At 55.6% G+C, this 273,952-nt stretch overlaps 19 protein-coding genes, 2 non-coding genes and 2 pseudogenes across 32 annotated transcripts; 14 read left to right on the forward strand and 9 right to left on the reverse strand.

The window, feature by feature from the left end:
* Positions 1–499: 499 nt before the first annotated feature.
* ICOSLG (inducible T cell costimulator ligand) lies at positions 500–14,304 on the reverse strand. Of its 2 annotated transcripts, XM_045196342.2 has the most exons (10): positions 14,199–14,304; positions 12,924–13,066; positions 11,786–12,086; positions 11,317–11,400; positions 9,238–9,278; positions 7,980–8,327; positions 6,991–7,284; positions 5,462–5,644; positions 4,904–4,942; positions 500–3,764 (listed from the first exon to the last, which is right to left on the reverse strand). In XM_045196342.2, the coding sequence occupies exons 4-10, from the start codon at positions 11,328–11,330 to the stop codon at positions 3,754–3,756; spliced, it is 930 nt and encodes a 309-aa protein (XP_045052277.1). In that variant the 5' UTR covers positions 11,331–11,400; positions 11,786–12,086; positions 12,924–13,066; positions 14,199–14,304; the 3' UTR covers positions 500–3,753. The 2 variants fall into 2 exon arrangements, with proteins under 2 accessions (XP_045052277.1, XP_024415710.1); XM_024559942.3 differs by lacking the exons at positions 12,924–13,066; positions 14,199–14,304 and having other exon boundaries at positions 4,904–4,939; positions 11,786–12,136.
* A 1,774-nt stretch (positions 14,305–16,078) lies between these two features.
* On the reverse strand, positions 16,079–30,167 carry DNMT3L (DNA methyltransferase 3 like). The gene is made up of 12 exons (XM_053919145.1): positions 30,044–30,167; positions 29,452–29,550; positions 29,116–29,160; positions 28,392–28,471; positions 28,200–28,312; positions 26,998–27,169; positions 24,851–24,938; positions 23,676–23,764; positions 22,706–22,781; positions 21,849–21,988; positions 18,332–18,417; positions 16,079–16,609 (listed from the first exon to the last, which is right to left on the reverse strand). Exons 1-12 carry the CDS (start codon positions 30,165–30,167, stop codon positions 16,444–16,446), a joined length of 1,278 nt encoding a protein of 425 aa, XP_053775120.1. The 3' UTR covers positions 16,079–16,443.
* A 5,246-nt stretch (positions 30,168–35,413) lies between these two features.
* LOC112304354 (small ubiquitin-related modifier 2 pseudogene) lies at positions 35,414–35,695 on the reverse strand (annotated as a pseudogene).
* Positions 35,696–44,045: 8,350 nt separating this feature from the next.
* AIRE (autoimmune regulator) lies at positions 44,046–54,608 on the forward strand. The gene is made up of 14 exons (XM_053919448.1): positions 44,046–44,195; positions 44,774–44,948; positions 45,190–45,345; positions 45,690–45,764; positions 46,321–46,434; positions 47,356–47,498; positions 47,633–47,713; positions 48,585–48,700; positions 49,806–49,912; positions 50,436–50,611; positions 51,288–51,406; positions 51,535–51,637; positions 53,823–53,891; positions 54,481–54,608. Exons 1-14 carry the CDS (start codon positions 44,046–44,048, stop codon positions 54,559–54,561), a joined length of 1,665 nt encoding a protein of 554 aa, XP_053775423.1. The 3' UTR covers positions 54,562–54,608.
* Positions 54,609–62,115: 7,507 nt separating this feature from the next.
* Positions 62,116–85,574, forward strand: PFKL (phosphofructokinase, liver type). Of its 2 annotated transcripts, XM_024559960.4 has the most exons (22): positions 62,116–62,265; positions 66,457–66,530; positions 71,292–71,369; positions 72,729–72,918; positions 73,607–73,772; positions 74,259–74,303; positions 74,536–74,644; positions 74,894–74,989; positions 75,593–75,685; positions 77,505–77,630; positions 78,547–78,611; positions 79,106–79,169; positions 80,536–80,682; positions 81,012–81,082; positions 81,584–81,671; positions 82,325–82,477; positions 82,887–83,051; positions 83,375–83,436; positions 83,634–83,745; positions 84,418–84,517; positions 84,602–84,707; positions 85,018–85,574. In XM_024559960.4, the coding sequence occupies exons 1-22, from the start codon at positions 62,181–62,183 to the stop codon at positions 85,163–85,165; spliced, it is 2,343 nt and encodes a 780-aa protein (XP_024415728.2). In that variant the 5' UTR covers positions 62,116–62,180; the 3' UTR covers positions 85,166–85,574. The 2 variants fall into 2 exon arrangements, with proteins under 2 accessions (XP_024415728.2, XP_045052289.2); XM_045196354.3 differs by lacking the exon at positions 84,602–84,707.
* A 2,578-nt stretch (positions 85,575–88,152) lies between these two features.
* On the reverse strand, positions 88,153–95,463 carry CFAP410 (cilia and flagella associated protein 410). Of its 2 annotated transcripts, XM_024559969.3 has the most exons (7): positions 95,294–95,463; positions 93,734–93,752; positions 92,308–92,354; positions 91,101–91,330; positions 89,996–90,176; positions 89,249–89,339; positions 88,153–88,572 (listed from the first exon to the last, which is right to left on the reverse strand). In XM_024559969.3, the coding sequence occupies exons 1-7, from the start codon at positions 95,368–95,370 to the stop codon at positions 88,441–88,443; spliced, it is 777 nt and encodes a 258-aa protein (XP_024415737.2). In that variant the 5' UTR covers positions 95,371–95,463; the 3' UTR covers positions 88,153–88,440. The 2 variants fall into 2 exon arrangements, with proteins under 2 accessions (XP_024415737.2, XP_045052292.2); XM_045196357.2 differs by lacking the exon at positions 89,996–90,176 and having other exon boundaries at positions 89,249–89,394.
* Positions 95,464–101,311: 5,848 nt separating this feature from the next.
* Positions 101,312–150,262, forward strand: TRPM2 (transient receptor potential cation channel subfamily M member 2). 8 transcript variants are annotated; one of them, XM_053917638.1, is made up of 33 exons: positions 101,312–101,466; positions 105,479–105,721; positions 106,472–106,557; positions 110,250–110,418; positions 111,846–112,026; positions 112,530–112,696; positions 113,667–113,847; positions 115,094–115,155; positions 116,197–116,397; positions 120,244–120,346; positions 123,600–123,721; positions 123,979–124,332; positions 126,466–126,603; positions 127,834–127,963; positions 128,200–128,345; positions 129,197–129,309; positions 129,759–129,972; positions 130,570–130,688; positions 131,203–131,335; positions 131,790–131,961; positions 136,261–136,444; positions 137,763–137,944; positions 138,237–138,369; positions 140,204–140,291; positions 140,742–140,829; positions 141,469–141,626; positions 142,372–142,448; positions 142,759–142,860; positions 143,775–143,861; positions 144,423–144,528; positions 145,300–145,401; positions 146,905–147,021; positions 147,510–150,261. In XM_053917638.1, the coding sequence occupies exons 2-33, from the start codon at positions 105,557–105,559 to the stop codon at positions 147,633–147,635; spliced, it is 4,506 nt and encodes a 1,501-aa protein (XP_053773613.1). In that variant the 5' UTR covers positions 101,312–101,466; positions 105,479–105,556; the 3' UTR covers positions 147,636–150,261. The 8 variants fall into 8 exon arrangements, with proteins under 8 accessions (XP_053773613.1, XP_053773619.1, XP_053773632.1 ...); XM_053917644.1 differs by having other exon boundaries at positions 110,250–110,409; XM_053917641.2 differs by lacking the exon at positions 101,312–101,466 and adding an exon at positions 101,557–102,115.
* On the forward strand, positions 144,482–144,535 carry LOC112309840 (Z6 small nucleolar RNA). The gene has a single exon (XR_002975312.1). It is a non-coding gene; the product is annotated as a Z6 small nucleolar RNA (small nucleolar RNA).
* LOC112309847 (Z6 small nucleolar RNA) lies at positions 145,267–145,343 on the forward strand. Its single transcript, XR_002975313.1, has one exon. It is a non-coding gene; the product is annotated as a Z6 small nucleolar RNA (small nucleolar RNA).
* Positions 150,263–158,636: 8,374 nt separating the features above from the next.
* On the forward strand, positions 158,637–162,966 carry LRRC3 (leucine rich repeat containing 3). The gene is made up of 2 exons (XM_053917664.2): positions 158,637–158,780; positions 159,555–162,966. The coding sequence occupies exon 2, from the start codon at positions 159,678–159,680 to the stop codon at positions 160,449–160,451; it is 774 nt and encodes a 257-aa protein (XP_053773639.1). The 5' UTR covers positions 158,637–158,780; positions 159,555–159,677; the 3' UTR covers positions 160,452–162,966.
* A 6,002-nt stretch (positions 162,967–168,968) lies between these two features.
* TSPEAR (thrombospondin type laminin G domain and EAR repeats) lies at positions 168,969–219,255 on the reverse strand. Its single transcript, XM_024562145.3, has 11 exons — positions 219,041–219,255; positions 191,713–191,951; positions 189,444–189,534; positions 188,278–188,431; positions 187,089–187,220; positions 186,232–186,458; positions 184,427–184,613; positions 183,013–183,242; positions 173,086–173,273; positions 172,386–172,487; positions 168,969–169,573 (listed from the first exon to the last, which is right to left on the reverse strand). The coding sequence occupies exons 1-11, from the start codon at positions 219,137–219,139 to the stop codon at positions 169,420–169,422; spliced, it is 1,803 nt and encodes a 600-aa protein (XP_024417913.2). The 5' UTR covers positions 219,140–219,255; the 3' UTR covers positions 168,969–169,419.
* Positions 193,939–194,940, reverse strand: LOC112306284 (keratin-associated protein 10-7-like). The gene is made up of 2 exons (XM_053917682.1): positions 194,527–194,940; positions 193,939–194,301 (listed from the first exon to the last, which is right to left on the reverse strand). Exons 1-2 carry the CDS (start codon positions 194,938–194,940, stop codon positions 193,939–193,941), a joined length of 777 nt encoding a protein of 258 aa, XP_053773657.1.
* On the reverse strand, positions 201,792–202,604 carry LOC112306310 (keratin-associated protein 10-3-like). The gene has a single exon (XM_024562196.2). It carries the CDS (start codon positions 202,602–202,604, stop codon positions 201,792–201,794), a length of 813 nt encoding a protein of 270 aa, XP_024417964.2.
* On the reverse strand, positions 209,645–210,442 carry LOC112308497 (keratin-associated protein 10-7-like). Its single transcript, XM_024564772.2, has one exon. It carries the CDS (start codon positions 210,440–210,442, stop codon positions 209,645–209,647), a length of 798 nt encoding a protein of 265 aa, XP_024420540.2.
* A 6,966-nt stretch (positions 219,256–226,221) lies between the features above and the next one.
* LOC112308933 (keratin-associated protein 10-3-like) lies at positions 226,222–226,959 on the forward strand. Its single transcript, XM_053919152.1, has one exon. It carries the CDS (start codon positions 226,222–226,224, stop codon positions 226,957–226,959), a length of 738 nt encoding a protein of 245 aa, XP_053775127.1.
* Positions 226,960–233,241: 6,282 nt separating this feature from the next.
* LOC112306318 (keratin-associated protein 10-7-like) lies at positions 233,242–234,042 on the reverse strand. The gene is made up of 2 exons (XM_053917686.1): positions 233,739–234,042; positions 233,242–233,669 (listed from the first exon to the last, which is right to left on the reverse strand). The coding sequence occupies exons 1-2, from the start codon at positions 234,040–234,042 to the stop codon at positions 233,242–233,244; spliced, it is 732 nt and encodes a 243-aa protein (XP_053773661.1).
* A 3,897-nt stretch (positions 234,043–237,939) lies between these two features.
* LOC112306328 (keratin-associated protein 10-3-like) lies at positions 237,940–238,704 on the forward strand. The gene has a single exon (XM_024562220.2). The coding sequence runs from the start codon at positions 237,940–237,942 to the stop codon at positions 238,702–238,704; it is 765 nt and encodes a 254-aa protein (XP_024417988.2).
* Positions 238,705–243,523: 4,819 nt separating this feature from the next.
* Positions 243,524–244,021, forward strand: LOC112306356 (large ribosomal subunit protein uL11-like; annotated as a pseudogene).
* A 4,886-nt stretch (positions 244,022–248,907) lies between these two features.
* Positions 248,908–249,765, forward strand: LOC112306342 (keratin-associated protein 10-7-like). Its single transcript, XM_024562246.2, has 2 exons — positions 248,908–249,222; positions 249,322–249,765. Exons 1-2 carry the CDS (start codon positions 248,908–248,910, stop codon positions 249,763–249,765), a joined length of 759 nt encoding a protein of 252 aa, XP_024418014.2.
* A 4,898-nt stretch (positions 249,766–254,663) lies between these two features.
* Positions 254,664–255,410, forward strand: LOC112308942 (keratin-associated protein 10-7-like). The gene has a single exon (XM_071220520.1). It carries the CDS (start codon positions 254,664–254,666, stop codon positions 255,408–255,410), a length of 747 nt encoding a protein of 248 aa, XP_071076621.1.
* A 4,353-nt stretch (positions 255,411–259,763) lies between these two features.
* LOC112306348 (keratin-associated protein 12-1-like) lies at positions 259,764–260,444 on the forward strand. Its single transcript, XM_024562259.3, has one exon. It carries the CDS (start codon positions 259,780–259,782, stop codon positions 260,212–260,214), a length of 435 nt encoding a protein of 144 aa, XP_024418027.3. The 5' UTR covers positions 259,764–259,779; the 3' UTR covers positions 260,215–260,444.
* A 3,534-nt stretch (positions 260,445–263,978) lies between these two features.
* LOC112306292 (keratin-associated protein 10-3-like) lies at positions 263,979–264,818 on the forward strand. 2 transcript variants are annotated; one of them, XM_024562177.2, is made up of 2 exons: positions 263,979–264,156; positions 264,262–264,818. In XM_024562177.2, exons 1-2 carry the CDS (start codon positions 263,979–263,981, stop codon positions 264,816–264,818), a joined length of 735 nt encoding a protein of 244 aa, XP_024417945.2. The 2 variants fall into 2 exon arrangements, with proteins under 2 accessions (XP_024417945.2, XP_053773643.1); XM_053917668.1 differs by having other exon boundaries at positions 263,979–264,818.
* A 3,994-nt stretch (positions 264,819–268,812) lies between these two features.
* LOC112306336 (keratin-associated protein 10-7-like) lies at positions 268,813–269,451 on the forward strand. Its single transcript, XM_053917687.1, has one exon. The coding sequence runs from the start codon at positions 268,813–268,815 to the stop codon at positions 269,449–269,451; it is 639 nt and encodes a 212-aa protein (XP_053773662.1).
* The last annotated feature ends 4,501 nt before the right edge of the window (positions 269,452–273,952 follow it).

Here is a 273,952-nt window from a genome sequence, read left to right on the forward strand (position 1 = left end):
TTGCCACTCCTGGTCCACTGTTCCCAGCAGCTCTAGCACCTATCCCAGGCAGGCTCAAGGCCAAGCAGCAGGGACTTGTGAGGGTGAGTCACAGTCTCAGGGGGAGGGGCAGAGCCCGGTGCCCCTACCACAGGGTGTGAGGGGGTGGGACACAGAGGACTTGGGGGAGGGAGGACAGTGGGAAGTGAGGTGAGTGGGGAAGGGCGGCAAGAGGGAGGGTAGAAGCGAGACCCTTGGCCAGTTCTTGGCTGGGACACTCATGTTCCCCGAGGTCAGATCAGGGTCTCAGGAGCCCTTGGTCCTGGTGGTGCCCAGGTCCTGACTCAAGTTTGCTGGCCGGGGGTCTGTACAGCTCCTGACATTGGCGCTTTCCAGGATTAGGGGTGCGGGGGCCCAGCCATCCTCTGCAGGGAGCTGTGGCAGAAGCCCCCTCCCCAGAGCGCCACTGTGCCTCTGGCTGCTGGAGACAACAGATTGACAGGAGGCCCTTGGACCCTTTTTTTATATAAATAGTTTATTTTTTGTTTTTTTCCCACATTACCATTTATCCCCCTTATGTCCTCTTCCACCTCACCCTAGATTCTTGACATTAAAGACCCACTGGCTCCTTGGACAGGGTCCGCCCCGAACATTTGGGAGGTGCCTGACCCCACCCCCTCTCAGAAGTCCCCCAGCTTGTCACTTCTCCCCAATTAAGCAGGACAAATATGGACTCAAGTGTTAACTGTCTACCAGTCCCTGTGGAGCCTGTCACGGGTGGCAGTCTGGGGAGCTGGAGACCAAGGGGGGAGGCCATCCTGGTCAGGATGCAGCGGAGGGCTCGGTGCAGGCTGGGGTGAGGACAAGGACAGGGTAGGCGATGACAGCTGTGGGCCCGGAAGACTGCCTGGGGGGGGGGGGCGGTAAGACCATCCCTCTTCAGCCAGATGATCTTTGGGTTGGGGGAGGGGTCCGTCACCAAGGACAGAACTGTCTCAGGTCGGGTAAGAATGCCACCTGCCCTCTGAAAAGCTGGGCTTTGGGAAAATAAAGCTGAGACATACCACCATTGGGGCCAGAGGGGCCAGAGTGGCCAGCAGCCTCAGCCAGCTGGCATCTCAGCCCCAGGACCATGGCTGGGGCACAGCTGGGCGGCCTCCTCTTGAGGTGCCCAGGCCAGGAAGATGTTCTAAAGCCACAGCTGCCCACCCCACGGTGGGGCAGGCTGGACTGGCCACGGTGGCCGAGGTCATGGGGAGTGTCTGAGCAGCAGCCTTACAGGAGGGGAACCGGGTGTGCGGGGAGCAGCGACAGGCTCAGGCAGCTGCGGCCTGCCTGTCCCCCCACCCCGTGACCAGCCATCCCAGTCACTAGTCTCGGCTCCACCTCAGGGGGTGTTACTGCTCCCCTACTCTGCGAGGCAGATGGTGCAGGGTCCATGGCACCCAGAGACCAGGGTTCCAACAGCTCCGGACCCCCCAGCACTGCCAGGTGCCCGGGGCTGTTGTGCCCACGGGTGGGCCCAGTGCAGTGAGACGGCAGCTCCAGCCTCTGCAGCGGCTGGTCCAGGGGCTGTGCGGGGTGGGGATGAGGCCCACAGCCCTGACCTAGAGCGCTCCCAGGCCTAACCCTGTTAACCACAGGTCCCCCCGAGACCCAGTGCAGGTGGGAGTGGGAAGCAGGGGCCCCCTTGCCCTGCCTGCCCTGCAAAAGTGGCTTCGAAGGGCAGGGACTCACCCTTGCACCATCCTTTATGGGGACACTTCTCAGCAATGGGCCTTTTTCGTGTTTTCAGATTTCAAGCAGTGTCCCCACCTTCTATGCACCAGGGGCCAGTAGCAACCCCCCAGTGAGACAGCTAGAATGTCTCCAGACCTTGCCCAGCGTCCCCTGGGGGACAGGACTCCCCCTGTGGGAGAACGGATGGAGCAAGGCAGGGCTGCAGACCTGCAGAAAGGACGCGCTGAGCTGACCAAAGCCACCTCACACAGCTCACATCCTGTATTCTCTTACAGTGGGTTTGTGGGGAGGGATGTCAAACACGGGCATTCGGCCGGTCTGCGGCACAGGAAGCAGACGGCGAACTGGGGAAGTGGGGGTGGTGTTGGTGAAAGCCTAGAGGACACAGAAGTGTGCTGCATCCCCGAAGTCAGTCCATCCTCTCCAGGCCCGAGGGCAGTGAGTGTGGAGAGCATGGCCGTGACCATGCCCCAGGCCCAGGCCCGGGCCCAGGTTGGTATGGGGCTGGGAGAAGGGCGAGGGGTGGCCTCCCAGGCCCAGAGGTAATGGGGCAGAAGCAGGCAAGCCCGGTCCCCTGCCACCTCCCCCAGGAAGGAAACCAGCTTCAGCAGGAAGAGCTGGAACTGGGCTCAGCTTCCCTGGGTGGCTGCCCCCATCCCAGCTGGCTGAGATCCCGGCCCCAGCACCTCCAGGGCCCCTCGGGGTCAGGGCGGAGGACAGCAGCACACCCCAGTGCTTCTTCGCTCCAAATGCCAGTTAGTGACCCTTCTGTCACCCTTTCAGGGATGACGTGTGTCTTTTAATGCCTTCGTGTTCAAAGTCTGGGGGGTTCCTCATCACACTCATTTAAAAGCTGCACGAGGGCTTTTTGCTACGAATGAACGATTTCTCGTGACCAGCGTTAAACTTGGCTTCCCCACGGAGCCAGGTCCTCTCTTCTGCCCCAAGTATGGGGCTGGGCTCATCAGTGTTGAACGACCACGGGCAGAACCACAGGCCCTTTTCCTGGGTGTGCATGCCTGGGTTACTTGACAGCCTCCTTTGCAGAACCTTCTGGAAACATTAAACTGCAAGGTTCATTCCAGGCAACAACATGGAAACTGCCCAGGGAGGGCCAGGACCACGGCCCATCTCCTGTCCCCTGGGGGGCCGGGTGGGCTCCGGGGGACCCAGAGTTGGAGTCGAGGTCTCCATCAGACCATGCAGGTTCTCCGCGGAGGCCGGGCGAGAGGCCGTGGCAACAGGGGCAAGGAGCTGCCCAGCCTGCTCTTTGAGGAAGCCACTGTGTGTTCTGAAAGGTTGCCACTCAGCCAGGTGCGCCCTCCGCATCCAGGTCACCGGGCACGGCAGCGCCAGCGGCAGCGGCAGCCTTCTTCGAGTGAAATTCCGCCGTGCTTGCAAAGCAGGGAAAACTAGCTTCTCACAGCCACCGAGGGTGAATGTTCTTCCCCGTGAGCATCCCAGACGAAAGCCAATCCCGGCGTCTTTCCGTGTCGGCCATTTCCTGCGTGTGGGACTCGCAGGCACGTACAGTCACAGGAGCCCTGCCAACACCCCCATCAGCCTCTGCCCAGCAGGGCCCTTCCGGAGGAGAGTGGACAGCTTCACTCTTCTCTCCACATGGGTGCCGCTCTCAGGGCCCCTCGCCCGACCCCGCGCCTTGGGGACCTCGAGAAGAGCTCCAGGGACTCTCGGGGCCTAGTGGTGGGAAGGAGCCATCTTGAGGTCTCTTTATGCTGTTTGGCAGCAAAGGTGGGGGACCCGCTCACATGTGGTGTGTTCCGTTCACAAAGGCCTCACCCTGGAACAGGCAACCCAGCCCATTCTCCCTGGAGTCACGTGTGGTCTTTCCAGGGGAAGCCCCTGCGTGTCCCCTCCAACACCAGCAAGGCTTCGTGTGTTAATGGTACAGGTGGGGCCAAGAGTGTCCCTTTGCCACAGGCCTGATGGAGTCCATTGTGAAGCTGCCATCTGACGTCCCTCTTGGTGGCGTCTCACAGAAGCCTTGTCCATGTCCTGAACGGGGAGTTCTTGTCAAACATGGTCTTAGAAGGAAAGAAAAGGGTGACGGATGTGAAATACTGTGCCTGCTCAGTTTCATTTTGGAGGCAGAGATTTTCTGAGGACTCAGGACATTAAAAGCAAGGGGTTCGACACAGCTGCGTACAAACGGCATGCTTTACCGGACTCAGACCAGGCAGGCCCCCAGGGTTTTGCAACTTGTGTTCTGGAGTTATCTGCAATTGGCTGGCATGCGCCGAGGGAGTGGTCTCCTGCAGCCAGTCAGCCGACCTGACCCAGGCTCACCTGGGTAACGGGTGGGCCCACTTGTGGTGGGAGCCCTGGGCACCTGGGCCAACCCTCCCTGTAGGTCAGGGGTGTCAAACTCATTGTCACCGGGGGCCACATCAGCCTCGAGGTTGCCTTCAAAGGGCCGGATATAATTTTAGGACTGTGTAAATGTAACTACTCCTTAACAGTTAAGAGAGAGCTCGGTGCTGCCGCCGGGTAGAAACAAGGTACCGAGCCGTATAAAACAAGGTGGAGGGCCGGATTCGGCCAGTGGGCCTTGTGTCTGCCACCTGCGCTGTAGGTGGAGCAATGGGGCTCAGACAGCTGCAGTTACTTGCCTAAGGTGTCGACTGACTGACTGCAAAGCTGCTCACAGCCTGAGGCACCTGCTGGTAGGAAACCAGAGACTGTGGGTGAAAATTTTTCCCAAACTGGGATAGGGGTCACAATGACCTTCGCTCCCAGGACTGTGGGTTGCTCGGCCCCCCCAGGAAACACCAGCTAACTGTTCTATTAGGAAAGACTCAGTGTCTGGACTCACTGTGGGGCTGGGGGCGGGGTGTACGCACAAGGCAATGAGGATGGAGAATGAAGCTTGGTGGAGGTGCCGGGGATCCTGGTCCTACTTACTCTCCCTGCCCTGTATACGTTTGCAAAATTCCGTAACCCGTCAGCAAGTGGCCACGTGGACAGGACTATATGTTGAAGGGGGCTGGTGGAAAATGCCTTCCCTGGGGGTTTTGGTGTCTCTGAAAACAGAAGCACCTGTGTCCTAGTCACCAAGCATCGCTCATGCCAAATGGCAAACACTGAGAAAGTGGCTGCTGAGCCACCGGGCCCTCAGAACCTATACATTTTTTTCCCGAGCCACCCTGCCTCTTGGCAAACTCACCGGTCAACTCCAGCTCTGGCCTTGAAGCCTGGGCACCTGCTGGAACAAACCAGAAATGCTTAGGGAGGGCTGCAAAGAGTGGGAAGGGGCCAATCTGAAGACGCCAGTGGCCAGAGTGTCGGGCTGGGAACAGACTCCCAGGGGAGGCATCCTCAAGCCACGCTGCTTTCGGGGCAGATGCTTCAAGTGCGGGAGAAGAACATTAAGGTGTTTGTGCTCTGGACTTTTTGCAGCCTGGCTGACGGGCAGCTCAGCTTCCACAGAAATGAACTCCCTGCTGAACTTTAGATTTGGGGCCCATCCTCCCCACCCCAAACCTGGGAGATGGTGTGAGGAACGTGGAGCCTCAGACCTCGGGCTTCCAACCCACATGCAGGGGCTCCGGCGGAGCTGTGCCCGCTCAGGGCGTTAACGCCATTAAAACAGACCTAAATGAAACCAACTCCTTGCAGAGTTTTGAAACAGCTTGAAAAAGGGCAAAAATGCTGCCACCCCCCCCTCCCCACCCCCCTGCCAAATAAAAGCCAACGTCTATGTACACATGCCTCCACCTGGTACCTGTGTAGTTCCAGCGGGGACACCGGCTCCTGCACCCCAGGAACACTACCACTGCCGCCGCCACACCCAAAACGATCAGCACAGTGAGCACGGTCCCGGTTTTCTGTGGGAAGCTGTCACTTGGGTTCTTGAGGGTGTCGTTGAAACTCTCTGGGGTTCTGGCATTGATCTCGCTGGTTAGCGCTGTGAGAAAGAGGAAAACAACCGAGACTTACAGGGCAAGGAGGAAGAGGTCTTCTTTCACCTTGAAGAAGAAAATATCAATTCCAAAGAACTTCCCTGACACCATGTGATTTTTCAAATGTAAAGCTGATGGCGAGAAGGGCTTTTTCTTCCAGGTGAGACTCCTCCCCACCTGCCTAATGGCCCACACCGGGGGAGGGCTGTGGCAGGAGGCACGGGTTCTTTCTGGCTTTTTACATTCAACTTACTTTCACCTTTCCCCAGCTTTACCGCTGACTTTAAATCACGGTGAGATTTTTACACGGCATGGAAGTAATTAAAGTGAACAATTCGGTGGCACCTGTGCATCCACAGTGCAGCTCGGTCGCAGCCGTCGTCCAAGGCCAGGGCTTAGTCATCGCCCAAAAGGAAACCCACGGCCACCAGCAGTCACTCCTCACCCTCCCCGAGCCCCTGACAACCTCGAACCTCCTTTCTGTCTCTAAGGAGTTGCCCATTCTGGATATTTCCTATAAAAGGAGCCATACATTGTGTGACCTTTTGGGACTGGCTTATTTCACCTAGCACATTTGCGTGTTTTGCCCACACTGGAGGTCAGGGCCAGCCTCACGCCATGTGGCCTGGGCAGGCCTGTGGGGCCCCCATTCGGAAAAGCCTGTGCTTGGCGTGATGCTCTGCTGTCACCATCTTGGATTCTTGTCAGGTGTGAAGTAGGAGCCTTGCACTCCTTCCCACTGCGGGCCGAGACCCGCAGGTCCTGTGATGGGCACCCCTTTCCTGCAACAGGCATGGCCCAGGCACACCTCCACCTTCTGCCGCTCATCTCAACACTCTGGGAGAGCCTGTGGCCTCTATGAAGGAGTCGCCTGACTGCGCCCCTTCCACGGGGCGGCCTTGGGCCACCAGCCAGGCCCAGTTGGACCCCGTGGGGAGGGGGGGTGCGGGGCACACACCCAAAGGCAAAGAGCTCAGGGTGGTACTGGGCAGGCATGGGCTTCAGTCCTGACTCTGCCGTTGCCTAGTTCTGGGGCTTCTGGAAATGTTACATGGCCTTTCAGAGCCTCAGTCCCTCATCTGGGAAATGGGTCTCCAAACTGACCCATGAGTGAAGAGTCAAGTAAGCATGCATGGAGCACAGCCCCCCGCCCCTCGTCCCGGCAGACACCCCAGCAGACAGGGTGATTCCGTCACCGCACACTTGACTCTTCCCTCCTCTCCCTTCCAACTACCGCCGCCGCCACAGGGTTCCCTCACAGGGGCTTTGGCTTCTGCCTGAGAGGGCTTCCCACCACCCGGGGCCCACAGCCTCGGGTGGGGATCAGCCTGCGGAGCCCGGGGCATCTTACCTGCCTGGCTGCTGACAGTCAGGTTCTGGTGCAGGAGCGCGTTCTCGATGCAGCAGCCCACGTTCACGTTGGGGACCCGCCTGATCCTCAGGACGCTGACCACATTGTACAAGCCCCGCGGGTTCAGGAAGACCGTGCTGTTCTGCAGGGCCTCGTCCAGCAGGCTGTTGTCCGTCTTGTTGATCCAGTACACCTTTGGCTCGGGGTAGCCGTCCGTGGATGTGCACATGAAGGTGAGCTCCTCATCCTGGGGGGTGCTCGGGGGGGCCCTGACCACGGGCATGCTGTAGTTTGCTGCAGGGGAGGGAGACAGGCGGTGAGGCATGCCAGGCTCTGAAGGTCAGGAATGGAGAGGTGCCTGGGGCCAGGTCAGAGGGGAGGCGTGCCCCCGGCCCTGGTGGAGAGGCAGGCCCAGGGCTGCAGTCTGGGCAGGGAGCACACAGACCCTTTCCCGCCCAAGAGTCACCCCCTCCACTCCCAACAGAGGAGTTATTGAGCCTGCAGGCAGTGGCGGGCACCCACTCCCTGCTCCAGGGAGGCCGGCCTCATTTGCATCGGTGACATGGAGAGCTTGCGCTCATCTGAAATGAACACAGCGTAACTCTGAGCTAAACGGTGCCCGGAGACTCTTGGTGGGCTTGAATTTTCCTCCTAAATTCTGATCTCAGAACTGCCTTCTAGCACGCCTTCCTAATTGTCCTTTAAAAATCTAGTCTGAGATGAGCTGGGGAGTTCAAGGCAAAGGTAGCAAGATTAGAAGGGTTTCTGTGAAACCAGGGAGCCTCAGGTTAGGAAAAACTTTCTTATGAGTTGAATGAGGTTTCAACCAATTCAGCTTCCTGCACAGTTGAACAGAAGGCTGCTAACTGGGACCGGGCTATTCTTCAGGGGAAGCAGCAGGCGAAAGGAGCCAGGAGATGGGCCTCGCTAGTGCCCTCTCCAGGCCGTAAGGCTGGGATGGCGTCCGCTGGCGGCGTTGGCCCTCTTACCTGCCACGTGCAGCGTGACCACGGTATCCACAATCTTCTCTAAGTTCCTAAACACCAGGCAGTTAAACTCCTGTTCATCTTGGGGGGTGATGTTGTAGAGGCGTAGAGAGAAGTCGCCCAACTTCATGCTGTCTAGTGACATCTGGGCCCGGTCCTTGTACTGGTTATTGTCATGGCCCACGGAGCTGTTCCCGGACAGGTAGTAAGTCACAATTTTTGGTTTGCCGGTAACACTGATTTGCCAATAAACATAAAGTTCATTTAAATCAAAACTCTCTTCTCTGGTGTGGATGCAGCTGAGCTTGACGTCGCTGCCCACCATGGCTCTGACTTCGTTTTCTTGTGTATCTGCAGTGATTCAAAAAGCACATGGACTTTTTGAGGTTGACTCCTCGCCTGCGAAGTTACCCTGGTGGGGTTGAGGGGACCCTCTCACACACCAATTCTAACTCACTTCAGTAGGAAAGGAACGTATTCCTAAGATACACTTAGGAAAGCTATATTTACAAAACTCAGAATTTGTGGTAAGCTCCTGCACTGGATTGGCTATGGCCGATTTCCTGTTGGTATATAAGAGGCTACTAGCAGTGGGAATAGTGGGGCTGGGCACCGGGACCCTGCTGGACTCTTTCTGCTACTTCTTGGGAGTTTACAATTCATTCAAATTAAAAAGGTTTTGTAAAAATTTAGACATTTGAAGGAAAACATTAGTTTCTCAACAACAGCCTTCTAATGCTGATTGCACTGTCGGGAAAGCATGTGGCGTGTCCAGACTGGCTTCTCCATCTGCGTAAACACTTGGGCAACTGCAGGAAAAGTGGCCGTGTCCCCTGCACTGCCACCCTTTGAGCTGGGAGGCTTGGCAAGGTCTGTCCCCTGTGCACGTCCCTGTCCTTGCTCTTCTGGAAGCTGAGCTTTCTGGGCTCACCCCCACCCCCGGGGCAAAGGGACCCTGAAGAAAAGGAAGCCCTGCTCATCTGGAAAGCAGAGGACTGAAACGCACAGGAGGAAGTGCCTGCCACCTACACCTAACACATGATAAAACAAGAACTACGGGGGCTGGACAAGCATCCCCTTTGCAGCCTTCCATCCCACGCATTACCCGGGCTTGGGGCCCAGCTTTCCCACAGGTGCCCCTGGAAAAGCAAGAAGGGCTATGGCAAGGCCCCTGCTGACAGATGCAACCTCCTGTCCCACTCTCCGCACCGAAGGGCTTGGAACTGTTCCCCGGATGGACGGCGAGGGCTGCCAGACTTACCGGCTCGCAGGCCGCTGAGCAGCAGCAGGAGCAGGACAGCACTGGAAAGGGACCAGAAAGGCAGGTGAGTCCCGCTTCTTCCAGACAGTGAAGAAGGCTGCTTCTCCAGGGCAGGAGTGGGTTACACCCATCGGAGAAAACTGACAGCCAGCCCACCCGCCAGGACCCTGTGGCAAGACCCACCCACCTCCCTGCCCAGAGTCCCAACCGGCCAGCAGCCCCTGCAGCCAGCCAGCTCCCAGGCTAACAAACCCCTCTAAAACGTGTGACAAAGGGCAGTGAGAGATACTCCCAAGGCCACAGCCCCTGGTGTCCTAGCCATGCAGAGATGTCTTCCAAGAAATTGTATGAAATCAGAAAAGAAAAAAAAAAAAACCACTTTCAAAGTATATCTAGCAAGAGTTGCATTTAATTTGGGGACAAAGGAGATCTAAGGTGCCCAGCGGCGGCCGGTGAGCTGCAGGACACCCATCTGCGGAACTCACTCATTCTGAAACCAAATCTGGAGGCTCCTCCCAGCTGGTGGGCAGCTGGGCTGCCAGGGGTGAAAACCTGCGGACTTCTGAGGCTCCTGGCACCTCCGACTGGGAGTCTTGGCACCCTTCAGCCTAGCCACCCCCTCTTGCTGGCCTCCCAGAATGCTGTGTGCCCTGAGTTCTGGACAGAGACCCTCGCCCCATCCATGACAGCTGTCATCTGACTCTGCAGAGAGGCATGTCTGTTGCCACCAGGGGCTCCCTCACACCCCACAGAGGCTACAGGTGTAGGTGAGCCTGTCTTCACTGTCTCTGTTGGGGCCATCATTCTTGTCTGTGGGGACAGCTAAGATAACCTCTGTCTCCAGTCTTGACCCCTCCAGCCATCTTCCCCTGAGCCAGAGCAAATACAAAGCTAGAATACAAAGGTGGGGTAACTCCCTGTGGCCCCGGAGCCCACCCTGCCTGTGTGCAGGGTCCAGGATGCACACATGCACCCATCAGGGCCTCTGCAGGGCATCTGAGCACATGATCTGTGCTCCTGCAGGGGCCAGTGTGCCCTGGTCCTGGGGGCTGCCTGCCTACAGGCCTCTCTGTGCCCTCTCCCTGGGATGGGGCGGGCTTCTGACCCTTGTTGTCAAACACTACCACCAACCCCACCCCTAGGCCCACCATCCCTGCTTGCACGCCATCACTACCTTGCCTCCTGCCCCAGCCCACCCTTCTTAGGTCAGACAGGAGAATGCACAGACAGGGCTACAGTTCCCAGGTGACGGTGGCTGATGGCTGTGACACTGTAGTACTTTTTTTTCCTATTGAGGAGACAGAACCATCAAAAATTACCTACATTTCTAACTGGGGAGACTGGGCTGTGGGACTAGATGTGGGCAGGCTTTCAGGTTGTGTGGGTGGGAAGCTGAGGGCCAGTTTATCAAGGGAGGCACAGGGCATGTGCCCTGAAGGTAGTATTTTGGCAAAAAGCTGGGAATAAAGTTGTCCACGCTTAGGATGGCAAGAGAGCAGGAGCGATGGACTGGACCCAGGCAGTTCCACCTCTCCCAGTTTGTCTCTGCTAACCTAACGGGGAGGGGAAATCCCTGGTGTGTGGGAGCCAGGGCGGGGGGGGGGGGGGGGGGGGGGGGCGGGGGCTGTTGCCAAATGGAGGCACCAGCCGGCCTTGGAGACAATCATATCCTTCATCCTTCCACCTCTGGGCAATCTTCTGGGGGCGGGGGAGGGAGTACGAAGGAGTGCTAGACCTGGCCTGAGCGCTTTCCCTTTCCTTCTAGGGACCCCGCCCCCCAGCACACCCACACACTGCCGTGGGTCCCGTCCCCGTGCCCAGCTCAGCACCACCCCCACTCCCGCGTCCCAACGCTGCCCCGGCCAGCAGGTAACCGCGCCGGCCCGCCCTGCTTTTTGCCGCCCTACTCCCCGTCGCCCACCCTCCGCGCGATCCCGCGGCTTCGCAGCTAAGTGAGAAGGTTCCCAGCCACGGCCACCAGGGCGCCCTGGGTCGGTCCTTCCTGGGCACCCAGCTCCCTAACTGTGGAGCCTCTGTTTCTCCCCCAGCTCCCGCAGGGCCCGACCGACGGCCTCTCACCTTCTCAGCGCCATGATAGAAGCGAAGACCTCCGTGCGGGAGACGTCAGGCAGCGGAGCCCTCGGGTGGTGGGAACCGGCTCAACTGTGAGCAGGGAAGATCAAGTTCTCAGGCTCAGGGGAAACTCGGTCCCAGCCCCGCCCCGCCCCTGGCCCTAACCCCGCCCTTGGCCCCACCCCACCGCCGTGAGCCGCTGGCTCGCCTCCTCCAACGGAAGCGTGGCCACTGGCTCCAGAAAGTTAAACCCTTTTTAGGGTTGCAAGTTGGACCCCGATGGGCACAGGACCATGGGCCTGGGGGCTGTAGGTACCCGGGAAGTTGGGGGGAGCGTGGTACGAGGGAGGAGGGTGGCCAGGGTCTCTGTGGAGGGGCCTTAGAAGGCTAAGTGCTGCCCCCCAACGTCGTGCAGAGTATCTGGCCCCCAAGTGTCCCGACCTGAGGCTTCCTCCCTCCCTCCCGCCCTCTGTACCTCCAGCGCTTTGGTGGAATGGGAGGGCGGCATCTGTTCAGCAACGAGTGAATGAATGTGGGAAGGAGGGCAGGCAGGCAGGCAGGCAGGCAGGCAGGCAGGCGCTACCGTCCAGTCCAGCCCTAGGTTTGCCCCTCCGGTGCCCCAGCTCTGCTCTTCGATTCTGTCTGGGTCCTGGGCCACCTGCCGCAGCATGGTTTCATAGTAAAGGCTCTGAGAAGCCCGCCGCGTGGAAACCACTTGATCTTTGCTCCTCCAAGTTGGCGAGACCTGGCACTCAAGTTTTCTGGTCTGGAAAGAGCTGCCCAGGGCGGCGGAGCACAATTCAATGTGCTGTTTGCTCCCCCCCCCCCCCCCCCCCCAGTGCTCCCGGTGTCTTCTCTGCTTGGCCCCGAGAGATGGGGCCACAAGGGAATAGGGCGCCCTCCCCAAGGAGGGCGCCAGGAAGGGCCTGGGTTCCAAGGCAACCAGCTCAGGTTCGGAGGACCAGTCCCGGAGAAGCTGGCAGGAGGGGTATGTCCCAACACTCAGGCTGATTCAGAGGCAGAGGCTGGCTATGGGGGTTCAGGAGAGGGCAGGTGTAAGGTGAGGGTGGAGCCAAGTGGGGAGGATCCCCACACCTCAGCCACCTTCCGCCCAGAGAGACACAGTGCAGACTCAGGTCCCTATGAGCCTGAGCATAGAAGCTTTTTAAAAGGCGGAAGCTGTGCCCTGTGGAAGTTAACATTCCTGTGGGGACAAGAGCAGAAATGAGGGAGCAAAAGGGATGGGCTGGGCGAGGGGGCACATGTGACAGAAAAGGACAGGCTGAGCTGGGAAGGTTGGCTCTCAACCCCAGGGCTCCACCCCTCCAGGCCAGGCTGGGAGATTGGTGCTGAGGATTTAAAGAGGCCAAGTCGGGGCCACCCTCCCTTTTAGCCTTGGAGAGCAGGCCAGATCTCCCTTGGTGTGTCCAGTGAGGGCAATCTGAACGGGTTCTGGGGCGGGGCGGGCGGGAGAAAAAGAGAGGAGGGGAAGTCGTGGTGGAGGAGTCCAGGAGACGGCTACCGGAAGGAAACGTAAGATTTTAAGATTTGTCTAGGAGAGCAGGGTGTGGGCATAAATCAGATCAGTGGGGGAGGGGTGTCTCAGCACTCACCCCATTTCTGAAGCCAGGAAACCAGTTCTGTCCAGTACCGCAGCTTGAGGAAATGTAGCCCTGTACACTGGGCGGGGCACATTACCAGACCCAGAGGTCTGGAGGGGACATGATTCCAGTGGCCTTGGTTCTTCTCCCCATGGCTTGGCAGCAGCCAGCAGAGGAAAACAGAGTTTGAGTGAGGCTGGAAGGCTGGGCTGGGCTCACCCCACCTCTCCTACCTGGCAGTGTCCAGCCCAACCCTCCAGTCCCGGGATTCCTTTGGTTGGACATGCTGCACTGATTGGCTGACACTTTACGCCCCCGCTCCCATGGGAGTTCTTACTCTGCCCTCAGGGACGCTGAGTGGGGAGGGGTGGACCCCACGTGCAATCTCACAGCTATGGGAGAGGGACGTGTTGGGGAACAGAGAATCCCCCTTGTGGAGTGAGGGGGGGACGGTGCCTGGGCACTGCCCTGTGGCAGGTGGGAGGGAGGAGAGAGGGCTCAAAGGGGCGGACAAGGCAGAGCTGGTAGGAGCTGAGGTTAATGAGGGAGGGGCCAAGCTCTGCTTCCTAGGCAGTCTCCCTTGTCCCAAGCCCAGAAGGCCAAGTGCTGTTGCCACTAGGCTCACCCAAGATCGGGGCCTCTGGGTGGAGGAAACATACCGTTCGTTGAGCGGGCAGTGGAGTGGCAGGGAGTGCAGCTGGGCTGGGAGGGGACATCAAGGTGGACCAGGGTCATGGGGACATCCTGGAGGACTGGGACCATGGAGGGAGGGGTGCTCCCAGGAGTGGGACTAAGAGCCGCAGCCCAAGAAGTGCACGCTGGCTTCGAATGCCGGCTCTGCAACTCAGGAGCTGTGTGACCTCCGGCAAGCTACGTGACCCCTGCATGCCTGCCTTTTCCCGTCTGTGAAGTGGGGAGAGAGAACCGTAAGGTGTCCCTCATAAGGCAGCCGAGTTAATGCGCAGGTTACAAACACAAAGAGTTTTAAGACAAATGGAAAAAGCAGACCATGGTGGGCAGCGGAGGGAGAAACCCCCAGAGAAATATCTGGGCCGACCTGGGGACCCAGGATGTGTGTTCCTGCCAGGGACTTCAAGTTCCAGGTGTAGGCGTGGAAGCAAGAAGTTGCACCTTGACGCTGGAGACCTAGGCTCCCCCTCAGCTGTCCCCGCAGCAGTTCCCTTGGGGTCCCCACAACCAGGGGCCCACGACATCACAGGTGTCAGTCGATGCTGGAAGCTTGACTGATCCCCAGTCCCAGGAAGCTCATCTTTTCTCTGAGGGTACCTGTGGGTGCCAGAAGTTGTGACCGCAACCTCGGCGGCTTAAAGCAGCAGCAACACATTCTCTCAGATCTCAGGAGGCTGGAGTCTGAACTCGGTGTTTGCCATCGTGACTCCGTGTAGGAGGTCGTCTCCCTCTGCCCCCCGGAGGGACGCTGGCGGTCACATTTAGGATTTGCGTGGATAGTCCAGGACAATCTCCGCATCTTGACTCCATCACATCAGCCAGGCTCTTCTTCGCCACATCAAGTGACATTCATGGCCCCAGGAATTAGGACAAGGACATCTTTTCGCGGGGGCAGTATTCAGCCAGCCACAGAGGCTCCTGGAAAGGGGCTCTTTGAACGGGATTAGATACTTAGAGGGAGGAACTCTAGATATTTGGGAGGGAACCGAACATGTAAAGCTGTTCTGAGTGGCTCTCGGCCCGTTTGGGAGCAGACTGGTGGGAAGTGGTCACTAGTTAGGCCAGGCCCACGATGCCAGTTGCCTGGAGTGGAAGCAGCCTGGAGTCAGCGCTCCAGCGCAGGGGTGACCACGCCCTGTCCCGCCGGTTGCTGCAACAAGAGCAAGTCTTTGCAGTCAGCTTGGATCCAGAGCCTGCGCCCCCAGGGAGGTCGGTCTTATCTATGTCTGCATTCTGTGGTCTCCGCACCCCCTCTGTGTTCCTGGGGCTCCTGTGCCCTGGTTTCACCACAGGTCTTGCTGGATTAGCACCTGTGCATCAGACCTGCGTCACAGGTCCGGGGCTGGCCTCTGCCCACCTGTGAGAGAAGGTGCGCACTGACTCAGTGAAGATGTCTGTGGCTCTCCGCAGAAACAAGAGGAACGGGAGGGGTGTGTGTGTGTGTGTGTGTATAAAGAAAGAGAGAAAGAGAGGGGGGAAATTCATGTCAAGGGAGTAGCTCGTATGGTTATGGAGATGTGAGAAACCCAAATCCGCAGGGTGAGTGGCCGGAGACCCAGGGCAGAGCTGCCGTTGGAGCCCACAGGTGCTGTGCCGGAGAACCCCTCCCACGGAGTCGGCCTTTTCTCTGGTCTGGCCTCTAGGGGCTCGGCGGCGGCAGCCCACTGCCTTGGTCCCGCCAGGCTGCTGTGACGGAACACCACACACGGGGTGGCTCATGAACTGCAGCATTGCCGCTTGGCTCTGGGCACTGGCACAATCGGCGGGAGCCCGCTTCCTGGCTGCCCGCCATGCACGGGTCTTTGCCCGGTGAAAGGGGTGGGAAGCTCATTGGCGCCTCTTTGATTCCGGCAATAACCGCATTCTGGAGTCACCTTCAAAGGCCCCACACCTCCTAACACCTACACCTTGGGGTTAGGATTTCATCATAGGACTTTCTTAGGGTGGGGCAAGGAACAGAGACATTCAGACGGTGGCACCCCCCTACCTTATGGAGAGCAGTCTACTTTACCCAAAGCTCACCAATTAGAATGTTAATCTCGTCCAAAAAACACCTTCACAGAAACACCCCAAGCAGTGTTTGAACCAATGCCCGGGCCTGCTGGCCCAGCCACGCTGACAAAAAATTAACTGTGAAACTTCTAATATACTTAAATATCTATTTAAACATTTTACTTATTTTCAGAGAGAGGGGAAGGGAGGGAGAGGGGGAGAAAAACATCAGTCGGTTGCCTCTCGCACGCATGCTTGCACAGGTTGGGGACCCCCGCCCACAACCCAGGCGTCTGCCAGGACGAGGAACTGAACCGGTTTGCAGGATGATGCCTAACCCACTGAGTCACACCAGCCAGGGCAAGATACATTTTTTAAAACCTTTAAAAGACCCAATTTTAATGGAACCTTTCTTCCACAAAGCATCTTACATCCCACTCAACAGCACCGGCGCTGGTCCCGAGGGTCCCCAAGCCCTGGTCATCAACGCGCAGGACAAGCTCCCATCCACAGCCCCTCGCCCCGCGGAATAAAAGGGAGGCCGGGCTTACATACCGACACACCGAGAATGACCATGAACTCGCATAAGGAATGTATTGTTAACTTCTCAAACAGCACACCGTGCGCTCGAACATCAGGATGTTGTCCCCGGTTGGGTGCCAGGCATTCGCCCCCTCCCTCGAGTGGGCGTGGAGGGTGGGGGCTGCATCTCCAGACACAACCATGGCAAATCCAGAGCCAAGCAAATAAAATAATAATTTGAAGAGGAAAAAATGAGACAATATCAGGAAAGTTATCTGTTCTAAGAAAAGTCCTCTTTTTTTTTTCTCGCCACAGCATAATGAGTCATTTATAAAGAGGAAGTGAGTTCTGTTGAAAAAAACTTGAAATATTCTTTCAGAGGCAGAAAACAATTCTTCACCAGTCTGGCGGGCCCCAGGTTGGAGGACTTCGCTCTCTGCCTGTCTTGAGCCAGCAGGGACACCTCGTCTTGGGGAAGCAGGGCCGAGTGCCTGCTGCGGAAGAGAGAGGAAGCTCATCACCCACCGTCCTCCCCAGACCAGGGAGGATGGGTGGGGGGTGTGGCCAAGGCTGGCTGGTGCTAGTCTCTCCAGATTATTCGGAGGTCTCTCAGAGAAACACCCTGTCCACCTTGCATGTCCTGGGCAGTAGGGGATGAGATGGCCCCCACGCTTCTCTCCTCCCCCAAGGAGGCGCTGGTCCCGTGAGACGTAGGCACAATAGTGAAGGGCCAAGGGTCTCCAAGGACAGATCCTGGCCCAGCTGTGCAGGTCCCCCTTCCTGTGAGAAGGAGCCATCATGGAGAGGCCCCACAGAGCAGGGGGGTGGGCAGGATGTGGGGCAAAGGTCGGTCAAACTGAACTGAATGTCGTCCCCAGGAATTCTGATTTACCCCAGATAGAGGGATCTGGGCACGTCTCGGAGAGCCTGTGGCAGCCTGTGCTACAGACCCTGCATGTGGGGCAGGTGTGTTGGGAGGGTATGGGACCCCCAACTTGCAATTTGATGCTACCCATGGGACTCAAGACTTCATGGACTTGGCACCCAGGACTTTGGTCTCGTGCTCCCAGGCACCCCCACAGTTAGGGAACAGAAATGAGGTGCCAGAAACATGCGGGGCCCCTCCCGGCACTCTCTCCAACCCTGCACACCACCCCAGGCAGCCCGACCAGCGGCAGAGGGTGACCATGGCTATGCAGAGCCAGCTGCCCGTCATCTCAGGGGATGATATCCACTTTCTATGAGTGTGGGTCTCTCTCCTCACTATTGACACAGTAGGAGCCCGAAGGGAAATGACTTTCAAAGCAGCAGCTTCCAGCTTGTTTCTGGGAACCATGTGGGGGAGGGAGCAAGTTGGCGGGCAGGCCAGGGGAGCAGGGCACACGTAAGCAGCTGCACAGAATGGCCATCCAGGCTTCGGAGAAAACATTCCAGAAAGCTGCCTCCCTTTATCTGTGCCTGAAGCAAATCCTGGGTGTGGTCCTGGGGGGGGGATGCTGGGAAACGCTGGGACTGGGGTGGGAAGGAGAGGCTCCAGAAGCCACTGCAGGGAGAAGACAGGACCCAGCTGGCCCTGAAGAAGTGTGGGTGGGGGGTGGCAGAGGAGCAGGCCGTTCCCCTCAAGGGCAGGGGGCACAGTGTGTGCTGAGACAGAGGCAGGGCCGGTGTCCCAGGACAGAAAGGCTGCCTGAGGAGCAGGGCTGATCAGACTGGGGGCCAGGGGGGTGTGGGAGGGGAGGAGCAGAGAGAAGGTTCCTGAGCAGGAATGGTCAGGAGAATATCTGGCGGCCGAGGAGGGTGTGTGAAGGCCCAAGGCCTGGGGTTCCGGTGGGAGGAGTTTCATACAGCCAGAGCGCATCGTGGGCGAGTGTGGGTGTGAGCGTGAGTCAGTGACTGTGAGCAGGTGTGAGGGGTGTGAGGGCCTGCGTGTGTGTGGACTCTCTTCTCTGGACGCAGGGAAGCCCCACAAAGTCCTGAGGTGACAACCTCACAAGCACTAATGCAGCAGCTGGGACAAGGTCCCCCATGTGGACAGGCGTCCCCGACCTTGAGCACGCCCAGAATGGTGGGGATCATCTGGAAGGCCCACCAGACATGGCTCCCGACCTGGGCAGAGGCTGCCAGGGATGGCTGGGCCCCCATCGCCTCAGACTCTTGTCTTCTCGATGGCCAGTGTCCCTCTTCCACCCCGGAGGACTCTCGGGCACGGGGAATACCTCCGCACGGCCGGGATGTTGCTCCACACGTGCACGGCGTTGCGGACGCTTCTGCCGCAGACCTCCTGGATGGTCACGGGGTCCATCTGCGGGCAGAACCACCGGCTGCAGATCAGGGTGACCCGGACAAGGACCTCTGGCCCTGCGGTGCCCCAGCCACCATGGGAACCATGTGTGGACCTCAGAATAGTCCACAGCCTTCCCGGGCTAACCATGTCCCCCAGTCCACACTGCTTCACATTAAAAAAAAATCATTTGAGGAAAAAAATGTCAAGATATTATTTTAAAACTTTTAACCAGTTGATTTTTTGTCCCCATGGGTCATGTGGCACAGGGACTCCCCGCCTGCTCAGGCACCGGGTGGACTCCCCTGCAGATAAAGACGACTGTGGCCGTTGAGCCCTGGCTGGCGTGGCTCAGTGGGCGGAGCTCCAGCCTGTGAACTGAAGGGTCACTAGTGGATTCCCAGTCAGGGTGCACGCCTGGGTTGCAGGCGGGTCCCTGGTTGGGGCGTGCGAGAGGCAACCGATTGATGTTTCTCTCACACATGGATGTTTCTCTCCCTTTCTGTCTCCTTACTTTCCCCTCCCTCTAGAAATGAATAAATAAATCTTTAAAAAAAAAAGAACTGAAAGAGGACTGTGGGCTTTGCATCTCGGGGACGTGAGGTCTGTGCTGGCAGAGAGGTGGGTATTGTAAGGTGCAATCAGGCGGTTGGTCCTGGGCTCACCATCTCTCTAAAAGTCACCAGAAGGACAAGAGGAGAGAGAGCGGGAGGTGGGACAGACATTCCACCACTGGGAGGGGCAGCCTTGGAAGGGAGAGGGGCATGGAGGAGAAACTGAGGCAAGAAGCCACCCCGTCCCCAACACAATGAAAGGTGGTCTTGACTCTACCTCCCCAGGCTCCAGGGCTGCCAGAGAGGCCGACATGGACCGCTCCAAGCCCCACCCCACTCCAAGCCCTGGGGCCCATTGCCCCTTCCTGTATTCAGGCACCACAGGGGCCCGGGGGGGGGGGGGGGGCAGCTGGCTGCGCCATCGGTCACCAGGGCTGACAGGGGCCATCCCTGCAACTGGCACGTTCAGGTGTTCCCACCCATGGGCAGGAACGAGGCTCCTCAGCAAGGTGGGAGCAGTCACAGAAAAGATGGGAAGTCCCCTTTTTGCCTGCACTCCTAAATGGGGACCAATTTGGATGGACCCGATAGGTGCAAAAAACAACGAAAGTGAGGGTTTTGCTCCAAGTCTGCCAGGACCTAGCACCTTGGTTGGCAACTGCTCATGTTGGCCGGACCTGTGATTACTTATTCATAGTTTTTAATGGGCAGAGCCAGCCCTGACCGCTGGTACCGGGCCACCTGTGGAGTGCCAGGCGCCAGCCCTCTCAACAAGGAGGGAGAAGCACAGGCGCAGACAGACGCGCAAGGACGGTGGGGCCGCTTTACTTGGCTCTGGAAAAATGCTTTTCTAAGCCATTGTGAAAGGAATTACATTCTAGGGAAACATAACTTACCAAGTTGATCTCCAGAAAAATAGGAAATCCTTATAGGTTTCTGTTTTGCAGAAGAGCCAACTCCCGTTTTAAAACAAGGGCAACGACAACTCCCCAGACCATCTCACAGGAGAATTCTGTCAGGTTTTCAAATGTTCTTATGACTTAAGCTTAACATCGACAGCCAAACCCAACAAAAATGGCACACACGAAAAAACCACACACCGCTCTCTCTGTGCGGGTCACAGCAAAAAATGCCACTAAGTGCCCACCCCCCACCCCCCTCCAGGAATGCAAAAGTGGTTTGTTATTGGAAGTCTATTAGTATATCTTAGTAATAGCTCAACAGAAGAAAATGATCTCATTATCTCCACAGACATTTAAAAAAAACGCTCGAGACCTTGCTGGTGTGGCTCAGTGGATTGAGTGCCAGCCTGCGAACCAAAAGGTCACTGGTTCGATTCCCAGTCAGGGCACATGCCTGGGTTGTGGGCCAAGTCCCCAGTAGGGGGCGTGCAACAGGCAGATACACATTGATGTTTCTCTCCCTCTCTTTCTCCCTTCCTTCTTCTCTCTCTAAAAATAAATATATAAAATCTTTAAAAAAATTTAAAAAAAGAACATCTGTCAGAATCCAGGATTTATTACTGATAAAATTACTCAAAAAGTAGAAACCAGCCCTGGCTGGTGTGGCTCCGTGGACTGACCACCTGCCTGCAAACAGGATGGTCGCTGGTTCGATTCCCAGTCAGGGTACCCACTGGGGGCGTGCAAGAGGCAACCAATCCATGTGTCTCTCGTACATTGATGTTTCTCTCCCCCTTCCTCCCTCCCTTCCCCTCTCTCTAAAAATAAATAAAATCTTTTTTAAAGAAGTAGAAACCAATGCAAACTTCCTTAACATAGTGAAACCTACCAACTCAGAGTCAGCATCCACTCAGTAGGGCAACACGGAAACACTGCCACGAATATCAGGGACGAGACAGCCACGTCCCGCCACCGCTGTGGTTCAGTGTTATCCCAGAGACAACAGAAGCGGACAAGAGGAAGCTCCCCGAGGTGTAAAATGCGAAGGAAACCCCGTGTTGAGGTGCAGACGGCTGCTCAAACACCGAGGAGGCCTAATGCGATCCACCCAAAGCGACTCTAAATCCTAAGGCTGTTCCATGCGGCAGCAAAAGAAAAGTAAAGGTACAGAAATCAATGGTTTCCGATATTCAAATCAAAACCAGTGAGAGGTTAAGACGGAAGATCCCAACTGCCACAGGGCACTCGGGGAAAAAAAGGGTCAGAAACCGCCCGATCGCCCACCAACAAGGCGGCCACTTCATTTGTCATAACTGCATGAAGCCAGATGGAAGAAAAAGCAAAACAAACTGAAGCACACAGACCACAGCAAGGAATGAGGGGCCTCCTGTGATGGCAGGGTTGGTGATGGGCACACCGGCGGTGGCAGAGCGGCTGTGTAGGCAGGCAGACCTGCTGTATTTGCCTAAAGAAGCCTGGAGGTGCCTACGAAACCAAAGACGAGGGGACAAGGATGGATGGGGGAGGCGTCCGGTGAGGAGTGGATACTAGGCTCGACCGGGGGCTGTCGTGTGCAGGGAGAGGTGACGGGAGGGACGCAGGTCAGCCCTGGACAGGCTTGTCACTGAATCCGGGCTGCTCTAAGGGTCAGGGTTCAGATGCCTGGAGAGAAAAACTGGGTTGTCGGTGCCCCAGAGGGTGTGTGTGTGAGTGCCTGTGATTGTGTGTGTGGTGTGTGTCAGTCATGTTTGTAATATGCAAATATGTGTGTGGCGTGTGCACATGTGTGCCTGTGCACAGAAGGTGAGCCCCGTGGTGGTGTATCCTGAGTGTGGCGTGAAGGGTCCACGCCCTGGTGGCACGGGTGACCCTCACAGTCCCTGCAAACTCTGAAAATGGAGGCCTCAGATGCCAGAACCTTAACGGCCGCCCCAAACAAAGCCCCCAAAGGGGAGGCCTGCCTGGCTGGCGTGCTGGGGCCGCACCCTGTACGTACCTCCAGGAAGCGTGTGGCTACGGTGTGGTCATCCTTGCTCAGCACCAGGTTGTCCACGAATATCCAGAAGAAAGGCTGCGGGCTGCTGAGCTGGGGTTTCGCGTATTGCAGGATGCGGTGGAACTGGTACACGAACCACCCTGGGGAGACCACCGGGGCTGAGGGGCTGTGGTGTGGGGGAGACTGCGGCAGGGCCTGGCCCCGTGTGGCCGCCTTCCACCCTCCCCTGCTGCGGCTGAGCCTCAGGGCCCAGGGCTCACTGTTGCCCAGCGCACAGCCCCCAGCCTCACCCAGCGCCCCAGAGTGCAGGGTCAGAGAGGGTTACGGGGAGGCAGAGCCTGCAGGTGGGGGGCAGGGTAGGCTCAGAGGGTGCAGGGCCATGGGTGATGGATAAGTTCATGCCCCGGCTGTGGCCACAGCCTCGCAGGGACGTGTGTCAGAACTCCCCACACCATGCTCGCTGAGTGTGGGCGGTTTGTGAATATTAGTGATCCCTCAACAAAGATGTTTTTAAAAATACAGCCCTGGCTGGTGTGGCTCAGTGGATTGAGTCCAGGCCTGGGAACTGAAAGGTCACCAGTTCGATTCTCATCAGGGCACACGCCTGGGTTGCAGGCCGGGTCCATAGTTGCGGGAGTGCAAGAGGCAAACACTCGATGTTTCTCTTGCACATTGATGTTTCCCTCCCTCTTTCTCCTTCCCTCCCTCTCTCTAAAGATAAATAAGTAAAATCTAAAAAATATATAAAAATTGAAAAAGCAGACAAGATGCCATTTCCACCCTCTCCGAGGAGGGCTGGTGGCCCACGGGGGAGGGACAGGGGTGCCTGGGCCCTGGGGCAGAGGGCGCTCTCTCACCGGGAGGACGGTTGCAGGCCTGGCCGAGGGGAGGCGTGCTGCCGTACAGGAGGTCGAACGGGCCCCACTCTTCCACCTGCAGGACACGGGACGCTGGAGCACTCCTGCAGCGAGCAGGCAGGCGGCCCGTCCCAGCAGCAGGCTCCCGCGTGACTCAGTGGGCAGTGAAGCCACTGACTTAGACCCACCAGTGGCCCTGTCAATCACCATCAGCCTCAGGAACTCTCGGAGCCGGTACCCATCATCCGAGGAGAGGCTGGCACCCCACCTCCACCCCGCCGCCCACAGCGCTGGAGCCCCAGCAATTCCTCGTGCAGGCCCTGCCCGACAGATCCGCTCCTGGGAAGGTCAGGGCGCTGACCCCCAGGACACACTGGTTTTCGTGTTCGGTGGGAGAGGCTGTGTCCCAGCCTTGGGGCAAACAGAGACCAGTGTCCTCCTGCCCCGGGGCGAAGAGAAGGCTTCCCGCCCTTTCTCCACCTGCTGTGGAGGGCCCCAGGCCAAGCTGGGTGCTGATGAGTCATTTTTAGGTACTTCCTCCAAGGCTGCCCTGCAGGACAGCAGAGAACCGCCTTCACGGGAGCCAGAGCATTTCATCATCGGAGTGTCCAGAGGGTGTTCTCTATCAGCCATTGTTTACTTTAGAGGGAGGGGAGGGGTGGCACCATCACAGGTGGGGGGCTGGCCCCTTGGATTTCAACATCGAACAGGAGGTTTGGCTGGCCGCTCTGCTCTGGGCCATGTACAGTGTGGGGGCCGAGAAAGTGACCCCTCACCTCTCTCCTGAGGGGAGAACAGCCAGCAACTGTGAGGGTGGGTGCTGATTCCTGTGAGACCCCCATGTCGGCCCTGGCCGGGACCAGAGCTGTGCAGCAGCTGGGCTGACCCCACCCCCACAGCACCCCCACCTGGGACCTCCCGCCCACGGGCTTCCTTCCATCTCGGCACCTGGAGGACACAATGCACTTACGTTCCTTCTCACTACGTCGGTGACATCCCCCAGATGTCTCAGTTTTCCTGAGCCAGAAATAGTTTCCAAAAAGCCCAGACTCATCAGCTCTGGGTGGGGAAAGACAAGGACACAAAAAGACACATCAACTTGGAGCCCAACCTTGATCGAATGACCAGAAAACAGGTCTGTCACCAAGGAGCAAGCCTTGTCCTTTCAATGACGCGACGGGTGTGTGTTGCGTTGTAAGCCAAGCAAGCAAACCTTCTCTGAGTGTTGATTTGAGAGACAAGAGGTTTGCTGTGAAGCCAGCCTCCCTGGGCCACCACGTCATGCCCCAGTCGGGAAGTCCACCAGGCAGTGGGGTCCACATCAGGTCACCCGATCAGGCCACGTGATATGGCAGGTGGGCCTCTGGAGCCAAGTTATGGCCTCAGGGAGGCTGTGGCCTGGGGACAGGAAGATGAGCCCAGAAAGGGTCTTGCAAATGGGACTCAGGGATGAGTCCCCGGGTGGGAGATAAAGGCAGTGTGCCTTGACCTGACCCCTGGGTCCCTTTAGCTGTAAGTTGGGCCCACTCTGCGTGAGTCTTCGGCCCCTTGTCTGGGGCGCATGAGGCTGCTGTGACCACCGCACAGGGCTCGAGGCACAGGCTGGAAATGGATTGGGTCCCCGATTCCATTTGGTCTGAGACTAAAGGGTATTTTCAGGGCATTCTCCTCATGCCAGGCCCAGGAGAATCCAGGTTTCTGAGGGCACCAGAAGGTGAGGGGGGATGCCTGGGTGAGGCTGGAGGCAGTATGGGCCCAGCTGGGCACTCTAGGACTGAGGGTGCTGGGGTCCCTGGGAGGGGCTGGGTGGCCTGCTGGGTGGCCGGGTGTATAGTGGTCTCAGTGTGTGGTGGCCATGGGCAGAGAGCCTGGCCTCCAGGGCCTCATTAATGGCACTTCACACCCACCGCCTTGCTCTCTGCGGTTCCTTTCCAAGGCGTGTCTTCTGAAGGAGGGAGCCCCAGGGCTCCTGCACCCTCTCTGCCAACCCCCCAAAACAACCCTCAGCCCCAGATGCGTGGAGTTACCCCAGATGCCCAGCAAGTGTGACACTGGGAACAGTCCAACTCCCCCCCGCCACACACACACCCAGGTATGGGCAGGCTCACCCTCCAGTGTGAGTCCTCTGGAAGCCAACATACTCACCATTCCCTATCTCCCCAAAAAGGGACAGCACCCGGACTGGCTCTCTCTTCCACGCAGGCACAGTTGCATACATCTCAAGGGGACTGTCCTGTTTATTAAAAAAGAAAAAGACGACGCTCTGGGATGACTTGGTTACAGAGCCCGTGAGTCACATGGAGCCACCTTTCGGACCAGCAGACACTTTGGCACTGCCCCTGGTGAACAAAGGCACATTTGGGACACCCTTGCCGAGGCGGCTGGCCCCATCCTGGTCACGTGGCCCCCAGAAGACCCAGCTCCCCCTCAGACCAGGCCTCTTGCCCCGAACCTTCCCCAGGCCTTCTCTAGCAAAGGGATGCGGGTGCAGCATGCGGGGACTTTTTCTGAGTGTGCAGAAAGACAATCCCTTCCCGGGAGTGGGGGGACACTCCCTTTGTATTTCTTGGGGGGAGTCTTGTATTGGGGGCATTCTGAATACCCACAGCAGTGGGGTTCACCCCATTCCTCTTCTTGTGTGAGCTGAGTGTGGCCCCAAGCTGCCTAGCACCCCTGAAAACCACAAGTGGGAGGCCCATCCCAGGTCGAGGACTGAGACCAAGAGCCTGTGCCCCGCGCTCAGCCACAAAGGAGCAGAGCTGAGGACAAAGGAAGGGAAAGGCTCCTGGATGATGCCTGCTTTCCCTTTCAAGACACTCAGGAGAGACCGTTGGTCCATTTGGAAAACAAGCCCCCAAGAGTGCCCTGCCCCCAAACGGTGGCACTTGCAGGGAGCCTGGCCTCCTGAAAACAAGGCACCAAGTTGCCCACAGTCGGAGACCAGGCCTGAGCAGGGTGTCTGTCTGTGTGTGAGGCTTGGGAGAGGGGGCAGGGTCTGCTTGGGGCTCAAGCAGATGGGACAGCACCAGCACAGGCCCTGAGGGAGTGAGCAGGTGAGTCCGGGGCAGGGCAGGGCAGGTGGTGCCCTGGCTGCCCTGAGGAGGTGGAGTGGGGCGGAAGGGCGGGGCCACCTGGCCCAGGCACAGTTTTGCCGGACAGTGGGGGATACACATCCTTGTCCCCACCACAGCTGCAGGAGCTCAGCTGTGTCCCTCTGCGCCTGGCACTGGGCTCACATTAACAACATTTCTGAATATCCTCATTTTCTTTCAAAGTAAACACTGAGATGGACAGTTTCTACCACTAAATGGCCCCGGAAGAAGGTTCTAGAAGTGCCTGTGCCTATTCTCCAAAAAGCGCCATTAAAACACCCACAGAGGTTGTTAAGGACACGTTCCCAGCCTGTGTCGGGGAGACTGTGGGGTGGCACGGCTGACTGTGGGGCCCGTGAGTGGTCCCAGCGACGCTGTGTGCGGGTCCCCAGAGCTGGTCTGGCCCCTGCTGTCCACTGCTTCCTTGCCAAGCACTCTCACCCTCCTGTCTTATTTTCCCAGGGCAACCATGACAAACAGAAATAAACTGTGTGGCCACAAATTTAGTTGGGAGGCGGGAAGTCCCAAGTCACATATCAGCAGTACCGGTTCCCTCTGCAGGGTCCGAGGGAGGCTTTGTCCCAGGCCTCTCCCAGCTTCTGCGGCCCTGGGCTGGCAGAGCATCGCTCCAACCTCTCCCCGTCTCCACATGGCCGTCCTCCCTCTGTGCCTCTGTCTCCTCAGCCTCCTCTCCTTTCTCTTCTACGACACCAGTCACTGCATCGCAGGCCCACCCGAATCCAGGAGGACCTCCCTCAAGGCCCTGAACTCAGTGACATCTGCAAAGACCCTGCTTCCAAAACAGGTCATGTTCACAGGTACCAGGGGTCAGGACTTTGGGGGGCCCAGTTCCTCCCGCTGTGACGAGCCCACAGCTCCTGCCTGACGCCAGGCTCTTGGCCTCGGCCCCCAGGGGCCCTGTGTCTCACCAGCTGCCTAGGCATTTGTTCCTACTCACTGGGCTGAGGGGCACATGTGTGGGGAGCCCCTCTCCAACCTGCTACCAGCCCCTCATTCCAGGCTCAGAACAAACAAAACTGCCGCTAAAGTAACTAAAACACAGACCACCTGGTGGAACCGGCTGTCAAAGGGAAAAGCACACTCTCTGGAGAGCCCTGCACTTCGCTGTGTACGGGGCAGGCGGGCAAACCAGTAAAGCTGGGCCCCCAGTGCTGGTCAGGCCTCGGCGTGGCTGCTTACCGCCTCCTGGTCATAGAAGGCTTTCAGGCGCTCCCGCCACTTCCTCCTCCGTTGCAGCAGCCCGGTTCGGGAGGAGGGCAGGCACAGGAAGCACACCCAGTTACTCATGGCGTGGACTTTCTCCGAGGTCCCGGGGCCCACCAGCACGTCCACGCACTCGAAACAGTAGCACCTCGAGTCAGACAGAAAACCCACATTGCTTTGACATTGGGAGATGACATTGCTTTGGCCACCAACTGAAACTACAGGTCGATGTTTTGGCTGGTGTGGTTCAGTGGGTTCGGCATTGTCCCGCAGAGCGGAAGGTCCCCAGTTTAGTTCCTGGTTCAGGTTAATTCCCAGTTCAGGGCACATACCTGGGGTGCAGGCCAGGTCCCCAGGTGGGGGCGTGCGAGAGGCAACTGATAGTGTTTCTCTCACACATGGATGTTCCTCTCCCTCTCTTTCTCCCTCCCTTCCCCTCTAAAAATAAATAAATAAAATCAGAAAGAAAGAAAGAAAGAAACAAACAAACTATGGTCCTCTGCAGGCAGAGGGCCTGCCCCCTTCTTTGGAGTGAGCTATGGGAAGGCAAGACTGTGGACCTGGGGGAGTACCAGTCCCTCTTAGGGACCTAGATGGACAGGAACCAAGCCATCTGCAAAAGACAGTGAGTTGTTTATGGGCAGTGAGAGATTTCAAAGAACCCCCTAAGCCACCCTTCTTCCCCTGACTCAAGAGCCTGTGGAAATAGTTAAGGGCTCCAGCACCAGCTGGGGTGAGGGGCAGATGGTGGAGGGGGCAGCTGGAAATGCAAGGATGGCCCAGGACAGAAAGGGAGGGGGCCGTGCACGGTGCTCATGCTAGCAGGTAAGGAGGAATTAACATGCCCCCGCCTGTCTCCGCCTTTCCCCGGCTGTGACCAGCAGCCCCAAGGGTGCAAGGTCCCTGCACTGCCCTGTGTGATGCTTGGGGAGCAGCTCCGTCTTGGGGATCAATGATGAAAGCAAAGATTGGAAACACAAATCTTTTGACGTCCTACCTTCCATATGTCAAGGCTCTCCACCAGATGAAACATTTGAGATGAAAATACAAAGCTTTGGAGAAAGTCATCTTTCTAGGGGGCAGATTCCCCCATACTCTGGGGTAAGTAGCCGAGAAGGGTGGACATTTCCCAGGCTCTCGGGCCCTCACCCCTGCCCCACCGGGCGCCCCCGCCTCACCGGGTGCAGTCGGGGTTCTCGCAGATGAGCAGGGTGTCCCCCGCGCAGCAGATGGAGCAGTAGGACTGATACCCGTCGTCGTCATACAGGAAGAGGCAGTCCAGGAACTTGTTCTTGGAGAGGGGCAGACGGGCCACTGTCTCCTCTGCTCCCACGGAGGCCCCCCAAGCCGCCCCTCAGCTCCCTGCTTACCTTGCACGGGGCGCACATCCCTCCTGCGAACAGGGGGTGCTGCCTATGCACCTGGAGGCTTCCGCAGCAGAGGCACATGTCTAAGGGGGACAGCCGAAGCGCAACGCTTGTCACGGCACCATCAAACACAGCGAAAGACTGGGAAGTAAACTTAACAGAAGTGTGAAAACCACACAGCATTGTTGGAAGACCTAAACGAGTGGGAAATGTCCCGTGTTCACGGGTCAGAGACTGAATATCATGAAAACGGCGTGCCTCCCCAAACTGGCCCCTACAGTCCTCTCAAAATCCCACCTGGCTGGTGTGTGTGCGCACGTGTGTGCGTGCAGAAACTGATAAGCTGACCTGAAAATGCACATGGAAACGCAAGGAATCCAGAATAGGCAAATTCGTAGAGAAAACAAGGCGATTGGTGGTGGCCTAACGTTCAAGGGGGGTGGGGGCTGATAATGAATGGGGAGGATGATGTGGGAATGGGATTTGGGGGCAGGGGGGGATGAAGGTGTCCTAAATTAAATTGCAGTGATGGTGAAAAGTACTCATAAAAGACACTGCACCTCACACCTTGAAGGAGGCTGCGGGGGCTGGGCTGGTGCAGGAGTTGAGCAGCGGTGCCTCCACCAGCTCCAGCTGCTGCCCCCTTCCTGGGTGGACCCCCGTGAGAGGCTGCAGCTGGCCGTGCCAGAGCTGGCTGCCATTGCCCTTTACCTGGCTGGGGGCTCACCTTCTATGGCTCGCTGGTTAACCTTGACTTCATACGCAATCTGATCTGGAAAAGAAAGTTAAGAAGTGGACCCTTCTGCCCATCTGTGATTTTAACAGCAAGAAGTGAGTACCACAAGCTGATTTCTGAAGTCACGGGAGCGGGAAGATCCTGCCCCAGCCACCCTCTGCCCTCCACCTTTCCTGAAATGTTAAACAGCCAAGCCTGGGGGTGGGGGGAGCCTCTGCCCAAGCATCTGAGTTCTGTGAGAATATTCCGGCGGCCTGGAAACCGAGATGTTGCCCAGGCCTGTGGTGGGCCCCCAAGCGAGGGGCCCAGCACCCACATGAGCCTCACCTCTTTGGGGCCCAGGTATGGGGGAGGACGAGAGCTCACTGGACCCCACCAGGATGACGTCCTTGCTGCACTCGGCCTCTGGGTCCAGGACTGGGGCAGCTGCCACATGGACACCACCCAGGAGACGGGACACGCACAAGCAGAGGGAGAGAGATGACCCCTCAGCTTCTGCCTTTGAGCCCCTGGCCCCAAGCGTGGGGGACGGAGATGACTGCCCAGCTCAGCCCCCACCCACCTTCCACAGTGACACTAGTCCCTCCCAACCGGGTGGGAAGGTCCCCCCCGGCAGGACGACGGCTGGTGGGAGAGTGCCAGCTTTGAGAGGGCTTTGTGTCATGTCTCTGCTCACAGAGGCCAAGATCAGGTGGTCTTCTTCCCACAAAAGGGAAGGCAGGGGACCCTGGGCGGGGATTCCCAGGGGTGGAGGATTCTAGGAGCTGAGGTCCGCTGCCGCTGCGGTCGCCGGCCTCAATCTGCATCTACCAGCAGCTGTGGGCCCCTCTGCCACTCCCATGCTCCGGCCTCCACAGCGTCCCCCAGACCTGCTGGACCCTCAACGCAGGAGGACAGGGAGAAGGAGAAAGGGCCTCACCGAGTTCGGAAAGCAGCTGGTCCCCGGGTGTCTGCCACAGCCCCTCTCCCAGCTGCTCAGCCGGGTCAGGGTCCAAGCTGTCCAGGAGACCCAGGCTCCGGGTCCTGGGGCTGTAGATGGCCATGGAAGCAGGGGAAGGGGCCTCCAGCAGCCAGCAGGAGAGAAGTCGGGTGGGAGGCCCGGGGCCACAGCAGGTGGGCGGCTGAGGAGCACTGGCGGAGGGCGCGCAGAGTCCCCGTGGCGAGCAGGGACAGGGCAGGCAACCTTCTGTGTGAAGGCGCATTGAGTGGAAGGGTAAGGAGCTCATGCGGGCCGCTCCTACAAGTAGAGAGATAGAAAGTTCAGGAAGGGGGGAGGGGCAGAAAAGGTTGGGTGGGGTTAAGGGTGCAGTAGGAGGGTGAAGGTTTGGGGGGCTGGGTGAGGGAGTTCAGTAATGGGGGCTGAGTGAAGAATGGAACTAGGGTGGGGGCGTCAAGGCAGAAGGAGCTCAGAAGGGGGAGGGGCGGGGCACTCAGGGGCGGAGCTTAGGGGTCTTAATGCTCTGGGCGTGGGTGGGTGGGCAGGGCTCCAGGTGGAGGAGGAGGGGGGGGAGGAGGGGGGAGGAGGGGCAGGGTAGGACAGTTCCCTGGGGGCTTAGGAGTTGGGTGGTGTCCTAGCTGGAGGTGGGGGTGAGTGGGTGGAGGTGAGAGGTGAGAAGTGAGGGAACAGGAGAAAGGAAGCAGTTATGGTGGTAGGGATGGGCCAGAAACACTCCGTTGGGGGGGGCGGTGTCAGGAGAGGTTGGGGGGCTCTGGGCAGGGGCCGGGAGCAGGAGGCAGAGGACCACGTGGCCGGGGCTGTACCACTGGGACAGATACGGTACTGGGCAAAGTCTGAGGAGATTACTAGGGGCATAACTTTCTCCCCACGTGGGTGTGGGCTGGGCCTGGTGACTTCCCCGTGAAAAGTGCAGCGTGTGCTGGGGGAGCAACTGCAGGGAAGACCCCTGACAGACACCTCCACCGGGTTTTCAAGGTCAACAACCCCAACAGTGCCGGTCTGGTATCACCCTGGAGAGGTGATGAGAAAGGCGCTTCACCTCTGTGGTCTCCCTGCCTCTACCCCTGAGAGAAGCACCAGAATGTTTTCGTAGAGAGACGTCCTGCAAAATACCTGCCAGCCTTCCTCAACACCGCCAAGGTCATGGGAAGCAAAGGGAGTCTGACAAAGTCTCACGGCCAAGAAGAGCCTCAGGACACGTGGCAACTAGATGCCCAGAGGGACCCTGGGGCAGAAAATGGACATTAGGGGAAAATGAAGGGACTCTTAGCCAACTATGGTTGATTTATTTAGTTAATGGTAATGTATCAATATTGGTTTATTAATTGGAGGAAATGTATCATACTAAAGCAAGATGTTAATAATAATAGGGGCACCTGTGAGGTTCATGGTAACTCTGCATAGCTTTGCAAATTTCCTGTAAATATAAAATTATTCTAAAATTGCTTTATTTTTCTTTTTACTATATACAGCATTATTAAGTATAGTCCCCATGCTGCATGTTACCAATTTTACCTACTTTCCCCCCCACCCCCCGCCTCCTTTGGCAACCATCTGTCTGTGGTCTGTATCTAATGAGGTCAGGGTTTGTTGGGGGTTTTTAAGATTCCGCATATAAGTGAGATCATATGGTGTTTCCTTCTCTGTCTGACTTGTTTCACTCAGCATAATACCCTCAAGGTCATCCATGTTGCAGACGGCAAGATCTCCTTCTTTTTATGGCTGAATAATATGCCATTGTGTGTGTGTGTGTGTGTGTAATATATATATATACATATATATACACACACATATATATATAAATAAAATAATTTCCTTGTCCGGTCATCCATCTCCGGACACTTACATTGTGTCCATCTCTTGGCTACTATAAATAATGCTGCAGTGAATATGGGGTGCAGGTATCTTTTCTAGTTTGTGTTTTTTTTATTTCTTTGGATAAATACCCAGAAGTGGAATTGCTGGATCATATGATAATTCTATTTTTAATTTTTTGAGGAATTCCCATACCATTTTCCATGGTGGCTGTTGCTGGGACAATTTAATTTCCCAGCAACAGTGCACAAGGGTCCCCTTTTCTCCACATCCTCTCCAACACGAATTGCTTGACTTTTTGGTAACAGCCATTCTGACCAGGGTGAGATGGTGTCTCACTGTGGTTTTGATTTGCATCTCTCTGGTGATTAGTGATGTCGAGCATCTTTCTATATGCCTGTTGGCCATCTCTCTGTCTTTGGAAAAACATCTATTTACATTTTCTGCCTTTTTTAAAAAATTGGATTGTTTGTTTGTTTTGCTGAGTTCTTTGTGTTTTTGAATATTAGCCCCTTATCAGGTATATCATTTGTGGACACCATCTCTCTCTCAGTAGCTTATCTTTTCATTTTGTTGGTTTCCTTTGCTGTGCAGAAGCGTTTTAGTTTGATGTAGTCCCCCTTATTGATTTTTGCTTTTCTTGCTTTTGCTTTTGGTGTCATGCCCAACAATGTCATTGCTAAGGCCATGTTTTCTCCTAGGAGTTTCATGGTTTTGGGTCTTACATCGAAGTGTCGAATCCGTTTTGAGTTCATTTTTGTGTGTGGTGTAAGACAAGGGTCTGGTTTCATTCTTGTGGGTGCGGCTGTCCAATTTTCCCACCACCATTTATTGCAGAGACTTTTCTTTCCCCGTTGTGTGTTCCTGGCTCCTTTGTCATAGATTGACCCGGGCTCTCTGTTGTGTTCCACTGACCTGTGTCTTTTTGGGGGCCAGTACCACCCCGCTTTAACTACTGCAGCTTTGTGGCACAGTTCAAAATGAGGGAGTACTATGCCTCTGGCTTTGTTCTTCTTTCTTAAGATTGCTTTGACTATTTAGGATTCTTGTGGTTCCATTCAAATTTTAGGATTTTTTTTTCCACTTCCACGAAAAATGTCATTGGAATTTTGACAGGGATTGAATTGAAGCTGTAGATCATTTTGGATCGGATGATGGTTATGACAATATTAATCCTTTCAATCCACGAGCATGGAATGTTTAGGATATGTATTCTGAATAGTTAATTTGTTATTTTTTTAAGTGGAGGGAAGAGAATTTTTGGGGGGGGTGGATAAGAGTTTATTTGCGCCAAACTGAGGACACACACCAGGGGGCAGTATGTCAAATGTCCCAGAGAATAAATTTTGCAGTTTTCTTTTTTTCTTGATCAACTTTTTATTTTTTTTAAAAAATTCTAAATTTTTCTTTTCTTTTTCTTAAGTGTTGTTCAAGTACAGTTGTCTCCATTTTCCCTCCACCACTCCCACCTGCCCCTCCCACCCCCCCCCCCTCGATCCTACCCCCCTTGTCTTTGTCCATGGGTCCTTTATACACGTTCCATGACGACCCTTCTTCCCTTTCCCTCTCCATTATCCCCGTCCACACCTCCCCTCTGGTTACTGTCCATTTGTTCTTATTTTAATGTCTCTGGTTATATTTTCATTTCTAAATTTTTCAGTAACAGGTGACCTGCGATATTGTATTAGTTTCAGGCGGACACCCCGGTGACTAGGCATTACGTAACTTACTAAGTGGCCATCCTGATAAATCTCACGCCCATCTGACAGCACACAGAGTTATTAGAATGTTATTAACTGAATTCCCTGGGCTACACTTTCCACCTCGGTGCTGCCGGCAGCTACACAGGCATGAGCAGAGCAAGGATGATAGGCCAGGTGCAGGAGGTCACCACGGCGGACCTAGCAGCAGGAAAAACTGGGAAAACAAGGGCTTCACCCCCAGGGTGACCTTTCTGCCCCCTCGCATATCGCTGGTCATGCGGTTTGGACTTTCTGATCTTTCATATCACTGGTCATGTGGTTTAGATCTCCTCCTGACCTTTCCTCCCTAGAAACAGCATCTAGGCCTCAGTGGTGTGTCCTCCAGGCCCAGAAAAGCAGCAGAACCAGGCAAGCGACCCCATGGCTGCCTCAGGACAAGCTGCAGTGACTAATGTCCCCCTGCCCTGCCACTAGCCAATCAGTGGAGACCACCACCCTGGAAGAGCACACCTGGAAAGCTGATGAACATTCTGTTGAGATCCTCCCCTAAATTCCTGCCTGCAAGGGAGAGCTAAACTCTCAGGACAAAGGACCCAGCACGTGCTCCCCCTCCCCTTCCCAGAAGCAGTCCATGCCTCCCCTGTCCCCCTATTCTTCCCCCACAGGCACGTACCTCCTAAACTCTAAGGGTCCCCAGGAGATTTGCAACCAGGGGAGCAGCAGGCAGCAGCAGCTCATCTAGAGCTAAGCCCCTGAACCTGTCTCCAAGGCCTCCTTTTCTCTGACCTCCCAGGGAGCTAAAGCAGCCCAGCCCAGCCTGGGCTCTCCTGTTGCTTCTTCTATGCTAAGCCCTTCCCTGTGTCACTGTCCCCAGCTTTAATAAACACCCCATCTCAGTGTGCTTTTGCTGAGGCCAGTGAATTCTTGCTTGCTTTATTGCATTTTGCCTTGATTGAAATCTTTCCTTCAAGAAGAAAAGAACCAAGGTCCCGTCATCTCTCTGGAACCCTATAACTACCAATCTGTACTTAATCCCGTCACCTTTTCCACCCATCCCCCCAGACTCCCTCCCCTCTGGCAACTGTCAAAACATCCTCTGTATCTGTGAGTCTGTTTCTGTTTTGCTTGTTCACTTATTTTGTTTTTTAGAGTCAATTGTTGATAGATAGGTATTTATTGCCATTTTATTGTCCATCCTTTTTATCTCTCTTTTTTTTAAACAAGAAGTTTATTTAAACAACAAGACACTTGACTGGAAGGGAAAACTATCTAGGATTCATTTCTTTTAGAGTAATTTACCCCTACCTAAAGATAGATTGCCCTATATGTAACAGCTACATACAAAAAAGTTATAAAATTGTCCTTGGTTTCACACTGACAAATGAAAAGCATTAAAATTCTCCAATCAAACAAGGTAAGCAAGGATGTTTATGTTGTTCTTTTTGTTTTTGTGAAACAGTGAGAGCAAAATAGCATATTGGAATTTAAAGATAAGAGCTGAATGAGCATACCACTAATGGAGAAAGGGGGTATCTTCACGGAACTAGTGTTTTTCCCCACCCCACCTCCATTTGATGTTGATCAAAACATCAAACACTGGCCATTTAGTTAAAAAAAAAATGCGCACGCTTGTGCCCATACATCAGTTACTTTACCTACGATAAGGAAGTGGGGAAAGGGAAGACGAAAGAATGGAGGCAGAGCTCCACTGCAGTAGTCAGGAGGTGGGGAAACCAAAGCACAGTTTTCTGATTGAGGATGTCTTCTCGGTCTGGAGGAACAGAGCCCTAGAGGAAAGTAGCGGGTTCCCTGTTCAGCAGACACCGCGGGTCTGCTGCTGGGACACGTCAGCTGCATCCTCCATTTCCAGCTGGGCATGTGTGTCTGTTTCACTGATTGGCTGCCGGTCAAATTGGAATTGGACCCGCCTCATTGGCAAACCCTGTCGTTCACCATAGGCTTCCACTAGTTTACTAAGCGGTGTGTGCTTCTTAATCTTAAACTGCACCACAGAACCGTCCTGCCCCGCCACCTTCAAATTAGCATGATTGTTGTTCTCTGTCTTGACTCCTTCCTTGGGCTTCTCATCAGCCATGACGGGAGCCTGAGTCTCTCCAGCGGCAGCTTCACAGAAGAGGTATCGGGTCCACAAGGGAGGACCCACAAGCAGCACTAGGAGCGGCTTCTTCTTCTTCTTAAAGACCCTTTAACATTTCATATAATACTGGATTGATGGTGATGAACTTCTTTAGCTTTTTCTCGTTTGGGAAGATATTTGTCTGTCCTCTGATGCTAAATGATAGCTTTGCTGGGTAGAGGAATCTTAGCCGTGTGTCCTTGCCTTTCATGACTTTGAGTATTTCTTGCAAAACCCTTCTAGCCTGCAAGGTTTCTGTTGAGAAATCAGCTGATAGTTTTATGGGAACTCTCTTGTAGGTAACTAACTGCTTTTCTCTTGCTGATTTTAAGGTTCTCTCTCTTTGTCTCTAACCTTTTGTATTTTAATTGTAATGTGTCTTAGAGTGGGCCTCTTTGGGTTCATCTTGTTTGGGCTTCTCTGTGCTTCCTGGACTTGTACGTCTATTTCTTTCATTGGGGTTAGGGAAGTTTTTTCTGTTATCATTTTTTTCAAAAGGTTTGCAAATTCTTGCTCTCTCTCCTTCCAGCACCCTCATGATGTGAATGATGGTATATTTGAAATTATCTCAGAGCCTCCTCATTTTTTATGGATTGTTTTTCTTTTTGCTGTACTCACTGGCTGTTTTTCGCTTCCTTATATTCCAAACTGCTGATTTGATTCTTGGCTTCATCAACTCCACTGGCGTTCTGTTTAATGTATTCTCCATTTCAGTTAGTGTTTGCTTCATTTCTGACTGGTCCTTTTTTATGTATTTAGGTTCTCACTAAGTTCCTTGAGCACCCATATAACCAGTGTTTTGAACTCTGCCCCTAGTATCTTGCTTGTTTCCATTTTGTTCAGTTCTTTTTCTGGAGTTTTGTTCTGTTCTTTCATCTGGGACTTGCTTCTTTGTCTCCCCCTTTTGGTGGCCTCCCTGTGTTTGTTTCTATGTATTAGGTGCAGCTGCTATGTGTCCCAGGCCTGGGAGAGTGGCCTTATGTAGTAGGTGTCCTGCAGGGTTTAGTGGCACAGCCTCCCCTGTCATCCAAGCTGGGTATTTGAGGTGCGCCCACAGTGTGGGTTGAGTGCACCGTCCCCTTGTAGTTGAGCCTTGGTTGCTGTTGGCACATCAATGGAGGGATTGACTCAGGCTGATCAGCTGCAAGGACTGGCTGTGACCACTGTCCACTGACCTCCAACCACCATGGAGGATCAGCTGTGCAGGGCCCACCTCATAGAGTAGAACTTACTTCAGTGGGGCTCTGGTGTCCACTGAGCCCACCCCTTGAGTGTGTTATTTGTAGAGGAGGTTGGGTGGTGACACCTCAATGTGGTCTGAAGCTGTCTACTTGGTGAGCTGTCTCTGGGACCTTTCAGGAGGTGGGGGCAGGGGAGGCCCTGGTGGTCTGTAAACAGGCCTCAGAGGGGCTGGCCTCTTGGAGACGGTCTCAATTCCCAGGGCCACCACCAGAATCAGGCCCTGAGATGCCCAGGATGCTTTGCCGGCCGCTGGTACTGGGCCCGGGTAGACTTCCAGCTGCCTGTCCTTGCTGCAAGCCCTAAGATCACACATGGGAGAGTCCCACCAGGGAGCACAGGGTGTGACCTAACACAGCTTCTCCACAGAGCCTCCTGCTGTGCTGAGCCCTCCCCGCCTGTCCTGGCCTGCAGCCCAGCAGCATCCACACCCTGGGAGAACGGTACCCCTGCCTCTGGGGTGTACCCCTGCCTTCCTGTGGCCAGAGCGTCCTCGGGGCTGGTGTGGGCACTGCTAGGACCCACTGATACTCCCTAACAAGCCCCCACCCCCCTCAGAGCCATGGTGGGCATGTGATTAAGTACCTCCTGGCCTGGTGGTCACCCTGTATTGGCTGGCCTGGTGGGGTGACCCACAGCTAGATCCCAACTGGGTTCAGAAGCTGGCAGAAACCCAGCTAGGTCTGAATGTGGCCATGTACAGCCAGGGCTCCAACTGGCTTGACCTGCCAGGGTCACACTTGTGTCCTTTCCATGGTGGGAGACACCCCCCTCACCTCAGTTCTTTGCATTCCTGCAGTGTCCCCCAGAGGGGCAGGAGGGTCCCTGGGTCACACACCAGGCGCCAGAGAGGATTTTCCAGCAAGTGAGGCAGAGAGGAGCTTGGCAGCTGGTACCCCAGCCAAGCACATGTCAGCCCAGGGGACAATAGGGGCCAGCATCCTGAAAAGGTGGCAGGCAGGGCTGGGTGCACTGTAGCAGCAACCAACCCAGGCTCAGAGGCCCCAGGGTCCCCCTGGGGCAGATGGACTGACAGGGCTGTACCCTCCTCCATCTGGACTGTGAGGCCACCGCAAGGGGAGGGAATGTGGTGACCCCCCATGTTTCAGTGGTCAAGTCCCCTGACCACCTAGTGAGAGGGAGTGGGGAGTCGTGATGTTTTGTGATGTTCCCTGGGTTTTTGACCTAAAAAAGAGGTAAACTGAGGCAAGCTCAGTAAGATGAGTTTACTCAAGAAGGGCAGAGGGAAGAGCAAGCTGCAGGCGAGGCCACTGAGGGTCTGGGGTGGGCTGCATCTATGGGCGTGGGACGTAAGGATGGGGGAGTGGGTTAGAGCCAGTTAAAATAAAACACAGGAAGACCAGCCTGGAAAACTTCCCGGCAGACAATCGATACAGTCAAGAAAACAAACTCAGCCTAGCCCAGACCAGCTCCACCTGAGTCATCTCCCGTCCACGCCTCTGGCAACACTTCCCAAGGTTGATACCAGGTACCTCTGCCCAACCCCTTCTCCCAACATCCAAGAACATTCCAGCACTATCAGTGGTTTGCAAATCAGGTATTTACGGGAAGTCAGCCTCTTAGTCCTTAGTTTTGTCTTTCTGAGATTCTCCATTTTGTATCCTCTGGTTCCATTTCAGACTGAAAATTCTTTCATAGGTGAATGAATGAATGAATGAATGAGTGAGTGAACAAACATTCATTCTTCTCCTGAAGACAAAGCTGTCGGAGTGAAAGTGAAACTAGCCCTTGCGCTGGTCCTGACGTAGACAGGACCACAGCGTGACCCGCTGGTCACTCAGGACCGCCCCTGGCTCTTGTCCTTCTGTCTGCCACCCCCTCTTCCCCTCCCCACGCCCAGCCTGCTCCCCTGACTGTTCATGAAGTCGATGCTTTCAATGCGGAGAGAGGAGGCAGCCCCTGACATCTGGGGCATGCGTGTGCTCCTGGGGGATGTCAACAACCCTACAGAGCTGGCCTCAGACGAGACTCCTCCGTGACCATGACAACGTCCAGTGGAAAACGATTAGACCCTTCCATGCCCTGTGAGCACAAACACTAGGGCAGGTGCCACCACAGACATGGCCAGACAGCTCCTTCTCCTGGCCAATACAGGCAACTGCCACATCATCCCTGAAGACAGGAGCCCCAGAACCTCGCCCCTTCCCAACAGCACCCCAGGCATAGCGGACCGGACCGTGCAGGGGAGCCTTGCGGACAGGGCTGCAGGGCTGCTGTCGGGACATGTGCTTTCCAGGTGTCGTCACTGCATGAAGGTCTCCAAGAACACCGATGAAACATCTACTTACCGTATTTAACCTGCCGTCTCCCAGGCCCACTCACTTCGATATTCTCTCTGTGGCGCGCTTGTAAACATTCATTCTGACGCTGTGCTTCTGAGAGGCCAGTTTTACTATCTGTGCACAGGCTGCACCTTTCAATGTTCAAAAGTTGCAAAGTCAACAGTGACGTGGTGCTGCGTCCCAGCCCCTGTCTCTATGGGACTGTGGAATCAAACTTTTATGAAAATTGGATCTCTCTTCTCTGTTTCCTTTTAAACTCCTTAGTATTTGTCCCGGTGCTGACTGGGCCATACTGGGGGGTAGACAGGTGTCCTCCTGATGCCCTGGTGGCCACCCCCCTCAGCTCTGGGTGAAGGCCCTGCCAGTGGGGAAGCCACGGAGGGCAGAGGCTGGCCAGGAAAGCTCCAGGCTGGGCACTGGCCTGGCAGAGGGAGGGCGTAGAAGGGCCTCTGCTCTGTAAGGTCCTCCTAGACCTCCATGCAGGCACCCCGGGGTGATCGAAGGCAGAATGGGAAGCCTGTCGGGGTGGTGGTCCTCCAACCTGGTGTGTTTGGCAGAGGCTTGCCCTCAACGTTGACCTGGACCTGGGTCCTGGACATGGAAGGGGGAGTCACTGCAGACCAGCGAGAGCCGAGGTGATGGTGGGCTCTGAGTGTGGAGTCGTGAGGAGGCCTCCAGGAGGGGTTCAGGTGGGCCTAAGGCGCTGGCCGGCACACAAGTCAGCTGGCAGATTCCAGCCTCCTGTGGGCATGCAGAGGCCTGTAGGGAACACAGGCAAGGTAGGAGCCCACCCTAGCCTGACTGAGGAATAGAAGGTCACCGGTACAGCAAGGTGCAGTGAGGGGACAGATGCGTGGATCCGCGGAGAGAGCAGAGAGCCAGAGCCAGACCCTCACACCTAAGGATAGCTGGGCTTTGACAAAGGAGCAAAAGCCATGTGGTGGAGGAAGGACAGTCTTTTCAACAAACAGTGCTGGGACAACTGGACACCCACATGCAAACAGCAGCCCACGCCTCACCACGCACAGAAGTCAGTTTGAGGCAGACCATAAAATTAAGTGTAAAACATTGGTGATAAATGCCCTGGCTGGTGTGGCTCAGTGGGTTGAGTGCTGGTCTGTGAACCAAAGGTTCGCTGGTTCGATTCCCAGTCAGGGCACATGCCTGGGTTGCAACCTGGGTCCCCAGTGGGCAGCGCAGGAGAGGCAACCACACACTGATGTTAGCCTCCCTCTCGTCCTCCCTTCCTCCTCTCTAAAAATAAATAAATAAAAATCTCTTTTAAAATGTTGATGATAAAGCAACCAGCATGTCCTTTAGAAGGCGGATGGATAAACAAACTGGTCCATCCAGACGATGAAATATTATCCAGTGCTAAAAAAAATGAGCTAGGAAGCCATGGAAAGCCATGGAAGAACCTTAAATGAAAACGACTAAGTGAACAAAGGCAATCTAAAAAGCCTACAAAATGTCTGGTTCACACAATACGGCTTTCTGGGAAAGGCGAAACTATGGAGACAGAAGAGAGGATCGGGGGCTGAGGGGAGGGCGGGATGACCAGGCAGAGCACAGGATGGTTAGGGCGGTGAAGCTACTCTGTGTGATACTGTAGTGGCAGACCCAGGTCATCACACCTTTGTCCAAAGCCATAGAACGCACACCCCCGGGTGTGCATCCCTGTGTAGACTATACACTCTGGGTGATAGTGGTGTCAGTGTGCGTCTGTCTGTTGTAACAGGTGCACCACCTGCTGGGGATGCTGACCGTGGGGAGGCTGTGTGTGCATGTGGGGGGGTGGGAGGGCAGGAGGTGCATGGAGACTCTCCATACTTCATTTTAAAAAGAATAAAAAATAAAATAGATTTTGCAAAATCATGGTTGGGGGCCAGCATGGGGCCATGCAAGGCCATGGCCCACAGGCCCCCCTCTCTTCCACCAGGTGATTCCCCCTTTGTCCTGGGTCCTCCCCCACCCCCGGGCATACACATGTGCTAGGAGTTCCCCAATGCTGCTACCCACTTCAGAGCACCTCTCTGCGGGGGGCATACACCTTACATCGTCACTGCCCTTCCCCCACTCTGCCAAACCCACTCCACCCCTCAGCCTCACCAGTGACCTCCAGCTGACTCAGCCGAAGGTTGGCCTTAGTGCTCACGGGACGTGGCCGCTGAGACGCCCTGAGTGTCTTGCTCTCCCAGACGCTTTCTGGCTGGCTCCCGCATGCCCTTCCCCCATGGCCCTCTATCTCAGGGGTGGAGCAGCCACAGCAAGGCTTGCCTTTCCCACCTGCACTCTCTTATTTCAACTTCGGGATTCAAAATGCATCAACTACCTACTGACCTCCCAGTTGACATCTTCGGCCAGACCTCCCTGGGACTCGAGACCTTAACGTCTCCCTGAAATCCCTACATGGTGTCACGAAACAACAAACTAGCAAACTACAGGCCAATATACTTTGTGAATATACACGCAAAGTTCCTTGACAAATTACTAATCAGATTCAACAATGTACGAAAAGAATGATATGCCATGACCAGGCGGAGTTCGTTCCAGGGATGCAGGGCTGGCTCAGTATTTCAAGTCAGTCCTTGTCATTGACCACATTCAGAGGCTAAAGAAGAAAAATCAGGTGATCATATCAATTGAAACAGAAAAGCATCTGACAAAATGCAACACCCATTTATGATAAAAACTCTCATAAACACAGGAATAGAAAGGGAATTCCTAAGCTTGATAAAGAGCATCTACAAAAAACCTACAGCTTTCCCCCAAAGCTCAGGAACAAGACACGAATATCCACTCTCACTACTTTTATTCAACATAGTGCTAAGTTCTCACCGCGACAATAGGCTGGAAGAGGGAAGAGGAGGCACATGCAGACTGGAAAAGAAGACACGAAATGTCCTATTGACAGAAGGCATGGCTGTCTTTGTCCAAAATCTCAAAGATTCCATAAAACTGGTGGATGGATGGACACATAGACCGATGGAGCGGAATGAAGAACCCAGAACTAGACCCACAGAAAGAGGCCCAACTGATTTCTTAAATCAAGTAATTTTATTGTGGTAAAATACACATAACATAAACTTTCCCATTTTAACGATTTGAAAGTTAAAAATTCAGCAGCTATTGGTACATCGCAAGGTTGTGCAACCATCCTCACTCACTATTTCCAAAGAGTTTTCGTCACCCCAGTGAAAACCGCATACTCACCAAGCAGCCGCGACCCCTCCCCACCCCCGCCCTGCCCCCAGCTCCAGGAAACCAGTAATGTGCTTTCTGTCTCTATGGATTCGCCTGATCTGGGTATTTCACAAAAGTGGAGTAATACATTACGTCACCCTTTATGTCTGACTTCACTCAGCATAACGGTTTCGAGGTTCACCCATGTTGTAGCGTGTATTAAAATGTCATCTCTTTTACGGCTGAGTATATTCTAGTGCATGACTGACCACATTTTGCTCATCCGTTCTCCTGTAGGTGGACATTGGGGTTGCTGCCCCGGTCTCTGTGGCTGCTGTGACCACGCGTGTACAGGATGTTTGCACGTGCTTTTGGTTGGGTGTGCACCTGGGAGTGGAGCTGCTGCTTATACGGCAGCTCTGTGTTTGGCCTGTTGGGGCACCGCCAGTGGAGCAGCGCCCCCGCTCGCTTCCTTGCAGGTGAAGATGAGGCCTGGAGTCAGCCTAACACGCAGCTGGCATGCTGCTGTCCCCACCCCCCGCCCCCGGAGGAACTGAGGCTCACCTCCAAGACGGCAGTGGCCCAGCTCCTGGCCCCAGGCCCTTCATCCCTCTGTGGGCCACGCAGGCCACCTTCACACATCCTGGCAGCTCCAGGTCACCTGCAGAAAGGTGCTGCCGTGGAAACCCCCACCTGGTGGAAAGTCCAGAATTCTACACGAGCCTCTCTGCTCATCTCCAAGCGCAGGGCTGGGGGACGCCCTCGGAGGTCAGGCTCGGCTTGATGACACGGGGGGGGGGGGGGGGGGGGGGGGGGGGGCGCCTGCGAGGGGTTCGTGGCTTTGAAAAGGTGGAGTGAGGGCTGATCTTCTTGGCAGCTTTTAATTCCCCTGGAACCATGTCTTACAGCCAACGGCCCCTCAGTGACCGCTCAGCTGATGGGGTGGCGGGAGATAATGCGCTGGGCGCAGATGGAGGTGGAGGAGGAGGGTGCTCCCAAGAGGGTGACGCCGAGCTACTGGAGGCCATGTTCACTGGTCACCCCTAAAGCCATGGTTCCCGGGGACCCCTGGGTGCCTTCGTGTGGGAATTTGGGAGTGTGCTGGCCTGGCAGGTGCCATTACATGTGATGGGAAGTAGCTTCGCTTTCCTGAGGCTGGGCCCACATGAGTGAGAGGACTGGGAAGGTTGATCCAGAAGCTTCCTTTGCAAGGGAAAGAAAGGCCAGTGGACCCGCTGGCAGGTGCAGAGTGGGGGCCGGCCGGTGGCGGGGGGCCTCGTCTCACTCAGTTACAGGGAAGTTTCCAGGCCTGCCCCTCCGGAAGCTCCCTGGGCCCTGATTGGCTTTGGGGCAGCACGGCCTTTGCTCTTTCCGTGGGGAGTCGGGTATAACAGGGACCCAGCGGCCGCAGAGCTCAGCCCCGCAGAGGTGCCCGCCGAGGTGTGCCAGCCCTGGTAATCGGCGGGGCTGTGAGAGTGTGAGTAGACACGGCCCAGGCATCTTACAAGCCCGCTGGCACTCCGTGGCCGCGGGACCCCAGGCGGGGAGAGAAGGACCCCAGGCTCGCTTCCCCAGACCCCGCGATGGCAGGCGAGGCCCGCACCGGCGGAGACGCAGCGCTGCGCCGCCTCCTGAAGCTGCACCGCACCGAGATCGCTGTGGCCGTGGACAGCGCCTTCCCGCTGCTGCATGCGCTAGCCGACCACGACGTGGTCCCGGAGGACAAGCTCCAGGTGCGCCCCATCCCGGCACCCACACGCTCCTAGCCTTCCCCACACCCCGGTGCCTGGGAGCCGGGGTTAGCGCTGGGGAAGAGGAGTTCCAGGTGGACCTGCCTGCTCCGCGCTCCCACTCTCCCGCTTCTAACGCGCCACTCCCCTCGCCCCTAGCCATTCCCTTGCCCCGCCCACGAGTCTGACGGATGGCCCCCAGGACAAGTTAGAGGTTGGCCCCTGCCCCCAATGCCCTAGCCTGCTCCAAGCCCCAGCTACCAGCTTAGGGGATTGTCTCCAGGATTCCTTCCAGTTGTGATCCCAATGCGGATCCCCAAAGCCTCCCTCCCAGCCCTCCCCAAGTCTGTGTTCAAGTCAGGGGCCTGGTCCCCTAAGATGAGTTCCAAGTGGGCCCCCTTCACCCCAGCACCCCCACGCCATCCTCAAGCTCTCCCCATGCCAAGGAATGGACATGATGCCCGGGTGTCCAGCGGCCTCCTCTGGGTTGGCGTCCACCCTCTAGTCCCACAGTGGAGGTGGGAGAAAAGGGGGTGCAGGGAAGCACAGGCAGGGTCCCCCACCACCGACTCTTGCTTCAGGAGACGCTGCGTCTGAAAGAGAAGGAGGGCTGCCCACAGGCCTTCTATGCGCTCCTCTCCTGGCTCCTGACCCAAGACTCGGCAGTGATCCTGGACTTCTGGAGGGTTCTCTTCAAGGACTACAACCTGGAGAGATATGCCCGGCTGCGGCCAGTCCTAGACAGCTTTCCCAAAGGTGGGGACACTGGGCGGGGGCCTGGGGGCCCAGGGGTCCGCCTCCCTCGCGGGGGGCTGAGGCTCCTGAGTCCTGTTGCTGAGCCCCAGTGGGACTGTAAGATGGAAGAGGGTGGGGGGTTAGGGAGACTCTGAGCATGATCCAGGACAACCTTGAGTCCTAAGAGGCAAAGGCCCAAGGCCTCTTGTCCACCTTGCCCGGGGAACAGTTCTGGGCGTCCACTTCTGCCCATGCCCTGCAGATGTGGACCTCAGCCAGCCCCGGAAGGGGAGGAAGCCCCCAACTGGCCCCAAGGCCACAGTGCCGATGCCCAGGCCTCCCACCAAGAGGAAGGCCCTGGAGGAGCCTCGGACTGCGCCATCAGCAGCCCTGTCCCCAAGGGGCACCTCCAGTCCAGGTGTGCAGTTTGAGGAGCAGGTCTGGCCACAGATCCCCCTGGGAGCCCTACAACCCCCAGCTCTGGGAGCATTTGTCCCAACGGATCAGCAGGAGCCAGCCTGGGGGGCGGGTCAGGAGAGGTCCCCTTTGGGTGCTTAGTGGACACACTGGAGGTTGCCCCAGTGCCCGTGAAGCAGGCAGGTGGGTGTCACTTCCTTTTCACTGAAGTGAAGCCCTGTAAAGAAAGGGGACCCACTGGAGTTAAAAGATGGCCCCCACCCCCTACCCTGTGCTCTCCACCCTGCCTGCCGACTGGCCCTGGGGAGCGGAGAGCAGGGCTGGCTGCTGCATCTCCCCCTACAGGCTCCCAGGTGAAGGCCAAGCCCCACAAGAAGCAGGAGAGCACCGCAGAGCCACAGCGCCTGCCGCTGGGGAATGGTGAGCAGGTCCCACAGCCTCTGCTCCTGGGCCAGGGTCAGGTGGTTGGGGGCGGGGCTATCCTCTGAGGGCCTGTCCTGGGACCTGGGACCATGCTGGCCTGGCATCTCACCCCAAAGCCACATCTGGGAAAGAGGGCACACCTCGGGCCACCCCTCCTGTGCCTGTCCTTTAGAGCCAGCTCAACTCTTTCCTTCAGAAAATCCTCCTTCGTCTCTTGGCTGGATGCAGCTTGTCCCCTCTCTGCCCCAGAGACCCCTGTGGTCATCTGTTGCTGACCTAGGTTTAGGCCCTGGGTACTCTGCCTCCCTCCCAGCACGGCCCAGGGCCATGTCCCAGGGTCCCTGTTCATTCCTGTGGTCTCTCACATCAGTCACACACACACAGCCTGTCTGTCTGGGGAGGGGCTGGGCCCCCTCCGAGACCTGCCCATAGCCAAAGGAAAGAAGGTAAATTCCGCCACCAGGTGCCTCCTGCTCCCCATGTCCCTCCTAGAGCAGCTGCTCAGGGGCCATCTTCCCAACTGAGGGCCCCCATCTGGTGCCTCCTCCCCCAGGGATTCAGACTGTGTCCGCGTCGGTTCAGAGAGCTGTGGCTGTGTCGTCTGGGGACGCCTCAGGAGCCTGTGGGGCCGTAGAGGGGATCCTCATCCAGCAAGTGTTTGAGTCAGGTACATGCGCTGGTCCCTGGGGTCCACATCCCCCCAGCTCTCTGGTGGCCCCAGAGCAGGCAGGACCAGGGATGAGGCAGCCAGCATCCTTCAAGGGGTTCTGCTGGCTCTGGAGGGGTGGTGGGGGGTGGCGGGGGGCAGTGGGGGGCACTGAGGGCTCCCCATGGGAGAGGAACTCCTGGACAAGCCAGCCAGGAGACTTCTGGTAGGCCAGGAAACTTCCTCTGTGGTGGGCACCAGCTCGGGACACCGGGGATAGCCAAGGCCAGCTGGCCCCTGGGAGCTGCGATGGGCCCTCGTGTCTCACCAGGGAGGGGCCCAAGGACCCTGCAGTTGTTTCTTAAGACTGTTAGGACAAATGACCACTACTAATGAGGCTGTTTAAAGCAACAGAGATGTCAACCTGTCTGTGTCACCCATCTCGGCGTCACCTGGGCCACTCTCGAGGAGGCTGGAGGGCAGAGCCTGTCCTGCCTCTCCCAGATCCTGGTGCTGCTGGAAGCCTGTCCCCGGCTTGTGGTCCACTCACCCCTGTCTCGGCCTCCACCGTCCCAGGGCCCCCTTCCTCTGTCTCTCTGTGTCCTCTCCTCTCCTCCCAAGGACACCCGTCATTGTGTGTGGGGGCCAGCGTGAGCCCATTTTAACTAATTACACCTGCAGAGAACCTACTTCTGGATAAGGCCCTGCACTGACTTTCCAGGTGCACGTGGACTTGGGGGACAGACAGCAGTTCCCCAGCAGCGAACCCTCCTGGGCCCAGGACCCCGGCCCCAGACCTGACTGGGGTGCATGTGGGAGAAGCAGCCTCCAGCTGCACAGCCCACAGCCTCTCTGACCCCTGCTGGCTACTGGCCTGGGCCTGCAGTGTGGCTGAGCGGGGCCCCTGGGCAGGCAGCTGGGCCACTCAGCATCTCCTCCCAGGTGGCACCCAGAAGTGCATCCAGGTGGGAGGGGTTTATACTCCCAGCAAATTTGAAGACCCAGGAGCAGTGAAGAGCAAAGCCCGCAGCAGCAGTGGCCTGAAGACTCTGGTCCGAGCCAAGGGGACCCAGGTCGCTGCCCCTGTAAGCACTGCCCACTCCAGGGACACACAATGGCAGCAGCATGGCCTCTGGGTCAGGAGCTCTGCCTGCAGCTGCGGGCTCTCTGCCCTGGAGTACCCCCTCCCCCACTGGTGACCCTGTCTTCTCTTTGGCAGGCTGGAGGGGATCCGAGGGCCGGTCAGCAGGGCAGGGTCCCGGCCCCTTCTACCCTCCCCAGCGAGCCCCAGCTCCACCAGGTAACTCCCAGACGTGATGGGGTGGGGGCTGCCCCTCATCCTCATGACCCCGAGGGCTTGCCACTTGTCCAGGGCACTCACCCCAGTGACCACGGGCCAATGCCTAAGCTCCTATTTACAGGGCAGAGATCTCTTTTTTTAATAGTATTTTTTCTGATAACACACAATCATAAAAATTCAAATAAGTCAGAGAAAGTGAGGTTTCCAGGCTTTTCAAACTGTAGTGTTTGGTCCAGGTGCCACTCCCATGCTTGGGCTCCCAGCACCATAAGGAGGCAGAACCCGGCAGAGGTGCCCACCCCTCCACACCAGGCACTGTCTGGGCCAGGGCACCCGGGGGTGAGCGGGCTCCATGCCCACCCCTGCTGGCGGGGCCCGGGAGGGTAGTCACAACAAGTGTGCTCATTGCTGTGTAGGGCTGCCAGCCCCAGCAGTTCAGGGGGCTTCTGGGGCAGGGGCCCTCCAGGAGAGCATGGTCGTTGTGGTGCAGGCCAGGGGCTGCCTGGAAGCCTCAGGGGGAGGGGACCACGGGGGCCTGAGGCCAACAGAAAGGGCCTACACCTCCTTGCCCTGAGAGGAAGGGGCAACATGTGGGTGGCCGTGCAGTCTAGGGGCTGCCTGGAGGCCATGAGAAGCCAGCTTTCAAAAGGCCTGTTCTTCCCAAGAGAGGGGGACCAGGAGTTGTGCAGGGGCTGGAGTTGCAGGGATGAAACTGATCTTGGGGGGGTTGGGGAGCAGGCATCAGCCAGCAGCAGAGTGGGCCAGGGGACCTGGGTGCCCTGGGGGACCTGCCGTGGGGTGGTTCTGGTGGCTCTTGGGGAGGCTGGGCCACACCTCACCACCTACAAGGTGTGGACTCTTTCTGCGTCAGAAGAACGAGGACGAGTGTGCCGTGTGTCGGGACGGAGGGGAGCTCATCTGCTGTGATGGCTGCCCGCGGGCCTTCCACCTGGCCTGCCTGTCCCCGCCACTCCAGGAGATTCCCAGGTGAGCCTGGCATGCCGGTCACCTCCGCAGCACCCATCCACCCCCGATCTGGCTTCACAGCCGTCTCCACCCACTGACCCTGAGTGGGCCCAGAAGTCTCTCTGTCCCACGGATGGGAAGTGAGGTCCACCTTCAAGGGGTCCCTGGCTCAGGTCACTGGGCAGTGCGGCTGGGGCCTGGGCTGCTCTCACTCTACCTCCCTGCGTGGCCACACTGTCCCCAGCCTGGCCAGCAGGGCCCTGAGGCCCCCTCAGCAGAACGGAGGCTGGAGGCAAAGAGTGGTCAGCCCACCCCATCTCACTCCATACTCCGGGGCAAACTCCCACGAGCAGCTGACCCCCCCCACCCTCCCCACCCCCACCCCCCCGCCAAGCAAAGTAAGGGATCCCAGAAGCCACAGAGCAGCACCCCAGGGACTGGTCTACCTCCTGGCACCCCTCCCTGGCCCACCAGGAGAGCCCTGCCCTCTACCACCCATGCTCATAAGCCATGGTGGTCTGCAGGGGGTGCCTGGGTGGAGCTGTAGCCCCAGCTCTGGCCCTACTTGCTGTGTGACCTTGGCTGGGTCCCATCTCTCTAAGCCTCAGATGCTTCTGCACTAAAATGGGGAATTGGGCCCAAGTCATTGTTCAGCGTCCCACTGATAATGATGGTCTATCATTCTTCTGTTCTCTTCCTTCCTGCCCCTGACCGTCTCCCTTCTGCTGGGCACCACCTCCCTTATGGAACGTGGTGGGTCCACGGGTATAAACACCCCAGCGCAGGGCAGCCCTGCCTGCAGGCCCAGCCTGTGACAGCCAGGCGCAGGCAGCTGCGGGGGTGAGGGTCGGGCACTCTTGGGGCTCCTCAGAGAGGTACACAGGGCAGCACTGACTGAGCTGGTGAGGGCCACCCCCAGGGGTAAATAGTGGGCACACTTCTGCCAACTGGCCAGGCAAGTCCTTCCAGTGGGGCTCTGCCACTTCCTGCCTGGGCCTGTTCCCTACCTGTAAAAGGAAAGGGTGCCTTGGAGGAGCCCTCAGGCCTCCCCTGAGTTTTGGGTCTGGGGCTCTGCCAAACCTTCCGCCTTGCCCCACATGCCTCTGGCTGGTGACAACTTGAGCAGTGGGACCTGGAGGTGCTCCAGCTGCCTCCAGGGAAGAGCCCAGCAGGACCTGCGCCAGGCTGAGGATCCACCGGCAGAAATCCCGGTAAGCACAGGCCCACTTCCAGGCCCTCTGTCCACCTGGAGCCTTGCCTGCTGGCCACTTGTGTGGGTCGGGCCTCCCCAGCCCCTGTGGCCTGGCCACATCCATTTGACTTTCTACAGTGGGGCCTGAGGGGTGGCAGCTCCTGGGCAGCTGCCCCTACAGTGGCTCCTTTCTCGGTGTCCGGATGGGGGCTGTGGCTCTGTCAGCCCAACACAGGGGCTGCACTCTGACCTCAGGTAATGTTCACCCAAAAATGTTGCAGTGTCTGACACGGCAAAGACATGAAGGGTACAACCCGTGCCTGGGTGTAGGTGGGTGTTTACTCTGATGGTCCCTGAGGCCCCGGGGCAACCCATCTTTAGATGGGGAAAGAGTGGAGAGCTGAGGAACACAGAGCTGTGACTGTACCTGGGCCTTTCTGACCGGCGTGGGGGTCCTTCCCCGACACCAGCCCCCAGTTCCCAGCAGTTAGTGATGCCCTGGGTGGTGCCAGGCTAGTGCCCTGCAGCCCCTGTGAGCGCTGACCCTCTGGTTCCAGGTCGTCCTGGGACTGAGGTCCTCAGGGGAGGAGGTGAAAGGCCTGCTCAGGGAGCCCCCGGCTGGGATGGACACTGCTGTGACCTACAAGCACCTGGTGCCCCCAACATCAGTAGCCCCCCTGCCCGTACTGGACCCCTCTGCCCTACGCCCCCTGCTGTGTGTGGGCCCAGAGGGGCAGCAGGTGAGGGGTCTGGGGTCCTGAGGTCCTGGGGTCAGGGAGCTTGGGTCCTGCAGGGCAGCCTGCAATAGGAGCAGAGGGACAGCAGGGGAAGTCACTGGAAGGGGAAAGTGGATAGGAGTCTAACCGGGGTTCGGGGTCAGGGCTGGGGGGAGGCCTGTGCCAGGGGCAGCCAGACTGGCCACGGGGAGGGCAGGTGGGGAGCTAGAAGGAGGCACAGGGGGTGGGTGCTGTGGGAGAACACCCAGAATGAGGTCGGGGGGAGCTCTGGAGGGATTCCTGCTTGGGTGAGACATTCTCTCATTGTTCTTGAACCCCCATGCTCCACCCCCAAAAGCAGGACAGTAACAGAGGGGGGATGGCATTTTTGGGAGAACCCAGGTCCCCCAGCTTTTCATGCCTTTTTGGGGTGAGCAGTTCCAAGGACCCTTTGACCAGCCTTGAAGGGGGGTCAGGCCCACAAAGGGGAAGCGAGGTTGGAGCGCCAGGTTTCTCCCCGCTGCAGCCCAAAGGTGAAAGGCGCCCCAGTGTCCCGGGGCTTAGATCCCCAAAACGCCCCTCTCCCGTGTGCGCCCCACCACGCCGTCCAACCCCGGCGGGTTCCTGGGTCAGGGCAGAGGGCTCAGGGTGCCTAGAGCACCCCTCCCGGCCCCAGAACACCGCTCCCTCCACCCCGCAGGGCCCGGCAACCAGCGCGCGGTGCGGAGTGTGCGGAGATGGCACGGATGCGCTGCGGTGCACGCACTGCGCTGCTGCCTTCCACTGGCGCTGCCACTTCCCCGCGGGCGCCCAGCCCGGGTGAGTGTGATGGCCTGGGGGCAGGGCAGCGCCCCCAGCGGCTCCAAGAGAGACCCCGGGTTACACCCACAATTCCCGGCCGAGCCCGGGGCAGGGGTAGCCCACAGCTTGTCTTCCTCTTTGCGCAGGGCCGTCCTGCGCTGCAGATCCTGTTCTGGAGACCCCGCCCCGGCCCTGGGGGAGGGGGCGCCTGCGCCGAGCCCTGCCCGCCCGGTTACCGGGCCCGCAAAGGTTAGTGCCCCAGTGGGGGAAGGGGGACCCGCGGGGTTGACAGGTGAGGGAGCGCATCACGAGAGCAGGCTCTGGCGCCCGTTTCGCGGATTTGCACCGTACCCCACACCATGTGTTTCTTATTTATATGCAATGTCTTTTTTAAAAATAGACTCTTTTTTGATAATTTCAATCTATGTAAAAAGGAAACCCTGTGCCCAGAGCTCCCCTAGCCCTCAGTGCCCCTGCCCCAGCTCGGAGCGCCGGGTGGGAGGGGGCATGGCGAGAGAAAGGAGGCTCCACAGTGGGAATGAGCACGCACACGCCATGACCCAGGGTGACCCACCCGTGTAATCACCGTGTCCACGAAGGAAGTCCGGATTCGTAAAGAACTTTTATAAAAATGTGTCTGAGTCAAGCAGGATACACCTGGAAGCAAGATCTCAAAAAACGGAGAAAACGCCTCCACAGAATAAGGGTTTTTCCTCTGCGCTTGCGATTAAGGAGGGCAATAAGGAAGGCTCCATGGAGGTGGGAGAAAGCGAGGCAGGAACGCAGGGACGGGTTGGACCAGGGACAGTGAAGGTTCTGTGCTCTGTTGAGGGTGGTCACGCCTTAGAAGGAGGGGTCTGAAAGGGTGCATTTCAAAGCTGTGTTAACAGAAACAACCGGTAGGGCTGGCCTAAGGCCAAGACAAGCCTTTTGCTAAAGAAGTTTTCTGCCTGTGACCACCCACCGTGACCTGCCCAGTTAGGAGTTTCTGATCTGATTGCCCAGTGAGGTTACTTTGCTTAGAACCCCTTTCCATCCACACTCCAGTCCTCTAGCAGTCCTGTGAAGGGACCCTTTCCTGCAGCTGGGAGTGCCTGGGGGAAGTCCCTCTCTCCACCCTTCTCTGTCCAGGAGGAATGGCAGCCCAGGCCCCGCAGCTCCCTGGGGAGGTACTTCATCCTGGGCTCCCTCAGAACCTGTGGGGTCCCGTGTGTCCCCCCATTCAGGAGTCCCCAGAGGGTGGCGCCTCTTGCTCTGGCCATCCTAGGCGAAGGCCTTCCTGACCATATCCAGGGCTTGGAGGGGTCTCTGGGGGCCCTGGGGGTGGTGACACATGCTGCCCCCATCCAGACTCATGCTGCTTCCTAGCTGAGCCTCGAGCTCCCTGACATGCCTTGCGGGAGATGGCACCCCAGGCACTGCACAAGGCCCCGCCCAGGAGGGGATTCGTGGGACCACCTGGCAGGACTCACAACTGCCTGAGCCCTGTTCCTGCTGGAAGCCCCCCTCATAGTCCCTACCCAACTGCACAGTGTGTGCCCAAGCCAGCTCACGGCCACCCCCTCCAGGCAGCCTTGGGGGGTGAGCGCCCAGGAGGGGGGTGCCTCTCTCCAGAACACGCCTCCTTTATTGAGACCTGGGTTCTTTCCTCTTAACTTTTCTTTTTGTTGTGTTGTGAAGTGTCATGCCATTTTGGAGTAAAAAGTTGTAGCTCCCTTTGCCCCCCCTTCCCCAGGCATAGTCACATGACTGCAGCCCCCAGACCCTTACCTGAAAGCTCCTGCACACCTTGGGGCTGTGGCCCTCCTCCAAGCACCCAGGGCTGGTGGCTCCTGGCAGGGCCTGTGTTGATCAAACCCCCCAGGTGGAGGTGCTGACAGTTGGCTGTTTGGAGCTACCAACCTGGCGACTTCACCTGGTTCCGCATAGTGTGGACTTCTCCCCTCCTGACCAGGAGCCTCACTCCCTGCTCTGGCGCTTCTCCCAGCAGCCTGGTGGGCCCTGGCTGTGCTTGTTGGATGGCTGAAAGGCTGGCATTGGAACAGGCACTTTCCTCTCGGGCCTCAGTTTCCATCAGTGACAGGGTTCCCTAAGTCACCTCACATTCCCCAGAGGGCCACATGCAGCATGTGGAGGCAGGCAGGCTGGGGCACTTCGGGCAGCCAGCTTGCGGAGGTGTAGGGCCCTGGGCCGGCAGCCCCGGGCTCACTCACACCCACCCTGCCTGTGCCCACTGCCCCCAGAAGGAGCTAGGTGTTAGAATTCAGTTCTCAGGGACTCCTACCCCCCAAAAGAAGTACCCACAGCATCCCCAAGGCCCTTGTACAGCCACCCACCCCCAGCCCCCGATGCCTCTACAGGGAGTCCTGTTTCCATGGGGGTGTCCCCAGCAGGGGTGTGGAAGTTGGGGTGACATTACTTTCCTGGGTTTTAGGCAGGGGATGACTCTACTAGTCACGAGCCCGTTCTGCAGAGGGATGACCTGGAGTCCCTCCTGAGCGAGGTAATGCATCGCCTGGCTGGGCCTGTACCTGTCCTCCACCTTGTCCTTTACTGTTCTCCCCACCCCCATCCCCAAGGCAGCCGGCACCAAAGCCACAGAAGGGGCTAAGAGACCCAGCCCTGGGTGTGCCAAGCACCCAGGTCAATGTGCTCCAGCATGGCACTGACCCCTCTACGCACAAGGGCGCACAAATGCACCAAGGGGGCCCTGAGCCACCCCCGTTCTAGCCGGCTCGGAGCTCCTGGTGCCTGGACCCGGAGGTCAGAGGCTGCAGAGCCCCAGCAACCAGGCCACCAAAGCCTGCCGTGGAGGCCTGACTTTCCCGGGGGTGGAGTGGGGGCCGCCGAAGCCCTGCTGTGTGTGGATCTCAGCCCCGCTCTCCAGCCAGGCCTCTCTGCCCAGAGATGAGCAGCTGGATTAGTTGGGAAGAAAACGTGGCTTTTAGGGGCCTTGTCTTCTTTTGACAGGAGGTCAAAACCTCCAGCCATTCCCCTGCCCCAAGTGGCCAGATGTGGGTGGGGCGGGTGGGCCCACCCGTCCCCAGAGGTTCTGGCCAGGACCAGTGTCCTCGTTCTGCTCTGTCCTGCAGCACTCCTTCGATGGCATCCTGCAGTGGGCCATCCAGAGCATGTCCCGCCCGCTGGCTGAGGCGCCCACCTTCCCCTCCTGATCCGGGAGGGCCCAGGCCTCGCAGCGTGGCAAGGGCAGGGCTCGGTGAGATCGGACCCTCCCCTCCATCCCTGCATCAGTGGACCCCCGAGTGCCCACTTGTGCTCACGGTGCCTGAGCTCTGAGAGGGACAGAGGGGACATGCTCGCTCACCCCGGAGCTGTCCAGGTGAGGGCCAAGAAGGACTGAGAAGTCCAAGTTCTGTCAACACCGCTTGTAAACACAGCCTGTCTTTGTCAACACAGCTATCGCGTGCACTAAAATTAAAGTCGCTTCTATGCGGTGTTAACCTGGTTTCCAGTGGGTGGGGTATGTTTATTTTGGGGGTCTGAACACCTGTGTTTCTAGCACCTGAAGTGTAGGCTGAGCGGGCTGGATGGGGACTGGAGGAGATGGAAGAGAAAGGCCTGTGAGGAGGGCTCACACTGAGAAGTGAACAGCGCCCTCTGCTGCCAGGAGCGCCCCTGTGCTGCCCAGGGGCCTGAGGTCAAATCCAGGTCCCCCAGTTGAGCCTGATCCCACCCACCTCTGCCTCTGCCTCTGCCTGGCTGTGCTCCTCCTGCCCCCTCTGTTCCCCAGGGGCCAAGCTCACCACACCCCAGGGCGCTTGGGGGGCTGCTCCCTCTGCTCAGATTTCCTCCTCTTGGTTCTTTGCAGCCTGTTTTCTCAGCAGAGAGAGCTCAGCTCCAGTGCCACCTCATTCATTCATTCATTCATTCATTCATTCAAGAAACCTTCCTTGTGGATCTTCTATGCGCTGAGCACTTTTCCAGGCACAGGGTCCCAGAGGGATATTCCAGTGGAGGGATGGATCACATACAAGAGGACGGTGGCCTCAGCCGGGGCAACTGCTGTGACACAGAGGCGGGACAGGGGCCAGGGAGGGCAGGAGCATGCTGGCTTGGGATGTGGCTTTTGTTCCCACCCAGGGAGGCCCAGGCTGGGAGCAATGCCAGGAATAGAAGTCCCAATGCAGGACTCAGACCTTGGCCTCTTGGGGGTCTACCTGCCCCACGCAGCCCCTCTGGAGACCCTCTGGGTCCCTCTGCCTGCACGTGGGCTCCTTAGGCAGCACCTGCTGGGTGGGGTGGAAGAGGGACAGGCCCACCTAGGACAACTCATGCCTAGGGTCTCTTTAGCCCTGAAGGGGACCTGACGCTCACCAGCATGGGGTAGGTGCCCATACCTTTTGACTGAGCAGGTATGTGTGAATGGGTGAGCCGCCACTCCAGGCTGGGCCAGGCCAGGTGGGCAGTGATGGGACAGGCAGCAATGGGACGGCAATACCAGGGGGGGAATGAAGGAGCCAGGAATGCACTTGGAGTGTCTCAGCTTGCAGGCTGGATCCTGGTCAGGGAAAGACACAGAGAAAGGAAGGACCAGAGAGGAGGATTGGGAGGGAGCACCCACTGCAGGCACAGGCTCCATCACCCAGAGCAGGGGAGGAGGGAATGGAGCGGGACCCTCCCCAACTCCCAGGACCCTGCCTACTCGAGATCCAAGTGCTGCTGAGCCCTGCCCCACCCCCAGGGCCACCCAGGGCTGGATGAAGGTTGAAGAAGCCAGTGGAGGTGGCAGTGGGGTGCGTGTTGGGGAGCTGACCAAGGTGAACCCAGATGCCACAGGTACCCTGCCCATCAGTGTCCACACCCCCTGGGGCAGCCTCTCCGTGACATCCTCTGCCGACGTGCACATGTGGGCCTGACCCTCCCTTCAGCCTGGTGCATAGTGCAGCCCTGGCACCGTCGGTCTCACCTGGTGGGTCCTGGGGAACTGGACACCCCGGCTTCATCAGAATTCCTCCAAGACAAGTCCATGGAGGCTGTCCCCTGGGGACTCCATGCTCCCATTGGTGGCCCACTGTCACTTCCTCAAATCCAGGCTTCTCTTTAGAGGATGGCCTTCAAAGTGTGGGGGCCTAGTTGACAGGTTGGGGGCTCAGCTGTCACTGTTCTGAAATTGTTAACAATTTACGAACAAGGGGGTCTGAGCTGCATTTTGTGCTGGGCTGCTGCCCTGCAGTGCCTGGTCCCGTTTGGGGACTAGCAGGGACTGGTAGGTTTGGGGTCATTACTAAGAATCAGGTGAAGCACCTGGTATATGTGGACGTGCCCAGGGCTCAGAAACAGATAGTTAGACCCAAGGCAGCGAGGCAGGCCGGGCTCTCGGTTCCTTATCTCAACTAGGCTGAACACATGCCTCACACACCGCTCCTGTAGCAGGAATGCTGTCACCTGTTGACTTGGTGTGCCAAGGACAGTTTTGAGAGGTTGCACTTCTGTTAATTCTCCCAGGACCCTGAGAACCCCACTCTGGGAGGTCCGTGACAGCCCCTGAGGGCATGGGTCCCAGGGTTCCTAGGGACAGGCTGCTTAGTGGGGACAGGTCTCTCCATTCCATCTGCCGCAGCCCACCTGCGACCTGGCTTCGAGCTGGCAGATAACTGACCGGTCCCCACAGTGCGTTTTGTGTGCCGAGCTGCAGCCCCCACCACCCCTGACAGAGACAGAACTCCGCCGAGGAAGTCCTTTCCTTACAGGTGATGGCAGCTGTGCCCTGGTCTCAGGTGGGCTCCTGCCTGCTGGCCACAGCCTCCCTCCATTCTGTCAGGGTGCAGTCCCCTTTGTGACCAACTGTCCACTTCCGTGGAGTTACTTGTGCACTGTCCATCTCCCAGCCAAACCCTGTCACCAGGGGCAGGTCCATGTTGTTGACGGTGCGGAGCCCAGGCCGGCCAGAGCCAGGCTCAGGGGCAAACACTTTCAGGGTAAGACCTTGAAAATGAAGTGTCATCCGGTATCATGTCCAGTGAAGTAAATGTCCAGTATCCAAGAGCATTTTAAGAGATAATGTTATAGCCACAGATTGGGGTATTAGCCAAATAATAAGAATAATAAGCATGCCCTGGCTGGGTGGCTCAGTTGGTTGGAGCATTGTCCTATACACCAAAAGGTAGCAGGTTCAATCCCCGCTTGGGTCACATACGGGAGGCTGATCGATGTTTCTCTCCCACACTGATGTTCCTCTCTCTCTCTCCCCCTTCCTCTTTCTCTAAAAATCAATAAACATATCCTCAGGTGAGGATTAAAAAAAATGATAAACACAAGCCTAGTGGATAAACATAGATAAGTATTACATTATATTCTTTATTTAAATATATAATATCTATGTATCCACACATAGTGTGTATACATATACACACATACATACAGAGATGTATATAGTTAATTTATCTATCTATGTATGTATAAAGAAAAAGTGTGTATTTGTATACATTTATATATACATACATAGAGAGAGAAACAGACAGGTATATATACTTAGTCTATCTACTTATTTATAGAGAAAGAGTGTGTGTATACATATTTAGAGTATATACAGGATTGCACAGTTATGAGTGTGCAAAACACAGTTTATTCTTGTATTACTATTTATTAAGTATTGTATTATTTTGCATGTGAACAACTGTAAACCTGCTCTTGTCCCATGCTGTACAGAGAGAGAAGGGAGAATATATATAAAAAGAGACTATGAGGTTTGTCTGGAAAAAGCCCAGCCGTTGTTAATATAAGGAGAATGGATTATGCGACATAGATGTAACCTGGCAGCCAAGGACAGTGGACTGGAATGCACATGCATGAACAGTGACGACCTCACTGTACTAGTCAGCGGGGACGGTAGGTGCCACTGAGTGAGCACGTGCACTGTGTGGCCGTCACATTCAAAGTGACTGAGAGTAGAGCAACGAATCTGCATCAAATTTTGTGTTAAGCTTGAATGAACATTCCTCTGTGGAAACTATTTGGATGATTCAGAAGGCCGCAACTCTGAGCAACTGGTGATTGGCAGCTTCATTACGACAATGTGACTGCTTATGCACCATGTCTCTTGCAGAGGTTTTTGGTAAAACATCAAATCACCCAGGTGACTCAGCCCCCCTGCAGCCCAGATTTGGTGCTCTGTGACTTCTGGATTTTCCTAAAACTACAGTCACCTTTGAAAGGGAAGAGATTCCTGACCATTGATGAGATTCAGGAAAATACAATGGGGCAGCTGATGATGACTGGGAGAACTGTGTGAGGTCCCAAGGTGCCTACTTCGAAGGGGACTGAGGGGTCATTGTCCTGTGGACAATGTTTCTGGTATCTTGTGTCTTCTTTAGTAAATGTCTCTATTTTTCATAGTACATGGCTGGACACCTCTGGACAGTCCTCATATATGTATGTACATATATGTATATACAAATGTGTGTATATATACATGTATATGAGTACATATACACACGAGTGTGTGTATGTATATATATAAAATATATATATATATAGAGAGAGAGAAATACTGGAAGAAAACACAACAACACAGTTGTATTATAGCAGGGGTTATAGAGGATTTTTCCTTTGTAAATTGTGACGAATTCTGCCATTCTGACTAATTTCTGAACAACTGTACAAGCATGACTTCCAAAAGGCCAGTCCGCTTCATGCCGACAGTCAGCGGTCAGCCTGTGAACCGGCTGTGAGCTCCCTGGGCTGGGTGGAGTGCTCATCTCGTCCCAAGCCCAGGTCTGCCAGTCTCAAGAACCCTGTGCATGAATAAATGAATGAGTGAGTGAATGAACGAGCACCACTTTGTTCTCCCACGGGTTCAAGTGCATCGTGGGGGAAGCCAGCTGCCATGTTGTGAGGATGCTCAAGCAGCCCAGCAGCCCTGAGGCCACATAGGGAGGGACAGAGGCCTCTGCCAACAGCCACTTGGGGGCGCCATCCGCACCTCCTCCAGCCTCCGGGTGATGCGGCCCAGCTAGCGTGGCCACTGCAGCCTCAGGAGAGATCCTGAACCCCAACAGCCCAGTGGAGCCACTCCCAAACCCAGGCCCTCAGGAACCATGAGATAACAACTACTTGTTGCTGCTTCAGGCCGCTGAGCTTTGGGGTACTTTCTCACACTGCGGCAGCTATTCAGCTGTTAGTTCTCAGGGAAACGGGCCAGCCTGCAGCCCAATGACGGCCATCTCCTCCAGGAGCCTCCATCCAACAGGGGCGGCGGTGGCCTTCCCTTGCCAGGCGACATTGCATTTGCCACTTAGCTTTTCACAGTGAAACCGTGCGTTTTTAAAAAACATACACAGGAGCACCTACACCTGTGAGAAAACTAGAAAAAAGCCAGGAAGTGATGCTCAAACACGTCAGCACACTGGGCGCCCCAGAGGTGGCGCATGGTTCCGTGCTCGTGCTCGTGCTCGTACCCTGGACTCTGTGCGCGTTCCGCCAGGTCCTCGCGTTTCCCGGTGAACTGAGAGGTGTCTGTGTCCCTGCTCACTGGTTCCCGGCCCCTCCCTCCCCTCGGCGATCCCATTCCTTCACGGCTTCCAAATACTTTGCAAAATGGACTATCGGGTTTATTTTTTAAAGAAAAATAGACAATATTTTTCTCTTGGCCTCTTTATTTAGCGTTATTATTATTCAGGATGAGAACACTTCCCAGAAGATCTGCCCCGCGGCGAGGTGGAAGCGGGCACTGCAGCACTACCAACCACACAGGTTCTGCGGGACCTGCTGGACCTGCAACCCTGTCCGCTTTCACTGATACCTCCCATCACCCCTCCCCCAGAGTGGGATTTTTTAAAGTAAACTTTCTGTTAGAACATAATGCATAAAGAAAAATGCACAAATCATAGATGATCGGCTTGCTACATTCTCACAAGCAAACACACCTGTGCCACCACTCAGCCCAGAATGTTACCTGCTTCTGGCCTCAAGCCTCCTAGTGGCCGCCCGGGCCTTTCCGAAGTGGCCCCTGGGTCAGCGCTGCTGGGACAGGCATCTTCCCTTGCAGCCCTCGATCCAGCTGCAGGTGTCAGATAGGGCAGGGGTCTCAAGGTCTGGGCAGTTCTTAATGTTATTTCTGGGTAAATGGGGAAACACAGCGCAGTGTCCTGCAGATGCGGCAGTAAACTGGAGGAGCTGAAAGGCACCCTACTGGATGCCCGGAGCCGACTGCAAAGAAGAAATCAACATATAATCGACCAAACGGTGTAGGTAAGTTATGGCTTAGCTTCCCTTTGAGGAGGCAGAGCTTTGGAACATGAACCCCGGTCTCCTTTACTTCCTGCAAGTATGGTAACTAAACCCACCCAGTGACAACCACGCCTCGTTTCTGAATAGAACACCCCAAGTGAAGACCCTTTGAGTTCAGTAACGTGGGGACTCTCCCACCAGCTGCCAGGCTCTCTAAGGGCTGGGGCAAAGTCCCTTCTGCTGACCACACTGAGTGCACTGCGCAGGGCTAGGGGGAACACCTGGCTCAGCCAAGGGGCTCCATCACTTAGCCTGACTGACTGTGAAGCCGGAAAAGCCGGCGTTCATGCTGCCTGTCACCACCAGAGCTAATGAGCAGAGACTGGGATTGAATTTTTTTCTTTTTTCTTTTTAAAGTGGGGTGGGTGGTCGTGGGATTGAATTTTTATGGGTGCTTTATTCAGATGGCCAGCGATCTGAGAAGACGGTGGGTTATGTACCCTCATTTCCAGCCAGCCTTGTTTATAAGGAGGAGAGAGTGTAGTTCAGAGATCTGAAACTCAGGAGAAAGGTTAATCAGAGAGGAGCTACAGGGAGAGCTGCAGTTCCCCTAGCATCCTTTCATCTGTTGATGGGTGGTACTTTATCTGTGTTCCGGGTGACTCATTCTGTATCTGTGACCTGGGAGGGCCATATCTCTCCCTGAAACACAATGGCTCAGACACCACACCTGGGGCACAAAGGTCGAATAGCTTGTGGTCTCCTGGACTGGGGGTGTGTCATATCTTCAGTTCCAGAAACAGTAGCTTTTTATATTTGTTCACTACTAAGCTTATTCATTATTACCTAAAACTAAAATTTTCCAACTCTTGAGTTCCCCTATCAACTGTAACCTCTCACCATCCAAGGTAGAGGCCACTGTCCTGCCCCAGGTCCCCACCCCACACTCTGCCCGGTGTGCCTGAGTTTTCCAAGGGCAAAGCACATACTGAAGTGACGAATAAATAAATACTGACTGCGGTTCCTCTTAATCCCACTGGAGGGGGCCTAACCGGCGTCCCCCTCTCGGCGGACCCTCAGCTGCAGCTGGAAGGCAGTCGCTGCCAGAGGACTGCTTGCGGCCATGAACTTCCTAGGAAACAAAATTAAAATAGGCCTGAGCCTAGAATTCCAACTTCTGCACGTCCTTTTGCAAAGGTCTGTGTCTGCGTGGCCGACCTCTGGTCTGGCTACCCTAAGGGCAAGCCGCTCCTAACGCCTTGAAAAGCCCCGCTAGGTTGGGTTAACAACCCCTGGACTATTACGGAATGGACCCTCAATAAACGGACGCCTTTGTTGAACAGGTTTAAAAACTTAAAACAGTTTGCCAAGTTCCGCTAAGGTCGCAGATCCCCACTAGTGGTGGTGCTGGCCACCTCGGGACCCTGGGGACAGCTGCGGGCACTTTCCGAGCGGTGGCGCTGGACCCCCCGTCGGTCGCCCCACTGGCGTGGGCAGCGGTGACCTCACACGAGAACTAGGGCGGGGTCGGGGCGGGGCGGAGGCGGGACCCGGGAGAGCGTGCAGCACAGGCGGAGAGCAAGTCGCCCGACTCGGCGCCACCATGGCCACCGTGGACCTGGAGAAGCTGCGGATGTGCGGGGCCGGGAAGGCCATAGGCGTGCTGACCAGCGGCGGCGACGCGCAAGGTGGGCGGGGCGCGGGGCCCGTCGCAGGTGGGCGGGGGGCGTCCACCTGTCTCCCGGCTACTCAGCGCGCACCTGCCACCGTAGGCCAGGACCTGGGGTCAGCGACTTCCCTTGTCTGGCGCCTCCAGGCCCGCTCCGGTCCCTAACCCTCCTCATCGGTTCCCCAGCCCTCCCCGCCGCGCCCCATCGCCCGCGTACGTGCCGCGCGCCACGGCTTCCGCGCCCCGCCCCCGCGCGCCCGCGGAGGTGTGTCTGCGCTCCAGCAGTGGCCCGGGGATACCGCGCCCGGGGCAGGCGCAGGGACTGGCCTCTGTCTCCCCTCCTGCCGACCGGGAGACTCCCCACCCCGCTTCCTGGTGGCACATGTCTGGAGACCTGTTTCCTGAAGGCAGTGCTGAGCTGGGCAGGTTCCGAAATTCCATGAGAGCCAGGCTCTTCCTGGTTATGAAATGGGACCTGGGGACACTTTGAGTCTTCCAACCATGGCCTCCAGGGCGCCTCTGCCGCCTGCATCCCTCCACTTCTCCCCGCCTTTATCCTGGCTGGCAGGGGGGGAGGTAGCATACCTACCCAGAGCAGCCCCTCCAGTCTCCTTTTGAGGCCTAGTGAGGAAGAGGAAGAGGGTACCTTGGGGAGGTGGCTGGGGGCTTGGGAGTTCCCTTAGGTCAGACCTGTTCTCACATCCCTGTGCAAGGGAAACCCAAGGCGGTGGCCTGTAGGGGTCCTGCAGTCCAGGTCTGGCCGAGATGAACTCGAGGTGCCCTGTCTGGAGGCGGGGGCTACCCCAGCAGCCCCCCCACCCGGCAGCCTAGTCTGGTCCTGACTACTGGTTTTCAGGGCCTCTGACCTGGGATGGCCAGTTTGGCACCTGTGGTGCTGGGCCAGGTAGCTACACCCTGAGCCCTAGGAGAGACCTTAAGTAGACCAGGAGGGAGGGCTGGGAGGGATGGAGCCAGCGCCCTCAAGCTGCGCAGCTGGGCTTAGTCTGCCTCCCTCCAGATCAGAGAGTGTGGACACCTCCCCCTCCCAGCCCCCACCTCAGGCCCAGGACTCCCCATTCTCCACTCAGAGACGGAAAGAGGCTTTCACAAGCCAGGGAAGGAAGAAAGAATTGGCCTCTGTCTGTGTCCCCACCTGCAAGGGGCCCTCCTGAGGATTGAGGCTGAACCATTAGAGCATGGCCTGGCTGGCCCTGGGCTGGGCCCTCCTGCACCTCCACAGCCTGCGGCGGCCAGAGCACTGGCTGCCTGTTTCTCTCTACATCATGGCCAGGGGGCCCGGGCTGGGGCGAGCGGGCTCCGAGGGTAGCCTTGGGGAGGGCGCATCCTCCTGTGAGATTAGACTGCAAGAGAGGGCACGCCCTGGGAGGGCCGGGCCCACCTCGAAAGACAGGCACAGAGGGGCCAGTGAGGCCCCGACTCCCATGGCTGGTGCGGGCAGAGCGGTCTCCACCCCACGCTGCTGCCTGCACAATGGAGACAACAGCACCCAGGGGGTTGGAAGGACAATGCATGCATTTAGGTCAGGGTGCAAAGCTTGTCTGAGTTGTGGCCTTGGTGCCTCTCACAGAACAGGCCACGCTTCCTGGACATGGCTGGTGTGTGGCTGTCAGGGCACCTGCTGGCTGACCTTCATGCCTCTCTCTGAAGTGTCGCCGCTCTCCCAGAATGCTGGCAGCCTCCACGCCTCTCCTGTGTGCGACCTCCAACCCGCAGACGTGGGAGTTAGCCATGGTTTCTGGTTGGAGCTACACTGGGGAGGCCTGCACAGAATTCCCCAGTTTAGGGCTCTGCTGATGCCGCGATGAAGACGCAGGGCCAGCGGGTCCAGTGGCAGAACGTAGCCTTTCTGTTTTGTAAGTTCTGGAACCAGGCAGTAGGTGCGCCCCCACCTGGCTCCCGGGGCTGCTCCTGTGACCCAGCTCCAGATGTGGGTGCTCAGGCAATCTCTGGGCTCACCCCAACGCATTCCACATAAAGGCTGACCTCATGGAGACCTGATGGTGCCATGTGTGCCCTTCCAAGGCTGCCTGCCTGGGTCCCGCCTCTGCCCTCCCACATCTGTCCTCCTTCGTCCTGTGAGTGCCCTCCCTGGTTGGCGCTGGGCTGACAGCAGCTGGGCTGAACGGGCACCCCGGTGTGCACTTGCTCCCCGCATGCTGCAGTCTGCTGCTGTCGGAATGTGCGCACCAGCTGCCTCACGGAGCGGAGCGCCGGACCCAGGGCCTGGCTGGCCCAGCCCTGACCAGCCCTGTGACCTGACCCCAGCACTTCCCTTGGACCTTAGTTTCCCCTTTGGTAAACAGAGGGGGAGGAGGCAAGACAGGCCACCTGGCAGGTTCCTTCTAGTCAGCCTGGAAGTGGTGTCCTCTGCCACCTCAGGGGCCTTATTGACCATGGGAAGTGCCAGTAAGTGGAGGGACAGCAGTTGTTCAAGGGTGTCGGGGGACTTTGTGCAGAAGAAACGGGAGACAGGTAAAATAGCTCACCCTGCCTGCCACCCCACCCCATGGCCACCCCCGGTGAGCGGCCCGCCCCTCCCTGCCCCTAAAGAATAGTCAGAACCTGCCTTGTCCTGTTGACCAGTAGGACACTGATGTCCTGTATTTGCAGGTGAGCATTTAGCTCCCCGACTCCCCTCCCCATCTCCTACATCCCAGCCAGGCTGTGGCTCCATGTCACCTGCTAATGTAGTGTCCTGCCGAGCCCAGTGTCATTTCGCGATCACCACCCTGTACGTTTTGTTTTTCTGGGAGCTGCCGTGATGGCAGCACAAACGCATCGCCCTCACTCACTTCGGTGGCATCGTGGATCTCCTCCAGCAGGAAGTCATGGGACGCACCTCCCTGGTCCTCTCGGAGGGGCGAGGGTCTCGTGCTCCCTCCGCTGCGACGCGAGCCGCTTTCCCGCCCACTCTTCTCACCGGCCCAGGGATTATTTTGAGGAAAAAAAGCAGATGAAAGGCGGCTGTCTCCATGGCATCCGGTTCCGTTGGGGGAGTTCTCCAAAGGGCTGAAAACGTTACTCCACTCCTGAGGTCCCTGGAGTCCACCAGGCTGACTAGCGAGGTGGCCTTGCTTCCAGGCTGGCCTGTGCAGCAGCTGGCCAAGTCAGGGGTGGGTGATCAGAGAGGTGTCTGGCTGGGACCGTGGGCGTGAGTCCCTGGCCACTGCCCTTCCACTTCTACCCACTCTCCTCCCCCGTTCACAACTGCCGGCCTCCCTCCTGCCTGCCCACAGTGGGCTTGGACTATGAGCCTGCAGTGGGCCCAAAGTGGCCTTGCCAGCGATACCCTAGAGTGGATCGCCTGCTGCCACGTTGGTGCCCACTGGGGCAGGGACGGGGGCAACTGCAGGAAGCATTATTGCTATCCTATCTTCCTCAGCACCCCCACCCCACCTGCAAAGGCAGGACGGGCAGGGCAGCCTGCAGCCCGTGGGCCCCCTGACCACGGGCAGCACCTTTTGAGCTTCCAATCTGGGTTCCTGGGGCAGCCCAGCTCTCTGGGGAGAGGTGGGGTACTCCGCGGGCTCCTGTCCCCAACGTCAGCCTCTGCTACCCTACTTCCATGCACTTGAGGGACATGAGCCATTCATGATTTATTTAGAAACGGGGCTCTCTGGTTACAGTCCCTTGTGGAAGCTGCGAGTGTGGCCCCTGTGCTGTCCCTGCCCTGATGTCTGGGCGCCCCATGCCAGAGTCGAGAGTCCTCATGTTGGAGCCGCCATGGGAACCACACAGGATGCGAGGGACCCTGGCAGCCATGGTGCTCCAGGGGACGCCACGAGCTCAGGGACCTGGACAGCGGGGACTCCTGGGGGCCCGCCACACTGGCGTTTGTATAGGCCTCCACAGAAAAGGCTCTTGAGAGCCGAGGACAGACCGCAGGATGTGTGTGGCTCAGGGCCAGGGACGCCGTCAGGGTCAGCACGGGGCTGGATGAGGTGGGAAGTGATGGGACGTCTGCGTGCACCTGGTGACCACACTCAGGCCGAGTCAAGCCCGATGGGGAGTTTCCTGGTTCAACTCTGGGGCAGCTTGTTTCCGAATGCTCCGAAGCTGAAAGGATTGGGCTTCACCCTGTGCCCGGGAGCGGGGCCTCCCACTCCCGGCTCGGCGGCCCCTGAGGAGCTGCTGTAGAGCCCCGACGTCTGTGCATCTCCACTGACGGTGTCACCTGACTTCCTGGCAGGTATGAACGCCGCTGTCAGGGCTGTGACGCGAATGGGCATCTACGTGGGAGCCAAGGTCTTCCTCATCTATGAGGTGAGGTGGGGCGGGGTCCGCACCCCACACCGGTGGGCTCCATGCACTCAGCAGGGAGTCGTGGGGGATGGAGGGGCCACACCTGCCTTGTCACACAGTGGTCACTTGTGGTTCAACTCGAGGCTTCGGCCCAGAGGGAGGGGTGGGTGACTGCTCTGGGGTGTGGGTGAGGAGCCTTTCCCCCAGCCTGGGTCCCTGTGGGGTGGGCCCCATCCCTGGGGAGGTAGAATGCATAAACTGCTGTCCTCTTCCTTGGAGGCCGCGGACCTCAGCCCCCACCTGTCACCCCCGCCCTCCTGCACCCCTTCCACACACACAGCCTGTGCGAATCCTCCAGGTGACAGCAGCAAACAGCCTCCTGTGGACCAAGTGGCAGAGTATTGTTCTCATTCGTTCTAGCCAAACCAGTGCCCCCTTGGCCTCATCCCCACCCCAAATCCCTGCATCACATTTGGGGCTGATTCACAGACAGACACACACGCACGTGGTGGAATTCCTCCATTGCCTGGTGGTTTTCTGAAGGCACTATGTTATTTTGTCTTCATCTTTTAAGGCAAAAAGTACCAAAGCCCGGCCTCTGTGCTCTCCCTGTGCCTCCCTCCTCACCCTGTGGGCTGCCCCTGCCCTTGGCCCCACGTTGGCCTGGGCCACACCCAGCCTTGGCTGCAAGAATAAATAAGCAGCACTTTGCAGGCCCCTTTCTCCTGCAGGGCTCCGACCCTCAGACGAGGCTGGGACCCTGCAAAGCCCCAGCTTGTCTTTGGGAAGCAGGTCTTCTGAGTCTCAGCTGCTGGACGGGGGTCAGGGGGGAGGCCACACCCTGACAATGGCCTAGAGTCTTCTGGAGGACAGGGGAGATTCTCCAGGGAGTGGCCTGGGTTTGTGGCCTCCAGGCAGGGAGGGGTGGGTCCAAGCCCTGCCTGAGGTTGTCCACCTGTGACAGGTGCATCCCTTCCCCTCATTGACCCTCGGTTTCTTCTTCTATTAAGTGGGGATACCAATTCCTTCTTTGTGGGGAAGTCAGGGCACAAACACTTCTGCGAGGCTGTGAGTTAAAGTACTTTTCACGGCCAACACCGAGAAGGGCTCAGCGAAAGAGAATGGCTTTCGTTCACCCAGGAGCTGGAACTGGACCTGTGGGCTCAGCATCTACACAGAATTGCTGCCAGCAATGTGGGTGGCCTGCAGCCAGTTCTGGGGCTTCCCCCCCCCCCCCCCCCCGCCGGCCCTGCCCTGGGTGGGGGAAGGGAGGGGAGGAGGGGAGGGTTGAGGTGACACAAAGTGGATCGAGTTGTGCAGAGACATTCTAGAAAGTTCCAAGGCTAGGAGAGGAGGGCTGTGTCTGTGAGATTTTTCTTAAAATAGTGTTTTGTTTTTCGGTTACAGCAGACATGCAACATTATATTAAGTCAGGTGTACAGTCCAGGGATTGGACATTTCTGTCATTTACGAAGTGATCACCCTCACAGAGCTAGTGCCTGTTTGACACCACACCTAGTTACTACAATGCTGTTGTCCGGTGAGCCTGTCCCTTGAGGGTGTCACTTGTGGAGGTGATTGGGTGGTTGGTGCTTTGATGCGGTCTGAGGCTGCCCGCTGGGTGTGCTCGCTCTGGGGCCTCCCGGGGGTGCATACCTGGTCAGCTGCTGCCTGTGTCCTGCCTGGGGACACCCTGTATGAGCTCCAAAGCCATCTGCAGATGGCTGCTACTTGTACTAGGCATGGAGGGGCCTGAGAGAGACCACCTGTGAGCCAAGGCCGGCTGCTGCTTGTGCTGGGCCTGGGGCTGCTTAGCAAGAGGTGTGGGGCATGCTGAGGCCAGGTGCTGCCTGAGCAAGAGATTTTAAGAAAGTCTGAAGCATGAACCAAGGTGGGCCATTTGTGTGGAAAAGCCACTGGAAATGGCTTGAGTGGGCCCAAAAGTTGGGTGGGCAGGGGTCTCAGGCAATCACCAGGGTGGGGCAAACAGGTCGATGGGGTCTCGGATATGGTGCCCACCTGCCTGCTCTGTGGGACTGGGGATGCTCAGCAGAGGAACAACGGCCCCTGCCAGCACTTCTGTCTGGGAGAAAGCTGCCCCTTCAGCCCTCACCCTGTTGTCAGACAGTTCAGTTCCTCCCCATCTGTCTCCCGTGCCTTTCAAGCTGCTGCCCCAGCGCTGGAACTCAGAGGGAGTGACACGCCCCCGAGGAAGTCCGTGCAGGGGCCCTTAAGAGGAACTGCCTGGGACTCCAGAAGCCCTCCGTCTCAGCCAAAGTCCCCGCTGGTTTCCACAGCCAGAGTCACGGGGACTCATCTTTCCAGCACTGGAACCCTGGGCAGGGGGCCTGGTGTGGGGCTGGGACCCCTCCCTCCTCAGGGGGGCCTCCACAGCCGAGACACCCCTCCTGATTTTCATCCACCACATGTGGGTGTGGGCCCATCTTCACGTGGCTTCTTTCCATCCTTAGTTATAGGCCTTCTGTTCAGCGAGGTTTCGGGCGGTTCTGCGTCGTGGTGGTCCTGCAGATTACTTGTAATTCTGATGTGGTTGTGGGAGACGGCAAGTACGCATTTACCTACACTGCCATCTTGCCTGCAGGCTGTATTCTCCATCCCCTGTATTCTGAATTCAGCAGAAGTGACATTCTGGAACTTACAAGGCTAAATCAAAACAAGTCTAAAGCCTTCTCCCAAGTCTCTTAGCATGGAGGTTTTGGGGGGAGCCAGCTGCCGTATGAGAGGTCCAACCGCCCCGAGGCTGCCGTGCGGGGAGGGTGGCCCGAGCTACCACACAGAGAGGTCTGCTCTGCTCCCAGTTGTTCCAGCCATGGTAGCCCAGGCATGTGATCATGGAGGCTGAGAAGCCTGGTGATCTGCCATCTGCAGGCTGCAGGACCAGGAATGCTGGCCGTGTGAGTCCCATTCCCAGTCTGTCCTGAAGGCCTGAGAGCCAGGAGCACCGATGTCCAAGGGCAGGAGGAGGTGGGGTCTCAGCTCCAACAGAGCTGTGTCTTGAGACTTTGATTCGAGCTGGTGCGCAGGGGGCGGGCAGCGGCCAGTGGCCAGGCTGGCTCTGTGCCTGGACTCTGTGCCCAGTCCTGGGTTTTACAGACTGAGATCTGCCTGTTGGTGGAGTTGCTTGCTCCGGGCAGTGCCTGCTCTGGATTTTTGGGTAATTTTCCTGTTTTTCTGTGCAGGGATGGTGGTGGCAGGGCTGGCTTGTGTCCTCATGGCCAAATTCCTGACCAGAAGGTGGGGGAGGGGAAGAGGCGGGGAAGGGAAGGACATAGACTGGCCTAAGCTGTAGAAGGTAGCTTGATTGTCCCCAGACGGGGGATCTCACTCCTCCTGTGGCCCTGAGGACCTCCTTCTAATTCTGGTTCTGGGCAGGACGGGCACCTGCTCACCAACTCGGGCTGGGCTGGAGGCCCTGAGTTGGAGAAACACTGCACCCTCCCATGTGTAGTGCCCCACCTCCATTCCCAGGGGTGGGAGCATTTGTCCCACCCCCTTCCATGGCCTGTGGCCCAGGACCCTGCAGGCCTGGGGGACAGAACAACAAGGCTGGAATGGCCAAAGGGAGGAGGCAGAGTGGGAGTAGATGCCTAGAGCTAAGCTGGGTTCCAGCGCCAAGCAGGAGCAGTGGCTCATCCATTACTTTGCTGGAGGGGCTGGAGGACTGCCTGGAGGAGGTGACCATGCTTATCTTAGCTCAGTGGTGCCACATCTTTTCACCATTTATAAAATGCACCTGTCCTCTCTCCAGACTGTAGGAAGAACTACTGATAAGAAAGGAGTAGCCACACAGTAGAGGAAATGGGCAGGACACCTGACCAGGCACTGCTCACAGAGCTGGTCCAGATGGCCAGTGGCTTATGGCATAGACAAACAGCATGTGGTCACCAGGGAAATTGACACACTGCCACCCGCAGGGACCCACATGCAGCCGCTGGGATGAAGACTAGCATGCCCGGCGCTGCGGGGTGGAGCACCCGGAAGCCCGGCTGCGTGGCTGGTGGGTGAGGAGGCCAACAAAGCCCAGCGGGTGCCCATGAGCCGCCGATGGCAGGTTGCACGCCCCGCACTCAGGAGCCCCTGTGCAGGGGACGTGTGTGTTCTCAGCAGCCTGATTTCTATCAGTCTCAAGCTGGAGACCTCCACGTGTCCGTCATGGGTAGACAGATCGTGATACTGGGGCATACCCAGTGGTCTGGGGGACAGCAGCAGGCTCAGACACAACTGTGCGTGGCAACGTGGGGCCTCGCAGGCACCGGGCTGAGGGAAACCCAGACACGGGGAGCAGACACGGCTGTCGTTTATGCATCTAAGTGAGGCCCTTAGGAAGCAGGACCGCGGGTTCCTCTCGGAGGGAGGGTCCTGGAAGGGCAGAGGGCTTCTGGGTGCTGGGCTGCTGGGTGCTGGGCACGGTGACCTGGGCGTGGCTGAGAACACTTACCAAGTGGGCCACCTGTGACAGGAGCACATTGCCCTGTGCGTTACACTGTGTGAGACACCCTCACCGGCCCTGCAGGGCTGTTCCGGAAGGCCCATCTGGCTGCCCTGGCCTCACCCCCTGACAGCCAGCCTCCACTGTTGGCCAACCCTGGCTTCATCATCCAGGGCCCTAGGGTGGTGGGGGGTGGGGCCTGGTGGTCAGGACCATGGGCCTGCTTCCTGCCAGACGGGGTTTTGGCCAAGTTCCCGGTACCCTGCTGGCAGACGAGGGGGTTGTCTGGCTGCTGAGGGCATCTGTCTCATGCCTGTGATCCCTGGTTTCAGGGCTACGAGGGCCTCGTGGAAGGAGGCGAGAACATCAAGCCAGCCAACTGGCTCAGCGTCTCCAACATCATCCAGTTGGTAAGCCTGCGTGAGCCCTTTGTGTCTGTGAGCATGAGTGTGCACACCCAGAGACACAGAGGTCCGGACATGTGGAGACACACGGATACACAGGTGCACGCACAGGAGCATGCCCCATCCCCCCGGGGCTTAGCTCCAGGCTGACCCTGCCACGGGGCTGCCGTGGGTTGCGGAGTCTCAGTGGCCCCGACATGTCCCCACTGCACCAGTTCACCCTCAGCTGCAGGGAGGGGAGGACATGGCACAGCATCTGAGAGGCCTCTGCACCTGGCCTCCCAGTGACCAAGGCCAAGGCTTCCCTCCAGCTTACTGAGGGTGGGGGCAGGTGCCTTGCTGGGCCAGGACTCCTGGGAGTGGTGGCTTTTGAACCATGTATCTGTGGGAAGACTCTCATCCTCCCACAGAGCTGGGACAGTGTTGCAGGCACTTGTCACCTGTTTATCCCAGGCCACCAGGTGACACCTGGCTTATTCAAGTGGCTGGTCATCAATCACGGAGCACAAATGGGTCGGTGGGAGCAGCGCACAGGTGGGCCTGGGCCCCATGCCCGGTGTCCTGGGGCAGGCCTCGTCCAGGCCCAGCCAACCCCAAGGGGTCCGCCCACCACTCCTGCCCAGAGCAGATGTCAGTGATGGGCTGTGCTCTCTTGGCACCTGGGGACAGAGTGGGTTTGCCACCCTAGCCCTCGATGGTCCAACATACAAGCAGGGGGGCAGGACAGCCAGGGATGGCTGCAGGGTGCTGTGGGGGCAGAGGAGGGAGGGTTTGGGCTCTGCCTCTAGGGTGACACCACTGGGCCAGCCCATTTACACCTGGGGCCCAGCCCAGAGTGTCCCAGGAGTGTTGGGGTGGGGCGGGGGGGGATGGGGCTTCTTGCTCTGGTGGTCTGTCCGGAGCACAGGGGCAGGCAGGCGGGTGTGTGCGGAGGGCTCCTTGGTGGAGCCCGGCTGAAGCTGAGCAGGGAGCTGTCATGCGAACGTTGGCCCGAGCTGCTCCTGTCCCCCTGGGGCTCAGGGTTCACCCTGTGTTGCTGCCTGGCCCGTGCACATGCGTGTGTGCCCTCAAGTGTGTGTGTGTGTGTCCACAGCCATGTGGCCCCTCAGTTTTCAGAGCCTGCTCACTTCGTTCCCTTGTTTGAACTTCCCAGTCCTGACAGGTGGATACTCCCCTCGACATTTATCCAAGGAGGAAGGCCCAGGGGGTGGGGACTTCTGCCCAGGCTTCTCGAGGAGGCCTTGGACTTCACCCTCTCAGTTCTGCAGGGTCCACTAGTCCCCCCGTCCAGTACCAGGTCCCTGCAGCGTCCTTGTGGGGCCCCCCGCTGCCCCGTTGGTCAAGGCTCCTGTCCCCTCTGCACAGGGCGGCACCGTCATTGGCAGTGCACGCTGCAAGGCCTTTACCACGCGGGAGGGGCGCCTGGCAGCGGCCTACAATCTGGTCCATCGCGGCATCACCAACCTGTGCGTCATTGGTGGGGACGGCAGCCTCACGGGAGCCAACATCTTCCGCAGCGAGTGGGGCAGCCTGCTGGAGGAGCTGGTGAAGGAAGGTGGGGTAGGGGCCAGGGCCAGCCTGGGGGTGGGGGTGCGCGGGGCATGTGGAGGCTACAGCACCTGCCTTGGCTGCTGGGCAGTAGGCACCGGCAAGATGAGGGGAGGCGGGTGAGGGTGGTGGGCCTGGCCCAGCCAAGGTTGGGATGACCTTGGGTGGCTGCAGAAGCCCTCGGCTGGGTTTGGCCGGTTGAGCTGGAGTCCCTGGAGCCCAGCATCCGGGACCACCAGGCCTGGTGGACAGCGGCCCCAGGCTGACTCACCCAACGCTTTGTGGGCCAGTCTTGTAACTGAGTCCCAGGTGTGGGTTGCAGACTGTCATCGCTTGCAGAAGTTTAATAGTTAACTTTCGGTGACACCCAAGGCACATAGTCACAAGGTTGCCAGTTGGGAAGCAACCTCTTGAAATTCGGTCTGTGCCACTTGTGTGGGGCCTGGGAATGAGGGGCACAGTCACCCTCTAAGGTGGCTCTGGAGGTCTCCTGCTTGGGGTGAGGAGTCTGTACTCAGCATTAGGGGTTCAGCAACCCCCTCCCCCCTTGGGAGTCCTGTGGTAGGACCTGGGTAGGGGGAAGCTGGGCCTGGGGACCTTCCCAGGCCACACTGCTGGCTGGATGGGGAGAGGTGGGGTCTTTTGCCCCGTGCTGTGGCCAGTGGGCCTCAGCTGGCCCCGCTGCTGCTTCCCAGGCAAGATCTCGGAGAGCACGGCTCAGACCTACTCACACCTGAACATTGCTGGGCTGGTGGGCTCCATCGATAATGACTTCTGTGGCACCGACATGACCATCGGCACAGACTCGGCCCTGCACCGCATCATGGAGGTCATTGACGCCATCACCACCACCGCCCAGAGGTGAGTGAGGGCCACAGGCCACAATGGCCCAGCCCGACCTCCGGGTGAGCAAGCTGGGGACCTGTTCTCCTGGCGAGGGTTGAGGCCGCCACTCTGCAGGGCCAGCAGGGGCCGTGGGGCGCTGGTGCATCCCTCGGGGGGTTGGTCATTGGACTGCTGCTGGCCAGCGATGGCCAGCCCTGGGCAAGGTAAATGGCCTTCAGCTTTAGCAGCAGAGGTCAGTGAAAAGGAGCCTGAAGGCTGGTCAGGTGCCCAAGGCCCCATTTTACTTGGACGCTTGGCTGCCCGGCGAGTAAGAAGGGCTGTCTGTCTGTCCGCTGCGCCCGGGCTCACTGTGCTGTCCGGACACTCCTGAGGCAGAGCTGGTCGTGGGTGCTCGGCCCCTGTGGCTCAAGGGTGGCTGTTTCTGCCGGCCTGCAAGGCTGGGCCTGGAGCCTGGCTCATGGAGGCTCAACATGGACACCTCTGTCCTGTTCCTGTCCACAGCCACCAGAGGACCTTTGTACTGGAGGTGATGGGGCGGCACTGCGGGTAAGGGGGCTGCCTGGTTGCTGGGGGTGTGGGGGCAGCTGGGAGCAGGAGGCAGGCATGGCACCTCCATGGCACCTGGCCCAGGGCGGGTGCTTGTTGAATGCTGTGGGTGTGGGATTCCACCTCTGGGGCTGGGTGCGGGAGGATAAAGACTGTGAGGCCTAGGTGACACAGGTCTGGGGTCTGGGCTTCTGGGTCCAGCCCCGAGCAGGTGGCCTTCCTGCCCCTCTAGGTACCTGGCCCTGGTGTCCGCCTTGGCCTCGGGGGCTGACTGGCTGTTCATCCCTGAGGCGCCCCCTGAGGATGGCTGGGAGAACTTCATGTGCGAGAGGCTTGGCGAGGTGAGTGTGAAGGGTCTTCTCACCTGTAACCATTTGCCTCGTCCCTGGCTGGAGGGCCCCATTCCCAGGCCTGCAGCAAAGCAGCCCCCCAGCCTGCCCCTTCCTGCTCCCAGAAGGGCCATAGTGTCCCTGCTGGCCCCCACATGGGTTGTAGGACCTGCGGTGTGGACCTCAGGAAGGGCTGGTGGGTGGCGGCTGTGTTGGGGCAGGTGACCAAGGTCACTGAGCCCAGGGATGTCTCTGACCCAGACCCGAAGCCGAGGGTCGCGGCTGAACATCATCATCATCGCCGAGGGCGCCATCGACCGCAATGGAAAGCCCATCTCCTCACACTACGTGAAGGACGTGAGTGCAGAGGGGCCCCCAGGGCTGCCTGGGTTGTGTGGGTGGGATGGGGGTGGGGCCTGCTGGGTTGGGCCCCTTTATCTTCAGTCCCCAAGCACTCGAGCTGGGGCTCTTTCCCTAGGCTCAGGAGGCTCCCGGAGGGCTTGCTCTGTGACAGCCCGGTGGGGGGTGCCCAGGGCTGCCCAAGACGTCCTGCCCCGAAAGCCAGGGTTTCCCCCGACACCCAGTGGGAGCTCCCCACTCACTGGTTTCCAGTCTACATTCAGAGCATGTTCCTGCAGGGCCAGGCCCGCCTGGGACCCCCCCATTCACACACTCACCCAGAAAAACACATGCGAACATATCCTTGTGCACCCACACACTCCCATGGAAACGTACACATGGACGTGCACACCCACGCACACAGAAACACATCCACACACTTACACGCTCTGGGCCTGAACCTGGGGCCGGCTCTCTAGGGACCATCGGGCACTGACACCCTGGGATCCCTCAGGCCTAGCAGGAAAGGGGTGAAGGCCAGGGTTTGGGGCCCGTGGGGTCTTGGGACAGTGGGGGTGGGCAGCGAATGTAAGAACCCCCTTACTCTCTCCCAATGAACAGCTGGTGGTGAAGAGGCTGGGCTTTGACACACGTGTGACTGTGCTGGGCCATGTGCAGAGGGGAGGGACCCCGTCGGCGTTCGACCGCATCCTGGTAGGTGGGGTGTTGCTCTGGGCCCCAGTGCACGTGTGTGGCTTGGGGTGCGTGCATGGGTGGTACGTGAGCCTCTCTTCACTGTGCCTGTGCTCGTGGGTGAGACCAAGGTAGGGCCCCTCCGTTAGTCTGTGGGGCCAGGAAATGCAGACCTGGGGACCCCTGTGTCCCTGCCCTATGAGTCAGCAGCTCCCGACCCTCCTGCCTTTGGCTGTGGCAGATGCTGGGAAAGGAGGGCAGGGTGAGCAGTGGCAAGGCCTTTGCCTCGGCCCTCCTGGGGTCCGATGCCTGGTGGTTCCGAGTGTGGCCCATAGCTGAGGCCACCACAGTTCTTACCCCTGCAGGAGCCAGGTGCTGGGGCGGGGGTGCGCTGGGTTCTGGCTCGAGTGTGCCATTGTCATCTGACTGCGGGGTCCCACCTCGTCCTCTGCAAAGTGGGAACCAGGTTGCAGACAAATGGAGGCAGGGTCTCGGGCCAGGGAGGCCCCATGGGTGGTAAAATGCCTGCGTGTGAGAGCTGGTCTCCCCAGGGTAGGGGCTGGAGACCACCCGGGCCACCCTGCTGGTGTGAGGCCAGATGTCCTGCTTGGACCCTCTGCGAGCTGCAGCTGCCGTACTGCACCGATCCTTTCCCAGGAGCCAGTGTGTGGTCTCCCCAGTCCCACACAGAGTGGAGGGACCCTGGCCTCACAGAGGGGCCTTGCCGACCTGGCCAGGAACCTCTGTACCCTGTGTGAGGCCTTGGGTGCACTTGGGACGGCCTACTGATGGTCGTGGGAAATCAGGGCCGAGCACCAACCCTCCACCAAGCTTGGGCAGCAGAGATGGGCCACAGTGGGTCTGGGGTCTCCCTGGCTTTCAGGAGAGCTGGCTGGCCTGCTGTTTCATGGATGCTGGTGGAGACACGAGATGCCTGCGTTAGAGACAAAGGACGGTGTGTTTCTCGCAGCCAGAGCAGCAGCATTTTGTCCCTTCCCACACAGGGGCACCTGCACACGCAGCGTGTCGAGTTATAGGGGAGAAGCCTGAGCTCAGGAAGCCCCAGGCTTCCCTAACGAGCCGCCAGCATGCGCTCCTGAGGGGGACTGGAACTTTCTTCTGTGGCTGTTACTGAAACAAACCTGACCAGTTGGCGCCTCTCTCCCAGAGGGGCAGGGGGCAACAGAGACCCGGGCGCTGTCTGCGAGTGCCACAGGAGCAGGGGACCCACCTGCCACACCTCACCGAGCAGAGCACGGCGACTGCGGGCCTTGCTTTCGTGCACGTCTATCTGTTCCTGCAGCTGTGCCAGGACCTGCATTTGTGATTTGTCCCCAGGGAGGGCAGTCCCTAAATGTTTCAGCTGGCCCAGCCCTCCAGCCCATGGCCCCCAGTGGCACACGCACCAGGAAAGCCCCGACATGAAGGAGCCCCAGTCGAGAAACCTGTCATGGTGGAGAGAACCCTGGACACCTTGTTCCAATCCTCACCCTTCCTGTCAGGCTCAGTGACCACGGGCAAGTCGTGCCACTGCAGCCCTGGGGTGGGGGCCACACCGCCTCAGTAGAACTGTGCAAGACCCTGTGAAGTGGTGCTGGACGGGCTGTTGTGAATGGTGGGCATATCAAGTCACTGTTTCTGTCGCCGATTATTCTAGAAGCTTTGACCAGTATGGGGGGGGAGCTTGGAGAGTGGAGGGTTTTCATGTGGGGGGGGTGCAGGCTCAGTGCAGCCTTCAGAGCAGAGAAGGGCCAAGCAAGTGCGTGCACGTGTGTGCCTGCGTGTGTCTGTGTGTGCCCACGGAGGGGTGGCACCTGAGCCCTGCGCCTCTTCCGCTCAGAGCAGCAAGATGGGCATGGAGGCGGTGATGGCGCTGATGGAGGCCACGCCTGACACGCCGGCCTGCGTGGTCAGCCTGTCGGGGAACCAGTCCGTGCGGCTGCCCCTCATGGAGTGCGTGCAGGTGGTGAGTATGCGGCCTCCCCTGCCCTGAGAACCCCCTGTCCTTCCAGGCCCCTCAAGGCTCCCCGCAGGCTGCCTGCACAGGCCCCGCCCCCAGCCCCGCCCCTCCGTGTGTGTGTGTGTGTGTGTGTGTGTGTGTGTGTGTGTGTGTGTGTGTTTTACAGTCTCTGTCTGGGTGTGTGCTGCCAACGCGCCCTAAGCCGGCCTCAGGGTATCAGAAGCCAGCAGTCCTGGGAAGGGGAACAGGCATGTCCGCAAGGTAGGATGAGCCCTTAAGGGGGGGACGGGGCTGAGCTGAGGTCACTCGGCTTCCCAGAGCCAGTGGCTGTGGACCAACCTTGCCAGTTGGGTGGTGATGGGGGCATTTGGGGCAAAGACGGGAAGGAGGAGGAGTGGGTGGCTGGAGCCACTGGGTAAATTCCAATAAACTGTGTGAGGGGCATTTGATGTGGCTGGAGAAGGGGCCTCCAGAAGGGCGAGTGGGAAGGGAGAGAAGAGAGGTTGAGAGGCTGGGCGTGGGACCGCTGACCCTGGCTCCGCAGGTTTGAGGGACCCTGCAGCTGAGGGTGGGGGGCGGGCAGGCGGAGGTGGGAGATTGGGCCTCCCTGATGCTTCCCTTGGAAGAACGTCCTGCCGTGACTTCCATCAGCCCTGCGTCCTGGCAGGCTGAGCGCTAGCTGTGGGTCTGGAGGCCAGATGGGCCTCAGCCTCCATTCCCAAGGCCCTGGTGGGGCCCCCAGAGGCTGAGAGGGAGCCAGGGTGGCCAGGCCAGGTGGGGCCTGCCCAGCCGTGGCCAGCTCTCTAGATTGCTGGCCTTGGCAGGGAGTGCTGCCGGACAGGTCTGGGGCGGGCCCACCGAGTCACGTGGCTGCTGTGCACACTCCAGGCCTCTCCCAGCCTGTGCTTTCCTTTCCTTTAAGACGAAGGAGGTGCAGAAGGCCATGGATGAGAAGAGGTTCGATGAGGCCATCCAGCTCCGCGGCAGGTGAGGGCCTGTGGGCAGGGTCCACGGCAGACTCCTGGCAGCTTGCACACGGCCGTGCCCCTGCGCACGGGACATGCACAGCTGTCGAGGGGGCCTCGGAATCTCTCCTGAGACCCCTTCTTCCACACGTGTGTGGCCAAGCAGTCTGCAGTTAGGAAGAGGGCTTCAGTGGTCCCCGTGGAGGAAAGCAGGCCGGCTATGGGGTGGTGGGTGGACAGGAGCTGCCCACCCCGGGCAGGCTGGATTCAGGGACTGGCTTAGTTGAGAGGGGTGTTGGGATCACATGTTGTTCAGGGTCTTCCACCACCTAGTGATGGCGCCCGGCCCGGGTTGGGGGCAACAAAAGAGAGGGTGGGGCTCCTTCCTGGCTGAGCATTGGGCCGGGCTCTGTGCTGACTTGTGTGACTGTGGGCTGTGGGTTTGGGCTATGGCCGGGGGTTGGGGAGGGAACTGTGGGTGTGGGCTGCACGATGCCTGACCGGCTTTTGTTCCAGGAGCTTTGAGAACAACTGGAACATTTACAAGCTGCTCGCACACCAGAAGATCTCCAAAGAGAAGGTGAGGTGGTGTGAACAGCAGAGCCCGTGGGTCAGGGTCTACCCATGGGGTCTGCCGGCTGCTGCCCGCCCAGGGATCAGGGAGCTCCTAGCTGGCCCAGCTGGGCCGGGTCCCTCTCTCCTGTGAGGCCTGAGCTGTGAGCTGGGAGGGTCAGGCTGGCCTCTGATGGACCGGCAGCTATCAAACAGCCAGTGTCCCGGCCTGGGGATTATGTTGGCCGGTCGCTTATCAGACAGTTATAAGAAATTAAATCAGGCCCATAGATTTAGCTCAGGAAAGAAGGCATCCAACATTTACAAGCCGTTCCAAGACAGCTAAAAGCCTGGGGAAATGGCCTCCCTTCCAGAAACGGATGATAGCAGGACTTGTTTCTGAAGTCCTGGGGGACCAGGACAGGGCCTCATCATGACAGAGTTGGTTGGTGGGATGCTGGCACTGCCGCCTCCGGAGCTGCCATCACGGGGTGGCCGATGGGAGTGGAAGCCACCTCCTGGCAGAGCCTGCGGGGTTGGTAAATGATTGCTGTGGCCCTCGTCACTAACATTGTCACCACTTTGAGGAGACCCCTGCAGCGTGTCTCTAGCCTGGGGGTGCTCATCACCTTATCCACATCACCATCTGTGGTCCGTCTCTCCAGCCCCCCTTTATTCCAGGAGCTAATGAGGGACAGGCAGCAGTCCCCTCCCCCTCCCCCCACCCACCACCCACAGCAGAGTGGTCTGCACATCCCCTCCCAGAACCGGTTGGGGCGTGACCGCCTCTGGGGCAGCAGGGGGTATCACCAGGACCCGCTGCCCAGTGGAGCCCCTGGCCATGTGCGGCCACAGAGTCCTTGGCATGAGGCCGGGTTCTTAGGTGAGACCGATGTGAAGTAACGTGTTAGTAATGCTTTACGTTGATTCCAGGTGGAGGTGATACTATTTTGGTTACACCAGGTGAAATTAACCTGGGTAGTATCATCTGCTTGCTTGCACTTAATGTGGCTACTGAAAAACTTACAATGGCAGTAGCCTCTTTTCTCTCTGTGCTGCCGCGCCGCCGCCAACCAAGGAGTTGGGGGCGCTGGATGCTGACCCCAGAGTGTGGGGTGAGTGCTGAAGCTGCCTGGCAGGTGTGGACTCTGGCTGGAACCCACCCTGTGGCCACCGCAGGGGTGCTAGGCCAGTAGGGACCACATCCTGCTAACGCCTGTGGCCAGGCTCCTGCAGTTTATGAGTGTTTGCTCTCCATCAGAAGCCTGTGGCATCCTGAAGACAGATATTTGTCACTTCTCCGGGGGTCAGGCTGGTGCGAGAACCTCTGGTCTGGTTCAGTGGTCCCTCCCCACCCCCGTGCTCATGCTCTTGTCCCTCTCCCCCTCTCTAAGACCCAGTTCTCCCTGGCCATCCTGAACGTGGGGGCCCCAGCGGCCGGCATGAATGCGGCTGTGCGCTCGGCGGTGCGTTCCGGCATTTCCCAGGGCCACAGAGTGTACGTGGTGCACGACGGCTTTGAAGGCCTGGCCAAGGGTCAGGTAGGTATGTGGTGGCGGGTCCTGCCGGCCGTTGGCTGATTCATTACCCACCACCCAGCTTGCTCACAGACGAACCAGAGACAGGAACAAACCAGTGGAAAGGTGGGAATGGCCAGTTCGGGCCCATGAAGAAAATGGATCAGAGGATGGGGGAGGGGTTAGCTCCTGGGATCGGGGGATGGGTCCACATTAGCCGCCCGGCCCAGGCACCCGGGACTGTGCTCTGTTCCCCTGCGGACATGCTCCCCCCGAGCACAGGTCCGTCACCTGAGGAGGAATCAGCCAGCACCTCTGGCCTGTCTGCCTGAAGCTGTGCCTCCCTCCTGCAGGTGCAAGAAGTGGGCTGGCATGACGTGGCTGGCTGGCTGGGGCGCGGAGGCTCCATGCTGGGGACCAAGAGGTGAGCAGTCGGCCGCTGGGAGACCAAGAGCGCAAGCTCAGTGGGGAGGGGGGTGCAAGGGGGAACCCATCCTGGGCTCTGGGCTAGGTCCCCCTTCTGGCTGGTGACCAGAGTGGGCTACAGATCCCCCTGCCTGGGGCTTCCTGGCTGCGGGCTCACGTGGGGTCACCTGTGTAGGGGGTGGCTGCTAGGCTGCGCCATGCCTGCAGAAAGCTCAAACAAGGCCCCAGGGGTGAGGGGCTCCTCCATCACCTGGCAAGTGCCTGTCAAGGGCACTGAGTGGGTGGGATGCTGCCCCCTCACCGGCAGGCCCCACTGGACTCAGGCACTGAGCCTCTGCTTCTACCCAGGAATTGTACTCGCCCTGCCCCCACCCCGGGGCCTGCACTCTCCCCCAGTCAGGTGCAGGTCAGGTGCAGGTCAGAGGCAGGTTGTGTGTGTCCCTCCAGCCTGGCGGTCTGTGCAGATGCCATGTGTTCATCTCACTGTCTCGCACTGCAGGACGCTGCCCAAGAGCTACATGGAGAAAATCGTGGAAAACATACGCACGTACAACATCCACGCCCTGCTGGTCGTCGGAGGCTTCGAGGTGAGGCCTGCAGGGGATCGAGCCTGGGGAGGAGACCTGAGAGCATCTCCCTCTGGGGTGCTAAGGTGGCCCTTCCAGAAACCCCATGTGCAGGGAGGTTACTGCCAGGGCCCAAGGAAAGTGGTAGTGGGCTCTGGGCGGTTTTCACCTTCTCCTGAGGCTTCACAGCTCAGATTCAAGCTGGCAGTCCAGGTGCTGGAGGGAGGTGGGGGGGCAGGGGCAGTTCTGGCTGAGGGACAGGGAGCAGTGCCCCATTTGTTCCCTGCAGAGGGGGTGGGGCGCTTTGGGGCAGGGGTCCTGAGGGCCTCACTCCTGCCTATGTGGCGGCCACGCACAGCGTGGCTCTCAGGTGGATTTTGAGCTGTGGGGGCTGTTGTGTGACTCTGCTGCCCACAGCCCTGGTGAGGGGCAGACATTCTCCCTCTTCCCTGGAAGAGCCCGGGCCCCCTGCCGACTGCAGGGAGTGGATTGGGATCAGGGCAGCACCTTCAGGCCTCCTTCCTGTCCTCCCTGAACCCCACTTTCCCTGGCCAAAGGGACTGCAGAGCTCCTGGGGGGTCCTGCCTGCCCCCTCCGCCCCCGGCCTGTCCTGGCCTGCCCTGGCCCAGCCTCTCCAGTCCTGAGCCCCTGCCCCCCCCCCCCCCCCGCCCCAGGCCTACGAGGGGGTGCTGCAGCTGGTGGAGGCCCGCGGCTGCTACGAGGAGCTGTGCATCGTCATGTGCGTCATCCCCGCCACCATCAGTAACAACGTGCCGGGCACGGACTTCAGCCTGGGCTGCGACACCGCGGTCAACGCCGCCATGGAGGTAGGGCCTCGAGGGTCAGATGCCAACTACCCACCTATTTTAGTTCCCCTTTCTCGGCTCAGAGTGAGGAGTATTATTACCTCTCACGTTATCATTAGCATCTGATCCCTGGTTTACCACAGCCGACACTGGCAGCGGGACCCTCCCCCTGTATAGGTCAGGGAGACCCACGCAGTGATGTCCTTGGCCTGTACCCAGTAGATGCAGGTGACACCCCCGCTGTCCCCCTGGGGGCAGAATGGCCCTGGCTGAGGGCAACTGTACGTGGCCTGTGGAGAGCTCACAGTGGGGGCTGCAGCTCATGGCCTCCTCCTGACCCTTGGTCAGCTTTGGAGAGAAACTGGGTCCCTGCAGCATGGTGGGTCCCTGGGGCCTACTGGGGAGGACCCTGACTGCCCCTGGCCCCCAGAGCTGTGACCGCATCAAGCAGTCAGCCTCGGGGACCAAGCGCCGGGTGTTCATCGTGGAGACTATGGGGGGCTACTGCGGCTACCTGGCCACCGTGACTGGCATCGCTGTGGGGGCAGACGCCGCCTACATCTTTGAGGACCCTTTTAACATCCAAGACTTAAAGGTGAGCCAGGCTCTCGGCCTTCTCCTGCTGCGGGGCTGAGTAGGTCCCCTCCTGACACACACAGGAGCCAGCCTGGCATGGGGGCTGGGTGTGGCTGAGTACCTGCGTCCCATTGCCTGTGGGAGGTCTGGCCCGTGTCCTACCTGGCAGTGCCCTCCTGCCACATTCAGGCCCACATGCCCCCACATCACCCCTGGGTTGCATTGGCTCCACCTGTCAGTTGGTCTGGAATGTTCCTTCCCAGACTGCCTGCCTTCTGGCTGTGGTAGGGCGGTGCTGGCTGCTGCCCCGACCCAGGCTCACTGGGTCCCTGGCTCCTACAGGCCAATGTGGAGCACATGACGGAGAAGATGAAGACAGAGATCCAGAGGGGCCTGGTGCTGCGGTGAGGCTGTGGGTGGGCCTGGGCTGGGAGGAGCGTCTGCCCAAGCCATGGCAGGGGCTTCCAGACCTTGGGCTGTGGGTCAGAACAAGGTGGAGGGGGCCTTGGGAGGGGTGGGAGGGGTCAGTGTTCCCCAGAGGCCTGTGGCCTGGCCCAGCAGGCTCCCACTTATAACTCAGGTCCCCTATTTCCACCCCCAGAAATGAGAAGTGCCACGAACACTACACCACGGAATTTCTGTACAACCTCTATTCCTCTGAAGGGAAGGGCATTTTCGACTGCAGGACCAATGTCCTGGGCCACCTGCAGCAGGTACGGCATGGGGGAGCGTGGCCCCTGCCTTCATCTGCACGTGGGCTGAGGGGTCCATCAGGCTGCAGCAGGATGAGGACCTTCTGCACACACAGCTTTGTGGGGCCCCTGGGTGTAGGTCATTGTCTACTTCTCCCTCCCAGCCCAGAGCAAAGTGCGTATCATCCCATCACTCAGGCGGGGATGCCATGCTCTGTCTGCTGAGGCCTCACCACTGGCCAGGAAGGGGCAGGGCCAAGCCCCCTGTTGTCACCTGTACCTGCCACATCCTCTCCCTGTCTCAGCCTCCTAGAGGCCCTGCAAGGAGCTGGAGCTATGGGGTTTCCCAGCCCAGCAGGAGGACTGTGTGCACCCCAAGGGCTCCCCTCTCCTGGGGCATTCCTTGCTTGCTGCTGATGGGACCTGCCTGTCAAATGCATAGGCCCAGGGGGGGCACCCCATTCAGTGACTAGTCCGCCCATGGCCTGGCCTCTGGTAGTGGCGTTTGGGCCAGATCTGAGGTGGAGAGGGGCTGGGTTGCTGCAGGCAGAGGGGATGAGGTGTCAGAAACTGCCTGGAGAGCTCACCTGAGGCCACAGCGGGGCCAAGTTTTGGGATCTGTGGGGACGGGGCCTGTCTGGGCTGGTCTCCTCCCTGCAGGCTGAACTGTAGCCTCGCCCACTGTGTTTCCAGGGCGGGGCTCCAACCCCATTTGACCGGAACTACGGGACCAAGCTGGGGGTGAAGGCCTTGCTCTGGGTGTCTGAGAAGCTTCGGGCGGTCTACCGCAATGGTACGTGGGGGAGGTGGCTTGTCCTGCCCTTGCCCTCTGCCCCGGCCCTGGGGGAGGGGCTGCAGCCTGTGCCTGTGTCCACAGGGCGGGTGTTTGCCAATGCCCCTGACTCGGCCTGTGTGATTGGTCTTCAGAAGAAGTCAGTGGCCTTTAGCCCTGTCACCGAGCTCAAGAAGGACACTGACTTTGAGTGAGTCCCTCCCAAGTGAGGGTGGCCAGCTGGGCCCAGGCCTCCCCAGGGGAGTGTGCCGGGACAGGAAGGGGTGAGCTGGGCAGCTGGGCTGTCAGGTCTGAGTGTACACACTCCCTGCTCTGTCCCTGGTGGGGGTCCTGAGTCCATCCTGGGTGCATGCCCTGTAGGGACAGGGACCCCAACACTACCACGGAGGGCCACTCCTGTGTGGGTAGGCAGGGCCAGGGTTCGGAGGGGGGTTGTGGTCCCAGGTGGAGGCTGCGGCCAGGAGGCGCCCTGACCCCGCCCCTGCCCCACCCCGCCCCAGGCACCGCATGCCCCGGGAGCAGTGGTGGCTGAACCTACGGCTGATGCTGAAGATGCTGGCACACTACCACGTCAGCATGGCTGACTACGTGTCTGGGGAGCTGGAGCACGTCACCCGCCGCACCCTGAGCGTGGACAAGGGCTTCTGAGGCTGCCTTGCTACCCCTCTGGCCACCTGGCCCTTCCCTGCCGCGCCACCGCCGCCTGGAACCTGCAGGCAGGGGGACGGTGGGTAGGCTGTGGCCCTCTCTCAGCCCTGCCCTGGGGGACTCACAGCCCTGCCTCCAGGACAGAGCACCCCGGGCACCCACCTTCCAGCCCCAGGGGACATGGGGCATCCTAGTCGGGACACACTGCCCCTCCTTGGTCCCCCGCATGGCCCCGAGTCACTCCTCATGCCGGCCCTTCACCCTCACCAGCCCTTGGGGCCCAGTGCCCGAGTCTTCGCGCCAAGGGCGGTGTGTCCCAGGGGCCTGGCTGCACCCCTGCTCCTGGGCACTGGCGCTGTGGTTGGGCAGAGCACGTCGTCTTTCATGGGAATAAAGCCACCCCAACAGAGGAGTGCCGTCGGTCTGTGGAAAGCATGGCCCGTGGGACTCTGGAGGGAGGCTGGGCCTGCTGGCGGTCGGCAGAGGGTTGCCCCCTCTGGGGCCGTCCTTGGGCTCTGGGGCTGGGCTGGGTCTCTGAGACATGTGCCCTCTGCAGCCACACTCTCCTCCCTCGACCAGCGGGCCCCTCTCTGCTGATGAGGAGGCCTGAGGCTCCCCTGAGCCCTTCCTGTTCTAAGGGTGACCTGAGACCCCTCAGCCTTGTCCTGAGGGGTGACCTGAGCACCCCCTGCCCTGTCCGGACAGGTCACCTGAGCGCCTTCAGCCCTGCCATGAAGGTGGTAGGCCTGGCCTCCCCCAGCCCGAGGATTTCTCAGCCTGCATCCCAGGCTCCAAGCCTGACCTTGACCGGTACCCAGACTTAGCCTGGGCTGGGGTCTCTGAAGCAGAGCCAAGGGTCCTGGGCAGGTAGCTAATGTGAGTGAGGTTGGGGGAGACTCTACTGGGGGTACAAAACGGGAGGGGGAGGCACCAAGAACCTCATCACCAGGGGCCGTGGGCTGGCCCACTAGGAATCCCGGGGCTGCCCTGAGGAGCCTTCATCCCCAGCGCAGCACTGGCACCCAGGAAGAGGAGCTGAACTGGACTGCACAGAGCTGCGCTTTGGCGGGACCCGGCACTCCTGAACTCGCAGCCCCATCCAGGTCTTTTCCCACCGTAGCTGCTTGGGCACCAAGTCCAGGACTGCTCCAGGTCTTTTCCCACTGTGGCTGCCTTGTCACCAAATCCAGGGCTGCTCCAGCCTGCCCTCCTGCCCTCAGCCGCTGCAGAGGCTCAGGATGAGGCTCTGGGACCTGTGAGGTTTTGTGGGGAAGCCTGCAGGCCACATTGGGGGTTCTGGGCAGGGGGTCTCCTGGTGGGGCCTGGCTCGGTGGCTCTAGGCACCAGGTTGGACCTTTTATCCCTCAAGCTGCCTTCATGCCCTGATAGACCTTGGCAGGAAGCCTGGGTCACTCCAGGGGACAGCAGGCATGGTTGGACAGGCCCTGTGCTGGGGGCCAGCACCAGCCTCACCACGTTGGTCCGAGAGCCTGAGAGCTCCTGGGTGCTGGAGCTGGGCCCATGGTGCACTCTGCCTGCGTGAGTGTGGGCTTGTCCTGGGCAGGCTGAGCGATGTGTCCTCCTGGGCCTGTGCCGTCCTGCGCAAACGGGGGCTGGCAGGACACACACACGGTGTGGTGCCAGGGTCTGCGGTGCTTGAGATCCCTGCTTTCAGGGATGCTTGGGAAGTGCAGAGCGGACACTCCCCAGTGCCCCAGTTAAAAACCAGAGGCCGTGGCTGAACATGCTGTCCTTGGCCCAGCACGAGGACTTCAAAGGCCACCAAGTGAGCAGGTGGCCAGGAGTGGGGGGCGCAGTGAGCTGGTAGAGCCTCTGATCTGGTGGGGGGCTGGATGCAGGGTGGTGAAGGGCTGAAGGGCTGAAGGGCTAAGGCAGGCAGGCAGGCAGCTCACCCTGATGGGTCTAATTCACGGGTCTCCAGGTGCACCAGGTCGTGGGGCAGGCAGGAGGGAAGATGGTGTGAGCCCCACCTGGTGAGTGGGGAAAGGGAGGGGTCTGCAATGCAGCATGACCACCCCGACCTGTTCTGACCAAGGCACAGGTTTGTGCAGAGCAAGGCCCCATAAAGATGGGAAGACCCACACACAGCTGCCCTCCCAGATGGCCCCAGGTGGTGGCTGCTGTCCTCCCACTGCTCAGAGCTCACCCCCTTGTCCTGACAAACCACAAGAGCCCCACAGACAAAGCCCCCGCCTGTGCCCGGGGCTCCCCCAGGCCAGCCTCTGGAGGCCCCATGGTGCAGCTTCACTCAGGAGGGCCGTGGTCTGCCAGATGCCGGCACTCCAGCACTGGTGTCTTGCCTTGCACGTGTGGCTGTCACCTCCTCGGCTGGTGAGGCAGCAAGGCTCTCACACAGGCCGGCGCCCTCAGCTCTCACAGGGAGGTGGGCAGTCCCACCCGAATGACATCCTGTCTCCCCCAACCCCAGCTATTTCCATAGCAATAAGAAGGGACTTGTCTCTAATGGCTTGGGGCCGAGCTGCTCCCCTTCCTCAGCTCTCAGGGGCGCTCGGAGGCCTCCAGGGCTGCAGCACCCCCACCTGGTCGTGTGTGTCACAGCAAGACCTGTGACTCTTCCCACAGGAAGAGAATGTTCCAGACGCAGTTTCCAGAAGGCCACCCTTCCCCACCTGGCTGCTTCACCTGCGGCCGCACCAGGACCCCCAGGCAGACGTGGCAGGCCTGTCCCCGCGAGGCCTCTGATGTGGGGTCCGCACAAACCCTCGGCTCGGCTGCAGGGTTCGTACAAAGTCGAGTGCCTTGCGCCCAGCCCGCCAGCCAAATGGAACACCCCTACGTGGAAGGTGGTGGCGGCGGCCATGGCTGTGCTATGCGTGTCCGCCGGTGCGAGTCTGGGATCAGCTTCAAGGCTGAGCCAGAGGCTGGCTGGGGAAAATGCATGAGCAATGGCTCTCAGCTTTGCAAAGAATGCCGTGTCTGTCACTTAGGAAACCTGCTTCCAGGTCAGACTTTGGAAAATGTTTATTGGGGAGAAGGGCCCCGGGTCAAGTCCGGCTGCCTGCACAGGAGGGCGCAGGAGCAGGGTCTGTCCCACCAGCCCCCAAGCCCCTCCTGCCCTCTCCGGGTGCCATCCGGAGAGAGAACTCAGCCTTCCGGGGCGGGCTGAGGCTTCCTGAGGACGCAGCCCTGTGTGCTGGGGCTCAGCCTGGGGTCCGGCTGTGGCCATGGCAGTCAGCCCCATCGTCCAGGTGCTCGGGAAGACGCTGGGACTTCAGCACAGGGTGCCTGCTGGGTCACTCCACCTCCTCCTGCAGCTCCTGCCTGTGCAGGGCCTGCAGCCGGCCAAGCACGGTCTGGTGCACGGCCTCTAGCCCCTCGGCGTCCAGGTCCCGCAGCAGCAGCAGGATGGCAGTCAGCACGTTGTCCTGGGAGCACAGAGTCCCTGGCTGAGCGCCGCACTCAGCAAGGCCGGTCTGCCCACACCACGGCATGCCGGAGCCCCGGCCTTTGGTCTGCAGTCACGGGTCCAAGGCTCTGGGGCAATGCTTCACCTGGAGGGCGGCTGGCACCTTCCACAGACGGGGCCTCAGCCCACCCACCTCTGCCACCTGCTCCTCCCGAGCTTTGCATTGTAAATGGTCACTGAACAAATGCCCGAGGATGACATGGGCGGCATGCGGACACCTGGAAGTGACCAGGGCTTTGGTGACATCACCCAGCAGCCCACTTCTTGTTAGGTCAACAACCCGTTCTCCTGACAGGGAAGGCTCTGGAGCCACAGGGCCTGCTTCCTGGTCACTGTGGGGTGACACAAAGCCACCCTGGCCAGGACGAGGAGTCCCCAGGCCAAGTGCAGGCGGGAGGCCTATGCATAGCAGCAAACCTCTGCTACTAACATGCTGCCACCACCCTTACTCCAGCCGCACAGACTCGGGCTCGCCCTGCAGCCTCAGGCCTGCGGTCCCCGCACACCTGGGCAGCGCCTTGCCCCCTGGGGCTGGGCTTCGTTAGTCTCTGCGGTGTCCAGGGCCCCCACCCCACTCCTGCCACAGCTGCCACACTCTGGGCGGAGGCAGCCCAGGGCCACCCTGTCACACTTACCCTGTTCTTGCGACTGCTTGCAGCCTCCCTCTGTGGGAAGGAAGGAAACTGGTCCCGGGCCAGAGGCTTCAGGCTGAGCCGTCCCTCAGCCCTGATGGTGGGAAAGACAACACATGAAGGCTGGGCGGGGCCGCCTCCCAGAGCCTCTGAACACAGGGAGGAAGAGACGCCTGACATCCCCCCGTATGAAGGGAAACCCCCGCAACGTGACATTACTTCTGGAGGGACACAGGCACCAGACTGGGGGGTGGGAGGGTGCTACAGCGACTGTTTCTCTCTGATCCCCTGGGGGCTCCTGCCCAGGGTCAAGGGTTGGGGCACTACACACTGATGACAGGTGTGAGACGCCAGGAAAACAAAGAGGGTTTCATCGGCTGTGAGCACCGAACCTAACCTGGCGGCCCCTCTGCAAACAACTGTCTGCAGCGTGGCCCACCAGCCGTGACAATCAGGGAACAGCCTCAGACGCCACCTCCCCTCTCCTGGGGGCTCCTCCCTTCGGCATTCCCTCCTCCAGCTGGCCCCCCGGGGCCCCAACGCACCTCCCAGAGTCCCACCTCCAGGCACCCCGCGCAGGGCTGGTTCTGCACTTGCACTCACGCCCTGCCTTGGGCATTCGCTTGGCCACCGAGGGCCAGAGGAGAAAGAACCTCCCTGGGCAGCTTGCTCCCCGCCCTCCCCACAGAGGGGAGTCATGGACGGCCGCTCTCCTAGGGAGGGCGGACCCAGGAGAGGACCCTGGCGCACCTTGCCTCCTCCTCCTCCTCCTCGCCGAAGCTCAGCCGGTCCCCTGGGGTCTTGGCAGTGGTGTCCATGGCACTCAGGGTATAGGACAGCTCAGGCCTGCCGTTCCCTGTGCCCTCTCTGCTGGGGGCTGTGACCTCCTCTCCCTCCATCACTGCTTGGGACAGCTCCTCCTCAGTCACAGCTTTGGGGGGAAGGAGAGGGGGCAAAAGCTCGGGGGGCCCCACTGCATGCAGGCCCCATGTGCTGGGCACTCAGCACAGTCTGCCTTAGAAAAGAGCTGTCTGTCCATCCACCCCAACAGCCACCCCTAGCCCTGGCATGAGCTGGACACACAGCAGCTAATGACTCCTTGTGAATCTGAATTTCAGCATTTCCCGAAAGCAAATTCTCATTTAAAAAGAAAACAAACCAAAAACCTCAAATTAAATTTTAAAAAGGAACAGAATACACTGCATTTGTTCCATTTGACTTAATTGCCCTGGAGTTTATTTATATTAAAATTGTTCACCTGGGAGAAAAATAATTGTGCACGTAAGACAAGGACTAAGAGCCAGCACGCAGAGGATGCTGGACAAACCTGAGAAAAGGCCCAGCCCCTGGGGGCGGGCGGAACTCCGGAGGTGGGAGCACAAAGCCCTGGTGCTCTCGGCACAGGGCAGAGGCTTGTCTGTGGCTCCTAAAGAAGGTGCAGGTGACATCCACACCCCAACAGGTAGAGGCCAACAGCAGGTAGCCCAAAGCTGGGAGCACAGGGGCACCACCCTGGGTCCCCGTGGACCAGCAGTGGCACCGTTGGGTCCACCTGGACCTTCTCGTACGTTCCAGGGCATATGGATGAGTGTTTGGGCACAGTGGTCTCAACAGAGAAAACAACAATAAAAACAGCCCAGTGTGGGTGGGCAGGGGGGGGGACAAACAAGTCATGTGAGGTTCACCCGAGGTCCTGTGCTCTGCGTGTGAGGCTGCACCCCACCATGGAATCCCGGGGAGTTCCTTCCTGGGACTCCAGAGGAGGAGGCGTCTGCAGTGCTCTGAGAGGTCAGGGGTTTGCGGAAGGGGCAGAGGACGGAGGGCCCTTCTGGGGGCGCTCAGTGGGGACACCTACCCTGGTTGTCAAGCTTCTGCAGGTTCGGCAGGTTGCGCAGGACGGTCATGCGGTAGAGGTGGGGGTCGGCGCCACAGCACGGGTTCTCAGCCAGCCACAGCACCCGCAGGCGTGGCAGGCCCTTCAGGTAAGAGAGCTCGGTCAGGCTGGCGATGCGGTTCCGCCGCAGGTAGAGCTCACTCAGCTGCTGGCACCGGCTCATGGGCTCCAGGGTCGACACGCTGTTGACGCTGCAAAGACAGTGCGGTGGGCACCTGTCTGGCGTTGCCTTGTGTTACGGAGAGGGAAACTGAGGCACAGAGGCCTGAACTTTGCCCTGGGTGGCAGAGCTGGGACTCAGCCTGGGCACAGCTGCAAACTGTTTGTTCATTTATTCCATGGGAAGGCACCGACCGCAGAGGCTCGGGCCGGGGCTAGGGGGGCCGTGAGCACAGTGCGGGCATCCACTGGGCGACCGAAGAAGGTGTGCAGCATGAGCGGAGGGCTAGTGAGGGACAAACAGGGTGGCCAGTCCTATGATCGGGAAGGTAAGTCACAGGGGCCTGCCTGCACGGGACCCAGGGCTTGTGACTACAACACCCAGGGAGAGTTCCAGAACCTTCTGAACTGCCATAAAGGGACAGCCTGCCTTCCCTGCAGGGTTCGGATCGCTGTCAGGCCTTACACACAAGGACCTGCGGGAGGCACACCAACATCAGCGCAGGAGGGCTCCACAGGGTTGGCCGCCACCCTGGGCCCAGAGCGGGCAGGAGGGCATTTGGGGCAGGCCCTCCAAACTCCCCAGCCGCCTGAAATCCCAACAGGATTTGGTTCACTCAAGGGTTCCTTCATCTGTTAAAATCCATGACTCAAAAAGGCGTGACTTACCAATGACAGAGCATGTGACAGAAAGAAAGTGGCAGAGCTCCTAGCAGTGATGGACACAGGCCAGAGAAGGCTGGGGGCTGGGAGGCCCTGGGGGCAGATGTGGCCACTACGAGGGTGGCTGCCCATCATCACTGGGAAGCCGCACTCACTGAGCAGAAGCGAGGGTGGGCAGGGACGCGGCAGGGGGAGGCCCAGGTGAAGCTCCAGAAAGGAGTGTGGAGTCAGGTGGAATGGAGGAGCCAGCAGCCCTCCCAGACTTCCCCGGGAGTTTTCAGATGCTCTGGGTCCCCCTTCTCTTTCAAGCCCCAGTGGCTTGGAGGGACAGCAGGCCTTCAGGTACCTGAGGGTGATCACTTCCAGGCTGGGCATTTCCCGGCATATGGAGATCTAGGGAGGAACAGAATGTGGCTGCAAGCACTGCTGGGCACTGGCGCTGTGACATCACGTCTCTCTACCAGCTCAACAGAGAAACAGCTTGGAGCCACTGTCACCTCCACCTCCCGGGCCTAAGTGAAGCGGCCTCACTCCCTTCCCTCCTGTCCCACTAACTACACAAGCACGCACGGGCTCCATGTTCTACTCCACCCTGCAGCCGAGTCTCCCTCAGCCTGGGGGAGAAACGGGCGCTCTAATACTCTCAGACGGCGTCAAACCATGTGCCAGACACTGCCGGCCACCAAGACGGAGCAGTCCTCATTTTGGAAGCCCTCCGAGGACATCAGGTAAGGGAACCTGGATGACCTCTATACTGGACAGAGAACCTTTCTACTTGCTGTCCCTGCCCTAGAGGAAAAGGACTTGAGCCCCTTCTTGCCAACACAGCTGGGCAGGATTGATAGGGTTGAAAATGGGATCTCAGATTGCCCAAGGGGCAAGAGCAGCAAGGGGCTCAAGGGGTTCAAAGCTCCCTGACCCGTCAGGTTGTTGAGTGGTGCCGCCCCCGAGTGTCTAGGTGTCTGCCATTCACCAGGCGTGAAGCTAGATGGTCCCCGACCACAGCGAAGCCATGGTCTGGTCAGCATGCCTCACGGTGCAATGGGATTTGTCCTGCTGCAAGGGTGGTGTTTTGTTTGTTTTTCTGCTAAGTATGCAGCTCTTCCGCTACTGCATGAGGTGGACTCAGCTTTTCTGGACAGCCCAGTAGCTCAGCGCATTCCAACTTTGTAAGGAAAGGTACAGTTCAAGTTACAAAAGTAGATAAGAACTGAATCACTGGCACTCAAACTGTGCGCATGTCGCAGGCATTCATTCTAGGAGGGAGAGAGAAAGAAGAAACCTATTCACAGAGCCACAGCTCACTCAGCTCTGTGCACTGTTCCCTCACGCCCCAGGTCCAGTCTCTTCCTGCCACTGGGAGGGGGCATGGAGCTGGATGTGACCAAGAGGAGGAGCTGAAGTGGGGAACCTTCTCCTCGGTGATATGAAGTCCAGGAACCCACAGGGGCCCCCAGCCGAGTGTACTTCTCTGTAAAGTAAGCCCAGCCCTGGGGTTCCTTCCCAGGTCAGAGCAGGGCTGCCCTCTTTGGGGAGACCTGTGTGGACATGGACACAGGAGCCTCTCGGTAACATGTTTAAAGTGAATGTTTAAAGGAACTGCAAAATAAACTTGGGCGCTAGAGAGTGTTTTTTTAAACTAGTGGCTCTGCCTTACTAAATGTCAAAGTCCCAGGCCAGGGCTGATTGAATGGGTGCTGTTCTATCAAGTTCACAATTCCCTTGCGGAAGTGGCTATACCTTTAGAGATCAGGGATCAGCACACTACTTACATCTGTGAGGCGGCTGCCCCTGGGGAAAGAAAAGACATATAGACATTAATTTTGTTAAAGGTTAATACAAAGTTAAAAAACACCTCCAAAAATTAAGAACAAATGCCTACGAACTTTAAGATAAACTTTCAATGGTAAAGTAACAGCTTGCCCAGGTAACCGATGACGGTGTCAAAAGGTGTTTCAGGTTGATTGTCAACAAAACCAGATATATTGGGTGCCCGAGAGCTGTTGCTTAGACCGAGGAGCAGTAGAGGCTGCTCTGCTTGGAGGGCACAGATCGGCTCATTCTCAAGACCGTGGCAGAAGGATCATTTCCCTCACCGACGTAAACAAACAAAGGAGTCTTTATAAGAGGCCAAGTTCAAAGGCTAAACATGCAACTTATGAAACACTTTGAAAAGCCTGAAATAGTGTGTTGTTTCTCCCTGCTTACAGAAGGTATGACCACCCCACGCCGAACAAAGACATGCATTATCGAAAATGAATGACAGGGGATGTTGTGGCCAAAGTGCTGGATGTGCCAGAGCAAGGAGAAAAGCTCCTTACTGAACGAGCAGGAGTCAGTAAGGAGTCAGCGTTCTTACTGAACGCTGCAGTCAAGTTGCTGACCCCAGCGGGCCGGAAGGTCTGCTCTTGGCTGAGCTCCCTACGCCCCTCCTGAGGTCCAGTTCAGGGAGTCTGGTCCAGTTCAGACTCACGCGTGAAGCCTTTCTCTGAGTCCCTGGTGAACACCTGTACCTCTTTCAGGAGTTCATGAAGCGCTTCTGGTCCTGCCTTGGCCCTATTAGACCACCCTGCCTCGGAGCCTGCACTGACCCCATAGCACCTCTGTCCTGCCATCACCTCCCAGACAGTGGTCGCCTAGGGACAGCTCCTCTCTCATAGGATTCAGTTACAAAAATGATTAAGTTGTTGCTGAAGTGTCTCAGTTCTTTTTTCTTTCCCTTAGAAGTGGTTTTAATCCCCTTGATCTGCCACCTTATCAGCAGACTTGTCTCCCAATGAGTGGCAATGTCAGAAACCAGACCTGTCCACAGAGGGAACCATCTGTCCCACTACAGCTATCTAGAAGCCCCAAAACAAGTCTTCAAGGTGCTTCTAATTGTTTCAAGCAAGGATAGCAGGTTTGGAGCCTGTGTCCAAAACGGCACCACCAGGAAGGGTGGGGTGTGTGAGTGTGAAAATTCTAGGATGACCTTTGCCAATGGCCACCTGAGCTTGTGGCAGCACCTCCCAGAGGCTGTGGGCTCTTGGGACCCGGAAGGCCAGCCTGGGACAGGAGCCAGAAAAGCTGGGCTGGAGGTGCCCTCCTCCACCCCGACAGGTCCCTATAGAGGCCGTTTTCGGCCCCGCCCCAGAGCAGACAAGTAGGGTTGGGGGCCCCAAGCCAGGGCGGAGGTGCCGAGCGGAGAGGCCCCTACCTAGGGCGGGGTAACCCATGCCAGGGCGGAGGTGCCGAGAGGGCGGCCCCAACCCAGGGAGGGGGTGGCAGGCGGGGATCCCTGCTCCAGAGAAGGGATGCAGGCAGGGTGGAGGCCCCCGGATTCTGAGCCTCACCAGCAATTGAGCTTCCTCACGTTGTGCAGCTCCGAGGCCTTGGCCCGGGACAGGACCATTTTGCGCGTCAGCTTCATAGCGATGAGCCGCCGGGACCCCAGCCACCGGCCGGGCCCTGGACCCGCCAACTATGCCTGGAGGATTTAGGCTCTGCAGCGGTGTGTCTCCAGGGGGCGTGGCCCATGTCGTTAGGGGCGGTCCCTGCGAGCCCATTGGCCTCCTGGAGAGGGGGCGGGACGGCGCGAGCGTAGTGGGGCCACCAGGGCCGCCGTTCGCGCGATGGCTCCGCCCCCTAACGCCCCACGGACCCAGCGCCCGGTTCTGCGCAGCTCGGTGTTGGGAACGCCAGGCTCTTACGTCATTCTTCGGCGACCAGAAATGGTAACCCTGTTTGAGTCCCGAGTCCCAGCCTGAAGTCCTGAGCTCCAGCCCCGACCTCCGATCCTTCAGTCCCGACCCCTGACCTCCGAAAGATATGAGGCCAGCCTTAGCAGGAACCTCACAAGTATTTAAACCTTTTAGAATGTAAAGGTTACCTGGGCTGCAAATTACATTAAGGCATTTGGGATCTTAGATGAGTTAGGGGTCTCAAGACCAGACCTCTTTTCCACTAGGCCCATATCCTGGCTTTGGTCTGCCAGGCAGAGCTCTCAGACACTGGCTTTAGTCTTGGCTTTTTGGGCACCTGTTCCAGGTATTAGGAGGAAAGGATAGCTCTCATGTTGGAAGCCTGCAGTCACAAGAAGCCAAGGTTTTGGTGGTGGCCTGCAGGGGCACTGTGGGTCCATTGCAAGGAGAAAACGGTCCAGGAATATGATGGCCCAGAGGCTGGAGAATGAGGGAGAGTGCTGTGCTCAGGTTGGCGGTGAGTGGTTGAGTCGGTGTAAGTTTTGGGAGAATAGGGTGCCTCAATGTGTTTCAAGTTCGTAGCTGGCAAACAGGAAGAGAACTATCTGACTAATGAGGCTTGAGCTAAGAGAAATACCGACACTGGGCTCAGCTACACATAGAGTGGCGGGAAGTTTCCAGCAGGCCCGGGCTGTGTGAGCTTGCAGAGGACCCCTGGCTGTCCCAACTGGGGACCCACATCAAGTAACAGGGGCAAAGCAGGGGCTACCAGGGACCACGGAGAGCAGGCTGGGCCAAGAGGTGGTGCAGAACCATCCAGATAGACTGTCCAAGGTATAGATAAGCATGCTGCCACAGACGGAAGAAAGCAAGTGTGTGCAGGAGCTGGTTCTGGGGGAGGCCGGGCGTTGTACATTGTGATGATGCCATTCAACCATTGGCTAATGGGAAGAGGGCTTTAGGGTTGTTGGTTCCAGGCTTGATTCCACCTGGCTGAGATGGCCCCTGCTCCTCTTACATGGACTGGTGTGTCCAGGCAAAGCGACCAGTCATGTTTGGGGCAGGCCATGCCAGGGAGTGCTGTGGCCTGGGCCCCAGCCCTCTATCCTTGTCAGTCATGAGAAGTGGCATCTGCCCCATCCCTTGACAGTGCCCATGGGGGTGGGCCTTCCTGCGAGAGGACTGTGCCTGGAGGGTTTTGCATAGGTGATGGGGGTGCAGGAGAGCAGTGTGAAGACCCCCTGGGTCTGCCCACAGTGAGTCAAGGATTGGAATTCAGGACGTGTGATTTCCCAGCACAGAGGAGTCACTACAGGTCAAGGGCCATTCCCCCTGAGTCCAGGTGGCCCATGCGTCTGGCAAGAAACACCTGCTTTTCTTCTCCCCTGAAGTTGGGGCCAGGCTCCAGTCAGGCCTCCTCACAGCAGGGAGCAGGAGGACACAGACATGCTCAGTTGGGCTCTCCTGCAGCCCTTGCCACTTCTAGGTGGCTGATCGAGAGGGTGGTTGGGTGTGAATTAGTTGAAGGTCCTTATGATTCAGGTGACATTTGTCAGGTGAGGACTCTGCACAATAAGTACAAATGTGGTGGTTTGAGTTGGGTCACTGTGCCTTCCCCAGAACTCCCTCCCTGTGTAGCTCCAGGGGGACTTGCTCCAAAGAGAAACTGGCCTGCACTTCAGAAGGTGGAAGAGGAACAGTGGCCATCACTCCCTGAAGATGACCAGATAGGGGAGACGAACGGGATGGGTGGTGGGGTCTTGCCTGAGGCCTGTGCTCTTCTTTCCAACAGTGGCCCTGCCTGGGGTGGGGGTGCTGCTCAGTGACCCCCTTCTCCAACTTCTCTTTTTTGGATGTCTAAGTCCCCAGCTCCTCCCACAGTTGTGTAAAGTCAAATTACTATAATATACTTTGTATTTCATAATTCTCATAGGAGTTTTGCTTCCTTTAATGAACCCTGACAGAAGTGCAACCAAAATTTGCTTAAACCAAAAGAGAAACATCAGCTCACATAATGGAGAGGACAAGGGTACAGCTTCAAGCATGGGTTGATCCAGGGTCTGTCTCAGTTATCTGTCCAGGCCTGTACCCATCCCGACCCCTCCAATTGCTGAGTCCAGGGGCTCCACAACCTCCACTCCAGGCCGCACCCCAACAGTGTCAAGTCCAGTGGAAAGAATGCTTTCTCCCAAGGAGTTAGGTGCAAGTTTGGGGATTGGCCCGGCAGGGGCCCTGTGCCACCTAGAACCTGTGGCTGGCCGTGCAATGCCCGACTGCTGGCCTGAGTGGAGGAGACCCAGAGGAACATCGGAGAAGAAGGGGAAGAAATCACGGCTTCTTGTGGGCCTTTGTGGCCATGGGGAAGGTGGCCACCACACCCTGTCCTCGTGTCCTCTGCTCAAACCGCGTTACTCTAGCAGAGACTTCCCTCTCCTGGCAGTTGCTCTGGAGCTTCCATTCACAGTACTCCCATGCGGACAGTGCTTTGGGGTTGTCACTGTGGCCCTGGTAGTCTCTGCTCTTTAAAAAAAGTAATCTAGCCCTGGCCGGTGGCTGGTTCGTTGGAGCATCATCTTGTACACCAAAAGGTTGTGGGTTTGATTCCTGGCCAGGGCACATACTTTGATTGTGGGTTCAATCCCCGGTCGGGGTGCATGTGGGAAGCAACCGATCGATATTTCTCTTTCACATAGATGCCTCTCCCTCTCTCTCTCTCAAATCAATACACATATCCTCAGGTGAGGATTCAAAAAAAGTAATTAGCATCTGTAAAGACCTTACTGTCTGAATCCAGTTCTAATCCAGCTTCATTTCTGCCAAAGTTGGTGCCCAAACCTGTGGAGCTCCCCAAACCTCCCAAGCAGCATTTCCTGTGCACCTACAGGGACCTCCTTCCTGGCTCTTTGAAGTCCTTGGGACCACAGGGAGATGGGAGGCACTTCTCGTTGCCAGATGGCCCGCAGGGCCCTGTGCGGTTTTGGTGATGGCACTGCTCTGGCAGAGATGACATGGACGCAGGGGAGGGGCCTGCTCCCCTCCTGGCTGCCCACGAGCACGCCCCTCCGCCAATCACTGGTAGTAGGGGCACAGAGGCAGGCCTCTGAGGCTCCAGATGCACAGCTCCATGGGCCACCTGGCCTCAGAGAGCACCTGCTTAGCAGGGACATGGCCTGGAGCTGCTGGTCTTAAGTAAGCAGAACTCTGCCTTCTGCCATTGGACGGGTGCCACACTCCCAGGCTTTAAAATGGTGGGAAGGGAGTTTCTAGCAGTCACTACCAGGGGTGCTGGTGCGGGAAGAGGGACTCCACTCAGGCCTAGCTGGCAAAGGTGTTCTGACCACACAGCGCCCTGGGCCTCCCCTTTGTTCCCTCCACCCCCACCAAGACCACAGCATCTCACCTTTCCAACTGTACAGGAGGGCTATCGGTGGCTGCATCACAAACTGCCCCAGACTTAGCATCTCAGGACAACGGATGTTTATCATCTCAGTTTCTGAGGGTCAGGAGTCTGGGAGTGCCTAGCTAGGAGCCTCCCACAAAGTCAGCTGTGGGCTGGGCTGCCATCTCTGATGACCTGGACGAGGTATTCCAAGCCCATTCAGACGGCTGTGAGCAGGAGGTTTTCCTCTCACCGCAAGGCCTGCCAGAGTGAGTGATGAGGGAGGAAGAGGGAGGGGCAGAGAGAGGGTGGGTCCCCTTGGGGGTCCGTGCAAGTTCCTTAGATTCCCTGAGCCATAGCTCTGTCACAACGAACAGGGGATGAGGTTTCCTGTCACACCAGGTCTTGAATGCAGACACGGGGAGGTTAGCATGGTGTCTGGCAAGATGGGTGTGCGTGGGGACCTCCTCCAAGGGCCTGGAGGCTGGTGCTGAGAGGTCAGGAAGAATGGACAGCAGACATGCTTCAGACCTGCATTCAGACCTGGAACATGCGTGTAGAAGAGAAGAAGAGCGACTTTCAGCTACTGGTTTTACTGAGTGTCCTGAGAGATTATGCAGGCGAGGGGTCATTTCCAGCTCATCACCACTGCTCTGGGAAACACCCCGTTGGCGTGTCCTGGGCAGGCACGCAGCCACAATAGCACCCACGGTAGCTGCCCCCCTGGCTGTACTCTCTGTACTCCTGGCAGCACCTTCACACTCATTTACTTGTACGTTTCACAGGAAGTCTTTTGTAATAAGATGGCTTTGGAACACAAGTGACCTGTTGACCCAACATTAAGAAAAACAATGGTGTCCCCTGGCATGAAGCCCACTTCCCTTGTGCTCTGTCTAGACCAGGAGACAGCAAACCAGCCCACAGGCCAGCCCCAGCCATTGCCTGTGTCTGTAAGCGAAGCGTGATTGGCACCCAGCCGCGCCCATCCATGTTTCGCTAATGGCTGCCTCCTGTCCACAGCAGCAGAGTTGAGTAGTTGGGACAGAGACCGTGGGCCTGCAAAGCCTGAAAAGTTTACCATCCGGCCTCATGCAGGAGAGTCTACGGCCCCTGCCCTGGCTCTGGTGTGCTGGCTCCCGCCCTCGGCCCTCCCGCCTTCTGCTGTGCTCCTGTACTATTCGTGACCAGAGCTCATCAACGTCACGGGGTCACATAGCCATCTCACTCCCCGACTGTGGTTTTCTTCTGGCTGCCAGAGCAAGGGGCTTTTTTGTCTTGGGCAAGATGTCCCTGCTGTGAAAAAGCCCTCTGCGCTGCATGGCCGTTACTGGAACTTGAAAGAAGCCTTGGGCAGGACTAGTACGTGCTGTGTTCCTGCCGCACAGGCGAACGCCTTCTGACTCTGATGGGACGGACATTTCATAAGTGCTCTTGCAGTGGCGCCCTGGCAGACGGAACAGGGCCTTCTTGTGCAACGCGTGGTTTTCTAGAAAGGAAGGGGCCACTCGGGGACAACAGGAGCACAGATGTTTTGTCAGAAGCCTGTTTCCTGAATTACTTTACCTCAAACGAGGCTCCCACGGGGGCCTGGGGCGGTTGGAAACAGAAGCCGGCCGTGCGCCTGTCCATCGCACAGCCCCGCCATCATCACTGTCTCATGAACTATTAACAGCCCCCTGCATGCTTTCAGTCAGTGGGACGGCGCCCCCGGGAATGCACATTGCATGGGGGTCTGGGCACAGCTGCTAATGCCCAGCTGCAGACGCGGGCAGGTTTCAGATGCCTTCCCAGGTTGCGGCAGTGCCGGCCAGCTTTGTCCTGCAGCCTGCAGCCACCTGGTGCTGACAAGTTGCGGGGCTCTGAGGACACCGTGGTGATGGGTGGAGGGCTGTGCTCCTGCAGGGTGTGGTTGGGGGGGGTGGAGAGCCACGGCGTCCACAGTGACACCCCCTGCTGCCTGCTCTTCTATTGCGCGGTGCTAACTGCTTTGCAGGAGAGGCTCTGGCTGCCTTCACTCCTCTCAAAGTGTCTGAACAAAACAACCAAGCGCTGCCCCGCACAGGGGGCTCTGGTGGGTTCTGGCCCCTTCCCCACAGCTGCTGGAGATCTCCGGATGGTGGGATATTAAGACAGGGGACATCTGCCAGCCCATGGACCCGCAGTACTGCCAGCTTTCTCCTTCGTGGGGAGGCAGGGGCAGGTGGAGAGGGTAGGGGCTTTTCAGAGGAGGGCGTTCTGGGCAAGAGTGCAGGCACTGGGTCAGTGAACCCAGCAGAGGAAGTGAGGGGTAGCTGGTCAGCCCGGAGTCAGCTGGCAGCCCTTGGCCCTAGCTGGAGAAGCCACAGGACACTTTTCACTCCCTGGGACTACGAGCAGGGGCCCAGGGGTGGCCGTGGGGCATTTTGAGCTGGCAGCCCAGAAGGAAAGGATGGAGGGCCTCTATGGGGTAAGAGAACTGTGGTTTGGACCTTCAGGGAAAGCCGGGTCTTTTCGGGAGTCAGAACTCAGTCTCTGCCAGTCCTGAGGAGGGGCAGTGCTACTGGGGGCCAGCACCTGCCACAGTGGGGTGGGGGCAGCTGCAGAGTCCAAGGGGTACCTCTGGGGGTGGCTCACCCAGCCCCAGACCCACTAGAGTCTCATGTCCCTCCCGCTGGCACCCCCATCCCTTCCCGGCCCCACCCCCATTCATGCGTTTAGGGCTTGAGGAGAATCGCTGCTGAACGGAGAAACTTGCCACTAGCCCCTCCGAGGCAAACACCCGCAAGAGCGCTGGTCCAGGGGCCTCTGGGGAGGTCAGACTCCGCAGGTCAGGTGTTTGGGGTAGGCCAGTTAGTCCTTGGCTCTCTCTGCCCGTACAGGACGCGGCAGGCTGCGTTCTCCCGCTGAGTGACGCAGAGCGCGCTGCAGACCACGCGGACGGTGCGGAGGAGAGTGGGCGCGGGGCTCAAGCTCCACTGGGGATGCAGGCGGTCCTGCGGGTCCCCGGCGGCTGTCCTGAGCAGCGGCGCGAGTAACGCGGGCGGGGGGCGCTCCCAGTGGGTGCACGCTCTGGCCTCGCTCTGGCCTCCGTGAACACTAGCGGGTGCAGTGGCGAGGTAACCGGACTGGCACTGGGTGGAGGCGCGGGCCAGGGGAGAAAGTGCCGCGGTCCGGGGAGGCGGGCTAAGGTGCGTGCGCCACGGGGTGCGGAGACCTTGGTTTTGGCCAGCAAGGGCGCGAGCTGGGGCGTTGCTGGGACTCAGGGAAGAGTGCAGGCTCTCGGGTCGGGTGTGGGGTCTGGGCGAGGGTAGGGGCTGGGGCGCCGGCATCCTCTGTGCCATGGCCGGTGGAGGGCTCGGGGTCATGGGCGCTGCGACAGGGCGGGGGCATGGTCTGTCCTGGTTGGTGTGTGTTGCCCAGACCTGGGCGTTCACATAGCTGATCTTGGGCCCTTGCTCTGGACTGCTGGACAAGACCACAAAACCCACTTCCTCTGCCCTAGGTGTGTAGCTATTTGTAATCTCCAAATACCTTCATAGCCAGGAGTTTGGAAGGTGCTGGGAAAGGAGTGCAGGGAGCAGCTGCACAGTTTAGAGAGGAAAGTAGAGGCGGGGGCCCTGCTAGCTGCTGGCCAGTGTGCCCAGGGCCAGCTACACATACCAAGTCCATCGCTCTGCTTCCTGGTGAGTCTTCTGGGCTGTGGCGGGTGGGGTACTAGGAGCCCCCGTCTCTGTGAGTTTCCATGGTCTTGGATCCACGTGGCAGCTGTAAAAATTGTCTCCAGGAATTTCATTGTTTTGGCCTTGGTGTCTGTTCCTGCTTTCCACCAGGGGTGGGCTCAGAGCTGAACAGATGGTGTGGACTGCCTCTCCCTCCTGTACCTGTGCTCTGTCCTGTGGGCCCCTCAGCACCTCTGTCCCCCTGGGGACTGTGCAGTCCAGAGCGCAGACAAGCCCCACACATGGGCCATGGCCCTGTCCAGGCTGCTCACTCTATGCAATCAGCTCTGCTTTCTTGTCAGGTGTCCTGTGCCAGCTGACATTGGTGGGTGTGTGTTTTGTACTCCAAATTCTTCCTGTGTGTCTGTCTGTCTATCATCTATCTGTCTACCTATCAATCAATCATCTATCTGTCCTCTTGGAAGTCACGTGCTTTCCGAGTGCTCTCGGCACTGTGCTGAGAGGCGGCTGTCTGAGAAATGTGGGCGTGAACAACAGTGCTCCTGAGTTTCGTAAGACAAGGTCCTTCACGGCACTACACCTGTCTGCCACTCAGCCCATTTCACTCCTGCTGTCCTGTTGTCCTTGTCCTGCCCAGGCCCCCTGGCAGAGTGGCTGTCTGCCTGCGAGATTTCCAGGGCCTCGTCCTCCTCTCTGTCAACTGGAAACCTTTCTAGCTCATCTGTGTCCCTCAGGAGTGGGCTGTGTGGCCAGGTGAGCCACTGTGTATGACAGCAGATGGCCTGCAAGGGCCACCCAGGGGTAAGGTGTCACCTCCACACGAGTGCTGGGCCAGGACCCTGGAGGGACCACTGAGCCAGCGCTGATTGCTGTCACCCTGTCCGTTTGGGCTGCAGTTGCGGAACACCGCAGATGGGGCAGCTTCTAAATGACAGAAGTTTCTTTCTCACAGTTCTGGAGGCTGGAAGTTCGAGATCAGGGTGTGGGCAAGGGTGGTGGGGGCTCCCTTCTGGGGTGCAGATGTCGCCTTTAGAGCTCCCATGGCAGAAGGTGGGAGCTCTCTGGGGTCTCCTTCATGAGGACACTAACCCCTTCATGAGGGCTCCATCCTCATGATCCATTCACCCCCAAAGGCCCCACCTCCAAAGGCCATCACCCTGGGGTTAGGGCTTTGACACGTTAGGGGTCACGTTCAGACCATAGCATTCCACTACTGTTCTTCCCAAATCGATGTCCTCCTCCCATGCAAAATGCATTCACTCCACCCCAGTAGTCCCTAGAGTCTTAACACATTGCGGCATCAACTCTTAAGTCCAAATTCTTGTCTAAACCTTGTTTAAATCAGATGAGGGTGGGACTCGAGGCAGATTTGTCCTGAGGTAGGTGGCTTTCTGGCTGTGAACTTGTGAAACCAGTCGAGTCACGTGCTTCCAAAACACGGTGGTGGGACAGGCACAGGAGGCATACCTGACACTGGGGCGGGGTCCTACCTGGGCTGGAATCCATGTCCAGGGCTCTGTGGGTCTGGGCTGCCACCCCATGGCTCCACTGGGCCTTACATGACCCAGGCAGAGGGCCACGTTCCTGAAGCTCTGGGTGCCCCCATCCTTCAAAACCTGGTGAAAGGAGCTGCCCCACCCCCCACTTGTACACTCTTCACGAAGCAGTGTAGGCTTTTTCAGGCGCCACCTCCAAACTCTCCCAGCCTTGCCGATCATCTAGTTCCAAGGCCATGTCCATGTTTGTAAGGTCGGCCACAGCAGCACAGTATTATCACGGTGCTGTCATGGGAGGGAGGTGAGGCTCCACTGGGCAGGTCTGGGATCTGGGAGTGAGCCTGTCCAAGGGGCAGCGTGGAGGGAGGGAGTAAGGATGCAGAGGTGAGGGTTGGCCTGAGCCCTGGATGGCACCGAGAGCATTTGCTCGAGGTCAGCTGCCAGGTGTTTGAATCGCAAGTACCCTGTGCTGGGCTGAGCCAGGAAAGGGCTGGGTGGGTGCCTCACCCCCCACCAGTTCCCTCGCACCTCATTAGAGCACATGACCACGTGTGGAAGCCGGATGAATGGGCAGGGGAAGGCCTGTCCATGAGGGACCGTCCTGTGTGGTGGAAGGGGATGTGGCAGAAAGGGCTCCTGGGTGGGAGAGCAAGGTGAGAACTTGTGACTCTCTTGCCCCAAGAGGCCCTTCTTCACACCTTCAGAGACACCAGGTGCAGGAGTGTGGCTCCACAGATGACCTCATGGGGTGACTTGGTGGGGTGACATTGTGGGAGGTGACCTCGGGCATCATGGCTTCAGGGAATCATTGTGCTGCTCACTGCACCTTAGGGGTGGAGTCAGTGGCCTCAGTGCCGGGAGGACAGGGTTTGAGAAAAGGAGACATGTTCTTTTCAGGGACTTGTCTCGTGGGCAGAGAGCTGTGTCACAACCCGAAACCGCTTTGTGCTTAGTAGGGTCTTTTTTCTTTTTGGAAAATGAAAGTGGTGAGCAGATGTCAGGAGGCACAGAGACAGGATGTGGTGTGTGCCCATGTGACTGGTGAGCTCCCTCGGCTTCTGGCCCTCTGCTCCTGGTTGTCGCTGGACACATGCTGAGTGGCGGGGTGGGGGTGGAATGTTCTCTCTGGTCCTTCACGGTGACCTGAGGTTGTCACCCTTATGAATGGGCACCTGGGGCCTGGAGAAGGGACCCCAGCTGAAGGACAGAGTTCAGGCAGATGGACAAACGGCCAGTCACCACACCAGGAGTCTGATGGACCATCTCAGGACAGCTGCCTGTTTTCCCCTCTGATCTGTTTCAGCCACCCCCCTCCCCAACGTGAGCAAAGCCTGTCCTGAGGGAGGTGGGGGCCCGTGGAGGCTGGAGCACAGGTGTCAGAATGGAGCCCTCGGCCCTGACAAAAGCTGGCTCCAAGCAGGAGGAGGGCTTCGGGGTGCAGTCCAGGAGGGTGGCAGACCTGGGCCTGGTCCCCAACCTGCGGCGAAGCAACAGCAGCCTCTGCAGGAGCAGGAGGTCGCAGTACCTCTTCAACAGCTGTGAGAAGGTAGGCTTCCTGCGGGGCAGTGCCCGCGGGAGGGGAGACGTCCTGTGGGGCAGAGACTCCTGCTCTGGGCTGGCTCTGGGCGCTGCAGCCCAGAAGGACCTGGAGGAAAGAGGACTGGAGAGAACGGGGGTCGCCATGTCTGTGTCCCCATCCCCCTCCCTAGGTGGGTGTGCTGGGTAAACATTGTGTCCCAGGCGAGGCTCACGGAAAGCTGTCACCCCTGACCTCGTTGTGCGGTGACTTCCTATCCTCTGTCCGACTGGGAAGCCCCGAGCACCGCCCAGGTCCTGGGCTACCTGCATGGAAGGGCCTGCAGGAGACCTTGGGGACAAGCACACTTAGATGTCGCGGTCCCTGTGAGGTGGGAACGAGGGTGTCTCAGCCTGCCGTCCCACCAGGGCCAAGGGGGGCATCCAGACCCTCATCGCCACCCTCCCACCTCACCAAGGTGTTCCCAGGAAGGCAGTGCAGTGCTGACATGCAAACCGTAAAGTGCTGTACAAATTCCAATTGGGCCCAAGAAGAAGTGCTTCCGTGGGTTCCCACCTCCATCCTGAACGGGTACCTGAGTGCCTTCGTCAAGGGTGGTCTAACCCTGGGTGTGGGAGGGCATGGGCCCCACTTCTGAAAAAAGCCCCTTGAAGCTTGTTGGGAGAACAGAGGGGTCAGAGGGAGGTGTAGGACGTGCAGGTGTGAATACTGCTGATTTCATGCCCGAGGCTCTCAGAGCGCCATTTTTACCCTCGGCAGGAAAATCTCAGCTCGTGGATTCCCGAAAATATCAAGAAGAAAGAATGCATCTACTTCGTGGAGAGCTCCAAACTGTCTGATGCTGGGTAAGGGACCCTTTCTCTGTTCCCACGTGCAGAGGCTGGTGGGAGCAAGATCGAGCAGGCCTCAGCTGGTGCCGGCCCCGAGTTTGCACTGGCTTGGGGTGTGTGGGGCCTTCCATGCACCCCGGAGCTGGCCGTGGGGAAGGCGTCTGGCCCCACCCTGCTTTGCAGTTGGGGCTCAGACCCATTCAGTGTTTTGGGCTCCATGTCCCTCTGGAAAAGTGTGTGGGGCTCAGGGACTGGAAGGGGCCTCGGGAACAGCCCATAGCTCAGACCCCTCACTGAGGAGGGCACTGAGTCCAGACAGGCCCACCTGCCTTGAGGTGAGCCGGACTAGGCGGGGCCACCAAGGCTGCCCCCATGCCTCCAGGCTGCCGACCTTGCCCTCCTGGGCTGTGGACTCTCCAGTGGGGTGCCCCTGACTTGGATAAACCTGAGGGCACCTGTGGAGGGACGCCACACATTTCTGTTCCTGAGATGGTGGTGTCCCTTGTTTTATTAAATCCATTGGAGTAACACTGGTTAATAACATCGCGTGAATTTCAGGTGCACAACTTTACACTTCGACCTCTGTGCGTGCCACTGCGCGTTCGCCACCCGAAATCTAATCTCCCGTCACCGCATGTATGACCCCCGTTACCCTTGCAGCCTGCCCCACTTCCCTCCCCCTCTGGTAGCCAGCACACTCGTCCGAGTCTGCGGGGTTGCTTGTTTTGTTGTGTTTGTTCGTTTGTTACTTTCTGTTTTATATCTCACGTGCGAGGGAAATCACATGGGTCTTGTCCTTTTCCACCTGACTGACTTCGCTTAGCGTGATGCTCTCAAGATCCATCTATGTTTTCACAACTGGCAGTATTTTATCTTTTTCATGGCTGTGTAATATTCCACTGTATATGGCATATTACATAGGCACTAAGCTTATGGACCTTGCTCCCAGAGGGGTTATGGTGAACTTGACCTCAGGGGCAAGGGAAGGAAAAGAAAAAGAAATAAATGAAGAGACTACATGAAACTAAAAAGCTTCTGCCCAGCAAAAGAAACCATCAACAAACAAAAAGGCAGCCAACCTTTGGCCGGCTGGGAGAAGATATTTGCAAACAATACCTCTGATAAGGGGCAAATATTCAAAATATATAAAGAATTCACACACAAAACAATATAAAACAAACAATCCTATTTAAAAATGGGCAGAGGATCTGAACAGACACTTCTCCAAAGCAGACGTATTTATGTCCATAGATAGAGGAAAAGATGCTCAACATCACTACTCATCAGGAAATTCAAATCAAAGCTCACAGCTGTTAGGGGGGCCACTGTCACTAAGACAAGAGATAAGTGTTGGTGAGGACGTGGAGAAAGTGAACCCCTCATACACTGCTGGCGGGCATGTACAACGGTGCAGCCGCCGTGGGAGACAGTGTGGAGGTTCCTCAGAGACTGAAGACTAGAGCTGCCAAGTGGCCCAGAAGTCCCTCTCCGTTGGTGTTCCTTGGGGACGAACAGAGCGTAGATTCCAGATTGTGTTTCCCTTCCGGCCACACCATAGTCTACGCTGCGCCACAAATGGGCCGCACTCGTCCTTACTTCCTGTCGCCTGGAGAACTCCTACTTGTCCTTCAAGTCCTGACACAGGTGCTGCCTCTGCTGCGGAGCCCTCCTTGACCACTCCCCAGGGAGCCACCTGTTCCCCCCACCACCCTCTGTACAGTTCTCTTTTCTGAGTTCTGACCTCTGACCAAGGCAGAGTCACTTTGCACTTCCCATGCTGGACGAGTAGTCAGCAGCCAGCTCACATTTGCTGAATAGCACAGGAGGAGGGGCATCCTGCGTGGGGAGGATGGAAGAGGATTGTGACACCGGATCAGATGTGAATGGTCACTGCCGTTTCTGGGATGCGGTGATGTGCCTGGGGTGTCACTAAAAGTGCCCTGTGGGTGCTGGGAGGCGAGAGCTGACACCCTGGCTTGGCTCCGTTACAGATAAGAGCCCTCATTTCTCACGGTGGTCCTAGGATAGACACTGAGTTAGAGAAACTTGCCCCGTGCCCCAGCGACAGCTTTGCGGCGGGTGACCTCGAATGTACCTGGTGCACGATCCAGTTTCAGGTTTACGCCGTGTCTTCCGACAGTATACTGAGTACTGTACGTTGAGCTCTCCGGTCTTAATTATTTTAAAATAGGTTTATAAAAATAGCATCGGAGGGAACTTGCGATTCACAAGCTTCCCATGTAGGAATTACTGGTTTCAAGACAATTTGGAAGACTGTAACCTGGTTTCTAGTTTGTAGGGTTTGGGGTGCCACCGACTGAACCCCAGGCCTTTCTTCTGAACTCTGAACCCGCGGGGAAACGCTGACAGCGGCCAGTGAGGGCGGGGGTCGGGGGAGGCAGGTTGGATTTGAGGCAGAAATGGGGCTTTCTGCTCCTTTAGTACTTCTGTCTGCCTTGAAGAAATGGTGCTCAGTATGAGTTTGGTTCTGAAAACTTCCAGAAGCACTTTATTAGCATGAGGTTTAATGCAAGGAGTTGCTACAGAGAGAGAACAGGTGGGATGGCCTGCTCGCTCAGGTGTTACCTGAGAGCGTGTGAGTGTGTGCAGGTGGGAGACTGCCTGCAGCAGCTCCGTCAGACTACAGGGAGGAACCCCGGTGGGGGAGAAGGTGCCACCCGCCGCGGGGTGCTAGCAGAGCTGTTCCCATTTACGCCCATCTAGGCCAAACGCTGGGACCAATTCCCAACCAGTTTCTGAGTCGTTCCTGCACCGGGTCAGGCAGGCTTGGAATCACTGCGTGTTTAAGCTCTAATCTCATCAGAAGGCGACAATTTAGAGGGGAAGGAAAGGGGGCGGGTTTGTCACAGGCTGGCTGTTAGAACCCTGAGAAAATCTGGGCCAGCCGTGGGCCAGTGCAGGAGAGCTCGGGCCCTCAGCCTGCAGCGCTCTTCCCTGCCTTGGGCCATAAATCAAGGCCACGCAGGCTGTTCCCTAAGGTGCCCTGCGTCTTCTGGAGAGGTCGTAGAGGAGGGTCAGAAACACGAGCAAGGGACCTGCTTTGTGAGCAGTGAAAGGACAGTCTGAGGGGACCATCAGCACTTGGGTTCGGGGCATGAGGTGGGTCCCTTATCCTCGGTCCTCTGTGTGGTTGGTAATTCGCGTTAATAAAATACCTTTAACAATTACTACCCGTCTACATCCTCATTTAACCTTCACAGATTTTGCAGGGTTGGGGTCAGCGGATGTATTCTTTTTCTCATTTAATGATCGAGAAACCGAATTTCAAAACACCTAAGATCACACACTTAGGGCAAGAAACCTGTTTTCCTTCTCCTGGTCAGTCTAGCAGTCTCTCCCCTGTATCACTGGGTTCGGGCTTTAGACTTTCTTTCTTTTTGTTGTTGTTTTGTCTCATCTGTATCTAGACTTTTAGGTCATTTGGGAACTATCAGGAAGTAGGAATCTAAAACTTTTGTCGATTTCTAGTTAAATAAGGTGTGATTGGCTGGGTGAGGCAGGGGTGCCTCCTTACTGCCCCCATGTGGCCAACACAGACACTGCGGCTGTGGCTGGTGCCTCTTTCCTGCTGGGTGAGGGTTGGAGTCCTGTCTCCCCACTGGGCCTCCTCCCACACCCTCACTGAGGAGTGGAGGGTGGGAGGCAGGGGCGGCTTGGTACCCGTGGTGACCGCGTGGCCTTTGCAGGAAGGTGGTGTGTGAGTGCGGCTACACACGCGAGCAGCACTTGGAGGAGGCCGTCAGGCCCCACGCCTTCCAGAGCAATGAGTGGGACCCGAAAAAGCACGTCCAGGAGATGCCGACAGACGCCTTTGGTGACATTGTCTTCACAGGTCTGAGCCAGAAGGTGGGAAAGGTTGGTTTCCATCACCCTGTTGCTCTGACTGTAGACCAGAGCCTGCCAGTGGTGACCCCCAGTGGCCAGACTTCTGGGGTGGGGGTGGGGGGCTGGCTGAAAGTCTGGGGGCACAGAACCCTCCCAACACAAGGGTGGGGCGGGTGGGGCTCCACCTGGCTACCAGGAGACACAGGGTGCTCTCAGCGTCCTCCGCTCCCGCAGAGCAGGTCGAGCTGCAGCCAGGGGAGTGGTGGGAGTAAATTCTGGCCTGGAGGCCCTGGGCATTCGGTCAGGCCAGGGAGGGCACAGGGGAGCACATCGGCCCTGGACACAAGTCCAGAGGACTGGTGGTGAGGAGGAGGGGAGGGACTCTGGGGTGGCCGGGAGGCTGGTAGCAGAGGTAGGAGGTGGCCGATCAGGGCGCGGAAGGATCCCAGCGGAGCCTCGGGTCTCAGGCTGGGCCCTGGATCAGCAGCATCAATAAGCAAGTTCTCGGTCCCACCTGATCTGTGGAATCAGGGGCCCACTCACCTGCATTTTAACTAGCCTTCCGGTGTCATAGCTCTTGGACACCACTGTCCCGTGGGGTCTGGTGGAACCACTTAGTCCTGTGATGGGTTTCTGGAACCCCTGAACCTTGTACCAGCTGGGTGAAGCTTTTGCCCTCAAGTTCTCTGAGTTGCTGAGATTCTGCCTGTGTGGCCATGGAGGTGGAACAAGGAGGGTCCTGGGGTCACCAGCCTCAGAACCACCCTGTGTTGGCACCAACATGTTTTGGGTGCTTTCCAAGCCCCTGTCCCTTTGAGCTGCTCTCCAGGCTGGCTGGGTCTCTGAACTGACAGGAGGAGTTCCCCAGGAAGGTAGGGATGGGGGGTCTTCTGCAACACGGGGGCTCAGAGTAAGAGCGGACCCCGAGGGGAGTGTCTGAGGACAGCTGGCTTCACATGACAGCCAGGGCGTGGGGACCCAATATGCGGGTGCTGGCCGTGTGGGAGGTGGCACTGGGTGAGGAGAAGGAAAGGCACTCCAGTGCCACACCGGGGAGTTGGTGGCAGGCATGGCTCTTACAGTGAAGTTGGAATCAGGACGAGAGGCCTCAGGTTGAGGAGCTACCAAGACAGAGAGGAGGCGTGGGGAGGGCTCTGTGGCTCCGAGCTGGGCGGAGGGGGTGGAGGATGATGGGCTGGCTGTGCGCTGGCTGTGCAACACCCGTCATTCCCACCGGCCTCTCTCCCTGCCTTCGCGCCCCCTGCCCTGCCCCCATCTCTCTGTGCATGTCCTGCCCGGGCAAGGCCACTTGTACTTGCTGGACCTGGACCCAGGGTGTGAGGTGTCCCCCCGCCGGGCTGGGACTCTCAGGCATGGCTGGATGTGGGGTTTCTGAGGGCTCGGGTGGGTGCCCACTGACCTGGGGCCTCCTCTGCTGTCCCCTGACTCCCCTGCAGTATGTCCGCCTCTCCCAAGACACTCCCTCCAGCGTGACCTACCAACTCATGACCCAGCACTGGGGCCTGGACGTCCCCAACCTCCTCATTTCGGTCACGGGTGGGGCCAAGGACTTCAACATGAAGCCCCGGCTGAAGAGCGTCTTCCGCAGAGGACTGGTCAAAGTGGCCCAGACCACAGGTAGGCCCTGGGACAATGGACAGGCCGAGGAGACAGCACCAGGCGAGCGGGCCCCTGTGAGGCAGTCGGAGCTTTGGGCCTGGTGGGCCCTCAGGAGTCACTATGCCTCGCCTGGCAGGGTGGAGGAGTGCCTGGGCAGACTCACCCAGCCTTGTCTGCCTGCAGCTCTCTCCTCCACAACTGCCGCTGCCCCTGGGCTTGTTCAGTGGGGCAGACGTGGCTCCACTCAGCTCCCTGATGGTGAGGCCCTGCTGGGCGTGGGGAGGAGGCCTGGGAGCCTTGAGCCACCAGTTTTGTCAGGGAGAGGAGGCTGGAGGAGGTGTGCCAGTCAGGGTTTCTCTGTTAACTAATCCTTTCAGACATATGCCTGAAAGTGGGTTTGAAAGCCCTGCAGGTGCGGGGTCTGAGGGGCAGAAGCACACGGGGCCCTGGGTGTCAGGCGTGTGTGTGGCAGGGTGCACGCCAGGACTCATGGCCTGCCTGGCCTCTGCTCCTTTTCCCAGGAGCCTGGATTATCACCGGGGGGTCCCACACTGGCGTGATGAAGCAGGTGGGTGAGGCCGTGCGTGACTTCAGCCTGAGCAGCAGCTACAACGAGGGAGAAGTCGTCACCATTGGGATCGCCACATGGGGCACCGTGCACAACCGGGAGGGCCTGATCCACCCCACGGTGAGCCGCATGGCCCCTCCCGGGGTGGGCATCTTGGAGGGGGTGCTGTTGGAACCTTATGGGTACTTCAGTGGGCAGAGCATCATCTGGGAACCAGCGTAAATGCACAACAGAGGGAGCAGGCTGGATAGGGACAAAGGAAACCTGGGCTCAAGTCCCCCTGGTGACCCGGGGAAAGTGGCTGACTTGGCTGGGCTCCGGTTTCCTCTCTTAAGATCCTACTGGACGAGTTTGTATAAAAGTCCCTAACTTGCCACCACTGGTCACCTGAACAGCCACTCCGGTGTGAACTGGTCTCACAGGAGGAAGCAGCAAGGCTGGGGTCACAATGGGATGAGCAGCTGGGTGGACGGAACCCACTGTTCACTGTGGACAGCAGGGGTGTGTGCGCTCCTCCAGCACCACCCCTTCTGGGTCCGTGTCCTGGGGCCACTGTAGTTAATGATTACAGACCCGGTGGCTTAAGGCAACAGAGATGTCCTCTCCCACAGTTCTGGGGACCAGAACTCTGAGGTCAGCATCACTTGGCCAAAATCAAGATGCTGAAGGGCCTCGCTTCCTCCAGAGGCTGTGGGGCAGAAGCCATTTCTGCCTCTTCCAGCTCCTGGCAGCTGCCTGTTCTCCTTGGCTTGGGGCCGCATCCCTGCAGTCTCTGCCTCTGTGGTCACATGGCCGCTCCCCTTCTATCGTCAAATCTCCCTCTGCCTCTCTCTTACAAGTACACTTACCGTGGCATGTAGGACCCTCCTGTAATCTTCTAGGGTAATCTAGGGTAGTCTTCCCATGTCGAGATCCTTAACTTAGTCCCAACTGCAAAGACTTTCTCCAGATAAGGTCGCATTCACAGGTCCCAGGGATTAGGACCTGATGGCTCTGGGGGTCATCACCCAGCCTGTTAGGCCCCCATTTCTAGCATTCACAACACAGAGCTTCCCGTCCACGTGTCCGACTCTCCCCTGGCCACCCCCAGGGCGGCTTCCCTGCCGAGTACATCGTGGACGAGGAAGGCCAGGGCCACCTGACCTGCCTGGACAGCAACCACTCCCACTTCATCCTTGTGGACGATGGGACCCACGGCCGCTATGGGGTCGAGATCCCCTTGAGGTCCAAGCTGGAGAAGTTCATTTCAGAGCAGACAAAGGAAAGAGGAGGTGAGGGAGCACATTTCCGAGGACACCCGGGTGGAGGGGGGAGCAGGTTGGTCACGGTGATGGGGACACACCTGGCTGGTACCAGGACGTGCCGCAGGCGGGGGGGCTTGGGGCACAATTAGAGCACATCCGGGTTTCTTTACATTTGTTCAGGGAGGTCATGTGCTGTGCTCCGCGTGGCCAGGGAAGGAGAGTCAGGCAGGCCCTGGCTTCTCTGCTCACTGTCAGGTCAGAGACTGCCCTGTGGCCCCTCACACACTCGGTCTCAGGTCAGAAACAAGAATGTGTGCCACCTCCTCCCTTGTGGGTGGGACGGGATGGGTCCTAGGACAGTGGGGGCCAGATACATGGGTTTTGCACAGGCTGTGGAGAAGGGTATGGGCGGGACCTGAGGTACCAGGGGTCTAGCTCTGTACCTGGGTTCATGAGGCGCCTCGAGAGCAGAGGTTTTCAAGCTTTGCTGCACACGAGACCCCTGGGAGGCTTGTCAATCACCACCTGGTCTCTGACTGAGGTCTGGCAGGTCTGGGTGGGCGGATGCTTGCACTTCGAAGTTCCCAGGTGGCACTGACCTGCTTTGGGGACCACACTTTCAGCTCCCTGCTTTGACTGAGAGACCCGTGGTGGGAGTGTTAGGGGTATGTGAGTGTGTAGGGTCAGTGAGACTGGCTGGCACTTGCAGAGAAAGTTTGCTGCCCAGGCAAAGATATTTCTAAAGTCTTCTGAAGACCCCGGCTGCAGGCTGTTAAAAGGCTCACGGTGGGGCCGAGTTTGTGGACAGAGGGCTGAGGACTGGTCCCCGGGTCCCAACGCTGCACTCCTGGGCCGCACGGTGTGTTATGCCCACCTGCTTGGGGTATCCCATGGCGTGCCCAGACTTGAGACGCCATGAATGGGCTGCAGGGAGTGGCTGAGGCCTCCTGGGCAGAGAAGGCCAGCTGGGGGACCCTGGGTGTTGCTCCGCTGTCCACAGTCCTCGCCTTCCCTTCCCACCCAGAAAGGGTGCAGGGGTGGCAGGTGTGAGGAGAGGAGCCATTGCGGAGTCTTGATTTGCTCACTCACACAGAACAAGCAGATGACATGTGACTCCAGAGCGTCAGCCTTTCAAAGCTGCTTAGCACCCCGTGATGTGTCTCCCAGTGGATGCTTTGTAACAATGAGCCTGGAGCTGGCAGGGGGAGGGAGGCATCCCAGGTGAAGCCTTTGAGCCCTGCATCCCTCACTGGGGCTCTGTGCTTCATCCCAGGCGTGGCCATCAAGATCCCTATCGTGTGCGTGGTGCTGGAGGGAGGACCGGGCACACTGCATGTAAGTGCTGGCTGGCTGGGCAGGGGCCCCAGGGGTCACGTCCTGCTGCCGGTGGGACAACTGACCCAAGCCACTTTACCAGCATGCCACTGAGACATTGGCCAGAGAAGGCAAGGAGCTTGTCCCCCATGCGATGGAGGAAGGGCGGTGCCCCGTGAGGCAGGGCCGTCTCCTGGTGAGGGGGGCAGGGCACTGGCTTTGGCCCTGGGCAGTTGACCAGTAAGAGGGGTTCCAGAGGGGACTGCATGAGGGTGGAGCTGATGGCCCCCTGCTCCCAGGGCCCCGGGGGCAGCCGTGGGAGGGTTCTGGAACTCTGCACCCACACTCAGGCCCGTGGGACCAGCAGCTGAACGTAAGGCAGGTTCCCCCTCAGCGTGGTTTGAGCACGCTGCACGTGGACCTTTGTTCAGAGTCCCCCCGTGGAGTGGGCTTCCCCTCGTCTGTGGTGTCTCTGCTGTAGGAACACACGTGACACTGCAGCCTGTCGGTTTGGGGCAGGAGCATAGAAAATGTCACTTACGTTTCGTGCCCCCAGGAGGAGAAAGGAGACCCTGGGCTCTCCTGGGGAGACGGGGTGCATCTGGCCCCCACCTCCTCCGCACTTGGACTCCTCCTCACATTCTCCCGTGGATGGGGCCCAGGCTGGGGTCAGGGGCCCCTTCCTGAAGTTGAGGCCACCCTGGGTTCCCAGAGGTCTCCCCTTGTCATCCTGGTCTCACCTGGGCCTTAATGAGTGGGTGACTCTGGCCCAGGCAGCACCCTCTCTTTCTGGAGACGCTCTCACGTTCTCTCTCGCTGGTGCTGTTGAGCAGTAGGCCTGGAGGAAGTGGGATGTCAGGCACATACCCCACAGCATATCAGGGGTGGCCGCCTCTCCCCTCTGCCTGCGGGTGCTGCTGCCCTGATTGGTGTTTTCGGTGAATTTCGAGATAGCCCGTTTGCCCCGATGTTAAAATGCCAGCAGAGATTTCTCTATTTCGGGAACTGCGTGCGAGGGGGTGAGGGTCAGGTCCTGGCTCACGGCCGGCCCCTGCCTTGCAGACCATCTACAATGCCATCACCCACGGCACCCCCTGTGTGGTGGTGGAGGGCTCGGGCCGTGTGGCCGACGTCATCGCCCAGGTGGCCAGCCTGCCCATCTCCGAGATCACCATCTCCCTGATTCAGCAGAAGCTGGCTGTGTTCTTCCAGGAGCTGTTCGAGACCTTCACCGAGGGCAGGATTGTGGAATGGACCAAGAAGGTGAGGCGGGCAGGCACGGCGGTCACCAGGTGCGGCTGACTCCCAGGTGCCGGTGGCCCAGGAAACAGGACAGGACATGGGGGACCCAGAAACAGAGGTCCCAGGGGCTGGGGGTGGGCACAGGAGTGATCTGCAGAGGGTGGGGGCTTCGAGCCTTATAGGCGGAGGGAGGGCCCAGGGCAGGTGGGCACCCTTCAGGAGGCAGGCAGCACGGTGCCAGGCCAAGAGGGAGCGTGTCCTAAACCTGTCACCCGCAGAACGGCAGGCCTGGTCTGGGACACCACAGGTTCCAGAGTGCAGCTGTTCTGGGAAGAGGAACTGCTGGATTGGAGGCCTAGAGGCCAGTGCTAAGGCGGGATAGAGGCAGAGGGTGGGAACCGAGACGGGGGCAACCCGGGTGCTGCTGCCTGGTGACAACAGCAGGTGGCAGGGTCCCACCCAGCCTCCACGCCTGGGGAGCTCAGGGTCTCCTGGGTAGATTAACAGAGGCATTCCAGGGGGCCAGGTAGGGAGGCTGGCAGAGTGTACTGAGATGGGGCCACCATGGCTCCCACCACTGCCGGGTGGGCCGGGAGGCTCCTCCACACCCCTTGGAGGCATCAGTGGGTGTGGGGCTCTCCTGGCGATCTTCAGGTCTGGTTAGTGTTCCGGGGGGATCCCCTGGTCTCCAGGGCGTTTGGGGGACTTCAAGGCCTGGGAGGGACATACTGAGTGAAAACAGGGGGTTTTGAGCCGTGACCTGTGGCTGACAGGCCCTCGAGGTGCCACGCGGAGGACGCCCAGCCCTGCAACGCCAGCCCTCTACTGGCGGCTCTGGTTCCTTTCCTTTCCTTTTTTTTTTTTTTTTTGGCTTTATTTCTAGTGCCTGCTTTCTCTCTCTTGCTTTTTGTTTTGGGATCATTTTAGATTTGCAGACCAGTGGCAAAGACAGAGGTCTCCCCACCCATCACCCAGCCTCTGCTGACACTGCACCCTGCGTGACTCGGTGCCTTTGTTGGCACCCAGGGCTGAGCTCCAGTTCTTCCTGTTAGCGAAACGCGGACTGTTCGGATTCCATGCTGACCCACGAACGTCCTTTTTCTGCCCCAGGGTCCAAAACAAGACAGCAGATCGTGTTTAGCCTTCTGTCTTTTATTGTCTTTTTCTTGTCCTCTGAAAGCGTGATGTTAGCTAGCCCACTGGAATTCGCAGACTCTTGGAACATCACCACGTGAACTAGATGACAGAGAGGCAGGCTGCTCTGGCCGTGGGGTGGGCTGGAGGCTCAGGGCCCTACTTTCTGTCAATCCCCCCACCCATGAGCACCCCATCCCCAAGATCTCAGGTTGGGACCCTTCACGTGGTCTCCCAGCCCCACCCCTTTCCCTGGCCTGGGCAACTCATGGCCGTTATGACTGGGGACCACAGTGGCCCTGCAGCTCAGTAATTTTGCTCTAAAATGCATTAAAGGATTTTCTTTATCCCTGTAGTGGGAGATACATCATTGCAGGTGGGAACTCTTACAGACCCACCTGGCAGGGCGTGCACCCTAGACTGCAGGGAGGACTCCTGCAGTTCTTGGAGGCTGTCTGGCTCATTTGGGAGCCCTGGGTTAGTTGGTGTGGACCACAGAAGCAGCCGTCTCCCCAGTCCAGATTTCAGGGGGCCCCAATGAGCCCACAGCCATGACCCCAGCCTCCAACAGTGTGAGGGAGTGGGGCTGGGTCAGCCTTGTCATCCCACGAAGCCCGTGGCCAGCTGAATGAGCTCAGGGGAGAGCCTCCTGTATCCCAGTTTCTCCAGTCATTCTGGCTACTATCTCAGCCACATCCTGAGCTCCCCTGACCCCTGTTTCCCCAGCACGATTCCCAGGGGACACTCAGCACAACTCTCATCCTCATTTCCCCGACAACAAGTTGGGGCTGCAAAGTCATTGGGGGCTATATCTTTCTCCAGCTCTGTGAGTGACGGGCCAGACTGTAAAACTTCCTGGAAATTCAGTTTTCAGTGCCTGGCATGTGCTTTCCAGGGCAAGTCAGCGGAGCAGCTTAGCCCCAACTATGTCTCCTTTCAGGCCACGTGGGCAGGCCGTGCTCACTAGCCAGAGACCACAGGGACATGTCGCAGGTGACCCAGTACGGGGAGGACACTCCCCTCAGGAGCCCTGCTGTTGTACGGGGGGAGGCCGAGGGGTTGGGACCTGGTGGGGGTGGAGGGAGAGGGCAGTGAGCTCACAGTGGACGGGAGCGGAGTCCTTCTTTGGGTGTTCGTGGCACAGGGGCCTGTTCTCGTCGGTGCTTCTTGCAGTCTCGGTGGCCTCGTTCTGTGAGACTGTTTTGCTACGTGGTCAGGTCAGTTTGTGAAGACACAGAAGTCCGACTGTGAGCGTAAGCCCAGTCCCCACAGAATTGGGAATGGACGGGTGGACCCAGGGGCCTTTCCTGGGTGAGTTTATAAATTATTCAGGTGATTCTCAGAACGGAATGTAACCCACTGTTGTCAAAATGTGCCTGCTCTAGTTCCCTCTCCATCGCTGAGTCGAGTCCCTGAAATGGGACTCACACAGAGCAGTCTCGGCCATGCCAAGGGGGTGGCCTCCGCTTGTTACTCTTGTGATTCGTTCAGCAAACTACAGAGCATGGGCCTGCGCTGCTGGGGCAGCAGGGGGAGCGGGCGGCCTTTACCCGCAGACATTGCCACTGGCACACATGGACACCAGCCACGGGGGCCTCTCGAGGGGCTCGCAGCCAGCACCAAATAGCTGTGTGCCAGGGGACACATTTGCCCTATCTAGGCGCAGCTCTTCTTGTCTGTCAAACAGGGACAATGATACTTAAACTCAGAGGACGGGACCAGGACATTTATGCAAAGTGCTGAGTTTTCATCCGCACATGTGCACTCCAAAAATGGTGTCTGTCCTGGGAACCAAAGGCTGGGTTAAGTTCAGGAGACATTTTGGCTGGAGGACGGGTGGGGCTGGGATACCAGGGGTTATGTCGGAATTGACAAGAACGCTGTACCTTGAGGGATGGGGAAGGTTGGGGTCTCAGGGGTGGAGGTGAGGTGTTCAAGGTGGGGAGTGGCCTGTATGAAGCGGGAACAACAGGCTGGGAGTGGAGGTGGAAGGCAGGGGAGGCTGGGTGTGGCAGCCTGGGGGGCCTAGGGGAGGTGGCTGAAGCTTTGGGGGCCATGGGGACTGTGGGACGTGTACCCTGGCCTCAGGGTGGAGGGGTTATGGGGAGCAGCAACTGGTAGCAGGCAGGAAACGATGTATAGACAGACAGATGGGATGGACAGGTGATAGTCAGATGATAGGTAGGTAGATGGGTAGATAGGTGGAGCTGGTAGGTATATATGTATAGGATATATATGTAACTAGGTAGGTAGGTAGCTAGGTAGGTAGGGTAGGTAAGTTGGTAGATAGGTAGGCTGGGCAGATAGATAGGTGGATTCATGGATAGGTAGGTGAGTGGATGATTGGATGGATGGATGGGTGGATGGATGAGTGGATGGATAGATAGGTAGGTAGGTAGGCAGGCAGGCAGGTAGGGTGAGGAATGGCAGGGCCCAGGTGGGAGGACCAGGGGGAGAAGTTGTATTAAGCAACGCTGGATGTTCAGCAGACACCCCTCTCGGGTGGGGGGAGCATTCTCCACACTTGGGCTGTGTTTTCTAAGCACAGACCACTGGCAAACATCGCGTACATGGTCCTTCAGCATCTCCACCTTCACTGTCCAGGGTGCGGGAGTGGAGGTGGTGGCCCTGGCCACACGGGTGGGCAGGAGTGGTGCCCAGGGCTCCGGGTGCCCTTGGAGGAGGCAGGAGGCCTCTCATCCTGGGGGCCCCACTCGGGGATGCTTGTTGCAGATCCAAGACATCGTCCGGAGGCGGCAGCTGCTGACCATCTTCCGGGAAGGCAAGGACGGCCAGCAGGACGTGGACGTGGCCATCCTGCAGGCCTTGCTGAAAGGTGAGGGTTGGGCAAAGTGGGACCAGGGGAGAAGCCAGAGCAAGGGTGCTGGGGGGACCCCGAGTTCTAGTCAGTCAGACACACAGGTCAAGGGTGGCTGGCTGGCAGGGGTGCCCACTGCCGATGTGGGATACAGGTGTCTGTGTCAACCTGTCTTTTTACCTGAAACTGGAGTGTGGTCCAGTTTATCTCTTTGTGATCATCATAGTTTCTCACAGAATTTCAGGGTAAAAAGAAAGAACCTTAGAACTCCCCCTCCCGACTGTGCATCCCTGGCCCCACACTTACCTCCCAGCTGCCCCTGCAGCAGAGTGCCAACCTGGGGGCTCCTTGTGAACCATGGGACCCTGGGCCGCCTCCTTCGTCTGACCTCTGCCATCCGGCTGCTATTCCTGAGTCCACACTTCCTCTTTCCTCTTTTCTGCTGCTGGGGAGGCCAGTACTTCTCTGTCTTTTGCACTGGCTGCCCCATGGAGGTGCTGGGGACACGGCCCCCAGGCGGACCCTGATACAGAGCGTGAGGCTTCCACGATAGGATGGCAAATGTGACTTTTATTTCTGTGTACCCACTCCACGCCCCTCTCACTGACAGAAGGACGGAATGCGGCCCATAAATCCTCACCCAACCCATGAGATGGTTAAAGCTTAGACTAGAGACTTCTGTTTAAAGGCCTTTGTCTAGGAAGATTCTTGCTGGAACAGAGAAGCCAGGAAGAGCTGGTCCAACAGAATCAGTGCCACTCTCTCCGGGCAGCAATAGGTGAATGTGTGGGGCGGGGACAGGGAACCGTGACTCACCACGTGACTGTGATGGAGACAGAGGTCTCGGGGTGTTCCCATCACAGACGGGCAGCGGGAGGTCGGTCTCTTCTCTGCCTTCTTCTCTGAAGTGGACAAAAGACTAACAAGAGGCACACAAGGCAGCTTGTGTCTGGGGAAATCCAAGGCTACCACGGCCTCAAAGGCTGTGACAAAGGGCCCTTGGGGACCCTGAGTATGACCATCAGTGCACAGCACTGGTAGAGGAAGGACCCTACATGTGGCCCAAGACGGACCTCAAGACTGAGGCAGACCTGTGGCCTCAGTCTGCTGTGACGCTGTTCAGAGGCAGCAAAGCTGATGCTGTGGGGGTGGCCCCTTCTGTGCAGGTGCTGCGTGGGAGGGGCGTGAGCGAGCCCCAGGGGTGGGAATGTCTGGGTCTCCGTGAGGGTTATGCAGGTGTAGACGGCAGTAAACATACACAGCCATCGAGCTGTGCCTTTAAGATGTGTAGAATTCTGTTAACCTCAATGAAGACTTTAGCAAGATGATTCCGACGTAGCTCTGTGTGGTGTAGAACAGTGTGGGAGGTACCTCCGTGCGTGCAGGCTGGGAAAAGGAGAGATGAGGAGAGCCACTGGGAGAAAGAAAGAGAGAATTTATTTCTGGAAGCAAACACAGTGTAATTGGTTGTAACTGGTTGCTTTGGGGAAGGGGGTGGGCTTCTGGGATATGGTGTGCATGAAAATACGTGTGGCTACGGGAATATGTATAGGGTTTTTCAATGACAACCCTTTCTAAAAATCAACTTTATTGACATACAGTTTATATATAGTAACCCCCGATTCTGAGTTTACTGCTGGATGGACTCTAACAGGTGTGGACACCCCACGTTCCCACCTCAGCCCAGAAAGCTCCCTCCTGCCCCTTTGCCATCAAACGTCCCTCCACCCACCCTGGGGGACCTGGGTGTATCTGCTTTCTGCCACTGCAGGTCAGAGACCCATTCTAGAGCCTCATGGAGACGGAACCAGACGCTCTATGTTCTTTCGTGTCTGGCTGGTTTTGCTCAGTGCTGTGGTTTTGAGACTCTTCTGTGTTGCTACGGGTATCAGAACTCGGTTCCTCTTTGCTGCCGAGTGGAATTCTGTCATGCGTGGTAGTCTGTTGTCTGTTCCTCTGTTGCCGGACACCGTGGTGGCCTCCAGTTTGGGGCTATTAGGGACACAACTACCGTATTTTGCTGTGTATAATGCGCACTTTTATTTGCCCAAATGTTTGAGGGAAAAGTAAGGATGCACACTGTACAGGGAACAATGATTACCTACCATGGGTGTAGTAATGGGAATAATAATCCCATGTATAATGTGCACAAAACCGTGGGTGCGCATTGTACATGGCAAAACACGGTGTTTGTTCTCATTTCTCTTGGGCCTGCCTCTAGGAGTGGAATGACTGATTCTTTAGGGTGGGTGTATGTTTATAAGAAACTGCCAAACCATTTCTAAAAAGATCATTCTGCTGTACCTCTCTGCAGCCTCCCCAGGGGGTGGTGGTGTCAGTCTCAGGGGGCAGCCCTCCTGGTGGGTGGGAGGTGACGTCTCAGTGTGGTGTCCCCGATGACTAATGAATGGTGTGAGCGTCTTTTCCTGGGCTCGATGGCCATTGGATATCATCTTGGTGGACTGTCTTTCCGATCATTTGTCCGTATTTGTCCAGGTTGCTTGCCTTTTTATTTTTGCGTTGTAAGAGTTTTGGTGTATTCTGGTACGAATCCTGCATCAGATATGCATGCTGGGCCTTCTTCTCCTGGCTCGTGGTCTGCTTTTATATTTGTGTCCAGGTGTGTGTGAAGAACAGAAGGCTTAAATTTTAATACATTTTAATTCACCATTTTGTTCCTTGATGGTTCATGTTCTTTGCAAACATTTCCTCTGTTCCTTGCGGCAGCTCTGTGGGCTCAGCTCTCATGCTTAACCCCCTTGGTCAGCCTTGTGTGCGGTGCAAGGTGAGGGTCAGAGTCCTCCTTTCTTTTTTCCTTCCCTGAACAACATCCCACATTTTTCAATGTTAAGCCAGGGAGAGCGAAGGTAAACAAGTTGGACAAAGCACTTGTCCCAACACCCTGGGGGAGTGGTACTCTGCAATGAAGACAGGAAAGGAATGTGACTTTTGACTGTTCATGTGGAAGTGCCCTCCTTTCAGAGACGGGAGACTGTGTGTTCTTTAAACTTAGGGCTTGACCAGGAGGCGGGGGAGCCCGAATGGGGACCAAGACTCCCTGATTCTAACACTGAAGGGAAAAACTTTTATAAAGGCGTGGGCATGGGGAGGACTTTGCAGCCCAGCCCTGAACTTACTGAATTAAAAGTACTGAGAGGCTGAGGCTGGGGACAAGCCCTGCCTCTCTGGCTTTGTTAGACGGCAGGGGTGCTGATGGGCAGTGACCTGGAGCTGCAGGTTGAAGCCCAGGATGCTCTGTTCTTATCCGCAGCCTCTCGGAGCCACGACCACTTTGGCCACGAGAACTGGGACCACCAGCTGAAGCTGGCAGTGGCGTGGAATCGCGTGGACATCGCCAGGAGCGAGATCTTCACAGACGAGCGACAGTGGAAGGTATGGCTTTCGGGGCTGCCCTGGGGGCAGTGAGGGTGGGGTGGGGGTGCTGGGCCCACACAGGCTGTGCTGCAGGAGCAGGGTGGGTCCTGCAGGATGGCCTCTGTCAAAATCCGGCCCTTCCCTTGGTGGAGGGTGGCCTGGCCAAGGTTCCCCCTCGCTAAATTGGAGACATCAGTCATCCCCGTGCAAGGGCGCTGAGGCCAGGATCCCGGAGGCAATGGCCTGGCACAGCCCCCCATGGTGGTCTCTCTCAGCCTTCAGAGCTGCACCCCATGATGACAGCTGCCCTCATCTCCAACAAGCCCGAGTTCGTGAAGCTCTTCCTGGAGAACGGGCTGCGGCTGAAGGAGTTCGTCACCTGGGACACCCTGCTCTACCTGTACAAGAACCTGGACCCCTCCTGCCTGTTCCACTGCAAGCTGCAGAAGGTGCTGGCGGAGGAGCCCGAGCGCGTGGCCTGTGCGCCTGCCATGCCCGCCGTGCAGATGCACCATGTGGCTCAGGTGCTGCGGGAGCTCCTGGGCGACTTCACGCAGCCGCTCTACCCCAGGCCCCGCTCCAGCGACCGGCCGAGGCTCCTGCTGCCAGTGCCCCACATCAAGCTCAATGTGCGTGCTGGTAACATGGCCCCCACTCAGCGTGGCCTGCGTGTGAGGCCACTGCTGGATCCCTAGAGTTTTCTAAAAAATTTTAGTTTGTATTTTTATTAGAAAAGAAGTACACTTCCTGCCTTAGTCTGCTCAGTCTCCAAAACAAAGTCCAGCAGACTGGGGGCTTATTCTCTGCAGCTGTGGAGCCTGGAGGCCTGAGACCACGGTGCCAGTGGGCTTGGTTTCAGGAAGGCTTTGCTCCCGGGCTTGCAGACGGCCTTTCTTTTGCTCGCACCACGTAGGGAGAGAGAGGGCTCTGTGTTGCTTCCTCTTCGTATAAGGACTGTAATCCTATGGGGTCAGGGCCCCATGCATCTGACCTCATTTACCCTTAACCGCCTCCTTAGAGACCTTGTCTCCAAATACAGTCACATTGGGGGTTGGGGCTGCAACATATGAATTTGGGGAGGGACGTAATTCAGCATAATTCTCTCTTTCTGAAAATTGCGATACAAAAGGTTCTTCAAGGAAAATGATCCCCATTGTGCCCTGTACCCCCAGTCCTGCTCAGTACGTGTAATTAATTTTCATGTAGTCAGGTCAGAATATTCCAGCCGTGTCTGTGTGAGGTGCCCAGCGTATGTGCTGCAGCAATAGGAGAGGGGGTTTCTAATCTCATCCTTACTTCATGGGAATCCTGCGGTGTCTGTGTTAAGCACGATGCTGGTACGTGCATCAGGGAGTGTTCATCTCCTGATTCATTAAGGTTTTGCAAGTGAAATCTCGACACTAAGTTTGTCAGTTTCCCTTTGAGCAGTTGAGCTGCTCTTTAACTTTAAAGAATTATTTTAATAGATTTCCTTATAGTGAAATGTTTTTATTGCTGGTTTGACTCTCAACTTGATTGCAGTGTAAGATGTGTTTAATATGACAGTGGATTCTGTTGCCAATATGTTCAGTGTTTTTGCACCAGACTGTTGAAGACTTTGATTGTAGTTTTATTTTGGGGGCTGTCTTTGTCAGGTTCTGGCACTAATTTTACGTTAGTCTTGTAAAAGTCACTGAGAAGCCTTCCTTCTTTCTCTGCTCTGGAACAGTTTATGTGGCTGGAATACACTGCTTCTTACAAGCTGAGCAGACTCCCCTGTGAGTCCATCAGGGCCCAGTGCCTTTTTGGGTAGTAGCCCTGATAACTCTCTCCGTGTCTTTCCTGATGATCTCTTTGTTTAGGTTTTCTGTCTGTTCTAAGATTGGATGGGGTTTTACTTTTTTCCTGCCAGAAGATGACCTACTTCTTTCAGGCTTTCGAATCTGTTCATTGTCCCAGGCGAGCTGTGCCTGACCCCTGAGAGAGACATGGTTGTGGCTCAGTTTTACATTCACAATTGTGCTCCTCTTGGTTCTGATGTATTTCAGATGCCCAGTTGGAAGGCACTTACAGAAGGTCCAAAATGGAAGCTCACACTTACCCATGACTGAAACTTAAGAAGATAAACTATTTTTTTTATACAGATAAGCCTTCAGGAAATTTTCAAAACCACCTAAAGAAATAGTGGTTTTGTGTGTGAGATGGGAAATGTGTTCTCTACCTCTGAGAATCGCTTCAGACTGTCTGAGTGTGTTTCCTTACTGACCGGCCAGGAAGCCTGGGTTCTTATGTCGCAGTGTAGGTTGAGTGTGTCTGCAGCCCTGGCGCCCTCCCGTTCACGTGGAACCTCAGTGTCTGTTCAGCAGCTCGTTTTCTGCGGGAGAAACTGTGTAGGTTTCTGAGGAGCTCACAGCCATGAATCTGTTCATAGACCCTCTGTTAGAATTCGTCTTCGCAGAAAAAGGCTTCGCTCCCATCAGATAAGACTGAGGAATCTTGAGCTGCCTGGAGTGTAACAGGATCTGCAGATATTGGTGCAGGAGTTGGTTGGTATCCCACTTTCTGGATGTTTCTCTGTGTGTCCAGAATGACGGTTTTAGAACCCCCGTGTTCAGAACAATCTAAGGTGTGGTTGAAAATGCAGGTCGCAGGGCTCACCCTTCAGGGACAGAGGTTGTGAAGGGGTGGGCTGTGCTCAGGCCCTTCACCGCCCCCACCCCCCATGGGGAAGCTGATGCGGGCAGGGCCCCGGGCAGGGGTTCTGACTGTCCACCATTCACCAGGTGCAGGGAGTGAGTCTCCGATCCCTCTACAAACGTTCATCAGGCCATGTCACTTTCACCATGGACCCAGTCCGCGATCTTCTCATTTGGGCCATTGTCCAGAACCGCCGGGAGCTGGCAGAGATCATCTGGGCTCAGGTAAGCAGATACGTGGCTGTGGGTGGACCAGCGACAGGGCTGTAGCAGTGAGCCTGGCCAGCGAGCCCAGAACCAACAGCAGGTGGGGTGGCTCATGGCCAAGGAGGGAGGGCAGCTGGCATCACAACACCTGAAGGGACTCAGGGTGCCCAGTGTCGAGAACAGAGGGCTTGGCTTCAAGCGAGAAAAGAATTTTTTGAAAGGTGAGCCACACAAACTCTTGCAATTCTATGCAGGGAGGAGGCTGGCCAGGAGGAGCCATCCTCCACGGCCCACGTGGGTTCTGGGGGGTCAGCACATGAGCTGTGGCTGTCCTGTTCAGTAGAGACCTCAGGACAGGTTCCATCCCTGGTAGGGCTGGGTCTCCCTCCGTTGGCCATGGAGGATCTCAATGGAGGAGACCTTCTGTCCCTCAGATGGGAGCAGGCCACCGTGCCCCTGCCCTGAGCCTTGTTCTAGCTGATTCTCTTCTTAAAGGGAAAGTAAAATTTCATAATTTTTTCTCAGCGAGCCCCTGCTTTTTGGGCCTTGCAATTTCCACATTGCTCTCGAGGAGCTGGCTTCCTCCCCAGTGTCACTGGCAGCGTGGAATTGGCAGTGGTTCCGGCAGGTCTGCCCTCTCCCAGGGTGCAGGGAGGGTCAGTGGCTGGGCCAGGACTGTGGCCTTGGTTGCTTTGTGTGGCTCAGGGGATGAACCAGACTTCCAGGCTCTGACACTGGCCCCTCCTGCTGGGCTGGTGCTGCCCTTAGACCCAGCGCCACTGGGCTGTGCTCGGAGAGCCTCCCTTGAGGTTTTCTTTGTACCCCTCTGGTGCCTGGGGCTTGCGGTGCCACTGAGGCAGGCAGCCCTGAGCCTGGGTGGAGACTTCCATGGGTCTGGCCCTGTTCTCCCCATTGGCCACTCTCTGACCTGCAGCCCCACACCTGGGGTTGACCAGATGCCTCAGGAGCTCTGGACCTTGTGCTGGCAGGACTGTGCTAGTAACACTGTGTTCTGTCTGCATTCTGGGCAGGCAGGCGACCGCTCTCCTGGCCAGTGCAGGAGCCCAGGCCCCAGAATGGGCTTACATATTGGTTTACGTGATTCAAGTGAATATAGTGAGGGGCCACAGCAAGTTATAGCCAGTGGCCCATGCTTTCCTGGGGCTTCTGCCTTCATCACCCCTTGGCAGTGTGTGGGTTCCCAGGGCGGACGTGCAGGTCCTCACTGTGGTTCCCCCGGGGCCCCAGAGCCAGGACTGCATTGCCGCGGCCTTGGCCTGCAGCAAGATCCTCAAGGAGCTCTCCAAGGAGGAGGAGGACACGGACAGCTCCGAGGAGATGCTGGCGCTCGCTGACCAGTATGAGCACAGGGCCATCGGTGAGCTTGCTGGGGGGGCCGTGGCCTGTGGCCATGCCCAGCTCCGTGTGTTGCCCTGGGGCCCTTGTTCCAGGCCTCAGCCCCTCAGTGTCACCTGTGCTGCCCTGCCGTCCTCGTCCCAATCTCAACCCCACTCCTGTCCAGGCTGTGCCACCTGACGGGGCTGCTCTCTGACACTGTCCCCATGGTGGCAATGGTGACCCTGCTTCTGTGACACAGACCTCCCCCTCCATCAGGGGTCTTCACTGAGTGCTACCGGAAGGACGAGGAGAGAGCGCAGAAACTGCTCATCCGCGTGTCGGAGGCCTGGGGGAAGACCACCTGCCTGCAGCTGGCCCTGGAGGCCAAGGACATGAAGTTTGTCTCCCACGGGGGCATCCAGGTGACCTCCTGGGGGCCTCCTTCCAGAAACAGCCACCCATGGTGCTATTGAGGGGACACAGCCTCCACTCACAAGGATAGCACCCACATGCACGAGTTTCAGGTCCCTCGGGGTCCCAGGGACAGTGCCAGGCCCACTGGTCACATGCTGCAGACCCCACAGACCCTTCTTCCTCCCTGTTTGCAGAGGAGGAAACTGACGCTGAGAGTGGGTGGTGGGTTGTGAAGGCCATCCATCGGTCACCTCCACACTGGGGGCCCTGGCAGTCCCCCCGGAGGCCCCCGGAACCAGGTGTCAGTCCCCCCACTGGGGCCTTGGGAGGGACACGTGGCAGAGGGCAGAGTTCCAGAAGCAGGGAGCTCCTCCACAAGCATTGGAGGCCTGGCTTTTGGTGGGTGCCTTCAGAACACCGGCGTTCCCGTGAGGTGTCATGCCGTCACCATGTCCCCAAGCACCATCATGTGCCGCGCTGCTTGGGGGCCTGGGGATGTGGTGGGAGGACTTCTGTCGCCGCCCCACCCACACACACACACCCAGTGCTCAGAGGGGCCTGCTGGTGAGGGCCAGGGAGAACGAGCCCTGGAGCCTGAAGTCCAGGTACAGGCTTTGCCTCTCCGCACTTACCACTGAAAGAGCTGGCCTAGCCCACCTGGAGCCTCTCCTTAGCTGGCAGGTGGCGGGGAACCCCCCAACCTCCCCGTGCCACCCACCACATCGCATGATTGGGGGCCCAGAGAGTGCTGTGCCTGAGCCTGTGGAGTCACTCACCCTCAGGGCTGGGGCACAGGGAATCTGAGGTCAGGGTGGGGTGAGGGTCCCCCCATCCTAAAACTGGCCCCTTCTGTCTTCAGGCCTTTCTGACCAAAGTGTGGTGGGGCCAGCTCTCCGTGGACAATGGGCTCTGGCGTGTGATCCTGTGCATGCTGGCCTTCCCGCTGCTCTCCACCGGCCTCATCTCCTTCAGGTGCTGCCTGGCTGCGGGGCTGCAGGGCTGCGGGCAGGTCCTGGGGCTCGGGACCTTCAATCCCAAAGGCCTCCACTGGGGGCAGGGTGCACATATCCTCCAGGCTGTGACCGGATCCTAGAATGGCCAGGATGTGTGTGGGAATAAGGTAGAGGGAAGGGTGCCCACCTGTGCAAAGCACCTGCCCTGAGTACTCAGGTGGGATGAGGCTGTGTTACAGCCCTAATAGAACCAGGCTGCAGGCACTTTTGGGGGTCCAAGCTCTGCAGGGCGCTGGCGGGGCCCCTCTGTTATAGCTGCATGTGCAGGGCTGTAGGGGTACATCCTCCCTCCCTGCTGCATGGTGTGAGCACCTGCGAGACACCCCCCACCCTGAGCACATGGCCCGGTCCTGGGGTGGCCGAGGTCCTCAGGCTGTCAGGCCCCTCACGGCCTCACTGTCACCACAGGGACAGGCGGCTGCAGGCGGTGCGAGGCCTGGCCCGGGTCCGCGCCTTCTTTAACGCGCCCGTGGTCATCTTCCACCTGAACATCCTGTCCTACTTCTCCTTCCTCTGCCTCTTCGCCTACGTGCTCATGGTGGACTTCCAGCCCTCGCCCTCCTGGTGCGAGCACCTCATCTACCTCTGGCTCTTCTCCCTGGTTTGCGAGGAGCTGCGGCAGGTACGTCCCACCCTTCCCTGCAGTCCTAGGGGGGCCCTTAGTCCACCGGTCCCCTCCCATGGGCTGTGGGCTCTGTCACTGTCTCATGTGCCCCTTGGCCCACTTTGCTCACACTCTGTAAACGCCATCCCCATGGGGACCTGGAGCAGCGGGAGGAGGTACAGGCTGGGCAGTGCTGTTGCCCTGTCTGCTGGCCCCTCCTCTGCCCTCCTCTCCCTATGGCCTCCTGCAGCCAGGCTCCATGGTCACTGCGGGGGTGGGGGGGTCTCCCCCTCCTCTTGGAGCTGCTGCAGGAAGCCCAGGGCAATCTGGCTCTAACAGTGGGGAGGGGGCTTCCCCAGCACACTCATTTGCATACTTGGCAGGGCTGGGGTCAGGGCAGCCTGAGGAGCTTGGTGACACCTGTTCAGGACCGGGGGTGTGGGGGGGTGTGGGGAGGGAGTCCACCCCTTCCCCAGCTAGCCTTGCTCTCCAGGAATGGGCAAGCATGTTACCGCAGGTAAGATAAGCATGTTACCGCGGGTAAGATAAGTGTGTTACCGTGGGTAAGATAAGCGTGCTGGCGGGCCAGGCCTCGCCTGACACACCCTCTCACAGCTCCTCTATGACCCTGATGAGTGTGGGCTGGCGAAGATGGCGCTCCTGTACTTCAGCGACTTCTGGAATAAACTGGACATCGCTGCCATCCTGCTGTTCATAGCTGGACTGACCTGCCGGTGAGCGGCCTTCTCCCCATGCTGCACCTGCAGGGGTGGGCTTGGGACTGGGATCAGAGCTGGCCACCTGTCTGTCCAGTGGCTGGCCCTGCCCACCCTGGGGACCATGGGGAGAGCAGAGGATGGCTGTCCACATGCATGGGTGGTGGCTCCGTCCTGCTGGGGCACTGGCCTCTCCGCTGCCCATTAAGGCCGTGCATGTCTGCCACCATGCCACGGTCCCCTTTCTCCATGAAGCTCAAGGGACCCTGTCCAGCTTCCTGTCCCAGGACGCCTGCACAGCCTGGCTACCTGCCTGAGGCTAGGCTTCTGGAACTTTCTGGAGAACGCTCTCCCCACCTCCATCAGAATCTCTGCCCTAGAGCTCACAGCCAGTTTTTAGTATGTCAGGGCCCAGAAGTGGCCAGAGCTCTTTGCCTCCAGGGGCCACAGGTGGGCTTGGGCAGGTGAGCCGGTGGCTGGGCACAGGACCTGGGAGCAGCAATCTGAGCTTCCTGCCTCTGCCCTGGGCCAGGCTGATCCCGGCACTGCTGTACCCTGGGCGCATCATACTCTCTCTGGATTTCATCATGTTCTGCCTCCGGCTGATGCACATATTTACCATCAGCAAGACGCTGGGGCCCAAGATAATCATTGTGAAGCGGATGGTAAGGGGATGAGGAGCCCTGAGGCCAGGTGCAGGTGAGGAGCACCAGGGCTTAAGCACAGCCCTAGGTTCCCACGTGTCTGCTTTGCCCCTGGGCTCTCACCTCCTGCACGTCTGTCTTGGGTCTTTTCCTGTATGTCACCTCTTGCAGGAAGCCTTCTTTGATCTCCACACACATTCCTGATCCCTGTGACAGCTCCAGTTGCTCCCCTCTGTGGGTCACAGTCACATCTAACCCCTTCTACCCACTGTGGGGTGTTCAGGGGATTAGGACATGGGGGAAGCCCCAGAGCTGTGTCCCCGGAGCTCCTGGCTCCAAGCGTCTGCAGCATGGGTGTCGGCCACACTCCCTCCCCTGCAGAGTGCTCAGGCAGGGCACGCAGGGTGGAGTCCACCTATGGTCAGGACAGCAAGGTGTGTGCGTGGCTGCAGCCGGTGCTGCCTTGTCTCTGCAGATGAAGGATGTCTTCTTTTTCCTCTTCCTGTTGGCCGTGTGGGTGGTGTCCTTCGGGGTGGCCAAGCAGGCCATCCTCATCCACAATGAGAGCCGGGTGGACTGGATCTTCCGGGGGGTCGTGTACCAGTCGTACCTCACCATCTTCGGGCAGATGCCGGCCTACATCGACGGTAGGAGGATGTCCTGGCAAGGAGGGGGAGGAGGACCCACTCCGGCAGGGGCCCTGTGAGCTCAGGGGACAAGGAGGGGAGGGGACATTTCCCACCTGCTCAGCGCTGCCCCTGGGACAGGGACTCCTGGAGTTTCCCCGGGGAAAGGAAGAGGCATGGTCTCACACTGTCCCCTTGAAGGGGGAAGGCATCAGCTGGGGTGGGAACAGGCGCTGAGCTGAGGTCCCCAAAGCTTCGCTGAGATCCAGGTGGGCCGAGGGTGTGGCCTGGGGCCCTGGGGCATCAGCGACACACCCTCCCCAACTTGAGTACCACCCTGTACCTTCTCTTCCATCTCCATCAGAAATAACTCCCTCCCTCCCTAGATGGAGAGAACCCTCTTTTGGTATACTGAGTTTTTTCTTTATTTACTAATTTTAGAATCTAAAATTTAGAAACTAATTTTAGAATCTAATTTTAGCGCATTTGCATTGCCCCCTAAAGACACCCCATACAAGTTAGCAGTCAGTCACTCCCCAGTCCCTCCTCCACTCAGCCACACGCAACCTCTAACCTGCGTTTCATCTCTATAATGTCTTTTGTGGACATTGCGTGTACACTGGGTAATGTGATATGTCGTCCTTTGTTTCTTCCTTGTACTGGGCTAATGTTTTCAAGAGCATCCGTATTGTTGACTGTGCCATCATTTCATTCCACTTTTGTGACTAAATAGTATTCCATTGTGTGGATGGAATGTTACTTTCACATTTTGTTTCTCCCTAAGTGGGTGAACATTTGAGCTGTTTCCACTTTTTGGCTTCTATGAACAGTGTAGCTATGAGCAGTTATTTATGAGTGTTTGTGTGGACACCTCTTATTTCTCCTCGATGTGTAGCTACCAGTGAAACCGCTGGGTTATATGGTGACTCCATGTTTAACATTCTGAGAAGCCACCACACTGCCTTCCACAGCAGCTGCCCCATTTTTCTCCCACCAGCAGTACCCGAGGGTTCCGACTTCCTGCATCTTCACCAGCACTTGTTACTCGCTGCCTTTTTTGATTCTAGCCTGGTGGGGGTGATGTGTGGCTTTGTTTTGCATTTCCCTGATGGCTGATGATGCTGAACATCTCTTCATGTACTTATGGAGCCTTTTCTGTATCTTTGGAGAAATGTCTATTCCTCACCTTTGCCCATTTTTCTAGCGGGTGATTTGTCTTTTTATTGAGTTGTAAGAGTTCTTTGCATGTGGGTACCACTCCCTTATCATATAGATGATTTGTGAATAATATGTTGCCATTCTGTGGGGTGCCTTTTCAACTTTCTTTATGTTGTCCTTTGAAGCATGAAAGTTTTTAATTTTGATGAAGTTCAAATCATTAATCTCTTACCATTTGTGCTTTTGGTGCCCATAGCTAAAAATCCATTGCCCAGCCCAAGGTCACGAAGATTTATGCCTACATTGTTATTCTCAAAGCTTTATGGCTTTAGCTCTTACTTTGGGCCTTTGATCTACTTCAATATTTTTTTGTGTATAGTGTTGTTTTGTATGCAAATGCTCAGTTATATCTGGATATTTGTTGAAAAGATTATTTTTTCCTTTTGGATTGTCTTGGAGCCTTTGTCAGAAATCAATCGACCATTAACGAAAGAGTTTGTCTCTGGCCTCTTCATTCTGTTCCACTGATGTGTGTGTCTGTCCTTGTGCCAGTACCATGCTGTCTTGGTTCCTGTCACTTTGTAGTAAGTTTTAAAATCAGGAAGTCTGGGTCCTTCAACTTTCTTCTTCTTCTTTTTTTTTTTTTTGTTAAAGAATAATCACTTTTTTAAAAAAAGATTTTATTTATTTACTTTTTATTATTTTTTAGGGAGAGTGGAAGGGAAGGAGAAGGAGAGGGAGAGAAACATCAATGTGTGGTTGCCCCTCATGTGCCCCCGACTGGGGACCTGGCCCACACCCAGGCATGTGCCTGACTAGGAATCGAACCAGTGACCCTTTGGTTCACAGGCCCGCACTCAATCCACTGAGCTATACCAGCCAGGGCTGCCAACTTTCTTATTTTTCAAGATTGTTTTGTCCCCTGGGCCCCTTCGATCCACAATGAATTTTTGGATCAGCTGATCAATTTCTTAAAAAAAAAAAAGGCATCTAGGATTTTGACTGTGAACATGGAATGTCTTTCCACTTATTTAGGTCTTTAATTTCTGTCAATAACATTTTGTAGTTTTCAGTGTATAAGTTGTACTGCTTCTATTAAATGTATTCCTGAGTGTTTTATTCTTTTTCATACTATAATAAGTAGAATTGGTGTATTAATTCTGTTTTGGATTATTTATTGCTAGTGCATAGAAATATGCTATATTTTGTATATCGATCTTGTATCCTGAAATCTTGCCAATTTTTTTAATTATCTCTAACAGAGTTTTGAGTGGATCCCTTGGGATTTGCGCTATAGAAGATCATGTCGTCCACAAATAGAGATACTTTTATTTGTTCCTTCCCAATCTGGATGCCTTTTATTTTTCTTGCTTAATTATCCTGCTGGAATCTCTGGTACAATGATAAAGAAGTATTGGGAACAAATCTCTTTACCTTGTTCTGGATGTTGGGGGTGGGAAGCTCTCAATCTGTCATTGAGTGTGATATCAGTACTGGGTTTTCTGTGCATGTCCTTTAGGTTGAAGAAGTTCCCTTTTAGTCCTGTTTCTTGAGTGTTTTTATTATGAAACGCTGTCAAATGCCTATTCTGCTTCTACTGAAATGTTCATATGGCTTCTGTTCTTTATGTTATTACTATGGTGTAGTAATCGATTTTCAGGGGTTAAACCAACTCTACCTTCCTGGGATGTGTCTCACTTGGTCATGGTGTGTAATTCTCTTTTTATGTTTCTGGGCTCAGTTGCCAGTGTGTTCTTGACAGCTTTGCCTCTATATGCACAAAGGGTCTGTAGATTTCTCGTAATGTTTTGTCTTCTTTTGGTATCAGGTGACGCTGGCCTCAGGGAGTGACTTAGGAAGTATTCCCTCCTTTTTTATAGTTTGGAAAAGGTTTCGAAAGATTGGTTTTAATTCTTCTTTAAATATTTGGTAGAATTCATCATTGAAGCCGTCTGGGCCTGAACTTGTCTTTGTGTGAAATTTTAAAATTACTAATTTAATCATTTTATTTGTTATAGGTCTATTTGTATTTTTTTATTTCTTTGTCAGTTGCTTTTGGTAATTTATGTGTTTCTAGGAATTTGTCCATTTTTCTAAGTTACCTGATTTCTTAGAATACAATATTTTATAGTATTTCTTATAGTTCCTTTTTATTTTTGTAAGAGTGGTAGAATGTCCTCTCTTTCCTTTATGATTTTAGTAATTTGAACTGGTTCTTTTTTTCTGTCCTTGGTCAGTATAGATAAAGGATTTTAATTTTGTTGATCATTTCCAAGAACCAGATTTTGGTTTTCCTTATTTTCTTTGTTTTTTAAAATATATTTTATTTTATTTATTTGCATTCTGATCTTTATTACTTCCTTCTGCTTGTTTTGAATCTACTTTGCTTTTCTCTTTTTAGTTCGCTAAAGTGGAAGGTTATGTTATTAATTTGAGCTCTTCTCTTTAATATAGATATTTATAACTATTATAGTGGGTTTCTATCTCAGAAAGTTATATTTGATTGCAAAAATATATTTGATTACTAAACAGTGCATACTCAGTGTTGAAAATTTTTAAAATTCAAAGTAAAGAAAGCTGTGGTCCCTAATCCCACATCCCAGAGTTAACCGTGATCAACTTTGTATGTTCCCATAGAGATGTTTTCATGCCCAAGCTGAACGGGTATTTACGTTTTATCACACATCCTCTACTTCTTTGCCAACATGGGACTGTATTCGCTTGTCAACGACCTGCTCCATCTGCCAGTCGATGGCCTCGGAGTTACTTTGTTTCCTCGTTTCTCCTCTTCCATACTTGTTAACCTTCTCTTTTCAACTTCTCCCCTGCTGCGTGGGCCTCTCCAGGTTGGGACCTGTGTGTTAGTGATGACGATGACGGTAACCCTCCTGGAGCTGGCCCCTATCTAGGGCCCAGGAAATGGCTGGTGGGGACGGCTGGGTCCTACGCAGGGGCATGTGCCAGCCTGGAGAATACGGCTGGCTCCTAGGGTTTCCCTTGGCAGCCACACCTCCTGCCCTCAGAGGATGCTTGGGTGTAGACGGATGACTCTCTCTGGGCTTTCTTTGGGGCTGGGCTGACAGCTGAGGTCCCCCAGATGTGCGGGCGTCCAGGTCTTGTGACTGCATGCTTTGTTTTGTTCCTTGCCTCGCCCCATGCTAGGTGTGAACTTCAACCTGGACCAGTGTAGCCCCAATGGCACCGACCCCTACAAGCCCAAGTGCCCTGAGAGCGACTCCACCCACCACCAGCCCATCTTCCCCGAGTGGCTGACTGTCATCCTGCTCTGCCTGTACCTGCTCTTCACCAACATCCTGCTGCTCAATCTGCTCATTGCCATGTTCAAGTGAGTGCTATGGGGGGGGAGGGGGGCCCACCTAGGCTGCACTTTCCACTGTTCTCCTGCCGCCACCACCAACAGTGCCGATGGAGCTTGAGCCTGAGACCCAAGACCAGGTGCTCTGAGGCGCCTCGTTCAACCCTGGCTGCAATGTGCCGGCCCCTTTCCCTGGTCACTGCTGTGCCCAGGGCACTGCTGCTGGGGGACCGGCAGCGCCGGTCATTCCAGCCCATGGGTCATGACGCGGGAGGCTGGGGTGGGCAAAGTCTCACTCCTCCCTGCTCCTGGGGTCAGCGGGGCTGCAGGGGTGGACTCCAGGTTCATGGTCAGGGAATCTCTGGGTGCCTCACAGAGGTCAGCCCCCCTGGAGGGGCTGGAGCACAGCCACATGTTGGGGGGACAGCAGGATGTGCACGCAGGGCTCCTGGGAGATACACTCAGCTGCCCTCAGCCCCTGTCCTCTTGGAGGACACGCTGTTTCGCAGGTTGTTTGCGCACCTGCACTAAGAGCCTGAGGGGGAGCTTTTGGTGCAGGCCTCCCGCTCCCAGATGAGGGGCCGGGCTGGGCGGGCAGTGCCTGGCTGAGGCCGTGGCAGGCGCAGAGGAACATGTGTCAGCCCTTAGCGAAAACGCTGCTCTTACGGGCCCGTGGGGCCCGGGACTCTTGTGAAAATCTGTCAGTTCCCAGTTTGGGCAGGTTTCTCTTTCTCTTCCGCTTTCATCAGCTAAGTTTCTGATTTAATGGACAGACCCTGAACGTGGGCTGAAACTCTGAGATAGAGGCCAAAGGGGACCAGCAGACAAAGGCTCTGCCCCCGTAGCAAGTAAAGCACGTGTGTTTCTGCCCTGCTGGCCCACCCTCGAGCGCCTCCTCCATCTCAGATTCGACTCCGCCAGGGTCCATTCGCCAGACGACAGATGTGCAGAGAATAAATTTGTCTGCCTGTTGAAGGCACTGTCCCTCCTGTTTGTCAGGTTCAACGGATAAACTCTTTTTGGAGTTCAACTCCAGGGCAATGTCTAGCTCCCCACAAATGTCTGTGTTGTTTTACCACTAACGAGGTTTACAAGCAAACTCTAAAATCTAGGTGTTCTTCCTTCCTTCTCACTTTGGCTGTCAGGAAGCTCAGAACTCTGAGTCCGGCTAGTCAGCTGTCTTCTTCTGCCTCTAGAATCGCCCCCCTGGGAGGCGTGTGCCCGCCGTTTGTGGGCTACCACCCAGACTCCCAAGCGGTGAAATGGGCTGTGATCATTCCTGCCGTGTCTCATCGTCCTGTGTCTCTCCATTCTCATGTAACTGGCGTGCCCCTTGCCTCCCCGCCAGCTACACGTTCCAGCAGGTCCAGGAGCACACGGACCAGATCTGGAAGTTCCAGCGGCACGACCTGATCGAGGAGTACCAGGGCCGGCCCCCGGCCCCACCCCCCTTCATCCTCCTCAGCCACCTGCACCTCTTCATCAAGCGGGTCATCCTGAAGATTCCTGCCAAGCGACACAAGCAGCTCAGTAAGCTGAGCCCCCCACTGTCTCCAGAGTGGGTTTGTTCCCAGCAGTCGTGGGGACCAAATGTGGGCGTGGCATGGGTGGGGTGGCTGTTTCTAGAATCCCGGAAACTTGGGAAGAATGTAGATGTTTCAGGCCATTGACCTCCCACCAGCCCCCTCGGGGGTGGGCATGGGGTGGGCTCTGCCTGCTGCTCAGGGGGCAGGACCGTTGGCAGGGCGCTCGAGTGGGCCGGGACCTCCTCACGTGTCCTCCTCACACAGAGTTCGGGTTCTTCTGTCTGCTCCCCACACAGAGAACAAGCTGGAGAAGAACGAGGAGGCGGCGCTCCTGTCCTGGGAGATCTACCTGAAGGAGAACTACCTGCAGAACATGCAGTTCCAGCAGAAGCAGAGGCCGGAGCAGAAGATCCAAGACATTAGCAACAGGTGCGGGAGGCCAGTGCAGCCCCCTCAGGGCAGGGGGGGATAGGGAGCAGGTGACCCAGCCTCCTTAGGTTCCCAGACATAATGGGCACGTAGGCCCCCCTGGGGGAGGCCCAGCAGCTGGTCACCTGGGATGGGAAACCCCTGTGCCACAGTCCCTGGGAATTATACCAACACCAGCCCGTGTCCTCCGGTGAGCCACAGCCCTCCCTCTGGGTCTTGGGAAGGCCACCTGTGTGTGGGCATGGCTGACCCTGAAAGGCAGGGGTGGGGTGGGCTGGAGGAGGGGCAGATGCACCTGTCTGGGAGGCCAGCTGGGGGTCTGGGAGGGCGGGCAGTGGTAGCCAGTCCAGACTCTCAGGCCCACTCAGCCCTGTCCTCAGTTCTGGCCCTCAGTTCTTCCCACCCCACTTCCTTCCAGGGTGCAGGGTCAGTGTTGGGGGAGCTATCGCTCTGCTCCCTTCTCTCCATCCCACCCTCAGCCCTGTGGGCACCAGAAAGACCTGGCTGCCTTGGACACAGAGAGTGCGGGGGGGAGGGGTTAGTCCTGCGACCTGTCTGTGTCTCACTGTGGGCCAGGAGGAGGGAGGGGACACGGGGCCATGTAGTCATGGTAGCCCCTGTCCCTGACACAGAGGTTCCCGCTGGCCAGGCCGTGGAGAGGGCGTCTGGGGGAGTGACCAAGAGTGTGTGTGCCCTCTCTGCTTAGAGGCTGGGCACCTGCCTTTCTCCGCCTCTCTTGGTTCATCTGTGAAATGGTATCCATTGCCTGGGGTTGCTTACAGAACACAGGGGAGCATGCTGTAAAGCATGAGCACTTCCTGACTGGAGACACGCCTGGCACTCTGTCAGCACTGGTTGTGTGTGGCTTTATGTCACTGTTGCACATGAGTGATGCCGAGGATGCCCCGCCTGGGCATCTTCTCTCCTGGGTTGGATGAGGGGTCCCAGGCCCAGAGGCTGCACGGCACCCAGGCTGAACCAACCCCACTGCACCCACACTGCGGGGCTGGGGTGTGTTGGTGATGGGGTGGGGTCCCAGACAAGCTCTGTCTGCAAGTGAAGACAGTTTCTGCATGTCACAGTAATGAGTCACAGTGGACCAAACACACTCTGTCACCTTCTCTGCAGTAGCCAAGCAGCACATTCACAAGGCTGGCTGGAGACAGGGCACAGAGCAGTCACGTGGCTTTTGGGAAATTAAGCAACATGGAGCGAGGGCAAAGTTAACTGCCGGGCCCTCAGCGCAGTGGCGCTCTTCCCGTCCCCTAGGTAACCGTGCAAAGTGGGTTGCAGCCCAGCCCAGCCCTCAGCAGTTACTGAAATGGTGGTCCACGTTATGACGGAACGGTCTTACAGTTGGCACCATAGAAGGCAGGAAGCAAAGACACTTGGCTGTACACAGACGAGACAGTCTGGGTGGATACTGGGCCGTGGAATCATTTCACCCGTAAACACAGCCAGCCGAAGTTGGGTGAAATGCGCAGGGATAGCTTTGCTGTTTGTGACTTAGGTTCCTGAGCTTGACAAATCCAGGTGAGAGGCTCAGGTATGTGTGCACCTCTCACCTGCATCTCTCGCCCAGGATGCTCTGTGGGCTGCCAGAGTGGCATCCACTGGCTAAGGGATCCCCACCTGGGGCATGAGGCGGTGTTCACTCTGTACAGAAACACGTATTACAGATACTTTCAGATTGAGAGGAAGATGCCTGAAGTCAAGGTTGACAGGGCCTGGGCTGCTAGGTCAGACAGGGTAACCTACCTGCAAGCACGCCCCGTGTTTTCTTGCCGTGCAGGCCCGAGGCCGGCCTGCTGGGCTCAGCTGTGTGCTCTTTCAGGGTGGACACCATGGTGGAACTGCTGGAAATGGACCGTCTGAAGGGCTCTGGCTCCATGGAGCAGAGATTGGCTTCCCTGGAGGAGCAGGTGGGTTTCACGCTGGGGCCTGCGTTTCTGGGGAGCAGATGTGATGGGCCTGGCTGGTCCCTCTGTGGATTGGTGGCTTTGACAAAGAGCCCACTGGGACACAGTGGAGAGAAGGAGGTGGGAACGTCAGGGCACCTGTTCCCAATGGGAAGAGGTGCCTTCTTTATCCTCCAGAAAATTCCACCAGAGTTCCCTGGCTGAGCTCTCGCACACTGTACTGCGAGGCGGCCACAGAGGGGCCGGTCTGAGGAATACACTCCCACCTCCTCTGAATCGGCCGCTGTTGCAGGACCCCATGCTGGAGCCTGGCAGGGGGCTGTGGGACTCACCAATGGCTCTTGGCAGGGCCCTCGAGATTTCTGAGGCTGCCCGGGGAGCAGGCAGCTAGAGGGGTAGAGCTGTTGGGTGGGGCAGGTGTGGAAGAGATCCTGTTTGGCACGTCCCTTCCAGGTGGCCCAGACAACCCGAGCATTGCACTGGATCATGAAAACCCTCAGAGACGGCGGCTTGGGCTCGGAGGAAGGAGCCCCCACCCTGGGTGAGTGGGGGCTGTGTTCTTTTGAGTCTGGGGTCTGTGGCGAGGACAGGCGCCCAGCAGGGGCTCTTGCTGGGCCGGGAGGAAGGCTGCCACACAAGTGCCAAGCGCTGAGTTCCCCTCCGACTTGAACAGGCTGGGGACTTTCCAAGAGAAAGTCTGGCGGGGCTGGGGTCCCTGTCCTCCTCCTGTGCATCTTTCTGCAAAGGGGGGGCAGCCCCCGGAGACATCTGAGACCCAGTCACATGGACTGGGCGACAGAAAGCAGATCTGTTCCTGAACTTGTAACCAGCCAGGAACCGGGCATGAGGAACCCTCCTGGGGACTTGTGGCCCCAAAGGAGCAGAGGGGCCTTTTTCATTGATGGGTTTCCTTAGGGCCGAGAGTCCAGCTGGTTACTGAGAGCCCTGCTGGTAGCTGCACGGCCAGGCAGGTGCCAGCTGGGGGGACACTGTCGGACCCCAGACCTCTGTCCATCCAGGGTCCCCCTGGGAGGATGCCTCTTTGGGGCTGGTGATTGACCTGGGCTAGGGGAAAGCGAGGCAGCCTGTTTTGGGAAAAGAACTGTAGAGGACACCCCATCTTCTAGGCCAGGTGTCAGAGTGTGGCCACCTTTGCCCACGCTCTCCTGGCTGTCCCCAGCACCACAGAAGGTCTTGGAGGGGCAGGACCCTGAGCTGGACAGCAGGCAGAAGGCGGAGGATCTAGGCGATGCCCACCACATCAACGCCCGGCACCTCCTGTACCCCAACTCCGCTGTCGTGCGTTTCCCTGTGCCCAACGAGAAGGTGCCCTGGGGGGTGAGTGCCTGTCCTGGCCACGTCCCTGCAAACCTGGGGTGTCCGCTGTTCTGAGGGGAAGCCATCCTGCCCAGACCCGCTGATGCAGCTGGCACCGAGGTGGGTTAGCACACTGCAGCCTCACAGCGACATAGTGGACAAATGAGGAAACTGAGGCACACGGGTCTACACAGCTGGAGGTGGTGGAGCTGAGACCTGAGCCGGGGGCTCCTGGTGGGCCTCTGATCTGCACAGAGAGCCAACTGCCCCACCTCCTCGAGTTGCCCCATTGTCCCAGGTCCCGCTGTGCCAGTGCACGGCCACAGCCTGGTTTTCCGAGTGCCAGGTGAGTGAGGGCATCGGAGAGACAGAGGGTGAGGCAAACACAGATAACAGTATCTGTACCAACCCCGTGGGCTTTGTCTCTGGCCTTTCCAGAACATTCTGGGCTGTCGCTTCCCTTACCTTCTCCCCAGTCCCTGCAGACAGAATCCTCACCTCCCAAGTCCAGCTTAGACGCCCGCCCAACCTGGGGAGCCTCCCCTAGACCTAGTTCTGTCTCCAGCCCTGAGTCTTGGGTCCCCATGCGACAAGTACCTCAGGCCTGCCCCAGCTCAGAGCTGCTGTGTGCAGGAGCCCTTGGGGGTGGTCCCGGGGGCCTGGTCTGAGAGCACTTGGAGGAGAAGCAGCCGCCCACGGTCGTCGGGGGCCTGGGCCTGAGCTTTGGGCGGGGGACAGCCTGAGGAGAGACCACTGTTTCCTGCAGACAGAGTTCCTCATCTATGACCCGCCCTTCTACTCGGTGGAGAGGAAGGACAAGGACTTGGTGGACCCCATGGGAAAGTGAGTGCACTCCTTCTCAGCCCTCCTCCCCATCTCTCACACATCAGGGCGGGAGGGCAAGGGACTGGCCAGGTGCTTCAGAGTGACCGCCAGGAGCCCACTCGGGCGCAGGACTACTTCCTGCCCAGATGCACTGGTCCACCCTCCTCGAAGTCTGGGAAGATGCTGGGAAGAGACATGTGGCTGGGGGCACCTGCCGCCCTGTGAGGGGCCCTCCTGTCCTCTGGCTGGTGCCTCTCCGAGGTGTGGGCATCACAGGGCTCTGCCCCACCTTCTCTGATCTGGGACGTGACTACCCGTCTGCTCCCAGCACCCCGGACCCTCTGTCTAAGATCACCTACAATGCTGTGGATGGACCCACGGACCGCCGGAGCTACCACGGCAGCTACACGGTTCAGGAAGGGCTTCCTCTGTGAGTGCAGCCCTAGCCCCACCCACCTAGCCCGGCCCTCCCTGGGGCCTTCAGGGTTTTGTTCTGGGGTCAGATTTCCTCTCCACAAACTAGGCAGCAGGCCCTGACTGCATGGGCCTGGGGCTTCTGAGGTAAAGGGGCTTCCTTCCTGGCACCCGAGGAGGAGGAGGAAGGGACTGGCAGGGGGCCATCAGAGTCAGAGGATGATGACAGATAGCCAGGGATGTGGAGAGTCCCCAGGAGCAGGCGGGGCCAGGGACCTGAGGGAAGAGGCGGGGCCGGGGGGCGGGGGGGGGGGGTTCTGTGGAATGCTGGGGGGGGGGGGAAGGTGTGCCAGCATCTAGAGGGTGGGCTGGACTCGTGGGCTGGGGAGGTCAGTCTGACACGGGTGACGAATTTCCTCCTCCTGTTTTAGTGGAGCATTCTCACGGACCCACCCCGGGGCCCGGAATTTGTTATTTCTGATGGAGGGGGGAGGGGTGGGAGGAGACGGCCCTGCCATGTGGGAAACCTCAGTCTCTGTGTCAGTGTCCTGGGCTTAGGGAGCAGGGACACACCCATGTGCCGGGGCCTGGTCTCGGAGTCACCAGGCGGGGTCCAGGCTGGTGACTTCTTGTGTGGCCACAGCCATTGAATGCCTCTGGGTGCTTGGCCCTGACCCCCGTTGCCCCTGCCCCTCTCACACACATGCTGTGTGGCACGATGGGTCAGCCCCGTGCTCTCCAGGGGACAGGAAGGCCACTTCAACACCTTATGCATCTGCAGTGGGGCCAGACTTTTGCTCCCAAAGACACCCTTTTCTTATCCAATGGACCCCATGATAAACCTGAAGCCCCTGCCCCACCTCTTGGGGTCCCAAGGACCGGTTCTGCCCATGCCAGGTGGCAGGCTGAGCCGACCCCTTTCCGCTCCAGGAACCCCATGGGCCGCACAGGGCTGCGGGGCCGCGGTAGCCTCAGCTACTTCGGACCCAACCACACGCTGCAGCCCGTGGTCACTCGGTGAGTACACCAGGGATGAGGACACGCAGTCACCCCTCCCCACCCCATAGGGACACAGTTCTGGGCCCCTCCCCATGCACCCAGAGAGCCCAGAGGACAGCTCTTATTTGGCACACGGTGGCAGCCTCACAGCAGGGTACAATCACACCCCGAAACACAGGCTGGAGTGTCTGTGCCCCCTGGAAAAGCCCGGGCCCATTCCCCCTCCCCGCAGAGGCTCCCCCCCCCCCCCCCCCCCGCCACCCCGCTTCCCTGGGCGCCCCCTCCCTTAGAGCCCTGTGGGAGGAGGGACACAAAGTGGCAGGGGCCCACTACCACGGACAAACTGAGGCTATGCAAGACTCGTAGATGTGGACTGGCCAGGTCCCTAAGAAGTATTCTCCCCAAGGTTCTAGTCCTCCCAGCAGTCCTGGGAGAGGGGAGGACGGCTCCAGCTGGAGCAGGTCAGGCCCTCAGGAGGGGATACGGGCTGGGCCAGGGAAGGCAGGGGTGGGCCTGTGGGGCTGGGGGCGGGGCCCACACGGAGCCTGGGGAGGGGAGTGTGAGCCAGTCCCTCTGCAGGTGGAGGAGGAACCAGGACGGCGCCATCTGCCGGAGAAGCATAAAGAAAGTGCTGGAAGTGCTGGTGGTGAAGCATGCCCTCTCAGAACACTGGGCCTTGCCAGGGGTGAGCAGTGGCCCACCCTTCTGTCCCTTGGTCATTCATCTTCCGTCCGTTCCACCCACTGACTGAGCAGCCCCCACCTGCGGCCTCTGCTCCAGACAGTGTGGACTGTGTCCCAGGTTCTCAATGACAAAGCCGGACAGTGCTGCAGCCTTCAGGCCCCAGCACGGATTCCACAGTGCTGGGCCGCTCTGGCCTCTATAGCCACGACCCCCAGACCCCCCAAGTGAGGGGGCCCAGCTCTGAGCACGGGGCACGGAGGGGTGTCTGCCGAGCCCGCGCAGGCCCCACGGCTGCAGCTGGGAGGGCAGGGTGTCCCCAAGGTGGCTGAGGCAGGACGGACATGATGTGGGCTGTAAGGGACTCTGGATAACAAACAGGGTCCCCCAGACGGGTGGTGGGTGGGGAGGGGCCGTGTCCATGGGCAGGTGGCCTCGGAACAGAGTTGGGAGACCTGAGGGACACAAACAAGCAATAAAAACACAGCCCTCCCGACCGGGGCTGGGGTGGTGGCGGTCAGGGCACTGGCTACCACACCCGACTGCCGTACATGCCGCCTGCACCCCTCCAAGGCTGTGCCTCTGGCCTCACACCCCTGCTGTGGAGCAGGCTGACGTGGGCAGTGGGGCTCTGGGTAGTGTCACTCCAGCCCCGAGACAGTCGGGCTGCCAGATGCTAGTCGGCCTGCGGCTCTGGGGGCCTGGCTGGCTGCCCATGCCGGGCAGGTGGCCAGTGGAGGATGGCTGACCTGCCTCTGCCTCCATCTCTGCTCAGGGATCCCGGGAACCAGGAGAGATGCTGCCCCGGAAGCTGAAGCAAGTCCTTCAGAAAGAGTTCTGGCCTTCCTTCGAGAGCCTGCTGACGCAGGGCACAGAGGTAGGGTGGCCTTTCTGTGTGTCCTGAGCTCTGTGGTACGCTGGCAATGAGGGCTGCGGGATGAGCAGGGGGACATGGGAGCCTGCTCCGGCCCACGTCTCAGAGCTCCTGGAGGAAGGCGCTGGGGCCAGAGCACGGAGTTGTGGCTTGGGGCCTCCTCACCTTCCCCTTCTGTCCCGAGTGTCTTCTCTCTATGTCAGGGCGCAGGCCTAGTGTGCAGCCTCTCCTCCCCACGCTCCCCTGTGCCCTGAGCACAGCTGCCTCACAGGGGACCCTCAGCGACTGGGCCTCCCAGGGCAGAGGGGTCTGGGGATGTCAGCTCCCCGGATTCTCCAAGCCCTGTCGGGGACGTGAAGCTGGGTCCTCACGTGTTTGTCGGGCCTGTTTGCTTTATTGATTCCTTTCTTAATTACAAAAGTAGCATGTGTTTGCTGGAACATCCAAAACGCAGCCAGGTAACTGAACAGCGCAGCCACCGCTACACTCACACGCCCAGGTGCCACCAGGCGCGGCCCCTGTTTACTTTCGCATGCACCTGCGTGGGCTGCATCCCTGGCTTTCTGTCTGTACTGGAGCCCACGCCCGCTCCTTCAGTGAGAAAGTGCCGCGCGGCCTCATTTCTCTGGACCTTGCCTTTCCACTCAGGTGGCCATGGCCCTATTTTTTGGTCCATGTGTACAAATCTCCCTCGCTCTTTTTCACAACCGTGTAACGTTTTGTAGCCTATATGGATTTTGTGCCGTGACTTGTTCAAACAGTCCTCTAGGTGGCCTCTATGTTGTCACTGGTCCCGTTTCTTCCGCATGTCAGGATGACACAGGCAATTGCTGCTACTTACGGTTTTGACCTGCAAACCCTGCCGGTCCATGTGGCTTGTCCCATGTGCCATGGTTTGTGCCCTGGGACACTGCCGTCTCCCTTTTCCCTTGCTTTGTAAACTGGTTAGCTCATCGTGGTGATATCCTACAGCATAAAATCAACCGTTTCGAAGCCAGCGGCTTGGTGGCACTAAGGAAGCGTATTGACAATGCTGTGTGGCCATCGCCTCTAATTCCACAACATTTCCATCCCCCAAAGGAGCCCGTCAGTGGCCACTTCCTTCCCCTCCTCCAGCCCCTGCACCACTAGTCTGCTTCTGTCTCTGCATTTGCCTGCTCTGGACATTTTTGTTAACTGGGTCACACAGCATGTGGCCTTTGGTGTCGGGCAACTTTCATTTACTGTAATGTTTTCAAGGCCTGTGGTCATTTTTAATCCTTCCAGGACAGTCCAGGTGGGTTCCGATGCCAGGCCAGAGGCCAGAGGAAGTCGAGGGAGCTCCTGAGGCCCCAGACAGGGAGAGAGCCAGGCCAGGGGCTTGGGTGCTGTGGGCAGCTGTGCTCAGTGTCCCTGGGCCGGACAGAGCTTGGGGACAGTGACGTCCCTTGCTCTGGAAGGAAGCTGACAGGGCTCAGGGTTCATTGGGTGGACCAGCCTGGCTCACCCTGCGCTGCTGCCTCCCAGGTGTACAAAGGCTACGTGGACGACCCTCGGAACACGGACAACGCTTGGATCGAGACAGTGGCTGTCAGCATCCACTTCCCAGACCAGAGCAACGTGGAGCTGAAGCGGCTGAACTCTGTATGGGCGGGGCTTGGGTCGCGTGTTCCGAGGAGGGGGCAATGCAGGGCTAGGTGGGAGGGGCCTGATGGGCTGCTGGGCCAGGGCCAGAGCTGGCCAGGGACCCTGAGATGGGGTCCTCCAGGGGCCACGGCTTGCATGGGGGGAGGTCGGTTTGAACACCTTTATGGGATATTGTTCCCTGAACTTAGCTTGATCATGCATGTCCCTACTTCAGAACGGGGGCCATGAGGTCCCAGGAAAGAAACCCAGGGCATTATCTGCAGGACAGAACACCTCAGACTGAGGTGCCTGTCCTGTTCCCTCGAGAGGATTTCCAGGGCTCTGCAGGTGTTTTCTGAGCTGGGCCCGAAGTAGTTCTGCTCCCTTGTGATAAAAGCCCAGGCAAGACCCACAGCAAGGCCCTGAGATGGGAGGGCGTGGCGATGTTCTGGGGGTCTAGGCAGAGGCGGCAGCTCCGGGGTCAGCATGTGCCATTGTCCTTGCAGCACCTGCACACCAGCGACCCGGGGATGTCCATCCGATGGCAGGTTGTGGACAAGCGCATCCCGCTGTACGCCAACCACAAGGCCATCCTCCAGAAGGTGGCTGCTTTGTTTGGGGCGTACTACTGACCCACGAGCTCAGGCAAGGCGGGTCTGTCCTGGCCCCTCAGACACTTAGGCTGCACAGGGCGCAGCCAGGGACCTCAGGCAGACAAGGGTCCCGGCGTGATGTGGTTTGGGAATCTGACACCCCTCACAGCCAACTTGAGTTGCCTGCCAGACGAGTTCGTGAACCAGAAGATGGTGGCAAGGTGCCCTGAGAGGGGAGCCAAGGCAGCGGACAGGCTGATTCCAGTCACATGGCATTTCCTCAGGGTTGTGGTTGCCACTGGGACCCCACCAGCCATCACTGCCTCTCCCCGGCTGGCAGACGGCCACCTGGGAGACGGGAGCCTCCTGGCAGCCTGGGTCTTTGGTGTGAGCAGCACATCCCCAACCAGAGGAGTGTCGGCCTAAGACCTCTGTCCTTTGGAGAGTTGGGGTTCTCCTGTCGCCTCCTCCTCAGGCCTGTGCCTCCACTGTGACCTGACTTGGACCTTCACCTGGCCTGAGGCGGGCACCGTGCGACCCCAGTTCACAGTCCAGGTCACCATCAGGGCTGAGCAAGGGCAGGAGGCTGGTGAGGGCAGGCCTTCCCCAGAGATGCAGAGGGTGCCTACCTGTGCATGGCCCGGGGACCCAGGCAGCACTCTCCCTCCGCCTGCTCCCTGTGAGTGCAGGGAGGAGTGGACAGTGGGCACAGATAGGGGGCTCCCCATTTAGAGTCACAAGTCACAACCCATCTGCATAAACCATCAGGAGCATCAGGACTAGGCATATTGTTGAACCCAACATTAAATCTGTTGTCCCATACCACCTGGCCAGCTCTTCTGTGTGTCCTGCAAATCAAGGCACAGATGTGCAGTGGTCAGGGGCTGTGTCAGGGCCACGAAACCCTCCATCAACCCACGGCCAAGCTTCCCATGGCCCACAGGCATCTCCTGTGGCTCTCCCCGCGGACACTCTGCAGGCCCCTCAGGCCAAATTTATGACTCTCCCCATCCTACTCCCTCTTCTTCTTTATTTTTTTTGTAAAGATTTTATTTATTTTTAGAGGGGAAGGGAAGGAAAAAGAGAGGGAGAGAAACATCAGTCAGTTGCCTCTAGCATGCCTCAAATTGGGGACCTGGCCCACAAACCAGGCATGTGCCCTGACCGGGAATTGAACCAGTGACCTTTCACGTGCAGGACAACTCCCAACCCACTGAGCCACACCCATCAGGGCCCGCTCCCTCTTCTTCTCATGAGCACCCCCAAGCTATGACTCAGCATCCTTGGGCCCTTGGCGTGGCTCCCCCAACGCTGCAGGCACTCACTCGGGCACCATGGGGCTTGGTTTTTCTATCTAGCGTCATATACCCAGCCAAGCCAGAGTTCAAGCGGCAGCACCAGATGAGACCTTTTAGACTTGTAGTGAGACAGAAAACGTGTTACTCCCATGTCCTTTCTGAGAGAATTTTCCAAAGATGAATTATGGAAACTCGAACACACTGACGCGCTCAGCTGCTGTCACAGAATACGGCCGGCAGGATGGCTCAGACCACAAACATCAACTCTCACAATCCTGGTGGCCGGACGTCCAGGTCTGGCTGCCAGCAGGGCTGGTTTCTGGCCGGGCCTCTGTCCCTGTGCCCTCACGTGGCCTGTCCTCAGCGTGCCCCCCTCTCCTAAGGACCCCAGCCCTATCGCCTCAGGGCTCCTCTCAGGACCTCATTTAACCTTAGCCGCTTCCTTAGAGGGCCCAGCTCAGACACAGCCACGCCGGGAGTCAGGGCTTCAGCACAGGAGTGCGGGGAGGGACACAGACATTCGGCGCAGCGCACGCGTGCGCACGTGTGCAGAGCGAGCTGCGTGGTCAGCAAAGGAACCACTAACGGGCATGCTAAGTGGTGTCATTGTTGAGGCACAATAGAAAAAGAAATTTTAATGACAGCTCGGAAGGACAACCGCGGCAGGCCTCTCCGGGCCAAGGGTTGTGCGCCTTGCAGTGCAGCGTGGGGGAGGTCGAGGACCGGGGCGGAGACGGCAGCAAACGAGGCGCCCTGCAGGTCTGGGCAGCCGTGAGGACGGAAAGGGAGGTCCAACTGCAGCCTCCCAGGGCTAAGGAAAAGCAGCGACGAGATCAGGGAGAGAAAACCCCAACAGAGGACGGTTAACATGAAATAAAAGCAAAGTGATAGGAGGGAGTCCCAGCGTGTCGGAGATGGTGACTCACACCCACCGTGATTCTCACATGGAGATAAAAACAACACAGCGAATTTCTCTCATTCTCCATTTTTTCTCCGTTACCAAAAACAAGAGACAGTGGCTGACAACATGGGGCAGGTGCGTGGGGCAGGTGCTTCCAGGAAGAAAGACGTGCGGGATCACGTGCCACCGACCGGCAGGGCTTGGGGCTCCAACCCGGTCTTTTAAGGACAAAGAGGAGTATTTGGTAAAGGTGTAAATTCATGAAGAAGATACCCCTTTTGTGAAATGTTATTCACCTAACACTAGGTTTTTAAATATATGTAGCAAAATTGATAGAAAGTCAAGGAGAAACTGTCATTCACAGTAATCTATGCTCAGAAATCAGGGAGTCAAGAAGCAGAAGGGGGCGGAGGGACTGGGCAAAAGGGACTCATGGGCATGGGCAACGGTGTGGGGATTTCTGGGGGGGAGGGCGTGTGAGGGGATAAATGGTAATGCAAAACATAAAAAATTTAAAAAAGAAGCAAATAAAGAAATGAAAATAGCACAGAATTTGAATAATGCAATTAATGGGATGAAGGTCACGCTGTGTATTTGTGTGGTGGGTGCAGATGTACACCTATATGTGTATACATGTGTTTGTGTGTTTACATGTAAGTATATACTGTATGTTACATATAATTATGTATAACCTGCACACACATTATATATATAATATGTAACATACTTATATTTGTATAATAAATGGCACATGTAAATACAGGCACAACACATACACAAACATCTACATCGCACATATGCACTTTCTGCGTGAGTGTGTGATTCTGCACCCGCCCCAGCAACAAGCAGGCCCTGGGCGCCTCAGCAACTTCCCACGGGCAGCCTGTTCCTCGGGCCACACTCTGGCCACCCCGTTAGAAGAGGGGCATCGGCATGTGGCCACCCAGCAGACCAGAAAACACATTTAGTGGTTTCAGGTGACTGCGTCCTCTTGGTACACAGGAGACAGAGAGTGACCAGTCCCCTGACCAGCTCGGAAGGAGAGGCAGGGCACTGCTGGGCGATGCAGCCCTGTGCCCTCTGGCCTCTGCCCTCCCAAGCAGCTCCTTGCTCACCTCGGAGCTGTCTGTCACCGGCAGGAGCCCCAGAGAGTGGTGGCGGTGCCTCTGTCCAGACAGCAGATTCTGGTGGCACCTGGTCCCACAGTCACTCCCAGCTGCCCAGGGACTGAGGCAAACAAGGGCTGTGAGCTAGGACGGTCCAGGCAAAGCCAGCGGGATGCCGTGCCCTGTGGGGACTGCCCTTCCACGCCCTCCCCCCACGGGCACCTTTGGTGGGGAGCAAAACCAGAAACGAGACAGCAAGCGGGTCCTATGTCACAACCTGCGGGATGTGGCTGGAGAGTCTCAAGAGGAACATTTATAACTTTATATGGTTATTTAAAAATCAAAAGGCTGAAAGTAAAGTGTCTAAAGTTACAATTCCAGAAGCTCAAAAACCAGCTACAACAGGGGTGTCAAACTCATTTTCACCGGGGGCCACATCAGCCTTACAGTTGCCTTCAAAGGGCCGAATGTAATTTTAGGACTGTGTAAATGTAACTACTCCTTAACAGTTAAGTGAGAGCTCGGTGCAGCTGCCGGGTAGAAACAAGGTGGAGGGCCAGATTTGGCCCGCGGGCCTAGTGTTTGCCACCTGTGAGTTACAACATAAATTCAGGAGCTGAGGCAGAATTTAATAAAAGAAAAAAGAATCAGCATTTAAAAAAAACAGTTCTTGAGGAAGAGCAACAAAATTGATAAAGCGTAGACCACTTGGATCAAGAGTAAGAAGTGAGCACTCTGGGTGTGTGGATGTGCATGTATGTGTGTGTGTGCATGCAGGAAGAGCCCGTGGCCTGGGCCTGGAAATCTCTGGGAGAAATACTAGAGGAAGTGAAGGCAGCCCTCCGCTCTCTGCAGGAAAACTCGGCAGCCAGGAGAGCAGGAAGTTTGGTCCTGAAGGAGGCTGGGGAAGGACCAGGGAAGCTGGGAACAAGCAGGGGGCTGCTGCCCAGGCCGGGGGCTCTTGGGAAGTGGGAAGGGGAACCATTGCTGTTCTTCATTTTGGTGTCCCTGTCTGTGTATTCAAGAGCAGGCAGAGAGAACCAAGAATTCCAGGAGATCCAGGAATTCAGAGAGATCTAGGAATCCTCTGCATGTAGGGGAAGGTTCAGTGTGGCCAAAGCTGCTGGGGACAATTTTGCCAAAGGCAATCCATCCACGAAGGTTCTTTGGCCAGCGTGGGGTGCCCCATGGCTGCCTTTTCTGCTCCCATGCAACCGTGGGCTCTCCGCCAGCTGCCCTTGATCTGCTTCTTCGTGTTGGCTACTCCAGCCCTGCCTGTGAGCTGGCTGCCCTCAACAACGCCCAGCAGGCCTGGGGTTCCGTCCGAGGGTCCCCATGGGCAGGTAGGGTCAGTGTGGTGGCCAGGGCAGCAGAGGGCCAAGCCAGGATGGTGGCAGGGCAGGGCATGGCAGGGCGGGGCAGGAGAGCGGGCAGCTAGCACACACCTAGACAGCTGGCCATGGCCTGGAGAAGGGCCCACCCAGGCCACTGTTCAGTCTGTGTGTGGGGAGGGCAGCGTCTGGGCCTCACCAGGATGTTTTGTTCACCTGCCTGACTTTATCTGGCCCTGGTGATGCTGTGGGCTTGGCTCCTCCTCACATCTCCCCAGAGAGAAGCACTCTGGCCTCACCCAGCAAAACATCATCCCTGATGGGGAGGCAATTAACCAGCTGCAGTGCTGCATTCAATTCCTAGGGCCACAAAGCCTGGACTCCTGGTGGATAAATGGGCAAGATAATCAGCTCAGAGTCCAATTACAGTCAGAAGGGCGACCCAGTGGGCAGACCACGTGGCTAGGATGGCATTAGAAGGCTTCTGGTGTGTTTGAGAACACTGGCTCGTGGTCTAGAGTGGACAGTGAGCTCAGCTCGCACAGGGCCCTGCAGTCTGGGCCTGGCGGGCGGCCAGAGCCTCCCATAGACGCTCTGATGTCATCACTCGTGAGGCAGGCAGGCCACACAACTGAGGACCGGGAGGATAGCTCAACATACAGCTTTTCACGAGCACCTGGAACTGATTGAGCCATCTAGCCATCAATGTACACATCACTAACACCTGGAATCCCCCATGAACAGCTAACCCGCCCCGCACCTGTCTCAGGCAGGGGCACACAGTCAGGAGCACAGTCAGGAGCACCTGTTCGTCGCTGCAGGCATTTTCAGTGTGAGCGACTTGATGGAATTTTTACTGACGTTAACAAGCAACACCCAGATAGAGATTCAGAACACCTGGCCTCAGGAGCCCCATCGAGCCCCGCCCCCATCCTATGCTCCACCATCCCGGAGGGTTGCCTGTTCTTGAACTTCTCATAAATAGAAACGTACATTGTGAGCTCTGAATGTCGGGCCCTACTCACCACATAATTTGTTTAATTCAAATATTAAAAACATTCCATAATTTGGGGACTCTCTTTGGTACCTCTTCAATTGCCCAAACGATAACCTACTAAACAGCTTCACAGCACACAGTATTTTACTCTCTTTAGAAGGCAGCCGGTTGGCCCTGACGGTGTGGCTCAGTTGGCTGCTTGGGTGTCGTTCCGTAAAGCCAACGGTCGCCAGTTCGATTCCCTGTAGGAGCACATGCCTGGATTACAGGTTCCGTCCCTGGTCTACACACACGGGAGGCAACTGATCGATATTTCTCTCCCTCTTTTTCTCCCTCCCTTCCCCTCTCTCTAAAAATGAATAAATTAAAATCCTTTAAAAAAGGTAGTTGGCTGTTTAAGGCAGAAATAATAACGTGCCTAAGCTCTACGACGACAGCACAGCCCCAAGGGGTGTGGCATGCGGCTGCTGGGCTCTCCCACATCTGGAGTGCTCAAGGGCAGCCTGGCGAAGGACCTCGACGAGAAGTGGCCGCCAGACGCTATCCCCTAACGCAGCCATCGAAATGACACAGTGACAGTTATAGAAAGGAGAAGACAACTAAGGTGAGAAAATGGGCTCAAAAATATTCAATCCAAAGGAAGTCAGGAAAAGAGGACAAGGGACAAGTGGGGAAGAAACAGAGGCAGACAGACCAGAGCCTGACTGCACCGATTACCCCTCCAAACGCGAGTCATTGCGGCAGGACCTCACGGGACATCACCGAGTACTGGCCTTCTTCGGCGTCACTAGTGTCCCCGTCTATTCTAGGGTGCCGTGCTGCATCTAGTTATTTCTCCTGAGTCTTTTCTCATCCATAGCACTCACTCAAGCTTCTCTCGTCTTTTATAAGCTCTTCATTTTTGAAGTGTCCTGACTGGTCACTTCGTAAAGGCCTTCCAATTTGAGTGTGTCTGGAGTGTTGTCACGATTGCAGAGTGTGCATCTGGAGCAAGAACACCCCCAGAGTGATGTTGTGTCTGTCTCGATCCACTCATCCAGGGCTGCAGGATGTCTGTCTGCCTTATACTAATGATACTAACTTTGGGCCCAAAGTTAGGTGGTTTCTGCTGGGTTTCTTCACTGTAAAGTTATCATTATCTCCCCCTTTGTAGTAAATCAATATATTAAGGAAGCTACTTGGATGCTGCAGAAATCCTGAAGGAAACTAAGCATAAGACGCTTGAGGTTAAACGTAAAAGGAAGGAAGAAGGTGGCCCATGCTAACTTTTCAAAAAAGATGTTATTTATTTATTTTTAGAGAGAAGGGAAGGGAAGGAGAGTAAGGGAAACATTAATGTGCCGTTGCCTCCCACGCAACCCCCACAGGGGACCTGGCCTGCAACCCAGACCTGTGCCCCAACTGGGAACCGAACTGGCAGCCCCCTCGTTTGAAGGCCTGTGCTCAATCCACTGAGCTACACCAGCCAGGCCTAGCGCATGCTAACTCAATGAAGAGACAGCTTGATTGGCTGTTAGTGTCAGAGCAGAGTTCAAGACAAAGAATCTGGGGATAAGAAGGGTCATTTCACAACGATAAGGTGGCCACTTAATCAAGAGGACACAATCTGAATATAGGTTTCAAAATGCTTGAAGCGAAAACAGAACTGCAAGGAGAAAGAGATAATCTACAATCATAATCAGAGGCTTCAATGTCCCTTTCTCAGTAATTAATAGAGCAAGTGGACAGAAAGTGGACTTGACCTCATCAACATTCCACTGAGCAACAATATAACTCACGTTTAAGTGTACACATACCAATTATTAACACAGGCCATATTCTGGGCCATGAAATCAGTATGGACAAATTAAAGAAGGTCCAAAACATACCTGTCAGAGAAACAGAGCGTGTTCTCTGACAGCAATAGATTAAAATTAATAATCAAAACCAGAAAGATCTATAGAAAATAGCCACATATCTGAAAATGAAATAACACACTTCTAAATCAATGGATCAAAAAATATCAAAAGGCAAATTAGAAAATATTTTTAACTTAATGAATATGAAAATACAACATATCAGAATTTCTGGGATGCATCCAAAGCCTGACATAGAGGGAAATTCATAGCTTATAACAAAGAAGAAGATCTCAAATTAGTGACCTAGCTTCCACCATAAGAAACTTGGAAAAGAAGAGAAAATTAAACCCAATGTAAGCAAAAGAAAGAATACAGATCAGAGAGGAAGTCAATAAAAAAGGGAAAACAGTAGAGAAATCAGTGAAACCAAAAGCTGGTTCTTTGAGACTATCAATAAAATTGACAAACCCCCAACCTGATCAGTAAAAGAAAAGAGAGAAAACATGAACTACCAATATCAGGAATGAGAAAGGTGACATTATTTTATATTGAAAAATTAATAACAGAATATTATGAACAACTTTATGCTGATAAATTCAACAACTTAGATAAATGGACAAACTATCAATATTCAAGGTTTCAAAATCTCCATCTCTATTAAATAATTTAACAACATATAAAATGATAATACCATGTAACTTTGAGTTAGACAAAGATTTCTTGTGTTTTATCCCAAGGACACAAGGTTGACTTAACACTTGAAAATCAATCAGTATAATCCACCATACTAACACATTTTTTAAAAAAGATTTTTAATAGATGCAGAAAACATTTAACAAAGTGCAACATCCATTCCTAATAGAAACCCTCAGCAAATGAGTAATAGAAGGGCACTTCCTCCACTGTGAAGGACAGCTACAAAAAACCCACAGCCAGCATTGTTCTTAATGGTGAAAGACTGAGTGCTTCCCCCTGAGGTCAGGAACAAGGGTATCTGCTCTCACTCATGGTCAGTATTAAACTAGCGTCTCTAGCCAATGCAATTGGACATGAAACTGAATTTAAAATACATCCAGACTGGAGGGAAAGAGGTCATACTCTTTTTATTTACAGAGAACATGATTGTATATATAGAAAAATCTGCAGGTATCTATTAAAAAGTTACTAGAACTAGTAAGTGAATTTAGCAAAGTTAAGATCAGAATATAAAAATCAACTTTGTTTCTATATATTAGCAATTAAAAACCAGAAATTGAAAAGAATGCTATTTACAGTAAATAAAATATCAGAGATAAATCTGACAAAGGGTATGCAAGATCTGTAAGCCAGAAACTACAAAACCCAGATGAAAGGAATAAAAGAAACTCTGAATAAATGACAAGATATACCATGTTCATGAATTGGAGACTCAGTATTGTCAGGATGTCAATTCTCTCAAAGCCCAACATCCATTCCTGATAGAAGCTGTCAGCAAGCAAGCAATAGAAGGGCAGTTCCCCCACTGTGAAGCGCAGCTACAAAAACCCAGAGCCTGCATTGTATAGATTCAATGCACTCCCAAATAAAATCCCACTAGGCTTTTTTTTTTTTTTTTTTTTTAGCAGAAAGTGACAGACTGATTCTAAAATTCATGAGGAAATGCAAAGGATCTTGGATGACTAAAGAAATTTTATGAAAGAACACATTTGGAAAATTCATATTCAACACTTCCTGATTTCAAGATTTATTATAAAGCTCAAGCAATGAAGACAGCTTGGAACATTGGCATAAAATGGGCAAATAGACCAATTGAACAGAGAGGGTAGAGAAATAGACTCATACATATATGGACCACTGATTTTCAACAAAGGTACAAAGGTAATTCACTAGAGAAAGAGCAATTTCTTCAACAAACAGTCCTGGCACTCTGGCACAAAAAATAAACTTGGAATTATATTTCACACCATACACCAAAAGTAGTTCAAGCTGGATAATAAACCCACATGCAAAACCTAAACTATAAGAGCCCTTGTAACCTCAGTCAGGCAAAGATTTCTTATATAGGACACATACAGTACCATCCGAATAAGGAAAACTTGATAAACCGCATTTTATCAAAATTAAAAACTTCTCTTTGAACAGACCCACAGACTCCCAGGAAACATTTACAGATCATGTATCTCATACAGGACTTGTATCCAGAATGTAGAAAGAGCTCTCAAAACGCAGCAGCGAGAAAACAAGGCAAAGCCGGGGGAAAATCGGAACGGAGCGCTTCCCTAAAGGAGATGCCAAATCAACAGGGGAAAAGGAGTCACCACCACTCATCACTGGGGAAGTACAAGTTCAGACCGCCCGGAGCCGCCACCACACACCTATGAGAACGCCTGAAGTTAAAAAGGTTGCCCGTGCCCAGCGCGGGGGAGGGTGTGAGCGCACACCATCCGCAGGAACGGAAGGTTGCGCAGTCATTCCGTCAGCTTCCTTCAAATTAAACACACAGCTACAAGTGACCCAGCCATTCCCCTCCCCGCTATTTACCCAAGAGAAGTAAGAGTGTTTGTTCAAACAAAGGTAGTGCACAATGGTGGTGTCACTTTATTGGTAATAGGCAACAACTGGAAACAACCCAAATGACCATGAACCGGCAAAGGGATATGCCAACTGGAGCGTTCATAGGGTGGCTGATGAGTCAGCACTGAAAGGAATAACTTGATAAACACACCAGCACTGGTGAACTCAAAGTAATTATGCTGAGTGAAAGAAGCGAGGCAAAAAGGTAATACCTGTGATTCCACTTAAATAAATTGTAAGAAACGCCAACTCATCTACAGTGACAGGTCAGTGCTTGCCGGGCATTGGGGGTAGGGAGGAAGTCCCAAGGTGGAGGGGGAGGCACTGGGGTATGTACTGGGTGAATTCTGGCGATGGTTTCACCAGCTATACAAATGTCGAAAGGTATCAAATTTAAATATGTGGTTTCTTGTATGTCAATTACACTACAATAAAGCTGCTTTTAAAAGGTCTAGGATGGCTGAGGCCTAGCTTAATTTGCCCCGCCTCCACATTCCCTACCCTCCTCAAGGCCACCATACACCAGTCTAAGACGCTGAGGATGGGGGTGGAGGGGGTAAGGAGGACCCAGGAGTAAGGGTCCTGGGGCAGGAGGGGACTCAAGTGGGCGGAGGCCTAACCCCACTAACCAGTTTTGGGGGCAGCCGGCATCAGGCCTGCGAGGGACGCACAGCAAGAAGAACGCACCGCCAGGGCTTCGGGCTGATCCGAGGGTCTCCAGGTACCAGCGTCCGGAGGGGACTCGCCCCACCGCGTGAAGCCTGGTGGACCCGGACGGGGCGGGGCTATGCGTCCCCACAGCCCCGCCCACAGTCCCTGAGACACACCCACCAGAAGATCCACCTCTAGCTTCGACCCACATCTTCCCACTGGGTACACCCCAGGCACCCCCACCCCCCCAACCCGCTCAGTCCAGCCTCTACAGTCGCGCCCAGGCTCCACCCTTCGCCTCGACTCCCGCGTCGTCCTGGCCCCGCCCCGCCCCGCCCCCCCGCCCCCCTTTCCCGATCCCGCAGATATCGGCCGAGCAGCGTGTGTCAGAGCCGTGGCGGACGTGGGAGCGAGCCTCGGGGTCGTCGCGGCGCCCGGGTGTGGCGCTGGGTCAAGCTCGGAGCAGCGGAGAGTCTCACGCAGAGCAGCCTCCTGCCGCGGCCGCGCAGGTAAAGCCCCCGCCCCTCCCGGGAGTGTGGACACCGCGCCCCTATTACCCTCTCCGGGGTACCGGGGTCCTGGGGGTCCCGGGGTCCTGGGTCCAAGCCCACCTGGCCCAGGCCCCGCTCAGCCCCACCACTCCACGCCTCAGTGCAGCCCGCGCCCCAGGGCTTGGCTTTTCTCTTTTCTCATTTTCCTTCCTTTTCAAGCATTGTTGAAATGAAAGGCGCTGATCCCGGTGCAGGTGCTAGGTAGCCGTTCCTATTAGGGCCAACAGAGAAGAGCTTTATTTATTATAATAATTTTTAAGGATTGTTAAAATTAGCCAAGTGCTAAACTTCCTACTGCAGCCTGGCTGGGAGTGATGAGCGCCCTGCTGGTTCCCAGTGGTTGTGGATTGGGGGAGGGGGCTGCCTTCAGTCTTCCTCATTCCCAGCCCTGAGGGGCTCGGTGGCGGTGGACCCCAGGCTGTCATCCCCTGGTGCCGGCCAGGCCCCTGGTTCCAGGTGTGTAGAGGGTGTGTCCAAGATAGGCCACACGGTTGCACCTCCATTTTGATGGGTGCCTCCCCCTAGCTGGTGGTCAGCAGACCTGCCCTTGCACTTCTGGTGGCATTGGGAGTGCCCAGAAGTAAGTTACAGGAGCCCACCCCCCCCCTCCCCCCGCCATTGGTCAGAGGCTTCAGTTTGCCTGTGATAGCTCCCAAAAGTCAAAGTGTTCCCCAGGTCCCAGCTGCACCACCGAGGACAATGCCTGAAAGAGATCACTGTTTTTCCCGGCAGGTGAGGAACAGGAGTTTATGTCCTCGTCGATGGTCACTTGTGCAGCAGCGGCCAGGGGAGTGGGGAAGAGGGTAGACCCCCAGCACTGAGCCCGAGCAGCGTGCCATCTTCCCCTGGCGCAGGATGGGCCCCATGGGCAAACAGAGCCCCTCAACCGTGCCAGCCCCCATGGGAGGGTCTTGCCTCCTCCTCCTCTTCTGCCTGCGCCTGGGCACCTCCTGTCCACAGAGCTGCCAGTGCCCTGACCACGAAGGGGCTGTGGCTGTCCACTGCAGTGCGAGTGGCCTGCAGGAGGTCCCCAAGGACATCCCCACCAACGCTGTGCTCCTGAAGCTCGATGCCAACAAAATTGCCCGCGTCCCCGACGGAGCCTTCCAGCACCTGAGTCAGCTGAGAGAGCTGGACTTGTCTCGGAATGCCATCGAGACCATCGGGCCCGCGGCCTTCTCCGGCCTGGCCGGGGGCCTGCGGCTGCTGGACCTGTCTCACAATCGCATCCGCAGGATTCCAAAGGACGCCCTGGGCAAGCTCAGCGCCAAGATCCGCCTGTCCCACAACCCCCTGCACTGTGAGTGTGCCCTGCAGGAGGCCCTGTGGGAGCTGAAACTGGACCCCGACTCGGTGGACGAGATCGCCTGCCACACCTCGGTGCAGGAGGAGTACGTGGGGAAGCCGCTGATCCAGGCGCTTGACGCTGGCGTCAGCTTCTGCAGCACCCACCACAAGACCACCGACGTGGCCATGCTGGTCACCATGTTCGGCTGGTTCGCCATGGTCATCACCTACGTCGTGTACTACGTGCGCCAGAACCAGGAGGATGCCAGGAGGCACCTGGAGTACCTGAAGTCCCTGCCCAGCACCCCCGTGTCCAAGGACCCCCTCAGCCCCGAACCCTAGTGCCCGCTGAGTCTCATCACCCTGGCAGGTGGTGACGGACTCGTGCGTTGGCTACTCCCTCAGCTAGGTGGTAGTCACAGCTACTTCTGTGCAGGGCACACTCTGACAAAAACGCGTCCCCGGGTGGCACTGAGTCACTGCAGCACCCTTCCAGTGCAGCACTGTCCCTGCCAGACCCATGGACGGAGGGAGAAAGTGATGCTTGGAGAAATGGAGCGACTTGCCCGTGATGACACGGTCAGGAAATGATCCAGTTGGGACTTAAAACCAGGCCATCTGTCACGATGCCCCTTCCACTCGGCACGCCTCTCCCACGTGGCGCCCGTGGGAGCGAGTGCACTTAAAGAAGACAGGGCTTGTGTCCGTGAATATGAGGGTCCCCCATGGAGGTGTGGGGTGCAGATTCATCTGTGGCAGGCACAGGTGACCCGACACTGTGGAACTGCCTCGCCCTTGCTCCCCTAGTATTTCCTGCACACATCTGACCACAGAGCTCTTTCCAGAACTCAGTAGTAGAGACCAGATTTTTCTAGAGAGGGCAGTGAGTGAAAGGTGTTGCTCAAACTAACCTTTGAACAACTGTTTATTCTCGGAATGTTAGTGAAGAGCAACACTTGTACCCAAATTTCAGCCCAGTGAGAAGGGAAAAAACCCAAACCCGAAACCAAACACCATGGAGAGAACAAGCCCGGCCCGCCGATTCCCACGCTCCATGCGCCTGGTTGTGGGAAGGCCTGTCATCTCTGCCCGCCGCTGTGCCTTGCTTTTCTATCATGGACACATAGCAGCTCCTTCCAAAGGACAGGGGGACTGATATTTGATGTCTCAAGGCCATTCAACGGGACTCCTTTTCTCCAGCAACAGAATCTCCTCTCTCTCTCTCTCTCTCTCTCTCGCTCTCGCTCTCGCTCTCGCTCTCTCTCTCCCTCTCCACCTTTGCTGCCAGGGCTCTCAGAGCTAATTCCGTGCGTGATTTTCTTACCTACATAATTTCACGTTCAGGGTAGACATTACCTCCACCTATATAACTCCGATTCATCTTTCCAGTTTTATCTGTTACTGTCTTTTGTATGTGTTTATACTACTTCAAACATTTGGGTGGGGGTGGGGAGTGAATGGGGAGACATTGGTATGAACTGAAGGTAGAAAGGACAGAAGCCTCATCAAGCAGAAGCTCAGAAACAATTAACAGTGGAGGGTGGTTTGTACTCGGAACGCACAGAGTGACTGGAAGCGGGAAACGAACATGGTGTCGCATTTACGCGTTGGTCCGAAGGCAGTCGTGATGTCCAGACATGGTGCGTTAAAAGGAAACCACCATCAGGTTCCAGATACCCTCCACAGGCCTCATGCCTGTGTTCCCAGAGCGGGGGTGGGGTGCACACGTGGCAGCATGAACAGGAGGACTCCCCGCTGCCCGCTGCCCAGACTGGGAGCACACACGGGGGGCAGGGCTGGGGTTCGGCCATCGATGTCCACCTTGCTGCTTCACGGGCTGCCAGTCCACAGGAAACTGACAGCCTCGCCCACCTTTCCAGTGACAACTAAAGCCACGAAGTCTGTCCACTTGTGTGACAAATGCCCTGTGGAGCGGGTAGGCTCTGTGGCTGGCTGACCAGCGGGACACAGGCTCTGAGGGTGGTTTGGGGCCGCTTCCCCACCCACCCCATGTACTCTTCTGCCAAAACCAACCCAGAGCCTGGATGCCACCCACACATGGGGGTGCATGGAGGGTAGGTGGGGAGAGGGCCCTCTGGTCCTCACTCTCTACCCCTTTGCTGGCCGCCAGCCCGAGGCCACCTTCCCCTTGGTGCAGAGCCTGCAGGGAAGGGGCGGAGGGTGAGGACATGCAGCACCAGAGGGCCCTCTCCCTCCCATCCTGGGCCCAGTTGGGGGCTACTCACCTTTCTGGCCTTTTGGGGCTCCTTGCCCCTTATAGAGTCTCCCAGGGGAGGACGCCTCCCTCCAAGGAAGACCACCAGGACCTCAACCCCAAGATCCCCACCCCCTCCCTGCTCATGGGAGCTCCCCCACTGGTGCCTGAGAACCTGGTCCAGTACAGCTCTCGCCTCCCCTATTTCCCCCCACTCCTCCTCTCTTCCTCTAACTTCTCCTCCCTCCCCTCCCCTGCCCTCCCTACCCTGTAAGGGACCTGCTGAGATGATGTTAAGATGATGCCCTGCCTGGGCCCGCTGCATTCTTTGCTGCCATATGTGAGCACAGCCCCCTGGCTGCCCCCATGGGTCCTGGGCCCACCGCCCACCTTACCACTGGGTCCAGCATTTGACCCCAATTAAATCTGCCAAGGCCAGAGTCCAGCCTGCCCCATCGAGGGGACCGGTGCTGACAATGGCCTTAGTCCGTCCATTCCAGTGGGGGGGCAGTGGGGCCATTGAGGCCCCTGGCTCTTTTTGCTGTCCAGGTAACAGGTCCTCCACAGGGTTTGGGGGTTCATGCCAGATAATTTGGGGGTTCCTTATGGGGCAGAGGGGTGGAGCGAGCAGATAAGCCCAGCTTTGGGTGGGGACTGGGCCTCTCTTCCTTCCCACAGGAATTGGGGGGCTCTTGCTTCTAGGGAGGCCTCAGGGCCAGAGGGGAGGGAAGGAGGCAGTGAGGGGCTCATGGGGCCTCACCTGGGGTGCTGGTCTTCTTGCCTGGAGGCGTGTGACTCCCGCTCCCTAGGTCCTGGGCCTCACCGGCCTTACCATGGGTGCTCCCCCTGGACCCCAGAGCCCCACCCCCACCCCCCTAGGAGCGCCTGCCCCACGCTCCTGGCCTCCTGACTTTCCTTCCTCTTTGCTTTTTAGGCCCCAGATGCCCACCCAGTCTCTTCCTTGGGTGGTTTCGTGGTGGGGGATGAGCCAAAGTACTCCAGGGCCCCCTGCAGGGCCATCCTGACACGCAAGGGGTGTCCCTGGTGGGGTGGGCTCTGGGGACAGGAGCCCCTTGCACAGGAAGCTCCCAACTCAGCTCCAGAAGCCCTTCCCAGGCCCCTTGAGGAGTTGGCCACAGGCTGTAGGAAAGCAGGGCACACCCCACGGGCAGCGTGTGGCTGGGGCTGGCAGCCTCCCGTGCCTGAAGTGGCTCATCCCATGGAAGGGCCCTGGTTCTGGGGAATTGGACCTAAAGCTGGGGCACCAGGGACAGCCTCCAGCCCTGGGGCCCCAAGCGCCTCGTCCTGCCTGCAGTGAGGGTGGACGGCAGTTTTAATTTGGACATGAGATTGAGGTTAAACCCAGTGGGAAGTCACTCCAGGCAGATGGGCCGAGCTGTGGGGTTAACGGAAGGGGCTGCACAGCCAGGTTCCAGGTTCCGGGTCAGCTGCATGCAATTGCCTTCACCTGAGGGCTAGGAAATGCGTGCTTGCGCATGCCCCATCAGATGGGTTCTGGGGTGGGGCCAGCATCTGGGACAGCTTCTCCCAGACAGTCAGCAGGATGTCAGGGCATCACCAAGGCAGGCCAGGGGGGTGAGGGACCACCTTCCCAGGAGTTCAGAGCAGCAGAGTGGAGCCTGGGCCCTGAGTGCTCCTGGGCCCCCTCGTGGGCGCTGGTCACCAGCCCCACCTGCTGGTCTGCTCTTTTGCACTGCACCCCCAGGATCCCATGCAGCAGGTCCTCTAAAGAAGCATTTGCAGGGGGCTTCGATCCTGGACCGAGTTACCTGGGGAGGAGGCAGGGCTGTTGGCACAGAATGTTCTGGACTTGAGGCAGCTCCCAGCCACGGCAGCAGCCCTAGGTAGCTCCTGGAGTCGCCTTCCTGAAAGTTCCGTCCAGAGTCCGATTCTACCCACTGTCTGTGAGACCTCAATAAACCTCCTTGTGCTTAAATCAGCTGGAGTGGATTCTGTTGTCTGCAGCAACCTTCCCCCCCCGCCACCCCCGTTCAGACCTCTCCCTGGGGAATCCGGTTCATCACAGACCAGGCCGTGCATCGGAGCCAGACCTGTGAGCCATGGCTGGGAGGAGCCGGGTTCTCAGGGGAGGCCAAACTGCACAGCCTGTGGGACATGGTGTGGAAGTCAGCAGCTGCTCTCAGGCCTCGGGGTGGCCCAGGGGCTGCCCACTGGGAAGGGGCAAGCAGCCATGAAGTCACTGGACAGCTCGTAAGGGGCCAAGTTTGCTCAAAAGGGGCCTTGGCTAATTCTTGCAGTAGGCTGGCACGGTAGAGAACATTTCAGTTTGCAAACAAGAAACCCGAGATTGTGAGGTCTGCCGGGGAAATGACGAACTCAGGAGTCAGCCGGGTTGGGGCAGAGCTGCGCTGGAATCTGGGACCCGGGCCTGGAAGTTCTCACTCTGGGAAACATGACTCCCTGGAGCACTGTCAACAAACACAAAGAGCTGAGTCCTCGGTTCAGCCCAGGCCCAAGGCAGCGAGGCAGAGCAGCCTGGGTTCACGGTCCAGTCTGGGAGGCTGGAGCCAAGCACCTAGGCCACTGCATCTGTAACCATGGCAACAACACTGGTGGGAAAGAGCGGACTTGGGGCTGGCTCCCAGACATAGCTGGCAATGTTGGCCTGCTGTTCTGTGCAAAGAGAGGTAGGGACACAGCATCCCACAGTGATAGGCTCACCGGGCTCACCTTTCCTGTGAGCTCTGTTGCTCTTGGTAAGGGGGGGCATTGGAGAAAGGGCCACAGAAGCAGCGGAGGGGGAAACTGCCAGGGAGTAGGTAGAGAGTGGCCAGCAGGCTAGGAAGCTGATTCAAGAGGCAATGTAGCAGCCTGCCCTTACAGATGGGGAAACTGAGGCACAGCAAGGTTAGATGACTGGGCCAAGGTCATGCGAGTCGGTGAATGCTGACTTTGGTTGTGATCAGGCTGCCAGGCAGGGAGTTGGAGGAATTAAGATTTGGAGAAAACTGCAAGGGGAGGCCAGCTACCACCTACTCTGTGCCCACTCCCCACCACCAGCGCTGGCTCCTGCTCTCTCTGCGGGAGATGCTTGGAGTCAGTGGTGCTGACTGGAAGGTTGCCCCGCAGAGAGCACTGACTGTTGGGACGAATCAAGCCCTGGGTGTGCCAATGGCGTCACCAGCCTGTGCTGGGATCGCACCTTCGCTTACTTATACTTTAATATAACATACGGTTGATGGATACACATCTATCTGTCATCCGTATCTTCTCTTTCCATTTTCTTCCCTTTTCACTTCCATTATTTTTACCTTTAGAAAGCTTTCTTCCAAATAGGATAAAAAATCTATTCTAGAATCTTTTATTTTCCAATATTTGTGACATGAATGTTTCCAAAGTATGCCAACACCCATTTCAATTAGTTAATTTTAGTGTAATTTAATACAACCGGAGACCAAGATTTCCCTAATTTTTCAAAGTAGTTGTGCCTATTAATTCTTTGAGATGCTCTGTGATTGCTTAATTAATCTAAAAGGCAAACTGGGATTTTGATGGGCGTTACGTGGATGTGTGTGTGCATGGGCGTGTGTGTGTGTGTGCGTGTGCATGGTGGAGGGTGGGGTGCTGGAGGTGGCAAAGTAAAGGGTGCCTACAGGAAAAGTCCAGTGACCCTGGCACCCGGGGCGATGACCACGGCGAACACAAGATAACGCTCTTGGTGACCCCTCACTTCCTAACCTGGCAGATTGTGAAACAGGTGAAGCCCAGACTCGGCAGGACCGATGGAACCGGCGTGACTCCGCCACATCTGGTTGTCCTGGGCCTTGTTCAGGGTCAGGAAGTCAGAGCAGATACAAAAACTGCCACGGATAGTGCCCCTCCAGAAGTCATGAGCCCGAAGGAGCAACGGCAAAGGAAAATGCAGTCTGTACAAAGGCGTTCTTACAGCGTCGCTCACCACAGTGAAGACTTATCGGAAAGAATCCCGGCGGATTAACACAGGCGACAGCGCAGCAGCGTAAGGGCGAGTGCCGGAGGAAACACCACACTTGTCCCGAGGACAAGAATGTGGCACGTCAAACCGTGTGCAAGTTCACGCAAAGCCGCATGCCGCCTCGCAGACAGGACAAAAACCAGAAGGCCTTACTTGAAAAGCTGTAAATGTTTTAATGTTCTCGGCATTTCCCCCTCTTGTTTGTGTTCCTAATGTAAACAAGCCTTGATTTACGGTTTTTCTTCCCACCGGGCGGGACAGAGACGGGGACAGAGACTGGACATGGTGCCAAGGATGAGGTGGCACTGTCTGGTTTCTGAGTCCTGGGCAGGGACGCGGTGGCTCCACGCGTGTGCCGCTGTGCTGGAGGCCTGCGTGTCTGCCTCCTTCCTCCCCGGGCACCAGTCCCCGCTCCCCATGGTGAACGGACCTGGTAGTGCCACCCTTGAGGCAGAGAGAAAATTGGACATCTGGGTTACCCCAGGGAGAGAGAAACTGTGAAGGGTGGGTGGTTGGGGGTCATGGACAGTGCCCAGTTCGCCCCTCCCCCAGGGGTAAACTGAAGCTCGGGGATGGGAAAGTGGCAGGTGGGACTAAACTCTGGATGCTCAACTGCCTCAGCCTGTCTGAGCCTTGTGCTCTCCAGGAAGCAGCATGGAGAGAGAAGAGACATAAGGAATGGGCTCAGAAGATCGTTCAGACTGGTGGGCCCCAAATCTGCAGAGTGGCTAATGGGGGAGGGGCGGGGGTATCCAGGGGAGCCGATGGGGCAACTCTAGCCTGAGGGCATCTGCTGGAGAAGCCTCCTGGCTCTGGAGACTGGCCATTTGCTCTGGTCAGGCCTCCCCCTCACAGGTGAGGCTGCCACACTGCAGAGGGCCATCTGCTTTCCTGAGTTCACCCCTAAAGCCACCCCGGAGTCAACCTGTAGATGAATCGTCCAGGTGTGGGGGCTGGGGTCTCAGAGTCCCCACTGTGCTGCCGGCCTAGGTGGGCACCCCGCCACTGCAGGCACTTCTGGGGGTCCTTCTGCAGAATAAGCCCTGAGACGATGAGCCACTTTCCCCTACCAACCCTGCAGGGCCCCCCCCCCAGGTCTGTGATCCTCCTTGTGTCCCCCCGCCTCAAATTCAAGTTAAAATCAGCCCCCCACCCCTAGCAGACCCCAAGAAGGATGGCTTGTCCCCCATACCCCTCTCAGGGAGGGTGGGCAGATCGAGCCAATCAAGGCACAGGACCCTCACGTGGGTCTGAAATTTCAGGTAAACAATCGCAGTCCTTTAGGGATGCTTCTGGGCAATAGCGGGGACATACACATTTAGAAGTATTCCTGTTTCTCTGTGATTCGAGATTACCTGCCATCCTGCGTTTTATCCAGCACCCTCGGCCCGTCCTCCTGGACCAGTGGGTCTGGAGCCATCACCGTAACCCTTTGGGCCTTGACACTATGGGGCCCCTGGCTGCCCAGGGCAGAGATGTGGCCAGGCCTTAGGGACAATGACAGCTTGGATGTGGGGGCCTAGCAGGGACACCAGGCTGCAGCAGTAGAGCCTGATTTGGAGTGAGAGGCACATCTTCTTCCTCCAAAATACTGAGTGTGTACATGGTGCCGGTGGGGTTGGGGAAAGTCCACACCTGTGGAATCACCCAGGGGGACGCCAGAGCCTGAGACCTCTCTCTGACAGGTCCCCTGGCCTGGCCCCAGACCTCCTGCGCCCCCTCCCTTTTGTCCCTGCAGAGGAGACAGCCTTGTCTGAGGCCAGTGCAGCCGTCCCCAAGGCACATGGAGCACTAACTGGCCTGCAATTGGCTCCAGGAAAAATCTCAGCCTTTGGGGGTCAAGAGGGCCTGCTCCGAGTCTGGAAGTCCCAAATCTGACTGGACTAGGGAGGAGCAGGTTCAGTGTAGGGCTCCTTCCTGGGTGGAGGGCCTGCCCTGTCCTCATGAGGACCTGACCATGGGACGCCGGGGCACTGGGGATCCAGCTGGCGGGAGCTGCCCCTGAGCTCTGGTTGTATGATCTTGGGCAAAGAATCACTGAGAGTTTTACGGTAGAAAGAACAGAGCGTTCAACCAAGCAGGGGCCCTCCTGCCCCTGAGCTGGGGCTCCCACCTCCCATCCTGTGGGGATTCACTCTCCCAGAGCAGGCCGGTGTGGATGATGGAATGGGCCTGGCCTGGCTACCACCGGTGTCTCCTGGCTCTGTGTGGACCCCACGGGCCTTCCCGGCAAAGCCTCGGCCTGGAGCATTTCCCTTCCACCCAGAGGCCTGCCCGTGGTGCCAGCACCTGCCCTCCCCTCTCTAGGCTCCTGAGTGGCATCCTGTTCACCCGGCAGCAATCCCAGGGGGGCGAGGGACCCCCACCTGGCATAGGGTCTGGGGCACTAGACATGGGGAAGGCAGGTGAGCGCTGGCCCAAGAAGGCAGCCCAAGTCCACCCTGCACACCCACCAGCCGCAGGGTCAGGGGGCAGCCTCGCACCCCCCACTGCAGCTGTGGGTAAATGAGGCCAGAGGAAGAAGCTCTCTGCATAGGAGAAGTGTCTTCTGCCTACACTGGTGACCAGGGACCAGAGGTTGTGCCTGGCCCCTGGGACATGCTCACCGAGAGTCGAGGCCCTGCCAGAAAGACGCAAATGGCTGTCATGCTTTTTGTAAAGACCATCATAAATATATTTGGTGTAGACAAAATACAATAAATAGCTGGTATGAATATGTAGAATAGCATCAAGCCTGTTCCCCGTCCGGGCTTGCTAACTGGGACAGAGCGGCAGGGCCGCAAGTCGATGCCGTGGGGAAGCTGAGCAGGCTTTTGCTTATGAGGTAAAAACTGTATGAACTTTTCCTTTAAAGCGAAACCCCTGCAAAGCACCCAGACATGCAGGGCAACTCCGGTTTCCATCTGAATGCCCATGGGTCACCTGCCTCTGCCCGCAATGGCTACCAGGCCAGAGAGGTGACAGATGTCCCTGATTGGAGGAGGGCCAGGGACGGTGAGATGGCAGCTCTGGAAGCGATGCTGCCTGGGCTCATCCCCCGCCTCAGAGGTTCCAAGGCTTCTTAGGTGGGATTCTGGGGTGCAATGAGGTGGGTCCTCTTCCTGGGGGCCCCGGGCCCATCACCCCGTCCTGAGCTTCAGCACCCGGGAGAGGGGCTCCTTGGCGCTGGAGTAGACGAGGTAGGAGCCGGCTGTGGTGCGGAAGGTCTCCCAGTCCCTGCAGCCGAAGGTTGGGAGGCTGTGCACAGCCACGAAGCCTTCGTACCCCTGCCACCTGTAGGAGAGACACGTCAGCCTCGGGGATGGGCGGCCTGTGCCAGGCTGCCTGCAGGGAGGGGAGCAGCTGCTTGCCCATCCAGGCTGCTCACTCCCCCGAGGCTCCCACCCCACCCAGCTAGCAGACTGGCCTTCTGTGCTCCTCTCCTGGCCTCCACCTGCCTCTTCCATGTGCAGAGCACGGCGGGGCCACGTGTCCCCGGGCTGAACACCTGCCTGGGTCACAGTCTCAGGGAGCTGCACTAGGAGAGAGTGCAAAGAGGGAAACAGGCCTGGAAGAAGGAGCCTACCCCGAAGGCTCCACAACCCCGAAGCTTTTCATATCCACCCAGGGACCCGGGCCCAGCCCAGAGTGCCCTCAGCCCAGCCCCAAAGCCGGGGTGGGGAGGGTGGGGGGTAGGGGTGTGTGAGGAGATGGCAGGGAAGTGTCCTGGAAGTTGCAATGGGTTCACTGTAGGGGTAGAGCCGAAACCCTCCCCACTCCTGGGGTCCTGGTTGACATCGAGGCACATGCCCTCAAACACACACCTTTCACCAGGTGGGTACGGCACTCCCATGTGGAGGAAGAGCGCTCCCAGCACACTGCTCTGTGACCCCACGCCCCCCTCCAAGTCTGGATCCCAAACGCAGCCTATGGCCCGGTGCCCACACAGTCCGTGGTTTCTGGGTTTTGCCTTCAAAAGGGAGTTATCGACAGGTGGTTCCATTTTTGTAGAGTGAGTTTTTCCAGCAGGGTGCCCGGGTCAAAGGCATGCGTAGTTTTAATATTTTTCCAGATTACTCTCCAGAATGGCTGGTGATTTCTGTCCTGATGGGAAGGGGCCAGGGTATCCCGACCTCCACCCAAAAGGTCAGAGGGAAGAAAATGCATCGTCCTCGTGCGTTGAGGAAAACTTCTCATATGTTTATTCACATCTTCCATTTCTGCTTCTGAATGTTCCCATTGATATATTTTGCTCATTTTTGTGAATTAAAAAATCTTTTATTGCTTTGTAGGGGTTCCTCTTCTGTCACACGTGTGGTAAATATTTTGTCTTTTGATTTTGAATAGGACGTCTTTTTCCATGAAAAATGTTAAATTTAGGTAGTCAGCCTGTGACCTATTTCTAGCCTTCTTTAAGGAGATTTCTATGTCTTTGTGTATAACTTTGAAGTTATAAAAAATAATCTTAGCATTTTACCCTAATATTTCTGTAGTTTAATTTGTTTTACAGTTAGATGCTTAATCCTCAAAAACCTTATTTTCCTATGTAATATAAATATATATTATATATATTATCTTATATATAATATGAAGCAGGATATAGCTTTGCTCCCTTCCAGATGGACAGAAAATTATATAAAGTTATTTTACTAAGTAACGCCTTATTTTCTCATTGGCTTGAAGTACAACCTGTGTCACACTGAGTAGTCATCAATCACTGGCTGTCTTTGGGACTGTATTCTGCTCCACCTGTAGACTTGATTACTTCTGAAATACTGTCAGGGCCCCCTTCACTGTTTTTATTTTTCAAGATTTTCTTGGCCATCTTTGAAAATTTATTCTTCCATGTGAATTTTAAAATTACTCTGACATGTGGAAAACTCTACAGCAATAAATTAGAAAGCCTAGGAAAATTGATTTTTCTAGTGAAACTTAGAGGACTAAAACTGTCTCAGGAAGAGACAGAAGACACAATTATACTAGTGACCATGGCAGAAACTGGACGTGCTGCTTAAGAGACACTGAGAAAGGGACCAGGTGGTTCTAGACCTGAATTTAGCCGAATCGTAAAAGAAACGGGTAAGTCCTACTATGGAAACTACTCTAGCCCCGAGGCGTAGGTGGAAAAGCTGTACAGCGCGTACCTATTAAGTGAGGCTCCTCTTCAACCTGGGTAAAAGGTACGGCCCCCAAAGAAAACCACAGAGCAATTTCATGTCCTATTAGAGACGCAAAACTCTTAAATCATTCATGAACAGTTGGTAGCCGGTGGCATAGTAAGTAATTACATATTGTCTAGTGGCATTCATCCCAGGAATTCGAGGAAATCCCTCATAAGTCATTATGCCAACGGATTATGGGAGAAGAGCCACCTCGTGCGCTGAGGAATGGCCAAGGGATCGCTGCTGGCATCCTGGTTGCGATCCGAGACACTGAGCCAGACAGGGCTGCTGGCCGCTGGCAGAGCTGTTCAGGGTCGTGCGGGAAGTTCTAGCTCATTGAGGAAACTAGGTAAGCAGTGGAAACAGGAGGAAAGGGGCAAACTTGCTTTTATGCACAGAGGCAGCTGCGTTCTTAGAATACCCACGGCACTCTGCCCCAGGGACCTACGGAACCGGTCACTAGGTCGAGTGGCTGGGGACAAAAAGTGTCACGAAGAGCAGCTGGACATGGACAAAGCCCAGGTGTTGTGTGTACAATACGTGACCAACACCCAGAAGTGACCTTAACAGGGATGCCGCAGTGTCTATGTGAGGGTGTAAACTCTTACCGAAGGACAGGTGATGCGTGGGGAGACCCACCACCGCAGTCCTGGGCGGGAACATTTACTAGAATAAACTGTCAACAACTCTCCAATGACTATGTCTGCACACTCCATCCTGGCCAGACTCCAAAGTCCTGAGCCTCAGTGACGCGGATCACCTGGTTAATAACCCCAGGGACAGGACCCAGACTCAGCCGGCGCTCAGGTGTGCCCAGCCCCAGGCACCCCTGGGGCTCGAGGCCTGTCTGTGACTTGCCCTGAGCCTGGTCACTAACGGGAAGGGGGAGTCTACCCCTGGAGAACCAGGCGGGCCGAAGGGCGCTGCCTTCCGCAGCTCTTTACCTGTAAATAATACTGTTTACCGAGAAGGTATTTCCGTCAAAGGAGTTGGCAACCACCAAGAAGTAGTCTTCTCCCACGGAGAAGAACTCCCAATCCAGAGCGCTGCGGGAGCAAGGGGACAGACATTAGGGGCCAACGTTAGGGCACAGGCATTAGGACACAGGCGCCGAGGTGCTGCCCAAGCTCAGGCGCTGTTCTGGTCAGAGTTCCTAATCCCAGAACTCGGGGCCCACGTCCCACCCCAGACCCACAGAGGAGGGGCTGGGAGTGAGGAGGGTGACTTTATCGGCCACAGGGGAGTTTAGTCATTCACTTAAAATTTTAAAAAATGTAGTTGTGGTAAAACATATATAACATGAAAGTATCATTTAAACCATTTTTAGTGCCCAGCTCAGTGGTACCACATGGGTCATTTCCAGAACTTTCCGCCTTCCCCAGCTGAGAATGTCCCCCTAAACACGAGCCCCCGCCCCCAGCCCCAGCACCGTCCTCTACGTCCTGTCTCTATGCATTTGACTCCTAGGCAGCCCGCTCAGTATTTTGTCCTTTCGCGTCTGGCTTATTTTGCTCCACCTGATGCCCTCCGGGTTTCTCCATGCCGCAGCATGCGCCTGGATCTCCCTCCCTTTTGAGGCTGAATGCTATTCCCTGGTGCGGACGGACTCCATTTGCTTCCAGCCAGTTACCAGCTTAGCTGTACCTGCAGGTCGGGATTTCCTGGAACTTGACAAATGTCTGTGCGGTGACATTCAGCTCATAGATGACGGAGTTGATGACGTAGGAGTCATTTTGCATTTGCATCTCCACGTCATAGCTGTGACTGTTGGCAACAGCGAGAAAGATCCTGTCTCCAATACGGAAAACTTCCCAGTCTGCTGCGCCGAAGGTCTGGGGGCAATGAGAGGAGGCAGAACGCATGTGTGAACAGAGAGGCTGCAGGAACAGCCAAGTGCCACCAGGAGGCAACATTCCCCAGACACACACACACAGCAGAGCGAATCGGGCAGGGTCCCCACTTGCTGGCCTGCCTTTGCTCAGTTTCCCAGGCACATCAGCTGTCACTCCCATTACAAATGTGAGTGGCAACTGTGCCTGTGCCTGAACCGCACCATCTGAGGTGCCTGCTTCTTAGCCATCTGTGCCACCCTTCCTTCAAGGTCTAGCTGTAACAGTGAGGAATTGTAACCCCCTCTCCATTCTCTTGACGTTGTTTCTGTAAGTGCTGACTCTGGCTAACATGTGGCTTGTAGACGAACAGCATGCTTGTGGAAGAATCCTAGGAACTAATGTCAAAATATGCAGATTCCAACCCTCAGGCACCCCAGCTCCAGGAGGTTTGCTGACCTTCAACCATGAAACCAGGATGACATGAAGCCAGGAGGACCAACCCAGGATGACACACGCCGGGCTATCACCTGTCTTTTTGGAATGGACCAAGCTCATCTGCACGTAGAGAACCTTTCAACCCCCTCCCTTGATCTCTTTGTTCTGTTCCCCTCTCCCTCCTTATGAAAACCTCTGCCTCCGCTGAGAGGTGGAGATGGGCTTTGAGATGTGAGTTCCCCATCTTGCAGGTTGCCAGCACCTGAAAATAAATGTTCCTTACATCAGCACCTGCCTCTCAAGTATTGGCTTTTGTAGTGACAGACGGTTGAACTTGCTTTCGGTTACATAGCTGTTGTAACACCTCTTCCAGGGAGCCCTCCAATCTGGCCCTGAACTCTGAAGCAATGTCTAGGTTCCTCTTGTGTTTCTGACTATGAGCTGCCCCTGCCTGGGGGTTTCCTTCGGTTCTATTCACAGCCCCATCTCTGGGTTCCCGTGAACGCTGTTGCTCCATCAATCCCTTGTCACCCTCGAGGCTGAGATGTGCAGGGTCAACAGGTCTGGACTTTTGCATGAGTGGCCATCTATGGAGCGTTTGCCCCAGACCTCAAGCAGCATGAGCTGATTTGCACGTGGGGCCCATGAGGAGGATGCTTATGTCCAATTTACAGCCAGCATCTCAGGGGAATGGTGGTGCCTGTGACTGGGGAGGAGAGGACCAGAGAAATCCAGATGCAGGCCCTGGCCTGAGCACTGAAGAGAGAGCTCAGGGGTAGAAATGAAGGGAGACATTTTCCTGGGGAATAAGGGGCAGGCACAGGGGGAGGCCCAGAGTGTGACGACTGTGGCAGCGCTCTGCGGCAGGGGCCTGTGGCTGATGCAAGAGCGTGTAAATTCTCTTGGAGGCCCCGAACCATGGCCTGTGAAGGCTGCTGGGGTCTCAACTCCCACGTGAGCAGAAGGGGGTTGAGGGCCGCGGAGGTGCAGGCGGTAGACTCCGCATGGAAGTGGCCCTTAAACGTTTCTCCTCCAGGCTCTCAGCTTCTGACACAGACGGAGAGACTTGCATTAGACTGACCCCGATGCCAGTCACAACTGTCAGTCGGCATGCAGCACTTAAACAACTGTTTGAAGGAGAAGGCCAAGGGCATGGCCCCATGGTTCGAGTGGGCGTGGCAGGCTGGTTGGGCAGGGGAGTTGAGGGGAGCCCGTGGGGCTTCCAGAGTGTCCAGAAACAGAAGGTGGTGGTCCCAGGAGGGAGGGAGCCACAGAAGGGCCTGATATCTCCATATGAATGTCTCTCAAGTCCTTGCCTGGTCCCTGAGTTGCACCCAGGGGGCAAAAGTCCAGGGTCCCTGAGACAAACCATACCTGGGGGGCTGAAAGGACTGGCCAGAGGGTCAACCAGCGGGAACACGACAGCCATGGGGCCTATAAGAGGGACAAGGCGCAACAGATAGAAATAGGCTGACAGTATGCAGACGTGAGACTTAGCAGGCAAAGACCATAACGATGGTGGCCGCCTGCAAGGAAGTGTGAATGTGGTGAGCAGCAGGAAGAAAATTTGGAGAGCTAGGAAACCTCTAAAAGGAGTCAAATAGAAATCCTGTAACTGAAAGCACAACGTCTGTATTTGTTAATTTGTTGGATGCAGAACCAAGCATCAGTGAACTAGAGGACAGACCAATAGAAATTATCCTAACTGAAGCATTCAAAGGCAAAAATAGACTATAGTTAAAGCAAACAGCCCCTCAGTGACCTGTGGAGCAGTAGGATGCAGCGCCACCTAGCGGCAATTGGAACCAGAGAGGAAAGGAAAAGGGAATGAGGCCGAAAGAGCATTCAAATAAATACGGGCTAAAATTTCTCCAAATTTGATTAAAAACACTAAGGCAAGAGGGTCAGAGACCCAAAGCAGAATTAAAAAACCACACATAGACACAGCCTATTCAAGTAGCTGAAACTTGACGACAAAGAGAACCTTTTAACAGCACCCGAGAGAACACCTCTGACATAGAGAGGCAGCCTGACCTCTCCCTGGAAACCGTGGACATGCAGCCTCGACCAGAAAACGTCTTCAAAGTAATGGAAAGCAGAATTCTGCAGCCAGTGAAAATATCCTTCAAAAATGAAGGCAAAATAAAATCATTTTCAGATAAAAGTGACAGGGTGCCTTCCCAGCAGAAAGTGGGGGTGGGGCGGGCCATCCCTGTGCTGTCCCAGGTCATGCTGGGGGTTCCCAGCTCCGAGGGGAGGGGCCAACCGCACTCCCGCCCCCCCCCCCCCCCCCCCCCCCCCCCCCCCCCCCCCCCCGCTCCCTCCGAACCCAGCCAGGCCTGTGCTTGCGGGACATCCCCAGCAGCCTCACAGGTCAGAAGCGGCTCCGTTTCTCTTTACCCTGACTGCCCTGCCTTCGCACGTCAGTTACCTCATGGGCTATCACTTCCCTGCTTGTAAATTCAGGACAGGGTGCCCGGTCTGTCTTCTCCTCCCTGCCGGTCTGGTGCCAGCCTGGCCAAGTCCAGCAGGCACTTGGTAAACACTATCCCCCCACATGATGGTGTTTCTCCGTGCCCAGCAGAGGGCGACATTGCCCGCCTCGGCCCAGCCATACTGGCTGCTCGCTAAGAACATTCTTGGGGGCCCCAAGATGGGCTCAGAGCCAGGAGCTCTGGAAACAGGTCTGGATCTGTCCTGAGGAGCGGAACCAAGTGCGTTTAAGCCAAAAGGATGACTCACTGGGACAAGGACAGGGAACCAGGACACCTGGCAGTCGCTGATCTCTTACTGAGGCCATTCTAGAGTATCTGTCCTCTCCTCAACTCGGCTCCGCTCCGTGAGGCAGCTCCATTCTCTCCCCAGGGCTGCCACAGAGGCCCTTCTGAGCCAGCACCGGCACGAGGGGCCCGGAGGGGCTTTCAACATTACCCACCCCAGGGGTATTTTGCAGCTGGGGCCTGTTAAAGACCCCCATGGGGTGGAGACTCCCGCGCCTACTGTGGCTTTGCAGAAACCACACAGGAGGTGTCAGCCTGTCAGATCCCCGGCCGCTGTGACCCGTGCTGGGGAAACATCGATGGGAATGCACACGTGCAAATGCACACGCTGGTGTGCACACACACACGCCTGAAGACGCACACACATGCAAGCACACACGCTGGTGTGCACACACACGCCTGAAGACACACACATGTGCAGCTGGGCACATCCCCCAGAGCGAGGGGCCAGGAGCTGTATGAGAAGGTCTTCGCCTCTCCCTTCACCCGCCATCACCAGGGCTTCCTTGAGCTCCTCGTTCGTGACCCTCAGACCTGTGGCCTGCCCTGAGCCCCAGTGAGGAGGGCATACAGAAGCGGGGGCGCCAGAGGGTGCTGGGGATTCGCAGCACAGGCAGAAGCAGTCCCAAGGTGAGGAGGAAGGTGTGGCTGGCGGCAGGGAAGCAGGGGGGAGTGGCAAGTGAGCGAGACTCGGAGGGGCTATGGTCCCACCTCTGCCCCATGTGCCCAGAAGGGTGGAGCATGACACACCAAATATGAGGTGCCTCATTCCATGTGAATTTCAGGGAAACATGATTTTAGTTTTCAGTCTATGTGTATTCCATGCAATACTCAGGACAACGCTTTTACTAAAAAATTATTCAGTTTCTCTGGAATGCAAATTGAATAGTACTCTGTATTTTATCCGGCCACAGGCTGGCCGGGACCCACATGGGGCCTGGCTGGGTCACGGGCACTGACTGTCAGTGGTCCCTTGTCCCCACACCATGGCTGCCTGAAGCCCCACTGAGTGGAGCCAGCATGTGCACCCCCAGCTGGAGAGTGGGCTCTCCACACTGGGAAGTGAGTCTGTGCCTGCCTGGGGTTGCACTAGCTGGAGCAGGGGGTACAGGGACTTGGGGCCCGCTATCAGGCCACTCCTGGGTTCTAACCACATGAGGACTCATTGCAGAGGGAAGAAATCCCCACATCAAATGGCCTGCCAAACCCTGCCTGGCACCAGACCACAGGTGGCCAGGCACCTGCTGGGCTGGGTGGGTCCCCCTCCTTCCCTCCTCCTGAACGGAATTCCCCTGGAGCCCTGCCCTGCCAGCCCTGGCACAGTGCCTGGGGGCTCTAGAGCACTTCTTAGGGATGGTGGTACAGCCAGGAGCCCCTGGAGCCCCTGACGGGCTCCCTCGAGGGTGATCAGCAGACCAGTGTGGGCAAGGAGGCCCTTGGGTTCCAGCTTTGATAGAGCCAAGAATCAAGGCCTGGGAGTGCCCGAGGAGAGGGTGAAGGAGTCGGGAGCACTGCCAGGGGAAGATAGGTGGCCCCCAAAGGAACCTGGGGGGATGCTGCTATCCTCACTGCAGGCAGGTGGCTAAGGTGGGCAAGGGTCTTATCATAGGTGGCTGGGGAGGGCAGCACACTCCCCAGCCAAATTCTGGGTGCTCCTCTGAGCTGCCCCCAGGCCCAGAAGCCCCTCCAAGCCATGCTGCCTGGGCCACTGCAAGCTCCCGCCTCATAGGAACAACGGAAGTCACAGGAGGGAGCACCCTCTCCTCGTGAGCACCTGGCCAATTATTCCAGGTGTTGATGACCAAGAGAGGGGGTGCTCTTTCACTGCCCCCCTTGCAGAGGTGGATCTTAACCCAACTTTCTTGCCTCTTTCTTTTCATTTGCTGCTGGACATGTGCATCCTTGGTGAGGACTGTTTCTGAGAAGCCCACAGTTTCTCCTCCACCCGCACACCTGCCGGCCACTCTGTGCCACACCTGTGTCTCATCCACCTGCCCAGCTCACAGCTCCCTCCATCACTGAGCCTCTCCCCGGGGCCCTGGGCACGCAGCCACCCTCCTACCCGAAGCCTCCCCACCATACCCTGCTATGGGTCCTCATGTCTGTCCACCATGGGCATGTTTGTCAGCTTCACCTTCCAGGCAGTGAACTCCGAACCTCAAACCTTGGTCAGCTTCACTCCTCTGTCCCCCTTACCACTTCTGATCCTCACCCCCAGCCCTTCCATCTGTGGTCACATTTAATTATTAAATGTGACCACAGCCCCACAGCCAGTCACTTAGGGAGCAGAAACCTCGGCAGCTGGAGGCTAGGTTTCCATGCAGCAGAGTCATTCCCTCCTAGATACGCCCATCTCAGCCCTCCTTTGGTCTGAGACGGTGAGGACAAGTGGTTGGAGCCTGGGTCCCTGTCACCTGGAGGATGGTCCTAGAATTCCTGGTGGGAGGGTGGGCAGCCAGCCTCCACTCACAGGTGAGCTGAAAGCCCTGCGTAGCCTGGGTTCCTCGGGAGCAGAACCTCCACGCCACCCAGACCCATTGGCACCCCTCCCAGAGAGGACAGTGTGCACAGCTTTGCACACATGGCCCACACCCCACGCCCCCGCGCCCCCAGCACCCTCCCTGCACGCACGCTCTCCAAGCATCCAGCCTCTCCTGCTTCAAAGCTCACGGTCATGACAGATGTTGCAAAACTCCAAACCAAACAGTAAACACATCGAGGCATCTTCAAGGCCTGAAAGGACTTAAACACACCACAAAAAATGCTGGCAAAACATGAAAGTGGAGTTTTGTGGGTTTTGAGGAATTATCAAGGTGTGAACAGATGCAGCTTGTAAGAGAAGGCAGCCTTCAGGCAGGGGGCAGAGTTGCCACCTGCCCAGGGCCCCCGTGGGTGCCTGCAGAGCTTGAGCGACCGCAGCGCCCCGAGTACCTGCCCGAGCAGCCCCAGGGTCCTGGCTCCTGGAACAGTTCCACCCTTGTGGGGGGAGGAATCACTCAACATTGCCTGGGACCTGTGACCACCTTCTGGGACTCCCCTCACCTGCCTCCCAGAGCAGGCGAAGACCTTGAGGAGTCTGCTCAGCAAGAGCTAGTGTCTTGTCCTGACCCTTTGTGAGGAAGAGCTGGTAGGATGGGGCACACACCAGGGAGGAAAGGAGACAGCTCGCTGCGTAAACTACGTGCCAGGCTCCACCTGGATGGCGCAGGCCTGGAGGAGGGGACTTGTGTGGACACAAGGACAGCTGTGGACAACTGGCTCTTCTACTCACCACCGTTATGTCCCCGGCAGGTCCCTCCCTTCCCAGCCTTGGTCTTCTCATCTGTGAACTGGGTCTGAGACGGAATCGTGAGCCGGCTGAGCACATGCCGCCCCAGACCTCCCTCCAGAAATCTCTGTAAATGGCAGAATGGCTTTTCCGAAAGGGGAACAAAAAGGTGGCCATCTCGGCCAAAAAGTTGGACATTCCAGGGGTTCGGGTTGAGGCTGTCAGGAATGGAGAACACCGTGCCCAGAGCACAGGGTGGGGCCCAGCACCAGGGGGTCTTGCTTACTTGGGTGCTCCCACCTGCTCTCACCTGGCCTGGGTGTCTGCGAGAGAACTGCCCCTGCCTAGAGACTGGGGTAACCCCCCTCTCAGGGGGCCTGGGGAGGCCTCTGATTCCAGGTGGGCGGCGGTGGCATCCTCTCTTCATGCCCTGCTGCAGCATCCAGGACGGAGATGTGGGCCCCTGTCTCCTCCCACCTTCCAGGCCCTCCTCCCTCCCAGCTGCCTGGCTTGTCCCTCTGCATAGACAATCAGTGTGGCTCCCAGACAAACCCCAGCCTTCGCCCACTGAAGATTCTAAAACTGAGATGCACTATCGGCATTCCCGTTGCCCAGGGCCAAGAGCACAGCTGTGGTCGTGTCGATGGCGGACGCCCTCTGTGCCACCCCTGGGGACTGTCCCTGCACATGGGTCAAAAGGACCCTCCTTCGTGCTACAGTCGCATGTGGACCCTGTGAGCTGCACATGGCTGCTGCTTTTCAACACGCTCTTCCTCAATCCTGCTCTCCCTCCTTCCCTCTTCTTCCCTTCCTGGGGGGAAAATCACCATCTCCGCCCATAACCATGTCTCCCAGCTCCTCACTGGTGCTTCCTCTCCCTGGGAGCCGGCGCCCCTGTGAGTGTGGCATCTGCAGTGAAGCCTAGGGTTTCTACCACGAGTCTTCCCACTTGCTGTCCGTGTGGCCACCACGTGTTCTAAGTTGTGCAGCCCATATGTGTCCACCGGGTGCTCCTCTCCTCCTGTAGTCCTCCCTCCGGGCCCCCCACTGCACGATCCAGGCTGCCAGCCTCTAGGTCAGACAGCAGTTCTCATTCTGGAACTAACAGCAACCACGGTGGGAGCCGCCACCTCTGATTCTGATTCCTGTGTCGGTTTGACTCCTGTTTGCGGGTACACAAGGACATCACCTTCTGGGTGCTCCCCCATGTTTCCCAGCACCCCAGCAGCCAGGCCGGGTCATGTGACCAGTGCTGGCCAATGAGCATCAGCAGGAGTTTGGGCTCCCCGCTCCCTGGGCCGTGGACTGAGAGCAGATCTCCCGTTCAATGCCCACCGGGTTCCACACAGCGGCTCTCTGCATGGCCCTCATCCCCTCGGCCTGGCCCTTTCCATCTGAAGGTTCACACTCCTGGTTCCGGGAGAACCTCAGAGTTTTTCTTTGCTAATTCTATCGCCCCTTTTCCGGCTTCACTCCTTCTAGACCTCTGTTAGCCGGCGCTCGGATTCCGGTTGATTCTATCTTTTCTTTTTATTCTGTGTTCTGGAAGATTTCCTCACCTTTATTTCCCAATCAGGTTGGTGAGTGTCGTCTTCTCATGCCAGCAATTGTATTTTTAAAACCCAAGGACTCTTTCCTATTAATGGCATTCCGTATTTACCTCATAAATGCAGTGTCTTCTCGACTTCTGAAGGCAATTACAAGATTTAAAAATTCTCTTGCTCCTAGAACCAGCTCAGTTTCCCCCAGTGTGGGTATGTGTGTAGATTGTAACCTCCGTGTCTCAGGCCCCCTGTCAAACCTCAGGAGGCCCTTTGTTGTCTGTTTAGCAGTGAGGATGGCAGTGGCTGGACGCATCAGAGCACTGGCAGCTGTGCTCTGGGGCCCCGGGGCCCAGCCTGCCAGCCGTGGCCCTCGGTGAAACGCTGCAGTAAAGACGGTGCTAAACTGGCCTTTTGTCGAATTGCACCTTTCTGTTCGAACGCAGGGGACTTGGCATCACGGTGTGGGAAGCTGCGGAATGATAATCTCCAAAATGCACTCCCCACCCACACAGGAACCCCTCACACGACACGCACGGTCAGGGAGCCCTGTCGGGGCCCTGGCTGGGCTGCCCTCCTGTGCCGGGATGACGGGCCCTGATCCCAGACACCCCAGAGCTCTGTTCTCTGCCCGGCTCGCTCGTTACAGTGTTGGAAATAATCCGAAGTCTTCTTTTGGAACAAAGTCTTCAGCTGCTATGATTGTCCCTTCTTCGATATGATTCAGTCCCTTCCAGACCCAGGCCCATCTCCCCGAACCGCGCCCCCCTGCCGTGCACTGAGCTGCAGAGGCCACCTGCCCAGTCTCTAGGACAGGGCAGGGCACACCCCCTGCGGGGCAGCTCACCATTCCTTTGGCTTTCCAGGCACCCACTCGGCCCCTGCTCTGCTGCTTGAGGCCATTCAGTCCCTGCTAGTCCAGGCTTCCTTGGGAGCCTGTTTCCCCACCCTTAGTGTTGCCCTGGCCCACCCCAGACCCAGACACTCTTGCACCTCCAATCCCCAGTCTTGGGCTCTAACTGCAAGGCAGACCCCGTCACCCCGCGGGTGCGCCCCACCGCAGCCCACTGCCGAACGCTTCCCAATCGGCACTCGCACCAGTGCAGTCTTCTCTGACCCAGCACGTCTGGGCTGTTTTCCGAGCCCTGGCACCCATCACCCACCACAGCAATGACTGGCGGACAACCCACGTCGCGTAAGGAGCTTGCCTTTCAGAAAGAACCAGTGCTGAATAAAGCTGTGCGCCACACAGTCTGGGTTCCAGTCCCAGCCCTGTCACCTCTGTGGCTCAGCTTCCCATGCGGAAGGGGGGCTAGTGGCAGCGGCTACCTCACAGGGTGGCAGTGAGGATAGAGTGGGAAGACACAGGTTAAGATCTTGGCAGGGAGCTTCACGAGGTCCCTGCTCAGCAAACTTGAGCCGCTGCCACCGTGACTCAAGAATAACACCTCACCCCAGTCCCGCTTCCCCCAGTGCATCTCCCCACCCCTCTCATGTTAGGGTTCCCCGGGCTCTTTTGGGGGGTAACAGAAGCAGCTGTGGGCTCAGCCTGAGCCTTATAAGGGGGAGGCACCTGGGGCGGAAACTTAAGGGTGAAGGGCCAGACCCGGGGAACAGGTCCCATCTGGGGTCCCCCAGTCCTGCACCAGTGGGCGCTGGCGTGGGGTCCGAGCGAGGTGTGGTGGGGAGCGCTGGGCGCACGGGCGGCTCCTTACCAGGAAAGACTGGAAGAGCTGGAAGGAGCCGACCAGCCAGATGTACAGGTGGGAGAACACCTTCGTAGACGTGCCGTTGAAAGCATTGGCCACCACCAAGAAGGAGTAGGGCCCCACGGTGAAAAACTCCCAGTCATAGGCGCCAGAAGTGGCGATGGTCTGGTTGGCCTCGAACAGACGTGTCCTCGGGTTCCACTTGTAGATGACACTGTCGATGTTGTGGTTGTCACCTAGAACCCAAGCAGCTGTGCTGAGGGAGGGAAGATGAATTTCCGTGGCCCAGTGGCGGCCTTGGCAAGGACTGTGCCCAAGGCCCCTGTGGACTGTCCAGTCCAGCCAGGCCTGGGACCACTCTGGACGTGGCCCTGCTCACCCCACACCCTGCTGTACCCTCTCACTCCCCGGCGAAGATGCTCTTCACTCGGCTGCACCTCTAGACTCTGCCCAGATGAAAACCCTCAGGGGGCTCCCTGTATGGATGGGTCCAGACCCCACCATGGCCTTCCAGGGTCTTGCAGGTAGACCCCTGACCACCTCTCCCCAGCCTCACCTATCACACTGCCCAGTGTAACCTTGGCTCCCATGCTCTCCCCCAGGCCAGGCACCGTGCTCCCTGGACCCCTCAGGGCCAGCCTGTCCTGGGACACTCATGTCCACAGACAGCCCTAGTGAGTGGGCTCCTGGGGTCACGCTACCTATCAGCCAGTGGGGGGCTCCTCCTCAGATCCCCACAGAGGTCCCTAGCGGGTCTCAGACTCAGGTAAACACAGAGCCGCGGGGCCCACTGAGGCCTGAGCTAGAGACACCCTGTAGAGCTGGCCGCCACCTGGGCCCCAGCCATCCCTGGAGTCACAGGATGGGGAAGGGCTCACTGAGGTCACTAAGGGCAGTCACTGGCTTGCCAGCCCCTCCCTGCCTGTCTCCCCACTGCGCCCACATATCACACGGAGTCTGTGTGCAGATGGACGATCTGTTCTTGGAAACAAGGTCCACATCTCTCCAACCACTCCTCCAGCCTGTCCATGCTGGCACCGCCCTGCCTGGCCCTGGGCCGGCTGCTCAGAGAGCTCCCCTTCCCACCTGTGCCAGCCAGATCATCCGCGGTGAGGTGAGTTAGTTAGCAAGTTAATTACTTGGTTAATTAGTCAGTTTCAAACGAGGCCATCTATGTAGCCAGGAGACCCACATTTCTGTGGCAATTCTCCTAAGGGCAGGTACAGACCACCCATCTTCCTACCTGGACAGGTAAGGAGGTGCTCAGGTATGTTCACCCTTAGAGGCCACCATCAGATTCCCAGGAAATTGGGCCAGTGTGCCTTATTATCATTTTTAATGAGATGAAAATGAGCCTTGCAGGTGAGTCGTGCCCACCCCTGGGATGGTTCCTTTCCAGGTTGAAGGTCACAGCTCCTACCTTCCCTATGGTTGGCCACGACCAGGAAGTACTCCCCAGACACCTCGAAGGCCTCCCAGTCTCGGGCGCTGTGGGTAGCCACCCTCTGGTAGGGCGTGAACCGCAGCTTTCTCTGGCTCCATTTGTAGATGACGGAGAACTCCTGGCCCTTTTCGTTCGGGTCGAAGTTGGCCACAGCCAGGAAGATCTGCAAGAGAGGACCCGGGCACTCGGTCTCGTGCTGGCGGCCAGGGTCGTGTGAGGGAGGTTTCTGGACACCGGCGGCTCTGCCTGCGTGGCGTGGGGGTGGAGGCGGAGCCCTTCTCTCTGTTGCCAATGGCCTCAGCGGTCTTGGAGCCCTGTCTGTCTCCAGATTTGTTCATTACATTTAAAACCCTTAAATGTGTCTGTATTTGCCAGTTGTTACTGCCATTTCTATTTCCCAAACCAGGAAAAGCTTCATGCACAAATATGTTCTTCATCAGCTGCCTGAGTAGCAAGTCCCCGTGCCCTACTCTCCTCGGGTAAACATGTATCTGTCACGCAGGCAAGCACGACGCAGAAACCCCCTGCGTGTGACGTGAGCAGCGGGCACGGTGGCTCGCGCTTACGTGGTGTAACAGGAGCCAGAAGTTTGGTGTGTCGGGTGTGTGTGCTGGGACAGGAAGCAAGAAAGCTCAGTACACTCTGCATCTGCTCAGGCTACTGGACAGAAGGTCTTTCCCCTGTTTTTCTGAATTTCCCAATTTTTCTTTGATGTGAAATTATCATTTTAAAGTTTTTATTGTATTTTTTGAATCCTCACCCGAGGACATTTTTTTCATTGCTTTTAGAGAGAGAATGGAAGGGAGAGGCAGGGAGAGAGAGGGAGAAACATCGATGTCAAAGAGAAACATTGATTGGTTGCCTTCTTGTATGTGCCTCTACCAGAGATCAAACCCACAACCCAGGAATGTGTCCTGGTCAGGAATTGAACCTGCAACCTTTCATTCTGTGGGATGATGCTCCAACCAGCTGAGCCACACTTGTCAGGGCAAGCAACTTTAAAAAATCATCAACCAAATAACCAGGGGACAAGTCATTCGTTCAGCACGTGGGACCTGGCGTGAGACCCGTGGCGGGCTGCCAGCGACAGGAGGGCAGGGGTTCCTGTTTGCTCACTGTTCTGTCCCCAGCGGCTGGGTCAAGGTGGGGGCAGGACTGTACCTGGCACATGTGTGTAGGTGAGTGAACGATTTGGGGACAGGCATGGGAAGGTGAGGGCATAGGAGGAGCTGGGGGAGAAAACTGACCACGACAGGGATGGGACGGCCCTCTCAGAGCCTCCACTCACAGGCCCTGCTCAGTGCGGCCCTGACTGGAAAGAGGGGCTCACACTCCGGGCCTCCCGGGGCCTGCTCCCCTTCATTCCCCTTCATTCTCCTTCATTCCCCTTCATTCCCCTTCCTTGGTGTTGTGGAGAAAAGGCAGGACCGGGCAGGGAGATCACTTGCCATTCTGAAATGATTTCTACATTGCTAATGGGTCCAAGTCAAATGACCTCATGAAGTTTGTAAGTTAGCACAGACGGGTCCACATAGACCTGGGCGGCATCTTAGAAATGACCTTCATTCTCTTGTGCTGGAAGTCGAACACTTTCTCAAGGTCACAGTCTGCACTTAGACATGCAGCTAAGTGTCTGACTGCAAAAGTTATTTGAACCAGACAAAGGCTCTGGAACCAGGAGAAACACCTTTTCCAGTGGAAGCTGTGTACACAGCCCCACCTTCAGACGCTGTGGGGTTTTGCAGCTTAGAAAGGACAGAAAGTCATGCATGCCGACTTGCCTTTTTCCCGATGGTGAAATGTCTCCAGGACTGTGCTTGGTGTGTGCGGATGTTCTGGTACGCGGCGAACCTCCCGTCGGTCCATTTGTAGATGGCGGACACGGCTTCCCGATTGGCGGTTGCTATGAAGAGCCCAGCCTCGGGGATGACGAAGACCTCGATGCCCAGGGTCTCTGAGTTCGTGAACAGGCTCTGGTGTTCCTCCACGTAGTCCAGTTTCTCTTTGGCTTGTGAGAGAGACATCAAGGCCTGGTTAATGCTTCCCAAACGGAAGCCCGGAGGAACCGTCTTTGGAGCACGACGCCCAGGCCCTGAGCCGTGACCCCAGGGCATTAGCGTGGGGCAAGGGCCATTCGCTTGGAGTGCCTGTTCACCCTCAGATGCCCATCAGGAAGCCTGTTCGGGCTGCATGGCTTTCAGATCCATAGACCCCCAGTGGCATTCGTCAGGTGGAATCCATGTGTCGGATCCTTATGAGCCACCTCCCATGCTCACTGATGCTAAAAAGGCTGTGCCCTGGTGTGAACTAGAGGGCGGAGTCAGCAGCTTTTGAGCAGCCCAGCTGGAGCCAGTTCCCTTTTGCTGCAGACACCCGGGGCTACCTCACTCACCCTTCCTGCATCGTCCCATTGCATCTGCCATCCGAGGGCTGACAGGGTGTGAGGAGAGTGGGCCGGGCCCGCATGAGGGAGGAGCCCCGTGCTCTTCCCTGGACGAGGGGAGAAGATGAGCTCTGCCTGTCCACAGAGGGCTGGCTGCTCTCAGTGTGGGTGTTTCCTGCTCTTATGTAGCACTGGCCCGGACCAGAGCCCCTCTGTCCCTAGAGCCCCCAGCCACAACCTCCCTATCCCCCTCACCTGCCAGCACAGACACCCACTCGCTGCCCACACACAGGTACAGCCCCTTCTGCTGGGCGTCAAACCAGAACTGGGTGTCCTCCTCTTTGGTGCATGGAGGCCGGGAGCCCAGCGTCACCTTCATGTCGGTTTCTGGGGGGAGACAGGGAGGATGAGTGTCCAGCGGAAATGTGCTCCCTGGAAGAAGCGGTGCTGCCTTTGCCTATGAAGCTGGGCTTCGAGGACCCACTCAGGGGTCTTGAATGGGTCTCTGGAGGCAGGTGAGGCCCGAGAGCGCGTGGCCGTCTCAGGAGGGTCTGTGCGGCAGGACATGGTAAAGCCCCCCACGGCTCCCGAGGGTGGTGCGCCCACCTTCCCTCAGATCCCCAGCTCTTCTGAAAATCTTTAGTGATGATGGCGCGCCTTGCTCGCCTCCCGCATCTGTGATCAATGGGCTGGATTTATTGGAACTTCCGTTTGGGTTAGTTCCATGACATTTGATCCAACGCTTCTCAGAATTACACCTCCATCTCAGGCCAAGCGCCTGTGTACTAATGGTGCTCCTTGGCCACTTCAGAGCAATGTCTGCCCTGTAGCCCAGGCCCGAGGGCCAGGCTGTGACACTGAGCGTGCCCTTGACTCCTCACAGCACCAGGCAGAGAGGCCTGGCAGCCCAATCCTGCCCCCGAGGCCCCTTCCAGTTGCAGTGGCCCAGGTGCCTGAGGAAGACACCCCCGAGGCCTCTTGCTCAGGGACTTGGAAACAAATGCAGTTCCAGGACTGGATGTCAGCGTCTCCCTGCTCAGGGTCAGGGTGTTCCCTGGACTTGTGAAGCTGGGGAGAGGGTCGAGTTGTCTCCCCACCTTGCTGAGTGGTGGGGTATGGTGGGTGGGTGGGGGCTTAGGGTCTCCCTGGCAGGAACTGTGGTTTAATTAGTCAACACTGTACTTTTACATTGGGAACATGGAAACAGAAACTAAAAAAGTGGAGCTGGGGACCCTCTGGGCAGGGGTTTCACAGAAAATAGAAATGTACCTTGAGAAGGTGGGGTCCCCACTGGGGCAGGGGCTGAGATTCAGATGTCTGTCAGAGAGGGACAAGGAGAAAGGGCCCCAAACACTGCTCTGGGGGCAAAACCAGCAGCAGGCGGGAGTCAGAGGCTCAGGGGGAAGACTTCGCGTGTGGGAGCAGGTGGCTTTGGCTTACTAACCATAGGGGTATTTTAGCACCTCATTATCTTCCGGCTTCCCCGTGAGACCCTGCAGGATGGGGGGAATGGACAGCACGATGTCGGCATTCCTGCAGGGGCACAGCCTTGCAGTGGCGTCTGAGCCCGGCAGCAGGACCAGCTGCCTTACCAGGCCCTGCAGAGAGAGGGACAGTGTGTTGAGACCCTGGGGGACAGGTGGAAATGTGGTGGGGGCCTAGCCATCTCTAGAGCTAGGAAAGAAGAGTCTGCGTATTGGTTATAGGGGGCACTGGGGGCATCGGTGGAGTGCTGCACACCTGTCTAAGGTTATTAAACCATGAAAGGATTTTTCCTGTGGACCAACCTGGGATGACTGGTCAACATTGCTTATGCATCCATTTGTCCACCCATTTACCCATCCATCCGTCCATCATCCACCCATCTCTCATCCATCCATCCATCCATCCATCATCCATCCATCATCCATCCACCATCCACCCACCCATCTATCCATCATCTACCCATCCATCCATCCATCATCTATCCATCATCCATCATCCATGATCCATCATCCATCCATCCATCATCTACCTATCCATCCATCCATCATCCATCCAACCATCATCCATGATCCATTATCCATCCATCTGTTCATCCATCCAAGCATGCCATCAGTAAATACTCACAGAGCACCTCTGCTATGCACTGGTCATGGTTCTAGTCACAGGACACCCAGGGAACTAAAGCCCCTACCCTCATGGAATAAGGTGCCCCACCTGCACTCGAGGGGAGAGACAGACAATGAGTACACATAGCTGGTCTGAGGGTGGCCTGGGCTTCCATGAAGAGACCACCAGGGGTGGGGTCTGAGAGGGCTGGGTAGGGGTCATCTTCTCAGTGCTGGGAAAGGCCTCCATGGTAAGAGGACATCAGGCAGAGCCCCGAGGGTAGGCTGTGAGCCATGGTGGCACTGGCAACATGCGTGCCAGGAGGAGGGAACAGCAAGGGCAGAGGCCCTGTGTCAGGTGTGCCTGGCTCATGTTGGCAGGGCCTCACATTCCTCCTTCCTGTCTGACACACACAACAATCTGTGGAGCCAGAGCAGGGGGACAGTGGGCCTCTGGTGACAGCCCCTCTGTGAGCATGGGTGTGGTGGTGGGGCAGGCAGGTAGCCCCGCCGTGCTTACCGTGAACAGGCCTTTGGTCCTCCTCCGGCTGCCGACGAAGAACCGGGCTCCTTGCACTGACAGGGTGGCGGGAAAGGGCACGTCAGACATTCTGCAAATAGCAGGTGTGGGTGTGAGGGCCATGGGAGATCAGCAGCGCAGGCCATTTGCACAGAAGAGGACAGGGCAGCGCCGCCCGAGAGGTGTGTCAGTGTCCTGGAGCAGCCGGGCAAAGTGCCATGGGCTGGGGGGCTTAAAGCAGAGACATTCATCCCCTCTCAGTTCTGGGGGCCAGGAGTCCAACACTGAGGGGTTGACAGGACCACACTCCTGCTGAAGGCTCTGGGGAGGGTCCTCTTGGCCTCTTCCTGCTCTTGGGGGCTCCTGGGGGCTTCTGGCACTGCCTGGTTTGTGGCAGCATCACTCCACCCTCTGCCCTCGCCATCCCTGACTGGGAATCGAACCGGTGACCCTTTGGTTTGCAGGCCAGAGCTCAATCCACTTAAGATCCACAGAGTTGGATCTTAATGTGCAAGTAGGGGCCAGACTCTGGAGACAGGCGAGAAGGTGGGCACCCTGTTGGAGAGGACAGTGTGGCTGGAGCTCTCGGGGCAGAGACGCCAGGTATGCTCTTTCTCCTCACGGCCCAGTGTCTGGGGGGCCACGATGCTGTGTCCTCTCGTAAAAGCAGCTGTTCCTGCCGGTCTTTGCCATCTGGCTGCAGCTGGCCATGGCGAGATCAGCTCCTGACCACTGTCTCAGATGCCCAGTGGCCATGCAGTTCCAGGTCCCCTGAGTCCTGGCACAGGGCCTGAATTCATCCTTGGTCACCATCACTTCAGCCCTGGTTCCCCGCCCCTCCCAGAGCTGTCCCACTGCTGGCTCTCAGCACCTGAGGGCTCATCATCCAATAAAGTCCCTGATGTGTCTGCGGGCATGGTGGAGGAGGGGTGGTGAATAAGACATGTTTAAACCAGTGCATAAATGTTACAGTTTCTTTTTATTATGGAAAAAGTTTCATACAACAAAGCAGAGTGAGATTCTGCCTTCCAAAGCAGTATTTGGTATAAAGAAAACCGGACCCTCCCTGGCCCCGCTCAGCAAGGTCTGGTGCTGGGGGCCCCTGAGGTGCATCGGCTGGTGAGGCCACGGGGACTCACGGTTCCCGGTCCTATTTACTGACTTACAGGTCATAGAAACCGGGATGGCGAGGACAAGAAATGAACTCAGGTTTCCACGTGCCCAAGGTTGCGTCAAAGTCTCTAAGGTTTACTCTGCGTGGAGTTTTAGTGAATGTTTACTCCCTCGTCTTAGATGAGGAAACTGAGTCAGAGAGGTTAAATGGCAGGTTGAAAGTCACACAGCAAGACTGGGCCGCAGCTTCCGTTTGGCTCTGGGGTCCGAGTTCCTTACGCTCTTCCTCTGTGGCCTTTTTGTCATGGTCACAGCACTCTGCAGGGCACATTCCCCTGGTCAAGCCAGGCCTGGACTCGTACTTCAGCCCAAATCCTGAGCCAGGTGTTGGCTCCCCAGCCCGCTGCCCTCTGCCCTCCGACTGGTGCCTGCCCTTGACCCAGTCCCGCTGTAACAGTGGGGAATCGTAACCCACCCACAATTCTCTCGACACTGGCTCTGTAGGTGCAGACTCTGACTAATATGCGGCTTGTAGATGACCAGCATGTTTGCGTAAGTATCCTAGGAACTAGTTTCAAAAGATACAACCCCGACCCTCAGGCATCCCAGCTCCGGGAGGTTTGCTGACCTTCAACCATGGAGCCAGGACAACTGAACCAGGATGACGCACACCAGACCATCACCTGCCTATTGAGAAGGACCATGCTCGTCTGCACATAGAGGATTTGCAACCCCCTCCCTTGATCTCTGTTCTGTTCCCCTCTCCCTCCTTATGAAAGCCTCTGTCTCCACTGAGAGGTGGAGATGGGCTTTCAGACATGAGTCCCCCATCTTCCAGGTGGCCGGCATCTGAAAATAAACCACTTTCCTTTACATCAGCCCCTGCCCGGTGAGTAGTGGCCTTTGTAGCAGCAGGCAGCCGGCCCTGTGCTCGGTTACACCACCATGGCCTTTCTGGAAGCAGGTTCCCCAGCTACCTAATGGTAGCCTGGGCAGTCCTGCCATGAAGCATGTTTCTAACGGTGGTCCCTGCACAAGCCTGACCCTGCCAGGGCCCACACTACACAGCTGGAGTGGCCCCTGGTGTCTACTCTGGACTCAGACTACCGGGCAGCACACAGCATCCCAAGACCTGTCCCGGCATCCTGGTACCTACATGTCCACAGGGACGCCGCAGTCCGTGGTGAGCGTAAAGGAGTCTTCAGACACGGCCAAGACCAGCGTGTGCCACTGGCTGTCCGTCAGGGCTGGGCTGCGGAAGGACACACGAGTCTGCCAGGCACCTGCCCTGTCCTCGCTGAGGAAGAGGAAGTGCAGCCGGGTGGGCGAGTACCGCAGGCCCAGCAGCAGCGCGTCCGGCCCCTCCGCCACCACTGTGAACAGGTACTCGTTCTTCTGCAAGAGAGGGCGGGCAGGTGAGCGCAGCAGGGAGGGGAAGGCTGGCAGGGGCGGGACAGGGGAGGGTAGGTGGGGGTCCCAGCGAGGGTGGGGGGTGGGGGGGTGGGGAGGGCAGCTGTTGTGACCCTGCCCGTGATAAAACCAAGTGCGCTGCTCACACCCATGACCTTGCTGACGTCAGGAAAACAGGAAATAGCAAGTGCTGGTGAGAATGTGGAGAAATAGAAAGCCTCGTGCCCTGTGGGCAGGAGTGCAAAACGGGGAAGCCCTTATAAAAAACAGCACAGCGTTTCCTCAAAAACTTAACAGTACAGCGTTACCACGTGATCCAGCAACCCCCCCCCCCATTTGCCATAAATCCAAGTAGATTAACAGCAGGGGCTCAAGGAGACACTCATACCCCCATGCGCGCGAGAAGTGAAACAGTGCACACCAGCTGTCCCTCCACGGAGGGAGGGAGAAGCACGAATAATGTGGTCCGTCCACACCCCCGAACATCTTCAGCCTGAAAAGGAAGTTCCTAGACCCACATGGGTGAACCTTGAGGACACCACGCTGAGTGAAGTAAGCCAGTCACAAAAGGACAAGTACGGAGTGATTTCACTAACTCGAGGCCCCTGGACCAGCCGCATTCACAGAGACAGAACGAAGAAGGGTGGGGTGGGTGCCAGGGGCTGGGGGTGAGGAGTGGGGAGAGAGTGTGTAAAGGGGACAGAGTTTCATTCTGAGAAGATGGAGAACGTTCTGGAGATGGACAGTGCCGACGGCTGCGCCTGTGTGAACGTGCTAATGTCCCTGAGCCGTGCGCTTAGACGCGGTTGAAATGCGCCCTAGCTGGTGTGGCTCAGCTGGCTGAGCGACATCCGCAAAGTGAAAGGTGGCCGGTTTGATTCCCAGTCAGGGCACGTGCCTCGGATGTAGCGGTCCCCAGCTGGGGCGTGTGTGAGAGAAGATCGATCAATGTTTCTCTCCCTCCCTTTCTCCCTCCCTTCACGCTCCCTAAAATAAGTAATACGTGAAACCTTTTTAAAATGATTAAAATGGTAAACTTCATGTTATGTGTATTTTGCCACAATTTAAAAACCACACGCCTCCCACCCCAATGGTGATCTCAAACTCAGTGTGGCCTCCAAGCCCGCAGCCCCCGCCACACCGACTACCGAAATGATGTAGACTTGGTTATAAGCGATTGCTATGTCGAGACTATGAATTCCTAGCCTAGCACAATTAAAAGAATAACGAATGGAAAGTGATGAAACCTAATGAAAAGGAGATCTATAACATAATTACAGAGTATAATTTTTTTAGCAAGTCTTTGCCCATGTAACGCTGTGACCCAAATTCCATGCAACTATTATTCTAAAGAAATTAAAAGCCTCCATGTTCCTCATATTTAATTTAATGGCTAATTCAGTAAAATCCACTTGGCTCAGAGTGGGTCACATGCCCTCTGGCCACTCCTTCACTGACCTTCCTGTTTTGGGGGTGAGTCCCACCCAGTGCCTCACCCAAAGGACTTAGGCCACTGCCCTTTGTGATCTCTCAGCTGCTCATTCCCAGAAACACCTGGGGCGGGAGACCAACGTCTGGTGAAAACCACCTGCCCCCGCCCGGCACCCCCCCCCCCCACCGTGAAATCAGATGAAGAAAGCGATCAGGTGGTGAAGTGAGTTTATTGGGGTGCCTGAGGAGATGCTGACAAGATGAGAGTGGAGGTCAAGACTCGACAGAGAAACATGGAGTGAAGAACAGTTGACCCTGGGGCAGGGGGAGGTGCCTCCTGGGAGACCAGAGGCTAGGGAAGCAGCAAGGTCAGGGGTTCTTGGGAGCAGAGGTCAGGTGAGGACAGTGGAGACCTGGGGGACCCCATCCTGGGTGGGGTCAGCCATATAACATGGGTCAGGGATGGGCTGAGGGGTGGCTGGGAGGACCACAGTCACAAGGTGAGACGTGAACCCAGCTGGCCCTGGGAGGACGTGTGTGGTCAGCAACAGGACTTCTGGGCTGAGGTGGGGACACAGCAGGCCGGGCGGGAGCACGCAGGGCGGCAGATGAGGGACTTGCAGGAGGTTGGGCGGCAGCAGCTGGGCTGGCAGCAGGAGGGGACACGGCAGGAGGAGATGGGTATGCAGCAGGAGGGTCTGCACACAGGGCGGCAGATGAGGGACACAGAGGAGGAGGGTTTGCAGCAAGATGAGAGGCAGGCGGTGGGCTGGCAGCATGAGGGGGCTGAGCAGGGGGTGGCCCCAGAGCAGATGGGCACAGAACACACGGGCTTGCAGCAGACAGGCTTGCAGCAGACAGGTGTGCAGCAGGGGGGCTTGCAGCAGAGGGGTGTACAGCAGGCCTGCTGACAGGGGGAGGAGGTGCAGCAGGAGGGCTGGCAGCTAGATAGCTGGCAGCACAAGGGTGTGCAGGAGCTGGTGCAGGCTGATTGGCAGGGGCTGGGCCCACAGGCCACCTGGCAGCAGGGGCTGGACACACAGCTCACTGGGGCACAGATGAGGGTCTGGCAGGGGGCTGGGGCACAGCAGCTAGGGACACAGCAGGTGGACTGGCAGCAGCTGGGTACACAGCAGGTGGACTGACAACAGCTGGGGACACAGCAGGTGGACTGACAACAGCTGGGGACACAGCAGGTGGACTGACAACAGCTTGGGACACAGCAGGTGGACTGGCAGCAGCTGGGGACACAGCAGGTGGACTGACAACAGCTGGGGACACAGCAGGTGGACTGACAACAGCTTGGGACACAGCAGGTGGACTGGCAGCAGCTGGGGACACAGCAGGTAGATGGACAACAGCTGGGGACACAGCAGGTGGGCTGGCAGCAGCTGGAGCTGCAGCAGGAGGGCTCACAGCAGCTCTCTGGACAGTCGTCCACTTGCCAGGAGGAGTCAGTGCAAGAGTCACTGGAACCGGGCAGACAGGTGCGGCTGCTGTAGCTCAGGTCGCTGGAGCAGACAGACAGGGTGGAGGCGGCCATGGTGGGGCTGGAGGTGAGCTGAGAGGAGTGTGAGTGTGAGTGTGTGAGTGTGAGTGTGTGAGGTGCCCGAGCTGTTGGCTTTTATACCCTCCTGAGTGTTTGTTGTCCAAGCAGGAGGCCCCCACGCCCTCCCTTCCGTGTTGGTGTTTTGAGAGCCCTTACGACCTCTGGTTTATTTACAGGGAAGAGTTTGTTGCTTGTAAAATGCCTGTCATGGTTGAAGTCTGGGTTGACCCCCTGACCTGAGTTTGGTTTTCTAAGCAAACAGCACCCGGAAAGTCTGGAGTCCTGAAGCCCCGGCAGCCGGCACCTGCCCTCTGGGCTCCACTCCCCAGGTGCTCTCCCTGACGTTGTCGGTGACAGAGTTGGTGACAGGGCAGCAGGGGGCTGGCCCTGGGACACTGCTGCTCATCTGCTGCAGGACATGCCCGCACGCAGGAGGCTGGAGAGCACACAGGCCAGCCAAGGAGAGAAGCCCTGAGTGGGAAGATGGACGAGGAAGGGTGTCTGCCACAGCACAGGACGACAAGCAGTTTGGGCTATTTGAGCTCCTTTTCCTTTCCAAATAATTTTAGAATCAGCTTGTTGGTAGCAAAAAAAAAATCCGGCTGGAATTTTGATGGGATGACCTCAAATCAGGAGGTCAATTTGGAGGTGACGGGCGTCGTAACGTCCCAGCCCATGGACGTGCGCTAATTCTCCATTTGTTCACATCGTCTCTGATTCATCCCTTGGTGGTTTTAGTTCTCCGTGTGTAGCACCTGGTCGATTTATACTGGTTTTCACCTGTTATTTTGTTGTCAGTCATACTTTTACATGAAAAATTTTAAAATCCAATTGTTTATTGCTATCATACAGGGGTGGGCAAAAGTAGGTTAAATTACCAGCCATCATTACCTAAAATTTAGAATGTGAGTAAGGATACAAAATAATAACAATAAAAAGACAAATAATACAAATAAATAATATGGTAATTAATAAATAATACAAGAATACATTTTGTGCTTCATGTACTTACAACTGTAAAGCTACTTTGCCTACTTTTGTATAGAACTGCAGTTAATTTTTCTTATTTTAAGTTTGTATTCTTCAACCTTGCTAAACTCTCTTATATTTCTAAGTGCCTTTTTATATTCTTGAGGGCTTTCTACGTGGACAATCGTGTCTTCTGTGAATAGAGGCAATTTTATTTCTTCATTTCCAATACATATGCCTCGTTTCTTTTTCCTGTCTCACTGTGCTGGGTAAGACCCTCAGTAAGGTGTTGAATAGGCGTGGTGGGAGAGGCCATCTCTGTCTTGTCCCTGGTGTCAGGGACAAGTGCTGTCTTTGACAATTGGATATGGTGCTGGCTGTGAGGTTTTCGTAGATGTCTTATGTCAGGTTAAGGGTTTTGTTTGTTTATTCTGAGGTCACTGTAAACTTCTTTTAAAAATTAAGGAAGAGGGAACACTCCCTAACTCATTTTATAAGGCCAGCATTACCCTCACACCAAAGCCAGATAAAGACACCACAAGAAAACTCCAGACCGATATTCTTTATGAACATTGCTGTACAAACCCTCAACAAAACACCAGCAAACCAAACTCCGCAGCACATTGAAAGGTTTACGTGCCGTGACCATGAGGGCTCTGTTGCCAAAATGCAAGGCTGGTTCTTCGTGTGAAAATCGTTCAATGTAATAATGACATTAATAGACTGAAGGAAAAAAGATACACAATCATCTAAATTGATGCAAAAAAAGCATATGACAACATTCAACACCCTTTCGTGATTAAAAAACACACTCAACAAACTAGGAATAGAAGAAAATGACACATAAATGAATACCTATGAATACAAATAATATATAAATGAATAAATATAAAACACTCACGGCAAACATCACATGCAATTTTGAAAGACTGAAAGCCTTCCTGTTAAGATCAGGGGCAAGGCAAGGACGCCCACTTTTGCCACTTCTAGTCCCCATAGAACTGAAAGCTCTGGGGGAGAAGGTGGACGGTGAAAGAAATAAAAAGGTATCTAGGTTGGAAAGGAGTAAAATCACCTCTGGTCACAGATGCGATATGAAATGTAGAAAATCTGAAAGGCTCCACAGAATAAGCTGTGGGCACTAACAAATGAGTTCAGCAGAACAGCAGGAGACAAACCAACAAAACTCAGCAGTATTTTTCAACACCAAGAGTGAACAACCCAAAAAGGATATTGTGAAAATAATCCCATGTATAATAGTATCGGAAAGAATAAAGTGCTTAGGAATTAACTTAAACAAGGAGGTGAAAAGCCTGCACAAAGCAAACTACAAAACACTGTTGAAAGAAATCAAAGGAGACATAAATAAATGGAATGGCAGCCCATGTTCATGGATTGGAAGACTTAATATTAAGATTTTAATACTACCCAAAGTAATCTATAGTTTTAATGCAATCACTGTCAAATTCTCAATGTTCTTTGCAGAAATATAAAAACCCATCCTAAAATTCATATGGAATCTTAAGGGACCTTGACTAGCCAAACAATCCTCAAAAACAACACGGATGGAGGGCTCACACTTCCTGGCTTCAGAAGTCACTACAAAGCTATAGTAGTCAAAAGAGCATGGTACTCACAGAAAGACATGCAGACCAGTGGAATAGAATACAGAGTCCAGAAACAGACCCTCACCCAATAGGTCAAAGCATTTCTGACAAGGGCATCAAGTCCATTTAATGACAGAAAAGACAGTCTTTTCAGCAAATGGTTCTGGGTAAACTGGATATCCACATGCCAAAGAATGAAGTTAACCCATAACTAACACCATATGCAAGAATTAAGTCAAAATGGATCTGTAACCTAAGGGCAAGACCTAAGCTATACAACTCTTAGGAGAAAACAGGACTAAAGCTCCACAACACTGAATTGGTCAGGGCTTTCCTGGAAATGACAGCGAAGGCACAGGCAACATAAGAAAAATGCACAAGTCGGACTTTAAAAATTTCAAATGTTTTTGCATCAGAAGACAATATCAACAGAGATAAAAGATAACCCAAGGAAATGGGAAAAACATTTGGAAATCATGTTTCTGATAAAGGATTAATATATAGAATGTATAGAGAACTCCTAAAAATGAATAACAAAGAGCCCCCAAACAACACAATCCAAAAATGGGCCAAGGATTTGAGTAGACATTTTTCCAAAGAAGGTATACAAATGGACAATCAGCACATGAAAAGATGCTCAACATCACTAACCATCAGAGAAATGCAAATCAAAACTGCGAGGTACCACCTTACATCCATTAGGATAACTACGACATATAAATGAGAAACAAAGAGAAAATAACAGGCGTTGGTGAGAAGGTGGAGAAACTGGAGCCTGGGTGCCCTGTTGGGGGGCACATGGTACGGTACAGCTGCTGTGGGAATTGGCATGATGGTTCCTCCTGAAAGTTAGAAGTAGTATTATCATATGATCTAGTAATTCTACTGGATATACGCCCAAAAGAATTAAAAGCAGGGACTCATAGAGATATTTGTTAACCCATGTTTCTAGTGGCATCATTCACAATAGCTGAAGTGTGGAAGCAACCCAGTGTCCACTGATGGACAAAGGGATGAATGGATGGGTAAACAAAATACACATGCACACCATGGAATATTACTCACCCTTAAAAAGGAAACAGAACAGGAAGAACCATGAGGATACTATGGTAAGTGAAATAAGCCCATCGCAGAAAGACAAATACTACACGATTCCACCTACAGGAGGCACTTTAGCAACAGAAAATAGGATGGTGCTTCCCAGGGGCTCGAGGGAGGAGAGAATGGGAAGCTGTTGTTTAATGTGTTCAAGGTAAGAGAGTTCTGGTTGTGGACGGTAGCGATGGCTGTACAACATGATGAATGTACCTACTACCACCAAACTGTGCACTTAAACAGTGTTAGGATAGTAAGTTTTATATTATTTTTATTTTACCTCAGTAAAAAAATCTAGGGAAAAAAAAAAAGGAATGAACCATCAAGCCATGAGAAGACATGGAGAAACCTACACTTCACAATGCACATTACTAAGCACAAGAGCCAGTCTGAAAGTCTTCACACTGTCTGATTCTAAGTAGGTGACATTCTGGAAGAGGCAAAACTATGGAGACAGTGAAAAGATCCGTGATTGCCAGGAGTTAGCAGGGAAAATTGGATGAATAGGTGGGGTGCAGAGGGTTTGTGGGAGCAGGGAAATGCACGAACATTTCTGTAGGAACTATAATGGTCCATATGGGTCATTATATCTTTATAAAAACCCGTAGCGCATACATCAAGAGTAAACCCTAATGGAAACTATGGACTTTGGGTGATACCACCGTGTCGATATAGGCTTATTGATTATAACAAGTAAACCACATTGGTAACAAATGTGTCGACGTTGCAAGGTGTTCATGGTGAAAGAGGCTGACCCTGTGTGAGCGTGCAAGTTATGTGGGAACGTAAAACTGCTCTAAGAAACCAAGTCTATTAAATTGACAAAGATAATTAAGGTTATCTGCTTTCCCTTGAGTGAGCTTTGGTAGTCTATGTCTTTAAAGAATGAGTCCATTTTATCTGAGTTTTCCATTTTTGGAGGGTAGACTTGTTTGCTCTAGTCCCTTTTCATTCTTGAATATCTGGGGGGTCTGTAGTAACGCCTCCTCTTCTGTCCCTGATATTGGTGATTATCTTTTCCTTAGCCATTGTAGAGTTTTTCCATTTATTTACCATTTCAAAATACAAGCTTTCATTTCATTGATTATCACTATTGTTTTACTACTTTCAGTTTCATTGATTTATGCTTTAAATCTTTATCATTTCATACTTCAGGCTTGTTTGAGGTTTAACTTACTCTTTATTTTTCATGAAAACATTTTACCTTCTTTGTTTCTTTGTAACTAAAGTGCACTTCCTGCAGGCAGAAGAGTGGAGTTTGTCTTTTTATCCAACCTGACAGGCTCTCTTCTGTTCCTCCTTCTCTCTCTTCTCTGGGGACTCCAGTGACACGCAATACGTGAGGTCACTTGACATCATCCTCCAGCTCACCAATGCTCTGGCCGGTTCTTTTCCTCTCTGTGCTTCATTTACTTGCTCTTGCTCTGCCTTCCAGTTCACTTGTCTTTTCTTCTGCAGCATTTATTCTGCTATTAACCTCATTTAGCGTAATATTCACTCAGATGGAGTAGCTTTCCTTTCCAGATGTCCTGTGTCATTTTAAATCTTCCTCAACTTTCTTTAATATGTTTGCTTAGCCTTTTCTCTGGAACATACGGAACATAGTCATAACTCTTACTAATTCTATCAGCTGGGACATTTCTGGTTTGGTTTCGATGGATTGATTTTATTCTCAGTATGGATTATGTTGTTCTGCCTCTTTGCAAGCCTGAAAATTTTGAAAGAATGTCTAAAATTGTGAATTTTACCTCACTGAGTATTGGATATTTGGTATCCAAATGAATGTTCTTGACCTTTGATCTTGACGAAGTTAAGTTCCTTGGAAATGGCTCACTCTTTAAAGTTTGCACAACAGCTTGGTCAGGGAGGACTGAACCAGCAGTCACGCTGGGGCTAATTTTACCCACAATGGAGGGGATATGCTCTGAGCGGTCTCCCTGATGCCCTGAGAATTAAGATCTTGTTTCAAGGACAGGTGGGAACAGGCGCTGCTTCAGGCACGTGTGATTTCTGGGATTATGCCGTCCAATTTTGTGGCTTGCCCCAGTCTCGGTCTCATGCGGGTTTGCTGATCGTTACCTCACGGACACTTGAGGGAGACCCTTTGAGGACCAAGGGTTTCTCAGGGCAGGGCTCCCCTCTCTTGGCCCCAAACACTATCTGCCTGGGCCCCCCTCAACTTCCAAGGTCATCCCTGACTCGGGGGTGCACGGAGCTCGACTTGGGCTCCCCAATGTTGCACTGGGGCCTGGACATGTTCACAAGTGGGTGAGTGGGACCAACTGTGACAGCCATGTAGTTTGTTTCCCCCTCTCGGGGGTTCCTGCTCTGTGATCCGCAAATCTAGTATCTGAATACCGTAGCTTCACAGCTTTGCTACTTTTTTGGTTCGCCCTGATGGGAAGGTCATCCAGTCCCTCTGACTCCTTCAGGGTTGGGGCAGCCCCTCCCACCATCACTCCATCAGGTCTCTGCTAATGGTGTAGACCTGTGGGTGAAAGACAAGGGGTGGCCCCAGGCCCACTGAGTCTGTGCTGCACGGACCCCCCAGGAGTTTCCTGATGGGCAAATCTGGGGACATGAATTTGTCCAGATGGGACAATGGGTGGAAATGGTCCCTGGGGCCTGAGAACTCCCCAGACCAGGACTTTTCTGCAGGTGACCACCCTCGAGGAAGCCCCAGGCATGGACCTTCCAGGCCAGGGTGAGAGTCCCACCTGGTGCCCCACCAGGAGGAGTTAGGCCACTGCCCTTCGGGATTTTTCCATTACTCATTCTCAGAAATACTCGTGGCTGGAGGGGACCAATGTCAGTGACAATCATGTGTCACCCAATACCCCACAAAGTCACACGAAGGAAGCAATCTGACCATGAAATGAGTTTATTGGGGTGCCCAAGGAGGTATTGACAGGCTGAGAGTTGAGGTCAAGTGACTCAAAAGAGAAACTAGTAGGGAAAAATAAGTGACTGAGAGGCATGTGAAGGCAAGAGCTCGGGAAGCAGTGAAGTCCAGGTCTCCTGGGAGCAGAGGTCAGGTCAGGACAGTGGAGACCTGGGGGACCCCATCCTGGATGGGGGCGGCTACCTAACACAGCTCAGAACCGGATTGAGGGGTGGTTCGGAGGACCACAGTCATGGGGTAGAGCCAGGCTGGCCCTTGTGGGACATGTTTGGTCAGCAGCAGGACTTCTGGGCTGAGGCAGGGACACAGCAGGCCGGGCGGGAACACACAGGGCGGCAGATGAGGGACACACAGGAGGCCGGGCGGCAGCAGCTGGGCTGGCAGCAGGAGGAAGTGGGGGCACAGCAGGAGGAGATAGGCACGCAGCAGGAGGGTCTGCACACAGGGCGGCAGATGAGGGACACAGAGGAGGAGGGTCTGCAGCTTGATGAGGGGCAGGGGGTGGGCTGGCAGCATGAGGGGGCTGGGCAGGGGGCGGCCCCAGAGCAGACAGGCACACAGCACACAGGCTTGCAACAGATGGGTGTGCAGCAGACAGGTGTGCAGCAGAGGGGTGTACAGCAGGCCTGCTGGCAGGGGGAGGAGGTGCAGCAGGAGGGCTGGCAGCTAGACTGCTGGCAGCACAAGGGTGTGCAGGAGCTGGTGCAGGCTGATTGGCAGGGGCTGGGCCCACAGGCTACCTGGCAGCAGGGGCTGGACACACAGCTCACTGGGGCACAGATGAGGGTCTGGCAGGGGGCTGGGGCACAGCAGCTGGGGATACAGCAAATGGACTGGCAGCAGCTGGGGGCACAGCAGATGGACTGGCAGCAGCTGGGGGCACAGCAGGTGGACTGGCAGCAGCTGGGGGCACAGCAGGTGGACTGGCAGCAGCTGGGAGCGCAGCAGGAGGGCTCACAGCAGCTCTCTGGACAGTCGTCCACCTGCCAGGAGGAGTTGGTGCAAGAGTCACTGGAACCAGGCAGGCAGACGTGGCTGCCATAGCTCAGGTCACTGGAGCAGACAGACAGGGTGGAGGCGGCCATGGCGGGGCAGTAGGGCTGGAGGTGAACTGGGAGGAGTGTGTGAGTGTGAGTGTGTGAGGTGCCTGGGCTGTCAGCTTTTATACCTTCCCTGGCTTGTGTTGTCCCACTGAGCAGCTCCCCACGCCCTCCCTTCCTCGTTGGGGCTGAGAGCCTGTAGCAGGAGAGCCCTCATTAGTGCCCGTTTATTTCCTGCAATCAGTTTCTACTCATTAAACTTGTGAGTGTGTTGCAGGATGTGCTTCCCAGCTCTCCTTGTTTGGCTCCAGAAAACTGGAAAATATTTCAGGCAAGAAGATCATGCCAAGTTGAACTTCAGATCTTAAGACATTTCCACGGTCATGAATTCAGGTTTATTTCTCCCGTGTTGGGGGTGGTTTTGATGTTTGTATTACTTGAAGCATTTTTCAATTTAGTGTAAAGTGGCACTTGCACATCTTACGAAATACAGCTAGTGCAAATGGGTTCTGAGTCGCATCCATGCAGCAGCCCGGTTTGAAGTCCACACGCAGCCCCCAGCCGCCCTCACCCCTGCCCACATGAGCATGCTCGAGAGATGCCCAGGGCAGCCACACCCCACACGTGAAGCCCATGAGAGGAACATTAATGGACAGTCAGTACATGTGGCCTCCATTGTAAAACTCTGCAAAGAGCACACGCCATGTGTCTGGGTAAGTGAGGGGCTGTGATGATGTTATGGGGAGACTCGGGGCACAAGGTCTGCACTCTCCCCAGTCATTCGGTTCCCATGAGTATTACACCCAAACCTCCATGGCCTTCAGCATATCCCATCCACTCCACACTGCATGGTGAGCAAATAACCCATCTGGCCAGTATTTGCTTCAGTCGAGAGTGACGTCTGAAAGAGTTAGTTCAGAGATGGAGAACAGACGGGAAAGAGAAGGTGTCTCCTCATGGAATACAAGGCATGGTCCCAGCGAACCTGAAACAGAAAGCCGCCATGGGCAGACTCTGGTGAAAACCTCAATATCGTAGGAAGACACTTATGATACCATTGATGATGCTGTTGGCGACGTTAGATGACATTTTCTGAGCAGGTGTCCTATGTCTGGTGGTGTTCTGAGCGCGTCACACCTGTGCACTCAACTTTTACGTGAACTCACTGTGAACAGATGAGAAGCCGGGGCACAGAGAGGTTCAGCAACCTGCTTAAGGTCATGCAATCCAAGGTGGCAGGGCTGGGACTGGAAACCAGGCCTCTCCTTTCCAAACGGGAGGAAGCAAGTGTCCGAGGAAAGTTAACACCCAGTCGCTGGATAAAAATTCATGGAGGCAGGAAGCAAGAAAGTGACCATCACAGAGGAGCCTTTCAGTGGTTTTAAGGACAAACACTGCTAGTTCCTTCAAAACACAGAGGTAAAGGATGAACCCACAAATACAACGAGAGAACATGCAGTAAACGGTGTGGTTAGCTGAGATCAACGTGGTAACAGCTGCTAGGAAGGGAGAATGGGCAATGAGGGCCAAAGAGACCCCCGAAGAAATAATGGACGTGGACCACTCTGAGCTGAGTGGGCCAAGGCGCATACGTTTGGGCTGGAAGGAATGTCAGGAGAATCAGGTCTGTAGAGCCCACCTTAGGCACACAATCACAAGATTTTAAATAAAAAGGAATGAAAACAGTCCCTTCTCCAGGCAGGAGGGGACAGCTTGCCACCTGGAGACGAACCGATGCCACTGTGACCCCGATGCCTCTCCCACCCGCCCGTGAGGACACAGCACTTCGGGGGAAGGCTGGGCACTGAGGTTGGTTCTTCCCACTTATTACAACTTTCTCAGGTAAGGACTGCATCCGCCTATTTTAACACAAGCAGGGGCTTACAAAGGGCTGCACTTATTTTCGCTCTTGGAAAAAAACACTTAAAGAAATACAACCAATGACCACATGATGTAGCCAACAGAAGAATTCAAGAACACGGAGGTTGGACTAGCTTCAGAGCAAAGGGGAACATGGAGGTAATTCTGAGTAACCAGTGCAATCGGTCCTAATACAAATGCAAGTCTCCAATTTATTACAACACATGTATAGTGTGGTGCATCCCACCATGACTGGTCACACTGATGGGACCCTATGGGGTGTGATGCATCCCACTGTGACTGGTCACACTGATGGGGCCCTATGGGGTGTGATGCATCCCACCGTGACTGGTCACACTGATAGGGCCCTATGGGGTGTGTTGCATCCCACCGTGACTGGTTACACTGAAGGGGCCCTATGGGGTGTGATGAATCCCAGCGCGATCACACTGGTGTGATTCTAATGCTTTGTTCTGTGCTGTCTAATGTGAGAGACATTACCACATGTTGCAATGATAATATTTTAGATGTCTTGCATTAAATAAAATGTGTTATTAAAATAATTTTACCTGTTTCTTTTTCATTATTAATGTGGTTCTATAATAGTTACAATTACCTGTGTGTGGCTTGCACCATATTTCTGCTCGAGAGTTCTGCTTTAGACCAAACTCAAAAGATTGAAAAGATTGGTATCCTGCCCCAGGCAGGGGCAGGATATCAATTTTGTCCTAAATAGAAATTTCTCACATTTCATTGTTTCGTTCTTGACTTTAATAATTAAAGCATGAGCCCTGACGGTGCGGGTCAGTGGATTGAGTGCTGGCCTATGAACCAAAGGGTCACCAGTTCGATTCCCAGTCAGGGCACATGCATGGGTTGTGGGTCAGGTCCCCAGGATGGGTGCTTAAGAGGCAATCACACATTGATGTTTCTCTCCCTCTCTTTCTCCCTTCCTTCCCATCTCTCTAAAAATAAATACATAAAATCTTAAAAAAATTAAAGCATGAAAATAAAGGAAAACAAATATTTATTAGTGTAACTAAAAACAATATATATCCTTTGAAACAGCAGAGATGATAGAAGAAAAATACATGGTATATATTTTAAAGACAAAAAGAAACAGAAACAAGAAAACTTATAAAGTATAGAACTTAGTCAACATGCCAGAATCCAGAGTTAAGTTGGTAGATGTAAAGTAAATTTTATTAATATTTCTTACTAAGTGAAACAAGGTCTCTCGGGATGGTTCATAAAATAAAAACCAAAGAGATGCTAGCTACTTTTACAATGAAGCACAGCAACCAACAAACAGTGTGAAAACTGCAACATGTGCATGTAGGCATCTACCTAAACCCACACTCAGAACCCCTCTCCCTTCTTCCCATGGAGGTGACTTATAGGGTGTGGAAATGAGGACCATCCTACACCCATGCCTGTGACCAATAGGAGAGCCGAGCAGAGAAGAGGGCTGTCCCATGATCCTGCACTAGGGAGCCAGTTTCATTCCCAGCATCCCCGACAGTGGGAGACGTGGCCACCTGACAAAGCAGTGCTGGCTCTGGGCAGGGAGACCCCACAGAAAGACAGCAGCCACCTTCGGGGATCACAGGTGCGGAAATGCCTCAACTCCATTTCCACTTGGTGCACCAACCCCGCCCACAAGCAGGGGCACCAGGTGGGGAAGGGGAGGTGGGCCTCCAACCCACGTGGTCCCATGAGCTCAGCACAGGGCAGGCTCACTGGGCCACAGAGGGCAGGGCCAGCACCCCTGCCTTAAAGTGACCTTGTCAAGAAGCATGTGCCCTCCTTTCTGGGGCCTGCCAGTATTCAAACAGGGACTTCCCAACTCTGCCTTGGTTTTGCACAGACCTCCCCTGAAAAGTGTGAAGAATAAATAGACTTATTAAAGATACACAGCTGAAAGGAAAGGACTCCTCAAGAATGAATGAAGGGGCTGCTGCAAACAACAGGGGAACGGTGTGGGAAATTCTAATTAGACTTAATGAGAATCAGGACGTTGGTTCAGTGGGGCTCTGCTGCTGGGAACCTGTGGGCGAGCTCCTTTGACCATCTTCCTGCCACAATAATGGGACTGCCCGGGGGTCTTCCTAGAGCGGTGGAAGGCTGAGAGCAGGATCAGAAATCTCAGTCCAGGATGGTCCACAGGCCTGGGCCGCAGACCCCCGGCCAAGTGTAAGAACCCTTTGGCTGTTCTGAAATGCATACAGTGAAATACCTAATAGACTACAAAGGAAACCAATTCCAGGAAAATGGTTGCTAAAACGTGGAAAACCAAAGGAGTGATCGGGTATGTGCTTCTCTAACAAACGTGTATATAGCAAGCTGCAGGGCTGGGCCCGACAGCCACCCTCATGCAGCCATGGGGTTTGAGGCCTGTGACAGCCCTTGTGTGTCACCCACATGCCTGATCTCTGCTGGTGACAGGCTCAGGCACTGCTGATACTGCTAGGGTTTGCAGACTGTGTACATAATTGATTGACATGCTAAATTTCAGTTTGAGGTTAGTGTAAATGAAGATGAAATTCTTATTTTCATCCCAGTTCTTAGACCCCAGGGCGGGGCCCCTGCTCTAACCCACAGCCCTGAACAGAAGTCCCTCCATTCTCAAGAGCACAGGCTGATCTGGCAAACTTGAACTAGGGATCTCCCGGTTTTGTGGGATAAAGGGGACAGACATCACAGCCAGAAGCCTCCCCTCAGGGTGGGGTCTGGTAGCAAATATGTTCTCCATCAGGCTGCAGGCTGCGCCTTCAGGGAAGGTGAGCCAGGAAGGGGTATCAGCTCGGCCTACCTGGGAACAGCACAGCAGACCAGGGCGGGAGCATCCTGTCCATGTGAGCCTGCCCCTTCCCTGCTTTGCAGTTCAAAGCACATCGGCCACAGGAGTGGGGCTGGGGGAGACCAAACAGAAGCTTGGATGCAGTTACAGAGTTCCTGGATGCTGAGTTCCCCAAGCGGGACAAGAGTGAACATTCTCTCTGTGGGAAGATGCCTCCAAGCACTTCCCCAAGGACAAAGGCCACTTCTCAGCCATAGTAACCAAGCACACCAGGAAAGAAGGAAAGAAGCCATCGTGAGCAAGAATGGGCAGATGTGACAGAAAACCCACTGGACCCACAGTGACTTCAAATAGTGCAGCTCATTCACCAAAGTCCACATATACTTTTATAAAAGCATGACTTCTGATAAAGGGTTAACGCAGAAAATAACAGTGTGTTCCACTCACTCACAGACCATAAACCCTACACAGAGACTTTCAAAGATAAAAGGCTGGCTTTAAAATAGTTTCAGGAATAAGAAACTCTAAAAAGTTTGGGGAGTGGGCAGCCAGGAGGGGAGGGGATGGTGAGCAGGAGGGCTGGGACATCCCACTGGGGCTCGCTGCCAATTAAAGCGTTGTGAGGGCTGAGGTGGACTCTCTAGAAGGCTCAACCTGGCTGTGTGCAGAGAGGGCACTAGCTGGAGTGGCAGAGGCAGAATGGGAGGGAGGGAGGGTGCCTGGCTGGCCCTGTGGGGAGGGAGAGGGTCAGAGATGGACAGCCAAGTCAGGCAGAGGGTCGCGGCAGGACCCAGGCTGAGGCTGGTGGGGTTGTTCTCAGAGGAGAGCTGACACAAGGGCCAGGGAGGAAGGACAGTACCCACCCTGCACCATGCTCCAGAGGGTGCTGGGCTGGCATCCACAGGGGTCTTGGACAAGTGGTCAGTCTGCTATGCTGCTGGTGGGAACAGTGCTTGGCCCCAGGAAGCACCCTCCACGGGACCCCTGCTTCCTTCTGACTTGGGGTCTGTACATCATGACATCACCAAGCACAGCGTCACTCAAATGGAACCAGAAAGCATTTGAGACCCCCAGCCGAGGCCTTTCCTCAGTGGGGACCACCATGGCCCAGGCCAGGCCTGGAATCTCTAAGTAAAGAGCCTGCCCAGCTCTGTCCATGCAGGGCCGGTATGAATGGTCCTCTCTGTTTCCCAAGAGGGTGATCTGCCTTAACACTTAAATTCCTGAGGGGAGCACCCAGTAAGCCCTGCCATTTCCAAATATCCCACCCCTCTTGGCTAGTTGTTCCTGTGATGTGTCCACTAGGTCAGACCATGATGCCCAGCAATTGTGTGATCAGACACATCTGGATGTTGCCGAGAAGGTGTTTCTTAGATGAGATGAATGTTAAATCAGTGGACTTGGAGTAAAGCAGATTGCCCTCCACAGTGTGGGTGGGCCTCGCCCAATCAGGTGAAGGCCTTAAGAGAAATGACTGAGGTCCCAGAGCAGGAAGGAGTTCTCCTTCCCAGCCAACTCTGGACTCCAGCTGCAACATCAACTCTCCCCTGTGTCTCTGGCCTACCCTCAGATTTTTGGGCTTCCCAGGCCCCACAGTCCCATGAGCCAAGTGCTCAAAATACATTTCTCTGTATACACACACATGCACCCACATGTCCTATTGGCTGCTCTAAGAATCCTGACTACCACAAGCCCCACTGTCACCCCACATGGCTTCACCCTCTTAGTGTCTTCACACAGATGGAAACACTGCCCTGTGCCTGGGGTCACTGGAGAGAGCCTGGAACCAGCCCTCCCAAAGCCGAACCTGGATGGGCTTCATGCCTTCAAGGCAGATGACTTATTAAATGGGGCCTTCTTCATCTCTAGCAAAGCCCCAAGGCCCTGATGTGCAAGGTTCAGCACCTGAACAAGTGGCCACTCTGTCCCTCCCTGGTGGAGGTGGCCGGGAGGCACTCGGGGGTCTCCCAGGTGAGCAGGACCCCTTGCAGTGGAGGCTGCAGGGGGTCTTGTCCCACAGGAAACCTGGACAGAGGGTAGGAGGGCTGGCCAGCCCTGCCCACTGACTGTCGCCCTGGACACAGCTCAAGGCCAGCTCTCAAAGTGGCTCATTCCACACGCCACACCAAGCTCTTAAGCTCTTCACCATGGTCTCACAGATATGCATCCAGGCCTCAAAGAGGGACTCACAATGACTTTATTTGTTAACAGGCAGGTCATTCACATAAGGACAGGACAAGGTAGCTGACATCAATCAGGCCACAGAGGAGGACACTGGGTAAGACACAGGGCCAGGAGGAAACTCAGAGCCACCACAGGCACTGAGGGCTGAGCCCAGCCTGACAGGTGGGTGGATCAGGGGCAGGAAGAGACCCCAGGCTGGCCTCAAGGCTCCAAAGATTTCAGGTAGAAGTCAGAGTTGGCCCTAGGAGCAGCAGGACTTCTGGGCCGAGGCCGGGACACGGCAGGCTGGGCGGGAGCACACGGGGCGGCAGAGCAGGGACATACTGGAGGCCGGGCGGCAGCAGCTGGGTTGGCAGCAGGAGGAGGAGGGGGCACAGCAGGAGGAGATGGGCATGTAGTAGGTGGGTCTGCACACAGGGCGGCAGATGACGGACAGGCAGGAGGAGGGTTTGCAGCAGGACGAGGGGCAGGGGGTGGCTCCAGAACAGATGGGCACACAGCACACAGGCTTGCTGAAAATGGGTGTGCAGCAGATAGGTGTGCAACCAGACTGCTGGCAGGAGGAAGAGGTGCAGCAGGAGGGCTGGCAGCTAGACAGCTGGCAGTACAAGGGCGTGCAGGAGCTGGTGCAGGCTGGTTGGCAGGGGCTGGGCCCACAGGCCACCTGGCAGCAGGGGCTGGACACACAGCTCACTGGGGCACAGATAAGGGTCTGGCAGGGGGCTGGGGCACAGCAGCTGGGGACACAACAGATGGACTGGCAGCAGCTGGGGGCACAGCAGATGGACTGGCAGCAGCTGGGGACACAGCAGGTGGACGGGAAGCAGCTGGGGACACAGCAGGTGGACTGGAAGCAGCTGGGGACACAGCAGGTGGACTGGCAGCAGCTGGAGGTGCAGCAGGAGGGCTCACAACAGCTCTCTGGACAGTCGTCCACCTGCCAGGAGGAGTTGGTACAAGAGTCACTGGAACCGGGCAGGCAGGCACGGCTGCTGTAGCTCAGGTCACTGGAGTAGACGGACCGGGTGGAGGTGGCCATGGTGGGTGGTGGGGCTGGAGGAGTGTTTGAGGGTGTGAGTGTGTGAGCGTGTGTGAGTGTGTGCACAATGCCTGGACTGTCATCTTTTATACCCTCCTGGGTGTGTGTGTGTGTTGCCAGCAGCAGGCTTGGTGAAGCCTTCCCTTCCTTGTTGGTGTTGGATGCTGTGCTGTGACTCCACGCTGCGGGCTCATGGAGCGCCACTGCCTGTGAGGCTCCTGAGTGGGGCTGGGGCTATCCTGGCAGTGCTTGTCCCCAGAGGAAAGGCAGTAGAAGTGCTGTGGTGCTTTTGCTGGAACAGTAGCAATCAGGCAATTCTGAAAGTGACAGCCCTCTTCTCCATCCCATGGGGATTTGCTCTTATAAACATAACTTCTCCCATGGAGGGAGGAGGATGGGACCATCCCAGAATCTTTGAAAAAAGGGAAATGTGGTCAGCTATGGATGGTCTGTGATGCTCAGCTGGCCTGGACACAGGGGGATGCACTTTGTGGGCTGAGGAAGCCACCTGTAGTGGGAGTTGAGGGGGTATGTGTCTACTGGGCGTGAGTCCTGGGGTGGGCATGTGTAAAAAAAATTTCCCTCTGGGGGCAGAGATTGGCTCACAGAGAGTGACAGGGATGCAGACCCAGACTCGCACAATAGGAATGACCACACGTTGGGAGCCATCCAACCTGGTTTCAGGGACTGTAGCTTTTTGTCCCACAGCTAGAACTGAGTGAAAAGGCCTTGGGGATGTGAGCCACTAAGGAGACAGAACATTACCTTCTGACAGGAGCACAGCCCCTGCCTCCCTCAATTGCCCATGCTTGGCCCTGGTGGATGACTGGTTAGCCAATGGTGGGTAAAATCCCTCAAAGTAGGAGGGACAACCTAAGACAGGCATTGTCATGAAGGGCCATCAGGGAAGGACTTAGGGGTCTTCAGAGAAGGGGTAGAAAGACCCTCACCCTTCGCTTTGTCATAGCTTGAGTCCTTAGTCTTTCTGTAAAGTCTCCTAGTCTCTTAGCTGCTTTGCTCTCCCTGCCTGACTCAGCCTGGGAACTATGCCAGGAGGCAGCTGTGACCTTGTACTGGAACAGATGGCTCCTGGGGACGAATCTAGCCAGAGAAAGAATGTACATTGTGTCCTTTGAGGTTTGCTGTGCCCTGTTGCTGTGAAACAGACACTTGAGCTAAAGCCAACCCTGACCAGAGACAATCCCTGTGTTTCTTCAACTTTTATCTGTAAATGATGGCAGTGGCATTTTGAGCACTTGTTGATGAGCTTTATGTGCATACTATGTATCTCTGTGTGAGCCGAACTCAATAAAAATGCAGGGAAGAAGGTGTTCCGGACCTTTCTCCTTTGAGGGACTGGTCACCTTTCCTCCCCAAGCAAATCACGCGTTGGGCATTTTTATTCTCATCCGCAGTGACTGGAGGAGATCTGTGGGTAGAGCTCCCCATCAACCATGAGGGGCAAATGTCTTGGTTTATTGCACCTTGAACTTTCATAGAACCCTCCCCTTAATGCTCATACATTCCTCCTCTCCTCACAGCTTAGATGGTCACCTGCTCCGAGGCCTCAGGGACTCCTGCAGCCCCTGTGTGAAAAGCAGAGCAGGGTCTCCTCCCTCAAGAACCCCGCTCCACAGGCAGAAGGTCATCAGGATGTGGTGACCTGTGAGCCACCACTCTACTGTCAACTCTTGGACATCATCATAGTGCATGTACACTGTCAGGGCCTGGTTGTCCCTGGAGCCTTGTCCCGCAGACACCTGCACAGCCTGTAGGAGTCCAAACCTCAGTTCTACCCCTGTGCCCTGCTGAGCAGTGTCTGGTCGTGGCCCCTCGTGTTCTCATTCTATGGTCACTGTACTCTGCCAAGCCTCAGAAGGGACAAGGGCTGCAGGGCTCTACAAAATTAGCCCAGGGCTCCCTCAAGGACTTGTTGGGGAACCAGTGAGCTTCAGGGTTTGAAGCCTCACTGACCTCTGATGGGTAGGGTTATGGGTCTGCTAAAGGACTTTGTGGCAGTCAGGCCACAATGGAGAAATATTATTATCTCAAAGAAACAATGGCTGAAATTTTCACAAATTTATTGAAAAACTTTAATCTATACATCCAGGAAACTCAATAAACTCCAAATAAGATACACACAAAAAATCCACAAATATTGTAATAAAAATGCTGAAAGTCAGAGTGAGGAGAAAGTCCTGAAAGCAGCAAGAGAGAAACAACAAGTCACTCACCAGGGAGCCCAACAAGACTAACAACTGACTTCTCATCAGAAACAATGGAGACCAGCAGCAGTGGGCTATTTCAAGCGCTCAAAAGAATTGTCAACCAAGAATTCTGTATCCAACAAAGCTATTTTGCAAAAATGAAGGCAAAACACATTCCCAAATAAATAAAAACTGAGAGTATTTGGTGTTAGCAGACTCACTTTTTTGAAGATATACTAAAGGGAGTGTTTCAGGATGACAGCAAGTGACCCCAAACAGAAATTCTAACCCACAGGAACGAACAAAGAGCATCAGTAAAGGTAATTACATAATTACAAAAGACAGCACAAATGCATATTTTATCCTTTCTTCTATTAACTGATTTTAAATTAATTATATAAAATTACATAATACATCATATATATACACATACGTATATATATAATTACACATTATATATACATTATATACAATATACATTACACGTTATATTATATATACATTATATATTATGTGTATATATAATTATATATATACATATGTGTATATATATGATGTATTGTTGGGCCTATAATATATAACAATGTAATGTATTTGGGAATATCAGCACAAAGGAGGTACATGGGAGCAAAACCGTATTGGGCAAAGGAAATTACTCCAGATCGTAACTGAAATCCACAGAAAAAAGTGAGGAAAATCAGAAGTGATAAAAAGAAGGTTAGGATAGCAAAAGCGATAAATATGTACATGTTTTTTTTCCTTCTCTAAGCTCCTTAAAAGTCATAAAAGTATATTAAGTAATAATTATAACAATATACTGTTGAGTTGAACATTTATAGGTGCAATGTATAAAACAGCAAGCCCATAAAAAGGACAAGAATGAAGACAGTTATATATAAAAAGGAGCAACATTTTTATATGGAAAAGAGTTAGTATTAATCAGAAGTTGATTCTGGTAATTTAAAGTAAATATATGGTCAGCTTTAGAGCAAACACTAAGGAAAACTAAAAACTATAGTAAAACATTACTTAAAGAAATGAAAATGCCATACTAGAAAGTATTCACTACATGCAAAAAGCACTAGAAAGCAAAAAAAAGGACTAAAGGACCACACCAAAAAGACACAAGACACAGAGGAAACAAATAACACAGCAGGTACAAATGTAGCCACTGCTGATTCTTGTTGTCAGTGGTAACTGTGTCTGTAAAGTCACTGCGAACACTGTATTAGCAAACACTGAACCATTGGTCCTGGGGAAATGCAGGTTAGTGCCAGTGAGCTGGTCTCCTTTCCATCAGCTGCTCAACACATAACCTTGTTTGAAGCATGTCTAGGGAAAATGCCGTGTATTTTCTTTACTCTCACACATAATGCTTCTGACAGCGGATGTGTGGTTTTTTCCCCACACTGACCAATTCTTTGATGCAAGCTGGTGTCCCCCAATTCAATTCAATTGCAAAACCACCCAGAGTGAGCACAGACCCCACAGGTGAAGAGCTCAGTCCCACAAGATGGCTCCCATTTCAGATGCCAATTGCAAGTAGTGAACATCCAGGTGACCTAAAACTTCTGTCTGACGTGGTTACAAATCAGCGGTTCCCACAACCCCCGCCTTGGGTCTATAATTTGCTAGTGTGGCTCACAGAACCCAGGAAAATAGTTTATTTACTGTTGCTGATTTATTGCAGAGGATATTTTAAAGGATACAGATAAACAGCCAGATGAAGATACACAAAGGACAAGGTCTGGAAGAATCCTGAGCACAGGAGCTTCTGTTCCCATGGAGTTGGGGTGCAGAGCTCCCAGTGTGTGGAAGTGTTCACCAACCTGGAAGCTCTCCAAACTCCAGTTTGTTGGGATTTTACGGAGGCTTCACCATGCAGGCATGATCAATTAGTAACTCAGTTCCCAGCCTCTCTCCCCTCTGTGGAGTGAGGGGTGGGGCTGAAAGTTCCAAGTTTCTAGTAATGGCATGCTCTATCTGGTGACCAGCCCCCCCATCCAGGAGCCACCCAGAATCCCCTCATTAGAGCAAAAGACACTTCTATCACTCAAGAAATCCTAGTGAATTTAGGAGCTCTGCGTCAGGAACCAGAGTCAAAGACCAACCATTAGAACAAAAGATGTGTTTAGTGTGCCTACCTCTTAGGAAATTACGAGGGTTTTAGGAGCTCTGTGCCAGGAACCAGGGTCAAAGACAAATACAGGCGAGAACTGGGGGCAGAGGCAAATGTATAATCTCATAACATGTGTTTAATACTTATTGGTGATTCATCAACACTGAACTCATTTCCCACAGCAGTGCAATGTGCCTGAACGAAGCTTCTCCAACACATGTTCTCTCTGTGAGGCACATCGCAGCCTCCCGCACTGAGGAGTCCATTTTCAAAAGCAAATCACCGATGAAAGCACAGAAAGGTGAAAAACGTGGCACTAAGCAGACAAATAAAGGACCGTTGTCTATAGTCTGAGCGGCAACAAGAAGGCACGCATTGGAACATCGAATGTTCTGCAGCTCTGTACGTGCCCATGAATGGCAGTGAAAGCATTGTGAGTACTGATTTTCCAGGTTACAATTTGATTTTAGCAAGTAGCTGAATTTGAAAATGCAAAATACCTAAATAATGAAGATTAGTAATATGTCAATAATAATTTATGTATGAATAAATCCAATCACAAGGCAGAGATTGTTAGACTGGAAAAAAGATTCAACCATATGCTCTCTGCAGAAGACACATTTTAGATTCAAGTATACAAATAGGTTAAAAGTTAAAGGACAGAAAGGGATATATTATGCAAACAATTATCACAAGAAAGCTGGAGTGGTTATACTAATAACATATAAAATAGACTTAAAACAAAAATGTTATGAGATGTAAAGAAGGACACTTTATAACAATAAAAAGGTCAATCTATCAAGAATATACAAATATAAATATTTATATGTAAATAATAACAAAGCACCAAAATACATGAAGCTAAAATGGATAGAAACAAAAATAAAAATAAATAATTCAACCATATTAATTAAAGACTTCAATATCCCAAATCAATAATGGATATAACAACCAGACCAAAGATCAACAAGCAAACAGAGGACTTGAACATTATAAACCAGACACCTACCAAACACCCCACCCAACAACAGCAGAATACAAATTCCTCAGAGTGCACACAAAACATTCTTAGGACAGAAGTATGCCAGGACATACAACAAACCTCAGTAAGTTAAAAAGAATAGAAATAACACAACGTGTGTTCCCTGAACACAATGGAGTAAAATTAGAAATTAATAACAGAAAAAAATTAGGAAACTCAGAAATATGTAGAAATTAAACAACACACTTGTAAATAACCAAAGTGTGAAAGAAGAAATCCAAAGGGAAATAATACAATACTTTGAGATGAATGAAAATGCAGACCAAAAGAGCAGAATACAGGGGTGTAGCTAAAACACTCCTTAGACATTTATAGCTGTAAGTACTTCTAGGTCTCAAATCAGTAACTGAAGCTTCCACTTTAAGACAAGGAGAAAGAAGGGCAGACCAAGCCTAAAGCAAGCAGAGTAAAAGAAATAATAAAGATTAGAGCAGGAACAAGTGAAATAGAGAGTGGAAAAACAATAGAAAAATCAATAAAACCAAAAGCTGATTCTTTGAAAAAAATCAACACAATTGACAACATTTTAGGTACCTTGATCAGGAAAGAAAGCGAGAAGACTCAAATTACTAGAATCAGAAACAAAGGAGGGGACATTGCTAACAATCCATGGAAATAAAAAGAATTATAGAAAAGTACTGTGAATAGCAACAACAAATTATGTAAATTAGATGAAACGAACAAGTGCTCAGAAACAGAAGAACCGGAAACTAATGCTCTGAGAACTGCAAAATACCATTAGTGTGTTAAAGGGGTTCTAAATCAGTGAGAAATGTCGATGCTCATGGATCAGAGGACGTGATATTGTCAAGCAGGCGACCCTCCCCTGTCTATCTACACACTTATGCGATCCCTCTCAGAATCTGAGCTGACTTCCTAGTAGAAGTCGACAAGTTGACTTCAAACTTCATAGAGATTAACAAGGAGTGCAGAATAGCCAAAACAATCTCGAAAAAGAACAAATTTGGAAGACTTACCCTTTCCAATATCAAAATTTACTACAAAGCTATCGTAATCAAGACAATGTGGTACTGGCGTAAGGATAGACAATACTGATTTGTCAATGGAATAGAACTGAGAGTCCAGAAATAAACCCATGCACGTGTGGGCAATGGATTTCAACAAGGTGTAAGACCATCCATAGGGGAAAGAATAGTCTCATCAATAAGCGGGGCTGGGACAACTAGAAGTCCTCATGCAAAGGGATGAAAGGGGACCCCAACACTACACGATGCCATACACAAAAAGTAGATGGATTGAAGACCTCAACTAGGAGTGAAAGCTGTAAAACTCCTAGAAGAAAATATTGGGGTAAATTTTCATGACCTCAGGGTTGGCACTAGATTCTAAGATATAACACTAAAAATCTAAGCAAGAAAGGAAAAATAAGATAAATCTGACTTCATCAAAATTAAAAGGGTTTGTATTTCTAAGGGCACTGTCAAGAAAGTGAAAAGAAAACCAATAGAACAGGAGAAAATATATGCAAATCATATATGTGATAAGTGACTTTATCTAGAATATATAAAGAATTCGTATAACTCAAAAAAGGAAAATAATTCAATTAAAAACTAGGCACAGACTTGAAAAGACACTTCTCCAAAAATACACAAATACACATGTAAAAAATTATTGGTCAGGGAAATGCAAATCAAAGCCTCAAAACAATACCATTTCAAGCCCATGAGGATGGCTAGAATCAAAAAGTCAGATAAGAACAAGTGTTGACGAGGAGAGACCACACATCACTCGACCGCTGCTGGAGGGAATGTAAGACGGGGCAGCTGCCTTGGGAAACAGGCTGGCAGTTCCTCAGAAGTTAATCACAGAGGCACCGTGACCCAGCAATTCCACTCCTAGGTAGGTGCCCGCCACGAAATGAAAATATTAGTCCACCAACAAGAGAGTGTACATGAATGTTCATGGCAGCTTTGCTCACAACAGTCAACAGGTGGAAAGAACCCAGGTAGCCATCAACCGACGAATGGATAAACGAGCCACAGTGTACAGTTGAATATGGTTTGGCCATAATGAGGAATGACACCGTGACATGCGCTACAGCGTGGATGCACCTCGAACACAGACTGCACAGAGGAAGCCATATCTTATGTGATTCCATTGACATGAAATGTCCAGACTAGGCAAAGGTGTGGGCGCAGAGAGCACCTCAGTGCTTGTTGCTCAGTGCTGGGGGCAGGGGGGAGCGACAGTGTGCAGGGCTCGCGTGGGGGTTCTAAACAGACTGTGGAGAGGGTTGTTTGTGGCAGCTGACTGTCCCAAACAGCACTGAGTCGTGACTTGAAATGGGTGGATTGTGTGGTATATTGAGCGTGTCTCAGTGAGGCCATTAAAAATGGCCTGACAGGAAATGCACTGGGGGACACACATGCTGGAGTTGTCGGCAGAATGGAGTCCTGGCTTCCAAATATTGGAGTCACATTCAAGACAGCAGCTGACCAGACAAAGACTTTAACCTGGAATTCATGCAAACTGGGAACTGGAATTCATGTAAAACAAAAAAAAAAAGGAAGCTATAGGACTGAAAATCACAATGGCTGGGATCGAAAACTCGGCAGTTGGGCCCGACAGCAGATTCAAGGGAGCAAAAGGAGTGAGGCTGAGTGGGCAGAAACTCCTTGAGAAAGGTCAGACGGAATCACAGTCCACAGCCAAAACCCACAAGGAGGGTCATGGGCCCGAGACCAAGGACCCTGACTTGTAAACAGAAAGGGCTTGTCGCGCACCAAGGAAGTGCATTGTCTTGGAAGCCACAGGAAACAGGGGTAGATGCCATCCATCCCTGACTCGGGCGGCGCCCAGCCCAGCAAGGAGGACGCAACAGTAGCTAGGTCTGGGTGGATGGCACAGCAAGACACAGGTAATTGGGCCCCAAAAGTTAAGTTTCGTTATTTTACTGTTTACCTTTCCTGTGAAAGAATGTCAAAGTGAAAACTAAGCAGTATCCCCAGCCTTTGACAGGTTAGCACACCAGGAACATTATAATTGCAAGAACCGCCAGTACAAACCCCAAGCAAATGGCCACACGGGCTCTGCCTGCTCACTCGCAGTGATGGGGACCTCACTACCCACCAAGGCCCACACTGCTGCCCCCACAGGTCTAGGAGACCCTGACTGGCACCTCTCTGTGGCCCAGGTCGGTGGTGCCCTTCGCATGTTCTGGTGCTGAGGACAGCGGGTCACCTACCATGAAAATGAGAAGTGGCACTGACCTTCGGGGGGAGACTGGGAGCTTTCAAGGTTACGACAATGGAAAATTCTTCAGGGAAGAGGTCACATCTGACGAAGATCCTCGATGCCGGGAAGCTCATGGTGTGGAGGGCAGCGGCTGAAAGCTGGAGTCCCAGCGCACCTTGAACCCGCGACACGCTGATTCCGCTCTCAGCGCCGTTTGGAGGGACCGCCTCTGCCAGGATGTCCAGGGGGCGCAGATCTGTGTCAAGGAAATCACAGGTGGGTTATGCCAGGACATTAATGGGGCGCCCTGTGTGGCAGGCCAGGTCCCAGCACAGTACAGAATCCTCACAAAACCCCAAGGGCTGGTGTCACAGTTATCCCAGGTTCACCACCCACCTGGGCTTGCCCGTGACCACCCCTGTCCACCCCTATAACCTGGCACTCTGCTGGCTGCATTGGAGGATGTAGAAGAACAAGCCCTTAGCTGGCCCTGGCCCCAGGGAGTGCATGGTCCCCGAGCAAGACAGGCTCACACACATAAAGCATCTGGGGACTGGGAGGTCCAGCATGGCGTCCCCAGAGGTCTCAGCAGTGTCACCATCACCAACCAGACACACTGACATGACAGTGGTCACTGCAGCTGAGACTGACAGAGTGAGGAGCCACAGCTGTGGCAGTTTAGGGACATTGGCTGGTCCTGTCCTCGTGGACGCTCCTGGAATGTACCGGGACCAACACCATTCCTTGGGCCCCCACTCAGCCCAGGCTGCCCCTGCAAGGGCAACTTCCTGCAGGGATGAGCCGTGACCAGAAAGTGCTGTAAGAGGGAACAAGGAATGCCACAAACAGCAGGCGGGTGAAGACGGCTTGTCACATAGGAGATAGAGAGCGCAGTTGTCTCCACTAAGTCAAAGGAGTATGGGAGGGAAGATGGCCCTGTTTCTCTGGTATCAGGAAAGAGACCAGAATCCTAAGGAGAGAGGATGAGTCAGCAGCTAAAGTGGCTGGGCTGTCAGAGTGGGGGGGACAGAAGGAAAGGTCAGGTATCAGAGGGGCCAACGCTGCCCTGGAGGCACAAGGGGGTCATGCCGGAAGCCATCAGAACACAGGGACATGACGAAATCATCCATGTACAGAAAGTATGAAACTCCTGCTGATAGAGAAACGTCACCCCCAATAGACAGCTGGGCGAGATGGAGCTCGGGAGCCCCATGGAGAGCGGCCCACGGGCAGCAAAGGTACAGACACCGTGTGCCGGTCAGCCCGCTGAGAACGAGGAATATGGATGCTTAAAATGCGATCACACTCGCTCAGTCCCCAGTGGTCCACAGCGTGCAAAGTGTGGAGCCATGAAGCCTCGGGCACAGCAAAGGGCACTCATGTCCTTTGGGAGAGTGTGACTGTCTGGGCAGAGGGACCTCACAGAGACTTCACCTGGAAAAGCATGGCGCTCGGGGTGGCACACAAGGCTGTGGCCAAGAGCAAGGCAGTCGATTGGCTGGCAGGATGGTGGGGAGCAGCCCGGCCCGCGTGCCCAGCTGAACACCAACCCAAGGCACACAGCTGGGGTGGAGGAAGCATGTGCAGAGTGTGGGGGACGGTGGGACATGTCTGGGTACACACAGGACATGCAGGCCTGCACACTGTCTGGGAGGACACATGTCCGATGACCTCTGGGGAGGGGGCTGTGAGGAGACAGGGCAAAGCCTGCCCTGTGGTAGGGGAACACATGTTATTGTTATAATTTGTGCCATCGAAGACAAAACAACAGGGTGTGAGGAGACTGCGGTGGGTAGTGAGCTAAGAAATGGCTGCTCACAGAGCAGCAGGGAAGATGATCAGAGGCAGTAGCATCCATGTCCTGAGCGTGTCTGAATGTCAAGGGCAGGAGTCGCCCTGGAGGCAGCCATGTGTGTTCAGGCAATGAAAGGGTCCCAAATGGACTCCAGGGAGGAGCCTGGCATCTATGGGGACTGGGGTGTGGGAGGAGTCTGTGCTCCAGGAGCCTGCCCTTGACCCAAACCTCAGACTAGCCAGGGCGTGAAGGTTTGATTGCAAATCCTGTGGAGCTGTGCCTGGTGAGGGGCCCTGGAAAGCTTGGGGCTCTGAATAAACACTGTGCACCCTAAATTCACCCTCCCCCACAAAACTTTGAGAGACACTTGGGTATACAGGTCCTGCCTGGGGGTGTGTTTGCCCCTCTCAGTTTTAGTTGGGGCCCCACCAGGGTCCAGCCCCTCATTCAGGAAACAAGGGTCCTCTACTAGGGAGACTGTCCAACTTCCAGAACACGCTTTGACCTGACTGAGCCCCAGGCACAAGCAATTAGGGCCCATGAACAGTAAGGGGGACCCCAAATTCAGCTAACTCCAGAAGGAGCCTCTCCCTGCATTGTTTAATTAAAACAACCTCTTCCTGCTCCCACCCCGCCCCACTCTGTGCCCACACGTCTTTGCTCTGACGGACACTCAGCCCATCCCACTCGTGTCCATCTATGCCTCGTCCACTTACACTCGGGAAGGTTTGCAAGGTTAACGGGGATGCTGAGCTTTGCATCTCCCCAGAAAAGCTCCCGTTGTTGCAGGAGCCGGTGAGGGACTGCACGTTGAAAGTCCGAGCCGTCTCAGGACAGTCAGACACGCGCAGATGGTGCAGTTCTGCAAAAATGAACCCTAATCAATCCATATGCCTCGTGTCCATGCTGACAGCCTGAGGGTACAAAGAGGCAACGGCCACACCACACACACAGAGCAAGAGAACAGACCCATGGCCTCTGCAGCCATCAGCCCAGGACACCCAGGACGTGAGTGACCAGTGACCGCCATTGCCCCTAACTTTTGTCCCCACTCCAGTTCAGGATCAACCAGAAAAGTCAGTCCTCCTCCCCTGACCAATCACTCACCAATCCTGACCAATCAGGAGCCCTTATTCCAGCACTGCCTCCAGCCTCCCTGTGCCTCAGCCTCCCTTGGGCACTCGGAACGTCCCTTTTCACTATGAACTCTCCCCTCCCCTGCCCGTCTGAGCCTCCACCAAACCCAAGTGGTGGTGACCGACCTGCCACAGCCAGCTCTGGAGAAGCAGCCTTGGCTTGTCTCCGTCTGGGTGGTCCTCCTGAAACGGTAGTTTCAGAAATAAATAGTCGTTGCCCTCAGGTCCCTACAGTGTGGCGGGGGAGGTGGCGGCCACAGAGACACTGACTCAAAACCGACTACGCTGAGGTCCTGAACCTCAAGGTCTCACGTCCACCGTTCACTGACACTCTCTGAGCCTCAGTTTTCTCACCTTTAAAGTGGGCGGGTGGGTAGAGTGATCTAGGCCGTAGGTCCTGGCTTTTCACGACTTAGAATATTCCTTGCCAGTCCCTTCCAGCCTGCAAGGTTTCTTTTGAGAAATCAGCTGACAGTCTTAACAGGATTCCTTTGTAGTAATTATCTGCTTTTCTCTTGCTGCTTTTAAGATTCTCTCTTTGTCTTTAACCTTTGGCATTTTAATTATGTGTCTTGGTGTGGGCCTCTTCACATCCATCTTGTTTGGGACTCTGTGCTTCCTGGACTTGCATGTCTGTTTCCTTCACTAAATTAAGGAAGTTTTATTATTTTTTTCAAATAGGTCACCAGCAAAGATATCACTTAGAATCGAAGGGCAGATAAAGTGCTTCCCAGACAAGAAAAGGCTAAAGGAGTTCATCATCACCAAACCATTATTACATGAAATGTTAGAGGGACTTATTTAAGAAAAAGAAGACCAAAACTATGAACAGTAAAATGACAACGAACTCACAACTATTAGCAACTGAATCTAAAAAACAAACTAAGCAAACAAGCAGAACAGGAGCAGAATTAGAGAAATGGAGAACATTGGGACGGTGGCCAGTGGGAAGAGGAGTCTGGGGGGCTGGGGGAAGAGGTGAGGGGATTAAGAAGCACAGGTTGGTAGGTACAGAATAGGCAGGGGGATGTTCAGAGCAAGTACAGGAAATGGAGTTGCCAAAGAACATACACACATGACCCATGGATGTGAACAAAAGAGGGGGGATTGCCAGAGGGAGTGGGGGGTGCTGGGTGGAGGGGGGTGAAGGGAAGAAAACTGGGACAATTGTAATAGTATCATCAATAAAAATTATTAATTAATTAATTAAAATGGGCAGGTGGTGCCCCCAGCCCCCCACACCCCCCACCCTCCAGTCAGGAGGTGGAGAAAGAGCGGAGCTGCCTGGTGTCAGAGGAGCCGAGCGGCCCACCGGAAGGGCCAGAAGGAACAGTGAGGACTGTAGTCACTGCAGTAGCGTAAGCAGGAGGCCAAACCAGAGGAGGCCTGACCCCTGCCCCCGCCACCCCCCACAGAAGGACATGGGGAGGGACAGGTGAGAGAGCCCAGGACAAAAGCCTCCTGCAGGAAGGAAGGGGAGGAAGGGCTGAGAGTGGAAGTGCTGGGCACCCGGTCAGAGTCAGTACCTTCAAGGCCCCCAAAAGGAGGCCTCCGAAGGCAGGCACCAGGCTCGGAAGGCAGACGCGGCCAGCGGGAAGGCAGCGCCCTGGCCGCGCCCCGCGCCTGGTGTGTGGCAGGAGGCTGAGGCCTTTGCGATTGTGAGGACCAGGCCTGGCAGCAGCCACCTAGGACTCTGGTCAGGAGCTAGGCTCCTCGCGTCCCAGATTTGTTTCCTGGGCTTTCTGTACCAGTGCCCGTGATGAGTAGGGTTTTCAGGAGGGGACAGTTGCCTTCCCTGGAAGCACAGGTGTGAGGCCCTGAGCCAAGTTAGACAGTCACTGGGCAGGGTTCCCCTACCAGGGGCAGGTGTGGAGAAAGAACTAAGTGGTCAATAAAATCCTTTCACTCTGTGGGTATTGTTGATTTAAATTGTGTGCCTGGGAGCAGGAGCAGTTTCTTTCCAAGAATTTAGGTTAGAGTATTAGAAGCGTTGCCCTATGGGACAGTCAGACTGACCACATAGCCCGAATAACAAAATAGTCCAGTTTGGACCCAAGAAGAGGCAGGTGGAGCAATTATGAGAAGAGACCTGAGAGCTCAGAGGGACCCACAGGTAAGCGGCCCAGGCACCACAGGCATCAGCGGGAGGGAGGGATGCACCAGGGGGTGTGATGGGAAAGCTAGGCTCTGGGGGGAGGAAAGTCAATTCCTCCCTGAACAGGAGACACCATTGTCAACTCCAGGAGGGGTGAAAGGTGAAACTCCCAAGTCAGAGGGAGGAGCTGGGCTTGTCTTTGTGACCTCGGGTTATGGAAGTCCCAAACTCAGTAAAGACAAACAATCAGGAAGAAGTCACATCAGAACAAGAATCTCTGCTCTGGAAGGTCACCGTGGGCAGTGCCAATGACTATGGGGCAGACAGGGAAGGTGTTTGTCATGCCTAGAACTGACAAGAATACAAATGGATGATGAACCCGAGAACCCACAAGGAAAACGTTAGAGCAATCAATCCTCAGAAAAGAACAAAAGCAGGCAACTTACAAAAGAAGGAACCCAAACAGCTCACACACAGGTGATGGCGTACTCAAGTCGTGTGAGTGAGAGATGCAAACTACAACAGTAGGGAGATACTACTTCTCTCCTATTATCCTCCTTAAAGGAGGGAAGGAAAAACACACGAAGATGGAAAGCAAACTGGAAAATGAGCCGAGGCCCATCTGAGTGCTCAAACCTGCTTTTCTTAACTTGTTTTAAAGGAAGTTGGGGGCGGGGCATAAGGCGGGCCTCGGGCTCTGAGTGGGGCCACTGAGCTCTCTGGGGCTGTGGCACGAATGTGCCCGCAGCCTGGAAAGCCAAAGGCAGTGTGGCCACCCGGCCACCGAAGCTGCAGGCAGGACCTGGGAGAGCAGTGACACCAACGATAACCCAGCAGATGTGGCCCAGAGCGCTCCCCAGACCAGCAAGGGTGAAGTCCTCTACACACACCAATAAATTTCAATGCAAAACACCTGCTCCTTCAGTCCTTTCCCAAAGTCCATCTCTGCGCCTTGGAGTCAAAGGCTCCCAGAAATATGCACGACCTTGTCCGCAGGGTCAGGCACAGCGAGGACAGTGGCATCTGAACCCAGCTCTCCTGGGCCCCGCTGTGTCCCGCAGCCTCCCATTGACCTCTCAGGGGCTCAGTCTCCTCGACAGCCGCAGAAGACGGTGCCCCCCTTTCATGTAGGGCTGTGGGAGGGACTGGCAGTCTTATCTGGCAAGCAGAAGATGCTCCCCAAACAGGGACTGCCTCACCGAGACTGGATTAGAAAGCGATCACCCGTCCCTGACGACGCAGTCAGCCCTGCGCTGGGCCACTTTTGAAGAAATATTTAACTTTCCACCTGAGTTTGTTTGCGGAAGGACCTGCCTTTGCCTGCAGGAAGGCAGGCTGCTGGGCTGGCTAAGCAGGTCTCCTGAGTCAGATCCGTGTGGCTGGTACAGCTGACGTGAAGTTCACGTTATGTAAACGGGCAACAGGGCGTCGGGGTGCCTTGACCAGTGACGCAGGGAAGTCCCCACACAGGGCACGGGGACCGAGTCCATCTGCTGGCCCCACACTTCACAGCTCAAAACCCGAACCTCCGCTCCACCCTTGTCACGTGCTGTGCTTTAGGCACAGTGCCCCCCGGCCTCAGGGGCACGTGGATGTTCTGGAGAGAAAAGACGGAGTGATGGCATGCAGGCTGCAGGGCAGGGGGCTGATGGGGGCTCTTCCAGGACAGGACGCTCCCTGGCCCTCTGGGTCCCACCCACAGAACATGCCTTCTCCTGGACCCACCTCTGCCAGGAGCCAAGAGGTGGGAGAGGTGAAGATGAAGGGGCAGTCCCTGCAGCGGTCACTGCATGACACATGACCAGCAGGGCACCCACCACGGGGCTGCGCGACCAGGGGCCTTGATCTTAGCCCCCAGGGGTCCCGCTAAGAAACAAGGCAACCTACACTCCACCCAAGGTTTCCTTCTGGGACGGAAAACGGGCAAGCACACCCAAGCCAATCCAAGAATTTTGTGAGCTGAGTAATGACTCCTAGGACCAAAACACCTGCTGGTTCTTCTCCAGGGCCTGCCCTCACCAGCAACAAGGAAGAGGTGTGTGAGCCTGCTGCTGGGACAACACACTCAACCAAGGAGGGTATAAAAGCTGGACAGCCCCAGCATCTCACACACTCACTCACCTTCACACACACATACACACACACACACACACACTCCTCCCGGCTCACCTCCAGCCCCACCACCCCACCATGGCCGCCTCCACCCTGTCCATCTGCTCCAGCGACCTGAGCTACAGTGGCCACGCCTGCCTGCCCGGTTCCAGTGACTCTTGCACTGACTCCTCCTGGCAGGTGGACGACTGTCCAGAGAGCTGCTGTGAGCCCTCCTGCTGTGCTCCCAGCTGCTGCCAGTCCACCTGCTGTGCCCCCAGCTGCTGCCAGTCCACCCCCAGCTGCTGTACCCTCATCCCCATCCAGACCCTCATCTGTACTCCAGTGAGCTGCACATCCAGCCTCTGCTGCCAGGCGACCTGTGGGCCCAGCCCCTGCCAATCAGCCTGCACCAGCTCCTGCACACCCTTGTGCTGCCAGCAGTCTAGCTGCCAGCCCTCCTGCTGCACCTCTTCCCCCTGTCAGCAGGCCTGCTGTACACCCCTCTGCTGCACACCTGTCTGCTGCACACCCATCTGTTGCAAGCCTGTGTGCTGTGTGCCTGTCTGCTCTGGGGCCGCCCCCTGCCCAGCCCACTCATGCTGCCAGCCCACCCCCTGCCCCTCATCAAGCTGCAGACCCTCCTCCTCTGTGTCCCTCATCTGCCGCCCTGTGTGCAGACCCTCCTGCTGCGTGCCTATCTCCTCCTGCTGTGCCCCTTCCTGCTGCCAGCCCAGCTGCTGCCGCCCAGCCTCCTGCATGTCCCTCATCTGCCGCCCTGTGTGCTCCCGCCCAGCCTGCTGTGTCCCTGCCTTGGCCCTGAAGTCCTGCTGCTGACTGGTCACATCTCCCCAGGGCAGCCAGGCTCAGGCCCCACCCCTGCGACTATGGGTCTCCCAGCCATCCCTCAGTCTGGCCCTGAGCCATGCCAGGAGGCTGCCCTCACCCGGGTCAAGGTCAAGTCCCACTTGGAAGCCGACTGCCATGTTCTGCAGTGGTCCAGCACTTAGACATTTCTGAGCAGGATGATGTAGAAGAACCAAATGATCATACTCAATGCTATAGCCCTCGAGGGGAGCCTCGGCAGTCCTCACGGCAGTGGTCCCTCCATATGTCCCGCCCCATGAGGACCAGCTCAGCCCCCATCAGTCTCTGACCCTGAGCCTGGTCTGGATGCACTTGAGCAAAGTGACCAATAAACACCCCTGAACTGGGCATTGCATTCATGGCCACGTGTCTTTATCTCCATTTCTCAGGTTGACTGCCCATCTACCTTTGCCTTCCGTACGTCACACTCTGCCATCCAGCAGGACCACGTGTGGCTTCCTGTGGCTCCCAGTTTCCCAGGGACAGATTTCACAGCTCTTTGACCATTTGGGGCCATTATGGGTTGATCCTTCACCCTTCTGTACTATTACTCACTGAATAGTTCTTTTTCTTGGTTTGATTCTGTACCTTCCCCAGACACAGTTACCATGGGGTCGGTGTGAACAGGACACCACTGAGCCTTGGGTGGAATGGGAATTGGTGACATCTCTCATGGAGCCCAGAGCCCCCAAAAAGCTAGGTTGAGATTCCTCGTGTCTCCACAAGACCCAGTGTTAGGGTCTCCAGGACCCATCCACCCTGGGAGAATGTGGGCGGCACAGGGCAGCCCTTGGGGAAGGAGGAGTGTCTCAGGTCGAGCTTCAGTTTAGCTGGAGCATTTCCCAGAGTGGAAGCAGGCCCACGCAGCTTCAGAGTCAGGAAAGAACTTGTGGAGCCAAAGAGGGAAGCAAGGGATTGGATGGGAGAGAAACAGACTTCTTGAAGACAAGGAGTCAGGCGTTACTTTGAGCCATGGCGGACCTGACTCGTCCGCCCACCCTACGTGATTAGGAAATGGGACGAAAGGTATAAAAAGTCAGGTTGCAGGCACTGGACAACTGAGAGTCAGTACTGGGGCCCCTTCGGGGAGGCAAACAAAGGAGGCAAGCCCTTCCATTCAACTTCCTAACACTGGACACTTTTCTGGATAACTTTCTGTGAATGATTTCTGATTCTGTCGTGGTCAGAACAGCATTCTCTCTGGGATTTCAAGCCTGTTAAATGTATGGAGACTTGTGTAATTGCCCCGGCTTGCTGGCTGAGAGAGTTACCAGGCCACAGCACACGGAGGGATCATAAACAGCAGGGGAGTTTTGCTGAGCTAAAGAGGTAGGAATCAGAGTTCATGGAGAAAGAGGCAGCTGGAAATCTATGGGGCAGACACAGGAGAGGGGAGAAATATACAGAGAAAACCTCCCGTGAGTCCACTGCTGCATCCTACTCCATCATTCAGAGCTCAGAACCCCCTGCAGCTGGACAGAACGATCACAGAGCTGTTACAGGGAACAATTACCAGAGCGTACACAAGAGCAAGAGACATTGGAGTCCAAAAGACCAGAGTGAGGGCCTCGCTGGACACCAGAGGCATCCAGTGCAGATCCCAGAAGAGTCACATCTTAACAGCAGTGCTAAACCTGTCCAAGAGAAAAGCTTCTCTAATCTGTCCTGACAAAACTTGAAGACAAGCATGGAAACATCAGCATCGAGAGCAACAGCTGATCCGCAGTTAGTAACTGCCAGACAGAACAAAGTTCAGCACCCTTTAAAAAAAGGAAACAAAGTACAACATTCAACAGATTAGTGGTTTTATTTTATTGAAGTCCAGCATTCAAGAAAATATTTGTAGACACACGCAAAAGAGGAAAATGTCACCCACAACCGAGAGATACAACAGTTTATAGAAACAAACCCACAGACAGTGTTGATAGAAGTCGCAGACAAGGTAGTTAAAACGGCCAGTACAGATATGTCCAGGAATTTAAAGGAAACCACGAACATAATGAGGAGAGAAATGGACGATTCAAAAGAAAACAAAATGGAACCCCGAAAGCTGAAAAGTATAACACCAACAATAAAAAAGTTAGAAGGACGAGCTTAAAAGTAGTTTAGACACTGCTCAAGAAAAGACCAGTGGCCCTGAGGACACAGCCACGGAAATGATCCAACCCAGAGGGCAGTGAGAAAAAACTAACATGCAAGAACTTCACAGAGTCTCGGTGATCTGGGAAACAATTAAGTGGTCTAACATAGTACGAATGGAGTACCTAAAAAAACAAATAAATAAAAGCGAGGGAGAGGGCAAGAGATATTTTAAGAGATAATGGCCAAATATTTTTGTAATTTGATGAAATTGATAAGTATATAGAAAACTGGAAAAACACTACAAACTAACCTGAACTAATTGACGTTTACACAATATACCATCCCCCAAACAGTAGAATTTACATTTTTAAGTGCATATGGAACATCCACCAAAATAAATCATATGCTAGGCCCTTAAGCAAGTCTCAATATATTTAATAGGACTGAAATCATACAGAGAATGTTGTTTGAATCAGCAATCATTACCTGAAAGGTATCTGAAAATTGTCCAATATCAGGAAATTAGACAACACACTGCAAAATAATCCTGAGTCAAAGAAGAAATCGCAATGGAAATTAAGAAATATTTTGAATAAAATGAAAATAAACTTTGTGAGATACAGCTAATGCAGTGCACTGGGGAATGTAAAGCTCTAATGACATATATTTTAAAAGAAGGTAGGACTTAAATCAATTATCTAAGTTTCTACCTTAAGAAGCTATAGGAAGAAATACAAGTTGAACCCAAAAATAAGTAGAAGAAAGGAAATAATCAAGAAGTGTAGAAATCTGCTGGATAGAAAATGGACAGACGAGAGAGAAATCAATAAACCAAATTTGTTTTTTTGAAAAAATCAATAAAATCGATACATTTCTAGCCTTATCAGTCCAGAAAAAAGAGAAAAGATACGGATTTCTAACATCATGAATGAGAGAAGGGTTACGAGCACAGACCTATAGACTATAAGAATTAGAAAGGATGAAAGCAAACTTTATGCTGATACATTTAACAACTTAGATGAAATGGCCACTCACTGGAAAGATACAAATTATAAAAACTCATACCAGATAAAATAGAAAACCTGTATAGACCTCTGCCAAGTGAAGAATTTGAATTCATAGTTAAAATCTTTCCCACAAAAAAGACACGGAGCCCAAATGCCTTGACCGCTGGAAATCCTAAGGAAGGAATGTACATCAAAAGCGATTCAATTCCAGTGCGTTTAGCAAGGTTACAGGATGCAAGCTCAATATAGAGAAGCCAATAGTATTTCTACCTGGTAGCACTAAATAAAAAGAAAATAAACATACCATCCACTGAAGCATTGCCAGTGAAAGAGTATGCAAAGTGAACAGCATATGCGCAGGGTCTGTGTCTGGGAAATGACAACGTACTGCTGGAAAAAGCAATCCTGAATGACTGGAGAGACATATTGCGTCTACAAGTTAAAAGCATCCATATCGTTAAAATGTCAATTCTCCCCAAATTTATCTATAAGCTTAATGCAATTCCAATCAAAATTCCAGCATGCTTTTCTGTAGAAACTAATAGGCTAATTCTAGAATATATTCTAAAAGCTATATGAAAATGTAAAGCATCTAGATTAGCCAACTAATTTGGAAAAAGAAAACCAGGTTTGGAGGACTTGCATTGCTTGATTTCGGGACTTAATTTAAAGCTACATTAATCAAGACAGTGTGTTATTGGTAAAATAATACACATATTTATTATTGGCATAATAATAGACATAGAAGAATAGAATAGGTAAGAAAGTACAGAGGTAGATCTTCACATACACCACCAGTAGATTTTTTTGGCAAGGGTAATTCAATGGAGAAAGGATGATCTTAACAAATGATGCTGGAACAACTCACAGTACATTCAAAATTAACTTGAAGTGGATCATAGAACTAAGCATAAATGTTAAAACCATAAGATATTTAGAAGTAAGCATCAGACAAAATCTGTGTGACCTTGGGTTTAGACAAAGATTTCTTAGAAACATTAAAGAAAAAGGAATCAATTGAATTTAATCAAAATTTTAAATGTCAGCTCTTTAAAAAACACTGTTAAGAAGAGAAAAAGGCTTGTCACGGAGAGATTTTCCACTTCTATACTTGGCACACAAGTGGTACCCAAGCTACATAACGAACACTTGCAACTTAATGATAAGGACGAGCCAGCAGGTCCTGTGAAATCGGGCGGAGTCGGGGACAGACACTGCCCCGAGGAAGACACCCAAATGGCAAACAAGCACGTGAGATACTCACCATCATCCGTCATCAGGGAAGTAAGCACCTCTCTACCCAACTACACCCACCCTGTGACCGGCAACGCCGCCCCAGGTATTCGCCCACATGAAACGAAAACGCACTGAGGGCAGGTGTTTACAGGGGCTTCATTCAGAATCATGGAAACCTGAAGACCACCCACACACACTTCACAGGGGAAGGGATAAAGTGCAGTGCAGCCTTTCCATACAGCAGGACTCCGCCACTGAAAGGAGTTAACTGCTGATCCACACAACAGCGGGGATGGCTAAGTGAGCCAGACACGGAGAGAACAGGCTGTACGGCTCCTTCACACGGCTGTTTTTAATGAGACCGCGGGGCAGGGGTGGACACTGGGCAGGGAGGCAAGGAACCTGTGGCCAGAAGGAAATGTTCTACATCTTGACAAAGGTGAAGGCGACAGGATGGCGGCCTTTTAAAAAACTCATCAAATTGTATAATCGGGTGCATTTGATTACATGAAAGTTGTATCGCAACAAAGCCGATTTTAAGCGGAAGTGGTCAGCGGGAGAAGAAGGAAGTTTGGGAGAGGAATATGCGGCAGGTGGGGCATGTGCGGGGGTGGGAGGTGGCCAGCATTTCAGGGAAGGAGGCTGAGACCCTCTGAGGAGAGCAGGGGCTCCCTCTCTGGGTCCTGGCCATGGACGCTGGCCACAGGAGGAGTGAGGAGCTCACAAGCAGCACCTTGTCCACATGGTGGGCTGAACATTGTCTGATCCTTTAGAGCTCGGGGACAGAGGTCCACTTCCTGCAGCAGTTCTGGCCACTGCCCCTAGTGAGTGATCTCGCTGGGGTGCTTGCACCTTTGTCAACACGTGCCCTTGCATGGGGCTAATGTCATCCTGACATCAGAAGAGGCTGTTGTCCATGGCTCTTTGGCACACTGAGGTCTGGCAAGGACGCTCAGCTCATGGGGGAGGTGTTGCATCACAACTTGGTGTCCCTCACACTCCCAGCCTGTGCCCAGAGCTGCCAGAGGAGGGCCCTAAGGGCACACAGACACAGGACCCTGCAGGTCCTGCCACCTGCTCCTCCACGTTTTATTTCTACACTTGCTGTTTACTCCTGCAAGCTGGGAGCAGCCCCTCCGCCCTCACTCCACCAGGCCTCTGCTAATGGTGTAGGCCTGCGGGTGGATGACGGAGGGCTCCAGGCCCACAGAGGCTGTGCTGTGTGCAGCCCCCATGCCAGCTTCCTGATGAGCAACTCTGGGGGTGGGTTTGCCCAGATGGGACAGTGGGAGGAAACGGTCCCAGGGGACTGAGAACCCCTAGACCATGATGTGTCTGCAGGTGACCAGCCCCAGGGAAGGCCAGGCACGGCCCCAGCAGGTACGGGCCCAGCAGGCACTGACCTTCCTCAGCAAGGGCAAGAGTCCTACCCAGTCACATTGACCAGAGCAGTTAGGCCACTGAGCTTTGTGATCCCTCAGCTGCTCATTCCCAGAAATATTTGGGGCTGGAGACCAATGTCTGGTGAAGACCACCTGTCCCCCCCCCGCCCCCCCCGGCCCCCCCCCCCCCGTGAAATCAGATGAAGAAAGCGATCAGGTGGTGAAGTGAGTTTATTGGGGTGCCCGAGGAGATGCTGACAAGATGAGAGCGGAGGTCAAGTGACTTGACAGAGAAACATGGAATGAAGAACAGTTGACCCTGGGGCAGGGGGAGGTGCCTCCTGGGAAGCCAGAGGCTGGGGAAGCAGCAAGGTCAGGGGTTCCTGGGAGCAGAGGTCAGGTGAGGACAGTGGGGACCTGGGGGACCCCATCCTGGGTGGGGTCAGCCATATAACATGGGTCAGGACTGGGCTGAGGGGTGGCTGGGAGGACCACAGTCACAAGGTGAGACGTGAACCCAGCTGGCCCTGGGAGGGCGTGCCTGGTCAGCAACAGGACTTCTGGGCTGAGGTGGGGACACAGCAGGCGGGGCGGGAGCACGCAGGGCGGCAGATGAGGGACATGCAGGAGGTTGGGCGGCAGCAGCTGGGCTGGCAGCAGGAGGGGGCACAGCAGGAGGAGACGGGTGCACAGCAGGTGGGTCTGCACACAGGGCGGCAGATGAGGGACACAGAGGAGGAGGGTCTGCAGCAGGATGAGGGGCAGGGGGTGGGCTGGCAGCATGAGGGGGCTGAGCAGGGGGTGGCCCCAGAGCAAATGGGCACAGAACACACGGGCTTGCAGCAGACAGGTGTGCAGCAGATGGGCTTGCAGCAGAGAGGTACACAGCAGGCCTGCTGGCAGGGGGAGGAGGTGCAGCAGGAGGTACAGCAGGAGGGCTGGCAGCACGAGGGTGTACAGGAGCTGGTGCAGGCTGACTGGCAGGGGCTGGACACACAGGTCACAGGGGTGCAGATGAGGGTCTGGGCAGGGACCAGGGCACAGCAGCTGGGGGCACAGCAGGTGGGCTGGCAGCAGCTGGGGGCACAGCAGGTGGGCTGGCAGCAGCTGGGGACACAGCAGGTGGGCTGGCAGCAGCTGAGGACACAGCAGCTGGGGGCGCAGCAGGTGGACTGGCAGCAGCTGGGGACATAGCAGCTGGGGGCGCAGCAGGAGGGCTCACAACAGCTCTCTGGACAGTCGTCCACCTGCCAGGAGTTGGTGCAAGAGTCACTGGAACCGGGCAGGCAGGCGCGGCTGCTGTAGCTCAGGTCGCCAGAGCAGACAGACAGAGTAGAGGTGGCCATGGTGGGGTGGTGGGGCTGGAGGTGAGCTGGGAGGTGTGAGTGTGTGAGTGTGTATGTGAATGTGTGTGGTACCCGGGCTATTGGCTTTTATACCTTCTTGGCTGGGTGTCCCAAGACCTACAGCTGCCATTTCCGCCTCCCAGAGGCGTCAGAGATGTTTGCCTGGGATGTTGTCCAGCTTGTAAACCTAGATTGTCTAGCTCAGGAGCCTGTCCCATTGTGTCCCCATGGGAATAGGAGAGGGTGGGCAGGTCTCAGCTTGGGTCCTCAGAGCAGGGGAGGGTGCATGTGGAGTGGGGTTGGGGTCCCGCCTCAAGCCATCCTGGATGTGCGGGGCATCATCCCTTCAGAGGCCTGGACAGCCTCAGTGCCTGGCTCACCTTGCAGGCAGCCAGCATTGGGAAGGTTTCCCTGTAGTTCAACACCTCAGCCCATGGGGGTGCAGAACTGTTACCACCATATGTGGGAGGAACCTCGAGCCAGGGGCGTTTGGTGACTTCCCAGGGCCACATGGGCACAACAGGACCCGGACCTCTTGGTTGGAGCTCAGGAGGATTTCTCATCACCAGAGTTTCTCTCTGTGGCCAGCTGTCTGTGTGTCCACTTTCCACCTGTCCTGGAGCTTGGAAGACCACAGGACTCTGCATTCTAGGGCGAATCATGTGGCTCCCTTCTATGCAGAAAAGTGGCAGCTTCCTGGGTGCCTGGTCCCCAGATGTGATCCATGCAGAGTACCTGGGCTGGACCGCGGACGGGGTCACAGCTCTCGTCTCCCTCTCAGGTGGCCTTCTCTGCAGGCATGCCTGGCTGCTCCTTCAAGGCAGCCCCCAACAGCCTCTCCCCAGCCCTCTGCTGGCTGGATACACAGCCCGCCTACCCGGACAACCCGCAGGGTCACTCCGTAGTCGAGGGCCACTGCACATAACAAAAAGATGCCAAATGTGACCGAGGAGAGTGCCTCCCCCACTGTCTGCCAGCGCCCGCACCCTGCTCAGGAAACAGTGTCTTCACCCCTTTATTTTCTCTGTCTCTGTCTCTCTCCCTCCATCTGTGTGCATGTGTCTCTGCGCAAACACACACACTTACACTCAGTCCATTCTCATTCGCAGTAATTACGTTCTATAAAGTTACCGCAAACTGAATTAGCAGATACCATGGTCCCGGGGAAATGCAAGGTAGGGTCCCTGTGAGCCTCTGGGCACCGTATGTTCATAACTGACCAATACGGAGCCTTGTTTGATGTGTGTTTCTGTTTAAAGGTGTTTTATGAAATATATGTATTTAATGAGCATCTTATTTAACATCGTGATATAGCCACCTGCACTGTAACTCTCGCCCGAATGGGTTACCTGATGTCTATTTTCTCTGTGAGGCACGCTGCAGCCTTCCTGCACTCACAGCACCAGGCAGCCCTTCAGCTCCATGCTTTGGGCCATTCTCGCCAGCAAAGTCACAAGTGTAAAGCCCCTAAATGTGAAAAACACAGTGCGGAAGAGACCCTGGGAAGGACCCGTTTACAGACCGCGAGCTGAAACAAAAGGCCGCACTCCCTGTGCGACCTCAGCTGGGACTGTGCTGTGCAACCCGAGGGGGACGCAGAGCGTGGGCTGCCCCTGCACAAGGCCGTAGTAGTGCGAGACAGGCGCTGCGAGGCTTGATGGTTTTACAAACGAATCGCAGTGAGGCGGGAGTGCACAAACGAGGAGTCCCTGAATAACGAGGAGCTACCTGTCTAGGCATAGATACATATACTATATGCGTGTAGATAATGTCTTTGTGTACACATTTTAACAATACAATTTGTATCTGATTTTCCCCACTATGGTTTTCTTTTTTAATCTTAACATGGAGCTCCTCTCCTATGAGTACATGAAGATTTCTCTTTTCTCGTTGATAACTGCGGAGGATTCCACACTGGATTCCATGCATGGTGTGCGTGTTTTCTGTAGCTGTGTAACGAGTCACTACAAGCTTGGTGGCTTAAAAAAATGCATGTGTCACTCACAGTCTCTGAGGGTCGAGCTGTATACTGAGTTCACTCTGGGTTCGCACCATGGGGTCTCATCTGGAGGCTCGACTCGGGAAGGAGTCGCTTCAGCTCACGTGGTTCTCATCAGAATTCAGCTCCTCACAGGTGGTCTGACTGAGGGCCACTCTCATTTCTTACCACGTGGCCCCCTCCATGGGCAGCTCACATGGGACAGCTGGCTCCTCACAGCCAGCACAGGACGGAGTCTCCTCGCAAGACCAGGGCTACGAGCACACGTACATAACGTAAACACACACACCCCATCGCCTTCTCTGTGTTGTTGGTGCCGAAAACAGGTCACGGGTCCTGACCACTCTCGGGGGGCACGGGCCCCACAACACGCAGGACGCTTGGGTTTTACTCCAAACTTAGAAAAGCCCCTCCCACACTGAGATTATTTTTGTCCCCTTTCCCTTCAGTTATCCCTTCAGTTATTGAGAGAGGTGTATTAATGTCCCCAACTCTGATGTTATCTTTCCCTATTTCTACTTCTCGTCCTGTCCATTTTTGATTTCTCTGTTTTAGGCTATGTAATTAGGTATGTACACATATGGAATTCTTATAGCTTCCTGGTTGGGTTGACCCTTTTTGCTTTATGAAATGTCTTTATCTCAAATAACGCTGCTTGCTTTAAGATCTACTTTACCCGGTAGTAACAAGCCCCGCCAGCCTTTCAAAGTTGGTGTTTGCATGACGTATTTCTTGTCAATGTTTTTACTTCCAACCTTCTGTGAGCATCACACACACCTGCAATATTATATCTATTCTCCGGTTATGTGTTTTCTATTTGTCCCGGAATGTTCTTTCTAATTATTTCCTCACCACTTTGGGTTAATCACATATTTTTAGGATTCATCTCCCTTTTCTAGTCGTGATTAATGACCCACTGCACACACTAACTTTTCCGTGGGGCGTAGGGACTACGGCGCGCACTCTCGGTGACTCGGGGACACACGGCACTCTTATCACTTTCAACAATTCGAAGACCTCGGGACACTTCAGCTCCATTTACCTCACTCAGCCTTACTGTTAATGCTGTTTTGCATTTTACTTTTCTGTTAACAATCAAGAAGAAAACAGGAAATACAAGCAAGCCTCATTTTCCGTGCAGAAGCCTTGTGGTGGTGGCTGTGCTTTCGGCAGGGAGGTGGACAGGGACCTCTGGGTTACACGCGCAGCTTTCAGTGTCGGACAAATGCAGACAGCGTGGGAAGGCTGTGGACAGGCACAGCGTCTATGCCTCGCTGAGCGGTCAGGTGGGTCAGCGGGGTGTGCCCTGCTCACCCAGGGACATGGAGGTGCCACTGCCCCTGCTCGCCATCTGCACCAGGGGAGCCCCTGCACCAGAGGGTGTGCTGGGGAACCACAGTGAGAAATGTTCCAGCCTCGTGCCCTCCTTGGCCCAGGCTTCTCCAGCCAGGCACTTGGGAAGCCGTGGCACCCCAACGAACAGAGTCCCCAGGTGTTCACAGGACCCATCCCAGGTGTCAACAAAAGGGCTGTTGGGTTTGGAGCAATGGTTCTCTTGTGACACCAACTCAGACCCCGGGACTCACTACTTGCAGAAAAACATGACTTTCTACCTCAGCATTATGAACTGAAGGCAGCTTAGGATGCACGAATCAACAGACTACACAACATACAAGAGCTTCACAGCTGAGCAACATCTCACAGAACCAAAACACAACACTGGCACTAATGAGAGCCCTCTGAGGCCCAAACAGGAACAAGGAAGTTGAATGAGCATCCTGTGGGGAAACACAAGCCACACAGGGTATAAAAACCAACAGCCCAGGCACCTCACACACTCACACACTCACACACACTCACACCTCCTCCCAGCTCACCTCCAGCCCCACCACCCCACCATGGCCGCCTCCACCCTGTCTGTCTGCTCCAGTGACCTGAGCTACAGCGGCCGTGCCTGCCTGCCTGGTTCGAGTGACTCTGGCACCAACTCCTGGCAGGTGGACGACTGTCCAGAGAGCTGCTGCGCCCCCAGTTGCTGTGCCCCCATCTGCTGTGCCCCCACCTGCTGCATCCCCACGTGCTGTTCCCCCACCTGCTGCACCCCTACCTGCTGTGTCCCCAGCTGCTGCACCCCCAGCTGCTGTGCCCCAGCCCCCTGCCAGATCCTCATCTGTGCCCCAGTGAGCTGTGTGTCCAGCCCCTGCTGCCAGGCAACCTGTGGGCCCAGCCCCTGCCAATCAGCCTGCACCAGCTCCTGCACACCCTTATGCTGCCAGCTATCTAGCTGCCAGCCCTCCTGCTGCACCTCCTCCCCCTGCCAGCAGGCCTGCTGTACACCCCTCTGCTGCACACCTGTCTGCTGCAAGCCCGTGTGCTGTGTGCCCATCTGCTCTGGGGCCGCCCCCTGCTCAGCCCCCTCATGCTGCCAGCCCACACCCTGCCCCTCATCCTGCTGTAAACCCTCCTCCTGCCTGTCTGTCATCTGCCGCCCTGTGTGCAGACCTGCCTGCAGTGTGCCCATCTCCTCCTGCTGTGCCCCCACCTCCTCCTGCTGCCAGCCCAGCTGCTGCCGCCCAGCCTCCTGTGTGTCCGTCATCTGCCGCCCTGTGTGCTCCCGCCCAGCCTGCTGCGTCCCCACCTCAGCCCTAAAGTCCTGCTGCTAAGTGATCTTCTTACAGGCACCCCAAAACTCAACAGGTCACTGCCATGTGCACCCCCAGGATTCTTTACTAAGAGCCCAGACAGCTGTCAAGTCCCCTTCTGGGTCCCTGCCCTGGGTATTTGTGGTCACCTGGCCGCCACTGTGCATTTCTCCCTCTGGGAAAAGCTTACCCATTTCTCCAAGTAGAGACTTTCTCCAAATCCATGTGCCCTGCCACCCAGCCCAGGCTGGCAGTGACCCCAGTGAGGCCAGCTGTACTCTCCCAGGCCTTGGAGCCTTGAATGGAGTGAAGGGAGAGAAGCTGGTCCCTCCTTGCTGCCCCTTGCCCCCCATGTGGCCCTAGCATGTCCACTGCATCCTTTGCTGGTGTCTTCATCCTCCCCCACCCCAGCCCCCATCCTGTGTGCTGTCCCTCCCATCCAATAAATTCCTTTCCTGATGCCTTTAACCAGCAGTCATTTCTGTTCTTTAACAATGACCCTTACCTGATATATCCCAGGTAAGGCTGGTCCCAGATGGTTCCTCAGGGCCACCATGTTCCTGCCCCTTCAGTGGGGGCCAGGAAGTTCCCCATCACTCTGGCCACAAGTATGCCAAGAGATGGACCCACCTTCTGGACACAAAGACTGAATAATCTGACAGCAGCGCCTGCCCTGGGAAGGGCCACCATTCAGGGGTGACCCAGACTCTCTTCAGAGTCCCCACTCCAGAAAAGCCTGTTGAGGAAGAAGTTAACACAGCAGGCCTGGGGCGGCCATCTCTAGGCCTTCTCACAATGCTGGCCCCGGGCCGGCACCTGGGAACGTGGACTTCCGGAGGGCTCTCAGTCTGTGTAATGGGAGTGCCACTCTGGGCCTAAACCGTCTGCGCAGACACGATGGCCGTGCTGACACCTGCTCTCCCTCTAGGAGTCTGGAGTTTTGGGGACATGCGGGACAGAGGTGCCACATGACCAGCCCCAGTAAGAACCCTGGGCTCTGGTCTCTGACAAGCTCCCCGGGGGACGTCTCACACTCCTGGCTGAGCAGTGAAGCTCATCCTGCATGACCCACGAAGACAGGCTCTGAACACTGGCTGCGCCTGGTATCCCTGACTTGTCCCCACATGGCTTTTCCCTGCGGTGATTTAGCTCTGCACACTGAGTCCACGGAGTTGTACAGAGTCACCGAAACTCGGGGGTGCTGAGGACCCCAACACCCATCAGAATCAATAAAATGTTGAAGTCTGATCATAACAAACAGGGCCTAGAGTGAGAACAGGCACATTTCACAGTACGTAAATCTCACCTAAATAACATTGACTTTTTAAAAGAATATAGTCAAGAGGATGAAAAACACCAGCCCCAGACTTGGATGAGAGGTTTGTGGTGTACCTACCCCCGGTGCTGTGCTGAAGCCGACTGGCCCAGCCCCTGAGAGCTGCCGGGGCCCCCTGCTTCCCAGCCCCGTGTTCAGGAACACCACTCTGGGAGCTATTGGGCGAGTAGTTACACCACGGTGATTGGCAAGCGCCACACATCAGGACTTGTTTTGTTTTAGCTTCACAGGCATCCAGTGAGTGAACATTTACCCACACACTGTTGCACATATATGATAGAGAACTCATATTCGGAATACGTAATGATTTTCTGCAAATCCCGAAGAAATACAAATAACACTATTTAACAAAAACAATCAAATGGAAAAGATATCACTCAGATGTTCAGTGAGCAGCTTTCCTCAACAGGGAAGGCAAATTAATGCAACAGTGCCACACCCCTACACACTTTCCCAAACGGAGAACATCCTAAACGACCCACAACGCCTCGTTTTATACAGAATATGCAGTGACTGGAATTGACTAAGGAATGTACGTTTCTTTAGAAACTTGTTGGGCAGTATACGCTTACCTGAATACATAAGATAAATATATTTCTACTCCGCCGCTCCATGTGCTCCCTCCCCACCTGCCTCGTCCCTATCTTGGCACAGAAGTCCTGCTGCTGACGGGCACATCCCCTTAGGGCCACATGCCCCGAGGATTCTCCCTACCCATCAGCCCCTGGAAGCCCCTGACTTCCCACCTTCCTTGGGCTACCACATCCAGGTATAGCTCGGACCCTACTTCCTCCAGCCCAGCCCAGCCTAGGTCTGGAAGCCTGAAATGCTCACGGAGCTTTTCTCCTGACTGTGACCCATGGGTTCCCTGGCTGCACCACAGCATGCTTCCCCGCTCTGGGCCATACCCCTCCTTCAGTCAGGAATGCGCCCTGTCTGACCCCGGTCCTGCACCAAGCAGTGTCACTCTCAACCTCTGAGCACCAATCAAAACTCCGCTCCCCTCACCGGCCCTTCACGCTAACTGCATGTATCTGGGGGTAGGAGGGGCAGCCATGAGACCCGGACCCCTTGGCTGCCTTACTATCACCAGCTCTGGGAAATTCAGGGGACTCCTGCCCATGACACCTGGAAGCTCATGTCTCCTTCATGCCATCATTCACTGTTTGACCGCCACAGGTCCTGCAGGGCAATAGAAGCTTGTTCCAGGGCAAGTCCCATGGGCACTGCCTGGCGTAGCACCCAGACTGTCCTCTTGGGGTGGCTGGGCACCCCAAAATCACACACACAGACACAGACCGTGGAACACCCTGTGGCCCAGCACTGAGCCAGCTGCTGGGATGCAGAGGGCAGAGGCCAGCACATAGCTTTCGGAGCTCCACCTGCTAGGCAGGGCTGAGGGAGAGCAGGTGGGAAAGGGGAGATCCCAGGCAGCTGCAGTGTAGAAAGCCCAGAATGTGTGAGAGCAAGTCCAGACCATGGAGTGGGAGACACGTGTAAACACACGTGTCCAGATGTGCTCAGATGCAGGTTCACTCATGGCTGAGCAAAGACTCCTAGAAGAGACTCCTAGACCTAGAACTGCAGAGCACAGCTGAGACACTGGTGATGTGACCATCACCACACAGCCCACAAGACCTGAAGAACTGACTTATCGTGTTTTTATTTGCATTCGTTTCAAAGTACTTTCTAACTTCCCTTTTGATTTCTTCTTTGACCCACCTGTTGTTTAAGTCTGTGTTGTTTGATTTTCACATATTTGTGAATTTGTTCAGTTTTCCTTCTGTAACTGATTTCTAGTTTCATTCCATTGTGGTCAGACAGATTACTTTGTGTGATTTCAACATTTTTACATGTATTGAGATTTGTTTTGTGGTTTAACATATGGTCCAACTGGAGAATATTCCGTGTGCACTTGAGAAAAATGTGTATTCTGCTGTTGTTGAGTTGAGCGTTGGGTATATGTCTATTACGTCTAGTTGCTCTACAGTGTTCTTCAAGTCCTATTTCACTATTGATTTTTGATCTAGTTGTCCTATCATTTCATTTTTTTAATTAGTGGAAATGACTTACTGAAGTCTCCAACTGCTATTGTAGAACAGGAATTGTCTATTTCTTTCTTCAATTTGGTCAATTTTTTTCTTTATGCATTTTGGAGATCTGTTAGTAGGTGTATATATGTTTACAAGGATCATATAGTCTTGACATACTGGCCCTTTTATCAATATTTGAAGTCTTCATTTGTCTCTTACAATAAATTTAACTCAAAGTCTATTTTTCTGATTTTATTGTAGCCAGCCAGCTTTCTTTTGGTTACTATTTCATTAAATATCTTTTTCCATTCTTTCACTTTCAATATATTTGTATTTTTTGGATCTAAAGTGAGTGAACTGAGTCAAGAATAAATGGACAAGCTGAAGAGACATAAAACAAGTAATGAGATTGAATCAGTCATCAAAAGCCTCCCCTAAAAGAAAAGCCTGGGGCCAGGTGGCTTCCATGCTGAATTCTACTAAACATTTCCAGAAGACTTGACACCAAGCCTTCTCAAACCCTTCCAAAGAACACAGTGTGAGGGAACACTTGTTAATGCGTTCTGTGAGGTCGGTCAGCATCATCCTGATACCAAAGCCAGATAAGCACAACAAAAGAACACTACAGAATATTAGTGGAATAATTTTATAGACAAAGGTTTAAAATCTTCAACAAAATACAGTCAAACCAAATCCAACATCATATTAAAGGGATTATATCCAAGAAACAAATGGGATTTATCCCAAGAATGAAAGAGTGATTCTCATATGAAAACCCATCAATGTAATATGGACAGAATGAAAGGGGAACCACACATGATCTCAACTGATGTAGAAAAAGCATTTGATTAAAAAAAAAAAAAGACCTCTTTCATGATTAAAAAAAAAAAACACTCAACAAACTAGGAATAGAAGGAAACTTCCTCAACATAACGGAGGGTGTTATGAAAAAGCCACAGCTAACACAATATTCAGTGGTGAAAGACTAAAAGCTTTCCCCTGGAAGACAAAGAACAAGACAAGGATATCCACTTTCACCTCTTCTATTCCACACTGTACTGGAAGTTCTAGACAGAGCGATTGGGCAAGAAAAGGAAAGACATTCAAATTAGAAAGAAAGAAAGAAAGAAAACTTACTACAAAGCTACAGTAATCAAAACAGAGCTACTGGAACAAGGATAGACAAATAGATCAATGGAATAAAATTGAGAGTCCAGAAACAAACCCATAAATATATGGTCAATTGATTTCTAACAGGAGTGTTGAGACCATTCAATGGAGAAAGAATAGTCTCTTCAGCAAATGGTTCTGGGTCAACTGAATATCCACACGCAAAAGAATGAAGCTGAACCCTATCTCACACCATACGTGAAAATTAACTCACTTTCAGCCTTTGGTTTGGAGGAGGCTTAGTTGCAACTTTCTTTGCTCATCCTGAATCTGGGTTCATCTGACACCAACCACCTCTACCATGTCGCCAAAGTTTGATCCCAACAAAATCAAAGTTGTAAACCTGAGGTGCACCGGTGGGGAAGTCAGCACCATGTCTGCTCTGGTCCCCAAGATCAGCCCCCTGGGCCTGTCTCTAAAAATGTTTGGTTATGACATTGCCAAAGCAACCAGTAATTGGAAGGGCCTGAGGATTACAGTGAAACTGACAATTCAGAACGGATAGACCCGGACTGAGGTGGTGCCTTCTGCCTCTGCCCTGATCATCACAGCCCTCAAAGAACCACCAAGAGACAGAAAGAAGCAAAAAAACATTATGCACAGTGGAATTATCACTTTTGATGAGATTGTCAACACTGCCTGACAGCTGTGGCACCAATCTTTAGCTAGAGAACTCTCTGGAACCCTTAAAGAGATCCCGGGGACTGCCCAGGCTGTGGGCTGCACTGTTGATGGCCACCACCCTCGCGACATCATAGATGACGGCAGCAGTGGTGCCCTGGGATGCCCGCCTAGTTAAGAACTACAAGGGAAAATATTTCACTTAAAGATCATTTGACAACCCCCCAAAAAAACCAAAACACAAAAACCTCAAATAGATCAAAAACCTAAATATAAGAGCTAAAGTTAAAATTCTCAGAAGAAAACATAGGAGTAAACCTGTCAGACTTTAATCTGGCAGCAGTTTCTTAGATATGGCACCAAAAGCACAATCAACAAAAGGAAAAAAATAGATGAGGACTTCAGGTCAAGAGGGCAGCGTAGTAAGACATGTCTTGCCTCTTCGCACAACCACATCAAAATTACAACTAAAACAGAGAAAACCATCACTTAAAACCATCAGAAATCGAGCTGAACGGAAGTCTGACAACTACGGAATTGAAGAAACTGCATCCACTCAGACTGGTAGGAGGGGCACAGACACGGAATGAGCTGGTCCCTTGCCCACGTGTAGTGGATAAAAATATCAGGAGTGAGGAGTCCCAGCTCTACACCAGGCCCCCCAGTCCAGAATTCCAGTGCATGAAGATAAGTCCCCACAATTTCTAGCTGTAAAAACCAGCAGGGATTGAGTCGGTGGAAGAAACTTCTGGAGCCCCAGCAGTTCCTCTTAAAGAACCCACATATGGACTTGCCTACTCAGACTCACTCTCTATAAGCTCCAGTAGCTTGAAAGGCACCAGTGGCATATGGGAGAAACTGCAATATCTGGCATCAAAGTGAGCAGAGACCACTATCCCATTCATAAACCCTCCACCCATGGAGCCACAGAGCCAGCAAGCTGGTGCCATATCTGAGACTCCATCAACCTGGCTAACACTGATGCACCTGGAAGATCCCCAGAGACTTCATCCCACCCAGCTTATGGGCCCACCCAAGCTTCTTTTCCTTATAAATGGCTGGTCTTGACTCAACTGCACAACTGCCTAAATCCTCTCAAACAAGCAACAGGTGGCCTCAGTGAGTCCCAGGCCAGGCACTAGCAGCAGCCAGCCTACATTTACAGCTTGGCTTCACCTGGGAATCTCCAAGCCCAACACAAGTAGCAGCCATTTCAGATTGCTTTATAGCTCAGGCAAGGTGGCCCCGGGCAAAACACAGGTGGGGGATGACTTTGGCCTGCACCACCTGAAGAAATCCTAGAGCCAGCATACCCAGTGGGCAGCTACAGATCACGTTGGAGAACCACTACCCTGCCCCTGCACAACTGATCCTCCATGGAGGGCAGAGGTTGGCGTAAGTGGTTATAGCCAATCCTTGAAGCTGACTGGCCGGGATGAATCCCTCCCATTGATCGGCCAAAAGCAACCAAGGTTCAACTACAAAAGGAGGGTGTACTCAGCCCATGTAAAGGGCACACCTCGAGCACCCAGCTTGGGTGATAGGGGAGGCTGTGCCACTGGATCCTACAGAACACCTACTATATTAGGCTATACTACCAAGACACGGAGTCAAAGTAGCTCTACTTAATACATAGAAACAAATACAGGGAGGCTACCAAGATGAGGAGACAAAGAAACATGGCCCAAATGAAAGAACAGATCAAAACTCCAGAAAAAGAGCTAAATGAAATGGAGATAAGCAATATATCAGATGCAGAGTTCAAAACACTGTTTATAAGGATGCTCAAGAAACTTAGTGAGGACCTCAGCAGCATAAGAAAGATCCAGTCAGAAACGAAGCATACACTAATTGAAATAAAGAACAATTTACAGGGAGAAAACAGTAGAATGGATGAAGCTGATAATCAAAGCAATGATTTGAAGCACAAGGAAGGAAAAAACAACCAGTCAGAACAACAAGAAAAAAGAATCCAAAAAAACGAGGATAGTATAAGCAGCTCTGGGACAACTTCAAGAGGTCCAAAATTCACATCATAGGGGTGCCAGAAGGAGAAAAGAAAGAGCAAGGAATTGGAAATCTGTTTGAAATAATAATGAAAGAAAACTTCCCTAATTTGGTGAAGGAAATAAACATGCAAGTCCAGGAAGCACAGAGAGTCCCAAACAAGATGAATGCAAAGAGGCCCACTCCAAGCCACATCATAATTTAAATGCCAAAGTTTAAAGAGAAAGAGAGAATCTTAAAAGTAGCAAGAAAAAAGAAGTTAGTTTCCTACAGGGGAGTTCCCATAAGACTGTCAGCTGATTTATCAAAATAAACTTTGCAGACTAGAAGGGATTGGCAAGAAATACTCAAACATGAAAAGCAGGGACCTACAGCCAAGATTGCTCTACCCAGCAAAGCTGTCATTTAGAACCAAAGGGCAGATAAAGAGTTTCCCAGACAAGAAAAAAATTGAAGGAGTTCATCATCACCAAGCCATCATTATATGAAATGTTAAAGGGACTTATTTAAGAAAAAGAAGATCAAAATTATGAACAATAAAATGGCAAAAATATATATCCATGAACAACTAAATCTAAAAACAAACTAAGCAAACACGAGGAACAGAGACAGAATCATGGATATGGAGAGCCTTTTGATGGTTGCCAGACGGGAAGGGGTGTGGGGAAATAGGTGAAGAGGTAAGGGGATTAAGAAGTACAAATAGGTAGTTACAGAATAGCTTTGGGGATGTAAAGTACACAATAGGAAATGGAGAAGCCAAAGAACTTATATGCATGACCCATGGACATGAACAATGGTGGGGGGATTACCTGAGGGACATGGTGGGTGGAGGGGGCAAAGGGGAAAAATCAGGACAACTGTAACAGCATAATCACCAAGATAGAATTTAAAAAAATAGATAAGTTGGACTTCATCAAGATTTTAAAGTTTTTTATATTAAAAGACAGTATCCAGAGAGAGAAAAGACAACCCACAGAATGGAAGAAAATACTTGCAAATTGTAATTCTGATAAGGGTCTAGTATACACCATACATAAAGAACTCCTACAACTCGACAGCAAAAAGACAAAGTAATTAAAAAGAATATTTCTCCAAAGAAGATCTACAAATGGCCACCAGCACAGGAAAGGAAGCCCAGTATCATTGGTAGTTTGGAAACTACAAATCCAAACTTCAACAAGATGCCGCTTCACACCCACTACAGTGGCCATAACTAAAAAATTAATAAATAACAAATGTTGGCAAGCATGTGAAGAAATGGAACCCTCACACCCTGCTGTTGAGAATGGGAACTTGTACAGCCACTGTGGAACGGGCAGTTCCTCAAAAGTTAAACACAGATTTACCACGTGACCCAGCAATTCCACTGCTATGTGTACAGCCAAGAGAATGGAAAAGAGGTATTCAAACAAAACCCTATGCAAAAAATGTTCATAGCAGCATTGTTCATATTAGCCAAAAGGTAGGAGCAACTCAAATGCCCGTGAGCTGATGGATGAGTGGATAAACAGAATGTGGCCCACCCGCACAGCAGAACATCACTCACCCACACACAGGAGCGGAGCGCGGACACGTCTACAGTGGGATGAACTTGAAACTTCATGATGAATGAAATAAGCCAGACACAAAAGGCCACGCACTGTGTGGGATTTTTACATGAAATGTGCAGATGGGCAAATCCATGCAGACAGAAAGCAGAGCAGTGATTGACAGGCACAGGGAGGGACTGCTTAATAGCACGGGATTTCCTTTGTAGTGGTGGGAAGGTTCTGGAGCTGGAGTGAGGTCACAGTTGCACAGCACTGTGACTGTACTAGATGCCCCAGAGTTACACACTTTAAAATGGTGAAAATGGTGAACTATGTATTATGTGTTATCACACACACACGTGGAAAACATCCCTGCTGAGGGCGGCGAGGGTGAGGTCCCCCCACCCCGCTCAGCAGCCCTGGGCATGATCTGCGTTGTGAACCTCGGTTGATCTCATGGGTGGGACATCTGTGCTTTAATTTGAGAAACTTTAATTATTAACGAGGCCCAATAGCTTTGCCGATGGTTATTGATCATTTCAATGATTTGAATTTTGATTTGTTTCTTTTGTATTATACTCTGTTTTAGTTGTAAGGACTTTTTAATGTTCATACTAAACTTTCGTCTATCGTACATATGGCAAGTATTTTCCAGAAGCTGTGTCCTCAATTTATATCCCATAGAGGTTCCCTTTCAGCTGTGGTTGAAATTATATCAATGACCATTTATCCCTCCACCTCTCCACTCTGGCCTCATCAGTGCCTGCCTCCTCCAGGTTAATCCCACCCCTCTCTGAGGTCCCGACCTGGACTTGCTCTCTCAGGACAACTGACCATGCATGCATGGGCTTCACAGACGTGCTTTCGGACCCAAAGGTCCCTGAATGTGGTCCTCCCAACACTCCAGGGAGCCAGGCCCAATGCAAGGTCCCTCTCCTTCCTGGGGAGGGGAGGTCCTTCCAGTCCTCAGCCGACAGCATAGAAGTTCACAGAGCCCACCCAGGAGGGGCCTGTCCTCACGTTGCCTTTTCTCCACAACAGGTACCTCCCTCCACTTCTTTACCAATTGTGGGCCAGGCTGCTGGCCCCAGGGAGGACCTGCACAAAGAAGCTGGCCCACACAGCATGTGTCCTCATGGGACCAGATGTCACCCCATGCCCTGGCACATGACTTGCCAGGTAGAAACTGCAGGGTCAGCCAAAGAGAAGCTGGGGCTTCCTTCCAGGTGTCCTGGCTGGGGGCTGGGGTCCAACTCAGGCCAGGGACAGCCAGCCCCATGCAGGGCAGTCCAAACTTTATGAGATGATCAAAGACATCTCATGACAACAGGGCCGACCATAATGAAGGTGTTCGCCATGCAAACACCAACAAGGAAGGGAGGGCGTGGGGGCCGCCTGCTGGGGCAACACACACACCGAGGGAGGGGTATAAAAGCTGGATATTCCCAGCATCTCACACACTCACTCACCTTCACACACTCACACTCACACTCCTCCCAGCTCACCTCCAGCTCCACCGATCACCATGGCCGCCTCCACCCTGTCCGTTTGCTCCAGCGACCTGAGCTACAGCAGCCGAGTCTGCCTGCCTGGTTCCAGTGACTCTTGCACTGACTCCTCCTGGCAGGTGGACGACTGTCCAGAAAGCTGCTGTGAGCCCTCCTGCTGCGCACCCAGCTGCTGCCCTTCCTCCTGCTGTGTCCCCAGCTGCTGCCTGTCCACCTGCTGTGTCCCCAGCTGCTGCCCTTCCTCTTGCTGTGTCCCCACCTGCTGCCCATCCACCTGCTGTGTCCCCAGCTGCTGTGCCCCAGCCCCCTGCCAGACCCTCATCTGTGCCCCAGTGAGCTGTGTGTCCAGCCCCTGCTGCCAGGCAACCTGTGGGTCCAGCCCCTGCCAATCAACCTGCACCAGCTCCTGCATACCCTTGTGCTGCCAGCAGTCTAGCTGTCAGCCCTCCTGCTGCACCTCCTCCCCCTGCCAGCAGGCCTGCTGTGTGCCTGTCTGCTGCAGGCCCACCTGCTGCGTACCTGTCTGCTGTAAGCCTGTCTGCTGCACACCTGTCTGTTGCAAGCCCACCTGCTGCACACCCGTCTGCTGCAAGCCCATCTGCTCTGGGGCCGCCCCTTGCTCAGCCCCCTCATGCTGCCAGCCCACCCCCTGCCCCTCAGCCTGCTGCAGACCCTCCTCCTGCATGTCTGTCATCTGCCGCCCCGTGTGCAGACCCGCCTGCTGCGTGCCCGTCTCCTCTGGCTGTGCCACCTCCTCCTCCTGCTGCCAGCCCAGCTGCTGCCGCTCAGCCTCCTGTGTGTCCCTCATCTGCCGCCCTGTGTGCTCCCGCCCAGCCTGCTGTGTCCCTGCCTCGGCCCAGAAATCCTGCTGCTGACTCTTTCTAGGCCTCATCCAGAGTCCTTCCCCAGTAGTAGGCTGACTTCCCCGCCAGCTATACCTCCTGTGGCTTTCACAACATCAAGGGACAGGACAAGCTTCTTCGCCTCACCTGGCCCCTCCTTCAGGGCCCCTCAATACCCACCAAATCCTTCCTGATCCTGGTGAGCAGATGCTCCCCCACCATAGCTCCACCCCCACCCCCTGGCTCCTGTATGAGCCCTGTTGCCCTGGCAGGTCTGCTCACACCCCAGGCAGTAACATCACCTCTGAGTCCTAATAAAGCCACCTGTTTCACTCCGACCTTCTGTTTATCTGTTGACTCAGTGGGGACAGTGATGAGGGACACCTAGTGCTGGTCTCTGCAAACCCCACAAGCCAGGCCCCCTCTAAGCCCTGTAGGACTCCAACCCCAGCACACAGCCCCCAGGCCTACCTCTGTAAAGCTGCCTCTGGAACCACGGCCCAGAGCTGTGGGACATAGTGGTCACCTCCTCCACCCCCTGGCAGCAGCCATGGGCCTCTGTGCCACACTGGCCTTTGCAGCTTGGTGGCTGCCCCCAGGGGCCAGCTGTGTGTTGGTGCCACCAGCACCCCCAGGGGACTTACCCACCTGGTCACCTCGCACTAGACTGGCCCAAGGACTGCAGCTCCTGCCCTGGCAGCCTGGCAAGGCCGCCTTTCCTCCAGCTCACCTGCCGCACCACACCCCTCCCCTGCTGGTGAGACATGAGAGGGGTGCCCTGGGGCCAGGAATGACAACCCAGCAGGCCTGGGATCTTCCTGGCCCTTTCTCAGGTGTGGCCGGTGGGGATAGAAACACAGCAAGTTTAACAGTGACCACAGACCGAGGAGCCAGCCCCATGCAGTGCCCCCGAGAGATTTGCAGAGCTCCTGGCTGCCTCCCTAACTGTGCTCCTGGACTCACACCTCCTTGCTCCCCAAGCCCCATCCTGCACTTACTGTACAAGACTCCCTGGTGCCCCTCACGAGTGAGCTTACCTGTACATCCCACACTGCCGGGGCCCCCAGGGCTCTTCTGGATAGCCCCTTGGCATCTGCCTTCTGCCCTCCAGTCTGGGCTCAGACACTCCCTTCTGCCGGCAGCTGCGCCCATCTAGGACCCTCCACCTCGCCCTGCCCCAGTAAACGTGCCCATGCAACCAGCCGCGTCACTAGGCTTAGGCAGCACGGCAGACCTGTGTCCAGCCCCCCTGCCCTGGTCCCGACCCACTGTGCTCACCGAGGGCATGGCAGGCATCTCCCTCACTCCTCCCTGAAGCAGAACCCCCAGAACAGGCAGCTGGGGCCAGAGACCAGCCCAACACAAGTTCGTCCACCTTCCTAGAAGGAAATCCAGGTCCCTGCAAAGGGACAAAATGAGGGACCAAGGACAGAAATGTTGGTCTTCTTGCTGTGGGTCCAGGGTGGCTGCTGGGGCCCAAAATCTTCATCCTGGGCTTCAACACACAGCGGTCCTGATCTGCGGACCAATCTCATTTAAGAATATAAAGTATGAGATTCTAACTAAAGTGTTGACAAATTCAATATGAAACTATGTTAAAAGAATAATAAGCCATTATCGAATAGAGTATATCTCAGGATGCAACTTAGGAAGGATATAATTAACAATCCTGATAAATGGAAGCAGAAAAGCCTTTAGAACTTGGCAGTAGTTTAATACACACACACACAGAGGATTCAACTCATGCTTGGTGTAAAAGCCCAAAGCAAAACTCTGGGTAAACCAGGGGCAGGAAGAAGCTTCTCAAACACAGTGAGAGCCCTGCTACACCCAGAAACTCCAGCTGAGCTGTGAGCAGCAGGCGGCGCTGCCACCAGCTCCAGGAGCAAGATGCAAGAGCCTTCATGGTCAGCCCTCCCCAGGCGCTGTCCTCCCACCAATGGTACGAGAGCAGAACGAAAGGAAAGCATGCACTTGGGGGAGGGGGAGGGGAACATGCGTGGGTGCGGCTTCCGCCCCACGGCCCTCCGGACCCTCTCCCCTCCGAGCCTCCCCCGCCGTGGCCTGGCCAGGAACATTGAACCATGCACTGTGGCGCTCACTCAGGTGCCCAGAGACTTCCTCCTGTTTTCAAAAATCAACTGATCATTTGTTCTTTCGCTGAACCTGCTCCACCAGCCTCAACCAGAGGCTCCCTGATCCAGAAGCCCGACTCAGTGAGGCCTGCCTGGACTTACCCCAGGTCAGCCCGGCCCCTTGAAGAGTTATGCTTGAGACAGTGATAGTAGGAAGACACCTTGGCCAGCAACACAGATAGTCCCCAGGCCACAAGAAGGGAGCTACACAAAAGGGCATGGGTCACAGATGATACTAGGAGACGTGGAGAGTCCTAACACCCATGCCATTAAGCTCGACCCTGGAACAGGTCGGGGGACAGTAGGGGAAACCATTATACTCGTCCCAGAAGCCAACATCAGGCTTCCCAAACCCGCCTAGCCTCAAGCCCACATTGCCTCCCCATTCCCACCCACAAAACCCAAGGCTGCCCAGGGTGGGAGCAAGGAGGCAGACGGAGGGACGAAGCAGAGCCCCTTTTGGCCAAGAGAGAAACGTCAGACCCTGGATTCTCCTCTTTCATAGGACACTTTCCTTCTGGCAGCATTTTGTGTCTATAAAAATGGGTCGTCACACGTTGGTTGCCTTTGGAAAGCACTCAGACTGAGGCGGAGCATGTCTCAGAGTAAAGCCCCATGATGCCACATAGCCCTGCAATTATCATCAATGTTTCCATCATTTCCCTAAAGCCACACGAGCTCCTTCCGCTCTGGAAAGTGGAGGAGGTCCATGGTTCTCACATGGCCCCTCACAGCCCACTGGAAGAACATTTCAAAAGTAATGGGGAAGACCAGACCAAAACAGGACAACAACAAGAAGAGGGCTCACCAGGACTCTCTGTAAGTTTGTTAAAAAGAGAAGCAGAGGGAAACAGATTAGTGTAAATTAGAACAGGACCCCAATGCATAAGAATAGAATTGTTCAGTCTTTGACACCAAAAATCAGATGCCTGGCACTGAGGAGCAGCCTTGTCTGATGTCCAATGAAACAAACAGATCGCATAGGAAATGAGGGAAGGCTTGTGCAATGCACACTGACATCGTCAGAGTTATGGGGAGTGTGTCTCTTTCACGTCACAAGATGACATCAAGCTGCTACCAAAAAAATAAATAATCAAACAATGTTTGAAAAATAAAAGTTAGGAGAACAAGATTTATCAGGATGTCCACTCAGTAAGTGATGGAATGTCTCATCACTGGGCTGTACACCTGAAACTAATATAGTAATGTCTGTCAACTTTAATTGAAAAATTTTTTTAAAGATTTTTAAAAATTAGGGGAAAGGTCCATGTAAAGGACTAATAATAGACAAGAAATGAAAGACTGAACTGTGGTCTGAAAGATAAAATCAAGAAAAATCTCCTAAGGAAGAAGGCAAACAATAAACATAAGGAAAAAGAGAGAAAAATGGAGAGACATGGAGGCAAGCCCAGGAGATCCGCCGCCTAATGGGGTCCCTGCGGCAGACAGCAGGAAAGTGGCCACCGTTCAAGCAGTATGAAAGTATAAATAGTCTAAATGTACAATCAGGGCCCGGGGTGCGCCTCCCCGGGGAGGCGCGAGGAGCTCTCACCACAGGACACAGAGCGACACGCAAGCCTAGGAAGCACAGCAGGACATTGCAGAACAAGGATGGCGAGAAGGGCAGGTGCTCTTGCAGACTTCAGTAAATAAATAAGTAAACAAACAAACTATAAATAACAAGTGACAGCTTCACTCTCATTGGGAACACGGGACGCCATGAGGAAATGCACATGCTTCTTTGATATTTTGAGGAAACTATTACTAAGAACCTGAATTCTCACCCTGGCCAGTGTGGCTCAGTTGGTTGAAGCATCCTCCCATAGACCGAAAGGTCCCAGGTTCGATTTCTGATCAGGGCACACACTCAGGGTGCGGCATGTTCGGTCCCCAGTCAGGGCGCACACGCGAAGGCAGCCAACCGCTGTTTCTCTCCCACAGCGATGTCCCTCTCTCTCTCTCTCTCTCCCCGCCCCTTCCCACTCTAAAAAAAACATGAAAAAATGTCCTCAGGTGAGGATTAAAAACAAACAAACAAACCTGAATTCTATGCCCAGCCAAACCATCATCATGAGTGTGGAGGTAGCCTGACGCATCTGCAGACACACAAGGAATCCTCAAATGTAAAACCCACCAACACATATGAAAAAGCCTTCGATCTTTTCCCACGACAAAAGGAAATGCAAAAAAACACCACAGTATCAAACGAGGTGTCTGAGTGTGTTATGGGGGAACAGCAAAGAGAAAAAAGAAGGAGCTAGTTCATAGGACGCTGAAACTCCTCACAGAGGCTGGGTGACTGGAACAGGAGCGTTCTGTGACCCAATCCTGTGTGCAGAGTATTTATAATATGAGCAAGTTTCATTTTATACTTACATTTTTAAATGCTCACGTGCATAAAAAATATTGAACCACTATAAACACAGGAGAGATGGAACCAGAATTCATCTCTGGAGAGTAATCACAGCTTAACATCAACTCAGCAAAAACTTGCCTCAGGTATTTACCCTAAGTTTTCTGGAGCCAAACAAGGAGAGCTGGGAAGCACATCCTGCAACACACTCACCAGTTGAATGAGTAGAAACTGATTGCAGGAAATACATGGGCACTAATGAGGGCTCTCCTGCTACAGGCTCTCAGCCCCAACAAGGAAGGGAGGGCGTGGGGAGCTGCTCAGTGAGACAACACAAGCCAAGAAAGGTATAAAAGCTGACAGCCCGGGCACCTCACACACTCACACTCACACCTGCACACTCACACACTCCTCCCAGCTCACCTCCAGTCCCACCACCCACCATGGCCGCCTCCACTCTGCCCGTCTGCTCCAGTGACCTGAGCTACAGCAGCCGTGCCTGCCTGCCCGGTTCCAGTGACTCTTGCACTGATTCCTCCTGGCAGGTGGACGACTGTCCAGAGAGCTGTTGTGAGCCCTCCTGCTGCGCCCCCAGCTGCTGCCAGTCCACCTGCTGTGCCCCCAGCTGCTGCCTGTCCACCTGCTGTGTCCCCAGCTGCTGCCAGACCTCCTGTTGCACCCCGAGCTGCTGTGCCCTGGTCCCCATCCAGACCCTCATCTGCACCCCTGTGACCTGTGGGCCCAGCACCTGCCAACCAGCCTGCACCAGCTCCTGCACACCCTTGTGCTGCCAGCAGTCTAGCTGCCAGCCCTCCTGCTGCACCTCCTCCCCTTGCCAGCAGGCCTGCTGTGTGCCCCTCTGCTGCAGGCCCACCTGCTGCACACCCGTCTGTTGCAAGCCTGTGTGCTGTGTGCCTGTCTGCTCTGGGGCCACCCCCTGCCCAGCCCTCTCATGCTGCCAGCCCACCCCCTGCCCCTCATCATGCTGCAGACCCTCCTCCTCTGTGTCCCTCATCTGCCGCCCTGTGTGCAGACCCTCCTGCTGCATGCCTATCTCCTCCTGCTGTGCCCCTTCCTGCTGCCAGCCCAGCTGCTGCCGCCCAGCCTCCTGCATGTCCCTCATCTGCCGCCCGGTGTGCAGACCTGCATGCTGTGTCCCTGCCCCGGTGGCCCAGACATCCTGCTGCTGACCAGCTTGATCTCAAGCTGCTGCCCTTGCTCCTGAGCACAGCTCTGCCCTCCCATGCGGCCCTGCAGCCCCCGGGCTGGTGCCAGGACCTCCACTCTCCCATCAGTGGACACACAGTTGCTCCCTAATGCTCATTTGCACATGCTGCCCATCCTTTTTTGACAAAAGATGACCCACAAATCCCTCACCAGGGGGTGGAGTGAGGGTCTTCAGGACCCTCCTCTGCAGGATCGATTGCTTGCTCTCTACATGACAAAGGCCATTTGTTATAATCAATAAAACGTTTGTGCCAGGAAATATATGTTTGCTTTCTCCTCCTCTCCTGAACCCCTTCGACCACCCCAAATCTACGTGCTGGGCAGAAGCCAGACAATAAAGCCATGTTCTCAAATCCAACTTCAGAGCAGCTGAGTGGACAGATCTGGGAGTGATGCCATCTGCCTGCTCGTTTCCCTTCCTGACCCCAGCAGCCCACCCTCCCCGCAGTGGACAGCCCTCCCAGGATGGGCCCAGGAGGCAGGTGTGGGTGCTGGAGGCAGGGACCTGAGTGGATGTCAGCTCCTGCCCACACCCGTCTCCCTGCCTGTCCAGGTTAAGGGTGCTTTGGGGAGCAGAAAAGGCTCTGTGGGTCAGGGTGTGTGTGACAATGTCGCCTGCAGGGAGGAGCAACAGAGCCAGAATCTGTGCTGGATGCTCCATGGGTCAGAGGGCTAAGGGCGACGCTGCCTAAGAGCCACCACTGTCCAGGTGGACCCTTGGGGATGAGGACAAGCTGGACCCAGTCCAAGCAGCACAGACCTGGGCAGAAGGAACCCAGCTGCCAAACACCAGAGATCAGAATGGGGCCTCCTCCCCTGGCCAGCAGGCATGGGACACAGGGCTCAGTAGGAGGAGCCTGCAGAGGACGAAGGGGCCCAAAGCCTGTGCAGCAGGGCAGCGGGGGCAGCTGCAACCCGGTGTGGACACCACCTCCTCTCCCCTGTGCCTCTCCCGCCCCTGACGGTCATGCTGCGGCCAGCAGCATCATGGAGGAAGAGTGGACATCGGAAGCTGTGCAACAAAACAATTAAATCTGTCCTGTGGCCAGAACACATGCCCACGAACACCGTGGCTGAAACAACACAAGTGTGCCGTCTCACAGCTATGGAGGCCGGAACCAGGCATGGGGCTCTGCGGGCTGAGGTCAAGGCCTGGGCAGGGCGGACCCTTCCAGAGGCTCCGGGCAGAATCCGTTCCTTGTTCCTTTCAGTTTCTAGAGGTCCCCGCCTCATTCCACATTTGCATGCTTCAGCCGGCAGCCTAGTGTCTTGCTCCTGTCTTCCCAGGGACTTCTCTTCTGTAGTCCCCTCTGTGTCCCTCAGAAGTCCCTGTGATGACATCGGGCATCTGTTTGACCCAGGATCATCTCCCACCACAAAATCCTTAACCAACTCCCATCTTCCAAGTCACTTTGCCTGTAAGGAACATATTCACAGGCTCTGGGACTAGGACACAGACATCTCTGGGGGACCGCAGAAGCTGTCCCCCAAACTCTCTCCCGCCGACCGGAGAAGGAGGAGCCATGCTTTTCAATGGCGTGTGCAGTTTTGACTTTAGTTAGAGTAGGAGCAGGAGACCTTTCATCTGAAAGGGGTCAGGTCAGGAAGCTGGTGGATTGCCCTCAGCCCCACCCGCAGCAGGCTAAGAACTGACCTTGTAAGTTCAAGGGACGGTGTGGGACAAAGGAAGCCCTGGAAGTCCCATGTGGCTGGGCACTAGGAACATGCCTGTCACCTCAGAGGTGGCCTTTGAGCAGTCAGTCCTGGCCACAGCCATGGCAACCGGGGCCCTCTCGGTAGAAGGAACTTTCCAGAATTCTCGGGAAACCACCTCCAGAGCAGCCGTTCAGGGAGAGACTCTGAAGGACAGACGTCACCACAGCCGGGGGAGCACCATAAGCTGACATTTATTAGGCCTTGGACGCTGGCACTTGCCAGGGTGAGACGAGCCAGGCCCAGCCGGGAGCCCGGGGGCAGGTCCCTCAGTTTGGCTGGCTGGGATCGACGGCCTTGCTGCGAGGTGGCCTGGTCAGGCCCAGAAGGTCTGAAGTGGACATCGGACAGCCCAGCAGGAGATCATGCACCCGGCTGCTCCTGGTCCTACGAGGAGGGGTCCTGGATGTCACAGGCTCAGCATCAGGAAGGTGTGCCGCAGGGGACAGGTCTGCAGAGGAGGGTGCGGCAGGAGGGCTCACAGCCCCCACAGGACTGGCAGCAGGGGGCCACGCACAATGGGCCCGCAGCTCACGGGCACATGGCAGGCCGCCTGACCTGAGGCTCAGGGACAGTTGCCTGGCAGGGGCCGGGCATGCAGCAGACCAGGCTGCAGGCAGAGGCCTGGCCACAGACTGCTGGGCAGCACAGGGACCAGCGGCTGCAGGCCGGCAGGCAGGAGGCGGTGGAGCTGCACACAGGCCAGCACAACAGAGCCACGCAGGGGGCGTGGCACAAACTCCCACAGCCCAAGGGAGGTCAGCAGGCGTGGCACAGCCCATGGGACCGGTAGAGCAGCTGGCGTGGCACGTGGTGGCGTGGGCCTGGGGTGGGGTCTGGGCAGCAGATAGAGCTGGTCCGCAGGCTCTTTCCCCCCAGCAGCCTTTAGACCAGGCCACGGCGTCCTGGCTAACAAGCCTCCTGTGCCTTCCTCGTGGCTGCCTGGTTGGGTTTTCCTCCTCTTCCCTCTCCATGGGTCTCTTCTCGGTTGAAGTGACCCCGTTCAGGAAGCTCCTTCTTGGCTGGAAGTCACTGGGACCCAGTGGCCTTGTGAGTTCTGGAACCAAAGCCCAGGTTGAATAGCGAGGGACCAACAGTTGGGGGTAGGGGATCGATCCCTCATGATTTTCAAGGTCCGCCCCAATATTAAATACCCTGTCCTCTGGCCACACAGCATGGTCCCACTCACAGCACTGGGGGTCCCCCATTTCGATTTGGAAACTCAGTGATCCAGAAGGTTTTCCCAAACGATGAGAGCCACGCTGCAGGGTCCTGCGGGGAGTTCATGGACCCCACCAATGCAAACAATCACAACGCATCTCGCTTGGTGCCATGTGCTGTGCTGAGCGTTTGCACAGACGTCTCATAACTGCCTGCCTTCCACTCCCGCCCCATTCCAGGACGGAGGCAGGTGCCCGTCCGGCTGCAGCAGACGGAGGGAGGCCAGGCATGTGCAGCTGCTCGGTTTCCTCTGGAATCCTGCTCTCTGCCACTGTGCCAACCTGTGCTGGGGCTTGGGGTTCTGAGAGTCTTCCATCTATAAGTTAGAATATGTTTAATCCAATTTGGGGATGTTGTCCATATTTCTTCAAGATATTCTTATGCTTCAATGTCATTCTCTTCTTCTTGAGTTAAAAGTACTTGTCTTTTTGATGTCTCAGGGGCCCTTTGTACTTTCTTAGTTTTTTTCCCTCTTCTTCAGATTGGATCATTTCTACTGATGTGTCAAGTTCACTGACTCTTTCATCTTCTATCAGCTCAGGTGGCAGGGCCTGAATCTGTCCCCCTGCACTTGTGCCCCAGCACCCCAGACTGTGGGGTTGCCCCCCACTCCTGGAGCATGCCTGTTTCTGCAGCAGGGTCCTCGCACCCCACAGAGTTTCTGCCTGGGACACTGGCCCTGACCCTGCACACCGCCTGGCGCAGCTCAGCAGCTTCTCCTCACAGAGGCCCCCAGCCACCCCCCAGATCCCCTTACTCTCTGCCTGGGACTCAGCCCTCCCTGGAATGATGTTGTGCATTCATTTCTCCAGTCACTCATTTATTCATCGCCCTGGCAGGCTCACGAGGCCAGCACACGGTGTGTGCCCTTCGTTGCATAAACAAGTCCATTTCTGTGTGGATTCTGGGCGACTGTTCTGTGAAGGGCAGACAGTAAGCATTTCAGGCTTTGCTGTCCCACGGTCTCTCCCGTGAGTGCTCAGCAGGCTCGTGGGAAAGCAGCCCTAGATTGGCCGCAGAGACGCAGGCGGGGCTGCGGCCAGTGGAACTTTTATTAGCAAACGGGCAGCAGCAGGCCAGACTCACTGCAGACCGCGGTTTGCAGATTCCTGCTTTAGTGTTTCCCATGCAAATAAAAGTTCAAACTACGTTACTGCCTCAAGTCTTCCCTGATGGCAGGAGACAAAAGTGACCAGAAGGACACAGCACTCTGCGCCGAGCCAGGGGCTCCGTGCACGATAATGGCCTGGGGAAACCACACGGGCCACGTCACCAAGCCAGCTCACCCTGTTTGCAGAACGGGAACCGGGCCTCCAAGCCAAGCTTATTCTTGGGGAGCCCAACCCAGGACAGTGCGTCCCAGGAAAGAGGATGCTGGGGAAACACGTGTAAACAGCCATGGGGGACCAACAGTCGGGCCAGGACGGCCACAGCCCGGGTATAAAGGCCGCCAGGGAAGGAGCCTGCAGTCACCACCGCCCTTCACGCCACACCAGCCAGCTCCACGACAACATGTGCCACGCCAGCTGCTCCACAGGCTGCCAGGCTGGCTGCTGCTCGCCCAGCCCCTGCCAGTCCTCCGTGTGCCTGCCCGTGGGCTGCAAGCCAGCTGTGTACGTTCCGGTGAGCTGCCAGACTACCTGCTGTGTGCCCATGAGCTGCAAACCCATTGTGTGCATGGCTCCCTCTTGCCAGTCCTCCGTGTGCCTGCCTGTGAGCTGCAGGCCCGTTGTGTGCGTGGCCTCCTCCTGCCAGTCCTCTGGGTGCATCCAGCCCTCCTGCCCCACCCTGGTCTGCAGACCCATCTCCTGTGGCACCCCTTCCTGTTGCTGACCACAGATCTCCCACCCAGCCACTCCCAGTGCAGATGGGACCGCACCTGCGCCTCTCCCACCTCGAGTCCTCAGCAGGCCTCCAGTTGTGCACACAGGAAATGAAAAGCATGTTCAACAAGCACCCTGAACTCCAGGACGAGAGTGTGGCAGGGTGCTCTGGATCCCGCCCGACCCTGTGCATCCCCTCAGGGAAGCCCTGGTGCTCAGGGTCCTCCTCTGTCCCCAGCAGGAAACCTCACCCTGTGTGAGGCTAATAAAATATGCTTTCTCGATGCAGCTTGTCCCTCTGTTTTACCTTTACATATTTTTGAAATTCTTCCCCTGAAGGTGGATACCTGCCTAAGACAGCAGCCCCTCCTCAATGAGCTCTCTCTGGAAAGCTAAAGATAGAGGCCTTTGGTGGATGGAGGTGTGGGGGAAGGTGCCGTCCCCATGTCGCCACCTGAAGCATTGTAGGTGGGAAAGGGCAGAGGAAAAACTTCCCTGCAGCTGAGTGGAGGATGGAAAACAGGCCTGGACCCCGGGTCCCATGGTGCCCTGAAGGATCGCTATACCAGGGTGGGCGGGAAACTCTCACACAAACCCCCACATGTGCAAAGTGGAGTCTGGCTGTCCCGGGGGGAGCGGCAGGACGTCCAAGGAAACCTCGTCCTCTGAGTCGCAGGTGCACAGGGCTCTCCAGGCAGACAGCACTGGGCCAGGGTGACGGCGAGCCCTCCTGCCCCCAACCCAGCCCGACCAGCATCGCTATACACAGAACACCAGTCTCCACGAGGGATAGGCGGGCACCTGTAGAGGTCCCCTCCATGTGCCAGGCACACAGGGGCAGCTGGAGACTTAGGGCAGAGCGAGGACACTGCCCCTCCCCAGTTCCTGCCCTAAACAAGGTGCTGGCAAAGGATTTCAAAACGTATGAGGAAATGTCAATTCGTGGCCTAAAGAAATTATACTCGTGGCCTATGTACATTTGTCTTTACTTCTGTCAAAGAAAAGTTTCAGCCAGGTACAAAAAAATAATAATTTTTTTATCAGACTAATGGAACAGAATTGAGATACCAGAAATAAACCTGTATGTTTATGGTCGATTGATTTTGACAAGGGTTTCAAGACCATTTATTGGGGTAAAAATCATCTTTTCAACAAAAGATACTGAGATTTCCATGGGCAAAAAGAATGTGGTTGGATCTACCTCCCTAGATACACAAAAAGGAACTCAAAATGGATCAAAACCAGAACGTAAGAGATAAACCAGAAAAGTCTAAGGCGAAAACACAGAGGAAATAGTGCTTCATAACCTTGGATTTGGCAATGGATTCTTAGATTTGACACCAAAAGCAAGGAGGGCAAAGGAAAAAGTAAATAAATTGGACTTCATCAAAATGTCAATCTTCTGTGACTCAAAGGATATTATCAAAAAAACCAAAAAGACAATATAGAGAAAGGGAGAAAATATTTGCAAATCATATGTATTATAAGCGTTTAATACCCAGAACATATAAAGAACTCCTACAACTCAACAAGAAAAGACAAACACCTGAACCAAAAAACGGGAAAGGACTCGAATAGACGTTTCTCCAGTGAAGGCACACAAATGGCCAAAAAGCAGGTGAAAAGGAACTCCACATCAGTCATCAAGGAAATGCAAATCAAAACCACAATGAGATACTATTTCATACCTCTTAGAATAGCTATAATTTTTTTAAAAAAAGAAGGAAATTAACAGGTGGTGTTGAGGATACGGAGAAATTGAAACCCTCAAATATTTCCAGTCGGAATGTAAGATGGCGCAGCCACTGTGGAAACATTTTTGGCGGTTCCTCAAAAAGTTAAACATAGAGTTACGATATGACCCAGAAATTCCTCTCCTAAGAATATACCCAACAGAACAAGAATGGGGGCTCGAATCTCCTCTGCAGCTGCATCCACAGAAGCCAAGAGGTGCAAACAACCGGGTGAGTGGGTAAGCACAGTGAGTGCGTCTGCACGACGGACTATGGCACAATCCCGAACACACAAGAAGCTCTGGTGCACGCTACCACACAGGTGACGCTTGAGGACATTATGCTAAGGCCACATTCCACAAGCCTCCCACGTGCCCCAACGTGGCTCAGACTCCCTCAGCACGGCCAGGACCCTCATCACGGAGACCCCTCTCTTCTCGAGTCCCTGTCCCCCCTGCCCTGGCGTGCCAGCTCCTGCAGCTCATGACAGCCAGCTGTACCCCAGCCAAGACTTCTGCAAGCGGGTTGTTAAACTGCTGACTGCCTGAAATCAGCCACAGTGGGCATATTCCCACCCCTGCCACTGGCAGACCCGCCAATCTGGGCCTTCATTGCAGAGAGCATCTCACTCCATAGCCCTCACCGCTCCCACCGCCTGGGAGCGTCAGGCTCCCTCTGGCTCCTTGGGTCTGGTGGGCTAGAGCCAAGCAGCCCCCCTTTACTTCAGTCCCCTCCTGGCCGAGGTCCACAGAGAAGGCTGTAGCAGGGGCGTCCAGGCTTTCAGAGTCTCTGGGCCACACCAGAAGAAGAAGAGTTGTCTTGGGCCACACACTGCAACACGTAATCACACAAAATCTCATCGTGTTTTCAGTAAATTTACGGTCTTGCATTGGGTCGCAGTCACAGCCATCCTCAGCTGCATGCGGCCCGCGGGCTGCAGATTGGACCCCCTGTGTGTAGAATGTCTTTGTTCTTTTTTCAAACTTTTCTTTTTCAATTACTGTTGACAGCATGCCTTTGTTCTTGACTTTAAAAACCACGTGCCCCCCCCCTCAAAGAAACGCCCCAGCCTCCCAGACACCCCTTCTGGACGGTGGCTTCCCTTCACCATCGCTTTGTCCACCTTCCCTCCTGCAGGGAAATGAATGCTTGTTTTCTTGCTTTCCATAGAACAAGCTCCTTTCTCAGAGCTAGCTCCCAGTCTCCAGGCCCCCACTGTGCCTTTCCGCGTGAACCTCACACCAGTTTCTAATCCAACGTCACCCTGTCCCCCAGCCCTCCCACAGAGTCCAGATTTCTCATGTGTTTTCCGTGTCTCTCTGCTCTCTGGTTAAGATCACAGGCCCACCAGGTCCTGATCTGGGCTCCTCCGCTTGCTAGTGTGGTTTTGGTGCAAGTTCTTAGCTGTGCCTCAATCTCCCCAGCTATAAAGTGGGAATAACAACAATTCCTACTTCACAAGGCTGTTGTGAGCATTGAGGAGTTAATATTTATTAAGTTGCTCAAAACAGCCGCTGGTGTAGCAAGAGCTATTATTTAAGTGTTTGCTAATACAATAAAAATAAACATAGCTCCCAAAGGATTCACTGGTTTATGGATTCAGGAAAGAATTACACCCCAAAATAAAGAGGATAGAAAAAAGAACAAAATATGCTTATGATTCAACCAAGCATTGAGAAATAGGAGAAATAATATTAAGAAGCCCCAGAAAGGTGCCTAGAGGGGGGGGTACTGGGAATTACTGGCCCTCCTGTGTCCGTGCCCAGGTCTGGCCCCAGCTATGGCTCCCCTGCACCCCAGCTCCGTGCGCCCTGGGCTCCCATGTCTCAGGGCTTTTACGAGCTGAGCCATCTGTCCTGGGTGCACAGCGTCCTCAGGAACCTGCTCCAAGAACAACAAGGGAATGGGCTCTTCCGTGTCCTCGTGATGGGGCGACACACGCGCCCCTGAGCTATATATAAGCCCAGCCACCCCGAGCAGCTCACACAACCTCACAGCCACTCCCTCACACTCACATCATCTCCCAGCCCCACCGCCCACCATGGCCACCTCCACCCTGTCCGTCTGTTCCAGCGACCTGAGCTACAGCAGCCGTGCCTGCCTGCCCGGTTCCAGTGACTCTTGCACCAACTCCTGGCAGGTGGACGACTGTCCAGAGAGCTGCTGTGAGCCCTCCTGCTGCAGCCCCAGCTGCTGCCAGCCCACCTGCTGTGTCCCCAGCTGCTGCCAGCCCACCTGCTGTGCCCCCAGCTGCTGCCAGCCCACCTGCTGTGTCCCCAGCTGCTGCCAGCTCTCCTGCTGTGCCCCCAGCTGCTGTGCCCTAGTCCCCGCCCAGACCCTCATCTGCACCCCTGTGACCTGTGTGTCCAGCCCCTGCCAATCAGCCTGCACCAGCTCCTGCACGCCCTCGTGCTGCCAGCAGTCTAGCTGCCAGCCCTCCTGCTGCACCTCTTCCCCATGTCAGCAGGCCTGCTGTGTGCCAGTCTGCTGCAAGCCCACCTGCTGCACACCCATCTGCTGCAAGCCTGTCTGCTGCACACCCATATGCTGCAAGCCCACCTGCTGCACACCTGTCTGCTCCAAGCCTGTGTGTTCTGTGCCCATCTGCTCTGGGGCCAGCCCCTGCTCAGCCCCCTCCTGCTGCCAGCCCAGCCCCTGCCTCTCGTCCTGCTGCAAACCCTCTTCCTGCATGTCCGTCATCTGCCGCCCTGTGTGCAGACCCGCCTGCTGCGTGCCTGTCTCCTCCTGCTGTGCCCCCACCTCCTCCTCCTGCCAGCCTAGATGCTGCCGCCCAGCCTCCTGCGTGTCCCTCATCTGCCGCCCTGCGTGTTCCCGCCCCACCTGCTGTGCCCCTGCCTCAGCCCAGAAGGCCTGCTGCTGACCAGGCATGTCCCCCCAGGGCCAGCCATGCCCAATGGGGCACTGCTGGCTTTGCAGCTGCCTTTAGGGTCTGTCTCTTAGGAACTCCTGAGATGCACTGACAGCCCCTCTTCCTCTCAGCCCGGGAGGAAGTCCCATCAAACCCAGGATGACCCTGTCCATGCCCACTGGCACACTCCTCCTGGGGTCCCCCTGGCCAGCTTGGGGACTGTGTCCACGATGCAAGTCTCAGTGGCCTCACCTCCTCAGATGCTGTTTGGAAAACCTAATAAACTCACCTGCATTTAACCTCGATGGCACTTGGTTCTCTTTTGGCCACTTCTAGTTGAATTGCCAGCCAGTCCTCACAGAGGCAGGGCCCAGTGCCCTCGCAGCCCTGCCCGACCCCAGCTGCACTGGCCCTTCCTCAGGGCCCCTGGCTGTGCTGAGCTGTCACTTAGCTCCCATCCCACAGGATCTGGACCAGTCCCAGGAATGGGGGCTTTGGTGTGGGCAGCCCCCTTCCCAGGACCCCATCTGGTGGCAAATCCTCAGGGACTTGGCTGTGGCCAGCCCCAGGCACTGTTACCACGCAGCCCTGGGCATCTCCCTGAGAGGCCCCCTTTGGGGAAAGCCCCTGCAGAAGGGGACTGGCAGGACATGGGGTTCCGTGTCCCTCCAGAGGAGAGAGGACGGGCAGATGCAGCAGCCCCTCCGCCCGCGCCCAGAGGATTAGAGTTGGGCAAGCACCTGCATTTGGCCACCCAAGCCCTCCTGGCCCACCCGCCTCCTCCGGCTCCTAAACCCTCCTCTCTCTGGGGCATTCTGCTGGGATCACACATGGCCTGAAGTCTTCTCTCATGTAACAGTGACAAATAAAACCCAGCTGTCCTCCCCCTCAGCTCTGCCTGTACCCCTCCAGAGCAGAGCTGCCTAACAGCTCTGGATGGCCCCATTTCTCACCTACTCACCCCTCCACTGGGACACCTTTTCCTCTACCCGCCCCCCCACGCCCCGCCATGCTGCGGACCCTGCCCGACCACAGCTGAGATCTGTCTCTCTCTCATCCCTTCTCCTGGGACCTGTCCCGCAGAGCTTGGCCCTCAACTCCAGGACACGACTCCCCTGCTCCTTCATTCTCTTGCTTTCCTGCGCCTGTCGCCCTCCACTTCGCTATGGTGTGGGGACCTTGACTCTCTCCCCTGATACATCCCCAGGGTTTCTCCTGGACTCAGGCCACTTACACCTCCCAATAGGACCTTCCTCCAAGCTTGCCTCTCCCAGCTCACCTATCTCCCCAGGATGGAACCCCTGTTCAGCAACCTGGACTCTGCCCCCACCACCCCACCCCTGCACACACACCCTGCTCCTTCCACTGAGCCTGTGGTACTTCCAGTCAGTCTTTGGGGTCTGTCCCTGCTGCTCATCACCATTTCCCTTCTTGCTAAGCTACTCTGGGCAGCCTAAGACAGGCCCTGGGTCCCAGCCCCAGAGTCCCCAAGGCAAGTTCGTGGGGCGAGACCTTCCTAGCAGAGGCTGCTGTCCTGAGAGCTCCCAGCAGCATGTATGCCCATTCTCCTATAGGATGCATTTTGGGAAGAAACTGCGCCTTTTGTCTAGTAGAAGATGCCAATCTGAGAGAAAGATGATGGAGAATCCAACAGGTTTGGGAGAAACTGCCATCTAGGGCCCGGCATTGTCACAGCCTCAGCCTGAGCAGAAGGGGGGCCACCAGCAGAGATAGGCGGCCCTGGGGGCATCGGCTGCACTTGGCTGGCAGAGCCATTTGCCTGTCCTCGTGGTCCTGCCTTCACCTGAAGTTCTGAGTGCGAAGCACTGGGGTAGAGGTTAAGTGCGAGCAAGAAAAGCCGAGAGGACAGGCAGCCTGGAGCCCTCCTTATATCACACAGCCATCTCGCAAGCAGCCTGTAAGGCTGTCTAGTAAGTGACTACCTGTGAAAGAGGCGCCCGACACATTGGATAAGGCCTCCCATTTCATCGGAATGCTCTAAAAATCCAGGAAATCAGTGCTTGGAATCCTACCAGAGAGTTGGATAGTGTGAACTCGCCACTGGACCTGAGGCCTCAGGCCTCTGCTGCACATGTTCTCGGCAGACCCCCTCACCCACCCCGGCGCCGAGCTCTTCTAGGTTCAGTAGAAATCCGAGTTGCCTTGTTAAGCACGATGCTGCTATGTGGCTAATAAATCATGGTGAGACCAGACAGTGTGTGAACTGAACATGTTTAAACCCCACAATGGCCTGGGCGCACTGTGGCGCCCACCCCCATCGTGTCGGACAGGAGACAGAGGCCCACAGTGACCGGCCCAGGCCGTACACACCAAAGCACGCGGTGAGAGTGAGGGGTGAGTGCAGGAGGGGAGATACCACGTGGGGCAGGTAAAACATAGCGTGTTTGCCTGGAATGCTGCAGGGGGCCAGATAGTGTCCCCAAAGGCAGCCTCGTCCCAAACCCACACCTGAGTGGGAGAAAGGGCTCTTTCTGCAGACCGACCACAGCACTGATTACATTAACAATCTGGAGATGGGAGACGGTCACGGGGCAGCCAGGTGGGCCCTGAGTGGCCTCACGAGTGTCCCTCACAGGGAGGCCGAGACTCCGCTTTCTCACCAACGAGGACACAACGCTAACCATAGGGGTGGAGCTTGCAGGGCCGGGTGGCAGCCGAGGGCCAGAGCCAAAGCCAGGGAAGCTGGAAGCGGCAGGAAGGTCACCCCTGGAGCCTCCAGAGGGCCCTGCAACACCTGGGTCCCAGCTCAGGAAACTGCTGTCGGGCTTGTGGCCTCCAGGACCTGGGAGGGTTCGTTTTGGTTTTTTAACCACCAAGCGTTGGCCAGTTGTCCCAGCCGCCCCAGGATACAAAGGCAAATGTACAGCCAGTCTTCACGTAGTGTTGCGACAGCTCCTGCAACTTCAGGTGACAGGACAGGCTATGGGAGTCGACTCGACCGCAGGCACTGACGCCCACAGGAGGCAAGGTCCTCCGGCTTCTCATCAATGTCGTACTGAGAAATATCGTTATTCGAGGGCCTGCTGTGTGTGATAAACTTCGTGTGGAAAATCTGGCTTCCGTGCTTTCTGAGTGTGAGTGTGCTGGTTTAAAATGTCACTGAGACAGCAACAATATAATCATAATAATATTATTAATAATAAACCCTCAGCCTTCTAAGGAGGCTGGTCCAGCCACCCCCAAACCCTGGCAGACAACGCTCGGACCCGCCCCCTGTGCAGGGCCCACGAGGTGCTGTCTGCCTCCCTGACCTGAGCCTCAGGGGCCCTGAGAGCCCAAAGGTTACAGAGGAGACATGTCCCAGCTTAGTGGCTGCTGCTCAGCTGGGCACAGGACCACACTGCCCGTGCCCACTGTGTGGCCCCTCCACCCAGAGGGGCTGTCTGGAGAGACAACAGCACAAATGCTCGTTCCCAGGCTGCGCCTGTCGGGCCACAACCCGAAGCAGTGACAGCTGGCCCCAACCACAGGCAGACTGGCCCGGTATTTTGACCCCCCACCCAATCACCCGCAGGAACTTGGTGACAACGCAAAAGAAAGGGGACGGCACGCCCCAGAGACAAACACCCCCATGAGGAGCCATTTCTGGGACCCAGAATCCAAGTTACCCTCCCCCGTCACCAGACCCCTGCAACGAGCGCCCAGCAGCGCCCCTTCTGTCCACCTGCCTCAGCTCCACCCCAACCCTGTCTCTCAGGCCAACCGAGCAGACTCGGTCAGGACCAGCCACCCAGCCCCAACACGCAGGCAGGACTTTTATGAGCTGGGCAGCAGCCCCTGGGAAAATAAACGAGCCCCTAATGAGGGTCCCCTGGAGCCAACTCCAAACACCAACAAGGAAGGGAGGGCGTGGGGGCCTCCTGCTGGGCAACACACTACACAGAGGAGGGGTATAAAGGCTGACAGCCCCAGGCACCTCACGCACTCACACTCACACACTCACACTCACACTCCTCCCAGCTCACTTCCAGCCCCTCCACCCACCATGGCCACCTCCACCCTGTCCGTCTGCTCCAGTGACCTGAGCTACGGCAGCAGAGTCTGCCTGCCCGGTTCCAGTGACTCTTGTACTGACTCCTCCTGGCAAGTGGACGACTGTCCAGAGAGCTGCTGTGAGCCCTCCTGCTGTGGCCCCAGCTGCTGCCCTTCTACCTGCTGTGTCCCCAGCTGCTGTCAGCCTTCCTGCTGTGTCCCCAGCTGCTGCCAGTCCACCTGCTGTGTCCTTAGCTGCTGTGCCCTGGTCCCCACCCAGACCATTGTCTGTCCCCCAGTGAGCTGTGGGCCCAGCCCCTGCCAACCAGCCTGCACCAGCTCCTGCACACCCTTGTGCTGCCAACAGTCTAGCTGCCAGCCCTCCTGCTGCACCTCCTCCCCCTGCCAGCAGGCCTGCTGTGTGCCCGTCTGCTGCAAGCCTGTCTGCTGCACACCCGTCTGCTGCGAGCGCGTGTGCTCTGTGCCCATCTGCTCTGGGGCCACCCCCTGCTCAGCCCCCTCATGCTGCCAGCCCACCCCCTGCCCCTCCTCCTGCTGCAGACCCTCCTCCTCTGTGTCCCTCATCTGCCGCCCAGCGTGCTCCCGCCCTGCCTGCTGTGTTCCGGCCTCAGCCCAGAAGGCCTGCTGCTGACCACATGTCCTGTCCCGCCAGGACCAGCCCCTCCCTCCTCACAACCGCCCTCAGGGATTTTCCCCAGCACACGCATTGGTGCGGGCCTCTGCATGAACACTCATGGACCCCCGACCTCTGCATGAACACTCGCTGACTCCCAACCCCAGCCACCACACGGAGCCTGTCTGCAGCCTCCACATGCGGCCCCGATAAAGCTGAGATGGCCCTCCCCTATTATGGGGGTCCCCAGGCTATTCCTGACAGACATGGCCCCTGGGCTTTGCCCCACAGCCTTACTGGGGCCCCTGCCTATCTCACCCCCTACCCCCCAGAGACTGCTTGCTCCCCGCCTCACACACGTGTGTTGAGTTGATTGAATAAATGTGCTGTCCCAGCCCCTGACGTTCTCTCTCTGGGCCTAGTTGCAGGTTTCTCCTATCCCCTGGGGGAACACACCCCTGGCTCCTGCATCTTTAGACACAAGTCACATTTGGGCAGCTTTCCCAACATTGACTTCTGAGTCCCACCCAGGGCAGTCCTGGGGCCCCTGCTCCTGTGTCTGTACCTCTGGACATGTCTGGGGTGGCTGTGCTGCATGTCTGGGACCCCAGTGGCCACCAGCCACCTGGCCAGCAGGCCCTTGGCGAGAGGGTCCTGTTGTCCCCGGCCTTGCTCTCCCTGGTCAGGCTGAGGGTACCAGGGGGCAGGACCCAAGCTGGCTTTAGGGCCAGCAGGCAACAGGACTGGGACACTCCGGGGACAGAGCTGACACAGAGGTTTCTACAGACCATCCGTCCCTCCATCTGCCCCTGAACCTCCTCATTTTATTCAGATGTCCCCCGTCTGTGCCTGCCCATGCCAATGACAACACCCTTTCCTTGACCCCAGGTCCAGGCCAGGTCTGACTGAGGTCAGGCAGGCCCCTGACTCCAGTTCTCACCTGGGTGTGGCAGAGGTCAGAGGGCAGAGGCTGGGGGTAGGTGACTTCCAGGGCCCACACTCTGGGGCCCAAGCTTGCTGCCTTTGGAGGGTTTTCCCTCGTTGCTGGTCTGGCTGGAGCCCCCACATTCTCCAGAGTCCCCAAGGCCAGCCCTCACTCCTGGACGGAACCACTTCCTGAGGCCCCTCCTCCACACTCCACCAGTGCCACCTGTCACTCTCTGTTCTTCCCTGCTCTAGTCACAACACCCCTCCCCCCCGGAAGGCCAGGAACTCCAGCAAGGCACTCTTCAAAGGGAAGTGGGTCAACAGTGAGCGTCCCCACCCTTGGAGCAGGTCTAAGACATCACCTGACTGTCCCGCAATGTCCCCCCGAGAACCTGGTCCAGACCCCCCTCAGCTAGGCTGGCTTTTCCAGAACCACCCTCACAAAATGGGGGTGCCCAGAGAATCTCTCAGTGGGACTAGACTTGGATGGTGTGAATTCCCTCAGATCAGCACCCACAGTCCTTCCTCCCACATCTTGGGGCTCCTTCCCCTGGTGACCCTGCCCCTCCCCCAACACTCTCCTGGGGCACCCTGTCCCTCTTTCCCGGGACCCCATTATGAAAGGAGGGGTGTGAGAAATCAATTCTCCCAGGTGTTACGGAGCCAGCAAATTCCCTGGACTTCTATCTACTGCAGCCTCCCCTAAGCCTCTAGCAGTCACCCTCTAGACAACTTCATCTGCACCCCCAAAGACTAGTGAACTGGGGACCCAAACCTTCTGTGGGTCCGGGCCTCTCTGGGCGGATGGTGAACCCATAGGCCCCTTCTCAGAAACAGTATTTAAATGCATTAAATGTAATACTGTAGATTCCTAGGGGAAACAATTATGTGAAAATACGGTTACCAAAATATTTTTTAAAACAAATGTTGCAGTGAGGTGCCCTTTTCTTTGAGATATTAACGCAGAATGAAAGGCGGCCTCACTCAGATGGGGGACGTGTTCCCACAAATCCTCAGGGGGCGCGAGGATGCTGGGGACAGTCGGGGTGCTGTCCACAGGGTGCACCCCACCCACCCCACAGGGCTGCTGCGTCTGCGTTGGAGTCACGACCCACAGATGCAGTGGTTCCCACACAAGTTCACAGCCCTGAACTCCACCCCTCTGACCCTGGATGGAGCCCAGCGGCGTTGGGCAAGGCACCCTGGTGGAGAGCGCCCTGGTTTAGCCCGAAGGAGCCAGGTGAGCCACCGGCCTGAGTGCTGTTCTGTTCTGCTCTGCGCGGACGCCCGCAGAGGCCTGTCACCAACACTCGTGACTCTCCCGAGTTGCCCTAAACTCAGCCTGGACCCCCGGGACAGGGGACGCTACCCGCAGACCTCCCAGAAAAGGTTGTTACCCAGCGCACGGTTCCCGGAGCACCCCCCACCCCCAGCAGCCAGCAGCGTGTCCGCAGGCTGCGCCTGAGACCCGATGCCTGCGCACACACCCGCCAGATGGGGCTGTGGAGCGGCGCCCGCGCCTTGGGAGGCTTCCCAACCACCTCCACGCGCGAGACCGGCGGCACAGCCGCGGAAAGAAGCCCACGACGCAAGTTTTACCACCTGGATGGATATGCTCCTGGTTTTTTCTCTGCGGCGCGCGTGCGTGTACATTCACGCGCTCACACGCCGCCTTCCCCTCCGCGTCCCCAGGGCTCTCCGCCGACCCCTACCAGCCTGCAGACCCCACCGCCGGGCCGGCCGCCCTCACCCCCCCCCCTCCCCCCCCAGAGGTGGCAGCTCTCGCCTTCCAGGCCGCCCTGCCCAACCCCTTCCTTCCCCCGCGGTCTGAGCGGGGGTGGAGGGGACTCCCGGGCTGCATGCCGACCCTGGAGTCACCCTGGCAGCGAGGTTGGCATTTCTTCTGCCCCCGCCTCACCCCAGTGGCGGGTAAGTACCGGAGATGCTCGTTAGATTGGATTCGCCTGAGACCCACCCTCAAGATCTTCACCGCGGGGCAGAGGTACCCGGGCCCCCGCGGCGGCGCCAGCCCGGACTGGGGGCTGGGGTGAAAAACGAAGCGTTAACAGACAGGGTCCCCACTCCAAGACGCTGCGAGGGAAGGGAGTGGCTTTAACGTCCGATGCCCCTCTCCCCACTTTCTGATCAGCGCTGGGCACGTGGCACCAGAGAGGACACGGTTGAGGGCGCTCCTGCAAGTGGAGAGGCCTGGCTGGGACACAGAGGGCGACAACTGAGGACCTCACCCCCTCTTTCCCGGCCCCCAGACTCTCAGGATGGGAGGAGAAGTGAGCGTCCCTGCTCCTCTCACGCCCCAACACAGAGCTCTCTAAGCCCAGGACTCAGAATCCACCTGGGAGGATGGGGCGCGGGGGGGGCCGGGTGGGGGGCATCCAGCCCCAGAGAAGTCCAGACGTGGAATCACCCACCTTTACTGTGGAAAAAGGCTGCCCGGAAACCCGATTTATTGCTAACATCAAAACCACTTAAGAGCATAGTATATGAGGTTCCATTATAAAAATGCATATTCTTTGTTTCCTGGTTTCTGTGCAGGGCAGCGGGGTGTGTAATAATAAAACCTGTCCTGTAAGCTGAGAACTGTCTCAAAGGAAAACAGGTGTCGGGGTGATAGGGTGCCTGGTTTAGGGCGTGGCCTTTTCTGTGCTTGGGGGTGAAGGGGTGGGTGGGCCCGAAGATCTGCATTTGCAGAGACGAGGGTGAGGGGTGTGCTGGGGTGTCCCCCAGAGAGCAGGTTGCTGAGCCGGTACCTACAGGGGAGTCACTCACTTAATGTCACGTGTACTTTTGCTAAAAGTGACCAAGTGAAAAGCCTCATGACTACAAGTGTTGAGACCCTCTGCTCCCAACTGCCCCCTACTCCGCAGCTGTGAGGAAGCGTCAAGCAGGTAAGGCAGCAGCAGCCCCGTGTCCCCCTCGGCCTCCCGGACTTCCCAGGGCCGACCTGGGGCTGGTCTGGAACGGCCCCTCCCGGCCTGGTCCCGCTGAGGGCTGGCTTCTCGGACTCCCCCCCACCCTTCTGGCCTGGGCGCCCCACTCTGAGCGGACCAAAGAACGCTGACCAGGGAACAGAAGCAACGGGCTCATTAACTGCAAAAGTGTGAACCACCAGCAGGGGGCGTCTCCCAGGAACCGGCCTCAGGGGTCCTGGGCTTAGGGCTAGGATTCCCCAGAACTCACACGGATAATCACCTGGCGAAGCACAGAAGCACCAATGACCCACCACAGAGCCCCGGTTAAAGAAGTCCAAGGACAAAGGCTGTGAAAGAATTCACCCCCACCCTTTACTGTCCCAGGTGCAAAGGAGGCCAGATGCCCCCAGCCTCCCATTGGGCCACCTCTGGGGCCTCCACACCCCAGCTGGCTTTAAAATGCAAATCTGTTGCTCGTCATTTCCTGAGCACTTTCTCCAGCTACAGCAAAGTAGGGCATCCCAGGTCTCACCACTCCACCCACCCCTGCACTGGGCCCACCCTGGGGTCCCCCACACCTGCTGAAAGCCTTGGCCCATGGAGCCCCTGCCCCCACTGAAGATTCCCTCCTGAGACTCTCACAGCTCCTTACCCTGCAGAGC

The sequence above is a fragment of the Desmodus rotundus genome, chromosome 2, assembly GCF_022682495.2.
Source record: "Desmodus rotundus isolate HL8 chromosome 2, HLdesRot8A.1, whole genome shotgun sequence".
Lineage (NCBI taxonomy): Eukaryota > Metazoa > Chordata > Mammalia > Chiroptera > Phyllostomidae > Desmodus > Desmodus rotundus.

What these genes read in the sequence shown, in the direction of transcription:
- LOC112308497 (XM_024564772.2), bottom strand. Translation starts at nt 210,442, where the DNA reads ATGGCCACCTCCACCCGGTCCGTCTACTCCAGTGACCTGAGCTACAGC.
- TSPEAR (XM_024562145.3), bottom strand. Translation starts at nt 219,139, where the DNA reads ATGAGCTTCCCGGCATCGAGGATCTTCGTCAGATGTGACCTCTTCCCT. An exon ending in CTCCCAGTCTCCCCCCGAAG is followed by an intron (nt 191,952 to 219,040) that starts GTCAGTGCCACT and finishes CCTCTCTTGCAG; the next exon opens with AAGAACGAGTACCTGTTCAC. An exon ending in CGTGGCCAACCATAGGGAAG is followed by an intron (nt 183,243 to 184,426) that starts GTAGGAGCTGTG and finishes CTTGGGTTCTAG; the next exon opens with GTGACAACCACAACATCGAC.
- LOC112306284 (XM_053917682.1), bottom strand. Translation starts at nt 194,940, where the DNA reads ATGGCCGCCTCCACCCTGTCTGTCTGCTCCAGCGACCTGAGCTACAGC. An exon ending in GTTGTCAGTCCACCTGCTGT is followed by an intron (nt 194,302 to 194,526) that starts GTACCCAGCTGC and finishes CCCTGTCAGCAG; the next exon opens with GCCTGCTGTACACCCCTCTG.
- LOC112306292 (XM_053917668.1), top strand. Translation starts at nt 263,979, where the DNA reads ATGGCCACCTCCACCCTGTCCGTCTGTTCCAGCGACCTGAGCTACAGC.
- CFAP410 (XM_024559969.3), bottom strand. Translation starts at nt 95,370, where the DNA reads ATGAAGCTGACGCGCAAAATGGTCCTGTCCCGGGCCAAGGCCTCGGAG. An exon ending in GCAGAAGCTTGACAACCAGG is followed by an intron (nt 90,177 to 91,100) that starts GTAGGTGTCCCC and finishes TTCCCCCCAAAG; the next exon opens with CTGTGACTGAGGAGGAGCTG. An exon ending in GAGGAGGAGGAGGAGGCAAG is followed by an intron (nt 89,340 to 89,995) that starts GTGCGCCAGGGT and finishes TCCCACCATCAG; the next exon opens with GGCTGAGGGACGGCTCAGCC.
- PFKL (XM_024559960.4), top strand. Translation starts at nt 62,181, where the DNA reads ATGGCCACCGTGGACCTGGAGAAGCTGCGGATGTGCGGGGCCGGGAAG. An exon ending in AGAAGATCTCCAAAGAGAAG is followed by an intron (nt 79,170 to 80,535) that starts GTGAGGTGGTGT and finishes CCCCTCTCTAAG; the next exon opens with ACCCAGTTCTCCCTGGCCAT. An exon ending in TGGTCGTCGGAGGCTTCGAG is followed by an intron (nt 81,672 to 82,324) that starts GTGAGGCCTGCA and finishes CCCCCGCCCCAG; the next exon opens with GCCTACGAGGGGGTGCTGCA.
- DNMT3L (XM_053919145.1), bottom strand. Translation starts at nt 30,167, where the DNA reads ATGGCCATCTACAGCCCCAGGACCCGGAGCCTGGGTCTCCTGGACAGC. An exon ending in CCTTCTATGACCAGGAGGCG is followed by an intron (nt 24,939 to 26,997) that starts GTAAGCAGCCAC and finishes TTTAATAAACAG; the next exon opens with GACAGTCCCCTTGAGATGTA. An exon ending in AACATCCCGGCCGTGCGGAG is followed by an intron (nt 16,610 to 18,331) that starts GTATTCCCCGTG and finishes TCTCTTCCGCAG; the next exon opens with CAGGCACTCGGCCCTGCTTC.
- TRPM2 (XM_053917638.1), top strand. Translation starts at nt 105,557, where the DNA reads ATGGAGCCCTCGGCCCTGACAAAAGCTGGCTCCAAGCAGGAGGAGGGC. An exon ending in TCTTCAACAGCTGTGAGAAG is followed by an intron (nt 105,722 to 106,471) that starts GTAGGCTTCCTG and finishes TACCCTCGGCAG; the next exon opens with GAAAATCTCAGCTCGTGGAT. An exon ending in ACGAGAAGGTGCCCTGGGGG is followed by an intron (nt 141,627 to 142,371) that starts GTGAGTGCCTGT and finishes TGTTTCCTGCAG; the next exon opens with ACAGAGTTCCTCATCTATGA.
- AIRE (XM_053919448.1), top strand. Translation starts at nt 44,046, where the DNA reads ATGGCAGGCGAGGCCCGCACCGGCGGAGACGCAGCGCTGCGCCGCCTC. An exon ending in TCCCGGAGGACAAGCTCCAG is followed by an intron (nt 44,196 to 44,773) that starts GTGCGCCCCATC and finishes CTCTTGCTTCAG; the next exon opens with GAGACGCTGCGTCTGAAAGA. An exon ending in CCACTCCAGGAGATTCCCAG is followed by an intron (nt 48,701 to 49,805) that starts GTGAGCCTGGCA and finishes CAACTTGAGCAG; the next exon opens with TGGGACCTGGAGGTGCTCCA.
- LOC112306336 (XM_053917687.1), top strand. Translation starts at nt 268,813, where the DNA reads ATGGCCACCTCCACCCTGTCCGTCTGCTCCAGTGACCTGAGCTACGGC.
- LOC112306342 (XM_024562246.2), top strand. Translation starts at nt 248,908, where the DNA reads ATGGCCGCCTCCACCCTGTCCGTTTGCTCCAGCGACCTGAGCTACAGC. An exon ending in AGACCCTCATCTGTGCCCCA is followed by an intron (nt 249,223 to 249,321) that starts GTGAGCTGTGTG and finishes TGCTGCCAGCAG; the next exon opens with TCTAGCTGTCAGCCCTCCTG.
- ICOSLG (XM_045196342.2), bottom strand. An exon ending in GACTGTCAGCAGCCAGGCAG is followed by an intron (nt 5,645 to 6,990) that starts GTAAGATGCCCC and finishes TCTTTCTCACAG; the next exon opens with CGCTAACCAGCGAGATCAAT. An exon ending in TCCCCGCTGGAACTACACAG is followed by an intron (nt 4,943 to 5,461) that starts GTACCAGGTGGA and finishes GGTTTGTTCCAG; the next exon opens with CAGGTGCCCAGGCTTCAAGG.
- LOC112308933 (XM_053919152.1), top strand. Translation starts at nt 226,222, where the DNA reads ATGGCCGCCTCCACCCTGTCCATCTGCTCCAGCGACCTGAGCTACAGT.
- LRRC3 (XM_053917664.2), top strand. Translation starts at nt 159,678, where the DNA reads ATGGGCCCCATGGGCAAACAGAGCCCCTCAACCGTGCCAGCCCCCATG.
- LOC112306318 (XM_053917686.1), bottom strand. Translation starts at nt 234,042, where the DNA reads ATGGCCACCTCTACTCTGTCTGTCTGCTCTGGCGACCTGAGCTACAGC. An exon ending in CTGCTGTGCCCCCAGCTGCT is followed by an intron (nt 233,670 to 233,738) that starts GTGCCCTGGTCC and finishes CCTGCCAGTCAG; the next exon opens with CCTGCACCAGCTCCTGTACA.
- LOC112308942 (XM_071220520.1), top strand. Translation starts at nt 254,664, where the DNA reads ATGGCCGCCTCCACTCTGCCCGTCTGCTCCAGTGACCTGAGCTACAGC.
- LOC112306348 (XM_024562259.3), top strand. Translation starts at nt 259,780, where the DNA reads ATGGGGGACCAACAGTCGGGCCAGGACGGCCACAGCCCGGGTATAAAG.
- LOC112306328 (XM_024562220.2), top strand. Translation starts at nt 237,940, where the DNA reads ATGGCCGCCTCCACCCTGTCTGTCTGCTCCAGTGACCTGAGCTACAGC.
- LOC112306310 (XM_024562196.2), bottom strand. Translation starts at nt 202,604, where the DNA reads ATGGCCGCCTCCACCCTGTCTGTCTGCTCCAGTGACCTGAGCTATGGC.